The sequence below is a fragment of the Thunnus maccoyii genome, chromosome 1 (assembly GCF_910596095.1).
Source record: "Thunnus maccoyii chromosome 1, fThuMac1.1, whole genome shotgun sequence".
NCBI classification, from domain to species: domain Eukaryota; kingdom Metazoa; phylum Chordata; class Actinopteri; order Scombriformes; family Scombridae; genus Thunnus; species Thunnus maccoyii.
Window position 1 is genome coordinate 25,492,110 of NC_056533.1, and position 203,679 is coordinate 25,695,788.

General features: G+C 37.5%; 1 protein-coding gene and 3 long non-coding RNA genes across 4 annotated transcripts in view; 3 read left to right on the plus strand and 1 right to left on the minus strand.

The window, feature by feature from the left end:
• The window catches only part of LOC121902122, a 1,775-nt gene extending 901 nt beyond the window's left edge, over positions 1 to 874 (plus strand). The window contains exons 2-3 of the long non-coding RNA XR_006097469.1: positions 313 to 401; positions 548 to 874. This is a non-coding gene — a long non-coding RNA (uncharacterized LOC121902122). The remainder of the gene's footprint in view (positions 1 to 312; positions 402 to 547) is intronic.
• A 6,650-nt stretch (positions 875 to 7,524) lies between these two features.
• LOC121899044 lies at positions 7,525 to 8,930 on the plus strand. Its single transcript, XR_006096591.1, has 2 exons — positions 7,525 to 8,103; positions 8,347 to 8,930. It is a non-coding gene; the product is annotated as an uncharacterized LOC121899044 (long non-coding RNA).
• An 18,204-nt stretch (positions 8,931 to 27,134) lies between these two features.
• On the plus strand, positions 27,135 to 190,153 carry gpc6a (glypican 6a). Its single transcript, XM_042414051.1, has 9 exons — positions 27,135 to 28,021; positions 61,742 to 61,900; positions 116,067 to 116,458; positions 132,068 to 132,233; positions 153,542 to 153,672; positions 163,704 to 163,847; positions 186,763 to 186,893; positions 188,572 to 188,747; positions 189,803 to 190,153. Exons 1-9 carry the CDS (start codon positions 27,862 to 27,864, stop codon positions 190,018 to 190,020), a joined length of 1,677 nt encoding a protein of 558 aa, XP_042269985.1. The 5' UTR covers positions 27,135 to 27,861; the 3' UTR covers positions 190,021 to 190,153.
• On the minus strand, positions 111,656 to 112,050 carry LOC121898708. The gene is made up of 2 exons (XR_006096544.1): positions 111,959 to 112,050; positions 111,656 to 111,867 (listed from the first exon to the last, which is right to left on the minus strand). It is a non-coding gene; the product is annotated as an uncharacterized LOC121898708 (long non-coding RNA).
• Positions 190,154 to 203,679: the final 13,526 nt, after the last annotated feature.

Genomic DNA, 203,679 nt, shown 5'->3' on the forward strand with positions numbered 1-203,679 from the left:
CCTTTATCTTCATCCTAAAGCGACTGTGTAATAGGTCAGGGGTATTTCACCATGTGCCATTGATGGCTGGGAGTACGTAGGTTTTCATTACAACCAAAGACAACAAAAGTTGATTTCACTGAATATCTACTTAATCAATTAAATAATCTGATCTAGTCTGTTGTTGGGATGAAAATCTGCATGGAATAAGGTTGAACAGTTTCTGGTGAGCACATTAAATAAATAGATAGATAGATAGATAGATAGATAGATAGATAGATAGATGATTTATAATAGTAAGTTCATTCATTTGTGCTGTTTTATTTTTCTCAGGCACTATGGGTTGGCATTATTCACCATGTCTGTGACATTCACAACCCGCCATATCAGAAGTATTGCAGACCAAGTCGGGAGAGGTCTAGGTAAGTGATACACATTTGTTTGTAGCATATTAACTTACGCTGTAAGTCCTACTCTTGGTTAAATAGCACTATTTTCACATGTACAACTTTATAAAATGTATGAAATAGTAAATTATCTCTATGTGTAATGGTACTGTCTTCCACAGAAGCAGTTTTCCATGCAGCTGCTGCTCTACACACAGCTCCTGGAGCAGATGAGGAACAGCAGTGCCAGTGAATCATGGGTGTCGTTCCTGCCATGAGAGCATCTTCATCTAGAGCAGTAAATCGAATACCTTTGGTGTTGTTTTAGTCTGACCCTTGTCAGCTATTATATGTGCAGCAATTTGACTGCTGGAAGGTGATCGGATAAGTTTAATCACGCTGCTTTTAGTGATCAAACAGACTAATGATTTGATAGATTATTCTGTCTTTATCAGAATCAACTCTGAAGAACACAGAATAAGCTGTCAAAATGTTTGTTTGAACAGTAAAAGCTGCATGTTTATGTTATCCTTTTATTGTCCAGATTGAAAAGGATGTCCAAAAATGTTTCTGTTAAATAAAAGATATTTTTATTACAAATGTCATTATTCTTAGTGTTGTTTTTTTATATTTTTATTTATAGTTCAAACTAGTGAATTACAGTTAACATAACCTGAAGTGGCAATGAAAATTAATCCATAACATGTACTACAGTGCCCTGTTCTGAGGATCAGTGGTATTCCAACTTCACTACTGTTTTATGTTGCTTTCTAAATATAAATAATGACAATATAAATTAATGGTGGAAGTGGTAATGACAATATACTGACTGCAGGGAAATACTGTCATTGTATAAGTATATATTAATATGTTTATCATTGCAGTTATCACATAAACAAAAAGTTTCCAGAAAATATAGAAAATGTATAGAACAAGTATAAAATAAATAAAATATCAGAAATGTAACAAATAAATATGAGATGATTAGATGCCTTGATGATGAACAGGCAGGTGTGTGAGGACCTGGACGGAAACTCAGGGGCCACGTGTGAAACCAGTGTGATGTCTTTGGAGGACCAGGGAACTTGTCCCTGATCCTCCAAACACAGCAACTGGGCATGACAAGTCAGTTTCCCTGGCCTAAAGAGCCATGCTGTCGATAGATGAAATGTCTATAGGCAGCATAACGGTACTCCCGGTTGTCATCCCCAGGCTTCCTGGTTTGGCCAAATACCATAATGTCCTCCCAGTACCGCCTGTGAATGCATAAAAAGCATTTTCAAGACAGTACTGGGAGAAGTGAAGTATAATTATTACACAATCTGCAGGGTACTGGCCAAAGCATTTCCTCTCCCGGTCCGTAGGCATGTCTGTACAGTTACTACAAGTACACCATGGTACCCCTGGCACTCCAGCAAACGGTGGGACACCATGCCTGCACTGATGCATCATCAAGGCATCAAAAATGAACCCTGGCTGCCTCTGAAGCAGTTCACTGGTGAGCTGCCTGTGCTCCTCCAAGGTCATCTCTTCAAGAAGTTTCTGAAAAAATAAAACACAGGAAAAACACATATAAGGCTTAATTGGTTATAAGTTTCATATGTTGGAAATATGGTAATGGTAGTGCAGAATATGGATTGTAGGCTGTCTAGTGTTCCCAAACATGTCTACAGCAATAACATGTTTTTTTAAAAAAGTCAAAATATTGCTGCTCGATACTGTTCCTATATAGTATTTATATCATCATTCAGTAGTGTTGCTGATGTTTTCAGTTGCCTCTTTTATACAGAGAACCCGCATTATAGCCGTAAAGAGGATCCAAGGGGAGGACATTTCTCTTCATTTGATAATGGTAAAAGTAAAGTTAGACTTTTCTGTCGGCTTCCCGACTTATTTTAAAAAGACGAGAGAAAGAGAGAGAGAGAGCAGCTGTGGTTGAGTGAGCTAGAGGGTGAATGAAGAGAGGTGGCGCTAGTAACGTTAGTGGGGAAGCTGGTGAACCAGATCGATAAACGTTATTTTCTGATTGTTTCACAGCGGTTAGCTTCTAAAGCACAAACACACCCACACACCTCTTCAACCCTGCAGCTGTGCGCTGCACCGCCTGATTTGGTCTGAATACGGGCTAAACAGAACATCGAGGCGGATTACAGGCACAGTATTCCCGCCTTGAACGGGCTGTGTAAAAGGGGCTACTGACTCACATTACACTGATAACACATCAAACTATACAGACTACAGTGATGTAAAGCACAGATCTGCTATGTAAATACCACTTTGTGTTGTATTGGCATTTTTAATATCGTGCAGAACGGGTAGGAATATGATAAAATAATTGTATAAATAACGTCACAAACCTCAGTTGCTTCGGTCCCTTTGGAGGGTTTCCAGCCTCTTCCCCTGCTTCTGCGGTGCCGGTGTTTGCTCTCCTCCATCACCCGGCCCTGCCTGCAGCAGCACCGCTAACTCGCCCTCTTTCTCGCCCTCTTCCTCCTCCTCTAACCTCCGGTACTTGACTCTGCAAACGGATAATAAAATATGTAATGTTATCCTGTCAACGCTATCTCGCTATCAATAATGCCTAACGTTAGAATAAAATAACGTAAGTTTTGTTTAGCATGATGTTGCTAATGTTAGCTTGTATTACCAAAACAATAAAACACTCATAACTGCTATCTTATTTGTGAGCTATAACCTATAGTATTATAGACTAAATAATTAAATACATCTTCACCTCATCGCTTGACTTGTTAGAAATGCTCGAAGTTGTCGTGGACGATGACATCTTCAGCAAATAGCTTCTTGTCCTTGAAGGCTACCGTAGCTTCTGGAATCTCTCCAAAGTCTTAGGGAGGTGAGGGGTGAGTGGCGGAGTTCTTCAATCTAGAACCTCACCGTTAGAGGCCGCTAAATACCACACATATTACACGCTGGACCTTTAACTTGTGGTTAGGCAAAACCTTTACTTGATGATATTATATAGTATTAGTCTACAACACATTGCATGGATCCATTAATGAATAAACACAAATCACCAACGTTTCTACAGTATGTAACCTAACAGCCATGCATCACATACAGTCTACAGATCAAAAGAAATGTGCTTTGTACAAATCCAATATATTAAAGTTTGGTTAATATCATCAACAAAGTTGATAGCACCTACTGGCAGCCTGTCAGATGGGGTTTAAAGTATAGGTTCACAATTTTCCAAGTCTGTCCTAAAAGAACAGTCACGTGCCCAAACATCGACACGTTTTTCTTGCTATAATCATTCATTCTGCTGATACTGACCATTAAAAGATCACTTCATAATGCACTTTCAATGTAAGTTATGGGGACACAATCCACTGCCCTCACTCTGTGCAAAGGTGCATTTAAAAGTTTATTTAAGCTAATATGAGGCTTCAGCTGTCCAAATTATTCAAATCAATTCAATATCTTTCAAAGTTGCTGTCTTTTTGGTGCCAAAGCCCCTCTTTTTGTTACTATTCTTCCACTGCAGCTGTAGAGACACAAAGAGGGATTTTTTTACTAAAAAGACTGTAACTGTGGAAGATACACACTTTATATGACTAACTCAGACAGCGGAAGCCTCATATTATTTTTAGATAAACTTTTAAACAGTTCATCTCAAAATGACTGTGGATGAATAACTACCAGTCATGGTCGCTGATATTAGTGAAGACAGTGCTGCACAAGTTTTTCAATAAATACTTGTCTCTATCTCTCTGCTTTTCTCTTTCCGTCCCTCTTTTACATCTCCTTCTATATTGCCTTGGTGAATATACAGTGCAGATTCATAAAAAAATGTATTTTTAGTTGTGTATATGCAATTTTTCATTTCAGTGAAAGACTCAGCAGCTTATTGCAAAGATTAGCACTTTGACCTACAGTAGGGTAACAAACTCTACATAACTTCAGGTGGGTCTCTAAGGAGGGTCCTGAGCGAACATTGGTTCCAAAATTTGACAGGCCATCCTGACTTACAGCTAAGTTGAGATGAGATAGCAGTGTCTGTCTATCCCTGTAGCAAGATGAGCACGATGGACATGAAACTGAGTCTTTCTCGACTCCTTACGGCTTCTTCATAACTTTCAAGTAGTGATGAAACCTTGACTCTACTGGTGTCAAAACTTCACTTGAAGTTGGTGAGATGAGGAGAGGTAGCTGTAACAGGTGATGACAAATTTATTTGAGTTAACACTGATGTTGCAGGACTTACTTTTCTGTAGACACAAAATTCACTATTCCATGCCTTTTCTGCTCTAGACAACTCAGAAACTGAAGAATAAAAGGGACAGCCAACAAAAACATCACACAGTCTCTAAGAACAAAGACAAATTCATTGATTAAAATACCATAAATGCCATTTCAGGTTGGAATCAGCAATGAAATGCCATGATGTTCCAGAGTTACGGAAGAATTACTGGTGCTCTGTTAAACTTGGCTCAATGTTTTGAATTTAACAGATTTTGAAATAAGCCTCTATCACATTAGTAAATATTCTGTGCTGAACATTAGTGTCAACTGAGGACCTGGGGTCTGTTTAACTAAATTACTAACATGCCAACTGTAATTTGCAACATGAGATAATTTTTTTCATTTTGACATGTCTCAGTTATCAAAACAATCGCTATACTCACAACCTGTGCATGTTAATGTGAGAGCCCTGTATGACCCGTAGATTTATTCTGCAACTTGTGGGCGATTATCATTTATGAAACATGATGCAACCACCATTTGCGATCTGTGTGTAAGCAGTGCTTGCAAATAGCTTCTGTAAAAAGGGCTAGAAATCTCCCCAATTCTCTGGAGCTCTCCAATGCTTGTGAAAAGCTCAGCCCCCTGCCTGTTTACCACAGGAATAAAAGCATTAGAATAACTTATTTCTATTTGCAGCTCAGCGATTGTTTGCCCGTCTCTGCCTAAATACAGTCTGAGTAGCCGAGATGGTGTCCACGGATAACTGTGGTGACACACCAAACATTAAACACAGAAGAAATTGGATTAGCTGGCCAGTCAGTGATGCTTCCTGTTGATTGTCCTAGAGATTTATGAGTCTGGTGCCCTCTATTAAGGTTCTGTAACACAATCCTGAGAATTACTAATACACATGGGACTTTTTCCAGCAAGCTTTGTCTTATTTTACACCATTAGTTTTTGGGAAAGTAGTCCCTGCCTTGTGATATCTTTACTGGTGAGGGAGATAATTGTCTTGGCAGAGACAGGACACATTTAATCCACCTCCTCAGTTTTCCATCATGTTTACATTTCTCACTGGACCACAGGGATGTTTGCAGCTGTGGCGTAGGTTTGATGCAATTTCTGTCTTTTCTCTTTTTTTGCAGCATTTTTAGCCTTTTTAAAAAAAATCTTTGAAGTGATATTTAGGCAGACTTTTTGGGAATTTTATAGTTACTTATAATACCATTATGGATTTTTCTTGCAATGCTGTAAAACCTTTATCTGTCTTTTTAAGGGTATTTTAATTGCCTACAACAGCAATCTCAGCAATAACAGCCAAGGCATAATCTTGTCCTTAAGCTTAGCCTCTTCAGAAGAAATTTCCTTACTGTATCCTCCCCCAATGCATATTCTCAGAAAATCTTAACTTTACTATTGACCACTAATAATACTGCTTTTGCTAGAATAAAATAATAAATAATATTATGCTCCTTGTCATACTTTTGTCATTACACCTCCAAAATAGGAAATTACAGATTCTCTATATAGCTGCAAACAAGGATAATGCAGTTACCTCATTTGTGTGCTTCACTGTGAAAGGTTGGAGAATTCAAAGCAGAAAGTGTGACCCTCATGGCTGTTTTTGGAGACTTTTGTGTCCTCTTAAGTCCAATTTTGCCAAAAGTGTGGTACTGCTGCCTTTTTTGAGATTTAATGTTTTGTAATTGTAGTGGAATGTTTTTTTTTTGTATCTGAACAGACTTTACAGATGACAGCACTGTGTGCTTTTACTTACAGAGCATTTTACAGACATTTACAGCATTTTGTCTGCATTTAAAAAGAGGAAGTTTTCTGTTAGATCACAAAACTTGGGTAATTCAGCTTCCATCTCATATTATTTCCAAAATTGAAGTCATTTTATACTATACTGTCACAGTGTAAAGCAACAGTATATTTTACCAACATGTTACTGAACCAGTTCTGCTTACAAACAGTCTTTAACTGCACGAGCCAAAATGGTGCATTTGAAGTTCAAGGCAGGGTACTTTCTTCCTTCTGTTGCATTTCCAAAGGTCAGTGAAATCTCTACAGTTCTGAAGCTGATCTGATGCAAGCAGTTTTTTCATTCTAAGCCTCACAGAGTAGGAAAGGCCACCCTTGTCATCGGAAAAGAAGGAACGAAAGGAAGTAAGAATGAACCCTTTCACGTGAGACTAAATAAAGAACTGGAGATGAGTCAGATCCCCTGATGACACGTTGGTGTAAGGTTTACCCCATGTCTAAGAGCAAACATAGTGTGAGCAGCACGTCAGCAGAGCAGCGAGTGCTCCGTCTGTGTGTCTACACTGGAGGTGTTCAGGCGCAGTGCGCTCAGAGCCCAGTACACATGATTGTAGTGACGCGCGTAAGACAGAGGAAAATAGACTTTAAGTGTAAATGAACACTTCAGGCTGCGGTTACGCCCGTGAGACGCAGCTGAGATGTGAGCCTGCACGGAGCCGGTGCAGACAGCTGCATAGATTAAAATGAGAGCGTATCTGTTGCGTGTGCTTTTAAAAACGCTGAAGTTGTCTAGACATGGGATTATGGATTTATGTTTTGCTTATACTGACCATCATGCTAATATCTTCTATTTCTCTTCACTTTTTTTAGCTTTTAAGTTGAAACTATGCATGACCTGGTGTATGCAAAACCCATTGACTTGTAGATGAAATCATTTGGTATTTCACATATATCATGATTGAATGAGACTGTCCTTGAATAAAAAAATAAATAAAAAAATGTTGGGCCTCATTCACTAATATCTTCCTAAGTTTTTCCTTAAATGTGTTCTTGAGAAAGGTCCTAAGAAAATCCTACATCAGATTCATGATGTGTTCTTAAACCGCATAAATTGTTCACCACCTGTGTTCTTATATTGATGAATCCTGTTGTCCTTGTAAATTGAAAGCACCTGCCAGGTGATCCCAATTTGCATAGGTAAATGCCCCATCAGTCTCCACAAAAGGGCATGAGACTGCAGGGCTGTGTGCACATAGAAATCACACACAGGAATTGAAAATAAAAGTTGAGATTAGTCAAGAATGACCAAACAAAAGACTGAAGAGGGTGGAACACCGGACTCCAGACATAAAAAGCTCTTAATATTTCTGAAGTGGAGGTACTGCTGCAGGAAGTGAACATCAAACGAGCTGTCATATTTAGTAGCATCAATAGTGGATCTAAAATAATAATTAAAAAAAGATGCATGGGATGCTATTACTCATTCAGTGAACACTGTATCCGGAGAAGGGCACACAACTGATGAAGTTAAAAACAATAGTTTAATCTCAAGTCTGAGGCCAAAAAAAAATATTTCCAGACACAGAAGAGAGAAGCTGACAAAGGGGACAGGCTTGCCCAGAGTTATCTGAGCTGGACCAGTGCATAGCAGCCATTTTTGGAGAGACAGGACTCTAGGGTGTGCCATCAGCTCAGCATTTGGACATAGACCTGGGCCCTGTATCAGTGGTTTCATCTCCTAGGCCATCTCCTATCTCAGAATCAGAAGGTAAGCTGATTTTTCAGAATTAATACAATATGATGGTACATTTTATCTAAAGCTTGTAGCTGTAAAAGGCAGTTGATTGTTTTTGTGAATAAGTTTTACTATTTGTTTAACATGTCCATGTGTTACCTAAGTGCTTAGTTTGTATTCAAAATTTAAACATTTAGTAGACCAAACACTGCATAATTGAAACCCCCAAAAATAAAAGGTCACTGCAATGGTTTGATTTTCATCATTTATTTACAGATGAACCCCCGCTGAGGCACCCACCCTCTGTGGCAGAACCTGGCACCTCACAGCCAGTACCTTCCTGCAGCAGTACCTCCATGCGTGCACCCAGGTCCCATTCAACTGCCCCATGTCTGATCTCAGATGCTGTCCTGGACAACCAAGAGAGAATGGCCCAAACACTTTCACAGATAGCCTCAACACTTGCCACAATCTCTAACACACTTGAAGAAATTTATACAAATTTTAAAAAATGAAGATATGCGCTAAAACCTGTTTGATTTTTTTGATGCATTTCTTTCTTGAGATTAATTGTAAGCTATAAATAATCACACTGTACAAGTCAAACAAATTGTAAAGCCTTTTTTTTCAAACGAGCAATTAATTGCTGTTGAACTTAGACAGCAAGTTTGTTGTCTGGTCCCTGGAGTGGGTGAGGATGCACATCCTCTTGTTGTTGTGGTGGCAGAGGGGGAAGTGGTACATCACGTTTCACAGTGATGTTGTGCAAGACATTGATGAGCAGGCCATGATTATCCTACAAACCTAAAATGTCAAAAAGATGCCCAAAGATTACAAAAATGCAAAAAATTGTGATAGAATTTGCCTTGTCTATATATCTATATCTAATAAGAATACAATACAATTTCTCAGCTGTTCTCTTTATACACATCTTCTCCAGTCTATAAAGCAGCTTTCTACCTGCTGTGTCCAAACACATCCAGCATCTTTTTAAGATGCCAGTGGTGCACTTGATGGAGGAGTGAGTACGTGCAGGCTGCTAATTGAAGGACACCTTCTGGTGAGTCTGAGTGGTGTCATCAACCAGGAGGCCAGGGCATATCCTCCAACTCCTAATAAAGCAGGTCATGCTGGAATATACAATTACTCAAAGATGTGTACCAGTGAGCCTTGTGTCTCCAGCAGCTCCTGCTTTAAGGCGCATACCCACAGAACTGTTTTGTAAAATATAGGAGTTGTGTGCACCTCCTGGGAGGCAGGGGACCACATTCAGAAGGTGGTTCTGGGAGTCACAGATGAGTTGTCCATGTATGGAGTGGTATTGCTTGCAGTTGAGATATGGGAATGGATCTGGAGAGCATGCCTTAACATGTGTGCAGTCTATTGTGCCTATGGTGTTAGGTAGACCAACAATGGAATAGAATCCTCTCTTGACTGGGACCTGTTCTTCTGCTCTATAGGGGAATTTTATGTATTGTGTGGCCAGTTGATTTATTCCATCCATGACTCGCAGGAGAACATGGCTGATGGATGCCTGTGATATGCCCACCCTGTCTCCTAGCCCCCTTTGAAATGTCTCAGTGGCTAAAAAGCTCAAGGTGGAGAAAATGTGCACATGAGGTGATACAGAGTTAGACCTACTGGTATGGCTCTTCAGTGCTAGTTTCCTAATCATTGGAAAACTCCATGAGGACAGCTCTTGATAGCCTAAAGCATCCCAAGAGGCACTCCTCACTCTCTGCAAATAGATCTACATGGTCCTGGAAGATGCATTCCTTCTTGCAGCAGCAGTAAATATGCCATTGAGTGGGCCTAGGGTGCAGAAATAGGCCTACTGTGGGCTTATAAATAACATGATCAATCACTGAATATTGGATGGCATGGTTCTCAACTAACATAATTGATGTGAATAGAAGTGTTAGTGTAGTGTTTATTTATGTTAAAAGACCATAATGCTTTGTAAAATGATGAAAATAATTATTTAAAAAAATATTATAAATGATAAAAATACTATTGTAATTTAAATCCTATAATATTATACAACTGTAGAATTGAAGAAAATTACTTTGCACAAACATGTCAGCACTCCAATGTGCGTTAGTGTGCTCTTGAGTGTCTGTAGATTCTGTTCCTATCTAAGAACAAATTCCAAATAAGAAAACATCATTGAATGTCAGAATCTTTGTGAAAACTGTGTAAGTGGGTTTTAAGAATGTTTGATGAATGAGGCCCATTGATCTTTGTTCAAATATTTATAATGACCTATGTTAACATTTTCTTGATAAGGGACTTGAGTGTTCTCGCAAATAATTCCTGTTCTCTCTCAGAGTCGAAGGTGGAAGTAGATGATGTTGTTTAGCACTGGAAAACTTCATACAGAGGAGATTGAGCGAGATGATTATTTTTATTATTCATAAAAATAATTTTAGACTGGATTAAAGCCCATTGCAATCTCAAATTGCTTGTTTTGTCAAACCAACAGTCCAACACCCTTAGTTTACAATCACAACAGAAAAAGAATAGCAGCAAATCCTCACATTTTTGCAGCTTGGACAGGGAAATATTTGGCATTTTTACTTGAAAAGTGACTTAAAAAAACCTTTAGAGATAGAGGAGTCATACAGGACAGACAGAAGAATCTGACAGAAACGATGAATATTCTAAGGAGAGCTCTCCTAAAAAAAACTCTTCCTAGAAGGGTGAGGGACAGGGTGACAGTGCCTAAAAGACTGAAAAGAAAAGACTATGAAGTCTGACTGGAAGAATAAAAGATAAAGCAAAGTTTTAAATAAAGGCCCTTCTCGTCTTGATAATGACAGCTGTAACATTTTACCACAGCTGTCATCATCAGAATTTCATTTACTAAAGTGAAATGCTTTCTTAAAAAAGTCTAGATTACAACATCATAGAAAATATCTGTAATATATATAATAGGTTCAAGGCAAAAAGAAATTTAGTGTAGTATAAAGTATATAGTAAGTATAATAAGTAAAATAAAAGTCATTATATTGCAGTGGCAGTAATAGTATACATTTAACATTCAACAGGGAAATCCACCCAGACACTTGCCAGCTGAGACTCAAGAATTTTAAAAAAATCATTAAGTTCAAATTTAACATTGTAATGATGCTAAGGCGAGATGAAACATTGGCAAAACATTTAGACCTAATATACCCCAAGAAAATATGTCAGCCAATATGATGAAGGAGGAGGACCAAAAAGAAAGCCTGGGGAGCAACACAGCACACATTTATTCATATTTATCCACCTAGTAATACACAAAGTAAGACCTGCTTCATATTGAAATAAAGTCTTTAAAGTGCTACAGTTGTAAGTACAATAGACATTTGAAAGTAGACAGACAGACAACCTTTAAATAAATAAAAAACATTGAATCTACAAATGTAGATTGACACTGAATTATTAAAACTTTTCAGTTGCAAAATGGTCATGAACTGATCATTGATACTCTTAACGTGCTGCCGCTTGTTGCCTTTAACTGCTAACAGTGAAACATATTCATACATATTTCCTTACCTTGGTACAGTAAATGCGCACTGCCATATTCAGTCAACAAACAGATGTTAACAGGTGGGGTCTGTCTTACAAAATCCAACTAGTAGGAAGTTCCACTTATTATGTAATTAGCTTCTGCCCTAGTAAATTAGATGTTAATGTCACATAAACACAAGTACTAATTAAATGAGAGGAGCATCACAAATGAGCCCTTTGAAGTACATCAATCTGACCAGTAGATCAACTACAGCAGTGAGATGGTAAGCAGGACTGCTACAACACAGCACAGACACCGATGTGTTGTCATATGTCACAGGCAGACAGGTAAAGTGAGATGGAAAGCTGAGTTATATGGGGGTCTGGATTTGGCTCAGTCTAAAATCCCCAGGAGATTTGACCAGGGTAGACTGAGAGTGGTAGCATCCGGGGAGACAAATCAAATGCCAAAGCATCAACTGGACCTGGCACAGTCTCCTCATCTTATAAAGAATCTTGTTAGGAGATGTATTAAAAGGACAGGATTCCCCAGGCAAGATATTGCCAGAGGTTGCCTCACATCTTTCCAAACTGTATCCTCACACCAGAGCTCTGTTTGAAAATATACAATATCTAATAGAGACTGCTTTTGCCCACTCTGTTACTTCCTCTAAGAGAAGTTTCACCACCCTCAGGCGGCTTCAAACCTGATTATGCAGAGGGTCCCAAAAGACAGTTCCACACCTGACTCATTCAGGTCCATGGAGATGTAGTTTACTGAGTTATCACTTCATTCTGAGATTGACTTTGATCAGTGTCACCCCCAAGCGTGTCATTAATGAGCAGAGTCTTGTGGCCGTAAAGCAGAGTCATCATATTCATCACCTCAAGTGATTAAGTGATGAATATGATGTGCACCTCGCACAAGGCTGTGCGTCTTCTCCTGCTACTCCAAAACTGAGTGTTGTGCACAAAAAAAAAAAGTAGCTTTATTAGTCTTGCCTGGCTTAACTGAAGACCTGAATCAAGCCTAAAGTGTATAAACTGCAGCTTAAAGACTTGGCACCTAGAACCATATCTCATCCTGACACATTTTCCTTTATCCATTATTAAAAAACATAAATAAATGTACAGACAGAAAATCATTTTATGATGAATAACCACAGTTAAGCTCTGTAGCATTTATGAACATTTACACTGTATAAGAATACACGCAGGCTGAGTCTATAAGGACTGCCATTTCAGTGTAAATTCATTTATCTGTCTGACTGGTTAACAGGAACAAATGGTTTTATTCATGTTTATGTGTTATTGGTACATAAACAGCTGAAAAAATGGCTAATACTTCAAATACTTATGGTCAATAACCGATATAACAACTAATATATATTTTACTGGTCAAGATCTATTTAATATTCATGCACAGTATATTTTGTTTTCAGGAATACTGTGTTTATGACTAGTAATCAGTAATGAAAGAAGGTATCTAAAGTGGAGAAAAAAAATACTGTCTTTCTGTCACGAAGATAAACAGTGGAGATTCTGTTGCATGGCCTATGAATTTTAATGTTGTACTTCAGAGGTAAAGGTCACAGGCTTATGTAGGGGTCCTGGTTGCTGCTATTCTCTCTCTCTCTCTCTCTCTCTCTGTATGTGTCTGTGTGTGTGTGTGTGTGTGTGTGTGTGTGTGTGTGTGCTTTGAAATCATTCTCTTATTCTCTTTACTGATTGCCTTGATAAATCTGATGTCTAATACTCAGGATGATTTACCTGGTTTTGTGAAAACAAGAAAAGTGTTAAAAGTGATTTAAAAAATCATATATCCAAACCTCAGGATAAAGCAAGTAGATTTAAATCTACAATATGCAACTTTTTGCCTTCAGGCAGAAAATGTGTTGTTAGACCTCCTCGCCTCTCCCCCAGTTGGTCAAATTCCCCAACACTTGTCACTCATCTTGATGAGCTGTCGTCTTTGAAACCACATTTACTATATCCTGAAGCTGAGGTATCTGGCATCTATAAAGCGCACACCAGGCGTTGGAGAAACAAGTAAATTGTGTGTTTGTGTCTTCACTGGTAATCTGCAATAAAACAGCAATGCTAGTGTTTACCTTTTGTTTTTGCTCAGCTTATCTGGTACATGTTTAGCATGTATTTAGCTTTCTAATACTACTGTTATTGTTATGTGTATTGTGCACTGTTACACTGATGTTACTGCACTTGACTGCAGTAGAAGTAAGCTCAACATTTTCTGTCCAAAGCGTCCAACAATTCGTCCAACTTTTACCAGCCATCTTTCAACCTTACTGGAGGTGAGTATTCAATACATATTTTACGTATTACAGTAGGTAAAACATAGCTGTAACTGCTTTGGCAGCCAAAAGGAAACTTATTACTTCCCCATCAGTGGTGAGAACACACATTTATTTAGATGAGTTATAGTTAGATGAGTTATAGTTAACCATTTGTATGTTAGCTTATTTTTTTGACCGTAAGTATTGTATTTTTAACTAAACTGAGTCTCTGAAGCAGTTTTGTGCATTAGGTTTTGAAATTATTCCCATTTACCAGCCCAAACCAACAGACTGCTAACCACTGGAACAGAACAATACAGCAGAATGGATTTCTTGATTTGATGTTATGCTGATTAATTATGTGGTTGCCTTTATTATTCGAGCATTTTCAAGTAGAGTTGTTGCTCAAGACCAACACAGACACTGTGGTCTTGCTGTTTTGCTCAAGGCTCATCATATCGAGGTACACACAGAATACACCCAAGGTTGCTTTAATCATCCCTCCTTTCTATATTAGCCATTTAGTGATACCCTCGTAGAGCAACTATGATGTACGTTAGACTGAATCCACAGTCGTTCTGTGAAAAAATACATTCTGAAGTTCAGCTGAAACTAATATGTGGCTTCAGCATCTTGAAAATTGAGTGGATATTTTCCAATTTTACAGTATTTTTAGTATGAAATTCTGTTTTTGTGTTTTCCCAGACAGTCTTTCCTTGCTCAGCAGAGGGATACTTTCTGGTAGTTGCATTTAGGTTTGTTGACGGGACAAAACACAAACAGTAAACTTAAACAAGACTGCCAGAAAGATAACCCACTTTATTTGGATAGCTTAGACTGCTGAAGCCTCATAGCCACTGAAGCCCAATGGTTACCATGGTAATTTTAGTACTGCATTAGTTTTGCACTAAGAGTTTCCTGGGGTTGAACATAGGTTTTACATTACTGCTGCATGTTGGTCACATTTTTGACAGCATTTCATGTTTACACAGATGAAAGTTCTCTATCACTGTGAATGCAGTTTGTAATGAAGAAACAATTTTAGATAGAATGCAATTTTACTTTAAAGCCTTTGTCTTGAACGCTTCCCAAGGTTCTTAAAGACGTATTCCAGCCATTTAGCACCGCACCTCAAGAAAGTCACTTACAAGACTCCAAGGCCAAGCCTAGACAATCATAATGACACCACCAGGGTTATTTTTTCAGTTTTTAGAAAGCTCCTTTCAGCCAGAGAAGACATTACACATCAGACATACACACGCGTCATATATATTAAACACTCCTATTTTCATATATGTGCCATGTATGAAATGCTCCTTAGACAAGCAGACAGTGAAGGACAGACAGCTGTCTTCTTCCCAGCTGAGCCGACCTGGCTTTATGATTATTGCCATAGAGACAGCGTTAAAGTAAACAATCTTACAGTGACAAGGTCACCTGGGCGCTGCCTGAATAACTGAGAGTGGTTCAGCTCTTTTCCTTCATTTCACTGGGTCTGCTCCAGCACTTTGAATTGTAACTGCTATCACATTAGTCGATCAAGTTTTTGTTTGTCAGTAAATCTTGTTGCATAAGACATCCATATCTCCTGGAGTTTCTGAACTGATGAACTCAAGATTTCTATGACATAAAATAAACTTTTATATGTAAAATTTGTGAAGTGCCCCTTTAAGAGCTGCTTTATTATGAGGCCATGGAACTTGGATGCCTCAAAAAAAAACAAAAAAAAAACGTATTTCATACAGTGCCATTTAAAATCGCTCCACTTGCATTCAAAAAGTCCTGTGTAATATCTAACATCCTGGACAACAGATCATTAGCTCATATATTAAGCAGCTAATTTTGATGTTATGATGATTACTTTTCATCCTGAACTACCCTCCCTGTAAGTTGTCAGACCTATTTACAATAAGATTCAGATCCCTAATTGCTAAGCCTTAGGACATCATTAATTAGCTCAAAACAATTTTCATCCCAGGAAAACAACCACCTGAAACTATTTTGAATTATGTATGATACATAAAAAGGGCTCGCACTGCAATAATTTGAATAAATTATCAAGGCTTAAATGGATATCAGAGAAAAATGAAGTGTTCTGTTAAGAATCAAAGGAAACAAACTTGCACTTACATCACGTTATGTTAAACTGGCACATTCGATTTGAATGCAAATATAAATACAGAGCATATGCAGGGGAAAAACAACTATTTGTGTTAGATACCTAGTGAACATTCTTACTTGGTATTTTACTGGAAATACTTAAATCCTCTGTTGCGGTGAAGTTCGGACATTTGGTACTCCCAATAAAAGTCAAAGCGGAAAGTAAGAAAAAAAAAGGTGATTCAGGTCAGCTTGTTTAATCTACATAATGCCTGCCAAAAATGGATTGACGCTTCTGAGACATGACCTTTTCCATGTTGTGTGAAAATGATTAAGGAATGGGCATACTGTGATTTAACATTTGAGCCAGCATGCAGTTTATTGATCGTGGCTTCACATCTGAAATCATTAGTGAGCACAGACTTCTTGGAATATATTTGATTCTCCTTAGATCACTTTTCATTCTTCAGTGTTATTGCTAAGACATATGAAATTCATCTGAACTGTTTAAGTGGACATGTCCACATGTACTGTATATGTAATATTCTGATAGTTCTATGGCCATGGATTTATTATGAGAAATTTCTTAATACACTATGACTATGGCCGAAGGTTATTTGTTTACTGTAATTCTAAACAGAAAAATGGCTCTAGTATGATCAAAGTTTAAAGACAAATATGAGCATTTTTAGCTTCTTTTTTCTATGTTTTTCTGTAACTGTGGCTGGTCATCTTCTGTAGTGACTGAAAGGCTCAGTTTTCTTTGGCAGAGTGTCTCGGTTCAAACATAGAGATAGGGGTGAGGAGCCTGAAGTGCTATTGCTGCTTCGTCACTTAAAAATGAGCCTGCTGAGGTGATTTCCGCATATGATTAGGATGTCTCCTGGCTCCTCCATGTGGAGATATTCCAGACACATTGAACAGGAAGGAGGCCGTGGGATACACTGGAGGTATATTATATCCTGGATTACAGGGTCTGGGAATGCTGATATCACCTAAGAGAAGCTGGAGGACATGAATGGGGAAAAGGACGACGGGGCTACTCTGCTTAATCTGCTGCCACCACGACTTGTTCCTGGATAACTGGCTTAAAACAGATCAATGGAAAGATGGTCATTTTTGCCCCAACACAAAAGATTTTACATGGTTATGTCACCAAAAGGTTTCTTTTGTTGGAAACTCTTCCCCACACATGATGCGGGAAATCCATCATGTAACATGCAATAAGTAGTACCACATTCAGTATTATTAACCCCCCTTTTAAATGGTATGATGTTGGTATGACTCTCAATGGGTAACAAATGTGTCTAAATGTGCATGATGGTAAAGTTCTGTATTCTCAATGCTTCCTCGTTTGTTTGTCTAGATATTTTTGTTTTCAGTTCAGGCATCAAAACTTCAAGGTCTCACATCTGAAAAAGAGTTTTATTTCTTTACAGTAATTGCACATATTTGTCTTAAACATCCATGAATTATAAATATATGATTAATTATGCATCCCGTTGCTTGCTGTGCTAATGTGAACAGTGACCTTATTCTTCATCTGCTTACAGTGTGCCTTACACACAAGCTATGACATTGCACAGCATACTGTTTAAACCATGCGATGATCTAAAACTGTGAAGTACAACCAAGCTCAATTATAAGTAACATGGCAGGAAACACTTGTGTTGCTTGTTTCCTTTAGTACAGTGAGTTGTTATTTTGATTTTAATGCAATCTATGTTTTGAAATGAATGAAAAATGGACAAGAATTATCCATGAACGATCTTCAAACAGGGACAATAACATCACTTGTGGATGTGTTTCCACTGATTCTGGTCCTCGGTTGTTTAAAGGGCATGATTAAAAGGCCTCTTTTCCTAACTCAAAGCATCTATGGATCCATGAGATGTCTGGATATGTCCATCCAGTGTATAAGGTAATGGCGTCAGTCAGCTGTGTGTCTTCTTCATGGCTTGTGTGCAGATCCTCTATCTACTGATTTGGATCGATCTGTCGATCTATCTATAGACTAGATATCAACTAGATGTCTGTTTTGCTACAGATTTAGTCAAAGTTAAAATAAAACATGGGAGCATTAATATCCCATGGAAATGTGAAATCAAATTTCTGACACTTTTTGGGAAGCAAGAGGCCCGGAGTACTGAAAGCTCAGTTTTCCCTGCGGTATATGAGTCATGATGAACCCTGTGCTGACTCCTTGTGGTGAGCTATCGATCCACTGCCGGGATCACCTTCTGGCCATCATCTCTAGGCCTCATTAGCAAGGGCTTATTAGCTGAGTAGGGCTATTACAGTGCAGTGCAGATGAAACCAGTAGTGAATAGGGAAAACACATTTGATCTTAGACTTTCATGCCTGACTGGCTTTGCCTGCCTAAATAGAATACATAGAATATGTAATTGACAGAGCCGACAGAAACAGATATAAGACACTTCGGATGCAGAGAAAGCAAAACCACTGTGGGCTAATTTGAATTGATCATTCAAATAAAAACAATTATCATCATTCACCTACAGCAGTTTGACATAGACCATCAAACATTGTGGTAAAAACATTTCTTTATTGTATTTTTTCCCCTTAAATGTATGTATTGTGACATGTGCTTTAGTAATGGGTTATTGGGAGAAGCCATCACCAGTTGTTATGTCATTGTTACTGCAATTTTTTAAATGTATTTTTCTTTATGCGTTTAATTTGATTTAATTGGTAAATTTGGTCACAATACCTTTAGGAAAATATAACAAACATAGAACAAAGTTAAACAGTATAGAAAGAAACTTTCCAAATGGAGAAAATGTAGAAATCAATTTAGTCACAGTTGTTCAAAAGAGAGAAGTAAGTTCCTGAGCCATCTCTAAACAATCACCGAGTGTTTCATTTTCAGTCACTGCTGTTCTTCACAATCCTCCATAGACAAAAAATGATTTCCCTCTTAATCTTATTAATCAAAGGCTCTGTATAAAAAAGAATAAGATGAAGCATAGTTAATTTCATTTTTCCATTTTATTTAGATCACACAAATAACTTAGTCCATCTTCTCCAGCATCACTGAGATAATGTCCAGATTTGACAGAGGAATTATCTCCTCAGTCTGATGTAATATGTCTGTATATCTGTTGATTTTTATTTCACAACAGATAGTTTATTGCATTATGTCACTTTCTTTCCTTTTAAAGGACATTCTACCATATATTCTTAAATATATTAAAAATATTAATATTTGATATGCAGCCTGTCCTCACAAGAAAAACAACAGGATAGGTCTAAAATTCAGAAGGCAAAAACATCCCATATTTACATTTATGCCATCTAGTAGTCTCGGGTCATAATAATTATGACCTGGGGACATGACGCAGTTCAGATGATGTCAATATAAGGTGACTGCCTTATTAGGCGGATGGGAGTAGGGGGGATGACTAGATAGCTTAGTCAGATGGCAGAAAGGCAAAAAGTGGACTTAGCTGCAGGAGATGGCTGTTTGCTTCCCGTTACCAACCACAAGTGTCATGTTTCCCTTTTTCATTCCACATTTTTAACCCTAGACAGTGACATGGTTTGTACTGTTTCCATGAAGATGAAGGTTGCCTAACATTAAGGAAGCACTGACCATGTGTCAAGTAATTATTTCAACCCAAACCATGATTTTTCCTTAAACCTAACCAAGTGGTTTTTGTGCCTAAACCTAACCAGACTTTAACCACAGCGTTGTCACGTAATAAAACAAAATCATTATTTAACAGTGATTTGTTATGGTTTTGGAAAGTGGCATGTTAACATCACGCTCCTAAATGCTCCTGTGGGTTGTGAAAACGCCATCTGTCTTACAGAGGGTGCTGAAATCTCTCATATATGTTGTTTTGGGAGTCACTGTAATTAAACCTATTCTGTTTCAGTATGAGGACGTGTTGTGGTGTGTAGTTATTAATGGTCCTTACTTAGATTTCAGTAATATGAAGACCAAGTACAAATTTTAAATGCACAGCTCCCTTTAACTTCATGTAGACTTCCACAAAGTCAAAGTTTTGTCACAAATAAGGCCATGATTTAAGCACAAATTAAACTGTGCATCACTGATTTGGGCAACATGTTTACTAGTCTCTTAGAACGTAACATCAACATAATTTAAACACATTTTTGATTAAATACTCTTACAAGACATACTTCTAAATAATACATTTACTACTGTGCTATAATTGAAAAACAACCAAGAAGTTGCAATGCTGCCACCAACAGCACCACATGAACTCTCAAGTACATACTAAAAGATGCAGGGGTAGTAAGATGTTAAGTATTCAACTACCAGAGAGTGACAACTAGGCAGAAAAACAGAGAGAACCTGAGACAGCCACAGAAAATGAGAGAACCACAGAGACACAAGCAGAAATGAGACAACTTTGACCCTTCATAGTGTATTGATATTCAGTAAAGGTTATCGTATCATCACAATTAAATAAACTTTACTGACAGCATCAAAAATATTGCAGCAGATTAAGTAAGGTTATAAAATAAATAAATAAAGTTTACCACACCAGATTTCTCCACTCAACAGCATACTGCACAATCACAACACAAGCCAAAAGACCATTGATGCAATAACAGCATGATTTTCAACTGGAAGATCGCAGCTGAGTATATTTTAATTTTTCTAACCTAACAGCCACAGTAACCATCTAGCATCTAGCAAACATCTTGTGGGTGTACTGTTCAGTAGCATAACTATTGTATTTTTGTGACTTGCACATTGGCAGTAATTACAAGGTTTACAAGGTCATGTTTCTCTTCAAGCTTGACTGGAAAAGAAGGCCAACTAAGGGTGGATTTGACTGTAAAATTATTAACCTCCCAAGGCCAAATTCTCAATTTTCGCATCACTTTGTATTACAAAAGTAGCTCCTACAGAGGAAATTCCTTGGCTCCTTTGTCATTGTCCTTCTTATAGCCTTTATACCTGACTTGTTGTGGTGTATGCATAACTTGACTGAGATAAGCCGGAAACCACTGAAACTGGCTAGTTAGGCAACACATTGAGTCTTTGTTGTGTTGTGTTGGGTAAGAGAATGAAGCCTGTCTTTATTTCTGTGCTAGCGTTTATTGTCTGTATGGGAACCAAATATATTCTGCCTCATTATTTCAGCACATCGGCTAGCTAGCTTGTTTACTGAGTGCACTATTTCACATTATATGCAACATTATGATACAATATTTCTGAAAATATATGTGTACATGTATATACATGCATGATGAATACACACACCTATATTACAATACAATAGTAATAATATAAGCTGTGGTCAGATGTCAGGTTCATACAGCCAGCCTGTTGGATTTTTTGGAAGACCAGACAAAGGCTGTGGCTTTTTTTGGCTTTGTTTTTCTTTGAAATAACTCTGATCACAGTCATTGATGTAAATGGACAAGGACATGCACAAGCCCAGGCTAAACTCCTCCATCTAGCCCCCTCGTCACATACTACTGACATGCTTTACCATGCACTTACTGTATATTGTTGTGTGAACTATGTTTCTGTGATGATATGTTGACTGTATCCCTGTATTTTCTTGTGATAATATGTAGATTGTCTGCTGTTTTCTATCTATGTATTGTAACATAACATACTGTACTGAAAACTATCTATCTATCTATCTATCCAAAGTTGCCCGAGCAACAGCCCCTTTGCCATCTTTGGCTGAGCTGCCCCTCTGGAGAAAAAAAAAAGTTTTATTTTTGCTGTTGTGGCTGCATAAATATGAGTAGCTTAGTTGACCAAATTAAATTGCCATATTATCCAAACTTTTATCACTTTTTGATAGGCATGCCTCCACGGGACACAGGAAAAAAAAGTGACGCAAAGTGATGCCCTATGCCCCCATCATGTGCATGGATGTATTCTAAGACCTGGATAAGGTGCTTACACTATTCAGCCTTGCTTCCAATTTTTCCCAGTGGCCACTCACGGTATTGCAGCAAAAAATTCCCCTGTGGCCCAAAAAGCATTTTCCCCATAAACCACCACTATAAAAGAGACATCTGTAAAACTGTTGACAGGACACCTCGAACTGCAACGAGGTCAATTATGACTCTTTTTATTATGAATTTTTTATCCATGGAGGTTTAATATTTGTAAAACTTTCTTCGAGCCGAGAAAAGCAATTTAAAAATCTGTGATGTCATCAAAATGTTAAGTCTATGGGTAGAGTGGGAACTCCTGGGTTGGGCCAGCAGGAGAAACACTTTTGTGCACATTCAGTGGGCTACCCAGAAGCTAGAAACCTTTGTGTACAGCACTAAATACAAGTGTAAACAACCACCAAGACACATTGTGATCCGATCACTTAAACCACTTGCCAAGATGGTCTGGGACGCATTTAACCACATATCATTTGTTGTGTAAAGGCTAATGCATCCTGATGCATTCCTGATAAGAATGTAACAGGAAAATACATCATCAGGACTTGGTGGTTGTTTTGATGACGCCAATGCCAAATGACTTTGTCCTGCCCATGTATGTATATATATATATATATTCTCTTTTGGTGTTCCATTCATGAAAACAGAGAAAGGCAAGGCAGGCTAAATAGCCTATAAACAACAATATGGCAAAACAAAAATGAATGAATAATTAGCTAATTAACTAAAAATAAGTTTTACACACAATGAACGTTTGTGAGTAGGCTAAATCATCTTCATTTGAACACTACATGACCATAAAACACACTTTGAGCAGACATTTGACTGTGCAGTCTTTTCCACGGACAGCTTTCTTGCACTTTAGGCACTTGGCAAAGGTTTTTTGAAGGTCATTCTCCTCAGCTCTTTTTTAAAATTTAATTATGACTTGACGTAGTTGTCAGATCACACACTCCAACGAACACCGTTACCTAGCAACTTAGAATGTTTAAACATAAACCTCACAGAAAAAAATGCCTTTCATATAGGGGTAAATTTTACCTGGTGGTGGTTATGGGTATAAATGCCCATGTTTTTAAAAGACAGGCATTGGACATGACTTTTGCAGTGGCTGATTCTCAAATGCAAGCAGCCAAAGAAAGGGAGAGGCAGAAGAACAGAGAGATTATCTTCTGATTAATGGGCATCACAATGTACCTAGCAAGACAAGGTTTGGCCTTCAGGGGTAGTGATGAAAGCTGGCTAAGTTCAAACAGAGGAAATTTCCTGCATCTGGTGGATTTGCTAGGCCAATATGACAGTGTCCTCAAGCTTCATATTGATGTAATCAAGGAAAAGTGAGCATCAAAGCAAAGACCCCAGATGTCTCTCCTTTCCAATACAAAACACAAAATGACCTTTTAAGAGCACTCAATATTTATGTGAAAGGAATCATCCAGAAGGAAGTGATGGAGGCATCGCTATTCTCCATTTTGCTTGATGAGACCACTGATGTGTCGCACATTAAGCAGGCATCCTTTGTTGTGTGCTATGTGACATCTGTGGGCAGGTATACAACGGGGCAGCCAACATGGTGTGTGAGTGGACCTTACAAAGGGCTACAGTCCAGGATACAAAAGCAGAATGAAAAGGCACTGTATGTGCATGTGCATTGTTTAAACTCGGTTATAGTGGAGAGTGCAAAGTCAAGCATACACTTTGTGGATTTTTTCTTAGTGGCTGAAGAACTTTAGACTTTCATTGCCAACTCTCAAAAGCACCATGCAACATTTGTGGAGACGCAGATCCATCAATCCAAGTCAATGCATCCTCAAGCTACAGAAGCTCCAAGACACCTGTTGGAGCTGCAGGGAAAATGCCTTGAAGACAGTCAGAAAAGTCTTCCCTGCTGCAATGCAATACCTGAAGGATCTGAAGAAGTGTGAGCTACCTGATCTGGCTGCAGAAGAGGCAAAAATGCTGTTACACAGGATAAATTTTGAATTCTTCCTCTGTTTGGAAATTGCAACACCAGTGTTCCTGGAAACATCAATTGCTTCCGATGCACTCCAGCAGAAAGACCTAGACTTACCAGTTGTGTACTCTGTTTTCGATGGTGTCCTGAGGTGAGTGAAGGAGCTGGGGACCAATGACCAACTCACAGAGATTTTCCACAAAGCCACAATAACAGCAGAGGCAGTGGAAATTGACATGTATAAAGAGATTCCAGACCAAGGAAGATGCAGAAAAGTCCCTAGAAAATTCAAGTACAGCTCCATGTCAGCTACCAAGGACCAGCAGGCTGTACTTCACCTTTCTAGACAAATTGAGACAGGACCTCAAGAGGCTCTGAGGTGAAGGACCCGGCACAGTGGAAGGACATTGGCCAGGGTCTCAAAACTGCATTCACAGTGTGTGTTCTGTAGTTTCCAGGGGGAGGAGACCCAACTCCACAGAGGTGAGGACCACCAAGGTGATGCTGGATGTATTTAAAGAATTTGATGCTCACACTGTATTCCCCACACTGTTCAAGCTCATCAAAATATATGCCACCCTGCCTGTCTCAGCAGCAAATGTAAAACACTGTTTTTCAAAGCTGAAACTGGTAAAAACAAGGCTGACAGATCTCCTCCTACTGGCCATAGAAATAGTGATGCCTATTGACAACAATGAGGTCCTGAAGATTTTCATTGATATGGTCCCCAACAGGACAGAACTCCAGTGACTCAACTTTTTTAGGATATTGCATTTCTAGATCTGAACAGCACCACTGCTGTTTGGTCCATCGCAGCATTTTTGATGTCCATGATGTTTACTCATTAGTACTCTGCTTCGCATTGAATGAGAGCCAGAATGAAGAAATGGAAACATGGTATTTATTAGCTGAGTCAGCTCTGTTATCATTTGTAAGCCTTTACATTAAATTATTTTACACTCAGCAAACTTGATATATTTTTTGTTCAATAGCAATATGTTTCTGAAGGATAACTTCTTGGCTGCCTACAATTGTAGTTATTCTTGCAAAATTTTGAGTTATGCTCTTGTTCATATAAAAGAACCAAATGTTTTTTATAGAGTTTATTTCAGTGGTGAAACTTTGAGAAGGATGCACAGTCATTTGAAATATGAAATGGTTCATAGTTGTGTACGTTGGGGGAAGGTTTTTATGCGACCACAAATCCAAATCCACCAAAGTTGTGCCCCTTTTGGAACTAACTCTTACACCAACAGGTCCTTCACATCTCATTCCCTCAAGCTGACTGCACTTCAACTGACTAACTATTTAAGGTTCAGCCACATTATACCTCTATCCTGCATCTCCCATTCACTTCAACATATTCCAAGCTTCTGTAATGTCTAATTCAGATTCAATTTCCCTGTTTCAGTGCAACCTCTTGGCCAGCTTTGACAGATTCACAGGTCGGAGTGCATAAAATGGAGAAGTCATTATTTTAACAATGTGCCATTACCTTGTTTTGTTCAGCATTGCTCTCACCCACTTACTTTTTTGAGATTTGTCGTTACCAGGTTAATTTTGGTTATGTAATTTCTACATATACCCAGAATTTCTCACAAATGGGGCTACTGCTAAAAACAACTAGTTATAACAAGAAAACTTAATGTAAAGAGAACATTTTCACTTAAAGACAACATACACTTTGTATTAATAATGAAAAAAACTCCTGTTATAGTGACATACTGGGGCATCCTGGAGGCTCAGGAGTCAAAGATACAATTGCAACGGCCTCGGTTTGATTCCAGACAGGGACCTTTGTTGCATATCCTCTCCTCTCTTCCTCTCTTTTCCCTTATTTCCTGTCACAACTCTACTCTCTCCTATCTAATAAAAGGAAAAATGTCAAATACTTATCATGAGATATTGAGAATTCCTTTTCCTTACTGTGGCAGATACTGTAGATATTTCCTGTTCTGAACAATTCCTTTCTAGTTTACTAATCAAACAACTTGAATAACTTTATCACCTTCTTTCTCTGACAGAGCTCCAGAGTAGACAGCATTGTGTCCACAAACTCATAATCACCTCTACTGTATATTGCCCAGCAAGAGCAGAATTTCAGTATGTATCAGCACTAAAGGAATTAAGACTTGATCATTTTATTCAAATTCTCACCCTTACCATATTCTGCAGCCTAGCACCGGGGAAACTGCTTTTCTAATTTCCCCTTCACATTTCACAGCCCTGAATTATAGCTGATTGCACTTTTACAATGCATTTTTTAAAGTTGATTTTAACAAGCCAGCTGTACAGCTTCCAAAACCACAAAACACACTGTGGGCGTGTTTGCAGGATATTACGAGATGCAGTCTACTTTTATATTCTCAAGAGGAAATCTTTCAATTTATAACAAGATACTTTTTTCCTTAGATTTCTTCATCATAACAAGAAAACGTTTCCTTCTTTTAGAACAACAAAGTTTTCTCATTTTAACACAGACATTTTTATTTAAATAATGACACACTTTGATGTTATAATGTGATAAGTCAGTTCAGTGCTGCCATTGGTAATATAATGTTTGTGGCTGGTGAACTTAAATTAGGTAAAATTATCTCTATAAATGTAATGCATGTAAACACCTCTGCCCTATATAAATGATCATGGTTTTGTTAGTGAGAATGCTTAGAAAGGCTGCGCAATAGAAAACAATAGGTAAAAGAGACTAAGAGAACTGGTTAACATTGTCATCTATCTGACCTAAAATTGAGAAAGTTAAAGTAACAGTCTTGAAGATCTCTGTTTCACTCTCTTTGGCAGCACCTACGGCGATAAGCGGTAATTGCAGGTGTGTTCTTGGATCTCACTCACCCAGAAATCCAAACAGTGTTGCCTGCATGACACACACAAGTGAGCTGAAGAGCGAGTCTGTTGTGTTAGTGCCTCCTACCCTCTCTGGCGGACCAACCACTGCTGGGTGAAGGAAAACGCATCACTAACTGTCCACTGCCTTTAAATTTTTCTCGGGAATGTCGCCACAGACACCCAGTTCATACTGCAAATGCAAGGGCTTTATCAGTGGGCCATAGGTTCCAACACCATTGTGTTACCTCATTCGGTGATGGATAGGTGTAGTGACTCAACAGATATATATTTAAATGAAAATATTCAATATTATTACTTTAAGTAAATTCTAATTAGACAAAATGACACATTAATGGTAGAGAAAAAAACAATGTAATGCAGGACAACTTTCAAATCAATTCAGAATGTGTGTGTGTGTGTGTGTGTGTATGCACCTGTGTGTGCCAAAACGCCTCTTGATGCAAATTGTTGGCAGCTGCATGTATTGTGTGTCCTATTCTGAATCCATCTGAAAGGCTTTATCATATTAGGCTACCTCTATAGGTTATTATCATCAAAAGACACAGAGCGGGCAGTCGAGGCTCTGCGAGTTTGTAGACTAACCACAAAGAAAAGGAGAAAGAAAATAATGTAATGAGTCTGGTCCATGTGTAGGTCTACCTCGCCTAGACAACTCCATGGTCCCTGCGCTTCCAACATGTGCCTATTGTGCGCATTACCAAGGATGCACACACGCAGAGGACAGTACGCGCCCCTGGATGCGAGCTGCTGAAGTCGCAGCCACTCCACTCCATGTTTTGCCCTGCCCTTGTGCGCTCTGCTCGCTGTGCAGCGTGTCTCCGTTTCATTTTGCTTTCCTCGCACTGACACACACACACAGGGCTGCCGTGTGTGCGGGAGAAGTTGTTGGCACAGAGAGCACCAGCAGCAACTGTCTCTTCAAACGGATTTGTTCAAGCTGGGAGCAATCGGACTCACCGGGATCCTCTTTTCGAGGGGAAGAGACGAAGCTTTTTGCAATGAGGTGGACGTATCAGAATCTTAAGTGAGGAGTGATTTTTTTTGTTTTGTTTTTTGTTTCAGTGAACATCTGACATCCCGCTCACTGGAGAAATCTTTCGATCAGCCTTTTTTGGATTTCTTTCTCTGACGGAGCTCGCATTTCCCTGTGAAACATTATCAAGGATTTCACTGATGTGTGCGATGTGGAGACTGCAAGTCGCCTTATGTACTCTGTCGGTGCTGTCCCTGTCATTTGGTGGTGAAAGCAAAGCGCGGAGCTGCAGCGAGGTTAGACAAGCATATAACGCTAAAGGATTCAGCCTTGTCAATGTACCTCATCAGGAAATATCAGGTAGGGAAAACTGACAAATCATCGCAGCGTTTCGCCCCCCCCTTTTCACCACGTGTCATCATGTCTTATTCCCCCCTCAAATCAAACCATGTCAGGATGATCAACACACATAACCTGAACTATGTGATCTTCGTCAAACCTTTGAGCATTTGAGCTTACTAACAGTCAGTTGAGTCGACCTAGGCATTATGATAAGTCTGCTATTCCCAAACGGTACGTGCATGTGATGGACTTTGTCAGAGCATTTGTCCGAACTATATCTTTATTCAGTCTGTGTGTTTTTTGATCTGAAGTATTTTTTATAAATCAAAGGCTATATTGCGGTAGATTAGAACTATGTTAGATTTTTGTCATGTAAAGGTTAGTATTTCTCCTCTTTTTTCCACATTGCCTAATGATGAATCACAGGGAGCTGCATTTCATTCATTATCTCCCATTAAGTAGACACCAAACACTGGATTTAATACCCAGAATACATATATGCATATGATCCATCTGTGCAAAAAGCAGCAGTCATGTTGCTCTATAAGTATCTCTATAAATCACACACTAACCATTCCCATATGGCTACATTCTCAATCCTTTTACATTTTAGTAGCCACATTGACACCAGCATGTTGTAAATTTGAGTAATAATGGCAAACAAACCAAATTCATCACCTCAGCACTCTCACCACCAAAGATGTCCGTCCTCCTATAGAGGTGACTTCACAGGTTATAAATATTAAAGACAACCCTTTTAACGGCACCAATGCCCCCATATGAGAGACTTCAGTATATAATTTTTTCTTGCAGCCACCTACATCTAAAATCTTTTGCAGATAGAGCTGCCTCAGTGGAGCCTGCTTTTGCAACAGTCACACCATAAGACACGTTGAGAAACTGGCAGCATACCTGTTGCTCATATTCAACAGAAGATCATGGAGCTTGTTGTGTTGTGTTTTGTCTAAATAGTGAGTACTGTTTACCAGTAGGGGGCTGTATGCACTCAGCACCAAATACTGTACTCCTTTTGCTGTGGATTTTTTTTTTCCGATATTCCTCAAGGCTAAAGCTTAGGTTTTAATTCATGCTCTTTGGTACAGCAGAGATATGGGGTTTTATTATCTCTTGTGTGGTGGTAATCACATTTATGGTCAAAGCAGGGAAGGAGATTAGTCAGTAAACATAGTCTGCTTCATGAGAGGGAAGAGGAGAACCAGAGAGGCCTGAAGTTAATCCTTCTATTGCCTCTTTCGGACAAAATAGAGACACTGTATTGGTAATTGGCAGTGTCAAGCAGTAATGATCATAGAGCCGCCTTATTTGGTTTTAACATGGTTTTTGGCTAGATGGGAATTTGATAGTTTTGTTGCTGATTGAATGTGTGAGTAAGTCTGTGTCTGTGTAACTTGTGTGTGTCTTATTAAGTTATTTTATACCGATTTAATCCAGGAATGTCAATTTTATGTGTTAAATTTTAAAGTTAATGCCCTTATTGACCATTCAGACCTTTTAAAAATTAATGCATCAATTTATGACTGGCTAGACCACAGAAAAAAATAGCATAATCTGTATGTCCTGAAAATACAGAAGGTAAGACTTTCACCAGCAAAAACTACTCCATGAACTGTAATGAAACCTAATAAGCAAAAGAGCTCTAGAATCAAAATAGATTAAATATTATGTACAGAATCTTTTCTTCATGAATACTAACATTATACACTTTTAAAGGTGCGATAAACTGATGAAATGTGACAAAGCAAGAGGAAAGATGGACATGTTGGCTTCTGATATTGCTCCCCTTTCCTTCTTGCCTTCAGGGTTGCAAAGGGATGGTATGTTAATGATTACAGCTTCGTTTAGTGGATCCAAATATGTGAAGTAGCCTTATTTCTTCATTTATTTTTCGACATGGCATGAATTCTTACTGTATCTATAATAAATGGTAATGTAGAGTCGGCTGATTGAAACATAAAACATGAAACAAGAACATGGTTAATTTCACATTTTTTTGATTAGCTAGTTTATATTTGTCATTCATACAATTCTATTAGTTTATTTTATGTATTCTGAGACAGTATCTTGGCCTTTACATGAGTTTTTATTTCAACTGACAGTTTTCATATGAGTGAAAATCATGCAGTCTTCCAGTATTTGACCACATAGTTTTTGTTGGCCTCACCCTGCCTGGAGCACTGGAAGGGTTCCAGTTACCATAACAAGAATTCAGATCGTGTCAGATAACTTTCTTTAAATAATTTGACAAAGTTTGACTTAATTTTATTAGACTACAAAAGTTTTCGGTGCTTATTTTTCTGTCTCATGTACAGTAACATGCCTCATCTACTTGTAACTTTCAGTTATTTACAACTAAACAATATTTATAATGTCTGACCATTTGACCACATTACACATCAACATGTTTTTGGGCCTGTGTCTCCAAATAACCTTTGCATAAATATGATGGAAGATAGATATAGGCCTCAGGAGATGGGATAGTAGAAAGCACTCAATTATACCTAATTATCTATGCTAATGCAAACGTGTGGTAAGCTGTATGAGCAGTGTTAGTGCTCATCCCTCCATCATGTGCTATGTCATGCTACTGCTGTACCTCTAGAGACAAACATGCACAGGTTTAATACTTCAGGTTGTAAAGTCCAATTTGCATGAGCTAATTATTTTGACAGCTCTCTGCCACAGACAAGCTGAGCTACATTCTTTAAGAGGTGACCAATAAAACACATATGTTTATACAGATGTTAGTTTGCAGAGAAAACAAAATAGGCAAGTTACTGAAGCCACAATTTAATTAAACTTAGATATCATGCATGCTAAATGTTTATTGAATTCAAATGTTTTTTTTAAAAAGGTCAGAAATGAATAAATATGTATGTTTTGTTTGTGGAGTTCTGAATTGAAGTAGCTTTCTTCTCCGAGGCGTTTTTGTCAGCACATTTACACAGCTACTGTCTAAATTCTGCAGGCCATCCATTATTGAAATATTACAGCAGCATTTAAATGAGTCTCATGGGCTCCAGAGTCATAAAACTGATCCTGAACATAAAGAATCTGGTAAACCGTCAAGGATTACACGAGAAGATTCGGCCATTTCTTTGTAGCTTTTGCTATCCTTTTTCCAAATCTGTAAAGACTGTATGTATGTATGTATGTATGTATGCCATTCAATATATAACTACCCAGTATGGCTTTTATTCAGTTACTGAGTGGCTAGGCTAATAATAACCCCTCACAATTACAAATTTTACAGCAGTAGAAAGCAGAAACATTTGGTGCACAGTTTCCTGCTATCTCCGAGTCAGATTTACGTGTGTGGTTCCAACATGAAGAGTTGTAATGCATGCTCAGCATGCTTCTGTCATACTTACCGCTGTGCTTGGCAAATTGTCATTATACATACAGTACAGTTTTATTCTGGGATTGAAATAACTGTTTGTCGCTGATGCAGACATATTAAGGTAATTGGCAGAGCTGAGTGACTTAGATAGAGGTCACTTAATTTATTAAAAGAGTGCTACTTTCTCCTAAGGACTCTTGAGCTGGCATACATTATGGGAGTGGTGGGAGGCAGAGGTCAGTAAGAAAAATCTTAACTGGCTTTAGACTAGTTTTCGTACAGTAAGAGGTCTCTCGGAAGTTTGCCAGTAGTCTTTTCAAAGAGCAGGTGGGTAGGACAGGCTGGTGGTGCTGAAATATACTGCACTATATGGGGTGAATCTGAAAAATGTCTCAAACTCGCTGGTGGACAGCTTCATTAAACTCCACCAGGTTGAGCTTGTGATTCCCCTGCTCTCATGTCCATGTTGTTAGTGTACCATCGCCTGGTGTGCTACACGGCAGTCAGCCAACAATACAGTACAGCCTGCCTGTGTGGATCACCCATGTGTGCATGTGTCAAACATTAGCTATGGTGTCACGCTCACAATGCTGCTTGATTGTCAGCCCTTTGTTCATAAACGCAACGGCTCCTGTACGCTTCAGTCAGGCCCTGCCATGGAGCTCTTGCTCCCAGGCTTTGCTGTTAATATCAACATCTACTTACACACAGCAGTTGGGATTCTCATGGGTGGACTCGGCTCTTTGCTACGGCTTTGAAACAAAATCACTTGATGTGCTGCGGTTCCTATTAATGCAGTGCCTGAGTCTTATATTTCCTTTCTCAAGAATAACAATTACCTTTGGGGTTCATCCATAGCAACTTTAAAGAATATTATTTGATTTCTCTTAACAGAACAGTTATTAGCTGTTATACAATACAGCATAATTTTTCCTCATGTGAATTCTTGATGGTGCAACTCTCTCTCTCTGTTTATCACCGTGATCTGCAGTTGGCTGTTTGCAGGTTGTGAGATACATGTGGTTTCCCAGTTCCCTTAAACACAACCCAGATATCAGAGATCTTTGCTGTGTGTACTTAAATTAATGTGAGGACCCTTGTGGACCTTCAGTATACAACAGAGCTCCCATTGTAAACATTTGAGCTTACTTGATGCTGACATCACTTAAAGTAACCCATCTTACAACACCTATTAACATCTAAAGTTGACTAAGATGTACTTTATTAGAACTAAAAACAATAAAATCTTACATTTATGTCTTCAAAGCAGGTTTAAATCCATATTTTTCCATATTGGACACGTTTTAGGGTGTCAGATTTAATTTGTTAAAATTGCAAATGATTCAAGGTGATGATACAGTTTATTCATAATTAAGGGTGTAAATACAGTTTATTAGTGTAGTGTTCCCTTAAGATTCCATTGCAAGAATCAGTATTTCAGGCTTTCAAGCTATTAAGCAATATCCTGTACCAGCACATACTGTTTGTCTCATCATTTCTGTCAGGAATTTTATAGGACACATAGGAAGATGCTGTTATAATCCAGTTATGATTAATCTTTTAGTGTCACATTTCTGCATATTGTCACAAAAGTATGTAATCAACATTCTGTTTGTTGCACTGATCAATTTTTAATTAATTTTATATGTAGGGCAGGTATGCAAAATAAATTTGGGAGTAATTTTCGATGTATTCTCAGCCAGATGCCTAATCACTAAATAATGGAATGACATGAAACTTTTAGTGAATGTGTGGGAATACGTCTGTAAAAGCTCTAGCCTTGCAAATATCCATATAGAAACTCTGTGGGGCATTTTTTTCCAAAGCCCATTAAGATGCTCTTGGCTCTGCCAAATTGGAAATAAGTCTCTTGCCAGTCTGTATACATCTTCAGAGAGAGCAGTTAATGAGATGTGAGGGAGATTAGGCTGTGTGCGTGCGTGTCTGTGTATGTCTGTGTGTGTCTGTGTGTTTTTGTGTGTGTAGCAGTTTAGCCACACTTTCCAGGTCTTTCTCTTCAACACGTTCTCACTCCCACTTGTCACATACAGATGCTTGGTCAGGACCCTTTGACATCACTTTTTAATGCACTGGGTACCCCTTTAGCAACATTTTTCAATGTGCAGGGCCGTCCATTCACCTTAATATTAACCCTCCTGCGGCGCTATGCTATACGACGTTGTGAACATTAGTCTGGTGGGAGGACCGGAGGACACACTGCCCGGAAATATTATCCTCACAGTTAATTCCCGTGTTGAGGTTTTTTTTTAATGATATCCTCAACATTTCTCAACACAAAAACATGAAAGCGTCCTTGATAACTCAACAATAAAATAGGTTAATATTATGGCCATCTGTTTTTTTTCTCCCTAGATTCTTAGAAATCAAGTTGGTTTTTTTTGTCCATTTTGGATAGCGGAATTACCCATGATCCTCAGCCACCTATGGAGCTATGGAGATGAAGACAGTCCGTTTTGTTACTTGTTATAAAAGTTTTATTTACTATTATATCTACAATTTACTTTTAACTACTGAATTTATTCCAAGATGATTCAGGTTTTATGGATGATTGAGTTTATTATACATTCACACATTTTGTTAACATTTCAATACACAGTGCAATATTTTGTTCCTGATTGTAACCACCAATTTTGAATACTATATAATGGTATACTGAATATAGGTTATGTTACGGCTTTAGCTGGTGTCTTCACCATTGTACCAGTGAGGCTCATTGATTTGACACACCAAGCCGGTGGAAAAATTGTATTTCACAGAAAAGAAACAGCGACATTTAGAAGCGATAGCCATAACACAACTCTGCAGTCTCGTTAATTAACTGAGAGAATATATTTAATTTATTTTGACTCAAAGGAACCATTGATGATAATCAAGACCAACATAATAAAATAATAAATAAATAATAATAATAATAAAATAAAGAAATAAAAACAAATATTAAATCTTGTGATTAAATGTTTATAGTAATAAAAAAAAGAATGACAAATGATAAAAAAAACAATAGGCTACAGCTTCTGTGCTCCGGAGTCACGACTGACAGAAAAAAATGGTGCAGATGCAAAAGATACTTTCAATTGAAATAGCTACATTAGCTACATTACCATCTATTGTGGTAGAAAATGACAAAAGTGTTTTGTTTTCGACTGAGTGAGACAAGTTGTCTGCGTGGCACATGCAAATGACTTGGATTGTGAATCCTCCAGCTGCACTTTTACACCTCATTCAGATTTGGTGAATGAGAATGTTTGACACTTTTCCTGACCTGAAGAATGTGTCAGCCCTCTGCAGGCATTCATGCCTGAAATGCATATGGTCTGCAAGCTTCCTGGAAGCCCTCCTCAGCACCATGTATGGTGTTTTCTGAGTAGTGTGAAAAGCCTCCGGCTAGCGTAGGAGACTGCTATAGCACTTTTTCCAGTTTTCAATCAGCTGCTGGCCTAAATCAGTAATGGAGGGGGGATTAAGGATCTCTACCCTCTCAAGCCTTGAGAGGAACTAGAAAATAACAGCAATAAGTTAAAGGAAGGGTGTGATTGTATAGGGATTAGCATGGAGAGTAGTGGAGAGTTAAGAGAGAGCACAGAAAATAAGCTTGAAAATAAACAAATTAACTCAGTAAAATAGGGCATGAAGAGTATCCTTGACTAATTATGTAGTGAAATCATGACTTGGGTGGTAACTACAGTATGTGAGGTGAGAGGAACTCTGGGATAAGAGGAAGGAGTCAGGTAGGATGTAATCCATCTGAACTTGAGGGATTAGTGATCTGAATTGCTGTTTGTGTTGCGCAGAGGCACTGCTACATGATGCCTTTTATACTTGTTTGTACAAAAATGGAAGAAGCATTCAACTTTTCATCTCTAATAAATGCATCAGTGAAAATAAAACTGCCACAGGAGGTAACAGAAGTAAAAGTCACATGTGGTCTTCCTCCGCTGGGAAAAGTTTTTCCCTGAGGATTTCTCTGATGGTGGGCGAGGGTGGTGTGGGAATCTTATTGAGGGAGGTGGGGGTCACATTGACATATAATTGCTGACATGGGGGAATAGTGGGTGGGCATCCACGATTATAGTGTAGTCTGCCTGCTAATGTCTATGAAGGAGAGACCCTGAGGATTGATTTAAAGCCATATATAACATAATGTTTACTACTCAGACAACACTAATCACTTCTTCTATTTTCACCCTCTGGCCAAGAGGGTGTTTTCCTACCATTATTCATTATGTGTATTACACAACCAAGGCGTTCTGTTTTGTTTATGGTCGTTCTTTTTGCCCATAGAGCCTTTTTTGCCTCTGGAGGGTAGTCTCTGAATAGAAGTCCCAAGCTTGACACCAATGATAAGGCTCAGAGAGATGAGAGCCACAGTGTGCTGTGGGAAAACCCACATGGGTTTATCATATCGAGGTGTCAAGGATGCAAATAAATTTCACACTGGGGACTTTTTATTTTTGTTTTTCAGACACAGACAAGTACACATGGCTGAGGTGATTTGCTAAATAAGCCACCCCTCAGAGACTCGGAAGTAAACAAGCATTAAGCACAGATAAACATGATGTGCCAAAATTGTCATGGAAACATCAGATGCTGTCAACAAATGCAGACAACGATGGTGGCACAGGCGTTACAGACTTGACAAGGATGTTGTTGTGTTGAAAGAAACATAGACAGATTTTGCTACTGAAAGGCCTCTGTGGTGGTTTCAGTGTAGCGAAACCATGGGAGGCTTTTGATGTATCAGAATCAATAGTCCAGATGCTCCAACATGCAGACATTATTTTGTACAAACAAAGCCACAGCAGCACATCAATGGCTAACTTTAAGGCCTGTGAACATCATTCAGGGCTCTAAATATAGAGATACTTTTGTCACTGAATTACTGAAGCAGGAAATTGACTATTTGAATATCATAATGCTTTTAACTCTCATTGACCAGTCAGAAAAAAACACACAATAACATAAACTTACGTGATGTAAGGAGTGGGTAAACAGTAATGTAAAGGGTAAACTGGTAATATTCTGTATATTTGTTAACAAATACCATGAAAATCCCAAAACCAACAGTATTTTAGTCTGTCTATCAATACTATCCAGTTTCCCCAGTCCATCTACCCATTTGTTCATACTGAAGACATAAACCTCTAAAATGAGTCATGGGGGCAACCTGGTAGCCGACTGGTTAAGAGGCAGTACCCCAATGTCTGCAGATTGACTCTGGCCGTGGACCTTCGTTGCATGTAATACCACTCTCTAATCCTTTTTACTGTCTCTCTGCACTCGAAACTGTCATATAAATGCCAAAAAATAATCTTCAGTAATCCATTTCAGGAATGTCCTAAAACAGCTGGCCTCTGTATTTTTTACCAAATGTTACTTAAGTTGGTGCACTAGTGAGTAGCTTTCATACCTAATCTGCTTGGTTCAGTTTAAACAAACGCTGTTGTGTTTAGTTCAGTGCGTCTGGACCGATGTTAAAGCTGTCAGTCAAATTCCAGTGCAGATGACACAACCATACCAGGATCACCTGATGAGAAGGGTCCACTTCCAAATAGCCTCTGGTACGCTTCATTTGCAGGGTGAAAGCAATGTTAAGAGAGCAATCTCCCGATCTCTATGCCTATATGTATGCGAAAACCCTTTGGTAACCATGGTAACACGTGCTTGTCACCGTGTGAGTGCTGTGATTTTGCCTGATCAATCAGAAAATAAAAGTGAGTTCAACCAGAGGTGTGTTTGACCTCATGTCCAACCTCATGTTCTCTAACAGTTCATCATTAAAGCGAATGAAACAAGTAAAATGTAGTGACCTCACAGTAACTACCCTCTGGTAATATTACGCTACAAAAGCCCAGTTTTTTTCCCATTTCTCTCTGTTAGTCACAATTTATGATACACGGTCCAGTTTCAGTCTTGACCAATAATGCTCAAAGTCTAAGCTGAAAAAAATTGCTTTTTAACATTCTCATCATTTTGTGGACTACAGTTAATTGTATGTAAATAGGAAATATGAATGGAATAGTTATTTACACAAATGGAATAAGCATCTTCATTTGGATTATTGTGTTCATGTACTAAGTGACATAGATACATTTTTATTCTTTGATGCTTTGTGGGTGCTTGTGCATGATTTTTTTTTTTTTTTTTTGCCCTGGAATGGTAGAGGGATGAAGCGACTGAGAAAAGAAAGGCTTTGTGCGTGCAGTAAGCTGCCTTTTTAAAGTTGGGTGTTGCTTCCGCTGCTCTCATTTCCAATATGCACTTGTTCACCATAAGACAACAGGAAAAACTGCTCTAATATTTATTCTGTGGTAGCATGGTGCAGTGCTTACCTAAAATGTGCAATCAGTAAATTAGTCTTCAAGTTCAATCATTATTTTCATGTCAGCAGCTTCTGCATCTGTCAAGTGAATAGATTATTATGGCTCACCAAGTAACAAGACGACAGACAGAGCCATCCTTCCAGCACTCCAGAAAGTATAAGGATTTGTTGCAAATTGTGTTTTCAAAGACCAGCATGTGTTAGCTTAATTGGACAAGACATGCAAGAAAAGCATGTTGTTCCAGTAATAAATTAGGAAATTTATACAGATTACACAAGTTCATGACCCAGTTTAGTGTGATCTTGTTTGCAGCTTTGAGGTGGAGAGACTAATTGAAGATCATTATTATTTTATGTTAATGCTAAAATGTAGAGGACCAGTATTAACCCCAGGTCAGATTTCTGGGCTTTAATTATAACATTAAATAATAGGCTTTGCCATAAAATTCCTTAGGGGATATAATGACACTCCTAAATGTGTTAGAGGTCTGACCTATGTTCCCTCTCCCTGTGTTGCCTTTTTCCTCTGGTTTAGGCACTGTTGTTGCTTCCACTTGGTGATCTGTGAGAGCCAAAATTATAATGGTGTAAGTAGATTTTATGATGATTGATTCCTGCAAAAAATATTAAATGTGCATTAACACTATATGAGAGTGAGAGAAGAATAGACACTGTAAAAAAATCTTGTTGTTTTAATGGAAAAAAAGTGGCAGCTGTGGTTGCAGAATAATTATGTAAAAATACAGTAAAAATGTAAACAACTTTACAGAACAGCCTGTAAATTTTACAGTTAAAACTGTAATTTACACTTTACTCAAAAGTTGTTTATAATGTAGCATCTTTTGCAGTATTAATGAGTATTAAAGAGTTTTACAGTGAAAGCGACATCTAAATATTGCAATTGAATTTACTGTAAAATTGATTTATTACAATTTAATGGCATAAATATCTAATATCAATCAAATATAAACTGTTAAACTATCTAAAAGTATTTTCATTGCCTGTTATAGAAACTGTTTCTATACATTACAGGCAGATTGAACACTTCCATCTAGACAATTTTATTTAAACTGCACTGCCTTCTTATATGTTTGACGTTTACCAGAAATGTGAAAAATATAACCAGTGTACACAGATTAAGCATCTAAAAATTGAAAATCAAAGCTAGATATACCTTAAGAGTTACTGTACTGAAAGATTAAAATTTCTCAATGATAATTTCTCAACATACATATTTGTAATATGCACTTTACGAATATTGGAATAGAGAGCATGTGACTGATTAGTGATCATCTTATTGGAACTGAAAGGAAAGATGGAGAGAAAAAGAGGGAAAGAAACAAAGATGAGAGAAAGAAAGGAGTGAAAGGAAGAGGAAGAGAGGGCAAGAAAGATGGAGAAGACTTTACTCTTAAAAATGTCAATTGTCAGGACAATGAAGGGAATTTTTAGCATTTCCTGATTAGAATAAATAGAACAAATGTATATTCAAACAAGCTCTTCAAATTGAGTTACAGGAATGCAAATGAGGAAATACAAGAGCAGTAAAACTCAGTAAAATTTGCATTCAAACTCTAACGATTTTGTCTGAAACTTTTACTTACTTCGTAAGCTTGAAGAACTGAGCAGATAATAAGCCGAAACAAACCTTCCATCTGTGAGTGGGGCACATCATCAAATGCCATAAATCTTACCGAATTTAGTCCATATTCAGATGAAACACCACTCATGATCCAAATGCTCCTGAATCAAGGTAAGGACTCTAGGGTTCACTTGAAGATGGGATGTGTTTGTCTTCTCCACTTAAGTCTTTTTCTCTGGGTTGATGTAGAAAAAACACCTTGGGAAATAGAAGAAAAACAGATGGCTGTATTAATAATAAAATAGATTCATTAACAACAAAAAACATCAATCATCATTTTTTATTCAAGCTATTATTTTAAAGCCACTTATAATAGTGAAAAGGTAAAATGACAAGTCCCCCAACCCTCAAGTCACTGCAGCAGCTACTTTAGATTTGTTTCAAAGGACACACCTCTGCAGAAACTCCAGGGTTGATGCCACCTCTGATGGGTAATGGAAGTGGAAGCAATAATAGCTCCCAAACATCATGCAGAGGGCAGAGACGAAGGAGGGGATGTTGTCGTGTACATTGTTTCGATCCACACTCAGCATGAACCGTCTTGAAGAATAGCAGAATCGTCCTAAGAAGAAAAACAACAACATTAAAAAACATAATTCGAACAAAAAATGAAAACAAGACTTCTGTCCCTGAAACATTTCACAAAACAATGTGAGCATATACATTTTTAAATATTCAAGGTTAGTTAAATTGCTTACCATCAATACAGAAATCAGTGTATGTGCAGGTTCAGAGGAGAGAAATGTAAGGTCTTTTAAGGCCACTTTGACTAACCTTTAAGGGGACCTTTTATTATGCTTTTCCTTATTTTCAGTTATACGTTTATAATGTTACAGTGTCGGACGTTTGTATTAAATGTGGCCAAAGTAAAGGCCAAGCTGTTAATGAGACATTGCAACCTTGTAGTCAGCTTTATGTATATCCATCACAAAATACACAGCTGCATCATTTTGGATTAAAATAATGAGAAGTTCTTCAAACTCCATAGACTCATCATTTTTTGACACAAGGAAAAGCCCTTTTTATGTGATGTACCTTTATACTGTATGTCTCTGTAGAAACACTAGTAGTGTTTTCTGAAAAGCAAAAACTCTCTCACTGGGGCTGGGGTAAAAAATATAACTGTCTATGACTTGCAGAAGCTGAAAGATTTGCCTGAAACATCTAATGTCTTTCAGACAAAGTTAGGCAGATGTTTTTAAGGTTTTTCAAATTCCCAGCACATCTCTTGAAGTAGCTGTGTTTACTTTCATTTCATGAAGGGGCCAAACTTCAAAATTAGTGCCGGATAGTGCTGCAAGAAATGGTGTTTTGGTTTTAGTGTACTCTCAGGAAATAAACACTTTCTAGATTCCAAATATTCTTGGATTGTAATGTTAAGATAGGCTTCCTTTGACAAGAAAATCTTTTGCGCACAAATCATATAAACAATATATTTAAACTGGAGAATTTGAAGATTTCACCACTTTTACTTATTCCACTTACCTCCAAATCTTTTAAATCCACAAACATCTCTGAGAAAAACTTAGCGAGTACATTTGCCACAGAAAGGTAGACTGCAACCACTCCGTGTTTTTTCTTAGCAGAGCCGAGGAGAGTGACAATTTCAAAAGCTTCCTGGTACAAAATTAACTTCAAGGATCCTGGATTTTCAATGAAGAACTGGTTGGACTTAAAGTTTCGTCCATCACTTATCTCACCAAAATCATCTAAGTCTGTTTCACAAGATTTTTGTGACACTGAATTCTTCCATAATTCTGATTCTCATGAGCTATTTACTGTTTGAATCACAGGTATGTTGTAAGCATGATGAAACTTGAAAATCTACACATTAGAAAATCATAATAATGATTTTTCTTTCAATTCCAATATGTTGTGACAGGCAGGCAAAATAACTTTTTTGTCAATGTCCCAATATTTATGGGCCTAACTGTAAATCTGTAATTCATCTATCCACAATATTAACAACATACTCCATGTTCACTGCAATCACCTGCACTTAGTTATGCAGTACATTTTATTTTGTGCTGGTAAGGAGCTGGTAGGCTGAAGCGCGGGGATGTGCTTCCCAAAGGAGGGGGTAATGTCATGGTGCAGGCCCATTCCCTCTAGAGAATAACAACTACGGATGATTTGATGCACAGGCCCTTGGCTAGTGGGATGAGTTGTTGGTTGAGTGGTTAGCGCAGTCGTCCGTGGTCTGGGAGACTGGGGTTTGAGACCTGTTGTGGGAGCATTTGCTACATTTACTGTCCTGCTTCACTTTAGTTAAAGCAAACAATGACCACTGATAATGACTTATAACCTGTTTGTAATGTATTATACCTGCCTATACCTCAGGAATTCATTACTTCACTTAAAGCAGCCAATTAGCACTTAGAGTAACTTATAATCACATTATAATGCTTTATAAAATGATTATAATGTATTACAACTATGGGAATGATAATGCACTATATGATCCTTGTAAAAAAAAAAATTGTCAGTGAGTGACCAGCAATTGTGAAGTATTATGATACTAGACCTTGTAAGTCATTATAAAATGCTTTATAATGTGTTATGATTTTTGTAATAAAGCATTATGAATATTTATGAATGCTTATAACTTTAATTATATAGTGAGTGCTATAAGCAGATTATAATGCATTATAAGTATGTATATAATGCATTATAGACATGGGCTTCATAGAAGGTGTTACCAAAAAATCTACCTGACAAAAAACATTATTTAACACTGTCATTTTGTAATTTTAACTGTGCTGTACTGCTTTTTGTATTACAGTTTATCTGTGTTTAAACTACAGTAATCTCTAAAGTCAAAGAAAAATTATTCTTTTAATATAGTCTTACTTTAAAATTAACAGTTGTGTTTGGTTCAGTATTTTGCAAAATATTACTGTAAATTAAACATTGCCTCATCGTTTTCTATTTACACTTTTTTGATGTCATGATTTACAGCACTTCACTGTTAATTTCACAGACATTTTTTACAGTGCAGAAAACATTTTGCTGCTATATATACAGTTTAATAAAATGCTGCTTTAACTACTCAGAGTTTTGCTCAAAAAATTGTTGAAATATTTTATTACAGCAGCTAGCTGAATGTATTTTGCAATTAGGATGGTGCCGGGTATTACATTCAGTGATATTTGCTTGTAATGAAGCATGTTGGATGCACAACTTGCAAAATGCTGTAAAGTGACATCAGAATTCAGCTGGAACTAAAGAAGTATGGCAGTAGTGAACCACCAGTTCACTTAAATCACCTATCCTTGTGTCTGATGACAGTGTGGAGCAGTCTTGCAGGAAAAGATATTTGGACTCACTAGGCTCACACCACTGACTTGAACGGGGCCACATAGTGTATTTCCAGGGAGCCTTGCTGTCATGGCAAATGTGACAAGCTCATATAACCTTAATGTCAGGAAAGGACCAGTTTGAAGCCTCGCCGTCATGAGAATGTTGATGAGGCTTGAGAAAGAATATCTCCAGCCTCAGTAGTTTCAGTTTCATTAATTCAAGGCCTGTTAGAAAAGAGCTACAAGCATTTTGGGATGGCTTATAGAGAGTAATGGGTTGACAAGCTTATGTCCAGTGTTTACATCTTTTGCACCCTTGAATTTCTTCATGTGTCAAATGAAACATCTGCCATTGTGATGTTTCTTGGCACATCCTTGTTCTTTGGCTCCCGCAGAGTGCCAGAATCTGAAAAGGAGCCAGCCTCGTCTCCTGCTCCCAGAACCCCGCTGTTTCCTGTCCCCTGTGTAAGCTACCGGTAAATGAGTGGGCTGGTCATCTCGCACCCTGGGGCTCTACCTCGGGCTCTTCAGACCACCAGCTGTTGTGTTTACGACTGAGTCATGCACCAGTTAGCATGATGAATCCAGAGCATGAGTGCAAGGCTTTAACCTCACCGTATGTCTCTTCCTCTTCCTTCCCAGCCTCTAATAGGAAGCAAGTGTGGGGAACTGCAGTGGAACACTGATATAAATTATTGGGAGTATTTGGCAGTGTGCACTTTTTAGGCCACAACACTGCAGGGCACACTAACAAGATGTGATGGTATTTAGAAGTAAGCTATTTACACTTTATTACACTTCAAAATATGAAGTTCAAGGCTACATAAGCTGATAACTTATAAAATCGTGTTTTTTGAGTGTTTTACTTTTCTTCCTGTGATAATACTGTGTTGATTCTACATTTCCAGGACATAAACAAGAGACCACCAACTATGTTATATGATGCCAGCAGTAGAAGTAGAAATAAGAAATAAAAAAATAATTTTAGACAATTTAAGTATTTACATCAATTTTACAAAATATGTGTTTGTCAGTCACCACCTGCTCAGTAAAAAAAGATGCATTTTTTGCCAAAACCAGTTTTCATGCGGCCACAGCATGATTAATGGTGTTGTTTACTTACTTACTACTCGCCTGTTGCCATATTATTCCTGGTTATAATTATTCACCACATTTTTGTTCCAGTGAATGGGTTATGTTTTGTAAATAATTAATTCCTGACCACATAGATAAGCTCATATTCTTAAAAGAACCTGTTGGAGATCAGGGCAGTCATGTTCATTTGTAGGCCCCTTTTACTGGTACAACAATGTGAAAGGCTTTAAGAGCTGTATATGTATCTCATTGAATGTATGTCCTTCAGAAAAACCAGTACATTGCACATAATTATATTATGTTTAACTGTTTGAGCAGGATCAGGAGCAGGGTCAACAATTTCAAGTGGTGGCAGTATTTCATTTTCCATTGATACCTCATTTACTTGGGTTATGCTGTGAAAATAGCCGGTGTCAGATCTTTTACATGAAGCTTTAATCAAGGAAAAGCATGTTGAGTTCATCATTAAATGCTTAAGAAGCTGTAAGAGAGTTCTTTGTAAAACAACGTTATCATGACTTACATTTCCACTTAAGTATGGTCAAGTTAAGCTGGTTGGGTATTTACAAAATGAATTTGACAGTTTCCTAAACCTTTTCTACAAAATGTATAGAACATATATAGGGTAAAAACAAGCTGTAACCAGCCAGAGATTCCTATGATTCAGAAACAGCTTACAGGGCTGTATGTACCACCTCCTCCCACGGGTGTGATTTGGAAATTTGTATGCTATTATGTTCTTATTTCCACATACAGTGTTCGCCCCAGACTCAGGTGTAAATTATGTTTGAAAAATTGGTCACAGGCATTACCCATGGCATGAGGCTATACAATATATTGTAGTTCTGCTTTAATAGACTGCATGCATGACTGGGGCTAGTGGCCATAAGCTCCACTCAAGTGCCCGACTTGTACTTTGACATTTACCACAAGAGTCTCCAACCTGCCAGCACACATATTGGTTTCAGATACTAGGCAGGCATAAAGTTGAGAAACTGCAGACATGCTCATTAAAGCATTAATGCATAAAAAAGTTGAAAAAAAAAAAGTTGAGTTAAAATTAGTCAAGGAATTAAGGTGTCAGATGGGAGGAAAACTGTGGTTTATAAAAAGCTCAACATGAGTACTCCAACCTGTAAATCAGATGGAGTGAGCACGGCAGGTCATGTGCTTAGAAGATTTCAAACAGTATTTGAAGTTGCCTGACTACACTTGTTATTCACTGCTTGGGACCAGATTTAGACAAAAGAAATATGACTCAAAGAGGCTTTTTAGCAAATACTGTGTCTTTAATATACATTCTATATTAACAGTAGATATTATCCGTATTAAATATAATATGAAAGTGTGACACCATTGCCTGTGTTAACAGTGTAACTTTTCCATGTTTATGTCATATCAGGGTTATCATAATTACCAGTTTCCAACTTGTAAATAGTGTTCACATAAACATCCAAGTTGTAATTAAACCTACAGTAGGAAGTATGAAACTCATATTTTTTGAAAGCTTTGATATATCCGACCTGGCACTTACTAATGTGGAAATGCCTGAAAACCAAACAAACAGGACACCTTGTGTCAGCCAAGTCTGCCATTCAGGATAATTAAACACTAGCAAGTCGGAAACATGGGAATCTTTCCCATCCATCCATCTTGTAAGACCCCCCTTTCTTATGACTGACATGTGTGACTGTCTTCCACTTATTCTGTTGAATTCCCAGTGGTAATTTCCATGACCTTGCCTACAGTTTTTCATCATGTTGACAGATAATATTTGCATATAGTTTAGGTATGTATAAGTCAAAGCCCCACTCCACTCAAAAATGGGTTTTGCTTACTGTTCCTTCAGTCGGATGTTTCAGCTTCACTGTGCAGAATGATGTATGTGCAGAGTTTGACACGCCAAGGTTGTTTTTACATTAATCTGCTGAAGCAGGAAAGTTTCTATGTGCTCACTGAAAATCTGACTTTGAAGCACATACTTAAAAGCTGATTTTGTGACATCACAACCAGTTTGGAGCCCATCGTGGTCCAGTATTCAGCTTACACAAGTATGATATGGAAATCTGAAGCCTCAAGTGCAAATACACTGAGAACGGACTTAACAGTGCAGAAGGTGACATCTTGTATCCAGCAATTAAACTTGTGAAATGAGAAAGAATTGCATATTTATAGATTCTAGATTTTTTAATGAGAGAGAAGAGTAGATGTCATTTTAATGATTTTAACTCTTTTTTTGTGAAAAACTATATTAGAAATGATTTATTTTTCAAAGCAGAGTATTTTTATATATCTTAAAACCTGTGTTGAGGTATTCTTTAAATACGTAAAATGAGACTAACTTGACAGACTCTCTTGGGCACACTGTCTGTTATCATTGTGCATGACAGTAGCTTGTGATGTGGTAGCTTTTCCCTGCACACATCTTTGAATCATGATTCATGCCCATTGCCTACAATTTGAGATATTGCCTTTTCATATTTCCAACTCAGTAATAACATCTCATTTAGGCCGACTGGCAGGTGCAACTCTGTCACTGTGCAAAATGGAATGCCTCTAGCACTTGTCATCTTTGGAGAAATTCAGCAAAAGATATTTGGAGGAAGAAGGAAGAGAAACAACTTTTTTTGCCCTTTGGGATTTCAGCCCAAACAAAATGTGTATTGTGCACCCTCGACTATACATTAGCAGGTAGTAAAAATACCTTTTTGATTAGACATACTGAACACACTGTTAATGTGATTAAAGGCTGCAACACTTTCTGTCCCAAACACCTGAGCTGCGGGGTAATACAGTGCATGGCATGTGTAGGAATATGGAAGTTCTACAGTTGAGAAAATGTAGTGCCAAAGGAAAGGGCCATCTGGCTGCAAGATGAAATGGTGAAAACATTCTAAATATCGCATACACTTAAACTGCTATTGATTTTCATTAGGGGGGGCTTTTTTTAGGTGGCTAAAATACATTTTGCTGCTGGCGCCGTCCACAGCAGTTACATTGTTTCGCTTCTGTCCTGGTACTTCTGCCTGCCTCTCCAAACTGGGAGCGTGCCGACCCAAATCTACTGCATGTAATACACTGACTATGGATGTTCACGTCATACAATCTCACTTCAAAAAATATGAACTATCACTTTAACATCTATGAGAATCAATCATTTTATTATCTACCTGCCATGTTGTCAGTTAACATTGATGGAAGTCAGAGTTGATAATTGTAAACAAAACAGTCTGCACATTGTCTTAGACATGCAAAGAGCATTCATTAACACCTACACTGCTGTCATGTTTCAACTACCCAGGCTTTTTATCAGGCTAAAATGAGGCTAGAGCTGACAACAGATTGGCAAGTGCGCCATAAAATTATGATCTTCAGTAAATATCTGATTTCAGTCAGGGCATTAAGCCCTACCTCACTGATTCACGCCACACTCTGAACCATATATTTATCCATCCATTACTGTCACGTAATTGTCCAACTCTGGAAGTTATCTGAAAGTTAGAAAATCCTTTAGCAGTCTCCAAGTGTGGCAACATATGGTCAGAGTGATTGTGGGAATTATCTGTGTCATCTTGTTTGGACATATTCAATTTGGGTCTCAAGCCCCGGTGGAAATAGTTGAAAGTGGGTGATTTGGGTGATGGAGAGGATGTCCAGATGGCAAAGCAGCAGTAAGATCAATCGAGCTTGATGTATTTTCCCCACTTCAACATGCAGACAGATGTGATTTAACACAGTAATTGGGTTTACTTTCAGTTCGTGGATTTCTGTTGACAAGTAATAACACCTTAGTAAATGTGTGCAAACTTGCTTGTAAAAACTCAAAGCGTTCATTAATTTGTGTATTATTTCATCATAACTATTATCATCTCATCAGGTTTATCAGCTATCTTTTGGGTTTTGACTAAATATTACACACACAAACCCACTGTGGTTTTGTTCAGAATACCACCCACGTTCTTAAGAACTCTTAATACTTATATCAAGATTAAAATAAAAATACACTTCTAACCAAATTCATGACATTTTGGTCACTTATTTTATTAAAATGTTTCATATCACCTCACAAATGTTCCTTTGATAGAATGCTACACACGTATTCAAAAGATACAACTCATTTCTTAACGTTCATCATTTAATACTTCCATGTGCTTTCAAAAGTACCTTACTTTTATCAACCACATAACTTAATTTACCTCCAATCATTTATAAATGAACACTTTTATAATTATGCAATCATTTGTGTGAGGTTAGAAGTCACGCTCTGATGTTCAGTATTTTTCATTTCTGAACTAAATCTTTGAGTAGAATGGATTGCAAGAGGTGATGAAATATATTATGTAGTTCATCATAAGCAGGAACGAGTTGGTAGCCTACTTTTGCTTTGAATTTTAAATACAACTCAGATGTGTTTAAAGGTGGGAGATGTCCCAATATGTCCAGGATGCCTTTGATTGTAGGGAAGTGATTTTAAAAGTTAACCTTTAAAGGAGAACATATCATCTGGAGTTTTAAGCTGACAACAGAGCCTGCAGATTTTACCTTATTTTTCTTAAAGCTATTTTTCCCTTTCATATAAAATGATAGAGTATTCATAGCATATTCCATCATTCAACAACTCTTAATTCTCTTTGTGAATGGGATTGAGCTTTTTTGCCCTCTAATCTAGGTCATGTCAGCTGAATAAAAGGCCCCTTATGTGCTGCAGCCCAAATAAAGGAAGGACAGTCATGGCCCAGATGTGAGAGGGGCCTAAGCTGTACCTGAGTCAATAGATCTCAAAGATAGAGGTGTCAACCTTTCTCAGGGAGCTGCGGCTCAGCCTGCCTTTTAGCTGAACTTTGCTGAACCATTTAGTCCAAAGAGAGCAGAGAGAGAGGGAGAGTAAAGGGACAAAGCGTGCCAGGAACTGTCATTTAGAGAATTTCTTGACTTTGATTATTTGATTATCTAAAACAAAAATTGCTAAATTTTTTGTCAATCAACTAATTGTTTCCGCTTTATGCATGATAATTCTTTAGTCACAGATAGTAAAAGAAATATAACTTTGCTTTGATTGTTACTGTGCTGAAAGAATGCACTTAGTTGAGGTATGTGCAGTAAATCTCTATAAAGCAAGAGATGGATTTTGAACAGAATCAATGCTAGAAACGGGGAAAATAAGTCACAATTAAATTGAATTTTGGATATCGTCTGGAGACTTGGCTGAAGTAAACTCAACAGTTGAATTGAAGTGTCAAGAGTGTGAAACTGTTCCTGCAGCCCTGTGCCCTCATTTGAGGGCAATGAGTCTTTCTTGCACATTGGCGCTCTGTGGCAGCTGAACTATAAGAGCAGAGAAGAGGCAATATTCCAGAGGCAATTCTGAATGAGACTGGAGTTGGAATCTGCTGGTAGATCAATGATAATAAATGTGATTCATTCAAGATGGTGCTTCCCAGTTATTGAACTTGGCTCTGTGGTGTGAAAACCCTGCTAACAGCCGGCAGTCTATGTTATCCTGGAACCCGATAAAAACATACTCCATTTGATTTCAATCAAAATGTAGGTTTCTTGCATAATACCTGCACACATTAAACATAAACATGCTCTGTTAGGCTCTTTTTAGTAGTTCTCTGAAGTTGGAATAAAGCTCACCAGCTTAGTACAATAGATGCTGCCACACGCTGCAGAAATTAATTTCATTTACTGCATCACTACACCTTTTTATGAATTTTCAGCATGGGTGAATAATACATTTTTCTCTCTTGACTTCATGATCTGTTGGCTTGTTTGGCATGAGGCTTTGGCGAGAATGTCCTCACTTTATAAATGCTGGCAAGAGTGGTCAAGGGATGTAGCAGATGGCATGGCCCATATGCAGTTTGCCCTTTGGCCAGGTAGACTAATGAATCCTTTTGGGAGTTAATCACACTGTCTGGCATCAGACCCTCTATGGGCATAGAACCCACTCTTTTCCCACAGCTGCCCTGAAATATTTTGGAGCTTTCACATTTCCCTGCAACATATGTTTATGGTTCTGGGGGATGAAATTGAAAAAAAAAGTCTCTTTAGCATTTTAAATCTCCCAAGTAGAGGATGATGTAGGGGTCTTACAACTGTATGTATCTGTAGATGAAGGACCCCTTTGAATCAGTTCTTGACTTTTTTTTTTGTTTTCTTATCATACCGCTTTGTAAAACATAAGGAATTCTGTTTCCTTAGATCTTAAGGTGTGTATCTATAGTGTATTATCTATATTTGTGAACCCTTTAGACACTAGTATAAGTACATGAGAATTATCATAACAGACCATCTTTGTGTTTCATTAGATGTATTTTTTGAAAAATCACACATTTTTTGAACCTATTATCATGTTATTAAGAGCTGTTTTTATTTTCATGTGTGTAAGCCACAGCTGTCTCACTGCAGCAGGCTCCTGAGCTTTTTCAGTCACAACCTGATGGTGGTTGTTACTTTGCTCAAAGGAACCATATATATATTGGTTTTCAGTTAATTAAACATTATTTCTTTATATTATTTTTTAAATAAATCAGTAAAAAATGAACCAATAGAAAGTCTCAACCTGCAGAGAAAAGGGTCAGTCAACTTTAAACCATGACAAAGAAGGAAAGTGCAGCAGTATGACGAGGGAGATGGGTTTACACCCTTTATTTCTCATTTTGATTATTGCATTAAATCTTCACTTTACTAGATCGACCATGTTGCAGTGGAAGCCCCAGGACCTTAACTTCAGCTTTGAAGCCTTATCCTCAGCTTTTCCTTTGAAGCTTTATCATGAACTGGCAAAGTGACTGAGACCAATCAACTCGGCACCCTGCGACTATTGAGGTCCCACACCTTTTAGCACAACAGCACAATATAGAGAACCACCTGCTGGCAGCTATTTAGCTGAAGATCAAGCAGAGCAATTCAAAGTTAGGGTTGCATGTCCGTGTATACAACAGTCCACTGTCCACTTTACTTGAAGGTTTAAAACTGTATTTTCTGTGACTTGAGCCTTTTTTTTTTTTTTTGCACTGTATACATAATCACATAGATTCTTGTTGATAGATTATGTTCATACAGATAATATTTTCACATCACAGATACTGTGTGTAAAAACTTTTTCTGCTCAAAACTAGCTATGTGTCTGCATTTAAAAGTTGAGCCGATTTCTGTGGCCCCTCCTCAACCATAACATAGTAGCCAAGACCGTGAGGTCTATTTCATATGTAGACCCTCTCAACTGTTGTATCAGCCACCATGCCATGTATAAAAAGCAGAATACTGGCTCACGATAGCCTCAGTTTGAGCCTCTGACACATAGCTGCTGCACAAGTGCCAGCTGTATTAGATTTATTCCTCTTCTGTGGCAGGGAACACAACACATGGGCCTGCAGATAACTGCGCTGTATTCAGAGCTCAACAACATATTTAGGGCAGACGGAGAGTACGTTAACGTAACTACCATTAACAGCAGGGGTACAACTATGTATTGGCACACACCGGGAGAGCCTCTTGTTGTAGATCTGCTAGCCCATCTTTAACACCACACAGACCCACACTCTGTCAAAGGGCCCAAAAATTAGCTTCTAGTGACAGTCGAAGCACCACCAGATTCCCTGTCTTTCCAGTGGCGACAGTAGCTGCTCATGGCTTGTTAGCTCTGACTGATTGGTACGTCGTTATCCATGCTACACTGTGTGGTGGTCAGACATTGTGTTCCCACACCTACAATATACTCTTCTCCCAAGAGTATAAGAAAAACACAAGCAGAGAAAACCTCAGTAGCAGTCCTCCACATTAAGCATCTAAAGCACTTCTAAACTGTTGTCACTAGGGCATCTGCTTCATTTGTTGAGCTTTAACATCACATGGCTGCCTAACAAACTGCAGGGGCCACTGCCAGTTTTAATGAACCACTATTAGAAAGGAAGGATAAGAAATGTGTCATCCTTTACACCTTCCTGTTAGACGTGATTGCAGCATATGCTTGCACATATGAAACCTCAAACACACGGAGGACATGGTTCTTTAACATCAAAGGATGTGAAGCCAAAGGGAACTGAGGCCAAATACAAGGCAACTGTGCAATAAAGCATACCATATGATGTTAGTTCTTCTTTAATCCCTGCATGATCGTACCTCCAGGTCCATCCACTTGCTTCCAATGACCTATATATCCCTTACGTTGTTATTTAGCTGATTAGAATGTCTTTTTTTTTCAATTTGTCACACATAATAATCTTTTAAAGTAACATTTATAAAGCATTGCAAAACTCTGAATTCTGTCTTTATGTGGCTGATTGCATGTGTCAAAGGGGCATTGTCTCACCATCTTTTTCTCCAGCCATTCATCAGCATTGAGCTGGCCTATGTTAGCATTCTCTGAAAACGTAGTCAGCAATTTCGTCTAATTACAATGCTACGCTTCAATCATGTTTTCAGCTCATGAAGATAGTGATCCAGAGGAGGCAAACACATCTGCGCATCAAAGAAACTGAACAAAACTAGTAATGTGTGATTGCATTTCTAAGGCGAACAATATTTCTTATGCCTCGCTTCCTTTTGATTAGGGAACATTTGAGCTAATGCCAGCAGAACATTTCACTGTAAAATCCCCAAAGAAGATTGCCATTTGTCCTTAATTATCTTGCCTTCTGTAATTACATATATTTAAATCTCTGATCAGCTCGTTCTGAAAAGGAGGGATGTGTAGCAGTGCCTTCTGACATCTGGGCTCGAGGCAGCTGCAAGGACAGTGGTACATTACCGAGATGGGCTGGATTTAACATATGAGTAAAGGCCTTTTTCTCAGCAAGATTACACAACTATTTACTCATAAGTTTGCAGATAAACCTGTGGGTAAATAATGTATAATGTATGTGTGTATGCTTCTGTGTTGTTGCATGTGTTGATCCATGAATTTGTGATCAGGTTAGGAGTGTAATGAATCATGAATGTGGATGGAAGTGCCAGAGTTAATGCTTAAGATACAGCTGTGTTTTTTCATATTGAAACAGAAGCAAGTTTCTCCATGTGAAACACTTGATATGACACTTCTTTTAATATGTAACAGTGGCACTTCTGTCAGTGTTGTCACCTTACACATAGTACCTGTTTCCGTTCAAAAATATATAGGCTCAGTCAGAACACATTTCACACACCAAATGGATACAACTCAAAAGTGTAGACCCACTTTGGGTTTTTAAATAAATGTGCAAAAGTTTCAGCTGCAGTAGGGAAAAAATGTTGCAGTGCTGATTTGGCAAGCCATTTTAGCAGATGCCATGGATGTGCTCTGGGACTGTTCCCAACTTCCCACTTGCTCCTCTTCACCTGCCGCCATCGGTAATGTTAGCGACAAAAAAAAAAGTTCATTTTTTTTCTCTCAGTGCTCTACTTGCTAACAGCTCTGCTTTGTCAAAATCCATTACTGGTGCTGCTGTTTATGTAAGCATACAGTAACAGCAAGGCTATATTAATTAACACCAGCATGTATAAAGTGATTGTTTGGAGTTGAATGATTATCATTTTACAGTCTCAGCAAATCAGATTCCAAATGGAATAATTCAATATAAACAAACTGTCTTGATAACTTTGTCACAATGGGAAAGAGGTTATTTTACTGTAAATCCTTCACATATCTATAGGTTACATTTATTTATAGTTTTAATTGGCTAATCTACTGTGTGTATATATAGGTGCTACAAAATGGAATAACACACTAAATCATACTGCATTGAGACAGGTGTGAATTGAGTCCTGTGAAACTGTTAACTGTAGTTAACTGACGTCAGCTTGTCGCTCATGCCTATAAATGGCTGTCCATTGGCAGCCTTTGTTGCTAGGGTTTTTCCATGTGTTGTTTATGTCTCATATTTCGGATCAGATTTCATCTCGAACCTTAATGGATGTAAATTAGAAGTTGACATTTCAAGTAAAGAATGAGAAAAAGAAGTAAAATCCTACTACTAATGTTTGTTTATCTAGCCTCCTGAGCCGCAGGAAGTCAGCTGAGACGCAGCTTCCAGAAACTGGCCGACCAGAAAAGAGTGGGCTAATCAGGAGGGGGGCCTTAAAGATACAGGAGCTAAAATAGCCTGTTTCAGACAGAGGCTGAACTGAGGGGCTGCGTGAAGGGTCAGTAAGCTGCAACTAACTGTAGCTAGCTGTAACTGCAAATCATGCAAAGATATTCCAGTAGAGCCCCAGATTTAAAATATAGACCTGGAAATGTGATTGATATATCCCCTTTAAACAAACTGTATTGCTTTAACAGTCATTCTGGCATTTGACTTGTCCTGAATGGACTCACAACTGATACCTTTAATTTATCTTTGGCAACACTACTTGTGGCTACTACCCAAACAGGAATCCGTGGCTGTCTACTGTGTCCACATCTATGTATCCATTTTTTTGGTGGTTGTTGGTATTGAGTCTTACAAGAAAAAATCAGCCTGACAGAGTCTGAACACAACTGTGATCGCACAAGCATGCAGTGTATTGACAGCTTGGTTTCAAATTCCATCTTGGGTGCAAAGCAACCAACTAGAACAGGATAGATATGGTCTAGTGAGCCACAATCCCATCTAGATTTAGAGACAATTATTCCCAAATTCACTAAGGTAGGCATTTATGTTTGTTTTTTGTTCCTTACGGCAGAGCAATAGCAGAAACATTTTTATGTGTAAAAACATTGAATAGTTTTGTCCTGTATAATTTTGACTATTTATATTCTGCTATTTATGCTGGTATCTGTATTATGGAAGGCAGCCAGAGGAGAAAAGGAATAACATGTGACAAACTCAAAGTCACAACATCATAAACATGCAGCACATACTCCTGCCTGCTGCTCACAAAGTTCTATTTGATATTGCTTTATGTAACAGCAGCCTCATAGAAATAGTGAATGTAGCTGGATGTGTCAAATTCATACAAAAACATGACTGAAAAATGAATAGAGTGGTACACAAACCTACGGAAGCTAAAAGCACCAGGGTTTCCTTTCAGCTGTCATTTGCACTTAAGGACAGTTCTGCCTTTATTGATTTTTCTCTTTTTTTGACAACCTTTAGTGGCCAACAGCAGTATTCCACCTACTTTGACAAGTTAAGTCAATTTATTGCATTAATAGAAACTTCAAACTGAAACTGCCTTACTTCAGAGTATCAGGGGCCCCTAATGCAGCGAGAAAATGTAATTTTTTCTTAAGTTATCCATCATTATGACAATAAACCATATACTCCTGTTCCAAACCCTTGTTTCAAACACTGCAGTCGTAGATCCTGGGAAACATGGTCCACAAGGCTAAAATGAGGTGTTGTCTTTGACATTTACCAACCAGCTAAAGCATCCCAGTAGAGACTGATCTCAGGTCAGCCTTAATGATCCCACTATCATTAATCTTCCAGTCAAAACGAAATGTGATGGAGCATGTTGAACTTCATTAATATTTTAATTGTATTTTTAAACTGCAATTAATGTGAGCTTAAATGTCCGCAAAACTGATCAAACACAAACAGTTGCATGTATATTGGCTGAAAAGGCAAATGGCACAGATTTACTTATAGAAAAGCTGAAACAAGATGATGAAAAAAGACGTTAATGAAATTGTACCAGTATGTTACATTCACCTCAAGCTCTGCACGCAGCCATTGTTTTGTCTGCAGGCATGTGTTAAACTGATCACAGCTTGGAATAAAGATTTTTCACACGGTGTTGCATCTTCACAAAGTGGAAATAATGTGTGACAGTTGAGGAATGCTGTTGCCTTGCTAGAAGATTACTACATTGTTGTTTAGTAGTGAAACAAAAGAACCTTAAAGAATCACCAAATAGAAATCGACTGCTGCATTTGAGCTTATTTTGTTGTTTTAGAAGAGTTTGGTCTCTGTGGCCACGAGGCTCGTGCATTACTCTGGAGACAATGGGTTTGTGTTGAACTGTTGATGGTGCACCTCATTACTGTAGCTTGGTGCCTCTCTAAGGACTGATTAAGGATTAAGTACATTTGAGAGTGCCAGCACGTACATGCTGCATCCTCCTTGTTTCATTATCTATGCACAGCCTCTTCATCTATAGCTTACTGTATGTGCATGCAGAGCACCAGTGTGTTTGCCAGTGTCTGCATTGTGTAGTAGGATCCATCAAAAGGTCCCACGATCTGAGTCTATTCTGCACCAATCCCCCAACGGTGCAGCGACAGCCATTTCATCTTTCTCTTTCTCTCGAATGTTAATAGGTAGAACTGGGGAAAAAAAACAAAAAAAACTCGCAAAACTCAAATCTTTCATGTGACTGCTGGCCAGACTTTTGTTTTTCAAACCTCTAATAATGATGTCTGATGCTTTCAGACGTAAAGCAGCAGAGGAGAGATAATACAGCAAGTACGCAGAAAATATAGTAAAATTCCAAAAGATTTGCACAACTCCTGCCTTCTTTGGCAACAACTTTGCCAGTTACACAGATGTTGCTGTCCAAGAAGACAAACAGTTAGAAAGTCCACATTATGAACAATGTTCTTTCAATGTTTTCTCACCAACCACAGCCTCAGTCTTTTGTTTGTTTGCTTTTTCTTTGTGGATCTCATCCTTTCAATGACAAGTAGTCTACAATGAAGCCTCCAAGTCCGCCTCATAAGCTCCTGCTACTGAGTTAAAATCTCATCGATACAACTTGTTATACACATGCATTTAGTCAGAAATAGCAACAAAATGGACCCTTCAATGGAAAGTAGTTTGAAGGGTATTACCAGATAACATGTTATATTTTGGTTTGTAAATCAAACATATTCTCTTACTTTCAATCAGTTTGGATGCTCATTCACTTTCATTTTCTTGTAACCCTGGCAGTTGTCAATGGTCAGTTGATGGTGTAATTTTCTGTTGCATTTAGTTAGAGGCTATTTTCAAAGCTTCAAAAGTGCTCGTATTGTTGAATTCAGATGTTGTTTAATGACCGTCCAAGACCAGCAACAAACCAAACTATAACCACTTTAAGAATACATGTAAGAAACGCAGGATCACCTACAACATTCAGAACAGATCAAAATGACATTTTTATCAGTCAGTACAAAATACCACACAAAACAAAAAACTCTTTTCTACAGTGACTGCATTATTGAATGCTTTTTGGAAACCTTTTATATCTGGATTTAGGCACTTTCTCACAATCCTTCCCTGCAGATTAGGTCAAATTTAGTTAAAAGCTGGGTTGGTATTGTCTGTGAAGATGCTCAGTAGGGACAGTTCAAGGGTTAGTGAAGATGTGGGGCTTAGTCCTGAAATCTTTGAAGTCTGTCACACTTAAATCAATAAATATTGCAGTATCATTAGGTGCTATATGTTGCAGCCAATGACTCAGATGCAGGACTGTTGTGCAACTAGCAATGTCTTTATTTTTGCTTTAAACAACGAAAACAAAGCAGTCTATACTCACTCTTACAGTCCGGCAGCACACTTTCTCTGCTGCTTAAAACGATTGTCTTCTTTTCTTGGCTACCATGACAACAACAACAGTTTTCTTCTTCTCCTTCACAACTCGCTTTTTCCGCCTCAACAGCATAACTTGGTGGTGGGAACCAGACAGCGCATCCACAAACAATACTGAATGAAATACAAACTCACAAACACTGTATCCTGGAAAGGCATTTAGGATTATCTACATTGCCCGCAGACATTAATTTTTATGCAGTTTAAATTTAATCCATGAGATTAATTAAATTCTGCAAATTAACCTGTTAAGATCAACTACATTACAAAAGAAAATAAATTGGGGGGTCTCTGATTTAACAGTAGGGAATGCCCTCGTTAACAAATATAAAATATCTTACTGATATCCATTGACCCCTCACATTTATAAATAAAAGATTATTGTTATTGTTACTTCAAACATACTGTTAACTGTTAAAAATAGTTTTTGCAACCTTTAACATATGTGAAACAAATTAACACATTGCTATAATTTGACTGAACCATTATTTTATTTCACTTCATTGATTTAAGGTGGCATACCTGATGTAACATCAAATTCAATAAACAACTTCAACATAATCAAAATGGCCATCAATGCACACATTAGAAAAATGAACATTTCCCTCAGTCCCTGCAACTAACAAGCACACCTGACAGGTGATGCTGTCATCACTACGCTCTAAGCTAGAGACTGTGTTAAATGAATGATGGGTTAAGCCTGCTTTCCGTCAGATTGTGCTGTGCATCATGGCTGTTAAATTTAGTTAAATTTTCATTTCATCTTCTGCATCCATTCCCCCCCACAATCTCTGTGTAATTCACACATTTTTACACACTTCCACAGAGACTGAGACTAATCCACAGACTCAACATAAATCCTCTTTCCAAAAGCAAGTTACCAGCCAAAGAACTATAGTTCCATATTTTCACAGTTTCTAATAATGTCCACTGTACTCTGGTGAACTCCCAAAAAACGTTTAAATTATTTAATACCAGCCCACAAATCCAATACTTCTGATGAATTGTACAGACCATTCTTTGGTCAAGTTTATCAATCTATCAGTCATTCATTGAATAATTTATTAATGACCATATGACCGAGGTCTATGGAATTTTCTTGGTGGGCAGCATGGTGGGTAAGCTCAATTCAACAGTGTCAGTAACATCAAACATAGACAGATATCAACATCACAGACACATGAATATCACAGCAGACAATATTCTCAATTTACCGCAAGACAGAAAACATAGACAATATTAAAAAGATTGATGTAAGAGTTTTAAGTGCAGGTGCTTCTGTTAGAGTTAGTGAGAAGTGTTCTGAGTCCTTATTGCAGTAGGGAAAAAATAATGGAAAAGCAGCATGGTGAGAGGGGTCACAGATTTTTTTTTTATTTGCTCTTTGATTGTGCGTTTGTGATATAGTGATTCAACTGATGGGAGGGGGGTGCCAATAATCTCGGATGATTTATTGACCATGAGCTGCAGTTTTATGCGTGTGTGCCTGTCTGTGCTGCTGTACCAAACTGTTATAGATGAGGTGAGTATGCTCTCAATGATTGCTGTGTATAACTGAGGAGGAGGAGGAGGCTTTGTTTTACTTTGAATTTTTTGAGCTTTCTTAGAAAAAACAATCTTTGCTGGGCTTTTTTGGTAATGTGGTTTGTATTGATGTTCCATTTGATTTGACTGATTTGATTTGTTGCTTTTGTGTGTGCCAAGAACTTTGAATGAGTCAGTGATGGTTATGGGTTCTCCTGAGACATGTATGGGGAGTTTGGGGAGGGGGCTGTGCCTGAAATCTGTAATGAGTTCTTGTGTTTTAGATGTGTTGTGCTTGAGGTTGTTATCAAGGCACCAATTGACTGCTTGGGTTACCTGCCCACGGTATCAGTCCTTGTTGTTGTTGGTTATAAGTCCAATTATGGCTGTGTTGTCTGCGTATTTAAGAATGGAGACTGAGCTGTGGTGGGATGTGAAGTGGGTTGTGTAGAGCGAGGAGAGTCAGGTTGAGAGGATGCAACCCTGGGGGGTCAGAGCTTGAGATGAAAGGCTATTCATCTTAACCCTCTGTTGCCTTCTCCACAGAAAGCGCATCCAGTGGCATATGCAGGGGTCAATATTCATGTCCAACAGTTTATGCTCTAACATGCACACTTTTTGTTGACTAGATGTTTAATTCTTTATTACAATAAGTTGAATCAATTTAACTGTCCCCATGTGAGACATCTCAACTTGAAAAGACATTCAAAGGGATTTTGAAACACTATACCAATCTTGAGTGAATCATGTCTTCAACCACTTGAACACTGAATTGAGGTTCAACAGCACATTAAGTACAAAGAGTCAAGAGGTGACGGCTCTGTAAAACATTGCAACATCAAGACTGAATGCTTGACATTTTTCAATATCTTAAAGCGGCAGTTTATTTCCTGTATTTGCTCACTCACCCCTAATGTTACTGTATCTAGCCATGCAGATAACATTTATTTGGAAATCTCCATCACTGGTCACTCTACTTCTACCCCAGTACAATGAATGGAAATTTAGTTTGCAGTGAACAGAGCATTGAAATGATTATATTTTAAGAAATCAGTAGCAGCATGTCTTTCCAGGAACTGTATTCTGGTTAGTGGAGATCATCCATAGACCTTGCCATGAGCAGCTTTCATTGGAATGATTCATTGAACTACTTTTCCGCCAAAGTAAGCAAGACAAGGTCTTTGTATTATCCTGAGGAACCGGGTCATACTTTCCGAAAAGAGATGCCGTTGCCGTTGACTTCATTTAATGGTATTTGGTTGGCATCTGAAGTGTCAGTAATGGACCTCTAACGTTTTAAGGGCCGAAACAAAATATATAAATACATAAATAATTATATAATTAAAAGCTTAAATAAATGAATATATATACTCATATAATTTAATGCGTAGATAAATTAATAAATACATTATTATATAATCTAATGCTTAATTTATTGATTCACTTATTAATTTATTCACACATTTATTTATCTGTTTATGATTTTATTTATTTATTTATATATCCTTTCATTTATCCATAGTGTTACCTGCTGGAGCGAAACCCATAAATAAATCTGTCAACTTCATCCATCAAAAGTCAGGGGGTGGACTCTGCCCTGCAATTGGTGGTTAGACTTGAATCTACTGCTTTTGCCTAATTTAAGATGGCAGCACCCGGTGTAGATCTTAATGAAATCTTGTGTGCTACAATGGTAGATATGTTTGCTGTACCTGAACAGATGAAGGTGAAGATGAAATGTCAGTCCTTACGATTCTTTAGATCAGATTGAGGGCCTCGCTGAAAGAATTGGAATGATATCGGCCCTGACCGACACAGAAATTAATGAAGCTGTATTCACAATCCTAGCAGAGATGGTACAGCAACTGAGGCTGCAGGGTGACAAATTAAAGGCTTTAACCCACCCCCTGACTTTTGACAGATGAAGATGACACATTTTTTCATTTCGCTGCAGCAAGTAACACTGTGGATAAATAAAAGCATATGTAAATAAATAATTTGAACTATAAATATATGTAAATAAATATATTAATATAGGAATAAATATATGCACACATAAATGTAACATTTATATATTTAATGTCTCATTTGATTTTTTATTTATTTATTTATGATGACAATTAGGTGTTAAATTATACAATTAGTTATTAATTTATTTAAGCATTTTATTATATAATTATATATGTATTTATATATTTAGTTTCAGCCCTTAAAACTCCCCAAACTAACAAACTGGGACAATAAAATAAAAACTAGTTACAAGCATTTTGTTGAAAATTCAGGGTAAAACTTATGCTTTAAACTAAGACTGTTGTTATTATACAAGCAATGAAGCACATTAGCTGTGGTGTCATGTCATTTATCTCAAATTAAAATAAATCTTCCTAATGACAATTTTGACTGCCACTTGGTACACCTGTTGGTAATAAGTTGATTGACACTATTTATTGGTGAAAAGTTAAAAGGATCAAACCATGAAACTGTCACACACTGAAGAAGGCATAGCTGAAACGTCTGTACATTTTTTGCCCTGTGCTTGCAATGGACAAGTTGAACGGGACAGGAAGAGGTTGGAGGTTGATTTGGATGTGCAAACCCCTTTTTTGTGCTTTGGACTTTGACTTTGGTTATACACACACCAGCTCCCCCCCTGTCTTTTGGTTGAGCCTGATGTTTTTTACTTCTACTTCATGGTACCACTGATTTACACAACCTCAGTTGTTATTACTGCTGTGCTTTGGATGGTGATGTAAAGAAAATCCTGCATGAGGTGTATGCACTGCCGCATCAAAGTTACACTCAGTTTCACATGATAGCAGGTTACTGACAAATATTATCCTTCCCCATTTGTTACAGTCGGTCCCTCTTTGATAGCTCCAGTGATGAGAGTCCCAAAATCACAGGAGAGTTCTGATCAAAGACTCAGCTCAGCCTTTTGAAAAACCGAGTCCTGTGGCAGTGATGTGTGTAAAAAAAACAGCGCTCTGTGTCTCTGTCTCCTTCAGGTGAGCACCTGCGTGTCTGTCCTCAGGGATACACCTGCTGCACATCCGAGATGGAGGACAAACTCAACCAGCAGAGCAAACTGGAGTTTGAGAACTTGGTCGAGGATAGCAGCCACAATATGAGGACGACATTTGTCTCGAGGCATAAAAAGTTTGATGGTAAGCCAGATGGGTTTGTTTTATCATTTTGACATGCAGAGATTGAGATACATATAAATTGGCTTCCCTGACACTGCCACTTCTAATAAATGTATTCCAGACAAGCACATGTCAAACTTGTAAAGACTACTGATGCTATGATTAATAATTACTATGACTGCTATTAATAATAGATGGGCAGATTGGTTTTGAAGATTGTTTTGGCAGTTGAGGCTAAAACATGTGTCTCCTTTTCATACTGTAGATTTTGTCCTCTTCTTCTTCAGTACATGTTTTTTTTCTTCCTTTTTTTTTGGTATAGTTTTTTTTTCTACTGACTGTTATTAGAAATCAGGACTGTATGAAACCTGGCCACAAATCTGTTTAGTTAGCTATCACTTTTGTTCTTCCACATTTGTACACAAACACTATATGCTTAAGTTATTGCCTCATGGAGCAAGGCTTGCTGTGTTGCTGTGTTGCTGTGTTTCTGTGTTGCGCTTCTTGTCTGAATGGAGCCACTGTAAACTTACATACCCACAGAACAAAGCCATGTTAATGTAGCTTTCAGGTGAAAAATACTGTCTGTAAAACTAAAGTCAGTGTACTGTACAACTGCTCATGTACTCTTCATGGTGCACAGTGTTTAATTGAAGTGCCGCAGTGTCTTCATACCACTTGTAAATACTGTTAATCAGTGTATAGTCAGGTCTGTGACTGCACCCTCATTATGAATTAGTTCCTAACTTAAAATTTTAGTTTTTCATGTCAACAGGTTTACACCAACTTAAATAATTCACATCTCCAAAATGATATTCCTTGACAGTTAACACCAATTTCTTTCTCCAATTCTCTTCTTTTTTTTCTTACACAATGAATGTATTTTTATCCTCCTTTATCCTATTTTTATCCTAAAACTCTCTCACTCTTTTCTGTGAGGTTTGCTCATATGAGTGTTCCAAGTCGGATTCAACAAACTCTCTTAACTGTCTGAACTTGTCATAAATCGCTCAGTTCAGCTTGATGAATGTAACCTTTTCATGAATAGGTGCACGTTCATGAGATCATTTGCATGATCAACGCCCCATATAAGGCTCCATGTTCCGCTCTGTTTGTGAGCGAGTTTCATTCAAAAAAAGTTCCCAAAGAGTCACACTGCACAGCTTCAAGTCCTGCTTTCAGAAATCAGTAGAAAAAAGACATATAACAAATTTAAGAGTGTGATCAGTTGGAGACCCAAAACAATTAGAAAATATGAATCCAGCTGCCAACGACGTGTCACCAGAGCAGCTCTGCACTTTGACATGAAGTTAGGTGATAAAAAAACATCTTACTAAAGCAAAGCAGTCCATGATGGGAGGCGGTCAAGGGATGTGACAGTCACAGAGATATTAGAAGAGAGAATATTATAGCCTAGGTGATGTTACACTGTCAGCTGCAACAGAAGATGATAGCCTAGTGGACAGAGACCTGCAGAGAGACACAGAGGCAGCTGCCGCAGTGAGTGAAGTTTCATTTTTTCAGCAACTACTGAAATGTAGAAGCTGCTGCGCCAAAATATGCCAACAAAAATCATAAAATCTAAAAAACCTTTAAGTAAATTGACATCCATGATGATAATATGGTAAACAGAATATTAATTTTGCATTAAGTTTGTTTTAGTTAATATTTATTTTTCCTTAATTTCAGTATCATATTTAAACTTATTTAGTTTTTAGGGCAATTAAGACATTATAATTGTAGGTCAAACAAGTGTTTCTCCCCAGCAAAGAAAGGCAGAGATGATCTATTCATGACTCGTATGACAGGTCTGGACCACTTGTAAATTCCATTCGTACCAAAGAGAAAATTGATGAATGCCACAAATATTCTTAAATCATTTGTATGTGCATCTTAAGAACAGGAGCAGCCCTGACCCTAAGTAACTGAAAAATCAGTGAGCACTTTCTTATCAGACTTTTGCGATTCTGCACAAAAAACGTCTTTATGCATACTGTGGGTGGAAGAAGGAACGCAGAACAGAATCAGAAAAGTTTCTGTGGTCTGTTGCATCTCTGAAACCATTTTTATCCTCCTTATATAATACTAAGTGCAATATAAACTAAAAACAGTACTGGCACCAGAAAAAGTGTAGAAATAGACATGATAGGATCTGGTGGACGTATCACATGGTAAAAATGTCAAAAATAATTCCTTTTAAACTTTGCCACTGCTGAGTGTTAAATGATCCATCTGTCAGGTTGGCAGTCAATTCAGGACAATACCTGCATGTCAACACTGTAGTGGGGGAAGATTAAATTTTTATTCTTTTTCATTGGCAAGATTAGTTTATCAGTTTCATTTTTAAACATACGTTGAAAGGCTGATAAGAGTGATAGATGGGTTTCTATATTTGAACATTAATACACGTAATCATGTATTTCCTATCCTAGTATGTACTGCCATTTACTTGCTTTTACATAAATGAGAAAATGATTGATTTGAATTACAGTGTTAATTCCATAAATTTTCATGCATATGCTAAGATATGATAACTTATACTGTGAACTGTGGCCTTCATGTCAGAAACATGGATTTTGTCTATGTTTAAATAAGTTTGTATTGCTATAAAATTACAAATGTGTAGATTGACATAGTTGTTGTTGTGTATTAGTAATTTCCTAATGTTGCAGTGACCTATTTCAATGTAGTCTTCTAGTCATCCAACCAACCCAGCTCCTCCTAATAAGCCAAAATCACCTTATAAAATAAAAGAAAGTCACATTATATTGAGGTTATCTGAAATGCGTCACTCTGAAATGCGTTACTCCCTGAAACGTGACTATAGTTGTGTTATTCATACGTCATTTGGTGATACCAGGCTGCCTATTTTTGTCCACTTTGAATTTTATGATTTTTTTATTCCTTACCGATAAAATGATGACCATTATCTACTGTATTTCCTTCAGCTAATAAGATCTTAATTTTACCACAGAGTAATAAGGAAACAGGAAATAAGTTACTTTAAAGGTTATGCTTTCCAAAGCCTCAATATACCCTTACTGTTGAAGCAGTCATTTTAAAATACTGTTTTCACAGAAGAGTGATAGGTGCACTGGGGAACTCAGGGTCTTGTAGAAAATGCAAATACACACAAGCATCTTTTTCATTTCTGAAAGGATATGTGAGAGTTTTGTTATGGGTTCTCGCTTCAACACATATTCTTCAAGTTATAAAAGTCATGTTCCTGTATGTTTCTTTTCACTGGAACGAAGCTGAAATGAATACAAAAAAATATACTGTAGAGTCCTTTGTTATTTTTTTTTATTATACACATGTATACAATTTGCAACAAAAAGAAAAATATGTATAATATACATTTTTGAAAATGCGTGGAATTTATTAACTTTCCTGGTATTTACCAGATTCCTGCTATTCATTCCACGTAATACTGATAATGTGACCTTTCTGAGGAATAGATGTAATACGCGGGAGCAGAAAGAAATAATAATTACAGCATAAAACAGGTTCAGTTCTTCGTCTGTAAAACTTTTAATTGGCAGCCATTGGTTATTCAAGCATTGCCAGCTTGTTTGAAATACACTGTAAAATACTGTTATGGCTGGAGTGTATTCCTACATTAACAGCACCATTTCAAGGACAACGCCTCCAGAACGATGTCCATATACTTAGCCATACAGTTATACGGTAACACTTGTGACACAAATCAGTTATGCAATTTCATCTTCTACTACACATGCCTATATTGCCAGGCCACTCAACATCACACTCTTTCTTCTTGTGTTAAGCTCCCTCCACCTCGTGGGGTTTGAATCATCCCTCATCAATTTTACATGCCCTCATTTCTGTCCCCAGTTATTTATAGGGCCTTATTATGAAAACCTTAACTTACTTTTTGATTACTGACTGCTTCCCCTGGAGGCTTGTGGGTTTTGATGCATTATTGAGTATTCCTGAAGCCATAAATGACTGTTGCACACTAGAATTAAAGTTTGGGCATTCTGAATGTCCAATCATCTGGCTGAGGAATCTTTCCCCCTCATCTCTCAGAGGTCCTTATATTCCCCCAGAGAGATTTGGAGTCCAGTCATATTGCAGTCCAGTTGATGCACTGTATTGAGAAAAAAAACTAACTTTGCAGTGTTGCAGCTCTGCATTTCTTGAGTTCAGTATGGCCAGTCTCTGAAAATATTAGTGTTCTCTGCTGTGGCTCAGTAAGTGCCCTAAGGTAACCTGGTTTAAGGACAAGCAATGAGATAAATAAATAAATATGTGTGCATGTGTGAGAGAGAGAAAGTTGGAGAGACTAATACAAAGACAGAGAGAGAGAGGATGGATGTATGAAAGAGGCAGAGAGTTGCATCACATCTGTTAAACATTAATTGCAGTGGATGAACCATGATAAAAGGTACCTCATGCTCAGTCAAGTGATCTGAGATTGAAACCACAGTACACAGTGGTTTGTGGCCACTGCTACAAAGCTGTCATTGTTTTTTAACATGTCTTTGATTTTTGGTCTCTTTTCATTTATTTAAAATGTCACTACTTCAGTGAAAATGACATTTTAGATATGATTTACTGGAAAATCAAAACTTAAGTAAAAAAAAAAAAATTGTCAATCTGATTAATCTCAAACACTGTTAACTATGGTATAGCCTTGAATTTGCTAGCTCCCATGGATGGTTGGAAATGCTGATTCCAAATCCAAAATGGTGTCATGATGCTGAAAAGGAAAGTAAGATTAATATAACCTTAAGTATTTGTAATATTGGCATATTTATTCATGTTTAGTTGTGATCAGGGGAAACAAAAGCATTCAAAAGACCTGATCACATCAGAAAATGGCACAACAAAGCTCACTTGTTCCCTCTGAAGTCAGTGTGTTAATTAGAGGCTTGGTGACACGGTGACCAGTCGAAGGGCTAGTTGATGAACTACTGTAGCAAGCAAACGGCTAACATGCTAGCCAGCTTGAGAACATGCTCATACTAGTTGGTCACACAGATGTCTAATAAGCTGGCTTTTGAACTTGCTAACTGGCTAGCAAGTTCAGTCACTAAATTGTGACTAAATGAACACAATTTATCCTTGTCCATAGTTGTCCTAAAACCATGCTTCAATATAGAGCAGTTTATACTCCAGCAGAACAGGGTTAAATTGAATGCAACACAGCTAATAGGCTATGATAGCTTTTGGACTCTCCAATTCCCTTTTCCCTCAAAGGTCGGCACTGTCAAGTTGTTTTGCTGTTGGTCAGTGGTGGGGATTTGTGTCACCAAAGTTGAACTTGAAACAAAAGATTAAAGCGGATTTTCTTCGCCCTAACAAATTTTTGCTGCAATTCCATTACAATGGATTGATTTTGCTTCAAAAATGCAGTTTTAAATGTTGGTGTAATTTAAGGAGTTTATTTATTTGTAAATTGGTGAATATACAGTACCAGTCAAAAGTTTGAACACACCTTCCTATTCACATTTTCTGTCAGTTTGATCATTTTCAGCAATTCAATTCCAAAGGACCTCCATCCCAGAGGAAATTGGATTAGTAAAGTTACATTGCATTTTCCTTTCAAAGTCGATTGATGTGAATGATCTTAAATACTTACTTACTTTATCCTTTGAAATAAGATTTTCACCTTTGCCATAGATGGTGTCATGGTGTTTATAACAATGTGTAATCTATATAATTTTGTCTCTAAACTTTGCTTGAATCTACAGTATGTAACCATTGAGTGAAATATGCCAACTGAAATGTCTTTTTTGAACATTTTATCCTGTGATTCAGTGGTACATAAAGAGTCTTTGAAAACATTAGTATTTTGTGTAGAATTGAGAAAGTAAAGTTTGAGCAAATAGAGTTTAAGAGGTTAATAGACAGAATTAGAGGGGAGTTTGACTCATTTGTGTGGGCACCAGTATTGCCATTTCTATTTGTCACTTGTTCATGTTGTATGGAAGATGCTCATTAGATTCAGTTTGGTTGATGCCTTGCCTTTCTGTCCTCTCACAAGACCTAGACAAGAGATTAGTGTGTGTGGTTGGTTGACTAAAGTTTGGGTTGAGCAGAAGCCTTGGTTGACTGAGTTCTTTGATCCTGCCCCAGTAGAGCTTCTCTGCTCAACGTTGAGAGCTGCAGTGCCCCTCATTCACTTCAACAATCCCTTATTCACACCCAACTTAAACCAAGACTAACTCGAACACAACACTCCATTCTCTCTAATCTCTCGTCTCTACAAATTCACAAGCTCCTTGTGGACTATGTAAGCCAGCAAACACACGGTGCAAAAACACAGCACCAGTTATCGCATTTCACAGATTCATTCTCTGGCTGTAACATTTTATTTCAAGGTGAAGTACCTCAGAAATTAGGAAATTTTGTTGTATTAGGTTTTAATGGTAAATTAAAGAATTCATATCTTTTCTGTCAGATACAGACAAGCAGAACAATTGACACAGCTTTTCCTGGTGTCCTGATTAAATGATAGCTTGATAGTTTTGCATTCATTGTTTAGTGTGTCAGAGGTGTTTGTGCACTATAGAGCACACAAACTCAGTGCAGTACGATTTGATTTTGAAGAATAAGCATCAAGCACAACTTTTGTTTTGATCCATTCAAGAGTAGTAAATGAGACTCAAAGTATTTTAATCTTCGATGTTAATGTAGTCAGCATTTTGGTCCTGTGCATGATACTGTGGCCTCTTTTAAGCAATGAGAGAAAAAACAAAAGCATTGGTGGTAAATCGGAGAGTAATGAGTCACAGTCAACAGTACACTTCAAAACTGACCCCATTGAAGAGAGAGAGGGATGAGGATCTGTTAAAGGCTGTTACCTCAACAGTAATACCAAACTTATGTAACCGCTCAATAATATCTCATGGACTCATGTTTCATTTTAATTTAGAAACATTTTCTCTTCATGAAGCAAAAACCTAAATACCTTCCCTTCCTTTATTTGATGTAGCTGCATCGCTGAATGGTTTCGATCTTACACATTTAATCAACTATCTGTCAGCTTGTGCAACTTTGGCTGATTGGTGCAGTGGGTGAGGCAATATCACCATGTTTATTTCAAGCCAAGAGCTCTTCAAATAAGGGTTAATAAAGCATGAAAAATGTATCAAATACCTTCTATTAACTGTAAATTGATATGCAATGAGGCATAGCCAATCAGTTGGCATCAGCTGCTTCCAATATACTTCATGACCATTGGCTCATTCACAGTTGTGTGGCCAGTAACATCCAATCAGATTCTTGCAGCTGTAGCGCGGACACTTAACACTGTTACTCTGCTTATTGTGCTCATGCCAACGTCGTTTGCTGCTGCATCTCTGAACCTCATCCTTATTTCATATTGTTGATTAAACTAAGATTTATGTTTATGCATGCTAATTAAGGGGGATTAGTTCTCTCATTAGAATCCTTGTTGCTGTTGCTGCTATTTACCTGTCTATTTATTGGAGGTTTGCTAAAAAAAAAGAGTGATTCACACCATGCACTAATTGGATTGTTCCTTCTTTCATTATAGAATCTCTTTGCATGTCCTTCATAAAGAAAACCTTTCACTCTGCTTCGAAGAGAGACAATGTGGTGTGGTCTCAATGCTATTGGTTTATGTTTAAGGAATGTCGCTTTCAGAATCTGGATTCATTTAATGCGGAACATTAACAGCAAGATGTTTTTTTCTCCTGAAGTTTATCAAATTCAAGCTTGCAGTTTTATCCAGGGTGACAGTGAATAAGCAAAACATGAGCTTCTTACATCTCAAATACTAAATTAAAAGTCAGCACATTCAAAGCCAGCTCCGTTCTTAAAATCTCTGGTAATCTACTAACTTCCCCAGACTTCACCAACTCACAAACTCTGAGTCTTTACATTTATTATTCATGTTTGACGTTCATTGAAGTACTTACCAAGTAAAATTTTGAAAATGCCAACAATTCATAGCTGACATCAAATGGCTACATCAAAACTGAATCTCAAAGGTCCTCATTATACTATACTTGCCCTAGTTGAATTCTGAACTTAAGAACTGGAATAATAATTACCCATTTTGTCATAATGAGCATTATAATACTTTAATAAAGCAAACAATTTGTTCTCTTAAAATTTTGATAGGTCATCCTTAATGTTCTCGATATAACAAGTTATGCCTGTTTTGCTTCTGCAAACTTGAATGATTGCTTGTACAGAGTTAATTACGCCATGCACAAGCTCCACTATTTCTGACTGAGTTTGTGGACTGATTTGTAAGTACCATTATCCTTTGTGCATAATATATTAACCAGCATTATTAATTTATACTATGAATAAATTGAATAAGGAGGTTACACTTGATATATAGTGCAAGATTCTGACAAGATTCGGCCCCATTTAGGCGTTACACACTAATTTGTTTGATGGTGGTTGAAAGTTTGCTTGCCATGGCCAGCTGGACACTAATTTGCTGGCAGAGGCAAACCTACTTTATTTGTGAAATTCATTGGAGGCACTCATTAGCTAACAATGTGGAGAATCTCTTGGTATGAAAAAATGGTTTCGATATGACATTCTTACAGTAACACAGCTGGATCAACATTTGACCTCCAGGGGTTTCTTCCAATTGCTTTCATTCTGAATTGGCAGTTTAGAGTTAAGCTTTGTGGCAAAATATGTTTTACATTAAGTGAATGAAGTGAGTGCAGAAGCTGTAAATGTAAATCATGCAGACAGTAGAACAAGTAGCTAAATCAGATATACAGATGTCAAGCCCAAATCAGAGCTTTATGGCCTATTGCAGGGCGACATTCAACATGAGGAGCATCACATGCATAGTCTTAATGTTACAACTACATGTCCGAGAACAGTACTATAAAGATGCTCCTACAGTACATAACAGTACATAACAGATTAAATGTATTAAAATTAGTCAGAGGATATTCTAAAAAAAACAGCGTATCCAGTGATTCGGTTAGGTTAACATTACATTTTTTCCCACCTCAGATATAGTGAAATGTGGAGGAATTGTTGTTACCACGTTGTTATCTTCATAGCAATCTACTGCAGCTGGTAGTTACTGAGATATGATTTCTGCATTTAAGAAAAGGATTACATTATATTTGAATATAAACAAATAAATAAAAGGTTTTTTTCTTCTTTAGTTACAGAGATAACATGATGTATAACATGTAATTGTCTTGAATTAAATGTCTTAAATTGTCTATAAAGATATTACACAGTATACTGTGCAGAGCTGCATCTATTTTGATATCGTGGGCAAGGTGTCATGTTCGTGTTGAGTTTCATGATCTCCATCTCAAGATGATGCAGTATCTCCTGCTATAAGTATTTCTTGCTATAATATTGCAACTTTTTTCTTTATGCAAATTACAGAATTACTTGCTTTATCGATAAATTTCAGCTGAAAACTATGATAAACTGGTCATTTTTGTGTCACATCAGATATATGACATATAAGCAACCCCACAGACTCCTGCTTTTTTTTTCAAAATGTGTAGATAAAAATCATTGAGGCTTTCATTTACAATGGTGTCGAGTATAATAAAATAATAACAAAAGATACAGGATAAAAGAAAACAATCAATTAAATCAAATATAAGTACAATTAATAAAGGATACAAGATACAAAACAAATCAATTAAAACAAGTGCAAACAGAAGTTAAGTGGTTGGTGATCATAGATTTAAAATGTCCAAGGGTTACTAAAGTATTAATTTTTAGGGTGCTCTGCAAACAATTTCAGGTGGTCGAAGCATAAAAACAAAATACAGATCTTCTAAGCTCAGTACAAACTTGAGGGACTTGAAAGCCAGTCATTAGATTGAGTATGATGTGGTCCAGGGGACCAATCAAGCATAGATGCGATATAAGATGGTAGCATCCCAATAAGGGCCTTGTATACAAATGAATAAATACGCTTATCATGTCTCTCAGACAGAGAAGACACCAAACTTTTTCGTAAAGAATACAGTGACGACTGCTATAAACATCACCAGTAATAAACCTAAGGGCAGAATGATGAGCAGAATCCAAGGGCTTAAGAGTAGAGGCAGAGGCATGCCTATAAATCACATCACCACAATAATGAGGCCAATAGAATAACTTTGTTTTCCTAAAAACATACATGACACCTAACCATACACCTGCGGGTACAGGACATGAAATAAATGTACAGGACACAAAGGACAAGGCAGGACATGGTCACCATCCAATGATACAAGACCTTCATTACACAGGAGATGACACTAAATTACACAGGGGCAGGACACTGGTGAGGACAGAGCATGCATTGATTTAACCCCTGCAGTCAAGTGATGAAGCTGAAACCTCTGTGACAGTCATGTCCATTTCTAATGAAATCTAAAACCATGTGGACACACGGTTCCTGGAAGTGTTCATAAATAAATAACCTTTGTTTTGGTGTCCCTGTGTTATCTTAAGTGTATGACAGGAAGGCTGTAATTCTCTGAGGAAAGCGGGAATGAGGTCTGTCCAGCAGTGCTTTAGCTGAGAGTTGGTGGCAGCCTCCATCATCTGGCACAGACTGCAGCCCCTGTGTCACTTTTGTTCTTCAGGATGGATGGCTCTGCATGGCCTGGACACTGTTAACTCTGTCCCACTGGTGAGCTTCAAGGAGAGGCTATAAGAGGCATACCTTTCTACAAGCCGCTGTCGCAAAAATGAGGAGGAAATCTCAGGGCTTGGTCCAATGTGATTCTTCTTTTTGATATATTTATTAAATTTAACTTTGTGTCAGACATATACATTGTGGAAACTCACTTACAAAAAAAAATCCTATCCTGGGGATATTGAGTTTGCTCAGGCTACAGCTGAGATCATGCCGTCTGTTGAGACAGAAGAAAAATGCCTCCCCGCCTTGCAAAGGTGGTGATATGCCACCCTCATAGATCCCTACTGTTCCATATCCTTTTGATTTCCATGCATCATTTAAAATTGACTGAATGTGGTGACCGTGAGGTTGGCATAATTTTTAGTTTAGTATTCACTTGAGATGTGACAGTGAGTAATTGGCATGTCATGCCTCGCGTATAAATTGCAGCGGGAGAGATTTGACATCAGGAGGGCTAAAAAGGAAGGCCAGTGATTGTTCTTGCATTGCTGATTTTCTCTGTGTGAAATACTTTATGCTTCAATGTGTGCTTGTCTGTTCTGCTGGTGTACCATTAATCTATTGAAAATGTCATGAAATTTGCCGTTTACTGTTTATTGTGATGAATATGTAAATTTTAAAACCAGATAATGAAATACGTCAGAGAAGCTCTCTCTATATTAAACATGCTGCATTGATTGTATGTCATTGTGGAGCCTAATGTTAGTGTGGTCTTACTGATGCAGAATTGGACAATCTTTGAGCACCTTGAGTAGTTCTAAAAGACCTGCATATCCCAAGGAGACATGAATGCATTATGGTTAGGTTGTCCTTTTTTGTATGTTAAACAGGTGAATAATTTGCAATTCAATAATGAACTTTGTCAGAAAGGTTAGTACCTCCTCATGTGTGTGACGCACACAAAGTAGTGAAAATGTTTCAGGATATGACCATTAATATGAGAAAATAATTGACTCATTTGAAACAAAAGAGGGTTTGAAATTTTGCGCAATGCATGTGTTTAATCAAACACAGGAAAAGTAGACTGTGGAGTGAATTGTGGTTTAGTAATCAGACATTATAAGAAGCATAACAGAACAAGTTATTGATAAGAACAAGTGAATTACTTATGTTTAATGTAAGGACATAATGTATTAACAGGTAATGTAATTGCCCAGTATTAACAATGTACTGTAATTTCAAATAATTGTTGGTTCAGTATAACAAGAACAAAACCTGTCCAGGCCCACAGCATGTGTGTGCTTGCTCATGGCTCATAGCCCAAATCCATTGCTCATTTCTGGCTTAATTCAGCAAAATGGTAGAGCCAAGAAATTAGGTTTAATAAAATCTCTGTGTAACCCTTAAAGAAAGATCTATATGCATTTTAAGCAAAACAATTACTTTGAACTTAGTAAATGATAGATTTGTTTAGACCAGATTCTTCTGTTTAATGTTATTCAGCCTTTTTATAAATTTATTTGGGTCAAAATAGAACCACAAATTTAGAGTCAATTGATCATGTTGCACTGCAACATAATGTACAGAATAGTACAGTCCTATCAATCAAAATGAGACAACCATTTTCAATTGAAGTCTAAAATAAAAAATCTCTGGAAATTGTGTAAAACTCTGCATCGCCCTCTTTGCCTTTAAGAATTGTTAAGCTGCAGACTAAAGCACTAACATTATCATACAACGTCCACCTAATGTCCCAGAGTGGGTGAATAAGTGACCTCAGCTGTGTAGTGTCTGACCATGGCTGCTGTCCTGCACTTGCCTCTGCAAAAGCTAACCTTCATTTTAGAAATGACGCAGTAACAAGGACAGAAATGAACAATATACAGCCTGTGTTTTTCTTCTGAGAGCCTCTGTATCCTCTCAGACGCAGGAAACACTCTGCAGGATGGATTAGTCTGACAAAGCTCTGCATGGAGGCTTTCATGGAGAGAGGCACTCCAACAGCCAGGTTGAGACAAAGCTGCTTATCCACAGGGTCACAGTAAAGTAATGGTGTGTGCAGCCAATTTGCTCTTTGCTATTCAAAGGGTGTGAATATCATCCATGGGAGGAAATCACTTTGATTTTCTGAGCCTTGCTAATTGACTTCCCCAGTGCCTCTCAACACTGAACTCTGTGTCAGATCTTGGAAGACACAGAGATGCCCCCAGTAAAGGTGGCTTTTGTCAATATAATTAACTGAACAGACAAGAGGAACTGTAGATTTGCCCCCAAGTTTTGGTATGGAGCCAAGTTTGAAAGTTGTTAGCTTCGTAACTACTCCATAATTTACTATAATTAATTAAATCACCTACTTTCCTTGTATAATGGTTAACAGTTAATGTGATGTCATTAGATTGCAAGGCTGATACATTTTGCCATTGGCAACACTGCTGGTGAGTTATCATCACTCACTTGTATATCAGACTTGCAGTTATGTGTCTCCAAAACACAGAGGATAATGGTCTTCTGTAGGAGCCACAGTGGTTGTCTACCCCTAGTCCTAAAATGCCAAGAAATTCCTGGTGTAACAATCTCTTCCTCCTCTTCCTCTTCACAGTAGCATTGAAGAAGGCTCAGCAAAAACTGTTTTTAAGACAGTTGAAGGAGTTTTCCATATCACAGAAAGGTTTGATGCAATTTCATCATGCTTGTATTGAGAGCATTACCTTTGCAAGACAGGAAATGGCTGGACCAAGTGATGCGAGCTGCATCAAAAATCATAGGCCAGGAAGCTCCCGTCCTTTGCTGAAATTTACACCACAAGCCTACAGAAAAAAGGACGAGGGAAGGTTTTAAAGGACAGCTCCCACCCAGCTAATCATCTTTTTCAATTTCCTCCCTTCTTTAAAAATAATTAGAAGTATTAGAACCGAGACAGCCAGGTTCTGTAATAGCTGTGTATTAGCTGAGTATTAGCTCTGTAATACTCCCTAATTGTACTATTATGTATTCTTTTATTCATCGTCAGAATTCAGTAATGTTTCAGTAATTATTATCTTTCGAAGGAGTATCTACTAACATGGAGCACAGAGCAATGTGAACAAAGTGCGATAATTACATTGCGCAGTTCATGTTTTATGCATCTTGAGGCACAATATGCTTGAAATCACCCTAATTTGAATTGTTCCACAGAGTTGGTGACTGAACTAGTCGACATTTTCACACAACTCTGTTCACTGCTCCTTAAAGTGTCATTTAACAAACTGCAAGTATACAGACATTTGCCCCTGGTTTGACAGCAGTTCAGTTGAGTACAAGTTTATTTTCCATTTCTTATACACAGTATTGTAATATACAGGCCTTAACTGTCGACTCAGTTTAATGAGGCTCACAACCATTCTAACACTGTAAGACTATCTTCAGTGTATTGCTTTAATTAAACTATGATAACATCTGTATATTTATGCTGCTTTGTATTATGTGAGCAAACTCAACATATACAGTATGTGGTCAAATAAATGATGGGTTATATCTTGAAATCAACACTAGAGGTTGGAAAAAAGCTTGGAGTGCCATCTTCACAGGACAGTAAAATAACTGAGTAGGCAGATTAAGTAATAACATCTCAATTAACAATACACATTTGCAATTAGCTCCTCTGCATATTTTTAATCAATTTGCAAAAGCCTCACCGTCATTGTTATCAAATCATTAAGTATTATTATATAGGATAATTGCTGGACAATAATCAGTTTTGGCTAAATTCACTTAGGGCTAAATTCACTTAGGAGTAAACTCACTTAGGGATTGAAGGTATTCTTCACTTGATATGAAGCCAGTGGGCTTATTACAGCAATTGTGCAATAATGTAATTGGCTGTAATGTTAATACAAAGTGAAGCCAAACAAGCCAATAATATTACTCTTGAAGCACTGGTGTTTAGTGTGCTCTAGACGCTGGGCGGAGGACATTGGCAGAGCTTTGCTGTCTTGATATTTCATTCGCAATTTTGTAACAATATTTCAGTGAATCTTGTGGGACTTCACTATGTTTTACTACTGTTTTGAGGGAATACATTCCTCTCTCTAAAGCTAGGAATGGTCAGATTGTACCATCAAAAGTTAAAACTGAGTTCATCAAATAATACTACAGCTTAAACAACAGGTTTTACAATGTCCATTGCAGATAGGGATGTCTCTGTCTTTGTTTTCTATGAGATTACATTAGCATATGCCTCTGCTACACAGATTTCCAATATTTATAATTACCACATCCGTGTTGATGGATCTGCTGATTTGTCAGTGCTGTGACTGTATGATCAGTTGGATTTTGATCTTTTTCTTGCAAATTAACAACTGGTGGTTTTATGTTTTCTCTTTGTGTTGACAGCTTGTTCTCAACTCTGGGATGTCACTCGGGATAGGGAGTTAGTGAAATGTTTAGTAGAGTAACAGAGAGTAAGATCATGAACTCATAATACTGCAGGTGTGTCAGCTATCCTCAGAACATTTATCTTTTTGGTTTCTGTCCAAGCCTGGGCCTCTCATTGGGCATTCAGAAACACACACACACACACACACACACACACACGCACACACACATAATGTTTTAAACTTATCAAGCCGGCTCTTGATCCTGTTTTTTGTACCCTTCAATTTCTGGGCTTTGTCATATAATAAGCCAGTTTTCTCTTAGTTATCTTATGCATATTGCGGTGTTATTTTTTACACCGTTTAGGCATTTAGCAGAATAGCAATATTAAAATAAATAAGCATTCCTCAAACATCAACAGAGCATGTAGAAAATAAATTCAGTGTACCATGAAAATAGCAAGCATTAGAGCATTCATGAAAAAAAGTAAAATAAGAGTGTCAAGCAGTGACTTGTTTTGAGCCCAGGAGATTGGGTGGAGGGCTGGAGGTCAGAAGGCAAAGCGCAGTTGAAAAAGATGTCTTTTCAGCCTGTGTCAGGAGACGGAGAGAGAATCTGTCATACTGATGGAGGAGGAAAGAAGAAACGGACTGTAGCGCAGGGTTGAATAATGATCTGGAGGTGGTAATGTGCTGTGATAGCTTACTGGGGTCACTGATAGGCTGAATTCACACCAAATCAGGCGTTGCAGCGAAAACGCCAGTCCTCCCATTAATTTGAATAGGGTTATTACGTGGGGGCTGCAGGGGTGCTGCAGCAGCCTGTGGCGAGAAAGTTTTTGGAGAAACGCAACATCATGCTGCGGTGGCCAATCACAGCCAGAGATCAGACTGATCACAGCTGTACAACCCTGCCATGAGGGAGGACAAAGATGTTACTAGAAGGAGGGAAGGACATTTCTCTTTGTTTGAAAATGTTAAAAGTAAAGTTTGGCTTTGCTGACGGCTTCCTGATTCATTTTAAAAAAGACGAGAGAAAAAGAGAGAGAAAGCTCAAATGAGCTGAGAGCACCAGCGCAAGAGAGAGCAGTGATCGAGTGACCTAGAGAGTGAATGAAGAGAGTGAGCAGTGGTAGCAAGAAAGCCGGTGAATGAGAGGAATAAAACTTTATTTTCTGATTGTTTCATGGCGGCTAGAAATAAACACGCTCACACCCCCAAACCACACCTCCACATATCCATGTCAAGGTGTGCCATAACACTTGATTTCGTCTTAATACAGCCTGTTTTGTCCACCATGGGCGACATATTTTAATAACAAGAACACCCTACTATATATTGCAGTTCAATAACAATAACAACACAAAATACAGCCTCAATAACTTCCACTGCTTGACACAGTTTCAAACAAAAAATGTAGCATTGCATAAATGTAGCATTGCATAATTCACAAAATGAGCATAATTTCCAGGTTACTGTACTGAATTGCATTGTATTTTATAAGTGTTATTGTGTCCACTCTGCTATGTTACATGCTGCGGGTCATGATGTGTACCTTTCTGTTAGTAGTGTTCCTCACATTATAAGTGTACTATGTGCACAAGTGAGTGGCTTAACTTAAACAATTAGTAAATGCGAGTGGCTTTATGAAGAAAGATTTAAAAAATTAACAAAAATAAACGCAGGAAAGGGGGATACAGAGAATAAGGCATGACCGTGTTATTTTACTTTTCCATTCCTTCCATCTCTGTTCATTTTCTATATCCTTTTAAGGGTTGTGGCAGCCTGGAGACTATCTCAGGAAGCATTGTGCAAGAATTTGGGAACACCCTTTATTAATATTAAATGCAGATCTTAAATTTCTCTTCTTTCATTTATCTGCCTTACAGTATTTATTTGAATATCCAAATAAGCTAGCTGTCTCATTAAATCTGAAAGAAAGCACGACCTTGCGCAGAAACAGAACATTGTCCATTTCTCGTTGCAAAAGTGAGGTGTGAGAATGTGCTCCACTTTTCTCATTTCTAAAACTCTTCAAGGCTCATTAACTCCGAAAATATGCCAACTAGCTGCTGTGAATGGTTTGTAGCATTTTCTTGAGCCAAGAAAAGGCTCTGTACCTCGCGGAGGGAGACGGAGTCCCTGCCGGAGCAGGCAATCACTGAGGCAGATGATAATGAGTTTCATGTTTTATATGGTGTCTCATGTGCTTGGTGGTAAGGTTTGTAGTTCTCTACTATACACTGTGTGCAGTGGGAACATATGATGAAATAGTCTTTAGATCTGAGTCAAAGATTTTATGTTTTTAATAAAAAATATAAAATGTTTTAGTTCATTTTAATCTCGACTTCTGCAAGAGAACTGCTTTTTTCATTGTAGATTTTAGGCCTTATCTCTTGAATTCAGCACTTCTTTCTTGGCTGCTGACAATGCCTCAACTTCTCAAAATTGATAAACAAGTGGTGCTCTCTGGCAATCTTGTACACACAGACACATACCAAGCTCATAAAACCTATCTCTCACCAAACATCACTGCATTTGTCTTTAAGGTACTTGCAAAAACATTTCCCCTATCTCCAAACAAAGAAATGATTCATACTTTAATGTTGAAAACAGAGCATCTCGGCGATGAACCTTCGAGAATAGACTAACAAAAGCATCCATCAGAGCTCTTCAGTGCCTTGCTCTGAGCCAAAACAACAATGCCAGAATGCTTATCCCCCTCTTTCCCCCACAGAGTTAGCAGGCTTACATCATGTTTGCAGCCTGTATCCTAATCTAACTCACTTAGAGCAATTTCCATCAATTCTGATACTAACATGCATACAAGTTCAATACAGTTCACTCTTGTTCTGTTTTTTTTTCTTCTTTTTTTTCTGACCCTTAACTGCTAAAAATCATGACTACGTTTCAGTTCACACACTGGTTTTCTTAGCTGTGCAGCTGGACTGATGCATTTGTGATTCCTAGTGCAGCGTCCAGGAGGTTCTGTTGGGAGATTGGTGAGAAGTCATAAAAATAGTGTTTGGTGGTGTTAGCAATGAGAAATGGGTCTGCATGGATAAGATGTAATGCACAAGAAAAATGAAACTCACCAAAGGTTAAACAGGCCAAAGAAATGTCATCAAAATGCCACTTAAACATGATTTGGCCTTTTGGATTCTTTCATCGCATCAAGCTTTGTGCCAACACTGTGGCTTGAATATGAGTGCTGCATGGTCCTCTGCAAAGGTCGATCAAGATCTGTTTTGAAATAAAACCTGGACTTTAAGATAAATTATAGAGAAATATATTATATACATCAGGAGGCATGTTAATTTGACAAGTAATATATTTGAAGATTGAATCTGTTATTGAAATTAAATGGTGGAATAACATAGTTGGAGGAAAACAAACTATAAAGATTCACACTTTTTTCTATTAAAAGGTTGATAACACGTTAAAATGTAAACCATTTTGTTATTTATGATTTCTTTAAGAGGTTATGTTCTATGTCTCGTTGTCAGCCTATTAATTAATGACTAATACACAGCATCAGAGGTGTGACTTAAGGAAGCTTGGCCCTTGCATCTAGGCAACTGACTGAGAGGCAATGAAATGACAGCTTAATTAAATGTTCATACAAGGGATTTATGCTGCCCACGCTCACTCACCAACTGGGCTTCTGCTCTATTTTCTGCACTTGATTTCATGACCTGCTCAGAGCAAGGGAGGTGGCTTATTAGTACACAATTATTAGAAATGTTATGTACAGTAAATTGCATTATAATTGCTCTAGCCTTACTTAAAATGTAGTTTGAAAATAATCTTTATGCATTTCTGCCTTATCTTTGGTTGATGAACAATTTGAGAATCTTTTCTACATTTGAGCATATTGACCTTATGATTTATTTTATTTTTTTTACCTGAAAGACATGCACAGGAGGCAGCAGCACTTTTTAAGTCTGCATTAGTGACTGCAGCATTCCTCTAAATACAGTATGGCTATACTACAAGAAACTCTGTGCCCATCCATTTGAACTAAAATTGCTTGCCCAGTACATAAGCTGAAAAAGTTTTCTCGCATTCCTGGTTTGCTTCCACAGTGTTCTGCTCCCTGGCTCATTCAGCCCATTGACTTTACACTGGGATAACATCACACATATAGAAATAGCTTTGTTAATCTTTAGGTTTTTCAAATGTAAAGAGTATGAAGAGTAATAGTTTGACCTCGTTTGCAGTTCTGTGTCATCAGTTTTTCAGACATCCCTTTTATAATGGAGGTCTAAGGGGAAAATGCTTTTTCAATCAATCTATCAATCAGACTTTATTTGAATAGCATTTTTCATACAAATGCATTGTAACAAAATGCTTTACACAATAATAATAATAATAAATACAATCTCCCCCCCAACCCCCCTCTACACACAAAACAATAAACGATTATGTGATGCATAAAGGACGCAATAAAAACAGGAACTGAGGAAATGCTATCATAAATCTCTTTGAGGCACAAGGAATTTTTTGTTGTAGCACTGTATCGTGGTCCTAGCTGTTGGCCACTAGGACTACAAAATTGGCAACAAAGGTCACTGGTGGCATTGTAGTCAGATCTCTTCATTCATTAATAGGATGCGGCCACAGCAACCTCCAGCAATGGATGAGGCAACCTCTGTATTTTTGGAGAAGCGAAACCCTTATCTAAAGACAAACAGAGACTTTGTTCGAAAAATTACCCATAATCCATGGCAATATGGATATGAGGATGTAAAAGAAAATAATGTACCATATTTACTTTTGATGAAATTTGCTTTTTAAATTTTTGTTGTATAAGTTTATTGATTTTGTGAGGTTTGATAATTCACACACAGAATATTCATGATCCTAGATTTAATCATTTGGATTTGTTTATTGTAACCTGCTCAACTAGATGGGCAAAGGTTGGTTTCCACCTACAATGCCGCGGTCCTCAGTTGAGGATTTAATGTAAATATAATATTAGTAGTGTTGCAGCCTTAAGTCCCGTCTGATGATGCATGTTATCCCTTTGCAGCCCAGCACTCTTGCAAACTTGCTAATGGTGAACACATCACAGTACCTAAATGACTGATGTTCGCAAGATGGGAGGGTGGACATTTGGATTCAGCCACTGGTTTGAAGAGCTTATAGCCTACTACCCAAACTTCCTACTGTAACTGTTACTAACTTCACCTGCACTAATATTCTCCATTCAACACAGCCCATGCTAATTAGTTTATGCCTGGCAGTCCTCCCTTGCCTGCAGCCACCTTGGCTACCTCACCTTCATTTCCCCGCAGATACTAGACACAACAGTCACTGAAAGTGGAGGATTTCACCCCTCCATTCTTGAGCCTCAGGCTGATGGGCCCTATTCACAACAAATAAGAGGATCAACCTGCAACGGCTGTGGGTGCAGTGCAGTCACTCGGTACACTAGGAGGAAAAAAAGAGTGTCTATAAGCCTGTTTTCTCCCAAGTGGAGTAAAATTTGTTGAAGCAGCTGAATTCGGATGGACCACTCAGAGTGCTGTTAAAAATAGCAAATCATCCTTTTCACCTCTTTTCGTATCTGAAGTATCCTGATGTGCTTGGTTGTTTCTTTTGATGAACATTGTATGATTACGTGAGGGTGCATTCTTTATTAAGTAATAGAAGTTGATGCAGTTATGTAGCAATTTAGTGGGACGGATGCTTATCAGCCAATAAATGTCTCATATTAATTGCAACATAAAACTTGCCTTAACTTTACTCAGACTGTTTATATGCTGACTGAATTTGACACTGAATCTCAGGGTTCAACAGAGGCTTTGAAACACAATGGTGGAATTTTTAATTGCTTTGACAGTTACCCCAGGTAAAAGTACAAATCGTCTCATCCTTCATGATCTTATCTTTATCTTTGAAGTGTAATGCAATTAGCCATCACTGATTAATCCTCTCACATTAATCATTTTCATCATGGTGGAAACTGTTCCTTGTTTTCAAATACTGACCAAGATGATTTTATACATCAGGATTTCTGAAGCAGAATTAACTTCACTTTGTTATTTTTTCAGTTTTGACGAAGAAGTGACAAACTCATGTGCACAAACACAGTGTGTGTTCATAAACTTAGTTACCCAACAACTCAACTGACTTAGTAACCTGAAAAAATGAAGAACAGTGGAAGAGATGACAGTGTTTCAGCTTTCATTAACTCTAAATAACTTTCCACACAGAGTGCAACAGTGCACAAAGGTAATTAATTTCCTCAAGGACAATTAATTTAGTGCTTTGATATAATGACAAGAACTCCTCAAAGTTCAATCTTGGTAGACACTGCAGGTGGTTTTAAAGGAAAATTATCCCCAAAGGCCCAATTCAGAGTGAGAATTGCACCATCTCTGGTGACAAAGTTAATTCACCATACAGGTTATATTAATTTGAGAGAACTTATTCTATTCACAGTGTAGAATAATTTGAAAATAAGAAGTTTCGCTACTATAAAAGCAGTTAACATAGTTATAGTACATATTAACTCACTTAGTTCAGGAATGCAGTGCATGGGGACAGTGTGAAATGTGAAACACACAGCAGAGACTATAGACAGTACTTTTCTCAATACAAATATCCTCTTCTAGCACTTCAAAACATGTGCAGCACTGAATGCTTGACTGGTTTTAGTTTGTCCCATTGTTGACTATTGACAGAGGCCAATATACAATTTAGCATTTTAATACCTACAGTATATAATATATAGTTAGATTTTATTTATTTATTTATTTTTTTTTTTACAATTTTTATCTCTAATGTTTGTTTTTATAATTCTTATATTCATATTTGTATTCTTTTTTATTCTTATTCCAATACTATTCTTTAGTGAAGGCTAGCTTTTTTGGCACAGCCTCAAGGATATGCCTTTTAATGCAAATGACAATGTGACAAATAAAACCTTTGATTCTTGCAGCAGTTCTCAGTAGAATGAGCCGTAAAAGCAAGTCTGTTAGTTAAGACTCAGACACACCATGAGGAGAACATTACTGTAATGCTGTAAACTGCCCACTGTGCAAGAGACTTCTAATATCACAGAATTCAGTTACACAGTTGTGTGTTTAGAAAACAAAATGTAAGTATAGGTGTTTATTGTTGTCCACATCTGTATGTAAATTATTAAGGCATTTGAAAATGTTCAAGATGTTACTGTATACAGTACTATTTTAGAATATTGTGTATTTTTTAAATGCCACTTTGTTTTCAAGATAATCAAATATTGCTACCAAACAATGGGTAGTGCCTTATCTTTTCATGATAAATCAGCTGCATAGTCAATGACAAACAGGATGTGTTGATTATGGTTGTTGTGTTTTTGAGGACATATTGTAGGCATACATCTCACCTGTGAGTGGGTTGGACTTAGGAAGAATCCATTATCAGTGGGTGTGTTAGGATGTTGCATTGATTATAGTCCGTCAAATCAGTTCTTCTAATTTCAGTTGAAAAGAAGAGCTGCCCTCCTACCCACGCAGTGTGCCGTCAGTTTTGTAACGGAGGGTAGAGTTAAGATTGGCTTTTCCCAAGAGAGAACAGATGTCCTTGCCTGGGAGGTACAGAGTTGCAAGGCACAAATACTTTATATGGCACCTTAGATTTGCCGCCAAGGGCAGGCAATGTCCCATTTTAATTTGAATTCACTTTCCTGAAATCCTGTTCCCCGTGTGTAAACATGTGCACCAACTGTTTTAGATTGGAAGACACTGAATCATCTACTAAGAGACTCTCTCTACCACAGCAATGACAGCACTGTTTGTTTGTTCAAATACTTGAAATGATGTATGTTTACATTCTCATGACAGACAACCTCTTGCATATGCCAGTCGTGTGAATAATAATTTTCTGTCTTCTCTCAGTAGCAAAGGAAGTAGATGTTATATTGCTGCAAAACATGTTAGTAAGAAGGTCGAGATTGGTGATTGTTGGTTTCTCTTAACCATTAAGGTAAAATTTTTCTGACATTAACCTTGACCAAGTAGTTTAGTCGCCAAAACTTAACTAGCCCATAACAATATGGATGACAGATAATGAAATTCTCATGAGGTTGTGTTGGTACAGGGTTACACCTCTCACATTACACACTGTCATTAATACATTGTTATCATGAAAAAATGTCAATTATAGCTGCATTAATATTTCCAAATTCAGACAAATCAAAACACATTCATGCAGCAACAATGTTAGGAAAGGTGTAACACACTATTTAGTCAGCTGAATTATAAAAAAATGCAATACAGATACTTCATACTAATGTATTATTTGACCTCCTGAATGTACAGTAAAAGAAGAGAGTAATCTGTGACTCCCAGCTGGTCATCTTGTTCTGGATTCCACACATAGTAAATTTTGGTTTAGTCCCAGCATGAACTCTTCTGCTTCCATTCCTGTTACACAGAGTGCTGATACGTGGCAGGACTGAAGAATGTAAGAACGGATTGCTTCTTTCTTTTAAGACCTTGCATGCCAGAGGAGCTTAGACTGTACTTGTTAGTTTTGACACAGATCAGGGAAAGATTCAAATTCACAGACTATGTAGGCTAGCCTGTTCATAGCCATCCAAACCACTTACTGTACATTTGTCATTCTCTGTGTCATCCTCTCTGTGCTTGCTTTCTTGTTAATCATGATCATTTTCTGACCAGTAATTGTTTGGCTCTGCTGGTTACTGGTCTCCTCTTTTTGTCTTGGTTGTCAGAAAATGTTGATGTTCTGGAACATTGATTGGATTAGGAAATTTATTAGCTGCAAAGGGTCTAACACATTAACAAGAATAGGCTGTTTTTTAACATTTAATATTATGCAAGTTAAATGTTGCCAATTGGCTATGTATGTAAGGATTATGTTATCACACTGCCACACACACAAAATGCATATTTTTTTGGTCAAATTTGTCTTTTGAGCACGAGGGACTGGGTGAAAGAGGTGATAAGTATAAGATGAGAAGGTCTGAATTCATTGGAATCTAATGAAAGATCAGTAAGACTGCTACCTTCCTACTACCTGCTACCTTTTTTCCCTTTTTCTTCTTATTTCATGACTACGCTGAAGCAATGCCTTTTGGCTTCAGTCCTCTCATATAATTTACCACCATCCTTTATTTAAAAGGAATCTCCCTCCTGGTTCAAACCATCATTCAGCAAGTCTTAAACTATCATTGCCCTGTCTTTTTCACGCTGGAGGCAATCACAAATCAGTGTTCTCTCTAAATGATTTAGTTCCTCTTTTATCATGCTGCCTACTGCTTCATATGCTGATGCCAAGTTCACAGTAATGTGGAGAACTGGTTCTGAATTTAAACCAGCTCCAAATGTTTAAGAACATTTTAAGAAACATGCTTTTTGGATTTGCTCATCAATTTCTGAAAGTGAAATTTGGAAATACTGAGCCTCCATCTACATCACTGATTACACACACATCAGACAGTAGCAGTACAAGAGAATTTAGCCTAATAACTGAGCGAAAATGATTTCATGCAAGGGAGGAATCTAGTCAACAGGTACAAACATTTCCTACAACTCGGTATAAGAATGCAGCGTTGACCCAGAATCAGCACCTTCTATCACATACCAAACAAATCACAAATGGCATCATTTAAGGCAAAAAACTGGTTTTGACTCTCAACATAATTTGGTTTTTATTTGAACTCAAGTACTATGGTAAAAATATGAATCAAGATTAACTAATAACCAAAATCATTAAGTAGAATCAGAATAGAAATAGATACAAAATTACCGTATACACCTATGCTGCTAACTAAGTATGCCATGCACCCCCATACTCTGTCTTTAACAATGCTTTATGCATTATGGGAAACTTTGTCACATGGTGTGAGCAGAACCATCTGCAGCTCAACATGGCAAAGACAAAAGGAGCTGTTTGTGGATCTGAGGGGGGCCAAGGCACCGGTGACCCCTGTTTACATCCAGGGGGTCAGTGTAGACATTGTGGAGGACTACAAGTACCTGAGAGTATACATTGACAATACACTAGACTGGGCTAAGAACACTGAAGCCTTCTACAAGAAGGGCCAGACCTGTCTCTACTTTCTGAGGAGGCTGAGGTCTTTCAACATCTGCCGGACAATAATGTGGATATTTTATGAGTCTGTGGTGGCCAATGTTCTCCCGTTGTGTGCTGGGGCAGCAGTTTGAGGGTAGCAGACGCCAACAGACTCAACAAACTGATCTGCAAGGCCAGTAATGTTGTGGGGGTGGAACTGGACTCCCTTGCAGTGGTGTCAGAGAGGAAGATGCTGTCCAAGTTATGTGTCATCTTGGACAATGTCTCCCACCCACTCCATGATGTGCTGGTCAAGCACAAGAGTGCATTCAGTGCAAGACTCATTCCACTGAGGTGCACCACAGAGCGCCACAAGAAGTCTTTCCTGTCTGTAACCATCAAACTTTTCAACTCCTCCTTCAGAGTGTCAGACACTCTAAGTCAACAGACTGGCCCTTTGGACTTATTTTACCCCTATCAGCAGCTTCATAACCCCATAATTTAGTTAAAAATTCATATTTTAAATTGTGCAATACTTACTTAACAGTACAATCATTTTGTGCAATATTTCAACTGTGCAATACTCTGGTGTATATTTGTACTGTATGATAATGCATTTATACTGTATATTTCAACTGATATTTCTTATTCATACTGTCCTTGCATTTTAACATATTAATAGATTCCATTTTCAGCATTATTTTTACACTGTTGTTATATATTGTAGTATGATGCACATATTTTAAGACTTTTTTTTTGTAAGCAACTGTAACATGACCCAAAATCTCCTAAGGGATCAATAAACTATTTTTGATTCTGATTTATATGTTATTAAACTCACATATTTGACTTACAGTATGTAGGGATTTTTTTCAGGAACTAATACAGGAACAGTAATGGAGGGAAAATCCAGAACTGGTGTTGGCACTGAATCATTGTCTGCCTTTAGGAAGCCTGTTTAACATACAGTTATTTCTATCAAGTAGCTTCTCTGCATCTCTCGCAACAACAAAGCAAATAGCATCCCATTAATTCCTTTCACTGAGGCACACAGTATTTCTTCCTCTGCTATGAGTGTATTATAGTTGCACGGTGGAATATAAATTCAGTGTACAAGGTATCAGGCTTTAATGATGGCAGATCTGCAGGTGAGAAATGACAATGTGTGCTTGGTTCTATAATGGTTGTGCTATAGTGTGAATATATATGTGTAATGCTTTTGTGGATAAATGAACCAATTTAATTCTTAAAGACTATATGTGAAGAGGAATAATGAATCGGTATCCCTAAAATTTTAAGGAAGAGTTGTTAAGTTACTTAATGGATCCTATTTTAGAGTCCCAGATTACCACTTCTTGACCCAGTGAGTTCATCTTGACAATTTTAGGAGATAAGGCCTTTGCTCTCCTAAATAAAATGATTTTTAGTGTTTTATTACTGATGCGTACAGTATTTGGCAAAGTGACTGTGATAACATTCTTTCATTACAATTTATTGGATACAAATTATCTTGCAACAAACTTAGAAATCTGCCGAAGAAATTGGCATCAATATCCACTCATCCTTTATTTACAGAGCCAGATGGTAGGTTTGGACTCCATCAAGTATCTTTTAATACAACAGATGCTGAATAGTGAAATTTCTCTGTTTTGGCTGGCTGTGCGCCATTATGTCTAAAAGCCCATTATCCAAGGCAAATATGTGACCCCCCTCTCTGCTGTTATCAGAGAGCATCAAGTACAGCCAAAGTTATTTCTTTGAGAAGAGAGAATGGGCTCCTTCTCAATTCAGTCTGTCAGCTCTCTGCATAAAAGTCTTCTACACTCAGCCTTTCTCCTCATGATTTCAGCAGAGATTCACTTAGCTGTCAGAAAACAATTGCTCTTTGTAAAAGGCGGTGGCTGGTGCAACTTTAATTTTAAAGATGTTTTAAATGAGCTGCCACTGTGTGATTGATGGGCTGTAAGAAACCTGCCTCCCGCTCCACTATATCCTACAACAGGGGCCTTTAATTACGAGCCCCTTGTATTGATGTTGTCAGCTCCTGTGTGATATGCATCATGTATGTGAGGAAAATGGATTTTACCACCTGGTCCCCTGCTCTGTATAGTGTCATTGGGCACAATGTCATCTGTTAAAAACGCATTGTCATCAAAGTAGAGTGATATTGCCTTTAGATAAAGGCCTTTGCTATTCATGTATTCACTCATCTATTTACGCTCACTCATAGTTTAAAGTGAATTTGATTATGATTGATGTAGAGTCATGCATGAACTGACCTACCATTTAATGAGTATCTCTTCTATGTATGTCTATTTTTCATGCAAAAAATTGCTTTAACCCTACTTGTGCCTTCTAAGAAAAAGTATTTAAGCACTTGGAAAGCAAATGTAAATAGCCTTCAAATATCTTTTTATCCACTCAGTTTGACAGTTTTAAAAGGCACTCCTCAAATACAATAAAAGCTTTTTTAAGAGACGTAACTCAAGTGTCCTTACAGTATAAAATATTTGACCGTGAGTTCATAGTAAATTACTGGCTACTAGTTGCATTTTCGCATACATACTGTGACATTTTCATAGTAAGTTATTGTGAAATCAGTCTGCCGTACTATCAAATTGCTGATGACAACAAACATATAACATAAAAAGGTTTGATTCAAACAAAAACACAAGCAAAATCAATTTAAGACAATTATTTTGCAAATGTATAAACATTTTACAGGTCAGTGCTACTACTGCAGGATAATGCAGTTATTTTAGTAGGTTGACCATGTAAAATCTTAAAAGTTTGGACATTATTAATAATCATCAATTCATACTTGAGGCTGGTTAACTCTCACTGTGTTTTCAAGTTAGAAAAGTATGCTACCACAATGTAAAATAGCATATCTGCAGTCACAGTAAAATTGAGTGCTTGGTCACATTTTTTCAAGTCTGTCTTAAAACAAATCTCACGACCATTTCTATATTGCAGTACTTTGAGTTATTGTTTGCTGTACCCATTCCTCCTGTCTACACTGGCCATGAAGAAATCCCCCTCCTGTCCATGATGGACAAATCCAAAGTCCTCATTCTGTGCAGGAATTACTTCCAAAGTCCAGCTGAAGATAATATGAGAATTCATCAGTATGAATCAGTACAAAATTCCCTCTTTGTGTGACAATCCCTCTGCCACAGCTCAGCAAGGAAACACAGTCTGTGGAGACACATAGAGGGAATATTGCACTAAAAATGTTAATTCTGAATAAACTCACTTGATTTATTTAATTCAAAATTATGAAGCCTTATATAAGCTTTGGCTGAATTTTGAAATGTTTGCATAGAATGACTGTAGATTTTGTCCATCACTTACATGGAGATTAGAATCTCTTCTCTTCCAGTGTGGGCAAAGGGAACAATTACAACAACCAGTAACTTTTTCAAGATACATGAGAACATGTCAGTATTGTTTTATGACAGACTATGACAGTATTGTTTTATGTGAACCTATCCTTTACGACCTGATGCTGGGCAGTGTAAGATGTGCCTTGTGCATGTCTGGAAAGAAATTGATAACAATATAGTTCTCTGCTACCAAGCCTGAAATATTTATTAAAGACACAAATAAGCATCATAAAAGCATATAATTGTAAAAGAAATTAGTTAGCTAATTAGCTAATATCCCCAATAATATTTTAGCATTTTCTTCTTCAACCTGTTCCATTTTGCTTTCACTGTCAGTAAACAGTAATTGAAACTGAAGCTGAGCCTCATTATCAACATCTATTAAAGATGTTTTAAATGTACATTAGATCAAATAGCACCCTCTAATTTCAAAAGGTTGCTTGTACTGTCTCTCCAGACAGTTACAATATACTGTGACTCCGTGGAGTATGGCAATCCAACTGTTTATCAGGGCTGTTGCTATGAGTTGGTTTTTGAGTCATCTTAGTGGCCATACACTGCCCTAATGAAGCTTTTAGGGGTTTAGGTACTGCCAGTAGACCACTCAAGATTCATTCAAGAAATTTGAAAAGTGAAATTGTGAAACAAACACATAAAAACAACCTTATATAACTTTAAACCACTCATTTTGACAATACACCAAAAGAGGAAGTCTTGTGCTACATGCAAATCTGCACTGTCTTGTTACAGCATGTCTACAATGACATCCTCTCAAAGTCATAGGTTTTCTAATGAATGTACTTATTGTTTGATGTGTCTATGCTGCCTCTTTAACCTTGAGCTTGTCTGTCTTTGGGCCCAAGAAGGACCTATAAACAAAAGATAAAGATGAAAGATTTTAGTTTAATGTGCAGTTCTTGCTTGTTACTCCAAAGCTCAAGCGATAGTATTACATGTCTCAGAACACCAAATGGTCACTATTAACCAGTTCAGGCTCCTTGACCAGCCAGCAGGGGTCACTAATCCAGTGATCTGATCTGGTTTGACGTGGTTTTATGATGCATGTTAAAGTATTTGGCTGGTGATTTTCTACATTATTCTTATTGTCAACAAATCTCATGTACAGAGCTAAACCAACAATGAACTCATCCTAGTTACAAGTATTGTGTGTCCAAGGCCTGATATATCTTATTTCTCGGTGCTACAGAGCTCCGTTGTTGCCCAAAAACAATTAAAATAACGCCATGAGCCATACTGTTGTGGGTCATGAGTTTAGTCTTTGGAGCCATTTCTAAACAAGCTACCATAGCCACAGTCCTCAGTGATGAAGGAATATGTCACCCAGTGCAGCGGTGTGGCTCGCTGACATGTTTTTAATAGTTTTTGGGAAACAACAGAGCGAATGTTATGTGGTGATAATTACTCTGGTCTAAATGTCAGGACTGCATGCCATGAGAAACGCCAGTCACCCAGACACCCCTGGTGTAAACTGTTGACAAAACTAGGCATAGTTAGTGACAAGCAAAAAGCAGTGGAAACGTAAGCTGGAATGTTAAGAGAACTAGCCAGCACTCAATAACAATATTAATTCAAAGATAATTACAATATCTTTGGATAAATTCCAAGTGCATGAGGCATCTCTGGCATAGTGCAAATTGAAATTGTAGTAGCTTGCAAAGAATGTAGCCAAACCACTGGTGAAGTCCCATGAGAACTTCACTTTTTATAGATGTCATCCATGCCCTCAGCTTCATCATGTCCCCTGATACAAAACAAGATGTACTCATGATGTCTTACTGTGCAAAGACTGGCAATGTAAGGTATATGTATCACATTGCCTTGGACAATAAAGCGAGCTGATGCCTGGTGTCACAGAACATTTGACATCAGTGGCTGTGGCACAAGTCTGCAAAATAAAATTGAACTGTGTATTCTGCATATATTGTAGCATTTATCTTAGAATATACAGCAGCTTATAGCTTTGCCTAAATAGCACCAAGGCCCAATCCCAATGTCCCCCCTAAACCCTAAACCCTAAATCCTGAACCCTCATGGACTTACCTGACGTGATTGAGTGCAAGAGGCTGCAAGGGCTCGAAATGGTTTAAATAGGAATGATACAGCACTCTGTGACATATCATGTTACCTTGATTGTGTGTTTGGGACTTTTTAATCAATACTTTATTGCCATATCAACATGACTGATTTGAATTTGTCTAAGTGAGCTCACTTAAACAAAAACAGAAAAAGAAAAATAGTAAAACCACTCACTCATAAAGCACATAATACATTAAACAAAGTATAAAACAGATAGGTAATATCCATCGTGCACATGAAATAATCATGTGCACGACAGTCAAGTAAGGGAACAACTGCCTGATTTGAACGTCTTCCAGGCTCTTGCTTTACAGAGTGGACAAGAGATAATAATCAAATAATCAATTTTCTCATTTTTGTCAAAACAGCATCATTAAGCAAAAATTAAGCAAAAATATATTGAATAAATTAGTTGTGTAATATAACCTATGCTTGCATTCCTCAGATTGCATTTGTTTTTATGTATCTTAAATCCTTGTTAATGTAGTGTTTCTTTGTAAATTTAGGCATACCAGTGCACCCACTATGCCAGGCTGAACACCCACGAGGCAGTTTGTTTACTGTTTTTTTTGTTAACGCTCCTGGCTTCCCCTGGTAACCCCATATTTAACGCTGATTTAACGTCACAACACGATGAATTGTGGGAGATTCCCTCAGGCAAAGTCTGCATAGATGTGGACTTACAGAAAGTTTGCATAAAGGGCTCGAAATGTCTGCTTGAGAGCCCTTATGCACTTGACGATTTGACAGTGGGACAGCCCTAAGCCCTCACGGACTTAGTGAGAACATGCCTCAAAGTCTATGAGTCCGTGAGTGTGGACATTGGGATTGGGCCCCAAGTTGAAAAAGAGTGGGATCCCTAAGAAAAAAAAATAAAAATACTGAGCCAGTTAAAAATGAACCAGCATATGCATTTACAGGAATTAAACACATGGGATCTCTACTAGACAACTCCAGTTAACTGTTTTATTTCACCAACAGTCAAGCATGATGGCTGAATAGATTACTTCACCACCAGTCTGGTCACTACCACTGTAAGATGACTTTAACATACTTACCATCACAGTAACTGATACAAAACCCAATAATTAACATTACAAATCAGACCAGCCACAAATCACTACAACTCATTCACAGTGACTAACTTATGCATTTGCGAACCAAACAAGGCTGCAGTTTGGTGAAACCTTATATGGTGGAAAACCGCTGGCGTGCTACACATTTAGCAGTGGAAGTTTCTACAAGAGACAACAGGAGATTTTATTCAGAAATATCTTTCACAGAAAGATCATCCTGCACATTTTAGTTGATGAGGTAGCACAGCACTTGTGCCGTAGCATTGGAAACATGCACGCACGCATGCACACACACAGCGGACAAAGCTTCGAACAAGCACTGATGTTAATCTGAATCTCTTCCTCTATCCTAAATCATCACACAGTTATTCCTGTGGTTGGTAAAAACATTAACAACATTAAATTTTCTGCTTACCTTGAACCAGCGGTCTTCAGTTTACACAGTTTACACAGTTTTCAGCAACACAGCAAACACTGTGAGGGAAACTGCAGAATAGGAGAGAATGTTGTTAGCACTGACATAAGCTAGGACTGGAGATATACTTGCTTTTTATCCACGCATTCACGTAGTGCTAGTTAAGTTACAGGGTAAAATTGAAAACCCTTTCTATAGTTAGATAATAAATCTGATTTTATGGAGCTATTTCCCTATCTTTATTCAAGAGCGTGGTATATCAATTTGAGAGCATAATTTATTGATTTCACGTTCAAATTTTGTAATTTGTAATTTTAGATTTGCTCTGTTTCTGCTCCAATTGTGTGCTTGCACTCAAATATAATGTTGCTTGCACAGATTTCCTGCGCTCAAGCTTCAGCTCTTCTCCTCGCACTCAGGCTGCTTCTGCACGCTCGTGAAACTTCTGCTCTCAGATTTCTCCTCTGCTCTCGGATTTTTTGTGCAACAACCCTGTCAAAATCCCCAACCAATAGAAGGCCAGGTTTAGTATTGACCAATAAAATGATCCCTGCCTCCTTGCGAGCTTGTTCGCTTTACTTCTTAGAGCGTCCCGTACGAGCGGGTACTCTTAAACTGGGTTCATCCACTTCAGCCCTCCAGGGCTTTATAAAATGTGTTTCCCTTGCTTTATTTATGACTTCTGGAATAAAAGGACGGTTCATTTATACACCAGCACCCGTGATTTTTACTATAGTAGCTGCATACAGTATTATAGTAGCCGCATGGCACAGTGCCCGCCTGTTGGAGTGCTGGAGGAGAAAACGATGTCACCTTCATCATAAACGTTGCTATGATTACGTTACGCCCGTTTGAGAAGGCGAGATGGTCGCTTGAACTTCATTTTTTATATGAAAAATTGAAGTGATAAGCGTTACAAGGACCCACAGTTGTAGTTTTACATCCTTTTGGGACCCACAGTTGTAGTTTTCTCAGGCTGGTTAGCAGCTCCTCCATCCGGCCTGCTGCTACTGTAAAGCCACTGACACAGTCAGCTTAGCACCTGCTACTGCCAATAGCGTATTCAGACCAAATCAGGCAGTGCTGCGTTCTCCAAAAGTTGACTCTGGCTCAACTTTCCAGCCGTAGTCCGGTGCAGCGCCGCAGTGGCCAAAACACCCGCAGCTGAAACGCACTAACTTTACCCCCATCCAAAGGAATGGGATGACTGGCGTTTTCATTGCACCGCCTGATTTGGTCTGAGTAGTGGCTGTAATTCAAATTCATATCGGTGTGAATGTGACAATTTAACAACCAAACCAGTGGGATTAAAATCAGTCTTTATGACAGTTTTATGACAGCTGGTCTGCGATGATGCATCAGCTAGTTTTGTTCAATTTCTTAGAGAGGATACCTGATTAACTTTCACACTGCTTCATAGATACAGATTTAATTGGCTTACAAGCTGCTTTGCGAATTTTCCTCACTAACATCGGTAGTAGCAGGTGCTAACAGGCTAAGCTAACTGTGTCAGTGGCTTTGCACTAGCAGCAGCAGATGGAGGAACAGCTAACCAGCCTGAGGAAACTACAAATGTGGGTCCGTGTAACGCTTATCACTTTAATTTTTCATATAAAAAATGTCGCAACTGATGATCCCACAATCCCACAATGCTGTGCGATCAAATTCAAATTTCACAGTAATTTCCTGTGTAATGTCCATGCCTGCAGTATTATATACAGTATTATATGAGAAATATCACAGTTAAAGCTTGGAAAGCGATAATAGTCTAATTTATTGTGAAATATTACACTTAAAGCTTGTGAAATCCTGGAAATAATTTACAGCGTAGCTTTAAATCTGGTAGGGCATGAATTTATCCAGAGTAATTTACTTTGTCAAATGTGAAAATAATATCTCATGAATACTCACACTATTTGGAAAAAACACAGCTAAATATTACATTAATGCTGATAATACAAATGCTTACAGAAAAACTGGTAGAATATTGCATCACATCCTCACATGTATTGTATACAGTGTAAGCAACTATATTTCACTGGAGTTCAAGGTATCAAGATAGATTATTACATTTATGCAAAGATAAATCCAATGATACCATAAACTAATCATCACTCATTGACTTGCAACATTGCCCACAACTGCATAATACAAACAACCAGAGATATTAAAGGATTAGCTACAAGGAGAATTCTCTGAAGTTTAACTCTATTGTTGTAGCGTATTTATTGCTATATTAGCAAACTTAAACATTTAAAGTGATTTCAAGAAGATGTACTAAAGGTATACTAAAATAAAGGTGCTCCCATTTTTCCCCCTGGTACCTACAACTGCAAGCAGTCATCAGTGTGCAGACTCCACAGGCAGAAATTAGTTAAATGGCAAAGAAGAACTATGCAAACACTTGCTTTGCCGTGCACCTGAACACACCATGTTCGACACCAACAAGGTGACATCACATCTGTTCACTGGGTCTCACTGATAAAAAAAAGTCAACAGAACAAACAAACAGAAATGCGTTCAAAATGTTAGTTGCATAGTCATCAACCTTTGGTTGTTACTGACACCTCATTTGGAGCGTGTGCATGCCAAGGTATACTTTTTTTGTTGAAGTTTGACATCACACAGTGAATGGGCTGCCTTTTTAAATTGGCTACTGTATATTCACTTTTACTGAATTTAATAGAAATAATCCAAAAAGTGACAATTTTCCTTAGATGCAAATTTGGTATTCTTTTATTCCGCAATTTCAGAGACTCACTTTCCTTTCTCTCAGCCCACAGTCTGACCTGGTTTGTTCTCTCGAGTCGATCGGCTGGTGAACAGTTTCAGTGCTCGGTGTGATGTCACACATTCCCATATGAGTTTTTTTTTTTAGAGCACAGTGGTATCCTCCACCTGTGGCTGTTCAGCACTTTTACTGAGAAGTGGAAATACATTCTTTAAATTTTTTCCTTGGTTCTCTAAAAGGATGTAATGTGAATTCACCACCTATATGATCTCATGTCATAAGATGTCTGCTGATGCTCGGTGGGATTTTAAGCACCCATCACTTCCTCAAATTATTTTATTTGTTACTTAAATCAATGCCATGATGGTTCACTTAATTATGAATGTGGGTGTTCTCCACTGACTAGTATGATGTTTCTCATTCAGTGTCATTATGACATGTTTATTTGTGATAATTAAAGTACTGTGACTGTACGTTCCATTTATGGGTGATTGGGATTCATCAACATCAACACGAATACTGTATGACTGAAAACAGATGTTTCTCGATATTTAATGACCTGGGTATGGGTATTTAGTCAGGATGTTCTCATATGCAAATAATTATAAACATTTCATGCATATACGTGTATCATGATCAATGTTGTAGAGTCAAGCAAAAACACAGTATAACAGTATAACAGTAGAACATTATATATAATATTGTCAACAGTGACACTTAAGTTTAAGGTTTAAGAGAAGGTGTTTATTGGAGTGTCTTAAGAAAGCATAATGTGCATTTAGGAATAATGTAGTATATCGTTGAGTGTTTTGTCAGAGTGACTGTTATTTGGGGTGCTTTAACTGTGCGCTCTACCTCATGTCTCCTGGTGCATGGAGAACTGTTTTCTCTCCTACTCTGTGAGCTTGCGCTGTTTGTTCTGGCTCGGATGCAGTCGAAGCCGTGCGAACAAACGTTGGAGGTTTCTCATGTGCAGCAGCCCCAGGCGCACCACCACCAGGTGAGCTGCCGACATCATCACAAGGAGCAACATGACACTCCCTGCCGGCTCCGAGGCTGCAGACCTTTAGTGCCGGATCAGCCGCAACAACGCCTCCACACGACAGTCGTGCAATCACGGCATGGGATTCCAGTGCAGACCGAGGTAGGGCACCTGCTGGCTCTGCTGCAGGGTGCTCTTAGCGTGCAACAAATTTGGAATGAGCCGCAGTGGAACTGCTGTAAATGCCCCCTGAGGATGTCATAGAAAACTGTTTGCACCAATTCTTTTTAAAAGAGCAACAGCCAATGGTGAAACTCCAACACTCGGCTCACCGACCAATAGTGTAACCTAATCCCTCAGTGATACAGTCAGTCATTGATGGACGGACATTCCTGTGTGTAGGGCTGGCTCTGCTTTTGCGGTCCAGCCAAAAATAATAATTCTGTTTTGTGTAACTGTCTTGTAGTAATTGTGTCCATTTAAAAGTAATTTTACATTATGAGGTTTTCCTCCCTTCAGCAATACCACTGTTGTTTTTACTGTTTTCATCCTATAAAAGATTTTACACCACCAGATAGAGAAATAAGTAATTATACTTTATTAAGGTATGTAATACCACCCTGTTTAAAACCTTGCACACATCCTTACTGTAACCCCAAGAACTTGTAAGCCAGTGCAATCTGTAGTAGACAGGGTTGCTTAAATATGAACAAAAACTGTTTTTGGCTGTGTACATTGTGTCAAAGGGGGAAGAAAAAGTAAGGCAGTGAGAACAAGAAAGCTTAAAAACTTTGTACCAGTAACCATTCCCATTTGACATTTTCTGCCCTGCATATTCTTTATGTAATGAACCACACTAAATGAAATGGAACACAAACTGGTGGTTGAATTCTCACAATACTGACAAAATATATATTTTTTGTAAAAACAAAAACATCACCATATTAAAATGTTTCACATTGATTACATTGATTACAGTTTTGTTCGCCCATCATATCCAAACAATTATTCATGGATAGAAGGGGCAGACAAAACCAAAACATGTTTAAGGATTGTTTGTCCACTCTCTCAATCTGCTCAGGCTAACACACTGAATAGAAACAATATCTGCATAATTGGCTGAAGACACACACATACTCTGTTGTATCTTGTGCAGGTAATAAATATTGGAGTGAACTAAACAAAGCAAACCATGCAGTCATTTCAAGTATGCAGTATAAGTTTAGTATTTGATGTACAAAAGTGCTGAATTTAATTTGTGAATTACAGTGAGATGAAATTGTGATCTGTTTTTCGAGCTCATAACAACACAGTGCAGATACTGCTAATGTGCTGGAGGTTACAGAGGTTGTAACTGTTTAATCAAACATTCTTCCTTAAACATTTTTTATATGGAGCCCATTATTGAAATCAAAAATTATATTTTCTGTAATATAATGAAAACTGTTTGATAGTTACCCACTGCAAAATCCTTTGTCATCATCACTTAAATGTTATGATATGATAACAAAATGATCAACCTTTTAACTTTCATTGTGACATTTCATCACAAATGGAAAGAAATATATTTTGAGAAAGGAATGATGGATGGCTTGATGAAGCAAAGGAGATACAGGACGAGACAGAAAAAAGCATACAATCTGAACATCAGAAGCATATGGCAAAATTGCTATGTTACACACCTGCTATACATGCTTTTGAACATACTGTGTGTTGCGTATCTGTCTGTGTGAAAAGTTGTCAGCAATATTAAACATCAAAGTGGTAAACACCAGGTGTTGGTGTCAGTCCCTTACAATCAAAGGGAAAGTGCTTTCTGTCGGCTACCAATTTCTCCACCAGCCGTGGCCTCAGAGGTCATGTTGCAACAAACTCACATGACATGTTACAATGACAAGTGCCACTATAGTGCGCTCTCCACCTTCACATAAAAGCTCACTTGAAATTTTTAAAAAAAGTCTTAATGTATTTGATTATCAATATTTTAGAGGATGTATTGAGATTAACCAATATTCAATATTCAAAATAACTTTACTCTGTTCATGCTTAATTTGCCACTCAAGTACAGTAACACACTGAATGTAACTGTGTCTTCAACACTAACCATGTCTATAACAGGATCTGGATCAAAGGGGCTGACAAGTCCAGAGATGTGGTTAGGTGCTAGTCCAGCACAATTTACTGGTCAGCCTTGAAGGTGACCAGTAAATTCCCACATTGACTCTGTGTTCAGACAGAGCCAGAGTGAATTTTAGATATGGCACATGCAAATACATACAAAGTCAATGCAAAGACACAAATTCATCTGGGGCGGCGCAAATACATAGAAACACATCTGTTTGTTCTGTCTTAATGCACAGTTAGTCTTCAGTAGATGATATTAATGTGACAAACATCTGGTAAAACAAGATGGAGTCTACGGCCATGCTAGCAGTTCTGTGTGGCTGCATTTCAGCAAAGCGGTGCTTTGAGCTAAATTCTTGCTAACATGCTGACAATGACGATGTTTACATGCCACTGTTAGAAAAGTTTTATCATGTTTACGGTCTTATGCTGCCTTTCCAGACAAGTTGGAACTCGAAAATTCCAACCTCCTACTTGAAAAAGTATGATTGAACAGCTCTCAAAGTCGGAGCTCCAACTGGGAAACTCGCACCACTTTCATGGACTCCGACTTCACTTATGCTATATTAGTAAATGACATCATTCAACGTCAAGTAACATCACACAACATGTAACGTTACTTGGTAGGCTGACTAAATTGATGTAAAATATTTTGTGACAACCTCTTACCTTATCCCGCTCCGTTTCGTTGATGTATCCAATTAGACTCAGCTGACGTTGCAAATATTCATATGTTGCCTGAAGTTTCTGTACTGCAATGTTGATTGTTTGCATTTTGCGTTGTGAGTTGTGGAACGCTTTAAACTTGGACTTCAGAATTTTCAACTTGAAATTTTCCACCTCTGAGTTGAATGGAACACACCATAAGTTTAGTATGGTAACATTTAACAATTGGCATTAAACATGGAAGTACAGCTGAGGCAGATGGGTAATGTTGTTAGTTTTAACACCAAAGCGTTGGACAAGAGTTTGACCTGATGATGGTGCTAAATTAAAAGCCAGGGGATCAACAAAGTTATTACAATTCATTCTGTGGGGACCATGAATGTACCAAGTTACATGGCAATTCATCCAATAGTTGTTGAAATATTTCAGTCTGGACCAAAGTAGTGGACAAAACAACATGCAGACCTAAAAAATAATCTTTCTTTTTGCAGTTAGTCTACTTAAGATTCAGCAACAGGTCACTGCTTGACCTGTGAATGTAACTAAATAAGAAATACCTGCACTCAATTTTAGGTACCATGTTCATTTTAAATGAAATACCAAAGCATAATTTACAATAGAAAATAGCTTTGTTGAACATGTTTTAAGATTAAGTCAAGTTTGGAATTTATCTACAGACTACTGCGCTATATAAAAGATGAAATAATAAATAATATCCACTTGTAAATGTCTTGTGCATGGTGTTTGATTAGTCTCAACACCTGTGCACATAAAAACCAGGTGTGTGCATGTGATACGGGCGCACAGAACAGTATCCACGAGCGGAAAAGCATCCTCGCAAGGGAGCATTTCTGTTCCGCGTGCACAAATGTGATCCCATGAGCATGGGGCTGTGACGAGTGCTCATTCGTCCCTCCCTACATGATTGCAACTGCTCAACACTGACTCACTTGTCAAGTTGAGTTTTGGCACTTTGGAAGTGGGGATGGAATAGACAATGGTTGATGTCTCTGCTCATTTGATTGGTCACTTTCAAAACTGACCATGACTTTTGATTGGCTGTTTGGTTTGATCACTGACACAGTCGAAGACAAGTTGTTGCCTGAGAGAACAACCATTTTAGCTCTAAGCTGGATACAGGAAGTCAAACCAATCAAAGTTTTGATGGGTTCTGATTCCAGTAGTGCACTAACAAGTATTAAATGCATGTAGTCAAATACAAGGCAAGACATAGTACTTGGCATCGCTCAAACAATATTCAGAATTAAAAGGGCAGGAATAGAAATTAAATTCATGTGGATTCGTACACATAATGGTGTGGATGGAAATGAGCTGGCATATAAACATGCAAAAGGAGCAAGAAGAAAAAGAGGAATAAGTATGGTTGTAAAATATAGCAAGGCTGACTTTAAAAGTATAATCAAATCAGAAATGAAAAAGAAATGGCAAGAAGAGTGGGATAGAGGAAGTAGGGGCTGATACTAGTACAGCATTCAAAGAAAAAGAGAAATTTGAGAAAGCAATAAAAATAGAAAGGAGGAGGACATTATAACAAGGATGAGGTTTGGTCACACCAGTCTAAGCAGTACATTAAACATAATAAATAAGCATGCTATGGGTAGATGTGAACATTGCATACTACGGGAAATGGTGGAGCATGTATTTTTATACTGTCCTAAATATCAACAAGAGAGACAGACACTTAAAGTCTCTGTAAAGCAATAATAAATAGGTGTTCTGAGTTTGTCACACCACAGAAAAAAGTGTAATTAACCACCCAGCCAAATTCGAATGATTAAAAAAATTGCCAAGTGTATAAAATTAGGTTTCAAAATTTTGGAAAAATATGCAGTATTCTCAGCTCTGAAACACTGGGGGCGTGTCTACTGAAGGCACTGAATGTACAGCCCAACTGAACAGCCTCTGAGTTAACGATGCTCATACCAAACTCCTGGTTAAAAATACAAAATTTAAAATAGGCCTTGTTTGTACAGCAACATGGATGATAGTTTAAAAATAAAGTAACCTTAGGAGCCACTGTTTAATTTGGCACATATTTCGTAGGTAAATGTGGACTTGTTTCAGTAAAAATGTAACTTATACGACTGGTTAACCAGCAATCCATCCCCAATCATCATTATGTTAAATTGTCTTTTCTTTGTTTGGTGCACTTAACGTTACTCACTTCTCTGCTGAAAAGTGGCTTCATTGTGGCCATCACCCTTGAACACCCTTGAACAATAAAAGACATCAGCCACTGTCTATTCCACCCCCTCCTCCAAAATCTCAAATGTCAACTTGATGAGCAAGGGAGTGTTGAGCAGTTGCAAGTGCGTAGGGAGGGTCAAGCACCCGCTTGTCACAACCCCTTGTTCCCAGGACCGCATTTGGGCACACGGAGCAGAAATGCTCCCTTACGATAATACTTTTCCACTCACGGTATTGTTCTGTACGTTCATAACACATACACGCACCTGGTTTTTAGGTACATGAGTTTTGAGACTAATTACACACCATATTTGTGGATCTCACAAAATCACAGCTTTTTTGTACCCTTTACTGCTTTTTACTCACTTGTTTATATTTTTTATGTGCACTAAACTTGCCAACTTTTGTGTTTCTGGGTTGAGAGAATCGTCTCAAAGTAAAATTGTAGCACTTACTGCAATTTGAAACCACACTTTCCCCACAGTCCCTAAGTACTCCAGTGGAGAGAAACAGTTTAGATGGATACTCAAGACTGTTAACTTGCAGTTGAAGTGATTCAGTAAATAAAGCTGTTAACTAAAGCTATAACAAGAATTTCTCATGTCCTAATTTGATATAATTATGTCTTTGACAAGAATTGTTGCTGCTGTCAACAAGCAATAGAATGCTGTGGGGGTATAACGGTACACAATATTCACAGTTCAGTATGTACCTCGGTTTTGGGGTCACAGTTCAGTACGATTTCAGTACAGCAGAAAAAAAAAAGAAAAGAAATTGAAATTTGGTCTTAATTAACCAAAACTATGAATTACAGATTCCACTCTTTGAATTAGTAAAAAATGAGTTTTCAAATAGTGTGAAATAAAATTAATAGGTGAATGCAGGCTCTTTTTTCTGTAGATAAAGTGTTATTACCAAAGCAACAGAAAGGTCACCTTTATTAATCGTAATAATTATTTACAGTAATTAGGCCAGATATCAAAGGAACACTTTGTACCGCTCTCGGAGAAAATTGATTCTTCACACTCGTCACAGCCCAGTGTTCCCAGGACCGCATTTGTGCACACAGAGCAGAAATGCTCCCTTGCGATAATGCTTTTCTGCTTGCGGATACTGTTCTGTTCGCTAGTAACATGTACGCGCACCTGGTTTTTAGGTGCATGAGGTTTGAGACTAATTAAACACCATACTTGTGGATCTCACAAAATCACAGCTTTTTTGTACCTTTTACTGCTTTTTACTCACTTGTTTATATTTTTTATGTGCACTAAACTTGTCCCACTTCTGTGTTTCTGGGTTGAGAGAATCATCTCAAAGTGAAATTGTAGCACTTACTGCAATTTGAAACCACACTTTCCCCACAGTCCCTAAGTACTCCAGTGGAGAGACGCAGTTTAGATGGATACTCAAGACTGTTAACTTGCAGTTGAAGTGATTCAGTAACTAAAGCTGTTAAGCTGTTAACTAAAGCTGTTACAAGAATTTCTCATGTCAAACTTTGATATAATTGTGTCTTTGATTAGAATCAGTGCTGCTGTCAACAAGCAGTAGAATGTAGTAGGGGTATAATGGTACACAAAATTCATAGTTCAGTATGTATAGTTCAGTATTGGTCTTTTATTTTGAAAAATGTAAACATCCAACAATGGCTCATTGGCCAAAACTATTACTGAAACAGTTTATTTGTGCTGCAGTGGAAAAAGAAAACAACCTTTCTGTTTCTTGCAAGGAGTCAGAACACCTGCTGACAGCTGTTTTATGCTGATTTATAGTCTAACTGTATATTAAGTAGTTGAAACTAGCTCCACCTCCAGCAGCTACAACAGTAACATGCATCAGAGGGACCAAACCATTACTTTTACTTTCATACTTTTTAATTACATTTTTCTCAGATCTGGTTCTTACAACGTGCTGTCTAACAATGTCAGAAATCAGATGTTTTTAATGTTGTTCCAAATGGCTTCACTCAGGGTGGAGTGAAAAGCTGTCACAGAGAGGGGAGGGGAACTGGGAGACACAGTATTGTTTCACAATAACAGCATATTTTAATAATAGTGTTGCTCTCAGTCAGTGTTATGAGTCTCTAGTTTGTCATTCTGATGGCAGTTACACTCTGGGGTAACTAAGGTAACCAGGGTACCTTGGCTAAGCAGGCTAGCATACATCCATGAGCATGCTACGGCTAAGTGGTGCGCTGCCAGAACATCCCAGGTGGAACTCGTGCTCTAGAATTATTGTTCCACATGTCGGAGTAAGTAGATTATTAAACTATTTTGACAGTAACGTTAATTGTTTGGGTCACAAAGCATACTGAACTGAGGAAAGTCACATACCGAACTGAACATCCTTACCGAACAGTTCGGGGTGAATACATGAACTATTACACCCCTAGAATGTAGAGATTGAAAAGTTCTGGTCAATATCAAACATAATGTTAAATGGATGATAAGAGCCCTGAAAAAGTAGTGGTATATATAAAGCCTTTAATTATGTGTATTTAGGGGTGACATGGAGTGCTAATGTCTTTGCTAATGTATTTACGGGTTTGTCAATATGTCCCGGTACTAATGAACCAGAATCTGGATTATGTGAGGAAAACCAAGTTTTATTTATTTTGTGATAAATGTACTTAATAATGAGTGTTATTTCTGTTGTATACAGAGAAACGGTCAAATGTTGAACATTCTCTGGTCATTAGAAAGTGACTCCATTTAAAATGTATTAGGCTAAAAGATATAAAATGTAATAATATCCATGCAGAGCTTTGCATAGCTACTACCCTCTGGTCATTCAAATCTGATGGACGATTAATTGAAATTTGGTCTTAATTAGCCAAAACTAAGAATTACAGATTCCATTCATTGAGCTACAAAAAAAAAGAGTTTTCCAATAGTGTGAAGTAAAATTAATGGGTGAATGCAGGCTTTTTTTCCTGTGGATTAAGTGTTATTACCAGAGCAATAGAAAGGTCACCTTTATTAATCATAATAATTATTTATAGTAATTAGGCCAGATATCAAACGAACACTTTGTACCGCTCCCAGAGAAAATTGATTCTTCACACTCAGAATGACTTCAAGGGTTCTAACATGTTGTATATTTTGTAGGCAATATGAAAATTACAAAGTCCAATCTCAATTATCACTGGCACTAATGCGGTGGTTCACTTTACCACAGCTTTTTATATTGATTATTATGTGTTTAATTCATTTTGCTTTCCTCTAGGAAAAAGCCAAAGTGTGGCAAGATGATAAATAACAATTCAATTAAATTCAAATTTTATTTGTATAGCACCATCTCATACAAAGGCAGTTCAAAGTGCTTTACAAAATAACAAAATAAAACAGCTAAAAATGTGCTTATATACAAAAACATCCACACATACGTGCACATATATGCACACATACATACACACATACAAATATACATACTGTACATATGGCAAGTTCATTAAAGAAAATGCTTGTCTGAATAGGAAAGTCTTTAATTTGCTTTTAAATGAACACAGTATCAGAGCAAGTCTAATATCAGCAGGCAAACTGTTCCATGCATGCATCTTTAGGTGCATAAATGCTAAATGCTATCTCACTTTGAAAATGCTCTAGACACATGGAGAAGATTTCCATCTCATGGCCTGAGAGATCTGCTGGGATTGTATAATAACGATCATAAATTATATTTTTATGTCGCTTTATGTAACAAACCTTTTTGTGCACACTACAGAGCTTAACAATACAGTTGCACTACTAAGATTGTATAAAAATAAAAAATGAAGTCTCTAAGTTACTCTACAAAAGACAGTGCTAGTCTACATAATCTTAAATCTAGTACAAATGCATTCTCAGAGTTTCTCTGTGATAAATTAACTTTTGTAAAACTCATGAGGAGATCACAATGTATAGCTTTTATAGGAGATTTTCTTCACACTACACAGTCAAGGGGCTAACATCTGTCTGATACTGTTACGGTAGAGCGAATAATGAATTCTTTTTAGGATATTTTGGAGGAAAAACATGTTTTTGTTATTGATATATAATTTGAGCTATTAAGTTAATACTTACAGAAAACCATTTCATAGGATGATATATATTTACTCTAACAAAGTGTTTAGAGAAATCATCCCCTATCAAAAATTGACTTCACTTGCACTACTTCCAAAGACTGGAGAGAACACGTTTTCCAGGAAAAATTCAAGCCTTTGAGCAAATTACATCTAAGGAAATAGATTTCTTTATATTATTTATACTATGTTTGTTTGTTTTTCTCCATTAAGAGCCATCACAAAATATGTATGCTGCTCTTTTAAAGTCTCCTACTAAAATCTTTTTGAAGGTTAAACATGTGATTTTTACAACACTTTATGTCCACAAATACAACAAACTAAGATTGTTGAACAGTATTGTTTAAATACAGTAGTCTAACACATATGTTTATTTATCAAAATCAGTCAGGTTAGGATGTATGTTTTTATTTTTAAGTCTTTACTTTGCAGACAAACAAGATGTTAGCTGAGTTACATCCCTATGGGTTTTTCCAACTCATCGTACAACCGTCATTACTTGAATGTTTTGGATGTGAGATGATTCCTAAATGTATTATGTCAGTAAGCATATACCCATGTATCAACATGTTTCCAAGTATTTAGACCCTAAAGGCCGGATAGCTGAGTGTTATCCAAGGTCAACAACTCTCAAAGATAATTCCCTGGCCAAATATGTACTTTGGCCAGCAGAGAGCAATTCACTCTTCATGAGTTGGCAGGCTGTAGCTGCTATCTGAAACTCTCAGTACAGTCTGTTTTCCAGGTAACAAGCCTTGAAATCACATAAAAACTCAAAACAGTTAGACGAGAGGGTGGTGATTATTTCAATATACTTGCTCATTCAAGTACATTGAAATATACTTGAATGCTGTTTTCAAGATGGCTGCCGAGGACATGAGTGGTTTGCTGGGCTCCAATCAAATCCTCCTTATTCTAATGCTCTCTCTTATTTGGTGCCTTGACCTACATCTCTCAGCAAGTTTTCAACAGTGCCGAGGATGACTCCAAGCAAAGGGAAATCCTTTGACTGAAGCTGTTTGATCAAGGGAAAGTTTGTTGTTTGTTTGCTGTCCCTTTGTTGTTTGCTACTACTGGTTACGATTAGACACTTTTTAAAACCCAAGGATAACCCGGCCGCATCAACCCTAAAATGGTGAGCAACCTATGTTGATCAAACAGAACTTTACTTATTTGGATATGGACATTTTGCCTTATAAAGCACATTCTCACTAAAGGAACTGATTAAAAATGAGAAAACAAAAAACGCTACACAGCTCTCAATACAGTATGGCAAGTGAAGTGTGTCAAGAATTCTACTGGTCCTACTGCTACTAGCTGGTGATACCCCAGCAAGTGCCCAATATCTGACCGGTGGAGGATCTGATCTTCCAGGGCAGGCAGGGTGCTAATCAGGCCAGACAAGCTACAGCACCTGTTCACAATGAGGCAGGATCTGAACCAGGATCTGGCAGCATTGTCTGATAGCAGTCACCAGAAGATGCATGGACAAGACCATGTTGTTCCCAGTAAACAAGTGCAACCTCACTGGTGAGTGTGTTTGATTTGACACACACAAACTGTCAGAACTGAAAGCCGAGGCTGAAGCGGAACACACCTCTGCGTGTAGTTAGGGAACTGCTGAGGCACTTCAAGAACCGGTGTCAGGGAAAACTGAGTGCCATACAGTGCAAAAACAAAAACAGCATCAGTTTTTCCAGACTGTTAATCATGCCAAAGTGTTATGGGACCCAAATTTCTTGGTGGATATTTAAATAGCCAGAGCATAATCTCAAAAGAAGATCAGATTCATACTCTACTGTCTGATTCAAACTTGAACTATCTTTGCTTAACCAAAACCTGGCTCCCCAGAAATGCACCAGCAAACATGATAGACATTTATTTATTTAACTTTTATTTAACCAGGAAAAGTCTCATTGAGATTAAAAATCTCTTATACAAGAGCGCTCTGTCCAAGACAGGCAGTAGCACAATTAACAGGGTAGCAGACATAAAAAACATAAAACAATTTACAATGAAAATAAAGAATAAATCACAGAATCATAAAATATCAAAAATATTGATCAATGTTCGTCACAAGTCATCAACATCAGGGATCAAACAGGGTCAATATGAATCAGTCAAAACATCTACAGCCAGATGTGCTTACCTCCATTTAGAATCACTTTAAATGCATCCAGTGAGACCAGTGAGACGAGCTCTGGAAGATTCAGGTAATTTTGCAACTGATTCCAAGCAAAGGGAGCAGCATACTTAAATGCCCCTTTTCCCAATTCAGTATGGACTTTAGGGACTGATAGTATGAATAAGTCCTGGGAGCATTCCTGGTAATGTATGCTTTAGAAAGGATGGACTGCTAGGTTTTACTTCTCTGTGATAAAAATCAAAGAGAAGTTATGCAGAGAAATAGAATTGAACACCCCTCTTGAATCTTTAGCCCTAAATGTGATTCTTTCACCTCAGATGAATTTTAATGTTATTGTTCTGTATAACCCGCCATCATATAGTGTTTAATTTTATGATGAACTATGAGATATAATGAAAAGGTTTGATCCCCACATAGAAACAATATTATATGGTGACTACAACATTAACTGGTTGGACAAAAACAATAAACAAAAATTGAAAATGATTATGTCAAAGTCCAATGACAAGCACAATAACTCCACGGAAGCAACCGTCCAACGCTGCTCGTTGGATGGTTCTGGCCTCCCCATCATCCATTGATTCCTGATAATGGACACCTCATTGGGTATTATCCCATACATATAAAATCTTTTACAACAAAGGTCAAATGCTGGTTCATATGCTGTACCCATTTTTAGCTAATTGTACTCTAAATTACTAAGGTTTTTTTTTCATGTGTATATGTATTTTATTGTACTTGCATATCAGTAGTGTATTGTGGCTTTATGGTCATGAAAGCTGTGTATTTTAATTGCACTGTACATGTAAATCCCAACTAGGGACAAGAGTTGAAAATTAGCAATCAGCTGTGTATTTTATTGTACTTTGATATCTGTAGTGTATTGTGGTTTTATAATAATGAAAGTTGTATATTTTTAGTTACACAGTACATGTAAAAGCCCAACTAGGGACAAAAGTTGAAAATTAGCTATAACTATAAACTCTCTGTGTGCAGCACATCAGTTTCATGCTCTTTATGGGAACTATGTTAAATTTCATCATCCCTATCAATTAAAAAAAAAAAATCAATTGTTTGAGCAATGATTTTTACATATAATTAAATCTGAAATAGGTTTTAAAACTAAAAGCAACTCACTGTAGAATCTGTAGAATAAAGTAGAATCTTTTGTAAAGGCAAAGTTTTAAAAATGCCTGCCAAGTAATTTCCGTCTTGACATTTTCCAACTTCAATTCAAACAGGGCTGTTTTTAAAACACAGGGAGACTGTGTAAACACTAAATTACACCCACACTCAAGGGTGTGAAAAAAATCTTTCAACTCCTTCAACTACTCCTCACACCCAATGTGATCGACCAAACATTGTCATCATTGGAGCTCAGCTCTGCTAGTAGGGCTAAGAAAGACATTCTTACAAGTGTAAACTCATACATAGTTGCAGTGACCTATCATAGTAATGTATGTAAAATTTTGTCACTCCTTATATTTCTGCTTGGTGGCCCCCAAAGGCCTAAATAACAGAAGACCACTGAACCATATCAATAAACATAATCCAACGACATGACCATCACTCTTTTAGTCAGCAGCATATAATCATAAAAACCCAGAATGTCATTACAAGGTCACTGTTAGTGACCACTGGCTTTTACTTTAGCAAAACATTATAAAAGTCTCTCATGTGGTCAAGGTCCAAAGGTTATATTATCTAATTATCATCCATTTGCAGTAATGTCACTTCACTCCACTTCAGAGTCATATCTTTTTCTTTTGAGCACAATTCAATCAAATTTCATGTTTGATCTGATAAACTGAGTGTTTTAGAATAGTTGGGGTGCCATCTTAGTCCTCTCTTTCTTGTTTGAGTAGTTGATTTCTTTCATGGGGATAATTGCAACGTACCTGTAGTTTTTCATAAACTTTGCAGACATGAAATACAAATCGGCCTCAACAAGCCAAATATTCAGAAATGTGTTTAAAATTGAAATATGAAACCACTTTACACATTACTAATATAAATGATTGTGTTGATTTTTTATTGTCATATTTAATTCCCTTCCTGAGAGCTGTTTAAATGGTAGCACAGATGCAATATCGCATGCACAATACACAGGGGCTTACATGTCCTTGATTCAGGTCTAATTGGAAAAAGGAGAGAAAAAGGCCCTGCAGGCTTTCAATATTTAAACAAATGTAGGTGTAATGGCAGGTCATTCAGCCGCAAGAAACTAGAATAAGAGACGAGGGACTGGTCTCTTACCTGTTTTATGTGTAGACATAGTGGGCCATTTCAGTGGAGTGATGAAGAGGTTTGGCTGAACAAGTTGCTAAAACAGTGCCAAAATAATATATTCCAGAGCACAGTTTGACATGAGCTGTAACTCACGCCACTCTTACAGTTAAAGTTATGTGGTTGGTAGGCAAACCTCAGGAACATTAGCATGTCAAACCAAAGGATATGCTGATACAGTATATATTACAGTGCGTTTCTCAAGCATTCACACCAGGGGTTTAGCACACTTTGCAGAGCAGTGGATTATCTTGCAGGTCCAGGATTTTAGTAGTTTCAGCTATGTCAGGGTATTCAGAACTGAATGTTCAGCCCAGCAGCCTTTTCTTACAATACTTTGAAGCAGTTTACAGTCATGCCAAAATCAATCTGACTGACACTGGCTGATTTTTCATACAAGGCAAGAATGGGTGCTGCATAAAGTCATCATAGTTTTGCTTGTTTACATTTTTGTTTTGAAGATTAGTGGTATTACAAACTTTTTTTTTTTTTAAGAACATTGTAATTTGTTTCTTTTTTCTAATAATAATCAAAATATAAAATGTTAAAATGCTAAAAACCTGTAGTTTAGTTACTTAATTTTGTTATTGTCAAAAATGTAAATTAATTCCACAGCATTTTGCACCCAAATGTAGGACACAGGCATGTTGGTGCAGTAACAAAATAGTTTTATTATGGAGGAGGATCTGGATGAGGGGCTGATGGCAGGGAATAGGGATCCAGAGACAGCAGGGGTGAGTGATGGAGGAGCGTGGCTGGCGTGAGCAGGAGAGAGTGAGGGGTAGTGTAGGGGTACCTTGGAGACTTGGAGGTTGCTGGCAGGCAGACAGACAAGCAGGAAGACAGGCAGACGGGTGATGATCCTGGGAAAAAGAAAAGCAGGTTAGTACACAAAACACAAAGAAAACTGGGTCACTATGAAAACTAACTTAGTTGGCCTTGAAGTGTAATTACCAATATGGTTGAAACAACAATCTGGTGAGGTCTGGTTAAAGAGAGAGGAGAGGGTAGATATACTGCAAACTGATGAGCTGATGAGAGGCAGGTGAGCAGACTGGGAAAGATGATGAGCTGATTGCAGCCAGGTGTGCAGGATGAGCAGAGCCGGGAGCCAGGAGGACGAGGAAGGGAGACCACGCCAATACACATGCAAGCAGAGAGAGACAGACAGACAATATTGTTCTTCTAACTCTTGATTCTTATTTTTCCGTCTTCTGTACGTTTTTTGCCGCGTTTCAACTGCTGCATACTTTGTGCTATAAAAACCATTCAATTGTCAATCTGTGCAACTCATTCAGCAGATGTGTGCTTGTATTTTTCTGAAATGTAACGTGTTTCAGCGATTTTATATCATTTTTTAAAACATTAAAATTTATAATGGCATTCTATGGGACAAACCATCCAACTGAGTTGGAACCTTTGTCACTTTGACACTCAACTGCTCGGACGTCCCTTATCGCACAGACGCCATTCAAACTGTAAAATGATCACAAAACTTTGAACTTTCAAAGTTATCAAATTGTTTAGTGATATCTTTTGTAGTTTTTCAGCCATTTAAGCCCAAAGTCAGGGGTTTTGCAGACTTTGTTAGGCCTCACCAGTGTGTCATGTGATCAGGCACAGTAGAGAGCACAGATATTTTTAGACCAGAATTTTTTTTCTGAACAGCTATCACTTCCACAATTTTAACTCTTCAAGCACATATCTTGCCTCAATATGTTGCCACAAGCCTCCTCTCTCTCTAAATGTAAATACATTTCACATAGGACCAATAGTTTTTGAGATCTGAACCTTAATTGATAGAGAGTCCCTGTCTTGCTCTCATTGACTGCAATACAGTCTGCAGGATGTGTGTCTCCTCTCACTCCAGTCTCTTAAACTTACAGATTCTCTCTTCCTTCAAACACTTTTTACACATATCGTTCATTCTCATGTTAAACTAGTCTTGCTTTCACTAATGATGTACAAATCTCTGGGCTTCAAGCTCTAGGTTGAGACAAATACATTTTCATCATCAAAATGGAGATTTTTTCCTCTCATTTTTGTGAATGTCTGTTGGCTCAGTGGTTTAGAACACTGTTCTCATGATCAGTTTCATGTTAGATGACAAGGTTGTGTGTTTGATACCCGCTTACTGCAGTGCTCCTCATAATATTGCTCTCATTTACAAAGATGTACCATAATTCAATACCACTCTGTCTTACTTTAACATTATTACCTAAAATGTGGATTGATATGCTTGTGAAATACAACTTTTTCCAGTAGTCTAATGGTTTAATCATTATCTCATTTTAGATCCAAAGGTTGTGAGTTCGAGCCCTGTTTAGGGTAGAACTCAGTAGAGTTGAAGGATGAAGGAGTCCAGGTGATGTCAATCTGCCTGATGAGACTGCTTTTTTGTCAATTTCATGCAATTGACAGACTGAACTAAAATCTAGCCTGGCATTGATGTGTGACATGTTAGCTCAGTGCATAGTATGTTTGTCTTATAAACATGAGGGTGTAGGTTCAATTCCACCTCTTGCTGATTTTAATCATGGTAGATTTTTCAATACTCTTCAGCTTTCAGTTATATAGTCTAAATCCGCTTTCAGTAATCACATGCAATTTCTACAGAAATTACATTTTCTAGTTCTTTAAATATAATTCACCAACCCATAGTTTTTCAAATGGCCTCAAACTCCAATCATCAATGAATCAAAATGAAATATGAAATTAAATAGTCTCGACACCAGTATTTATTCCTGTCATCTGAGATTTTACTGTTTGTACATGGTTATAAAGCTATATGCAAATTAATATATGCAAATTAATGTTCTGTTTAAGTCAAATATTTCTTAGATTCTTGTTTTGCTAGATTAAACACAGCACAGTCCTGTTTTGCTATAAACAAACAGGCTACATGTGTACTATCTCATCATGCCTTATGGTTTAGTCGCATAATTACAGGAAGGGTAATGTACTGTATTATTAGACCTAGATATGACCACCATGTATAAGTGTGATTGCTATCATCAACAATGCAAAGAAATGTCACCTAGCCAGAATATCCAACCAGGAGTAGAGCCCTGAATGGTTTATTAGCAAGCGTGACACGTGAAATGTCTGTGGTGTGTTTGTGTACAAGGAAGGGAGGAGGAATATTTGACATTTGTGCACAGAGAGATGTGTTATGATCTTTCCAACATTTACGCCTGTGCATTCAGGAACATGGGATCTTATTAGCTAGGCTTCAGTGAGACTCCCCAGCTAATGCTGCCTTTTTTTTCTCTCTCTATTTTTCTTTGTTGGCTGTGGTGAATCTCAAGAGATCAAGTGCTCTCATGGAAGATACTTGATGACAAGGAAACAATTATATAATTGCTGTGAATGTTAAAGTTGTAATTATTGCTGCATTTTTGATGACTTTTTTTGAAGTAATTATAATATAAAACAATATAATAAAAAACAGCACATAGTTAAAGTCGAACTGAAATTAAAATCAGTGTTGGTGTTTCTTTTTACTAGGAACTGGATGCAACTGTTAGCAAGTTAAGCTAACTACTTTCCATCTGGAAAGTGGAAGCTAGTTAGCAACCTGCTAACAGTGTTTGCTGGCTTCCACTTTTCAAGTTTAATACAAACTTAACAGCACGATGGGTCCTTCCAAATGTTGAAAGTTGTAAATGGACAGATATTTTAAATTGTTAATAGTAGAAAACCAACATTATGTGGGCTTGTTGGAAAAGGGGAAAAGCATCTTGTAACAACATGGGACGCAGTCTGATGTTCCACAGTAGCATATCTCCACAGAAGTTGAAGTGTTTTCCACCATTCTGCATTCCCATTTCAGTTTTTTTCTTAAGATAGAAAGATAGAGTCTCTCAGATGATGTAACGAGCTTACAGGTTTACAAAATGTCATTTTGACATGGTGGACAGGTATAAATACTACAATACCCATTAGCCTCAGCCATTGTTGCCAAGGAGAAAAAGTGCATCAGAGGGGCAAATCAGAGCCATAGTGAATTAAAAATGCTGCAGTCGTGCAGAAATGCACCTTGTGCATTGTTGTAGTTAAAGTCTAACTTGAAGTATTTATACAGGATTGTACTTTTTATTGTATAGCCATATACTTTGTATATATTTTGTAACTCAGTTCTTAATCTTTTGTACTGATGATTTAACCGGCAGTGGTTAAGCCCCTCTGAGTCATAGAGTGCTCCTACAGTGAGTCACATTACATTGTCTATGGGAAAAATGAATATCCTCTTTTGAAAAATGAAAAATGATGCAAAATAACTATAGTATCTTTATAGTTTATATGTCCTTGAAAAGTGAGAAAAATTCAGCTTTCAATTCAACTAAGGAATGTTAAACATCATTTGTTATTAAGTTTTAATGTGGAATGACAGTCATACAGTCAATCCTCATTGCACACAGTGTAAGGTGTTTATATAAAATAAACAGCAAATATAACAAAAGAAAGAAAATAGATGTGCTTGTCTCAGAGTGTAATTTTGTACCTCACATTTAACATACCCTTCAGATAATTCAAAGCGAATGAAGCATCTTTCAATATACTGTAACACAATATTCATTTATAGGCTTATAGGGCAGCGCTCTGGGTGGACAAATAATTTGTTTCAGTGAGAAACTAATGCATCTGGGAATAATGGTGGATGCTCAGGATGATAATGTATACTAGTGTCTGTGTCTAAAATTTATGAATATTTTGTTACAGTATGCAATCAGAACCTTTACATTAATCATTCATAGTCCTTGTGGCCCATTATTTCTGCTATTAAATTATTAATGCTTTGGACTGACTTTCCTCACATAATCAAGTACCTATTATTGGCTGCTATACATTGCTCCTGTATATGCAGACAGGGCCATAAAATAAGACATTAAATCACAGTATATACAGCATTGACTGGATTACCTTGCTCTTATGCTGTTGAAGCCTTTTGTTTGGTTAATATTGTAAGAAAGACATCAGATATTGTAAATATCTGCCTAATGACCCAGCTGTTTGTCCTCTCTACCCCTCCCCTCTCTCCCAAAACCATCCATCCATCTAGAGTTTTTCTTGGAGCTGCTGGACAATTCTGAGAAGTCTCTCAACAGCATGTTCACACGGACGTACGGGAAGCTGTATATGCAGAACTCAGAGGTTTTCGAGGACTTGTTCACTGAGCTAAAGCGCTACTACACGGGGGGCAATGTCAACCTGGAGGAGATGCTGAATGACTTCTGGGCTAGGCTGCTGGAGCGCATGTTCCAGTTACTCAACTCCCAGTACCACTTCACAGATGACTACCTGGAGTGTGTCAGTAAATACACAGATCAGCTAAAGCCCTTTGGAGACGTGCCCAGGAAACTGAAGGCCCAGGTCACAAGGGCCTTCATTGCTGCACGGACATTTGTTCAGGGGCTAATGGTGGGTCGGGAAGTCGCCAACAGGGTCGCCAAGGTGAGTTTAATTTTCTTCCTATAGCTATTTTACTGGTGTATTTGTTGGCTGTTGAGTGATTCTGTGCTGTTGAGCAGTGTTGTATTTTTACACGTGTGCAAATATCCAGTGGGACGATTTTTTTTGTGGCTGTGATACTGGGTTGTTTTCATGAGACCATGAATTATTCTAGTCCATATTATGTGATTATTCTGTTTGAATAAGAGAAACATGGTTTAAAGAAAGAATTTCGTCATTCCTATCTATGAGTGCTACTTTCTATGGCACATAGTTCACAACATACAGCAGGTCTGTGTGTGTTGAATTAGTGCAGGTCAACCTACACTACACCTTTTTTATTTACCTGTACTACTCACACTTGTTCTCAAGTCTTTGAAATGTCTTCAGTGGACCTTACATCATACTCCTTTAGAATTTGATTATATCTGAATTATTTATCAAAAGCATAGAAATAAAGAACAAACATTTTGATTCCATATGAGGATCTTCTTTTGGATGCACTTGATCTCTGAGTGTGTGGGCCAGTGTGAGACATTTTTTTCATATGTCTGGTTGAGTACACAGCACACAGTACACTGTATGTTCCACATTTCAGTAGAGTCACCCGCAGAGAGCAAAGCTTTGCAAACAAGAGAAGATTAAAGACCATTTCCCCAGAGATTTCTCATGTGGTTTTGTTTGCAGTGTTTCTTTGCTATTCTCATTTTGCTACTTTTTTGACAATTTTCAGGAAAATTAGTGACATTCTCCATGCAGACAGTTGATTTCATGATGATAATATTGATTTTCCTTTCTGTTGTTGTTGTTTATGGTTTGATTTGAGAAAAATAAATATGTTTTTCAGAGCATTATCAAATACTGGAGATTAGAAATGCATTTTTAAAGGCTTAGTGGATATGTTTTCTAATTCCATGTTAAACACAGAAAGTTATGCAATCGTTTTTCATGGATGTCTAAACTGTTGAAATGACATAACCAAATCTGTTTGCTGGTTGTATATTACATGTTGCATGTTGTTTCATTTTATAAAACAGATACAAAACTATCAGGAATGATAAAACTAGTATTCAGAGTACTTTACGTCTAATCTTCATGATTATTCAAAACAGTAGAGAACATAAAGGTGTAAGGTGAGGAGTTATAAAGTTTAGCTTATGATTTCACTAAGACTTAACAAGTCATTGACACTTTACTTTAAGCCTCAATATTTAGCATTTATAAGCAGTAAACATATGAGGTTTATAACACGCTATAATGTAGTTGTTAGCAGCTATGTGTTCATTAATGTACAACAACTTAAACTCCTCCTGTGGGCACCCATACTGTAAGTGGGGGGTTGTATATAAAAAGATAATGAATGACAATATAATAAAACACAATTGCAATACTACAAAATATCTTCATAGGAGAATTTATAATTGTTGGCAAATACTATACATTAATAAACACTTTGTTATTATATTTGCTTATAACTACACAATAGTGTGTTATAAACCATTTCTTCAATGTGTGTATACTGCTTAGAAATGCTAAATTGGGGGACTTAAAGTAAAGTATTGCCAATAGGTCTTAAAAATTGAAACTGTAACTAGTATATTGCCGACCTTAGTCATCCAGTCATTTCAGATAAATAATTGCAGACCCTACCAAAATCAATATTTTTCACCTGCAATTAGGACTTGTATTATGTAAAAAAAAAATGTGTAAACAATCATTTTTAAAAACTGTCTTTAAAAGTTCTGCAGGAGTGTGATTCATTTGTATCTGCTTTTTAGCTTGAAGCTCAGTGTCCCTTTCAGTGGTACAGAGGAGACAAATTGCAGAAAGAGGGGAAAAAAAGAAAGCAAGCGGGAGAGGGAGAGAGGGCAAAAAATAAATGAGACGTGCTCAGTTTGAGAAAGAACTTTAATCATTCTTGTTAGAGGCTTAACCAGCCCCCTGTATTTAGCATTTACTGAGAGACAGATAGATCATGGAACTGGGTAGATTGTGAACATAACTGAGTGCAGTACATTATGTTTTGGAATATGACTAAATATATATATCTGTTATTACAATTATAATTTCCATTTCATCAAAACTGAAACAATTTATGATTATTATTATTTAACCTGTAGTGTTTAGTTTGAATAGCACTATCCAGTGTTGATGTTAGATTTTTACTTTATCTAGTCAGTTTAAGACCAATTCAGGACTAGTGTTAAATTTAACCAACTACAGTGTTACTTTACTATGCAAATTCTACTTTGAACAAGCAAATATGTGTCTCAAGCTGAATAGTATTTGGTCATTCATTGAAATTCCAATTGAAAGTAACTGATTATGGCAAGTGTTAATCATGTAAACTATGTATTCAGAAGGATGAATGTTTTTATAATAATGTTATTTTTGTTTGTTTTTACAATATCCACAAACTTACCAAATTATGTGTCAATCATACATGACTTGAAATAAAATACATTTAAAAAGCCATGTTATCTTTACACACAATGAAATGCTACATTCAATTTAATAATCTGCTTCAACAAATCTTCTTAATTAGATCACATACCAAAGCATTGCCAGCTTTTAATAAACATGGACTGGTATGTCTGAAACTGAATCATCAGTCTGATATATTATCACCCTCCTCCTGTATCCTGTGTACTAACTTCATTATGGAGGAATATGGGATTTTGCATCATAATGGTATGTACATATTAAAGTGTTTTATCCTCCCTGCCGTACTTTGCTGCCATGTATCATCTCTGAAGAGTCACTCATCTTAAATTGTTTATCATTGTCTTTTAGCTTACCACTGAGCTAGCTTTCACCAGTCCTTAGTGGCATAGCCATTCTCGATGAAGAGTTTAAATGATTGCCTCTATACATCTGTCCTGGGCCTAAAAGGCGTCCTCACTCTGGATCAAATCCCATATTCCCTGCTTCCTCATCAATTATGAAGAAGAGCCAGGAAACACTGTGGCACTGCTGAAGGCTGTCAGCCTAGTGAGCAACCATAGAACTCGAGGTGAAAAGTTGCTTGGCATGACAAATCACCTTGACCTAGGAATCACCTTCGGTACTTGCTGCTTTCAGTGACATACAGCCACTTGCATCTCCTTACAATGCAGTGTTAGAGTATATACAAATTGTTCACTTCTTAAGTGTAAGCACAATATTATACATGGCACTTTCTGCTCTATTTCATATCCACAAGTGATGAGAATTTATAGGCTTTATGGTAGAATGATTCAGTGGTGTGTGTTACTGTTGCAAGAAGTAAATCGTTAGAAATCAGTGTTTTGCTGTGTTTGGCCATTCAGCACTTTATGTTATATTAGACGATCACTCATGAGCAAACAGTGGTCAAAAAACAGTGGAGGCTGGCACAGCAGAAGGAGTTTGCCCAGTTGTTAAAATTTCTATTTTAACAACTGGGTTGAGACCTTCGGACCTTCCAGCGTTGTTAATTTTACCTAATGTGTATACTTTGGGGTAATTTGCACCATAAAAATGAATCATATTGTGTAAACTTATCATATTTTTTAGCTGAAAATTTATATTTAAAAAGTAAGCAGTAACATACTATATGTTAAAGAAATCATCCTGTTCAGAAGTTTGCTATAGTAGAATGTTTTAATGCTATACCAGTATAAAGTAAAATTACAGAGAGAGTGGGTCTAAGAACACATTCACACTAAGCCAGTTACATTTCTAAATGCATCTTTTTCGCTCTGTTTCAGCCCTTCAACCAGAATTAAAATGGCAGTGAACCTTAAATTGCCTTTAACTTTCTCTGTGGTTGACCATTTTAAAATACAAATACAGCTGTCACACACTACAAATCAGTGAGCACTATATAATATGCAATATATAAAAATATTTAAATGTCAAGATAGCCAAACACACAAAGCTGTTGTCATTAACCTGTATTTATGATGATTTTGCCAGACTACATCACAACGACATCACAATGTGATAAAATCAAAATAATGATTTTATCATGCCAACTTGCCTGCTGAAAACAAGACACTGAAGAAATTTAGCTGTTTCTCTGTTTTCCTGGTGTTTCTCTGTGGGCAGAAGTCTTTACAAAAACAACATGGAAACGTGTGTATGCCAGTAACTTTCACACGAAAAAAGCATTTTAAGAATTATACAGTGTTGTGTAGACTAAGACTGAGAAAGTAAGCTAACCAAGAACAATGACAGGGTAGCACATTTACATAGTGGGCTGAAAGGTAGTGATCAGACAGTATCCAAATACAGTATAGTTGTAATCAATGGTTAAGGCAGTTTTGCATTCAGACACTACAGCAGGACAGTTTACAATGACAAAGGGAGTGATGAAGTCAAGGAGTTAAAACAGGAGGAGGTAGGAAACTGTTCCCAGATGTTACTTGATTATCACTAGGTAACAAATTCTTAGGTTGGCGCTCAAATCTTTATTAATAGCAGCAGGACATTTTCAAGCCTGCATGAATTTAAAAAATTAATAAAAAATAAACAAGTGGAGTAAGAAGTACAGTATTTACCTCAAGAATGTAGTGGGGCGGAAGTATCAAGTATCAAGTAAGTACAAATAGTAGCACAAGCACTTCAAAACTGTTATTTACCACCACTGAGAATTAGGGTCTAAAATGAATGCCGATGTTGAAATCATTGTCACTCCTGCATATTGTTCTGTTTGACCATTTGTGGGGACACAAATGAGAGAGTTTAGCATGAATGAGTACTTTGGCAGTTTGACAGTTTAAAACCAATTAATCTTATTGGTCACGCATAGTCAACACACCTTTGTAGTACATTATTTCAAATTATCAGCTTCTCTTCTTCCTGTGTCACTGTGACTGCATAAAGACCCACTTTTGTATAACACTCATTTGCTAATTGCGGGGGTTCGGGGGGTTATGGACGTGCACCATTTTCATTTGCACATACTTTAGAGTTTAAAATGAGAAAATGCCTGCTGGTCTAAGTGAAACATTGTATAAGTCTGTGGAAAAAATTATCTTGTCTCTGCCACAGGCCTTTAGTACAAAATTTGTGTGAAGTGTTGCATATTGTATATGGCCCCTGGTGTCTCCAACTAGCCACTGTTAAGGCTGTAATTCCACTAACCAAATCAGTCGTGTAATTTACAAAACCCTAGGTTTTAAAATGACATAACATGTCTTTCATATGAAATGGCTGCTTCAACCATCTGTCTGTTCAATTTTCCATGTTACTTTTACACAGGATGATGCAGTGACGATGATGAGCAATACATAATTACTGCTAACGGAGAATTCTGTATGCAGTGAAGTCAGAACAGGAGAGATATCGCTCCATAAAATGGGATTGCACTTGACTTGTACTGGGCAGTTTCCTGGAGCTCGATCCTGGATTAAGAGCAGAATCTCTCTGGATTACAGTTTATGATGACCATTAAGAGTTTTATCCTAGGAGTACTTAAAACACAGTCCATCCACATTAAGACCTGCTCAGAGAAGATTGCAGGGATTTGGACCTTTTGAACGGTTTAAAGTTATGGCATTTAGAGCACTTATCACTCGCTCTGCATAAGCACGGGAAGCTGGCATAGCGCATGGTGAATATTTAGTCATGACGTTGGAAGGAAGTAGGGTATTTTGTACCGAGGGATTTGTTTTTCCTGATGGCTTATACTGTCATGTTGATCTTATTATACACTCATTTTCTACCACGAACTGTCAGATAATTTAACATTAAGCTCCAAGGCAGTTTCTAATCTTTACACAACATTTACCTTAGATTAATGCTCTGCCAGTTCACAGAGTCTTTGCTGACATGTCAGAAATATCAGAATCAGTTTCATGTGGTTTCCATAGTTTTTCTTTGGTGTCTTTTTTTTCTAGCCTACTTGTCACTGCCATGTACCATTTTAGCCCACGCACTGTCAAGGCAAAACAGTTAAGTATGTTCACCATTAAACAATACAAGCTTAGACAACAGTGTCCTTCTGAGTCAGTAATTTAAATTTACAAAAAATAATGAGACTTAAGTGATGGTAACATCACTATAAATAGGTAACACACTACTGTGTGCTCCTTTTTGTAATTAACTATAAACAAACATAATTGAATGCAACATTCATTTTCACTGAAGTAGAATACAGTAACATGTTCTTATATTTCTTTACTTTTATTGTGCCATTCTGCCTCAGAGCAAGTTGCTGCAAACATTATTATTGTTTTAATCACTAGCTGTCATAATTCCATCACACACAATATGTACTAATTGTCATAGTATACTGTCTTTGCAGTTTGTATATTAATAAAAATCTACATACTTACCTTGTAACAGGATATGATACAGCTGGTGCGTAGGCAGACATCAGTCGAACTGCAACTTTGAATATCCCTTTCAGTTAAACTTCACTAAGACAAAGCAAAATGTTTTTTTCTGAAGATGTAGAACTTTTTTTTTGTCCCACCACCTGTAATTTTAGAATAAAGTATTTCTACAGCTGTGAGAAGCTCCTATATTTTCTTTGTGCAATGAATTGTAGGTCAATACATCCATCAACAGCACTTTCAATACTTGAGCGTTTTTATTCTGCATACTGACTTTTTGCGAATACTTAACACTTGCCAAACAACAACAAACAAAATTAGCTTCACTAAGTATTACTGTTGAATTTTACTAAAATACTAAATGACAAGCACTGTAATGCCAGTAGCTGGTTGCAGAGTAATAATGAGAAAGGTTTGAAAAAGTTTAATTAGCACAGTCACCCTATAATTTACAGCTTGTAGCTCTTAGCTGTTAGATTCCTAGTCATCACATCACAGTAAACTGTAGCCATTTAGCTGGAACACTCAGTAGAGTGAAGCACAATATCAAAAAATAGTTTCCATTGGATTGTTATGAATTATAATTAAGCAAAATGGGTTTTTTTTAATGAAGAAAATTACAAAATGCACAATAGGTTTGTATGAATAAATCAAACCAAAGGAGGTGCCTATAAATTCTACTACTGATTCAAGAAACTCCAATATTAGTTTAAGAGACACAGAGATAAAATGCTCACATTAAATATACTTTTAATATACTGTAAGAGGTGAAATGTACAGTGTCCTCTTGATGGTCTTGTAGCATTTCCATATCTGTATCTGCATCATCATATCTGTGATTATTATGTTACACAACCAGATCATGGACAAGGACAATTTGACAGCAGATCCTGCTTAGGACAGATTAAGTGACCTCCTCCATAAGAGAGTATGGTTCATCAATGTTTCTCAGCTGAGGCCCACTTCTACAGATGCGTCAGACAAACTTGTATCTCACTCTCTCTCCGTCTCTCTCTCTCTCTTACTGTGTGTCTCTCTCTCCTTCTCTCTCGCTGGCTCACAGCTCACACAGCTTGCTGGGGATAAGGCCTCAGCCACAGTGCTGTGACGGCAGATGGCAACTGGCTCAAAAAGGTTGGCACGTCATCGGGAAATGTGCTGCACCAAAGATGTCCTTTTTAATTAAAAGATTTTGATCTTTGGTGAACTGCAGAATGTTGGAAAAAATGAGACAGCCTGTGGTCTGAAATACAAGGACATGATATGAAAGGATAATAAAGAAATAAAGTTAATACTTCTCCCTACAGTATATGCTCTATTCCATTTTATACTGAAAAGTCTAAAAGGCACTGTACATACTCAGTCAGCCAGATACTGAGTAGGAGGATATCTAGAACAAAACACAAAAGGATGGAAATTTGACAAAAAAATTAATAAAATATTAATCAATTTTTTACATGTTCAAGAAAAAGAACCCTTATTCATCTATTTGTCACATAAACTGACTGTACCAACCCACATGACATCTAATGACTGCATTTTTGCACCTTGATTTAAAGTCTGTGGCACCACATCTTTATTTAACATGCACTTAAAGGAGGTTGTCAGCACCAATGTTGTGACGTTGTCCAGAGGTTTCTTGGCAGCCACAAGAGACCTGTTTGCCTCTGACATTCGGGCTGGGCTGCAGACCTTCAGAGTCAGATGGACACAGAGTGAGTGCTGCACTTTAATCCAGGAGGCACCATGGCAGATGGATAACAATATAGAGTATGCAGGTCTTGTACACACTAGAGATGGTGAATAGCTCATGGTATGCTGTGCTTAGTTATTGAGTAGCATGGGCATGGCTTTTAACATGTTTGCACTTGTCCTGGTAAATTAAAGAAACAGTCCCAACTGCTGCTCCAGACATGCCACATAACATGGTGCATGTCAGGGTAAATCAACGGGCAACGCCATGCCTCACCAAAGACAGACACTTGAGCTGACTCGTGCGGGTCACAGGGGCCCGCCAAGTACCACTGTGTTGCTTCATAGAGGCACAGCTGCTCACATGTGGATTATTCTGTCAGTCTCAGACATTCACTGATATGACAGCAACTGATTTTAGTGCAGCCTCTGTGGAATTGTTTCTGGTTCCGTCTTAAATTTAACATGCTGAGTAGACGGGGACTCTAAAGTTCGCGGAGAAGCACAGAAAGGAGAGGTGATTAGTGAGAGTATGAAATGCTACAGACCGTGTTTTATTATCAATGACAACCTTAGTGCATACAGAGTCACATTGTGCACAGTGTGCAACTGTTTGTACTGAGGAATTACTATTCATGTTTAGTTTACGCATTTACTTATCTTAACTACCCTCTTAGTCTCTTAATGTGTTTGTGAACTGGCATGTTTGTGGTTTGCAAAAGCAAATGTTTTTAAGGATCTCCATCTATTTGTGTGGATATTTGTGACACTGTTCTAGCGACCTGTGTATCACCAAGAAATACACAAGTGTAATGCTTCAGCTGGACTGAGACACAGTGCTGGCTGGTTTCCAAATACCTGAAGAACAGTCTATTGTGTGTTTTTTTAAATATGCCTTGGTGGACAACACATCTCAATCAACACTTCAATTTTTTACTTGGAAACCACAGCATATATTACTGGGATACACAAGAAATATTAAAATATAATGTGTTGTATCTGTGTTAATGTTTAAAAACTAATTTTTAGGGGAAAAACCTTACAAAATAGGGTATTTCAGCACCTTCCACAAGGACCCATATGAGCATTTTCTGCTCTGACACCTCTGTGATTAAGGTGTGGCTATGTTTAGGCAGCTAAAACTATTTGGTTAAAGCAAGATCACCTTCATGGTTAAAAGACACTGCGCTTTTCTGGATAGGACAATCTTTGCAAGGCATCACAATAGAGCTTCTTCATTACAAAAATTGTTCACATGTTCCCAAACCCCCTTTTGTTTTCTTCCTTTTCTCTTTGACCAGCCTGTTTTTCCAAGAGCTCAGTGTCCCAAGGCAATGTTTGAAGAGTTATATTACATATTTTTTTAAACAAATTATATGCTTTCATTTACATATTGAAGTTAGATTCATTTTTGAAGCTTATACTAAAAAGGAAGTTACAACAAAATACTTGTGTATGTATCACATCATCAGTAATGAGGGTGTACTCAAAGGTTTCTAAGCTTTTCTTTCCTGGCCGATAATCACATTATAATGCATTGTAACAGTGATTATAATGCATTATAATATATGTATTACAATTATGAGAATTATAATACACTATGATCCTTGCAAAAAAATGTTAGCGAGTGACCAGCAATTATGAAGTATTTATTATACTTAACTACTTAGTCATTATAAAATGCTTTATAATGTGTTGTGATTATTATTATAAAGCATTATGAATATTTATGAGTGCTTATAACTATAATTATACAGTGTTATAAGCAGATTATATGCATTAAAAGTATGTTTATAATGCACTATAGACATGGGCATCATAGAAAGTGTTACCAAAATTTCAATATATTTATTGACATTCAGTACATTTTTTTGCAAGCACCACAAGCACTTTAATTTTAAACATTTTATACTATTATACCTCAAACATCTGTTTTTTAATTAGTCTGTTAACATTAATAAGTGTTATGGTGTAGCACAGAAACTACATCTCTTTTCATTCCGAGAGAATTTGAATAGTTTAATCATGTTTTTTGCTTTGGTAAAGATAAATATGCTAAATGCTCAATATTTGTTTTGGGTTTCTTTTTTTAGATTATTAATCCACATGACATGCAACAAAGATGCATATGCATCAACCAGAAGTGCAACAACTACCAGATGCCCCCTTTAGGCTTGATTTGGTTTCAGCCTCATATAAATATGGTCTTCACTAAACTGACATATTGTTTCACAGGAGCCAGCAAGATATTCCTTCAGACCAATAAGCTGTCTGTCTGACGTAATTGGGTTTGAGCTTGAGATAATAACATTGATGTCCTTACCTGTAAGATGTTTCAGGTTTAGCTACTCTACTAAGTTTAAACAGCCAAACAACCTATCCAATTTTATAAGCTCATCACATGTGCAAATAAAATTTAATTCTTACCAGTAACTGCAACTGTTAGGTAAATGTAATTTATTAATGCACAAATACAAATATTATGCTCTGAAAAGCAGTATTATAGTCTAACAAAAGGAGATATTACCTTGTACTTAAGTGCACTTAAGTGTCAAAATATTAGTACAAAGCCTCTGAGAGTTATTCATCTTTTGTGATAAGTAGCAGTCGTGCTTTATGAGCAGTTTCTTGAAAACGTACATCACTACGTAAAGCAAATGCAGACATGCTATGATACATATTGTACTGCATTATAAATGTTTCTTATGAAAGTAGGTTTTTAAATGTAACAGTACATTTGCATTATTTCTATCTCGTAGAGTAAGCGTCTTATCTTCACTCCTGTTTGCTTCTCTTTTTCAGGTTTTTTTTTTTTTTTTTTTAAATCTGACAGTATGATTAAAGGAGCATTAGCTCACTTGTCATCCTAGTGTTTGAAGAAGATTTACTGTTACCTTCGGTGAGCATTTTCCAGCTGATGTTTAATACTTCTTTGTATTTCCTCTAACCTAAAGAATTCATTTCAGATTTTTATAGCAACATGTAAACCTTTAGTTAAGAAAAAAACAAAACCTGAAGAGAAGTTTTCACACAGGCGTTTTGTGCGGCCAGGCACATGTTTCTCTTGGTAGCAGATGGTCGTCTGATTTGCACAGTGACAGATCACTCATATTGCCATTGACGCTAATGGCTGTGGAATTGAGTGGGGACACTGGGGCAGCAATGCAGTCTTACATCCATGTCCAATCAGTGTGAAGCAAAGCAACCTGTCACAATAATTATGACAGAACTATTGAGACAATTTTTTGGCGACAATCTCACTGTCCCACTAGTGTTCCCCTTGATTGGCCTCGGTAGCTTGCAAAGTCATTGTCATTTCTCACAACTTCATTACTTGGTGGCACAAAGCAATTTCCATCGTCTGTGCTTTCCCCACTCTGTTACCCCTAAAGGGAGTTCACGCCATATGTGCATGACAACACCCTGTCGGATAGACAAGGTGATGTCTTCTAAGAGTCTCCTTTGGAGTTATCTCTCATTATAATAGTGAGCCTTGTCTTTTTTTTATTATAATGATTTGTATTCCAAGTTATCTGGAATATGTGTTATTGCTGATGCTGAATTCAGGTTAGTGTAATGGCCCCTGACTGTGGGCCTTTACGGAATGAAATTAGACTTGCCTTGCTATATTATTACTCTGTGCATTTATAATCTTACATTTTTAATCCTCAATAAAGTCAATTCTCATTTCAGGAATCTGTCTTAACAGCTGGCCACATCTTCAAACTGATCTTTTAAAGCAGTAGGCTAATGAGTAGGCCACTGTTTACGCCTCACACCACTCTCATTGGAGTATTTCTCTACAAAACACACACACACAAACACACATATACAAACACATGCACTCCACACAGTGTTATCATAGCACTTAAAACATCAGATGAGTAGATTAGTGCGTTAATCTCACTCTGGATCTGAGGCATCTCTCTCCCTAGTCCTTCCCTCAGCCTGCTGTGAAATATCCCATCCACTCAACTGTAAATAAGTGCTAACAAGATTATCAGATTACCCTTCATCCAGGGCACACAGCGACTGCTGGGCACAGTAACTGCAATGATTTAAAAATCCCTGTAAAATAATTGTGCTAGTAGGCACCATTTTAATGCAAATATTACCAAAGGCTCACAAAGCTCAGGGGCAGCGTAAAATACTTTTACTGTTTGCAATATGAAATATATTTCTAAAAGTCACAGTGAATATAAGAAGAGTGCAGTTGGAGCAGGTCTTCACTTAAGAAAATTCTCCCAGTTTTCTCCGTATTTCTTAAATAGGGTGTCAAGAAACTGGGCCAAGTTTAATTGAATTGACTGAAACAGATTAATCCCAGTATTTTTTTAAATTATTTAATATTTCCATGAATGAATATTGTACTTTATTGTACAAGTTGTAAGAAGAAGTGTTATGGTATTAAATTATATATAATTGGCATTGCAATGGTATGCTGATGTTAAATGATAAAGTATACTGTTTTCATTAGGGTCCTCTCTGATGCTGCTATTATTTATATCATAGCAGTGGCACAGTGAATTTATTAAGTGAGTATATTCCAAAGTCATCCTGTCAGCTAGTTTTTGTTTTACGACTGTGGTATAAACTTGATTTAATGTCCTTGCTCAGGTACAGTGGCTGGGCTGGACTGAGCCAACAGAGAAAACAAAAGAGACAAGTACTCCCTCTTTTTTCCTCTGTCACTATAGTAAATATATGTATATGCAAATTAGCTTGTGAAATAAAATGATCCAAATAGCTTGATGGGAAAATGTTATATTTAATCTGTGGAATTTGACTCATTGACGAAATAGAGGGAGAGGGATTGCTGGGGATGCATGGGTAAGCCTCCTTGTCTCATGAATTGCATGTCAGATTTGACTCATGGATTTATATGTATAATACTGATTTTGTCATTACAGAAAGTATATTAAAGGCACAGAATGATCAGATTGAAATCTAAAGGTTGTACCTGTATGTGGGCTGCCACTGGAGAAAGCTAAATGCTGTACAAGCTGTGTGAGCAAGTCAGTCAATGCAAACCTTAATTTGGTGTTGCTTTTATGAATTGCAAGCAAAATATTACATATACGTTCTACATCATTGTAGAAATCATTCAAATCAACAAGCGTACAGTATATTCACAATAAAAAAAATCTTGGTAAATAAGAAGCTGTTATCTCCAAAGCAAATACTGTGATTGGCATGTACTTTGTTCTGTTTCTCTGTCAAAATGTGGTGATAGCACCTGCCCAGTCCTTCTGTTTGTCTGCTAGTGGCTTGTCCGGTTTCCTCGCCGTCTGTTTCATCTGTATGTGTCTCTCTGTTTCATTGGTGTTTGTTTCCTAGTATCTTTGGCAGTGTCATTGGCTTTCTCTACAGCCTGTTCTTTCTCTTTTTGTTCTTCTTTTTCTTTTTATCTTTTTCTGTACTCCCTCCAGAACTGATTGTGAATCAGAAAATGTAAAAAATTAACACAAATTTATGTACTACATAAAGTCAAATCATAGTGAAAGGTCCATCAAGTTGACAGCAGACACCTACAACATAGTACCATAATTACTTTTTTTTCCTCCCACAAGGTGGTTTGGATTTTATACAAACTGAATTGTCATTGGCCATTTGCATGGCTTTCCAGTATTTATTTCATCCAAGCCATTTTCTATTCATTTTAAATTACTTTCAAGTAACTCTTGGTGCAAACACATGTAGAGTCACCTTTTAGCGATTAATTTAATCTTATTGAATCCCAAAGTAATATTTTCTTACCAGCAAATTCATTACAAACATCAGATTATTTGACCTGTTTACGACATAATTCCACAGAAGCCTAACATAATGGTTTTCAATCATGTCAGCTGTGAAATGTGTTCAATCAGATGAACCTTGTTTGTGAACAATTCCCATATGTTAACCACAGTCCCAGAGTGATATGAACAGTTTACAAGAACACATACCAGCAGATGACATGGAGCAATGCAATTGACAACTAGCAGCCCAGTTTAATGGCCTTCTTACAAGACATCGCGTGATGTCAGTGGCAGATTGCAAACGTCAAAGATGGTTCATTTGATCCTTGTTGCCGGCTGTCAAGCAACAGTGGAAGCAAATACACTAATGGTGTACATGTCTCTCTTCCTCTCTCTTGTTTTCCTCTTGCGTTTTTCTTCTCGCACACCTACATGTATGAACACACAGGTGGTCTGGTCACCAAAATCAAAGACAAACGGCAGTGATAAAAACAGACTGGATAGAAGACTGATGCTGGATGTTTCATAGCACAGCTTCAGATGTTGCCATGGTGCTACAAAAGTGCACTGATGGGTTTTCTTTTTTCAGTCTTTTCTCACTTTAATCTTCAGCTGTATTTATATCACTTTGCTTTGTGCTGCCTGTCCATCCCTGTTTCTATTTTCCTTCATCCAACTATCTGTTATTACAATGAACAAAGTTCAAATCAGCAGTGATTATTATGACATATACAATGTGTACAGTATTATATTGATTCTCTCTACTTACTCCTTGAATCACTATATAACAACTGTACTATTCACTGTTATGAATTATGGACAGGGTTACCAATTTACAGTAAGTATTAACAAACATATTATATTATATAATTACAACTAATATCATATTATCTGTCTTGTGTGTAATAATGAAACATATCACTGCTGAACAAAGTGATACAGATGATTGATACCACACTGCTCTCTCTCCATGTCTCTCTTTTTTGTGTTGGTAATATAATCATTAATTTACTGCTTATACTTAACTAATCTCAATAAATGAATTTTATTTACATCCTTCTGTATTGACTTCATCTTCACTTTTCACCATGGACGTGTGCATCTGGCAAAATTAAATTAGCACTGATCGCACCATTTCCAACACGACACTAGTTAAATTCAGTTATTCAACTGTCCCTCAAAAAAAAAAAAAAAATTCTGTGATCTTAGTTTGGTCTCTCTGTCAAGCTGAACCCTTTAAATATAGAAGGTGGTCTCCAGTTGTAGGGTCCATCTTATGAATACCACTGATCGATCTGCCAACCTTCCCCACACACACATACACGCACACACGCACACACAGCAGTCTCCAGAGTGTGCGTTGGACAAAATCTAAAGTCAAGCATGAATACAGAGGCTGACAGGCCAATTATCAGATGTACTCTTCGCGCCGCATCCCCACCTCTGAAGGGAAGCAGATGTGAGAATCCTGTCGCCTTCACTCAAGCCTGTACAATGACATGGCCCAACAACAAAAGGCACAGCCTTCACAAAGAATTGAGATGGACAGAGTTGTAAATCTCATCTTGTCATACAGTTTTATCTGCTGGGTTTTCCCATCTCAGGCCTTCAAAAGATGTGATGTAGTGTGGGGATGTTCGTCAGAACTTAAAAAGTGTCTGACTTTTCCCCCCACAAGTTTCGATTGGGAATTGCAGTCCTCAGTATTGATTCTTTTATCTTTGCTGCCTGTGTTATGCAGTAGTTTCTGTGGAAACTTCATGATGTTTTGTAAAATATGAAAATGTCACTTGTGGGGATAACATGACTGTATCACTCCTTCTCTCTCCATTTTAGGCTCAAAAATACTTTATGTAACTGAAGAATCTCTCTTTGCTCTGCAGGTGAATGTAGTTCCAGCATGTGTCAGAGCCTTGACCAAAATGCTGTACTGTCCATACTGTCGCGGCATGCCTGGGCTGAAACCCTGTCACAACTACTGTCACAACGTTATGAGGGGCTGTCTGGCGAACCAGGCAGACCTGGATGCTGAATGGAACCTCTTCATTGGTAAGAAAAAAATAAATAAATAAATAAATTCTTATTCAAATCAAGTGCCCTTGCACCCGTTTCTCATCTTCTCTCAGTAATCTTTGTGTGTGTGGCTGTCTATCTGTCTGTCTTTGTGCATACTTGAGCTTGTACTTCTAAGTCTGCATGTTACTTTTCCAAGGCAGTGTCTTTGAATAGTCTCTGTGGGAATTCAGTAGGATGTGCTGTGTTAGATTCCGCTCTAAAGGATTTACAGAGACAAAACTGAAATCTTATTTGTGCAACCATTCCCTCTTTTTTTGTGTCTGAAATGTTTTTTGATATTGCTGGAACCCTGGCATAGTGCTTAAAGCTCTGGTCCCTGCTGTTTGGGATTGATAAAGGAGAGCAGATCCTAGGCAAACACATTTTCTATAGTGTTTCCAGCTGAGCTCGGTGAGTAATATAGCACTTCAGTTAGGCTGTAAGTAGCTGGCTGCTGTAAGCCCTCCTGTTAAATGGACACCAAGGAGGCACATAGAGTGTTCCCTCTGGATCTTTTGTAGGCCAATGCTTTATTTGTTATGTACCCCATTTCCAACCCCCAACTCACCCACCCACTCTAACTGATTTTTTTAAATGGGGCAACGTCTTTTTTTTTTCTTTTTTTTTTTTTTCCTTGTGACATCCCTGAAGACTGTGTGTCAAACGAACTGCACTTCTAAGCTTTTGGCTGTTGTGTGACAGGCCTGTCGTTCGAGAAACCATCAGATGACGTACCGCTCATTCTCTCCGATGGCACGTCTGAAGTCTCAGATCAACGCGGGCCCCTATGCACTGAATGAGATGTCTCACAGCTTTATGACATGTGTTAAAAAGTTAGTGTCTTGTTCAGTTGTGAGGAGGCACATCTATTGCCGCAAAGGGACGTTCGGCTTGACAGTAATGGAAAAAGCTGTTGTTGCAACAGAATGATGAATCTGGTTAGACAAAAACACCCTTGAGGTGTAGAAAATGTGGATTTTTAATTTTGAACAAGTTTTCGTGCAGACATTGGGTTTTTTTGCCATGGAAAAACATTTGTTGTTGAAGGTATTATAATTAGACATTTAGAACCCAGGGGATGTTTATTTTCACCATGAAAGACTCATTTTTTGATGTCTGCTGACATTTTGTATTCATTATCTGTTGCTAAAGAACTTCGATTTGCTTACTATGCAGCTTGCAAGAAATATTGATTTGCCTTTCAGAGAAAACTTCTAAATGTATCAAGGGTCAGTTCTCACCACTGGAGCACATCTCTGCATTATAGAAATGTATGGATTGAGCCTGTACACAGTCTGTCATTGTCATCCCTTCACATCATCACTTGTTAGAGAGGATTAGATTAGAGGCATAGCCTCCAATTTTATAAGAACGCTCAATGACATTTACCTGTGGACTTGTTCATGCTTAAATGTCACTATTGATACCATTGATTGGTAAGACAACAGAAGGAGATTCAAGGCTTTTTATTTAGTTTCAAACATCCGCAGAATGAAAGAAAAGAGACATGAGTTTTGAAAATTGTCTATAATCTTTCTAAATCCAGCTGAATCTAGTACATTTATGGAATGATCTCTCTACGATGTACAAACTTGAGTTTAGTTCATTTTTACAGTAGTGGAACAAATCAAAATTGAGAAGTCTATTGCAGCATCTGTTGTAGATAATAAACACTGAATGAAACGGAGAATGCATCCTATTTAACATATTGTAAATATAATTTCAAATGTAAGTAAAATACTGTAAATCAAGAAAAACACAACCCTGCACAAAAATTAAATACTCAACATTTTTAATGTCAGTTATTTGCTGTTCAGTAAGATTCAGTGGAATCAACTGATTTTCAAATCTACATATCTAGCATTTTTAAAACCTTCTTTGGCTCACTATTTTCACCACGACATTCTGACACTGTTCTTTTTGTTGTCTTGACAAATGACACTGTCTGGCCCATTTGACACTTTCCACTCATTTCCATTTGTCAAGAATCCCTGCAGAAAACACTTGCAGGTTAAACTGGACTAACTCTGGTAAACACACAAGACAAATAGGTAGAAATTTCTAGCGTAGCAACATCAGGCCTACAGACAACACTGAATACAACACCTGCATGTCATAGCCTACTAGCCACAGGTGTAATTAATAACATGAATGCTGGCTGCATTCAGTGTAGATGAGCCAATTCCAGGTCCCTGCCACTGTGCAAGCGGACTCACTGGCATGGCTGAATAGGGCACTTTCATTGAACGGTGCCATTATTAATGTCATCAGTTAGACCTGTTTTTTTCCTGCTATGACAAAATGGCTGCTGTGAAAAAGGTCTGTTGTATAAAACTCAGCAGGTTGTACATTTTATGACATTGTTTATTATATGGAAATATGAGTTGTGATTCCAGTGAGGAAGACAGAAAATGGACACCGACAAGCATTTTTTCATTAAACTAAATGGAACATTTTTCTTTAACGTTTTTTGTCAATTTGAGTTGAATTGCGAGCTAATGATTGTGTCAGATGAGGTAAGCATTTCAAACAGAACAAGCGTGAAGCCCGTCCAGGCCAACGGTGCGTGTGCATATTAGTCCATGACTCATTTCCAGCTCAATACAGAAAAATAGTAGACCTGAGAAATATGGCTAAAAATAATGTCTTAATATTCGTAAACCTTATTGAAACAGCTTTATGAAATGAAAAATATTTTAGACTAGCCAGGCTGTAATAAACTTTAGATTTGAACAGACCAGTGAAAATATATTGTTTGTATGTCCTTTAAACAAAATAGAGTAATGCAAATACAAATTATAATACAAATGCAGCCTAAATAATCAGCTAAATGGCTGCATAACACTGCGGTGTACTGCAAAATACTGTTACAGTGAAATCTAAAAAGCCAGTTGTCAATGATCACAACATGGAGCAACTACAGGACTGTATGAACTTTTTCCTGCTTCCTCTCATACATTTATAGAAATGTTCTCTGCATGTTCCCTCATTCCCAAAACACAAAACACACGGTGACATCAACTTCTGCTGACATATTGTAAGACAACAGTATTCGGCCAAAGTGAAATAATAAATGGAGCGTGCTTTATTCTCTCTCTCTCCCTCTCTCTCTCTCTCTCTCTCTCTCTCTCTCTCTCTCTCTCTCTCTCTCTCTCTCTCTCTCTCTCTCTCTCTCTCTCTCTCTCTCTCTCTCTCTCACTGACAACAAACAAAAAAAAATGATTCACATCACATCAACACATGAAAGTCACATCACACGGCGGATTTTTTGTTGGAAAAATGAAGATCAAGGAATGTATGTCATCATTTTGCCATAAAGAATATGTATTTCATCTGATGAAATACAGTAGAAGACATTATGTCTTTTGCCTCTGCTGAAAGTGTGAAACAAGGAACTCAAGTTGCAACAGTTGAGTAGATCTTCTGTTTTAAGCCAAAACTAAATGTACTAATGTACTAATGTCTTGTGGGTCCATAGTAACAGATCATACAGGCTTATTCTTTCATTTTCACAGAAAAGTCAATAAATTACAAGGTAAATGTGCATAATGAGGCATTGAAATCACTGTAATCTCAAAAATAATGCAATTTTTTTGCCCATCCAAAACAAACTGAGATATTTAAGCAATTATATACTTGTACGTATCCATATAATCAGATAAAGATTTAATTATTCTGTGCTTCTTCTATAATACATACAACACTTGTGTGAAGTCTTTATAAATACTTGAAACATTTTTATTTTTCTTGTTTGTAAAAACAGTAGATGAAAGCATATGTTAGAATATTTTATATTCCCTTTCCATATAACATAGTGGCTTTTTTGCAACATTTCTGTAGGAAATAGAATAGAGGATGAAGATGAAAATGAACAGATATGATAACAACAAAACATGATTTTAGTTGAAAGCATGTCAAGGCAATGAAGTCAACATTTGAAAATGAAGTGCATTTAAAAACAAAAAGGGGGTTAGATTAACAACTGTACAAAGCCATTAAAATGTCACTTAACACAGAACATTAACAGCACAGTACCAGAAGTATTTATGAGACACGTTGTAATACAAATCGAGAAGACTTACGAGCTTGACTGACTGAAAGTAAATTCTACGCGATTTAACAAACTGATGGTTTTAATATACACATTTAAGGATTACTGTGGGGAGAGCAGAACAGAATATGCCACTGCCATGTTTATTCATGCAATCTGTAACACTGAGGCAATCATGACCTTGATGAATACTTTGATGTGGCCTACATACACTGCAGTATCCCTATTCAGAAGAAAGAAAAATGATTACAGCCATCCGTGTCATACATTTCAAAGTTCCAGTCAGTGTAATACAGTTGTTTCCAGTCTGCACAGGTTATCATGATGACTTCATGTCTTCCAGGCTGCAAATAGAAGACATGCTGTCAATTAGCAATGACCCTAAACCCACAGAAGGATGTGATTTACCTGCTTGTACCTGTGATTTTAGGCATCCGATGTGTGTGTGTGTGTGTGTGTGTGTGTGTGTGTGTGTGTGTGTGTGTGTGTGTGTGTGTGTGTGTGTGTGTGTGTGTTCGAATGTTTAGGGGAAGAATTCATGGTTTGGCCAATGGAAGATACCAGACCATCAGTCACCTGCCATCATGACAAATTTAGCCAGCTCTGCATCATGACAGACACATCATTATCATTTTTCTTGTCAGCACCTTATTAAAATACCCTTAGAGAGAGAGAGAGAGAGAGACAGAGAGAGAGAGAGAGAGAGGAACTCATGCAGTTATTCACGCACTACTTTTTCAGGCTTACCCCTCAACAACACCGCTTTTGACAGACAAGTGTCATCAGTTTAATATAATAACTTAATGGATTTACAGGAAAAGTAATGAACTCCTTCCAGCTTGAAATGAGAAGTCCTTTGTACACACCATTATCGTCCCTTATTGCGTGGACTTGCCTGTGCCTGTGTACACATTATTTCTCCTAATTAAGATATAGGCTTGTGTTGCCCTCTGTTGAGTCCTTTGACACCACAGTGTAAGCGATCCTTATTGATTTTATTTGCTCATTTCTTTTTAATTGCATGGATTGTGTCCCGGTGTAACTAGACCTCACCACAACCCCCTACTTCATAAGAATCCAAGCCAGTATTTTTTTTTCTGTCCTCCAAGAAGGACTTTCTGTGGTGTCTGCGAAATTATGAAGACAAACACCCTGCCAGCGCTTTACTTTAAATGATATAGATAGCTTTGCGGAAACTAAGCTCGCGCTCGGCTTTACTGCACAGAGTAGCCTACAAGATGTCCTCTTTGCTTGGTCCTGTAGGAAATGTGTTACCTTTCTCACTGTAAAGACTCCTGTCACCTAACTTCCACATACTTCAACTGACTCAAATATGACATGAAATACTGCATCTTTAAGTTAAGCCTAAGAGGTTTTAACAGACACACATACACAGACACAGGCACTGATTGAGTACGAAGCCTGATGATCTCGGTAACAGACATGACAGGAACAAACAAGCTAGCTGGTGGGTTCTTGCCTGTCAGAGAGCTGAAGACTGGATGACTCAGTTAGCCTTGGAGAAGTGATCTCTATATCCTTAGTGTAACCCAGAAACCAGTATTTTTTCTTTCTAATTGCTTCTGGCTGTGCACAATCTGCAAAATGCTGCTTTTTCTGTATATTTGGCAAGACTACTTACACCGCCACACTTTAACAACTAACATATCATTTTCATAATACCACAGCTGATGGATGCTTGTGTCTATATTTCATTATAATTGTATTGCCTTCACACACAACCACACTTAATGCTATTCCTGTTAGATTTTATCTTCTTTATTATAATTCTGGAAAATATGTTATTTGTATTGTTAAGCACTGATGAACACATTGTTTTACACAATTAAACATTTTTTTTGAATTTGCATATACCTTAAAAGACTAAATAAAAATTTGTAGCAATCCCTTTATTGAAAAATCTGATGAGAAGATTGATACCACTCACATTTGTCAGTTAAATATGAAGCTACAGCCAGTAGGCGATTATTTTAGTTTGGCATAAAGACTAGAAGCAGAGGAAAACAGCCAGCAGGTTCTGTCCAAAGAGGGGAAATATCCAGTTTCCAGCATCTCTTAAGTATTATATCTTGTTCTGTGTTTGTACAAAAATCGAAACGTAAAAACTACAAGTTACAGGACAGAGCCAGGTAAGGTCTCTTTAGAGTGTGTGTTTACTGTAACATGCAGGCTAGTTTAATGGAGAGTGAAAGCAAGAGATTAAGGGATAACCTTCAAGTTTTACTGCACATTGACAGCAGTGTCTGTGTGATCAATGAACTGTGGTGAATTTGAAGCAGTTGGTATGTAGTTAAAATAATTCAAACCTAATGGAACTAAAAATAATTTCATTGCTGTATATATATATATATATACACATACATATACATATAACTACCATCAGTTAGTTGATATTTCTGAATATCAAGCATAAACATTTTAACATTTCATTTTAACTTCAACTAAATAGATTATTGTGATGGTAGGCGAAAATGTCCCCCAAAAAGCAAAAGATGGAGGACATCAGGTGTCAGTAACAGCTAAGCTAATAAAAATGATCTGTTATCAATCCAAACATCTTTGACAGAAACGTGTGTAGAACTAATGTCTATTACACTAAGGCCATCAGCCCCCTTCCCTTTTTTATCACTGGATCAGGAAGTTATTATTGAATGGATCGTTATAATATGGATATTATTTATAAGATCAATTACCCACAGCTTGTCCAATTGATTAGCTTGTTTGTGAATGCCACTCATCATTTTATCAGGAGAATCTTAGAAGCAGCCGCTTGACAGGCAGTTGCAGCTGCAGGAGCTCAGGTGAGCTCTGGTATCAGCAGGCAGTTGGCTCAAACACAGTAGCACATTATTTTTTGGTTATTTTTCTCTTATTTGCTTGTAACATTTAAAGTTCACATATTTCACATTTAAATAATAATTTGCAGTCTCAGATATCAGTACAATTATATATCAAATATCTTAGTAAAATCAGAGAAAATGTCACATATCCTGTTTTAGGCAAGTTGTATAACCAGATAGATATGGAGTAAAGTAAATAGTGTGTATTGTATATGTGCACATTTGAGAAAAAGAGATAAGTGAGTAAATGCACACATGGGCAACTGTGTATATATTGGCTGTCTGACCAAATATGTCCCTGCCAAAGTTAAAACCAATCCTACGCCCTGGAAAAAAAAACACTACATACACTGGAAAATAAACAGTTAACCAGCAGACGCCGTAGTGTCCTTCAGTGGTAGAAGTAGAGACAAAGCGTTAATGTTAAAAGACAAGAGTGTTCAAATGTGAGGAACAACAGACATGAGACTTCAGTTAAACAGAAAAAAACACCCTATCAAGAAATATGTGTTCAGGTATTGAGCTACAATCCAGCTGTAAGTACTCGAGAGAATGCCTGTGGAGACTTCCCAAAGGCAGACAAAAATGTTGGCAAGTTAGAGAGTCTTTTGCAATTGATTCACCTCTTTGCAGCTGCAAAGTGGAAAAAGTATTACAGGAAACTGACTCTGACGTCTTTGTAGCAGAGTGCTTTTGGCAGCATTTGTGTTTTTAGACGGGAGTGCTCTGAGTGAGAGTGAAAGGGTGAGGTTTGTTTCCAGTGAGCTTCTTCAACATGAACCTTTTCCAATGAGCTAAAAATTCAATTGTAACAATAGCGAAGTGTGCAGGTTGTGTCTTGTATCAAACCTGATTTGAAAATGGTTGACAAATGCAAGATGATTTCCTCCCTCATAAATTCTTTTTATGACATAAAATGACATAAAATATGAAACATCTGCAAGCTGTTGTAGCTCTTAAAATAAAACACAATTGCATCATAGAACTGTAGAACACACTTACAAAGACATAATGTGTTTGTAATCTGTTATGTCATGTCTGTGTGCCTTTATGTGTTCATCCACTGAGCCCTTCAAAGAAAGGTCAGAGAGCTTGGTGGACTTTTGGGACAAATATTAATCCATGGCTTTATCACAGTTAGTCTCTGTAGAGCACTTTTAGGGGATGGATTGATTCAAAATAATCTGCCATTGAAAGTTTACGATTATTTTTAAATGTTCAACTTTACACATATGTTCACTGAAAATTGTAGCATTTCAGCTATTTTTATTTGTTGCAGCTAGTTTATATTTGTAGTTTCTAAAATCTCATTAAATTAGGGCTTCAACAAATGATTATTTTTATTAACAATTAATTTGCCAGTTATTTTCACAATTAATCAATTAATCATTTGGTCAATAAAACATCAGAAAATGCTGAAAACACCCATCACAACATCCTGAAGTCCAAATGTCCAACTAACAGTCCACACCCCCCAGAATATTAAATTTACATTTAATAACCAAGTTATTAAGTTATTACTACTATAACAGTAGTGGGAGACCACGAAAAGCAACAAAGTCAAATTTGAGAGCCTGGAACCAGCAAATGTTTACCATTTTTGCTTGAAAAATGATTATTTGGTCATTAAATTAGTTGCTGATGAATTTTCTGTCAATTGACTAATTGATTTATCAACAAATCGTTGCAGTTCTACATTAAATACACATGCTCATAATACAGATGACATGAACAATGGATTGAACCCTAAATCCTGCATGCACTAAAGTATATACATGTACAAAAAAAAGTTAGTTTACCAGCACATTTCAACTATATGACCATTCCAAAAACATTTTCTGACCAGCTAAAGGTATATTAAAAAGACACTTACTGTAACTGTACGCTTACAGCAAAGCAAGCCACACCACACCCGTATATTCCAGTCCCTCTGAGGTATCTGACACAAAGCCTAATTAGACCAAAGTTTGTTTGTTTTTTTTTTTATTTAAATGTATTGTGAGTCTGGCCTCTCGTTTCTAAGACAGTCCTACAACAATGAGAACTGGGAAATGGATGCATGGATGTTCGTCATTCAGCATGTTTACATACTAATAAAGGGATTAAAATCAATATCCAGACTAGAAGTTGACTGATAGTGGATTTTTAAAGGCCGATATAATAACTATAGTTTGGAGCAGGAAAAAGCCGATAGCCAATTAATCGGTCAGTATCACTCCCCCTCATCCCCACCCCCTGTGAAAAAATTTGACACTGTCAGAAATGAACAGTCTTTTACTTTATTAGAAACTGGATAACTGTTGAACTGAACGTCTAAGTAAAGTAATAAAAACTTAAAACCTGCTCGTCCTCTCAATGTCAGGGCGAAGCCACTAACCAGCTGTTGGGATGTGTATCTTAGGATTTTATCTCTATCTTATCTATACTCTTATCTATCAATACTCCTACTGGTTCTTTTTCATTATTAAAGAACTGTGTTTCTTTAAATGATCATTATCAAAATTATTCAGAACAGGATTAGAATCGATTTTATGTTTTAAATATAACTAAATAATGTTTCCAGAGAAGCAACAGTAATGTTTACAACAGCAAAGTCACTATATAAACTGAATAATATCTCACTGGAGACTAATCTAATAATATTTCTGACATCACAATATTGAGTGAAGCATATAAACAAAGAAGAACACAGACATCAGTCAGTATCAGTCATTCCTCCCGTCCTCTGTGCTCCTCCCTTTGCTACTGCTGTGATTCACTGCTGCAGGTACTGCTGATAGGCGAGGGGGCTGGTTTGTCTCAGCCAGTAGCTATGTTAACAAGAATTTGCCAAGATATGTGGCAAACTAACCTAGAGAGGTAGGCTGCATAAAGACAGTTTTCATTTTAGCTTGTTGAACAGGTGATAATCTGTTTTAGGTATTGATTCATGTCATGATAAGAAGGTCATGGTGTTTTTTCCCGTTTTTTTAGCACAGAGACTGCACATAGAATAATTTTGTGAAAGTTGAAAATCATCAAGGAAACAGCAAATACAGCATGAACCTGATTTCATCTCGTGCCAGCATATTTTTAAGTGATTCATATGGTAATGGTGAAGAGGATTTGCGTGCTTTTGGTGTCTTATGGCAGTCATGGTTGACAGAAAGAATTAAGTTGAGTCCTGAATGTCTGAGATGTAATTAAAAAGTAATTACTAGCATGATACATTTATTAATGTACTTTCACAGTTTACAGAAATACTAATGCAACTACAGTAGATTAATAAATCAGAGGTCCCGTCATTCACTTTCTTAACTGGAGTGATGTGCATTTATGCAAATCAATGATTTGTTTTATGTATAAGTTATTTGTAAGCTTAGCACTTTGAAATTTCATTTCTACTTCAGTTTGACACATCCTCTTAGAGACACCAGAGTTCCTCTATCTCCCTGTCTCTTTCTAACACTGTGTGTGTCTGCGTGTTTGAGATGAAGGACCTGGCATGTTCCTTTTATGTTTTGTAATCACAGGCAGTCACCACATTTGGAGAAGGCACCTCTCTTTGTATTTTAAGTTGGACCCATGTCATTGACTCATGATAGAGCACATTTGTATTGAGTAGTGCTAATGCTCAAGGATGATGTGAACATATTACATGCATGTGTAAACACAAGTAAAATTTGTATGTGTGTGTGTGCGTGTGTGTGTGTGTGTGTGTGTGAAACACAGAGAGCAGAGGAGAGGACAGAGAAGCAGCATGACCGTAAATGACAACAAAACGCAGTAGAGAACTCTCAGCATAGTTTTTTCTGTTTATTCGGCTTAGGCGCTGTGAAAAAATACTTTTGCGCTGCACCTGAGTCTTATAATGGTAGAGAAAACCTTGATTACCTTGACTTTGTGTGTATGGAGTCTCCATACAAAATGGTGATGTACATCCCTGCACGACCAGTGGAGGCTGCACAGCCATCAGAAACTATCGGAGCCAGGTTCTGTCCATTCTGATTGTTTTAAAACGTCCTATCGGCACTGATTGATCGGCCAAACCAATTTATCAGTCTATCTCTTATCCAGACGTTGTTACTATGTTCGTGTCTGAAAGAATATGTTTAACTCTTCAGGCTAATAGGAAAACGGAATATTTAGCAATACATGTTAACAGTAGGTTTCTTGTAACATAGAGCCCTTTTACTGTCACAACAAAAAAAATAAAAATAAAAATTCTCTTAAAATTGTAAGGTTGTCCCACATTACCCAATCTTTAATTGTACATGCTTGTTCTTTATAATTTCCTCTAGTATATCATTAAGTCTACTCATAATTATCTTAGGAACTATTTTATAGTCAGTATTCATGATGGTAAGATGTCTATAATTATCTATATCAGATTCATCAACTTTTTTATACAATAAGCAAAGAACACCTTCATAAAAAGAGTCCCCCATACAGCCACTGTGGAGACCTTCATTATACATGGAAGTGAGCAGGTTTATGACTTCATCAATATACAACTGATAAAACTCAGCGGGCAGGCCATCAGGACCGGAGCTTTTCCCAACATTTAACTGTTTGATGGCCTGTACTACCTGGTCTGTATCACCAAGAAGTAAAAGTCAACAGGCTGTATAAAGGGATAGTCTCCAAAAAAGTGTTCACATATGCAGTTTTTATTTTCTTATATGCGGTTGCACATAAATCTCTAATAACTTCTCTTTTCATATTTCACAGAAAACAGCACCACTGTCTGTTAATCAAGTGATAGTGTGCTTACTTACGTGATTACAACCTTAATGCAAGTACAATAAACCAATTAAGGCGTTTGCAGTTTCAGTAATCCAGGTATTGCTTTCCTCTACTTGAAATCATTGACTTCATGTAAAATTCACTGACTTTGAATCACTGGTGTTGGTCATTTCATGGTTTTTATGTTTTTGGGGGAGACAAGTTAGCCTTTAACAACATATATTAGGGGGAGACACTGAGACACAGCAGGCAAGTCACCAGTCACCAGTTCATTGTAAGCCTAACACAAATGAACTCGATCGCCAATCAGTCACCAATCAATATTCAGTCTTCATTCCATTAGTTGGTTCTTTTTTAAATGTGCAACGAAGCATGGAGTTAAAGTCAAAAATCAAACCTGTATCTGTCAGTGGTACTAAATGTAGAGTCATGGTTGTGCTGAAAACAGGAAATCTGAAACTGTAATAGTGCTCAACTCAAACAGTAAATGCACAAAGAATTTTTAAAAAAGTTAAAACTAATATTTTTTTCACATTTCTCCTATCTTTCTTTTCAGTTCTAGTGCACATATTGTATTGTGAACTGATATAATAATCTCCAAGAGGCACACTCCCATCCATGAAGCCTTTGCAGGTGCTACTGGGTAGCAATTATCTTCTGTGAAAGCAAAAAAAACCCCAAGACATCAGCGATAGACAACACATCAAAGAGCCCTTCTGTTGTATTTAGGTGACACATTATTCCTTCGCTGAACAAAACCAGTTTAGTTTTCCTCTCAGCTTGTCAAACTCACAAAGCATGTAAACAAGAAGCTGTGTCCCCAAGCATGTGGAGTCTCACAGCGACGTCTCTCTGACATGGAGCTACAAGATCAAAAAGGCCGTCGCAGAGTTGGTTCAGTTGTGTCGGAATAAACTACACTGGCCATGTGCACTATGTCATCCAGTATAATTGATTGTTTCTAAAGTACTGCTCATAGTTTTTAGATAGAATCTATGGCTAGGAGACATAATATATCAACCTGTGTTTGCACAAAAAACACATGTTGAAGGGAAATAATGTTATCTAAGTGGATTTGTTGATAAAGATGACAGTCTTTTAAACTTTCTTTTCCATTTTTGTGCTATCATATACTCTAAGTAAAACAATGAAGAATTACATTTTATCTTCAATGCACTGATTCCAATGTCTTCATGATATTTCTGCACAGAAAGAGTTTAGAGAAACTGATCTAGTTCATGCACTGTCTCTGTATAGCATTTGTCATGATGAGTGTAATTTCCAGCATGTAGACAAAACAACACCATTGGCAATGGAATAATCATCTGTCTCAGGTGATTTATGCAGGGTGTCATCAACTTCTATTGTTGGATGCATAGTGTTTGTATGCTGACATTTGCACTAGTTTGCATTGGCAGATGGTAAAAGTTATTCTTTCCATTTTCATCACAGCAACTCTGAATCACTGGGCAGACTTTTATTTGTGGGCACCGGGTGACAATTCTTTTTGTATTATGTTCATCATTTCCAATACATTAGAATCATCCCTCAATTAATTCATATCAACACTGGAAGGGTAATTGCTGTCATAAAAAACTGTTGCTGATGCTCATTAAAGTTTGAGTGCATCACAAATTATACAGCAAATTTAAAAATTGATATGTATATGTATTTAAAAGAGAATCATTGCTCTAATTCACATTGAAAATTGAGATTTATTTCAAGAGAATGGCAGAACATATACAACAGTAGATCTGCCAGTTTCCATCATTGTGAGAGTGATATGCCTGTAAATCCTAAAGACTCACACTAGATGATTTTTTAACACAGTGTAAGCCTGGCTGGTCCATTTCTGAACTCTGAACTGAATTTGCACAAGACTTGACACTCTGGTCCTTCCATTGACTCCAGAGCAGCCATGCAGAGCCCAGTAAGATTTTTTTCTCAAGTGTTTTATTTAACTTGGTGCCTGTCTGGTTTATATGGTGTGAAATAGTCCAAGATTTTGTACCTCTGCAATCTGAGAGAGATCCTATTGATGGTCAGCGAACAAGAAGAGAAATCACTACTGACAACTCCCGCTCACAAAGATGTTTTTTCGCATTACGTTAATCTCAGATTTCAGCTACTTGATCCTGCTAATTTGCTTAAATAACTTTATTTTTTTTAAAAACATATCTCAAGGAAAGAAAAAAATGTCAGTAAAATTATAAATAAAGTGAAAGAGGTTACTGACACACGTTTTGTCAGTGTTATTCTTGTCTATTCTAGACTATGTAGTTTCTCTGCTCTGGAAAAGAAACCAGAGAGCACATGTGTTATAAATGAATTTATAGTTACCTGCTCAGGATGAATCTTGTAGTGTGTGACAGAAATTGATCTTATAGTGGGTCTATTTATTGCTCCAGTGCCACTAATCATGTCAAAATTGTATTGACTACACAGTGACCAAAAGTAAATGGACTCAATTTGATTTGCCACTGAGTTGAGACACTTGTGGCAGAAATACCTGTGAAACTTAATAAAACAGCCATGAAATTAAAAATCAGAGGGTAAAAAAAATGCTTTGGATAATTGGAAATACCTTTTATTTGTCTCTTGACGTCTTCACATAAAAGTTGTTGATTTGTCACAGATTCACACATGAATGATTGCTGTCCCCTGAGGGACTCTGCCGGTAGTTTGTTGGAGTCTTTCCAAATCCCTCTAGGTGAGGGGGAACAAAAAAACAGTTTTTCATTACAAAATAACTGAGCATGTAGCCTGAAGCAAAAAAGAAAAATAAATCTGGCAATAAACATCCAGTTATATTAGAAACAAAAATCTTGCACCTTAATGCACCCAAAGGAGTTTCTGACCTCTGGTAGCACTGTGGAGCTTCTTTTTTTAAATGAATGGGTCCCTGTTTTTCGTTTGTCTTGTGAACGTGCACGAAGACGCATACACGCAGGTGATATATGATACATACATTCCTGCCAATTGCTTCACACTATTCCACTGATTTACAGGTGGTGTTAATGTAACAACAAAAACAGGGGAGAAGAAGACAAACAAACATTGCAGGATTCAAACTTAAAAGAAAAATCAGCTTTGTGAAGGCTTTATAAGGAGGGAAATGAATTTGACACATTTGTTAGACCTTAAGGATACGCACAATGAGTTTTGGTGAGTATAACTGAATGTAAACACAAGAAAACTCTACTGCTACAGGGATAAGCAGTATTGAGTTGAACTGAATTAAATGCATTCATAAAAATAGTCAGAGGATGGTCAAATCCATGATCCTTGTCAAAAGAATATTGTTGAAAGGGTTCAAGGGCTCAAAATTTGAAAAAATCTGTGGCAAAGTGGCAAAAGAAGATACATACACCAGATCCATAATCCCTAATTGTCTGGTTTTATACAGTAAATTTCCCCAGGGTACATTGTATTAAAAGGAATTTTGAAGTCAGCAAGTTGGCAGTGCCACAAGTACTTTTTTGTAAAGATTTTTATGTAAATCTTGTGAAATCTACAGTATTAAAATGACAGACAGACAGAAACACTTTTTAAAACTATTTCTATAGTTTGGATCATTTTACATAAAGTGGTATCAGCTACAAGGTCAATATTGTGCAAAACTGAAAAAGAAACTGTGCACTACAATATGCGCTCTTCTTTGCTCTCATGTAGTAATGATTAATGGTGAGAAAAGATTAATTTTTAAGACACTTTTCATCAACAACCCATCATTTTTAAAAGTGTTCCTGCATGTGACATAATTTCAGAAGTTATTTAAGCATGTAGAAGTGACCCTTCCTCATAGCAATTCATATGGCTGACGCATCCTCACAATCCATCAAATATTCATTAAACTATATGAAAAATAGGTTGTCAGAACTCAGCTGAGGATATCACTTAGGTCTTTGAGTCTTTTATGGAATGAGTAACAGAATCGCTGCCAATATCCCCTCTACTCTCACTGAATTCCACTGAGGCTTTTTTCAGCCACGGCATTAGAGAGCAGTACTCTGCTAAACATAGGCAGCTGAAGACTTCACAGGACTCGGGTTGGCCCCCTGCAATGACCTCCAGCCAGCTCCTGATGGAAATCTAACCAAGCATCACGCCCAATTTGAGACTCCAGAGTAAACAAACAAGAGTGCTCTTCAAAGGCGCAGCCACTAAAAGACAGAAGAGGGGAGTCTATCTGCTGCTCTTTTCACTCAGTGCACTGTAAATGCACATGCCTGACTTACAATACATGAACATGTTTGTCTGCAAGAAGACAAAATAAATTCACATTATGTGTTTTTTTCTTTTTTAAGAGAAGATAAAAAGAGATTATACTGTTAATCACAGGATACACCATTCTTAAGAGTGATGTAAGGATGTGATGTGAAATTTTGTGCTTTAATCATAACACCCTATTAGATCCACTTAACTTTATAACCCCAGAACACAATGATACGATGCATCACTTCTCCATGTTTGGTCAAAACTCAGACCTGTAGTGTCTGAGTTTGGATTAGAGTAAGCTGCACACATTTGTGGATAGTTTGACGCATATTCAATTCTGTTCCTGACAACCGTTCAAAAACAGGTTTACCATAGTTGGATCATGAGGCCTGAGTCATAAATGGAATTCAACTTTGGCAGCTGTCCTGGAATAATTTGGACTGAACCTGACTTTGGCAACCCTGACTAAGCAGTCTCACAATGCTGGAAACTGGCTCTCTTAACCTTGGCTTTTCCATTTATGCTATCAGAGTATGCAGATGAAATTAGACACAATACCAGATCAAGAGCAACATACTGATTATGAGACAAGATGAAACAGTTGAACCTAATTAGTTATTTTTGGCAGAAAAATATATAGCAAGGTATAAAATACATGTATAGAACATTAGCACACAACTGGAATATAAAATGATACAATAGAAATATTACAAAAAGCAACATCCATCAAGTACCAGAAATGTGCAGCTTTTTATAATAGTTAATATTTACAGTCCTATTTACAATTTAGTCAGGAGTCTGTAGAGTGAGTATGTAAAAGAAATTGACTTTACTTTTGGTCAATTTCATGAGCCTTGTTGGACAAGTTGTTGCCTGAACTTGTAAACTGTCACCCAGTTGATGTTTGATTATCATTAGTCTTCTGTGTTTGAACCACTGAAAAAGTAACATATTAATGCTGTCTTAATACATAACACACAGAAGTACAAGATGTCTGACTTTTTCACCAACAATAATGGTTCTGTCTCAAAGAAAATAATCATTTAATCTGGTATAATCCCAGATTAAAGTCAACACCAAAATCTCATCAGCTGATTATGGGCCAAAGGTTTGTCCACGAGATTTTAGCCAAATCAGTTGTTGATTTCATCAGATATTTGCTCATTTTGTTGGCAAAAGTGTCTGTGTTTACTGTAAGTACATTAAAAATACTATAGATAGGTCTTTAATAGTGCTCTCAAAATGAATGTTAATTTTTGAATTAATTTGAAATATTTAACGCGTTACAAAAATTAATGTGATTAATGCATTACTGTCTTTCAGAGGCTACGGCAGGCTCAGTTTTAAAGTTAGTGAAGACATTGGTATTGTGTGAAACTACACGCCCTAAGGCATCCATTGATACCAACCATGTCATGATAGCTTGTCAGGCTAAATAACACTCAAAAGTTAGGCTAAAGTTTGGTGAGGGAAAAAGGGTTCCTTTGAACTCTTTCTCTCTGTCTCTGTGTCTTCTATGTGTGAATCAGAATCTTTCCTTGTTCTTTTTTCATATTTGCATGGACTATTGTGGACGTTATGGAAATTCAACTGGCACTTGAACATGGAACACATTTATTGTTGTTAATTATGATTTATAGTAGTGAAGAAATTATTGCCTTCTAAGATGATATCTAATTTTAATGGCCTTGATGGTTTTGAAATTCAACTGGCACTTTAACATATAGGCCTGGGTTTTGTTATTATTTCTGTTTGTGCATATAAAAAAATATGCCTTTCAAACTGACAGTCAATGGTCTTGATGGTTTCTTTGGAAATCTATAGTTCACAGGAGAGAATCTGTGTTCAAAGTGAAAAAGTTGCTATTAAACAATAGTATTTGAATTTACTTCCTTGGTGTTGATTCTACATTAATTCCCATGATTTCACATTTTAATATCCATTATTACAAGCTTCAATATTAAGAATAAAGTAAGTGATTAACCATGATTAATCACAGCAAACTGTGCAATTAAACTCTTTTTTTTTTTTAAAAATTGCCCAAATATTTAAACATACTGTACTATATACATATCTCTTCTCTGATGAGGTTTGGTCATATCTGCACAGTACTGGTAGGATGAGACAGGGTACTCTGATAATTATTACAGCTGAATTCAATATTAATTAGCAATACAAGGTTGGAGTATTAATCTTTATGCTTTTAATTCACCTCTCTGCAAACAAGCTAGGGCTCTCTCTTCTGTACTCACCTGTCCTCTAAATCACGCCCTTCAGTCAAACGAGTGAGCTTAATATCCGGCCCTGTCAATAGCTGCTGAGAGGAGGGAGACTTTATGTTCCTTGGGTCTCATGACAGGTACTCTGAAATGCAGGCTGGAGGGCAGGAGCTCAAACTCATTCGGCAAGGGCTGGTCAAGGCATTCTTGAGTGGTATTGGTTTTCCTCAGTGCCCACTGTTACACTGTAATTCTGAGAGCTACACCTGACTTACCCCAATGATCATATTTGTCAATTTCACAAGGCCTCTAAGCTTTTCTCACTTAAAAAGTTAAAGTTTCCACACCAGGTTCCACTACACAAAGTTAAAACAGACTGTCAAAGTATTGTACAGCAGCCATTAAGTCTGCAACTTTGAGAAGGTAGATTAAAGTTTGTGTCTAATTTCCTACTAACAGTCAGTCAGTATTGGTTTCCTTTAAAAATAATGACATTTTTTAAGCATAACCAGGCCATTTCAGTTGCCTAAACATAATCTGAATAACAGGGGTAAAAGAAAAGAAAATGCTGTCACTTTTTTTCCCCAGTCAGTCATTTTTTTTTCAGTCATTTAGGCATTATGGAAGGCATTGACAAATGATCTTTCGTCATTTATCTAAGAGGGCTTGTTGTTTTTTGCTCAGTAAGTAAGTAAGTAAGTAAGTACATTTTATTTGTATAGCGCTCATCATAGATATAAGTCACAAAGTGCTTTACAAGGCATACAAAAAGAGAGAAAACATAGCAGATGAAGTGACCACCCAATACAAATACACAATGAAAAACATATAATGCTGATACGGTGTTTACTGGTTACCCGAACACCTGTCTAAACAGGTGTGTCTTTAGCTGCTTTTTAAATGAATCCACAGAATCAGCAGACCATAAAGGTGCAGGCAGAGCATTCCATAGTTTAGGTGCCACAAAAGGCCTCAAAAGGTTAATCACCACGGGTCTTAAGGCAGGTGCGTGGGACAGACAGCAAGTTTAGCACATTTGACCTAAGAGAGCGAGCTGGTGAGTAAGGGTGTAGTAGCTCAGCCACATATGCAAGAGCCTGACCATGCAATGCTCTGTAAGTAAGAATGAGGATTTGAACAGGATCCTAACACAACAGGGAGCCAGTGAAGAGTTTTAAATACAGTATAGGGGTAATATGAGATTGTTTGTTTGACCTAGTGAATAATCTTATGGCAGCACTCTGGATAGTCTGCAGATGATCAAGGGCAGACTGTGAGATGAGATAAAGGCATGTATTATCATCTCTAGTTAGGCAGTTGACACTACAGATCTGAATTAAGTGGAAAAACAAGATCTGATTAGCTGCTTGACATGGGGGTCAAACAACGAGGATTGATCAAATATTACTTCTGAATTACTCAGTTTGGAGTGGGCAGCAGAGGAAAGAGGCCCAATACTTTGCATAATCATGGGGGAAACCTTACCCTTTTCTGGGGCAAAAACCAGAACCTCCGTCTTATCAGCTTTGAGCTGTAGAGAATTTTCTGCGGTCCAGTCCCTAATAGCGTTAAGATAGTCAAAGAGCCTAGATAACCTAAAAGCCTCACTAGGTTTGAATGAGAAGTGGAATTGGATATGATCTGCAAATAGATGATAAGCAATGTTAGATCTGTTTATCAGTAGTGCTCCGTAAGTCCTAAATTTTCTTGCACCTCACTGGTGATGTTTAGAAATTGAATTGTGAGCAGTGCTGAAACAGTTTTACACTAACAGTGATGAAGACAACAAGAGACCATTTAACTTATTTCATAAATAGTTTTTTGGCAGTTTATATTAGATGCAGTTACTTTGCAAAAGTTTGAATGGTGGAAGATGTGTTTTTGAGCCTGTGTCACAGCAGTATGTGCAGTCATCATGCTTTTCCCCCTAAGCATACAGAGCCCCACTGGAGGCCAATGATCACTCTGTATCTGTATCAAAGTTCTAGTTATGATCATATTTGATTTACACTGCCATTCTACTGTTGCTAAAGGCTCAGTGGATGAGGAGCTGCTGCTCTTTTGTAGGGAGCAGCCCCCACAAGGGTGAATAGGCTTTTACTGATTGGTCCACTGCATACCAGCAATATCAATGCACAGAGAGTCGTCCTGATATCACCGCTTTCTGCCCTCCCACTTAACCAGTGCTATCACCTCGAACAAGACCTGGTGGACTATTAATTACTTGTTTGAGAGACAACACAGAGTCTAATGAAAATATCAAACACATTATTTTCACCGCCAACATCTCCCTGTCTGACACGATCAATAGTACCATTCCTCTGTATGAACATATTAATATCACATTGTTTTAATGAAAATGAAAAGTGGCAGTGGGGTGGGTAGTCTGTTTTAGGTATTGATTCATGCCATGATAATAAGGTCATGGCCTTTTTTCCTGTTTTTTTTTTTTTTTAGCACAAAGACTGCACATAGAGTAATTTTGTGAAAATTGTTGTTTTGAGAAAATCAACAAGGAAACAGCAAATACAGCATGAACCTGATTTCATCTCGTGCCAGCATATTTTTAAGTGATTCATACGGTAATGGTAAAGAGGATTTGCATGCTTTTGGTGTCTTATGGAAGTCATGGTTGACAGAAAGAATTAAGTTAAGTACTGAATGTCTGAGATGTAATTAAAAAGTAATTACTAGCATGATACATTTATTTATGTACTTTCGCAGTTTACAGAAATACTAATGCAATGCAGATTAATAAATCAGAGGTCTTGTCATTCGCTTTCTTAACTGGAGTGATGTGCATTTATGCAAATCAATGATTTGTTTTATGTATAAGTTATTTGTAAGCTTAGCACTTTGAAATTTAGTTTACACTTCAGTTTGACACATCCTCTTAGAGACACCAGAGTTCCTCTATCTCCCTGTCTCTTTCTAACACTGTGTGAGTCTGTGTGTTTGAGATGAAGGACCTGGCATGTTCCTTTTATGTTTTGTAATCACGAGCAGTCACCACATTTGGAGAAGGCACCTCTCTTTGTATTCTAAGTTGGACCCATGTCATTGACACATGATAGAGCACAGCACCCTGAGGGTTTTGTACTGAGTATTGCTAATGCTCAAGCATGATGTGAACATATTGCCATATGTGCATAAACAGAAGTAAAATTTGTAAAGTTGTGTGTGTGTTTAATATCTCTGAGCTGACATGTGTCCTCTGTGTTATGACAGATGCTATGTTGCTGGTGGCAGACAGACTGGAGGGACCCTTCAACATCGAAGCACTTATAGAGCCAATAGACATCAAGATCTCAGAGGCTATCATGACCATGCAGGACAACAGCATGCAAGTGTCAGCCAAGGTAATGTATTCTGAATTAGTTTTGTTCACAGCACTATGCTATGATGTGAACTGATTGTATTAGATGTTAGATGACATTGTTTTTTTTCCTAAAAGTAATATACATTTACAATTAAAACATAAACAAACCAATTTAGGCTTAGTTATTTCAAATTATGGCAACCATTTTTTATTCATCTGAATTCTCATGATGTGGGTGAAAGCTATACTGTATATTAAAATGGAAATACAATGAAATGACTCATTGAACACAGGAACAGCAGTGTTTCGTCTAAGATTGTCACGGATATGGATAAGTGGTGTTGACAGTGTCGTCATGGACACGCGCATTAAGGTGGTAGTCCGTATCAGTGTATTTCTCTATACTGAGCTGAAATGAAATGAATGCACATAAATTAGATAAATAAGTATTAACAATATTTATTTACAACACATAAATAAACGCCAGGCTTATGGATGATAGATGGATCAATCGGTCTCTATCTTAAAAGCAAATCTCGATTTTCAGACCTTCTATTTGGTCCTTAATATAGATCAATGTTTGTAATATAACAAAATAACAAAACTGACTTATGTGGAAATAATTTGCTCAAACTTAAAGCCAAATCAAGACAACAGTTAATTCTGTGTTTACAACAGTTATTAAAAGATCTGTATTAAAAGATCTGTATGTCCTTTTATAGCAGGTTTTAATCTTGTGTTTTGTTTGTTGAGATGTCCTTTAGGTATAGATTGTTCTTTTAAAATATTTACAGAGCAGTAATTCATCTAGATACAAGTGTAGGTTAGACCTTACCAGTTTTTTCTGCCTCCTGCTTTGAATTCTCCATCACCTGATGCCTGGGCTGCTTCACATGTTTCTCTTTCCTCCTTAAACTTTTTCTTTTAAGTTTGAGTCAGTTGCACCTTCTTCCTTTTGAATCAGTTCTTTATTTTCTCCTTGTTTTTCTTTCAACACCATTTTACCCTGTAATTCTTCCTCGCTTCTGTCCCCTCTCTGCTGATTCCTTCACTCACTCTGAAAATGTAAAAACCCTTCTTTTTAAAAGTCTGAGTGAGCATGAAGAAGAACTTTAACTTGCACGGTGTTAATTACAGTAATTGTGGACAAACAACACATGGTGGGAATGCATCAGCAGTCAAGTTATCCAAACAAGATCAAATCAAGATACATTAACATAACTGTAAAGTAAAGCAGCAACACCAGATAAACTGGACGGTTAAAACAACATTAATGTCAATTTAAAAAACTGTAGCTCCACTGAAGAGCTTACGCTAGCTACGTACTTTGTTGTATTTTGTCTAACAGATTATTGTTTGATGCCGCACATGTCAGTAAATGTCATATATATCCACTGAACTCTTCATCTCTCATGAAAGCAGCTCCAGTCTGCCCAGCATTGCCAGGTGTTAAAGTGTCGTACCAAAGGCTTTAAAATTATCGTACGTAAGTCATAACCAAGAGAACAAATAGGCTTAAATGTGTATATTCAGAAAACACGTATTTATTGAAATGAACAACTTTTTGACACCACCTACAAATCTAGCCACATTGAACATGAACTGTTGTAGCCCGTTCAGCATCTACATGGAAATTAAATAAATAACATGCTTACCTCATCAGCTCAAGTTTCACATAACCTACCATTGTGAAATCTTCAAATAGATTACTCTATGTGTCCATAACTCCATCGGTCTGATGAGCCTACATTGCACAGTTGAATGCAGAAAAAGGAGTAGGGCCTAGGCCTAGCATACATCAAGGGTAAACATTTAAGGTTCACTACACCAATTCCTCCCCTAAAGGGATGGTGCCAGAAAATACACATCCATTGTTTTTGTGTCTTCATTGTCATGATGAGAGGTAGCATAACCTCCACCTCCGCTGGTCTTCAGAGGCTGTGTCTATCACAGGTGTATCTTTCTATCACTTTCTGCATGAATGGAAGCAGAGAGGAGGCTATTGTTTAGATTTAAAAATATATATACTTACATATTATAAAATTAAATTACTAGACAACACGACTAGAAGCCTGTTAAAGAAAATCTGCAAGAAAACAGTCCATCAGCTAGGCCAATTAAATACATGACTGGGCTTAGCTTAATGAGAAAGTTCAAGCTCCACCTCTGAGTCGCTGTCTGTGGCTGCTACATCCTCTGCCAGTGTGCCAGATGTTGATGGGGTAGTCCTTTTACAGTACTGATTTGATGCTGTCAAGGAGCGCAGCATAGTGCTTGATGGCTTAAATGTAGTACATCCACCCACGTTCTTCACACACTCTGATGTGTGCATGAGCCCATTAAGCGTGTCTATGATGAGCCGGTTTCATGGTTTTGCTTTGATCAAAACATCTTCACATGACACATTTTAATGTAGAAACACAAGTGCATTGGGGGTCAAACTTTCCCAGTTCACTGAACACTTTTTTCCCCTCAAAGTCCTGAAAAGTAGAGAGATGGTGCCAGAATTCATCCACATCCATTGTCTTTGTGTCTTCGCCTAAGGTCATGAGAGGCAGCCACCTCCACTGGTCACCGATGGCTTGGAGATGGTCTGTGTCTGTCATGTCAATTAACCATGACACTTGCTGCATGAGTGGAAGCAGAGAGGGATGCTCTGCTCGTGCCCTGGCATCGGTCAGAGTAACAAGAGAGAGGCACATGAATGTGGGTCAAGAGGGCATTATCAAAGTGGAAGCATTTCCTGATTTCTCCGTAGGCAGCCCAAAGAAAATTTTGACAGCACACATGAAAATCCATCAGGGTGACGGGTGTGATCTTTGATTACTGGACCTGCTGCATCACCTTTACACCCAGGTACATTATGTTGAGTGGTGTAAGCTTAAAGTCATCAGTGATATTGATCTGATTCATTGCAATGTGTAGAACATAGTCCCTATTCATGAAGGTCAGCAAGAGATCTCACTCCTCAGTGAAGTAAACACCACCTTTTCGCTCTGAAAATATTGATTAAGGTCTGTAAACTTTGGCAGAGCCCACTCCAGAAAGTGGTAATACACCCGGAGAGACTGGTTGTTGAATGCATGAAAAATATTCTCTGCAGCGTTCAATCTGGCCTCAAGCTACTGGTCAGTGAAAAAAATTGGAGGTCATCCCACTGGACACACATTTGACAACTTCGTTCAATGACAGCGATCATGTCTTGGAGGGCTTCAGTATTTTGTGGGGTTCGACATTCTTGAAATTCGAGGAGCTGCGCTGTTTTTTAAATATCCATAAATGTCTAGCAAGGAAGCTGTTTGCATGCCTCACTAACACAGGTGTCTCACTACATTTTCAAGTGGCATGCCTGCGTTGGTGAATGACTTCATCATTTCGTCGTAAAGCCTTTCTGCGACACTCCCTCTCAAAGTAACAGTCGCCTATAACATGCCTGGCTATGGCAGTTATCTTTGTGCAGCCAAGACTCATGTTCTTTGCCATTTTTGAATCTTTAAAGATGTTCTTTATAACATCCACCAGATAGTCTGAGGTCCTCATTAAGATGTTGTGCTCTGCTAAAAACCCTGCTAGCTTTACCTCTGCTATTTTCACTGCTGTGTCTAGCTGGTCCTTTTCCGACATTCTCTGTAAGCATTGTGCTGTTTACCTTTGCATTGGGGCCAGACATTTTTTTTTCTCCTGGTGTTTTTTAGACTTGGCATGATTTTTTTTAAACAGTGATCTCAGCCACCATCTGTATGTTGCAACAACAACACAAGGCTTTACTATCAAAGCCAACAGGTTTTAGCCATCTAGTAAAATTGGGGTCGCTTTTCCACTCATTGATAATGATACGTATCACAATACATGGGTTACGATTCATTATATTCTGATATATTGCGATACTGTAAGCATGGCCATATATTGTGATTTTTTAATCTAATTTTAGGAAAACTGTCATAGTATAAAGAACACACAACCATTGCATAAAATCTGAGTAAAAAAAGTTTAATTCTTTATGAAATAAGAACAGTGAGATCTACATTTGTATTTACAACAGTCCCTATAACATCCATAGCACTACTTTTTGTGCCATCTGATCAAAGGAATTAACTTTTGCCTATATCTGTAAAAAATAATATTACTTGTAGGACTCTTTAGGTAAACAAATAAAAAAAGCAAACAGTGTTACATATATACAGACAGTATATGGTTCACGTTCTGTTGTAATATGTATTCCAGTTTTTAATTTCTCAAGTAGGTAATAAAAGAAAATGCATAGTCCTTGTAATATCCGACATCATAACACTATTTTTGTCCAATCTGAACAAAGGAATTACTATTACATCTGCCCTATATCAACAAAAAATAAAAATGCTTGCAGAATTCCTAAAGAAAACATTAAACAAATGTAAACAAAAAAATAAGTACAGTCAGATGGTGAACATTCTCAGACCCTTTTAACTTGGATTTCACATGTTATTCCAGTTTGTATGAACGTCAGTGGAAGATAAGCTGGTCAACATGCCCAGCTTTCAGGACACTTCTCTGTGCAGTTACAATGTCTCCTGCAGTGGAGAAAACTCTCTGCACAGAGATGCTTGTGCCAGGAATGCACAGGAAACGCTTTGCTATTCTGGATAGCTGAGGGTACTCATGTTCATGTTCCTTCCACCAACTGAGAGGATTTTCTGGGAGTGACAAAGGAGTTTCCTCTCTAAACCTCTTAATCTCAGCTGCAGCAGCATCATGTGCACATTTTGGTGCAGCATTGTTTTTGGCAGAGGCAAACATAGCTCCAAGCAAGTCAGCCAATGCACATGAGCTCCTTGGTTTCTTCATGGGTGGCTGGGGGGCGGGGGCAGGGCTATCCTCATAGTTAAGTGGCTGATTATCAACCTCCTCTGACTGGTCAGTCTCCTCCACCAGACTGTTTACCTCCACTGTGAAAAGTGCCTTGAGATGACTTCTGTTGTGATATGGCGCTATATAAATAAAAATTGATTGATTGATTGATTGATCTTGCTGCTGAAAAACATTAAGGCAACAAATCAAACTAGTATTAATTTTACAGTAAATTTGCATGAACTACCACCTCACATAATCTGAGCCCAATTTCATCCTATTGCACATTTCTTTTGTTGTACATAATTATCTAGTATCTTTCATTTGTATTTATTTACTCAGATTTATATACGTATAACCTTTAATGTATGTAATAAAAAATAGCCTAATATATTAATTTATTTACTTACATTCTGTTGCTTCCTTATGGCAGCCACCACAGCATTAGTCATTTTGAATTAGGTCTCTGCTTCAGAGAGAAAGGGTAGATCCTTAAATCTATGAAAGATCAAGAGCTGATGCCATGCAGAGTGTCTCCCTCTCTTCGACATATCTCTTTCCCAGATCTTGTGCTATAGCAGCCTTGATGTCCTTCACCATCTGTGTGTCATCAAGGCTTTCTTCTGTGCCCATGACAAGCTTGGCATGAAGTGATGCAGTGATTGACGGAATGGGCATGCTCTCCTCTGACATTACCGAGGTGGCATCCTTCATTGGCTTGAGTGTCTTGAGCACTTCCTCGGCACATGATGTCCGCCTCGCTCAGTGTCAAGATATCCTTTTCACTCTTTCTGACCTCTGGCGAAAGGAGTGCTGCATAGATTGCTGGTTGTTGTTCTAAAAATCTTTCTGACATGTCATAAGAGCTGTTCCACCTTGTGACAACTTCTGTGGTCAGCCCGTGTTTTGGTAGCTGGAGCAGGTCTTGTTTGTGTTTTAGCTGGTAGCTGGCTATGGTGCTGTGTCTGAAAAAGGTTGTAACAAGTTTGATCCTGCTGAGTAGTGGCACCACTGTTGGCATTTCAATGCTTTCTGCGAGGCAAGATTCAGGCTGTGTGCAAAACATTGTACATGGGTCACGTCTGCAAGATCAGCCAAGACATTCATATTGAATGCATTGTCTGTTACAATGACGGGATCTTTCACTTACAATCTTCATTCAGTAACGGCCTCCTTTAGTAACCCTGCGATGTTCACTCCCATGTGGCTGTCATGCATTGCTCCTCTTTGTAACATACACGAGTCCAGCTTGTAATGCGCTGTTATGGTTACGTACGATTCAGTGGCCCTCGATGTCCAAGCGTCGCATGTCAAAGCGACTCAGCTGAGCTGAGAGAGTCCAGCACCCTCATTTTTATCTTCAGGTACAACTTTGGGCACAGCAATGTCAGTGATGTGTTGTTGGGAGGGTATCGTATAACGAGGCTCCATTGTATTCAGCATATTATGGAAGCCTTCACTCTCTACAACGCTGAGAGGGCGCAAATCTTTGCAAATGAAATACAGTAATGACTGAGTTATTTTGGTTGCATGATTTGAGGTTGGTGGTAACTTTAGTGGGAGAACTTAGTCCCAGAGTGAGTTGAGAGGGATCCACTCATGTAACGTTAGCCATTAGATGTTCTGTTAGCTGTACATCATCAGCATGGTGTCTTGCTAAATGTGCTCTCAGATACATTGTGTTTCCCAAGTATTTGATTTTAGCATGTCACATTTTGCAAAAGGCATGGCTCTTGTTGAACTCCTTGGTGCCTTCTTCATTGTGGAAGCCAAAGTGAGCCCACACTTCAGCTCTGTACGCCACAGAAGCCAATCTAGTTTGTTGCTCCATGTTAACAGTAACAGCCATCTCTGTGTCTCACACTGGGCCTTTTTCAATACCAAGTACGCCAAGTTTGGCCTTGCATACTTGCTAGTTTGGACTTGGCAAATTCAACTCGGGAGTACAAACTTCTCAGGATGAGAGGACACAGTGCAATCGTTCTGCAATTGGAACAGTAGCAAACTTGCTGACAGCAGCAGCTGAGCTTCAACACAACTACCTCACTGTACTGTGACAAAATAATCTCAACGCAAAGCTCCACTAACACTGTTTTTCTCACAAATAACCTCATTGACAGAGAGATGTAGTAAATTATGTTATTCAGTCTGTAATGTAGCTAAAATAAAATTCCAAACCGTTATGTAGATTAATAAAATAAAATTAAATTTAATATAGATTGATCATTTTAATACATTTATATTTATTGAAATGTGGTGATATCTGTATATGTGGAGCCCCAGAGGCAGAGCTGTTGTTCTGTCCAGTAAAAACAAGCTTCACTTTACATTCAGACAAACTGTGGCAGCTGCAATTGTCATATTTAATCTGTGACACCAACATTTATCTTTCAAAAGAATTGTATCATATATCAAAATGCTGCAGAGACATTAGAGCCAGTGGCAAATTACCAAAAGAGCTGCAGAGATCAGTTCATTGGGTCATGTTCTCCCTGGGATGACGAAGGACGCTGACGGGCCAATCATCTCAGGAGTCGGGCTGCTAGCAGCCGAGATGACTGGCTGGTCTCACCTGGCTCCTCATGATCTCTGAAAACGTCAGAGCAAATTTCCAAATATTTGGATAAACTGACCACATATTAGGAATCTAAATTTTCTTGCCTGAAAAAATATTAAAACTCAACAAAGTGACATATCAACAGTCCGACACGGAAAATTACAGCAGGTTTTAGCCTGGCTCCAAATTTCCACCATCACAGCCAGTTTGTGCAAAATGTATTCTGGGAAACTTGGCTGTCCCAAGTCCACACAAGTCAGCTCTTGATGTATCCTCGATAAAACGGGTGGAGCAAGTACACATCCAGGCATTTGGACTGTACTTGGCTGGACTTTGAATTGGAACAGTACTTGGGCTGTGACTGATGACATTTCACAATAATAACACAAGTACAGACAAGAAGACAAACTGTCCATCTCATACAAGGATACAGTGTTCACATGGAAAACAAAACGAGCGTTCCTAGAGGCTACAACAGAAACTTTGGTGGGGAGCCAGTCTGAGCTAACAGCTGTAAAGTGATGAAAAGTCTGCATAAAGACTATTTCTGAATTTGAGAGGTGGCTAAACAGCGTTTACGATTACAACACACCATATACAGTCTTTGCAACACACATATGAACATGTGCAAGCCAATCGCGCTCCTGCTATCCCGCTAGTATAAGTTACATTTGTTTTTATTTGTTTCTTTCCAAGGCAATGGTAGGGGAAACACTCGACAGGCTTAATACACAAATTTACGATTTTATGATTAAATTTACAAAATCAAATAAGCTTTACAAGAAACATATTACCACACAAATTAAGTTTTTTATCAACATAATGTAGAAACATTACCAACCCTCAACAACTCCCGTAAGACTTCTGTGTAGTCTAAGAACATTTACTCCAAGATGTATTTGGCAAAACCATTTAGTAGTATTAAAGGTGATTTTTAGGACGTTTGCAATTTAACATAGAAGAGAAAACTCATTTCCTCTGTAGCCGCCTTAGAATTGAAATTGCTGATCAGTCTTTGGAATAGTTTGAAATTCCAAAACAGCACATAAAAGATACTATCACACACACAATTGTTCTGCGCTCTTTCATGTCAAAAGGTGAATATCAGTTCAACTTTTTATTCCAATCCTTTGATGTGGCCTATCTCCCTGCTAGAATTACAAAGGTCAGTGTGAATTAGATGTCACATTCTTTCCCATATCAAGTGCACCACAATTTACAACTGTACCCATTGTCTATGCACTTGATGCTCCATCCCTGCAAGGTTGTGCTTGGCTGAAAGATTGCTCTGAGATTACAATCTTTCCCCACATTCACATGTTAACCATATGTAGTCCTTACCCAATCACCAAGCTTTGGGGAATATGTCAGGCTACATTGCGTTGTACCTTCATTCCTGCTGCACAGACCTGTTAAAAACGCTTTGCTTGTGTGATGTACAGGATATAAGAATTGTAATCATGGTGAAGAATTGATAAATATTAGAGAAAAGACAGCCCCTTGTCATGACAGCCTTGAGGCACATTAGAGTGCTCCATCACATTCTGAGCAAGTGGCCAGCAGACAGGCCAGAGAGGAATGCTAATGAGCTGCTTGGGGGTATGATGTTTGGGCCCTAATAGCCTGTAGAGACTAAGCCATCTGAAAACAATCTATTCTCACAATGAACCTCGATCAATTACAAATTGATTAACGTCGGGTTCAAATAGTAATAGATCTGCACTTCTGTCTCGCTTCGCTGTACAACAACAACATTTTTGTCTGTATTTCTGGAAAGTTTGAAAACTTTGTAAGATTCAGTGTTTGTACAGCATACTCTATATTTCATATGTACAGACATTTTATTTTTCCCAAAGCAAACCTTCTCAGGGTGAAATCTAGAATAATATTCAATAGGCTTATTAAATATACAGTAAGAGAAGATATTGTTGGTTATATATTGCTCTAATTTCTTTTTGTATTTTAGTCCAGAGCTTACTTTGTTGAAAAATTTTCCTTTATGATAACAGTTTTCTTTCTAAACGCTGATTTATATTGTATTTTTATGACAAATTGCGTTGAGTCTGCGACAAAGAGGATTTTGACCCAGAAATCCTGGTCAAAGCACAATTGTCTGAAAACACTGTCATTTTGTAACAATGGCTTTCAATTGCAAGTGAGTAACAACATATCAAGGGTTAATTCAGTTTTTGTTACGAATATGACACATCCTGTAAAAGGAGACTCAGGCACTGATAGACAGTGCTGGTTCCAGGCTGGCTCTGTGTCGTTGTCTATCTCAAATCACACCAGGAATGGTGCTGTGAGCAAATTGACAGAGGCTTTTCAAGGGAAAAATGTCAGCGGTGTAGGCAAACTACAACTTTTTGAGAATCAAAATGGATGTGTGTTCCACAAAGAAATAGATGTAGCCCTGGCTCAGTGCAGTGTTCATGCAGCCTTAGTCTCCTGATAAGCTGTTTTTTTTAACTATTCAGCACCTCCGTGAGGAAAAAATCTCTCATTTCTGAGGTTGCATCGCGTTAATATTGCAAAACCAGGCAATTTCCTCAAGATAACTGCACAACACTTTCATAGACATTGACCAGTCTGTATCATCTTTCACTTTTCCCTTGTGCTGTAGTCATTGCTTGCCCCCCCACCCTCTCTCTCTCTCTGGTAATTTTATCCCCCTCTCTTCATTTTAGGTTTTTCAAGGGTGTGGCCAACCAAAACCTTCAGGAATAGGCAGGTCTACGCGTGGCATATCGGATATGTTCAGTGCTCGTTTCAGACCCTACACCCCTGAGGAAAGACCGACCACAGCTGCTGGGACAAGCCTGGATAGATTGGTACGTACAGTAGAGAGACAGGATAAGGAGACAGAGCAACACTATAAACTGTGATTGGAAAATACATAAATAAATAAGTGAATAAATGATTAAATACAGTATGTAAAAACCTTGAATCAAACTATATAAGCCACTGTGGTTTGCATTTATATTTTTATAATGTCAAATGGCAAAATAATTGTGAAATATGAAGCATAAATAACAGTATGATATAAAATAGTCATTGAAAACTAGGTTCTTAGAGAGAGATGACTGAAAAGTAGAAAGTTAATACATTCCTTAAATACATCTTTAATTGTGGGGCTTTCACTTTGAAGCCTAAAGGAGACTGAAACATCCAATGCACATTCATTTTATTGAAAAAGTCAATTCTACCAGCAAGTGATGCTGAATACTTTTAACAGCTCAACTGGTTTTCTGAACAGAACAGGACTGAACAGAAGTGTGTCAAGAATTTTTCACATATTTTTGGTGGAGGCATGCTGAGCTTTAAGCCGATTTACGAGGGCTCAGGTCCAAAGTCTGAAATGCAATTTCAGTTTGATACACACTCAGTGCCAGAGGATGCAGAAATGCCACAAATGCACATGCTTATTCACATAACCAAGTTGTATATATTATTTAGGCTATATTCCCAAGGTAAGAGTGTGTGTTACTGCAGAAAAAGGGCAGAAACCATTAGAACAGAGAGATTTTATTCATGACAAAATGCACCTAATTACAAAACAGACCTATGCCTTATCCCTGAACTTGTATCTGTGTTGAGAGGCAACAGCAGATTCAACATCCACCCACTAAACTTCAGGATGGTGAAAATCCTAAGACATTAATTGAGGCTATAAAAAGATCTATTGCACCATCCCATGCCACTGAAACACATTGTGTAGGAGGCTTTGCATGTCAGGCTCCAGTATATAACAACACAGAAGCCCTCAAGTTGACAAGATGTGACAAGCCTACAACTGGGGATCTACTCTCCTGCTAGCTAATTGTATTGCACTGTATGCTCCTGTGATGTCTGTATGTCCTCACAAAAGCCCCCTAATTATCACATTTTAAATATGATACGATGCTGTAGCTATTGCTCTTTTTTCAGTGTCCATCTGCATTATTCTACTTCTTCCTAATAATAACACATCATAGTGTCTTGAAAAACCTTTATGGAATCCTCCCTTTAAGAAATGGGTTATGCAACATTTGTGTTTTGAATAAATTAAACTCAAAGATATTTCAGTGGAATAACAGCTACAATGGTAACAATGACAGCCATGGATTGGTTATTATTAAACCATATTTTTTGTGTCATCCATTTGTCCTTTGACCAATCCATTTAACAAATGCTTATTTGTGTAATTCCTTGTCCACTTGGCAAATCCATTTATTAAATAAATTATTGTCCTTTTAAATAAAAGGTACACTTGGTAATCTTCTGCTTTATAAATTGTTTGACAGGATTATATGGAATATGTGCAGAAGCAGAGAAGCAGATTAGAGGCTGCAGTGTGTTTTTACAACTACTCTGTACCCCCAAGCCTTTAGCAGCAATTGTAAGAAATAAACACATGTGAAAGATGCTATAATAGCCAGACCCTTAAAAATGCTATCCTTGGATGCAGCATATCTTAACATACGTGCCTTGTTGGAAAAGTCTTACCAAACACCTTTATTTGCCCCCCAATTTACACATAAAAAGGAAAAGGAAAAAATAAATGCTCTCAGGCCCATTTCATATAAAAGATGAGAAAATTTCAGAAAAGTAAGTTGCTCAGGATAACAACTGTTAATGTCTAATTATGAAGCAGGTTAGGTTGAAATATATATTTGTTTTACACCAAAAAGCTTTAAGTGCTTTTGTTTATTTTTCTAAGCTGCACTGATTGCATTAAATGCAATTACTACTATTCAGACTAATTCCAAACTTTGTGCTGCTGTTTGCATGCAGGTCTTGATCTTTGCATTGATCATATTTGATGGCAGCAGATTTCAAACTGCAAAATTCATTGTGAAGAAAGTGGTTTGAGGTGCTAAATCTCATAGCAAGATGAGGCTGGTGGATGGAATATTTCAGCAGTACCATTTATCATTTAACTTTTTGCTTCATAACTAATAGACATTCTTTTGCTCCTATTCTCTCTCTTAGTTTCTCTATTTCTCCAATGTCCAATTAAATCTCTTTCTTCTTCATTTCTCTGCTGCTCCCAGAGGGTTGTCTGGAGGACAATGCAACAAAGTGTAAGGCTTCCACTCCTCCTTTTACTTTCACCAAATCATCTGTCTTGTGGTGTTTTAATCAAGCTACTCCAGTGCTTTACATTATTCAAAGTTGATATTTATTGCTTGTTTTTGACATGGCTGTTTATTGGATGGGGAGGGGGGATTCTAGCCTGGAACTGAACTCTAAGATAGGCTGCTGAGATATTTGGAATAGTCTTGCTTCGTTTCTCATTTATCTGTCAAAAATCATTTAGATTAGCAGTTCATTGGTTATGACTGTTGCCTAGCAGCAAGGAGGTTGTAGGTTTCAATCACTGTCACTGGTTCCTCTACATTGAATACTTTGTTCATAGGTGTGATCAGCATATGTTAGTGTGTTAACCCTGTGGTGACCCAGCAAAATATCTGGAGTGTTTCCTTACCTTTTTCCCAGAGCATGCTGGGATAAGCTTGAGTACCAGCTGTTGGCGTGTGAGATGTAAGAAAAGTAGAAGTATGCTCTCTTATTTTTGCTCGATGATGATGTATTAGGTGATCTGCATGAATGTTTTTGGACTCCACACATGGGTTTATACAGGCTAAAGAAAATTCTGTTAAGTTGATTATCATTCATGACGAGAAGCTGAAGGATTTTGTTGAGCAGGGTTTCTGACAATTTTAATCAGATCTTTAATCTTAATCTTTTTTTAATCACATCATGAATATATCTGGAAATGCTATTATGATGAGCTTTTGCAGTACTTAGCTGATCTATCAAACAACCAGTGAGCAAACAACAATCAGTGACACCACTTTTTGGCATGATTGCAAAACAAATTGTTCAAGAAAATAATAACACAAATAGCAATATATTGTTTACATTGTGCCAGAATAAGTAACAAGATGCTTGTCACTGCTAATAATATATTTGTTCAAAGTTTAAAGTTTTATTTGTCACATGCACTATTACATATGTACATATGTTCATATGTACATATGCCAGTCTATTTTAAATCTATGGCTGAACTACATGTGTACATATTTATTTGCCTGTTTATCAGTGAAGGCCAGATTTATGTGCATGAAATCACAATGTTTGATCTGCCATTTGTTACATTTACACTTGCAAATCTGGATGTAATTAGGATGATTTGCTAAGGCAGCAGCTAATTACATAATCAGAGACTGTTGCTGCCTTCTACACACATTCTGTCATTGACCAAGAGGTCAAAAGTTGCGGGTCAGTGACGGGATTTACCTGTATCACCAAGTTTGATAAAAACATGGAGTGGCTCTGGGCACAAAGCATCAGAAACAATCTATAGATATGACTGATTATCATTGCAAGCATTGATGGTAACGGCCGAAAGACATCAGGCTTGGCACGTAGGCAGGGTGGAGCAGGCTTTTCTACCTGCTATACCAAATCCCATCACTGCATGCATATTGAGTTTTGCCAAGTGAAAATGCAGTTGGTTATGCAGGGTTTGGAAGCGTTGGCTATATTAACTGGTACTGAATGAATTAACTAGGTCATTTTAACTACAGGATCATGGATACACATTGATTTGATTGATTATTTTAATGTGCGATGTAAAAAAAACCACAAGGTTGCACTGCTGCGTTGCATCGCCTCTAGTCCATATTTATTTTAATCATTTTTAAACAGTTTGTACTCATTTTTTACACAGTTCTATGTAGTTACCTGTTGGAGCGCTGCGTAATCGCACGTAGAGAAAAAAAAAGTACCAGCCGCATAAAAATAGAGGAGAGCAGCGCAATGCCTGCACAGGTGCATGCAGCTTCCATGGTCAGTCTAGCAACTTCAGTTGATTACAATGGATGTGCTCTGCTGTTGCCATACTACAGCAGATGTGTGGCGCGGCATCTGTGCCTGGTGTATTTCAGCCATAAGGCTCTCAGTCATCTTTTCTCTTTATGTATTTAGTCAGAGGTGTTTTCCTCTTTTAATCACATTTTTACTTAAAAGGCATTCTGGGTTTGCTTCTGGAATATTTGTGATAATGTATCTTTCCACTGTATTATGTGCATCTGAAATCATAGCTGAATTAGGTAAAAGTGCAAGATCACAAAAGAATTAGGCAAATAAATGTGCTCACATACTGTCTGATCCACTTACTTCTCCAGCTCACTGCTAAACGATTTAAAGCTGAAAGAGCTGGTGGGCTGTTGGTGGTCTAAGAGTCTTGTGGCTGACTCATACAGTATTATAATATTTATAAATAATGATACTGCTTTAAATACTGTCTTTTTAAGCAATTAAAAAAATATTTAGTCTGGTTTTACAGATGAAGTCATATTTTGCTTTTCTTTGATTGTCTTGGTATTTTGCTTTCTATGAAGTTATTTGTGATCCCAGATATTTTTTAATAGTGTGCATACATATAGTGTATTGTTTTATGGTTTACTGAATTGTTTGAAAAAATCATAAAACAGACAGCAAAAACAAACTCAAACTTACTCTTAAATCTGAACAATTTAGACAGTTGTCAAAATTACAAACTGGCTGTGTTCAGTGGTTTCATCGTACAGTAGTGTGGTACTGGTATTTTTTTTTACAAACAACACCAATAACTTAAAAATACAGATAAGTATGATCACAATACTCCTTTGATCACAGATGCTCTGTGCCGCAGGAAAAATTCACAAAAATACACATTGATGTTATGTAATCCAACGCTGAACTCTGTTCATCAGTATTTTTTCACTGTTTCAATGGATTTAAGTGTCTTGTATATAGCACTGGAACATGCACCGCACCATGTATTGGTATTCTGAGGGTATTGAGAAGAAATGTGTAACTTGGATGCACAACACCATTTATATTCTTAATTTGTTTTGCCAATGATAAGCAGATGTCTGAAGAGACAATGCTGACAGAAATTACTTTGTTCTCTGTCAGTTTAAACTAACATAGCTGACAGGACATTACTGTCAAATTCTCCATTCTGTAAATGCTAGCAGAAAAAAATGTGATGGATGCCCTGAAGGAATTCCATTATTGATTTATTTGACCAACTTCTAAATATTTGGAGCCTTTCTAATGGGGTGTTTATTGTTGAGCACTGTTGAAATGCGGATGCAGTCATTAGCAGTGGCCAAGCCCTTCTCCACACTCCATTTCACATTGTTTTAGCAGCATGCCAGGGCCAGGAAACGATCTGGCAACCACCATTTTTCTCAGGAAGGAAAAAAAAGTGGAAAATAAATGATCAGTGTTTTATTTCTTCAATCAATCATAGTAATCCAGAGATGATAGGTACCACCTATGTATATTTTAGGGTGCATTTGTTATTGTAGCCACACTGTACTGAGAGGATACTAAAGGATTTCATGAAGATTTAGGCAAACACACTGTGAATAAGAATGCATGAAAGAAACCCAGAGCTGAGCATCCGTCAGCTTCTGAATGGGAGGAGAAATCACTATTCCCACATGAAAGTTTCTTCCTGCCAGAGTAATCACTCATTCAGAAATGACTCTGCCCAGTGCAATTGCAGACACAACTGCCAATTATGACCAATGGTATCACGGCCAAATTGCTTAAAACCATGCGCCATGCCATAAAATGGATCTAGTTGCAGCTCTAATGAAATTCTGGCAGATCTATTCTCTACAGTTTTTCTCTTTAATAGCCCAAATTTTTTGTGCAGATCAGCAGGCAAAAAAAAAGAACAAGTGTTAAGACCTGTTAATCGCACTGGCATGCTAATTCAGTATATTGGGCACACTGAGCTAATGTTTTAGCAGCAGTAACAACCACAGGGTGTGAGTGCTGTTGGGATGTCTAAACTCAACAGTACATTGTGCTGACAAAGATCAGGGGAAAGAATTGCACACTTTGTGGTGTTAGTACTTGACTGCATTTTTGAATAAAATCCTTTTGGCTGGTGGAGGATGACAGACTACAGTTCATGCCACCTGAGAACTTGGAGCACATCATACTGTATATGTGATAAAGATAGGAACACCAAGGAAATCTAAAGTGGTTTACACAAGACATAAAAAGGTGAAACGACAAACTATAAAAGACACTCAAAAAATGTACAGTATTGTGCTACAATGTGAATACAACTCTACCTTCTACCAAATGTACTCACTACAAGTCTGCCGAATCAATTTATGCTCATTTATTGCTACATTTTGTTTTTTTTCTGTACAGGAACTTTGCTGTGGGTGTACAATGAGTATTGTTATTATAAATCAAGACTTTCAACTTTAACAGCTTCAAATGGTGACATGAACTCAAACACTTTGTTTTGAGAGAAGCAAGAGCCAGAGATTGTTGTTGTGCCCTATTTATATTAACCATTATGTTATTTTGGTGGGCATAGTAAGGAGGAAACATGCTGTTAAGGTCTATAATGTGTTCTAATAAAGAAACAGACTGTTTATTGTAAATCCAATTAAAACCTATGCTGTAGAATCTACATTTTGCCAGTCTACATTAAATCTTCATTTGATTAACAATGAGTTTCACATAACGGGATGGTGTGAACTGTGTTGCCTCAGTATTCACCTCCGTGGCGTAATAGAGGGCAATGAATCCGTCTGTCCAGAGGTAATTCTGTCTGTCAAAAGAGATGGAAATCTGACAGAGACTGATGTGTAATCAGCCCTGCTCGCTCAACAGAGACCTGTCTGTGAAAATGAATTAGGATTAATGTATGTCGATAGACACAACAGATCAATGTGGCCACCTTCTAACTCCTCAGCATTTAAAGGCTGCCTTGTCATTTCACTTATCATTACACCCACACTTTTCCCCACCTGCTTTAATTCCTCACAGTAGTTTTCTCTTTTACATCTTGTGTAGTTAGTCTTTTATGTCCTCCTCTTTAACTTCATGCTCTACAATTTCTTATGCTGAACCCAGTCTATACAGTTTCCTAGAGATGGCTGTCCTCTTCACATTAGTTCTTCTCTCCAACAGTTTCAAGCCTCGCTAAATTAGCAATGTACACACTAACTGAAGCATCACAGACAATGCATCAAGCATTTCCTTCATGGATGTGGTTGTTTAGGATTTTAATGCTCCACTCTCACACAATTGAGCAAAATGTAGCTTGAAAGGAGGAACAACTCGCAGTATTCTGAGTCAGTGTGCCTATTTCTGCTGAAAATGAATAAAGAGGAGTAGACACCTATGACATACCACAGCATGATTTGTCTGTTCTGCAGTAAGATATGATGGTAAATTGCAAAGCAATGGTGATGTTTATAGTTTCCAGTCTCTCCACCAGGTTTCCCTGCAATCTTTTCTAGGCTGTTGCTGCTTACCCTTCTGAGAACTGGTCTTTATAATCTTACACTACAAGAGTGCTGTGTGATTTTATGCCCACAAAATGAACTGTTAGAAAATTTCTTTCTGTGATGGCGCAAAGATTTCCTGACAGATTCCTCGCCCGCTCAAGCGTAATAAGCGTCAATGGCAGTCTTTCACACCTACTGTAGTCAATATGAACGTGTCGATTTTGTGTGAGATTTCAAAAATCGGGCTGGGACAACCAGAGCTGAATTTGAGAAGTGTGTATCTCCCTGTGCAACATTGTTTACTGTGATTCTCGCTTCACAAACATGATGGAAATTCCAAGGGAGGTTGTTCAATTTATTTATTGCAAACACTGCTGAGAGTTTAGATTTAGGTTTGTCTAGTTTCTACTCAGGAGTGGATTTTTCTGACTTGACAACATTTTGAAAATAAAATAACTATGGTTGTTGCTGTGGAAGTACTTTGACTATTATTATTATTATAAATCAAGAGTTTTTGAGAGGAGTGAGAACAAGACTGCTGTTGTGCTTTAATTTTTTTTATTCTTTGACAATTGTATCTTGTGCATGAGGGGAGCAACTGCACAACCCCACTGCACCACATTGTTGTTTTGGTGGACATACTGTAGTAAGGAGGAAATATGCTGTTAAGGTTTTGTTCATGCAGTGTTCCTATAAAGAAACAAACCATTCAGTGTAAACTGAGCTGGAAAACCTGCAATCATCTCAAAATTTTGCCAGCCTGTTTTAAATCTTCATTTCATACGCATGTATTTATTTATTGCGAGCAGCACTGAGAGTTTAAGTTTGTGTCGTTTACACTTGTAATCAGAAGTAGGGGACAGTACTGATTTAATGTTCCCAAATAAATTTAATGACAAACAATAAAACAGGCAACCAAGGGAGATGTGCTGGTGGCTCTTATGGGCCACCAGAGTTTAGTATTGTCAACAACAATAAATTTTATCATTCATTTTTCTCCTGTATCTTATGGAAATGTATACTATTTGAGGAAAAAAGTAATTAACATACTGCTGCATGCACACAGTAACAGTGCAGCCAGTGTGTCCTGTGCAGTACACAGACTCAAGCACTCTCGGTGTGCTGTCCTAGAGACAGTCTGATTAATAATCACTTGGCTGTGTAATGCAGCAGCGAGTAAAAATTTCCCTTTAAAATCACCAACGGACAGGATCTAATCATCTCTGGTACCATTATTAATAGCCTGTGCCCTCACAGAAAATCAGACCACCAAAACCTGCAGGTACTATATGTCCATGAGGTAAACAGGGAGGCATCTCCAATCACAGGTAGTTCATTCACTGGATCCCAACACTTTCTGAATCAACCCAGTCTGTACCTGCTGCTTGAACACACTCTTAACACTGCATTATCTTCAGTTCCCATGTAAATGAGAGTAATTTCCCAATTTGAGCTACTGTAGAATTGGACCAAAACTGGTGGTCCACCAAACCTGGCTGCTTTACCATCTGAGCAGTTTGTCAGCAGGTGATGCCAGAAAGCCACAGCACATACTGGAATCTGCCTCAGCTTCAGTCTCACTGCTCTTCACCAGGCTGTTTAGTCCACTGCTGTTTCCCATGACATAGTGTTGTTAGCACGTCAGCCTAAAGGTAGAGGGTGTTTACCTTGCTTTAACACAGCAGAGCCTTGTGAGCTTAACTCATCTACGTGAGTAGGCAGGCAAGCTGAAATAAACCACAGTGTGTCCAAGGAAATCCTATTTAGCGCATTATTCAAAGCACTGAATCACAAAATGCAGGGCCATTGTGTCTGAAGTAAGCTAACCCAATTGCTATGAGCATAACAAGGAACTGACCATTTTATGTTGCTTCCCTTTGGAGATATTCCTACTTTTTTTAAATACTTCTTAGCCACGCTTTATATAATTCAAATCCCCCTTTGCTGAGAGGAGGACTTTTTCAATCGTTGGTGTCCATGTGACCTAGAAACTGGAGGACTTTTTGTGATCCTGCAGTCTAACCTTGCATATTTATCAAGGTTAGACATGCTCCATTTATCTGATGTTGCTGCTTTTCTCAATAAAGTTTGTGCCAAGATGACCAAAGCTACTTTTTATAATGCACTGATTGTGTTTCAATCCAGATGCTAAAACAGGGTCTGGGTGTAATCAGTCTCATTTTTGTGCGTTTTGATTCTGTATTCAAGTTTGGTAGGAGGTGACAAGGATTTGTTTCTCATGCAGTGTCACTCTGTGATTATTTGGCTGGACACTAGAGTAAAGAAATCCAAAGGAACAAATTATTCTCAATTTTAGTGTTTTTATGCTGATAACTAGCACAAGGTCAATCAAAACTGATGCCATCTCCAATGTAAATTATTCACTCATTTCCGTAGCTGCTCATTACTGTACTGATGAAGGGGTTTGACTCTGTTCCAGTATGCACTGGACATTTCACTAGTCCTTTTATGGCATAACACATTGATAAATATATTTGCATTTTTCAGTGAAAAATCAGATTAACACCAACATGCAAGGGATTTAAACTTATTTATTCCATAAAATATAGAAGTGTGGAACAGAATATTTTTATCATTGGGTGCAAAATTGGTGTGTAACAATAGAAAAATTCCACTATCATATGCCTTACACTGCTGAATAACTACGTTGATTGTATTTTTTTCACCTGTGAGTCCCCATGTTAATGCATGTGCACTCATTAATTTTGATGCCTTGCTGTATTTATGAAAACTGTAACCAACTTAGTTTTCAAGTTGCTTTAGTAACTTTACCTTACAGCGAAGCATCTGTTTGTAAAGCCTTTTCCCCCAAATGGTATGTTTACCCTTGGGATGGGACATGAAACCAGCTGTGTATGAATCTTCCATCTGTGCTTACATTAGTCAGGTCACGGTTTGTTTAGCATGAATATGCTGTGCTAAAACTGCTCAGTATCCCTATCATTGCAGGTCCAATTTTTCTGCAATATATTAACATGAGTTCGGTTTTGTCCAATAGGAAAGTAAACATGTCAAAGATAAAAATCAAACAAAAGTCATCAAACAAAAAACTTTGCCTATATATTTTTCTCATGATTTACAGTACGACACACACACTCTCTAATAAACACATACACTCACCTGCAGACAACTGCAATTTGGGCTTACACATGTACATTATAGTACAGTATATTCCTAAAGTTCAGTTTTCTCTTTAGAATATTTATACTTTGTCTCTTTGTTTGAAAATTCATAGCTGTCAATTTCTATTGCACCATTGAAGAGACAGCTCAAATTAAATGTCTTGCAAGCCAAGATTTTTGTCTCAGTAGTGGGACTATCCTATAAAAGTTTGAGAAATAGGCCTTTAATGCGAGGGTTAGTGTGTGTGTAAGTCTATTTGTAATTCATCAGAACAGGAGTGTTTTTACTGAAGTGCTAGAAATAACGCTACATATTTCATTTCCCTGTAGTTCATCTTGGGACTTAATCGAGTCATTATGGCGGCATTGACCCTTCTGTTATCCATCTTTGATTTTCTGCCTGAATAATAAATTATTTACAGATTTGGAGTCCCTCAGCGGCAATGTCTCCCAACCTGTGCACATACTTCTAAAGGGACAGGTGCTTAGATGGGTGCAGGTCCTTTTTCCCCTAGTTTTATTTTTATTTTCATTTCATCATAATGGCAAAATAGATCAAATTCAGATTTATCCCAAACTATTGCTAACTAATTGCAAATTTTTGAGCAATAATGAAAATGCCAAATAACATAAAAGCAAATATTTCAAAGAATTAGGCAGTATCTGATATCAGTGTATAGGAAAAAGTAAAATATTTGCATGACAAATGAAGACAAGACTAACAGACACAGTTGTAAAAGGGCTTTTTTCCCTTTAAAAGGTTCACCAGGCAGTGGAAGGCATCTCCAAGTGGACACGTATGAGGACCTCCTTAATACTGGCTGCTTGCTTGTTCTGTCTCTCTGGTCACATATTGGAAAGTTTTATATTTGTTATCTATTCATGTGCTCAATCCTGATCTTAAACACACTGGATCAGATGCAGTCCAACACCACAAATGCAAATTTTATAGACGTGGCCAAAATTATTATTATTGGGACCCTTGTATTTTATTAAAACAATGCACCATTCTCCCCGAACAGTGTAGAAATTAAAATATATTTTATTATCAATGCATGTCTATGTTTGGTTTGCAGTGGAACAAATTAAAAAAAGTTGTGAAAATAACTGAATTTATTCTTATTCTACCAATACATTCTAAAATAGCCTGGACAAAATTATTGGTACCCTTTAGAGGTTGAGTAATGGTCTCTGGCACAACTTCACCTACTTCCAAGGTGCACGGAGAAGGGAAAGAAGTCTAGAGAGATGAGAACTCCAGCAACACTTGTAGTATGGACAACAACTTTATTAGTTGACCGACATGTTGCTGGAGTTCTCATCTCTCTACCCTTTAGAGGTTGTAAGAAATAATTGATTTGTAGTAATACTTTAAGTAGACTATTGTGTTTTAATTAGTATCAAAGGTGTTTTCAATCTTATAATCACTCATGCAGGCAGTCTAAAAGGAGAAAATTACTCACTCTGCTGTTTTGTGTCACTGTGTGCATCACACTGAACATGGAAAACAGAAGGAAAACTAGACAGTGGTCTGAAGACATTAGAAAAAAGGTAATAGCCAAGCATGGTCACCGTAAAGGTTACAAGACCATCTCCGAAGAGCTTGATGTTCTGTGACCACTGTTGCCAATATAATTAAGAAGTTTAAGGCCCATGGAACTGTAGCCAACATCTCTGGAAGTTGTCGCAAGAAGAAAATTGGCCTGAGATCGAACAGAAGGATTGCTCGAATGGTTGATAAAGAACCAAGGAAAACTTCAATACAGATCACAACTGATCTTCAAGTTTGAGGTACAACAGTTTCATGTCGCACCATCCGTCACTGTCTGAATGAAAATGGGCTCCATGATAGAAGACCCAGCAAGACCCCACTTCTAAGAGGGAGACACAAAAAAGCCAGACTGGACTTTGCCAAAATACATGTTGACAAGCCACAGTCCTGGGAGAATGTGCGTTGGACAGATGAAACAAAATTAGAGTTTTTTGGTAAATCACACTAAGCCTATGTTTACCGAAGAAAAAATGAAGCCTTCAAAGAAAAGAACACCATGCCCACCGTGAAACATGGAGGAGGCTCAGTGATGTTTTGGGGTTGCTTTGCTGCCTCAGGCACTAGGTGCCTTGAATCTGTGCAGGGCACAATGAAATCAGAAGAGTATCAAGGCATTTTGGAGTGAAATATACAGCCAAGTGTAAGAAAGCTGTGTTGTAGTCGCAGGTCATGGGTCTCCCAACAGGATAATGACCCCAAACATACATCAAAAAGCACCCAAGAGTGGATAAGAAGAAAACTGACCGTTCTGAAGTGGCCTGCTATGAGTCCTGATCTGAATCCCATTGAACATCTGACAGCACTCACCAAACCTGAGAGAACTGGAGCAGTTTGCTCAAGAAGAGTGGGCTGAACTACTAGTGGAGAAGTGCAGAAACATTATTCAGAGTTACAGAAAGTGCTTGACTGCAGTTATTGCCTCAAAAGGCTGTGTGACAAAATATTAAGTTAAGGGTACCAATATTTTTGGCCATGCCATTTTTATTTGTTTTATTGTATTAAATAATATGTTAAGTTGTAAAAAGCAAAGTTTCAGTTTTATTCAATGTGTAATAAAGAATGATGGATACCATATACTTCTGTCAATTTCAACTTAATACAGAGAAAATTTAGTTTTTTTAAAAAAAGATGGAAAGTTACAAATATTTTCGGCCACATCTATATATGAACTATCCCCTGTCCTGGATTCTGAAATTACAAAAAATGTCCTCACTGCTTTATAAAAACCAAAAAGGGCAAGTAAACCGAGTGTAGCAATCTGAATTCATTTCTGCTTCAATTTATAATATGTGTATTTACAGTAAAAACAATCACCTAAAGTTTGTGATGAATAAGGACAAAACATGCTGTTAAGGTTTAGTTCATTTGTTGGTTTATACATTATCTCATATCTGTGCTCCTACTGAAGCTGCATGTCTGAAGTTCAAGGTGTCTAAACTGCAAAATCCTATAGACAGATACTACAGTAAATGCGATGTAATATGAGCATATCCTTTTATGAGCACACTGCAAATATAATTAGAGGGGGATAACAAGAACACACAAACATACACACACAAAGTGTAGTGCTGTAAAAACCATGAAGGTTATTGGGCAAGGTAGTTGTCATGGGGACAGGTTGTGAATCGCATACTAACGATACTAACTGTCTGTTGTTGGAGTTAATGGATGTGTGGCACATATTATTATGGTTTCAGAACCACTACTAATTGTGTAATTAGCTGTAGACATGATCAGTAGAAGGGGTAAAATATTGCATCAACCAATTTGCCTGTTTCCCAAATGAAGTTTGAGAAACAAGAGCTTTTGTTGTGCAAATGCCCATTGCCTGCCTGACATCACAACCTCTGAAACATGTTTATATCTTACATTTAATTAAGACAAATTTGCATCTATGGTGTCCTTTTATGCTACATCACATAGATATGGCATAAAAGTTCTAGTGGCAGCTGAAGAAGACACCCCTCTGAAAATCTGTATTGATTTTAAATGACTGTTGTTGTTATTAAAACCACGTTCTGGGCTTTAAAATCAACATGAGCCTGAACACACCTTGATATCTGGCAGGGCCCTTCTGGCTTTTCCACTGACTAGGCTCAAAATCATCAAGCACTGGGCTTTATCTACAGTATGGCCCATAGTCTGTGCAGTGAGGGTAGACACACTCCACAATATCCTCTTTTAAACCAACCTTTTATTTCACTCTCTTTCTTTCTGTTGTTTTTATTTGTACTTGTGTTGAAAAATATTCTTGTTATGGTTTTTTAGGGGGGTTTGTCTTCCTATTGTATGAGTCATTTGACAGGGCTTACATTGCTGGTGGTGCATGCTTCCATGCTTTCTTCTCAAACAGTGAGTCATAGTGATTCACATTGTTTTTGTGAAATCGATTAAGATAGGCTTTGTTAATGGCCCATGTGTGTTTTTGGGCAGAGAAACACTGTTGTTAACAGAAACGTAAGCGGAGGCCAAACATAGTATTTAATCCTTGCTTCAGCGAGCTATAGCTCCACACACCCACTCTGTTTACACCTCCAACAGTGACAGTCAGACAGTTTGAAGACAAACAGAAAGCATGTGCACATTCATCAGCATTCATAAAAAAAAAGGATTTGGATATGTCACGACAACAAGCAACACCTAAACCGAAAATAATTTTAATAAGAAACTGGACTTAAATCGACTGAGGTCTGGCTGTCTGGACCTGCTGTCTCAACAATGTATCTAATAAAGATCGATCACAGCTACAGAAAGTCTAAAGCAGCTAGAGGCTGGACTCAGTGAACTGTGCGGCTGCTGAAATGGAAGCAGGTAGATATGACCTGTGAAAGTCCTAATTAAAATTACTGGACCTACATTAACATGCATTGCTAGAGGGTGCCCTACATGCTCTGATAGATCAACAAGCACTTGACACCACTTCTAAGACTCAGCACACCCGGGAAGAGGCAGGCTGGGATAAAGCTTTATTTGAATAAAATCTTTCATTCAGGCAATACACAATCGAAAGAGGGGAATAGATTAGAATAGTGAAGCAATACTCATGGAGTGTTTTGTTTTGTATTTTGGCTATTGAAATTGTAGATTTTGAGTTGTTGTCTTTTATGGCCCTGTTTGATATTTGCATAGGGTTAGTATATGTTGGACTTAACTGTTTGTTCTTAATATGGAAGTAGGGTGCACATTGAATAAGTAGTTTTAGTATAAAGTGCAGTCATTCTAAACACCCGGAGCATGTCAGCCCATTATTCTGTAGCTCACCCAAATCCCCCCAAAAATCACAAAGACATTTTTCCGCGGAAGTCATTATGGACAGTATCTTCACCAGGAAATTGTTAACAATGAAAATTGTCAGCATGTATCCAGGACATTGAAGCCAAACAAAGAGAGACATGCAAAAATATTGAATAGGAAATGCCTTTGTGTGGTAGCTAATAATAAAATCTGCTATTAATCAGTGAGATCAGTGAACACAAGTTGCAGTCCTGTGAAAAATTCAGTCTGTGTCTGTTGGACCTTTACTGGCATTGTGTAAAATAATGTGAGTTCACTTCACTGTAGCTGACAACATCACAGATTTGACTTTGGACACCCAGCCTTCTTTGTTATAGTTCAAACATCATCTCATCTACTTCTCATTACTGTAGAGAATGACATTGTTAATTTCAGCTTTAATGTCAAGTTTAGGAGTTTGTGTCAAGTATACGTAGCATTTTAAATCTGAAATGAACAGATAATGTGTCCAACTGAGAAAAAATCTGTATCACCGTTCTCAGTCTTTTCAACCAATGAACCTGTAGTTGCTGCTATCAGTTATTTAGAGTTTTCTGTAACGCATTGCAGCAGTACAGGCTGGGTTACCTGTGAGACGAGAAGAGACACTGAAGGTTCAGCTGGATCGAATCCTGCTACAGTGACTATTCTAGCTGGAGTCAGCCTCACTGCCCTGGGCACTCATGGAAAGACTCATGGTTAGATTATTGTCTTCACCCTTCACCCTCAGTATAGTGTGTGTTTATGTGTGCTTGTGTGTATGCTTGCATTTATTTATGAACAAGTGTTTATTTACTGCTGTGGTTGTGTAGAAGAACACTGCTGTTGATACTGAACTCTTGACATTTGTTTATGTGGACTATAAATTATGTTACACAGATGGAGTACACTGCATTATATTTTCATAGGCATCAATTCGCAAATAAATCCTAAATGGATTTACTTCTATGTTTATACATGATTTATCCTTCCTTCCTGCTTCCAGTTCACCTGAAATATTCCTTTTGGCACATTTTTGGTTGTCAGCAAGGACCATATCAATATCACATTAGTATGGTTATATTTTAAAGTTCAAATAAAATAACAAAGCATGTTCTGATCTGATCCAGATTTTGTTGTCAGTGCCAGGTTGCTGCAGGCCATTGTAAATCAGAGCCACACCAGCGTGTGTTAAACCTAACCAGCTTTGGTGTCTCCATGACAGGATTACCACATCAAATGTGAGGGCAGTCTCCTGCAGTGGCATCCTGTTGGTACAAGCCCTTTCATGTCCTGTTAAGACCCGAGGCTTCACTGTATGCACTCATCGAAATCCCCAGTGTAACTAGGACATGATGAGGGTAGTGAGTGTGTGTGTACATGACCACAAGTGTGTCCACTTATAAATGTGTGTGTTTGTGCTTAGGATTCTCTTTTTTGAATATACTTCCTTTGGCTATTACTGGTGTCACGTGCACTTTAAATATGAGTAACAAGGGCTTCAACATTAACTGGAGGGTTGTTTAATGGTTCTTTGAATCATAATTGTATAGAAGCCAACTAATTACCTAAAAAAGTACACACTAATTGTATGTATTAGCTGTGGGTGATCATTCATTACTCCTGAGAAAGAAAAGAAGAGAAAGAAGAAAAGAAAGAGAAAAGCATAGCATTTGAGTACATGCAGAACAACATGGAAAAAGGTGAAGTTAAAACAAATATGTTTAGCTGGAACAGCCTCCATCAGGTCTATATGTAAGTAAGAATGCATAAAATACAAGAAAACTGAGGATGTGATGGAGGCAAAGACATATCCCATGACAGTGATCCCATACATTACCTGTGAACCTGTAATCAACCAGCATATACATAAAACACTACTATCACACATAACATATTGTGGTGTGGTTTTGATTCTTTAAGGCAGAATCACCTTGACTTATTTGTAGTGAAGTTTGTTTGTTTAACTCGATATCACATACTTTGCCCCAATAGGCTTTCCAGGCTGCTTCCATAAGTGCAACAATTCCCAACCCAGCCTAAGCTCTCTATGAAGAACAGGAAAAAAACCCTCAAGATTTGATGAGAAATTGTGGAAAAACTCTTGAGGGAAAATTCAAAGACAAATCTCTCTTCCTCAGACATCTGGGTGTGCAATAGGAACTGTAGGTGGGAAAGTGGCAATTGCAAAACATGAACAGAAAGTTGTAACAGTTGGTAGAAATACAAAAGCAATGGGATTATAACTCTACAATAGGATTAGCAGATCCCATGCTAATGTAGTAAATCCAGCGCAAGAAGTCCAAGAAATGGGTAGAGAGAAATGAATCCAATGACATATGTAAGCCAAATAAAATATGCCAGTAACAGTTTGTCACATTATTCCAGTGGAGGATGTCAGGTAGGTGACATGAGGATTAGGTGAAGGAGTGAGTTGTGTTTATATCACATAACCGCAAAGTTAACCTCTCAATTTTCTACCTTTTCCTAAATAAATTATTTTAATCTTAGTGAGGGATATTTTTCAGAGCAGCTGGCACATGCAGTTAAATATTAAGCATAATGAGAGTTAGTTATATAAGTTGTCAAAATATAGCCCCCTCATGAATAGCAGAGTTAATTTATAGTGTATGAGGTGTACTCTATTCAGCAAGAGCTTTATTGAATGAACTACAGGCTACTGTAGCCAAAGCCGAGATAAAGAGAAGCTGCTGCTCACTGCTCTGTTTCAGTTGTCTACCAGACCTAAACAGCAAAGCAGTCAATCCCACATCTTGAACTAACCACTAACCACATTGCATGCTGACTCCAACAGACATAGTGCAGCCATGATTGACTGCTGACATTACTGACAGAGTTCAGCCCCTTTAGAGTTCAAGTAAGGCAAGGCAAGTTTATTTTCTGTGACACCTTTCAACAAAAAGGCATTAAATCAAGATGTAAACGAAACACAATACAATGTAAAAAGACATGTTTAAATGGAATTTAAAAGGGTTAAATAAGATAGAAAATACAAAAAATGAGTTAAAATAAAATAAGATAGATAAGACAGGAGAATTAATGAATAATAAAAAGATATGAATAAATAGTCCCTAAAGTTCTGAACCCAACAACCACTACATACCAGTGAAGTTCTCTAAATTTAAGGATTGTGTTTTTTCTTTTCTTACAGAACGTAATAGACCCAGCAAGCTTTGGATTACTCCACATGCTGAAGTGGTGTATATGTGGCTCTAGTAAGAGTGATGGTCACTATTTAAAGAGTTTGGCTGGTGGTGACTTTTTCAAAATGGTTTGTTTTAAGACATTTTCACTACAGGAACGTTCCCAGGTGACCTAGAACTGTCTTATTTTAGTTCCTGTAAGATAGTTTCTTGCTCTGCAGGTTAATTTTAATCACACTTTCTAAATTGCTAGCTATCTGGCAATAATAGAGCAATGCTGCTCCATATGTACATCTTCTACTTAGATCATCAATTTGAAATAAGGCAACTGGAGACGGCATCTTCAGCCAACTCACAAAGTAAATGTAAATTAGTAAGCTATCCTTGCTAAAATCTGCTAGCAATAGTCATCATTTCAGCCGACAAAATTGACAATTGATGGAAAAAACGAGGAGCCTATTCTTGTTAACACTGTGTGAAATCGACAACATATTATTTCAATTATTACAAAGAATTTTAAGTGGTAAATTTGCCACCATTGTAATTGTAAACTGCTTACTGTCTGTGCTGTGCTAGAATGGAAAGCTTGACAGGTATAGCAACAGTAACTAAGGTGGGTTTTGCAAAGGGTCAAATTCAATTACCTAACTGAGAAATCCTAATAATAAAATTAATTTAGAAACATACTGTAACAGTATAGCTAAGTGTCCTAAAGCTCCAGGGGTCTGAATACGTTTAAAATGCATTTGCTAAGTAGACGTTCTCTTCCAAATTTGATGAAAATGGATCATAAAACAGGAGCTAAAGTGGAGCCCTGTGGAACACAGTTACCTCTGGAGTCTGACTTGGGATTTTCAGCATAAACACATTATGCCTGATCTGCTAATAGGTTGCATTTGTAAAAATATGCACAGAACAGTTACCACTGGTGAAAAATGTATGAAACCTCATCTGCTGTGTGTAGATGACTACATTTATTAATCCCCATGCTGTTTGAAATATGCAATACTCTGGCAAAGTGTACAAAATATAGAAGAATGTGTTCATTTATTTATGTGAGAGGCTCACACAATGTCTACACAGGATGCACAGTGAAAGCAGCATATTACCAAAGCAGCAGCACCTTCTGTCTGTGTCTACACAGGATGCGTTCAGGCACATTATTGAGTGTAGGTCACCTGCATGTTAGAGTTCAACACACTGTAGTTACTTGTATAAAATGGAAGAAATTACACTCAAAGTGTAAAGATACAATTTGGGTCATGGTTACATGTATGTCTTATAGGTCCACTCTTAGTAATTTTCCACTGCATCAAAGGTCCAGTAAGCATTACATGATGATATTTCAGTACGAAAACTCCAGAACTCAGTACATGTCCAGCATTACTGTATTAATGTGAGATGTGACACCTTCAGTGTGTAACGAAGTCCTTAAACTTGAGCAAAAAAGGTGCATTGGCCCAGTGGAGACACTGAAGTAAGTGTTCATTAGTGAGTTCTTCATTGCATTCATTGTTGAAAATGCTTGATCACGACTTCAACTGGTTCAGTTTAGTGGTACCAGTTTGGTGGCATTTTCATTATGGCCACTGTTTTCATTGCAAATCAATGGTCTTATGCTTCCCTTGGGCAAAATGAAAAAGACGTTGTCTGTGTAGACAAGCTATAACTCTGATAGTGAGAAGGATAACACAGCTGAGGCAAAGTCTGCTGTAAAATTCTGCCATAGTGTGACCTCTCCTCTAACTTGCTCTTATAAACAACTTCTGCAGTAATTATTGATGTACATGTATATTATATCACTAATTTTGATTTAAGCATCAAAGTTAATTCTTGACTATGGAAAAGTAGTTTGACAAAACAATACTAAGGAGGTCAATTTACCAGCTTTTTTGAGATTCAGATGTGTTATGCTAGTAGCGGCTAATGTCGCCTGGAGCCACTAGCCTCAAGCAGAGATGAGGAGGTCTGGTAACCTCACTTCTTTCTAATTTCAGACCCCCAGATTGTTTTTTCATTTCCAAATTGTAGTCTTCAGCCCCGAACTGGTGTTGCCTCCAGTAACATCGCTTGAAGCAATTTATCAGATTTCACACAGCTCCCTCTGGACTCACAAAAGGCTTTACACAACTTTTTTTCATAATATTAATGATATGTACTAGTACTTCCCATGACCTGTAAACAGACTTTGATGTGTAAAACTGGTGGAGGTCCCCTATGAAAAGCAGCTTTAACTGTGTGGTTCAAAGTCTTCAGCCAGGGCAGGTAACTTCTTAACAGACCAGTTATTATTAATATCGTATGTATGCCTGTATACTTTGGCAACTGGGCTAAAAACAACTAAGATTAAAAATAAAAGGATTGGGCTCTGCATTAAACGAGGTGTTTTTGAAATATATGGCGATAAATTGTATGTGACAGATTTTTTGCAGTCTATGTTTTACAGAGCCTTGAAGAATTCAGCAGCTGAAATTGGTTCAAGTCCAAAACAATTTAGAGAAAAAATTGCGACACTGTTGAAAGCAATAGAATTTTCCAGAGAAGGTTGTGACCCATCAACAGTGTCTCTCTTGCCAAAACACACACACACACATGCACACTCACAATCAATACATCACCTGTCTAATCACAGCTAGGGCTCAAATTGTGGCTTTGGTTATTTTTATGGATGCAGGCTATTACAGAATTTTCTTCATTTTCTTGTTTTGAGTTTTTAAGTGTATGATCACCTGGTTTCTCTTCACACTTGGGCATTTTTGGTGTAAACTAAAGCATTTTGTGTACATTACATTTAGAAGTCTGCGCTGTGGTAGTGTTTCTCTACTGTTATCAAAAAGAAAAAAAATCAGGGGTTTAGTCCTTGGTTTAAATGCCGCTGGCTTAGATTTAGATTTACAGCAAACATGATTTACCATGTTCAGTGGTGAGAAGCTGTTGAGTGATCCTGTCCTTTTCCATGTCCTCATATATAGTGTATGGAAAGGTAAACCTTTTTTATTAGATCATTGCATTATCCTTATATATATTCTTAAAGATTTGATTTATTCATGTTCTTGCTGAGGGTTAGATGAGTAGATCAGTAAATATGAAGCTGGAAGAGGTTAACATAGCTAAGCATAAAGACTAGAAGCAGGGGGAGACAGCTAACCTGGCTCTGTCCAAAGCTAAAATATCTCCCAGCACCTTTAAAGCAAAACGAATTAAAACATTATATCTTGTTTGTTTAATCCATGCAAAAGTGTAAAAATGACAGGTTGTGGTTTTCATTTTATTTTTTATAACTTTGCAGGAAAAGCAAATAAGCGTATTTCTCAAAATGTCAAACTATTTAAGGTTAAAAATCTTCAAAAGGATCTCACTACTTCAGGGTGAATTAGTGTTCAAGCTGTATACTGTATGTCATCCTGCTGTTCTGTGACAGAAGCTTAGCCCTCGTTACAGTAAGTAGTTGGTTTGAATAAACAAAGTAAAGACATATACCAGTATGAAAATATTACATCCTTATCCAACATATTTATACATACACCACATTCTTATGAACTAAATAATAGCATATACCTTGGTAAATATCTCAGCAGTATTTATTGTTATTCACATTAGTTATGCAGTAAGTTTGTGTTCTCTGTCATCATGATTGTTACCAACTACATCAAAATGACAAAAGCAGCACAGTGTACTTCTGTTCATGATAAGTCCCCCTGTTTTTTTTCTCCTGTATGCTGGTCACCCGCTAAACTGCCTTGCTGAGTCCAGATGGAATCAGTCAGGGGTGACCGCTCATGCCAAATATCAAATCCGAAACCCCAAGTCTGTCTTGTATGAATCAGAGATGAACACAATATGGATGCAAGTGGACAAGAAGCGAAATGTTAAGAAAAAGAACTTGGGGCAGTCGAACAGCACTTCTCTCCCGACGGAATAAATGAATATAAGAGATGGTGCAACTACACAGTTTTGTTGCCATATGAATGTTTAAAATCACAATGTGTCACACTCCTATACAGAGATGGAAACTGTCATATGTTTTTTTCATCCTTATTATCAGTTTTGAGAGCACATGGACCCCTGAGTTTCTTCATGTTTTATTTAATTTGTGGTTAAATCTATTTCTTAATTATAGCAAATAATCAAACTTTCTGGGATTATATTTTCCTAAAAAATGTTTTTGTTAGTGGAATGATTTTTAAAATAGCCTGATTGACCTAATATTCAGTGTGGGAGCTGCATAAGCTGTGTGCTATTAAGCTTGACGGCTTGGCAGTCTATTCACTTCTCATCCTCAAGCCTTTAAAATACTAAATCATAAGCCTTCTGTCACCTGTTTTGGCCTGTGGCAGGTGATTGAGATCAAAGAGAAGCTGAGGGAGTCCAAGAGGTTCTGGTCCAACCTGCCAGATGACATCTGTGCCATGGAGAAGCTCTCAGAGTCGGATGAGGAGCAGTGCTGGAACAGCCACACGAAGGGCAGGTGAGGGCTTCTGTGACTCTTTATAACCTCAGAAAAGTCACCCTGCTCTCTGGTTATCACTTTTTGCCAAGCCAGGGATTAAAATAACCACACTGTGTTCCCAGATTAACGCTCTCTACGTAAGTACAATGGGTTAGTGCTTATAGGGAGAATTTCTATATAAGCTCTGAGGCTCTAATACCCGGAGGACTGAGGAGTTTCCAGCACCTCTTATCACCACTGCAGTGTCTATCACCGAGCCGTACAGTAGATTGGACAGTGAGTTGTTTTCTCTGACAGTGAACCAGAAACGCTGGCAGAGAAAATATATTACCCCATCACTTTGGCCTTCTCCAAGTAACAAAATCACCAGATGGTGCAATAAAAGACATGTTAATTATCTTGTTTGTGCCAGTATCCTTTATAAGCATCACTCTAAACCCGGTAGGTAAATTGATTTCCCAGAGATAATAAAACATTCAGAGTCACGCTGTGTTACAGTAGGAGTGTGTTATGAAATCATTGGAATCTCCTGGTACTTCAGCACAAACTAGGCACACTTTACATTGTATAAAACATATTTAATGAATGAAAAACTAACAGTTAAATAGGACACAGTAACTAATGCACAAAAAATGTAAAGACATAAACAAGACTTTAATTACTGCATTAATTAAATGTTACGCACGGGTTGCCTTCCTCATGTAGTGCATTATTTTAATCTCAAATGGTTTTCAATTTATTAAGTCAAAAAAGACAAAAAAAAGAGTGTGCTGTCGGCCTCGGGCATGTTAAGGGCTCACTGTAGGGAGGTGCAGCCACTCCCAACATGAAACAGAAAATTAAGCTTGATTAACATAGAAAATTTAGCTTTATTATACAGTTATGTTTTGTCTGATTTCTGCAGCCGTTGTTAGAAAGAGTAGCTCCTATAATTTTGTCTAATTTCAGTTGGTCTAGTTTGTGACTTCGTAGACCCAAGATCATGATATCTACACTAAAATCTGTGTGTACTAAAAAGTGTAAAAGATGGACACAATGCTGCATAAAGGGTTGACACTGCAACATACTGACAAGAACTGGATCAGTGCTGTAACACTGTAATTTGACTGGATTGCTTTTTTGGTAGAGAGAGCTCAATGCACAGCAATTTAAGAAAACAAATACAAGTGGTACAACACAAGCAGATTAAGAAAACATCCTCACCACTATAACACAAAATTTGCATTGAAAAACACTGTATATAAAATGCAAGCAACCTGAGAAAGACATCAACCAATTTCACCACAGATACACACATTTCTATGTGTAACTTTTTTTGTTCTAAAAAGAAGAAGGGACACTCGCTAAAAAAAATTGTTCAAAATTTTTGTTTTTTGTTCTAAATGCTGAATGATTGTCAGAGTGGTAAGGATGTTCATGATGACTGTGTTATAGCTATGTGCATGTGTTTTCTGAAATTGCAGTGTGTTGAAATCTATAATAGAGACAATATTATTTATTTCTTAGTTTTGGATGATAAACTTCAGTGAAATCTAGCAAACATGGAGTTGAAACTCATGTTTTCATTCAAAGTACCATTGTATTTTTGTACAGAAGATACTAAACCCTATGATATGTCAACAAGCAGCTTTGTATTAAATCTAGAAAATATTCTAGGCCATTTTATTTAAGTTTTTTGGTGTATTATCCTTTCCAGATATTTCCCTGAAGTGGTGAAGGAGGGTCTAACCAACCAGGTTAACAACCCAGAGGTGGATGTGGATATCACCAGGCCTGACACACTGATTCGACAGCAAATCATGGCTTTGCGTGTCATGACCAACAAGCTGAAGAATGCTTACAATGGGAATGACATCTACTTTCAGGACTCCAGTAAGTTCTCCAATCTCTCAGGTGTTTCACAAGACAAGATAATAATAATAATTTGGAGCAAAATACTGAGAGAAAAGTTTCTCTATCAATTTCTGTCACTGTATAGAGTTTATGTTGACCTTGATTTGGACCTTGCCACACACACATGCACACAAGAGCACCCCTGCAGAAATATAAACTATTATTAAAATGAAATAAGATCTCAGGTGTCACTCACGTAGGAACTCATCATACAACTCCACAGGATGCATCGGTGTTGCACTGAGGCAAGACTGACATTATTAGGAGAATAGATAACTGTAGTTATGGTGACACAGACCATGGTAGACAGTCAGGCCTATGTTTAGGAACATGTTCATTTCAAATGCTGCCATGACAGAGATCATTCTTTCTTTCTGATTCTGTGGATCCCCTTGAGCTGACAAGATGGGAGATTTCCGCAGCTACAAATAAAATGTATGGGTGCATGACTGCTGCCATTAAATTTTGTACCTAAAACTCAATTTTTGTTGCAGTCACATTTGTTTTTCTGTTAGGAGTGGTTTCTTCTTCAAGATTTGTTAAACCTCTGACACCAGAAGTGCAGAAGAATACTATTATAGATTTTGCACACACTGTAATTCATTACCACCATTTTTGGCCATTTTCAATAACGCAAAACCCATTTTTGCTCTTTTACCTGTAAAGGCCTGGTCATACCAGCATGTGAAATGTTGAAATTTTGCAGAAAAATCAAAACTATTTCAAAGGAAATGTGGCAATCAGCAGATATGCTTGTGGGGGCCAAGTACACTCACACAAATCTTTGGCATCAAGTTTAACTTTGGTGAGCTATGACACAAATTTGTGCCATTGATCAATAGCTAACTGTCTTTTTAAAGTAAAGAATAGCTGGAGAGTCCAAAACAAAGGAAACTATCGTAGCATACTAGCTTTGTTGCTCCACAAAAGAGGCACAGTTCGCCACTTCCCCATCGCCATTGACCCAACTAATGGCTTCCTATGACTGTATTATTAGTATGTACATTTTAATTTGTGCGGTTTTGTTCCTGCAGGTGATGAAGGCAGCAGTTCTGGCAGCGGCAGCGGCTGCTCTGACGGCTGCACAACAGAGTTTGTTTTTGTTGGAACAGACGCTCCTGTGGTCGGAGCTGACAGAAGCGACGAACGAGCAGCTGCAGCAGGCAAGTCACTTTCACACGGGCCGTCCCTACTGCTGGTGATGGCTGCCCTCACACTCCCGCTCTGGGCATTGCAGACTAGATGGAGATAATACATGAGTGTGGCCTGATCACTGACTTTTATACTGTTGCATACAGTATGTTTAACAGCACGTTCTACTGCTGTTCCCTCACTGGACATGTAGAACCTCCTGGAAACCTGTTGAGAATGGCTTACTGTATGGTAGGACTGGAAGTGAGTGCAGCGCTGCATCCTGCTCGCCCCCCAAAGAATGCTCGGTGCCATCACTGAACCAGTTTTCACATCTCTAAAAAAAAAAAAAAAATTGTGGTGTTTTCTCATTATTCAAAAGTGGGTTTTGAAAAACATGCTTATCTTTTAGAAAGTGAAAACCATCTGAAGATGGTTCTGTCAAGAGTTTTTCAGATAAAGGGGAATATATTTTTCTTTTCCATTGTATGACAAATTTGTGAAAATGAGACAACACCTGTTTTATCCTATTAGTTGTCTCCCCCTCAGACAAAACGAGAAAGTCTTACTGTGTGCATGCAAGGAAATGATGTTAACTGACAAAACATTTTTTTAGTTTTCTTTTTTATGCAGGCTACACAGTTTGGAGTGGTTGGTAGAGGATTGTACAGTGCTAGCAGTTCACCTGGTTTCCCGTTTGGTCATATCAGCGTGGCTACAGGAAGCAGCTTTCCCTCAGCCACCTTTATAGTTGCACATTTGATTATCTCTAAGAAAGTGCCAATGTATTGCACTAAGAGAACTACTTTGCACAGATTTTTTTTGGCTTCATAAGTTTATAAAGCTGCAGGAAACATCCACCCCACATAGAAAGATCTATATTTTCAGATCATTTAACTGATTGTATTGTACTGTACCTATCAGCAGTCATGTATTTCACTGGGAGGTACTGTAATGTAGTCTTACTGGTTTAGTAAATGGCTAAATTTTTAGATATGTATTATTTGTTTTTACAGATTATTTGATCACCTGTAAAATGAAAAAAATATTCTCAACAACATTAAGCCATTATACTACAATTGCCGGCTACCAATGTTCAGTTACCTGATTTACTATCTACTGTTTGGGTACTTAACATACACTTGAACAGTTCAGATTTCCTTTTTAATTTCTCAGAGGACTCAGAGTATATTAGTTAAATTATTATTTTGTATGTACATTGTAACCCTAGTTCTGTGAGCACACATGCAGCCCTCTGACAGGCTCTACAGGCTTGCCCACTCGCACCTTGTGGAAATTTGCATTTATTTGTTGGGTCGTCAGATCAGACTCACCAGACCCACATGTAAGTAAGAGTAAGTAGTCATGCTCTCTTACAAAGCACCCAAAAAGTCAACAACTGGAAAAGAAGCAGTGTGCCAAGGTTAGAAAGCTACGTCTGTATTCATAGAACTAACGTTACTACTCATAACCTATGATCTATTCCTCACAGGCTTTGACCTCTAACAGGCTAGAGAGGCATAGGGGTCAGAACCAGATGCTTGTACTCCACCAACACAACATGATTTCTGTGACCTTGTGCCATACAAAAAAAGCAGGTTCCAGAAATGTTGCAGGGCTACTGTAGAAACAAATAAAGGAGCAAAAATTCCATGAAAGTGAACAGTCGATGCAGTCATTATGGTGGATTGTGCCTTGAGGATCCAAACTCATCAATTCATGGCCATCTGAAAAACAAGTCTCTGGTCTCAACAGGGGCTTTCCCCACAGTCCACCGCTGTAGCAAATAAACAGCAGCTATGACCATCTCAAAGAGGCTGTGCACTTCACATAGCATACTAAAGCAAGCATGAGACACCAGAGTTTCTCCTCTGTAGCCAGCATGAGGGGAGAGAGAAAAAAATATTAAGCCACAGCATCCTATCTGATGTTCTTAGGAACAAATGACAGGTGCAGATGAAGTGTGGTGCATACAACTCGAGTCCACATTGCCAAAATATAAATATATTATTATAAATTATAACAGTCCAGGCAGCTAAGAGGAAGCAGAAAAGGTCTCAGGAATGAAAGGAAACAAAGAAAACAGGTAGTTACCAGTGAAGCGGGGCAGAGCCATCAGGAGTTCACTAGGAACATTACCCAAAGAGAAGTAAACAGTGAGAAAATGAGAGACCATCTCACTTCCCACATCAAGGTTGATGTTGTAAGATGGGTGCTGGAGAGAGCTGATAAGTAGACAGAGTGGTACAGGCCATTCACCATGCATGTTTGGGATCCTTGTATTCGTGCTCACCGCCATGGTGATACAGTAACAAGAGGGAGACAAGGCCTTCTTTTACTGCACCCATTCATTTCATCAGTTGTGTTGTGGATGCTGGGTTAGAATACAATAAGCATTTATAAGATCTGCACCCATTAGGGTCTTTGAATACATCCTGACTGGTTGAAAAAGAACATGCAAATTTCAGTATACGCTGCAGGAGTGACTGAGAAAGCCTGATGAGCCCTTTAGAGGAAGAAGCCTGTATGAGACAAAATCAAGGATGCAGAGGAGATTAAATGCATGTAAATGAGTACCTCCCCCCTCTCAAAATCTAAAATAGTGTTTACGCAGCCATTTATGCTGAATTTACATGGGTTACACACTATCACACTTTTTTTTTGTTTTGACATTTTAGATTGCTCCTTACTCTACCAGATCATGGTATCATTACATGAGCACGAAGAGCCCATCACCCAACTGTTAGACAAAGGTGGAAAGTAACAAATCCTGATCTGAATTCACTTTTGTTAGCAAAAGCACTGACTGGCGTGGTTTCAGTGGGTCAGAGGGAACCCTTCAGTGGGTTCCCTCTCTGACCCATGGGAGGTAGACATCCAGCAGTAACCATTTACAACTTGCTGAATGTTGAATATGAAAGTAACTAGCTATTAGTTTGCCTGATCTGCTAGGTTTTACCCACCCAGGAGTAAAGTCCTTGATAGTGGATAATTGCGATGAAGGAAGTTTCATGTAAAAATCATGATCTGTTACATGGGGCCGTCGGACTGATGAAGCTCCAATTGATAATTCAGTTTTATCTGCAGACGTTTATATTTGTCAGAGAATATATCTACACTTGATACAGAATGTTCCAACACATAGAGTTAAACAAAAACAGGTGTTTTGTCAACACTTATGGAATGAAGTGCAGTGTCATATTTTTTCCCCTAGTATTTAAATCGGGCAGTAACAGAGTTGCAATCAGATTATCTTTGTGCTACTATAATTGGAAAATGAAATAAATATAGAGCATACAACAGGAAGAGAAAAGAGTTGATTAGAAGTGTAAGTTAGTGGGTTATATCGCTGCAGTCAAACACAGTCATATAAATTTATTTTTCAAGTATTAAAAAACACTTTTGAGACAGATATTTTCTGAGTCAGGGTCAGAAGTGAGGTGGAACAATCAGCACAGTGTCTAGTGGATAATAATGCAGGAGGTTTAGTGACTATGTCTTTGAAAGTAAAAAAATCAGCAAGCATCTGCAACCATACAAAGGTTGAACGCGCTCATAAGAGCTTCTACAAGATCTGTGATTGCAACAACAAGAGTTATGGATGAGTGAGGATGAGGTAGGTCTCTACTGGTGTTCCTGAAAAACAGTAAAGAAAGTGAATTAAGTAAAGACAGTTTCAGATGTGGGTCCAATATTTCCAAAGAGCTTGTACCGGTACAAACAACAGTTTTCTCATTATGATGAGAGAAATGTTTGCTATTTTCCACTGCCTTGTGTATTCCTTTCTCTCCTGACAAGCTACGGTACCCTGGTCAGACAAACAGTATCACTGTCTGAGATGCTTCAGTGCTTAACTTAATTTGTCTGTGAGCCATTTTTTTTTTTTTTTTTGTCTTGTTCATTCTCCTTTGGTGTTTGAAAAATTGAAAAAAAAGACTACATTCAAGGTTGGCTTGAGGTTTGTGGGTTTTTTACAGAATGTTTAGAACAAAATGTGTTATGCAAGGTCTTCTCCATTTTGATGTTAATCGTTTGCTGCACTTTTGCTAAAACATATGCTGTGAGTGTGGTAATGTTGTGATTTGCAAAATCAGATAATTAAGGAGCACATTAAGATTTTTGGAGCTGTCAGTGCACGCTGTTTAAAGTGTTTTGGGGGAACTGAAGTTGATGGTTATACAAGCAGACATGCCTTACCATTTTTTAAAAGACTAAAATGGATTGCTTATTTGGCTTTTGTTACACATTCTTGTATACAGAAAATAATACAAAGGTAATAATAAACATTTTATTAAAAAATGACTCAGTTTACTGCAGTTTTCTCTATTGTGTCTCCATTTATAATTGCTGTCCAGTGAAAACCATGTATCTCTTAGATTTTCAGGAACTAAGGAAAAACTCTTGAGTCTATACATAGTTAGATAACCCAAAGGGTTTTTGAAAGGATTTATGAGCTGAAGGTTTGGGAGAATTTTCTCAATACATAGAGCGGCATTCAACTTATCTGAAAACATAAAAAAAACAACCAAACTTGGAGATACATGGTTATTCACCAAAGAGTAATTTTTTATACTGGCTCAGTGTGAGTGTAATATGAGTTCTTTGCATGTTTGACATTTCGTAACCACAGCAGTTAAGAATTTTATATTGTTATTCATGTTTATCTTCAAGTCTTAAACACTGAGAGACTATCCAATGCTATTTGTATTATTTATATGTTCAAGGAACTCAAGTAATTGGTCTAAGAAACTGTTTCACAAAACTACTGAACATACATCCAGTACTGCATTTAATATACCTGATATTTCTTCTGTTGATGAAATAATAAGTAATAATAATAGGTTACATTTTTTATGTTTCTCATTTCATCCCAGAAGGTCATGTTTTGTAAACTCAGTTTTCTAAAGCAGACATTTACATGACATTTTCAGAAACCCTCCGAAGAATTTCTATATTTTTCTTTGCTTTTATGTTTGAATATTCAATAATAAAAAAAGATAATTATGATTTATTAGTTATGGTTATGAGTCATGATTTTACCTTTATGGCAGATTTTGTTAGATTTATGCGAAAATATTTACACATCAAACAGATTATATAAACTCAGACTCATTTTCTCCATTAAAACAGTATATTATAGTGGAGGTCCATTTTAGATGCTAATTCATTTGAGAAAGCACAATGAGAGGCTGAATTAATACAGTTTCAGGCTAAATTACGGACCACTGCTTGTGCAATTGATCCCTTTCTTTAAAAATTATTAATGCATGAAAACTAATGAACCCTAATTAAAAAACAGTCCATTTTATGTTTTCTTTTTCTTTGAGCTTATTGCATCACCTCAATACAAGTTCTCTACTTTTCTCACTTCTTCACTTCACATTCTATATTGTTTCTGTCATTTGTTCTCACCGATTCTATGATGAGAGATATTCTTTCACAGATTACTTTGAACATTAACAGTGTGACAATGTGTGTGTAAAAAGGTCAGTGGTGGTATATCCTAAGACTTAATGCAGCACTGGGAGCTTCAAATTCAAACTAGATGAAATTACTACAGTAGTATATTTGTCATCACTGATGACAGGAACAATACAGTCTATCTTATAATTACATCAACTTTCAGCTACATTTGATTACTTTGATTTCCATGTGCATAGAATAGGCTATATAACTATATCACATCAAATATAATGGCTATAAATGTAAAAAGTTCAACCTCTTTTTTAAACAAAAATAAGAGTCTACAGCCATGCTAGTGGTTATTTAAGACTGTACCTAGATACAGCAGTGCATTGATGCTTTCAGCATGCTAATATGGTCACACTGACAATTTAAGCATGTTAATGTTTAGCATATATTGTGTTGACCATGTTCACCATCTTAGTTTAGCATGTTAGCATTATCTAATATTTGCTAATTAGCAGTAAACAATGGCAATCATGGTGAGATATTTCACAGAATACGTGAAGATTTTGACCTCCTGGTGGCACTAGAAGAAAAGGCAAGGGGTCACCAAAGTCAGGAGGATTCATGCTCCGGGGACCATGACGATCTGCATCAAATTTCATGGCAATCCATCCAATACTTGAATTATTTCAGTCTGAACCGAGGTGATAGACCAACACAGCCCTAAAGCCATGCCGCTAGCTAGCTAAAAATACTGTGTGTAGGTAATTACATTTCTAGCATCTACATTCCATTATTATTTTCCTGAAAATCTATTAAAGTAAAAATCCTCAGTGAACAAAAAGTAAAGGAGATTTTTCACCCCACCCAAAGATTAACTGAGAGAAAGAGAAACAGGCAAGAAACAGGTAGTGTTCGAGCTCTGTTGAGCACAGTTGAGATTAATATATGAACTGCTACCTGTAATCTATCAGTCTTCAAACTTGGCTCGGTGGCACAATTTGTCAGGGGATGCAGCAGAACGTCTGGCAGACAGAAAAGACAGAGACAAAAAGCTTACTGCATTGCCACATTCAAGACATCTTAGTAGCTCCCCCAAACATCCATTTATTCATTTTCACATGACAACATCAACGAGGACAACACGAAACCGCTTCACATCCGAACCAGAATTATTCATTATAATCTCTCTTTCTGTCTGTACAATTATTTATATGCTTCAATTATGGATAAAGCAGTGTGAAAGGGCCAAACTCCAGATGAAATACAAAAAGTTTATGGATTTCAAAGATGGAGCTGAGGTTTTCTGAGGGATCCACTTAATAATTTTGAATTGCCCTTGGCAAAACCCCCCCCGTGACTGTAAAAAGAATTAATTCTGCTTCACTGTAGTGCTGTTGAAATACAGTATGAGTGCTGTAACTGCAGCTGCACCATCTGATCTGCTGGCATAGTCTGAAAAAAAAAATTAATTGAAACCATTTGTTCTGCGCTTTATCTTTGCATTCAGAATATTTTAATAACTTTCACTCAACCAGACGGTTTTAGAATTGTATTAATTTTAGTGATTAGTATTTTCTGCTGCTGTTTCAGCAAATGGTTGCTAAAGCATGCGGGTCATAATGTTACCAAAAGACAGCAAAGATGATTTGGTCAGTGTTGGTGAATATTTTGACACTTTAAGGCCGCTGGAAACCCAAATCTACAATGGCCTTCTAACTATGTCATTTAGGGTCTGATGTACATAATAATAAGCATCTAAAAGGTATCAAAAAATAATCACATAGTGATAGTAATCATATTATTAGTTTTAATCCACATTTGAAATATTGTCACTGATGTTTTTGTAAACTTTCCTGATATTGGGTTTGAATTAAGTGTGGTTATGCTGGGACATGTATTATGAAAATTACACAATAAATTCTGTGAAACAATCATAAATGACGTGATGTGCTGTGGTAAGTGTACTGTCATATTTCCGTTTACATGAGTTTCTGTGTTATTGGTAGTGTTTCTGCATCTCAACCCAGTAAATTCTGCTATATTCTTCTACTGCAGCCAATTACCCGCTGTACATTTAAACTTACACTAGTTCCGCTCAAGCAGTCTTAGCTCTCTCCTTCTTTTAGCGACTTTCTCTCTAATCACACAGTTGTTTACACACTTTTCAGATCTGAGGGGTGTACTACAAAGGAAGTTCAACATACCCAGGCTTTCTTTGTGTGAGCTGGCTCGACAAACCCTAAACTCACGATCAGAGATAAGTGGTAACATGACAGTGGATATGAACTTTCTTCGTTAACCCAGGCTTTCTGCTTGAGGCTCTGTGCGCGTCCCCATAAAAGGCATTTGGCGCGTCATTTGACTTTTTTTCCACACAAAATGGAATGATCACGTGCCGTCTACTTCAGTAAGGAGGAACAGGTTATTGTAACAGAGAGCTATGAATAATATAAATACATTATCACAGCAAAAAGCAACGCTGTTGCTGCAAATAAGGTGATGAATGCTGGCAGAAAATTGCTGATTGTGTAAATTTGTTAATTAAAACACTAATTCATTAATTTATTAATTACGTAATTATTTATATACTTATTTTAGCACTCTCCATGCCACCCACATCCAAAGCTCTTAAACTTTATACTTGATGCTGCAGATTTAAACATCATACTGAAGAAGTGCATTCAGGTCTGACTCTGTCCCATAATGAAGGACAAGTGGAAATCACTTTAGGTTTTGGCCCAATCAAAGTGAAATTAATATTATAGATTGAATATTATCTGTGATAAATACCAATACACTTATCAATTTTTTTTTTTTTTTTTGTTCAAAGTATTTCTTTATTAGTTTTTTTTAATTAGTTTTTTTTATTATTTGAAATACAGCTCGATATATATCGTAACAAAATGGCATCCTGCAAGTAACCCTAACCTCTTGCACCATTACAAATTTACAATATGACATATCAAATCAATGGTAAGTATGATAAGAGACTAATCAATTTTCTAATCGATGTTCTAATAGCTGCAGTACCAGCAGTGTTAAACGGACTTGGCAGCAAATCAGGTAGTTAGTGAAAGGGCAGCGCTTTTTATTGCCGATTTAAGCTGAAACTCCAAACATAACCTGCTCCGGACCAGGTTAAGTTTGCAGCATAAGTTACCATGGTGATCCAGCCAGGTTAAAAGAGAGCCATCTTTGTGACATTGAAAACCCTGGCTTTAGGCTCATCATACCTCACTTCTAATCTCGCTTCGTAGTACAGCCCTCTGCTGGTTACTTTAGCTTAGCAGTTAGCGATGGCCTCTCTCTCTCCCTCTCACCCTCCTGCTCTCTCTTGCTCGGTGTGTTTTATGTTTAGCTATTCCGCTAGCTCCTTTAGTGATAATTACAGTGGCCAAGTATATCCAAAACGCTTTGCAAATTTGAAAAACACAAGCGCATTAATAGAAAGCACAGATGCAAAAATCACAACACAAATGCAAAAGCCATAACGGAAGTAAGCAACAACAGGTGTTGACAATGGGTCGCCACTGGGTCAGTTACCATGGTAACCAACTCTGTGAACCTAACCTGCTCGCTGGCAGGTTTTCTTCAGCAAACCCTGAGTTTTTCTCTGTCTCCTCCCTCTTACAGAGCCAGACACTCTGTTTCATTTTCTCATTCATTCAGTTTATATCAAAGCTCGTATCGAAGCAGCGAAGATTTACTGTCTGTCAGAATCAAAATCCTGGTTGGATATTAGTTTGTTAGTCAAGGACTACCTAATGTTACCACTTTTATGTGTATCAGTCATTTCTTTGAACAGTGGTTTTTGCTCTCACATTCAAATATTGCACAGCATGAATTCAGCCTCAGCTCAGAATAAAACCTCTGCATGTCCTTCTGTTATAAAACTGTGACTCTGTGCACACAAGACAGCTGTCAGTTTGTTAGAGCAGCTCTTGCACTGAAATGTTTATTGCACATAATTTGTAATCTCAGTTTAAATTTGAAAAGTTGGTATGAAGCTGTAGACACGTAGGATCAATGAATAATTATCTCTGTCACCGATGATGTGATTGGTTGCACTGATGGAACCATTCCTATAATATTGGAGATTATATGTTAATATTTCTGGGTGAGCAGGATCGAGCAGCATCACTGAATGCTGCTGAGCCAAGATACAAATAGATGTCTAAAATTTTAAAATCTACTGTATTTTAACCTCAACACCTTTTCAAGTGCTAATCACCAAAAACTTACTTTGCGAGGCAGCTGGATTCACAAGATCACAACATCACGCAAGAATTCATCTTGTCAGGCTTCAAGTTATGCACTGGTGGTTTGGACCAGTCAGCATCACAAATCCCACTGCCTCACAAGATAAGACGGTGATAGACAGTGATAGACAGATGGTTCATCCAATCACCTGCCAACTGCCTGCCCCTTTCCAAACAGTTTACATGGATGACCTCTCAGATGGTTCTGTGTAACAAACCATCTGGCGAGTCAGGTTAACTAAACACATTATTACTGGATCAGACTGGGAGCTTACAATCATGTCTCTATGTCTTTGATCTATATATTTTTTTCAATCTTTAACTATATTTTTCATTTTCAGTTGCTGCCTCCTGTGTTTTGTCCCTGTCAAATTAAAGCTGAACAAAATGTATTATATTGATATGTTTAAAATGCTACAGCCTAATACACAGTCAGATTCCACTTTGTCATCCATTAAGGAAATGTAAGTCTGGTAAATGATGAATTAATGGACAACACTGAATAAAACTCTGCTAATTCAATGACACTTTCCCTCTCTGACTTGGGTTCTTTTTAAAAAATATAAATGTGCACCATCCGCATACACATGCATTAATATCTCTATGTCCACTGGATTCAAATGGAGGCTCTGCCTTTTATTTACCTGTTACCATGGTGACTCGTAGTATTGGAGCTCCATTGATAGTGGCTTTTTTCATTTATCACCTATGCGCATAACTCAGAGTGAACATACTCAAGAGTTGATTGAACTGACTCTGATCAGCTGTTAAGGAACTGAAAACTCTGAGTTTCCTATCTCGGAGTTAATCAGATTCAGAATTTGTTGAACCTGCTTTCTAGAATGGACCCCAGATTGACTAACTTTAGTTAAATTATGCAATGCTAATGTTACTGTATAGCTAGCTTCATAATAGCCTAACATTAGATGGCAGAGTACATAAATATGAAAATATAAAAACATTGAACAACATTGCTTATTTGTTACAATCACATAGCGATAGTAATCATAGTTAGCTATCAAAAAATGTTTCACTTCTCAAACAGGCAAGAAGTTTCCTCCTCCACATGTGCAGGCAATAATAGTCAGGCTCTTTCATTGTCTACACCCGTTGTGGCTTTTGTATTTGTGTTTTCCATTAATGCGCTTGTCTTTTTTGAATTTGCAAAGTGTTCTGGATACACAGTTTGTTTTACATGTTTCGGCCACCATATATAATGGTACATGTAATAAATATAGTATATTTACCATTTTGGATGTGAGGCTCAGTGAGTTAGAAGTGCAGCTCTGCACTATGGAAACCCAGTTGTTAGCTACTGTAGTTAGCCAGCCCCCACTAGCCAGTGTGGATTGATCAAAACGTGATCTATCACGCCTCCACAGTCTTGAGAAATGGTCTAAATAGAAAAATTGGCTGTTTTTTGAACTAGGTTTTCTAATAATTATAAATGTTTATTTTCACTCAGATTTTTGTAGATGCTTAATGAGACATTCAACTTTGATATCATATGTGCATTTTTACTATTTCATGCCAAATTTTCGGAGGCGTTAAACACCATTGGGACAAGGATTTGTTTTGGGGTTTTTTTCAGCTCATATTTTATTGTCTCATTGATGATTTATGCAGCAGTTCAAATACGTTTGAACATTTAACAATTTCATTAATTTAGAAAATGTACGGGGGAAAAGTTAACCTTTTTTGGTAGTTGGTCTAAATTTTCCTTGACCTCATTATTTCTCAGTCTTGCTTGCACCCTGGGTTTAAAGAAACAACTTGACATTTTGACATTATATAAGATTATTGGCTTTCTTGACAAGAGTTAGATGAGAAGATCAATTCCACTCTCATCTTTGTACAGTAAAGATGGAGCTAAACCTAGTAGTCAGTTAGCTTAGCTTAACCTGAAGACTGGAGGCAGGGGTAACAAGGAAAGTCTTGTCACCTTGAAGGTGCCAGGTAACAAAATGTGTTAATTAGTGAGTATATATTTTTTTTTAAATATTTGCACAGAGCCAGTCTAGCTGTTTTCAGCTAGACTGGATTCTCAACTATTCCTTTAAGACAGAGCTCACTTTATTAGACTGTTTTCATAGGGTTATCATTTCCTCAAGAAAGGTTACAATCTAATGTTTTCCTATCACTAACTTTTAAAGACATTTTTTATTGCACCGACACAATTATAGCAGCAGCACTAGCTTAATTAAATAACCAAGAGGGATATGTGAGCAAGAGACTTTTTGTTAGTCTCAGATACAAGGCTTGGACACAACAGGAACACTTGTATAATTTAATGTAATACAATAGCACTGCAATAAATACCTTTGTGAAATCATAATTGCTTCAAATAGATTTCTACAACAGATCTGACAATGAAACCAACGCCTTTTAATTGTCCTTCACAACTCATAGTACTCAGTGTTGCCTCTGAAAGTAGGGTGGTGTGATGGTAAATATTAAGGTCTGAGGACATTGTTAATGGATTCTCTGATGACACATTTCATCCAGGCACTGATTGTAATTGCTTTTTACATGACAAGTAATAGTGTAAGGGCTTTAGAGACGGTGAAAAATCCCTTGAAAATAGAGACCTATGAAATTAAACCTTGGTTTTCAATTTTCTCTCCCACAAGAGTTGAGCAATTAAATGGATTTAACCCAGTACTGTATAATAAGACATAAATAAGTTTCAAAGTGAATCTCAAGTATCATATTTTCTCCTCTTCATTAAAAAGTTGCCTTTTTTAAAACATGCTCTACTTTAAACAAATAAAAACAGATGCTGACGTACTCACTCACCGTTCTCTTTCTGTCTGTCTTTACGCTTCACTTCAAAACCAACACGACAGGTTCAACACACCAACTCACTCACCTGGTTCCTATGGTATTGACGTGACCTTGGTCAGCAGTGTTTATTGTCTTTGAAGGGTTTATTTGATGCCTGCAATTCAGAATGATAAAACTGCTAAAATGGTTTGTTTAAAATATAATTGCTGTGCAATGCTTTGTAGGGCTAATTGTCATAATGAAAACAGTCTTTGTGGATATGCATCTCCAGCCAACTATATCTGAAAATTAAAAGTGTCCCCTTGTCAATGCTTTAAGCCCCAATGCACTTTTATTTTTTCAGTTTGGTGCATTAGAGAGTTTCAAACACATTCTCCTCTATCTTCTGCTGTCTTTCTCTCTCTGGATTAAGGATAAAGACTGAATTACACAGCAGAACAGTCCTGGATAGCAGAGACAGAGATTACCCTCCCTGATCTTTCTAGAGACAAGAGAGAGTTCAGTCTAAAACCCTCCCTGAGGGCCTTGCCACCTCAGTACTGACAGACTGTGCATTAGCATGCATCAGAGAGGAGAAAGAAAACGGTTTTATCCTTTTTTTACCCACCACTTGACTTGAGAAAGAGAGGAATCTAGGGAGCCCATGCAGTGGGTGTTAGGCCTGTCACCACACTGATCAGTGCACAGAGAAAGAAAAGAAGCAAGGTGCATATTGCACGCTACCATGTCAGAGGGAAATGGCTCCGGTGCCAACAGGTACAGCATATTGTCCTTTTTTCAACTGACAAGAGAAAACTAAAGAGGCTTAGCTACCAAAGCAGCATAGATTTGTTGACACTGAAAATCAGCATATGAAGCTGGTCAGTCTTTTGTTGCATATATTCATGGATAGAGGAATATAATTAAAAGCACAGACTTGCAAAAGTGATTGTTAGCAAAGTTTAATTAGCTAATAATAGCCCATAATGAAGTATACATGCAAATTGTCCCACTGTACTGTGTGTCACATAGAAAAACATCAATTTTCCTCCACAATGACCTATTTTATATTTGATATTGTAAAGCATTACAGTTAGAGCTGAAACTATCAATTGATTTGTCATTGGCAGAAAATTAATTAGCAACAATTTCAATAATCAATCAATAGTGTAAGTTATTTATCAGCAACAACAACAACAACAAATTCTCTGGTTCCAGCCTCTCAAATATGAGGATTTGCTGCTTTTCTCTGTTTGACATCATCGTAAACTTCATGTCTATGACAAAAGTACATTTAATAAAGGATAATACTTAAATAGAATTTTAAGATACTTCAATAGTATAAT

Bases quoted from the DNA above. Each gene is read 5' to 3' on its own strand.
- gpc6a (XM_042414051.1), top strand. From the start codon at position 27,862: ATGTGTGCGATGTGGAGACTGCAAGTCGCCTTATGTACTCTGTCGGTG. The intron at 61,901-116,066 runs GTAAGCCAGATG...CCATCCATCTAG, and splicing joins GAGGCATAAAAAGTTTGATG to AGTTTTTCTTGGAGCTGCTG. The intron at 186,894-188,571 runs GTGAGGGCTTCT...TATCCTTTCCAG, and splicing joins AACAGCCACACGAAGGGCAG to ATATTTCCCTGAAGTGGTGA.